Below are 288,358 nucleotides of genomic sequence, written 5' to 3'. Positions count from 1 at the left end.
TGCAAAATTTATATATTCTGCTATGGAATTTGCTTCTGCACCAAGCTTTGTCTGCAGACTAATTAAATATACACTACATTTCACACATATAAACTATTGTTTCATATTATATGCCTGTTCTTATGATTAATAAAATACATATTCACAGAATGTGAAATGTGTATTTTACAAATCTCCACCATCAGGGAAAATCTCATTTTCTTTAACAGGCCATAAATGGCTAACAGGTTTTTTTTTTGTAATCAGCCAGGAGAACATTCAGAAAACTGAATACACCCTGCAAGACTAGGCTCTAGGAACGCCAGCAAGTGTCCATAAATCCCATGTTATCCCAGGGAAAGGGCACACTAACAGTCCCTATGGTCTATATGCAGGATAGCAATGGCAGTTTCCAAAGGAGGATGGAGGAGAAGGAAATGTGCGTAGGCCACTCTATATAAAAGTTTATGTCAGAGAAGAGGTTAGACCAGGAAACATAGATTTGCATGATGCAATTATGCTGGGAGACCATACTGCACTAGAAGAGTAGCACATTATGAAGGGGCACCTGGTGACAGGGTGCAAATACAGGTAGAAACAGGTCCAGGAAGGTGAGAACTGAAAAGAGGTCACTGAATCTTCCAGAATGCTGAGGTCATCTGTTGGCTTTGCCGGAACAGCCTCTGTAAAGAAGCAGGAGAAGTAGGAGATGAAGAAGTGGATAAAGCAAGTGTAGACCCCTTTTTGAAGGAGCTTGGCGAAGACTGAGGGGATTGCTACAAGACACAGGATTAAAAGAACTTTTTTTTTTTTTCAAGGATGGGAGAGGACTAAGTTTTTATCTTGAGGGGGAAGAGCTGGTAGAGAGTAAAGATAAACGATGGAGCAAAGCCAAGTCATGGATGAGGACGGAAAGGATGGGGTCAAAATCTCTGTTAGGAATAGGAGCCTGCAAGGAGGGATATTAGTGACAGGCCATTGAGGGAGTTCAGCAAAGGAGGTGAAAGTCTTCTGAGGACCTGAGGGGGTGAGAGGAGAGCGATGAAGACTTCTAATAGTTGCAAAGGAGGGACACAAAAGAAGTAAAAAATCTGTGGGACAGGGCTGAGGGTGAACTGAACTGGGGTTGGAGGTCATGGATGCGCGGTGGTACCAAACCATCCTGCACATAGATATTTCAAAAGCTACACAATTCCATAAAGAAGGAACTCCAGATTTCATTCCTCGCTTTCCTGTGTTATGTTCCAAGAGCAGGTATCCTGTGGCAGTCTATCCCAGTAATGACATTTTATGTGCTAATTGTGTTCTTCCTTCACCCCTTCTTCTCTTTCCTTATATCTCTCTCTCCTACTCCAACAGGTATGAATTTTCTCTGCATTTGTTACTCTTTGTCACTCTTTGGGTCACTAAGGAAAAAGAAAATCATTTAGGTGAAACTTGGCTTTTCTGCCATCCCTCCCGTGAGGAAGCACAGAACCCTGGGCGGGGGGAGGTAGGGAGAGAGGTGGGGGTTCTTAAGGCGCTTCAAGGGCTTCCTTTTAATTGCGAAGGATTCAGTCTGACTTTCAAATTCTCTAAGTCTGCAAGCTTGGCGTAATGGGGTTCTGCTCAGTCAAGGATGAACTTCAAGAGGAATTGAGTGAGTGTATAGGGAAATGCAAACACTCTGCCTTTGTGGAAGTTAAAAAAGAAATGTTTACCATAGTAATGGATACCTGGGTGACTTTCCATTTTAGAACTCTACCCGTCCAGTCAATAGGTGCATTATGCGAAACTGGATACATTGCATCACTGTGAAGGACTTTAGACTGCGGTTTGCAAAAGCAGAATAAATTTTCTCGGAGTTGCACCGTTATGTACACACACACACACACACACACACGCTCATTGGCAGAGACGGCCACACCTCGCGGCCCCGGGGGAAGCCACAGACCTCAGCTGTACGAGCTGAGCCTGGACTGGAGGAACTTTCCGCGGGACTCGGCACGGACAGCCCCCTACACGCGGCTGTCCGCGACCGGGAGCCCCAGGCGTGCGCGGCGGCCGCAGGTACTCGGTGCGCCCCCGCTTCAGGGCCTGGCGGGGGCGGCGGCGGCCGGAGGCTCCGGAGCTGCAGGGCCGGGTGCCAGCGTGCGCGCGCCAGCCGACCCGGCAGCCGCGTCCCCCGTCCGGCGCTCGCAGCCGGCCTCCGCGCCCTCGGGCCGCCAGTCTACCGCCGCCCGCCGCGGCCGCGAACATGGCTGCGCGCCGCGTCGCCACCGTCGCCTGCTCGCTGCTGCTCCTGTCCGCCGCTCTGCTCCGCCGCGGTTGCCGGGCGCGCTTCGCGGCGGAGCCCGACTCGGAGCACGACGAAGAGGAGCCGGAGGTTTTCCCCGAGTCGCCGGTGCAGAGACCCACCGTGCTCGTGGCCATCCTCGCCCGCAACGCGGCGCACGCGCTGCCTCACTTCCTCGGCTGCCTGGAGCGGCTGGACTACCCCAAGAGCAGGATGGCCATCTGGTGAGCGCGCCGGGCTGCCGCCGCCCGGCCCGGGACCGTGGGGCACGCGGGGGGCTGGGGGCGCGCACCCCCCGGACGCCCCGCTGCGCTCCCGGGCGGATGCGAGCCGGACGTCGCGTTGGGGAAGGACGCACGGGGCTGCGTGCGCCTGGGGTGCGGGTGGGGATGGCCAGCCCCGCCCGAGCTCCTGGGTGTGCGGGGAGGGGGGCGGTGTTGTGGGTCGGGGTGGCCTCGTCCCTTTCCCCGACAAGGGCTTGTGGGGACCCCGCAAGAGGGCCAGCGGCGCCGCCTTCCAACTCGCGCCTCATACCCCTAGCCCTGGAGTGAGGGAGGAGGGGTGCCCACCGCCGCCTGGTCGTCCGGACGCGGCGGGAAGCCTCACTGTGGCTGGCAGGGGGGCTGCGGAGCGGCTGGGTGGCGACCAGTGTGAGCCGCCCCGGCTTCCCGGGGTCCGGCTCCTGCTCTCCCACCTCAGAGGCCAGAATGGTGGCTCCTGGTTCTCCCAGGGAGTAGGGGTGGCGGTCGGGGTGGAGAGGAGGTGTGGACTCAGAGTCTGAGGTTAGGTGGGACTCACGGTGTCTTCTCAACCGCGCCACCAAGGCGGGCCCTGTCGCCGCCGCGCCCTTTAGGCAGTGCGCGTCCTGGGCTCCCTCCTGGGGCTCATTCCTCGCCGCAGATGCAAAGCACGCCGGGTGCCCTGGGGGGACCGAGCTGCCTTCGAGAAGGCAGACAGCCAAGTTTTGTCGCCCCGGGGGTACTGTGCTTGTTGCGGGGAGGGCTGGGACATCAGCGGCTGATCGGTGGCTGCCCGCACCGACTTCTAGAACTCGGTCTGGTCTCGCACCTTTAGAAAGGCGGGTATCAGAGGGCGAGACGTTGGTGGTCAGGGGGCCCCGCCGAAAGGCCTGTGTTGGAGGAGGTGGACGCTGGCCGCGGGGGTAGGCAGCCGGGAACGTGGACAAGAGAGCTCTGGTCCTCCGCGGAAGAGCCCAGCTCGCTCCGGAGCAGTTCGTGCTGCGTTGATCAAGGCAGCCGTCCTCACACAAGACACATCCTTAGAGCTGCGGTTGGGCAGAAAGAGAAGGGAGGAGGGTAGGGCAGTCGCCGGAATTGGCAGCCTGACCATACCTGGTGGTAGAGGTGCGGAGGTGAGAGCGCAAACACGAGATATAGAGCCGCTCTGTGCTATACACTGCTTTACTATGACCCTGTTATACGTGACTGCTGCCACGGAGAAGGGCGCGGGATGTGGAAAGGGAGAACGGGGGTGCAGCCAGGTTTTAAACCAGAAGGAAGAAGGATTTTTTTTTTTAACCACTTCAATACCAAAGAAAATTTCACAAATGTCAGTTCTTAGATGCTCTCTTCAGGAGAGATGTTTTACAATATGGTCTTGCTCTTTATGCATTGTTTGGTTTTAAAGAACATTGTTCCATTTTAAGTTACTCTAGGAAGTTCGTGAAGGCTGCGACAGGTAGGAAGCACAGGTTTTGCTACCTGATGTACAGACACCCTCTCTTCTATCATAGGATGAAGTTTTAAAAGTTGATCCCTATTTTACAAATGAAGCAACTGTGACTTCCATCCATCCGTTCAAGAACTCCCTTAAAGTCACAGAATTAATAAATGGTAAAACTGGAATTGGAACCCAAGTTTGTCTCTGAAGTCCGCCCTACAAAAATAGTGGTGGCAACATGATACAAACAAAATTAATTTAAACCTATAGGCTACAAATTAGGAGGCAAGCTGTTCGTCGCTCACTTGATATGTGGCTTTGGGTCAGTTGTTTGGGGCCCATAGACATCAGTTTCCTCATCGGTAGAATGAAGGACTGGAAGAAATGATTACCAATATACTTCCCAGCTCTTGAATTCCATGGATTTTGTGATATGATCAGAATCAACTAGCAGTGATTCTGTATCCTAAGTTCTCTGGATGTTCAATATTTTGTGGATGTTGACGTTCTTTTCAGATGGTTAGTATTCCAGTTCTCCATTGACTTTTGGGATCTGTTTTCCCTTAACCTTGTTCATAGTCCATGTAATTGTGCCTTGTCCCTTATGGCCAGAGTTACAAAGTTTAGGAAAAAACTAAAGTTTGAACAGGCCTTGAGCCACCATTAGTCACTAAAGACTCTTGAGTTCTGGTTTAGAAACCTTATATCATTTATTAGGTACTAATAACCAAAAGGCCATTTAAACCTAGTCCTCTATAGCTCTCAAAGTACTTTCATTAACTGTGTCATCTCATTTGATCCTTACTACCACTCTGTAAAGAAATAAACTTATCTGCATGTTACAGAAGAAGACACTGTACCTGAAGTAACTGACTTAAGATTACACTTATTTACTAATTTCACAAATACATAATAAGAAGAGCTCACATTTATTCTAAGCATTTATTCTGAGCATTTATATTCACTCTTAGGTATGTACTGTGATTATACCCTTTTACAGGTGAGAAAATTGAGGCACAGAGAGGTTATGCAAGCACACAGTCCTAATGACTAGCTTTTGTGAGATTAGGGCACTATGCCAGGTTCCAGCTAAGAAAAAGTTGAGTAAGGTGTGGCTTCTCACAGACAAATATGGCTCTTTTTACTGGGCAGTGTAAGGTGATCTGAATGGCATTTAGAGGGTTTAAGGGTGTGACAAAGGACTTCTAGATTAGATTGGAGCAGTTATGTGGTCATGGAAGCCTTCTTGAGGACAGCTGACCCTTAGTTAGAAGCCAGTTTTGCAAGACAAATAAGAATTCACTAAAACCTGGAAAGTAAGGAAAGAGGGAACAGTGAGGGGAAAATAAAAAGACATTGGGACATTAACCAGAGTTTCCTGCAGGAGCAGTAGAGCAGGAGGTAGGTTTCCTGAGTGCAAATCTCCAGTTCACTGCATTATACCACTGTAGCTGCTAACTTCGAGACTGGCATTAGACGAGTATTTGGCTGTGAAGGTTATGGGATATTACCCTCCAGGAGGAAGCAATAACTCAATTTAGGATGCTATAGCTTTGAAGAGCTTCTGTGAGTTACTTCCTTTTAGTCTCTTGGTCTCAAGCTCTACTCAATATTCTGAGATGCCGGACTGAGTATCCACCTGCGAAGCCAGCATCCACTAATGTCAAAGATGGTCAATGTCAAAACTGGCATTAGCTACCCAGAACTTTACACAACAGAACCAGGTGGCATATAGAGTCTGGGCTGCCAACTTCCATTTACTCTTATCTCTGAAGCTCAGTGCACACTTACCCTTCTCGTTCATCTGCTTACCTCTGACACTGGCTAGAGGAACATCTGGTAAGACTTCTTTCCTGTAGGAGTGAGAGGTATGGTTCATTGAGCATTCAGATTTCCCATTGCTGTATTTTTTTTTTCCCCACTGAAAGTTCTGGAACATATTTGCTCTCAGTATCAATAAATTGAAAAATTTTACTGTCAGAGACTGAGTACAGTTATCTCAGTTAACACTAAGTTTATTTGGATTAGATTGAATTAAAGAAAGTTTGTGTTTAGAGACACTTTGTACCAGGCAAAGGGAAAACCTGTCGCATTTACCACTCTGATCTCAAAACCCCCATCGAGTGAATAGTTCTCCTTCAAATATCATAACGGTGATAAGGAACTAAGATGTTCCTTGTGTTCTAGTTAAAACCTGCACCGCGTTGATGGGAATCACAGCTGTGCCGAGAGCAACCCGTTTGGCCTGTGGCATATGCACTGCGGTGGGTGCGCTTTTCTTCAGTGGAGCCATGAACGGTGCCCTTAGCAACAGAGGGAAGGCTGACCTCATCCCCCTTCCCAAACCTGCGATTAAGGCGAGGAGTGCCAAGTTGCCATGATAATGAAAAATGGAGCAGGGCATGAAGAAAAACATTTGACCCAAAAGACACATTCAGTTTGTCTCTTGGAGCCTATGGTTGCCTGTGGTAAGACAGTGGGGACTCCGTCTGTGCCATCATAAGGCAGTAACTGCCATGTAATTATAGAACAGTCTGAGCATTTCTTTGGCAGAAGTTTGAAAAGTAGCATACTACATCGGGAACCATTGTATGGCTTTCTAAATCAAGAGACTGTTTTCTGCTGACATCGACATAAACATTGGTGGGCTTCTGCTTGTTCTGGGGTGCCTATCCCCACATTTTGCACATGAATTTGTTGCTATAGTGTTTGGGAGATTACCTTGGATTATTATTCACTTTTTGGTGCTCAGCCAGTAGCATTTTGGGGAATGTTTAATGAGACACACTAAAGTAGGTGTGTTTACAAAATGTTTCAGACCACTACTAGTGATAGTTTCTAGCACCAGCAAGAACAATGTTACATTTTATCATTACAGTCTTGACATTCAATGCTTATGTTATGCCTATGAATAGACGTTTAGGCTCCTGGGTGAAAAATTAGATGAAACTTTGGTCCCCTTCTCTCTGTTAGTCTGTTTTCCTCACTTTTCCACCGTCTTTTTCTTCTTCTTCTTCTTTCCCCCCAGCCTGGTAGTTTAGTAGTATCAAGGAGGGCGTATCCAAGTTTACAGTCAGTTACGCTAGGGTTTGAATCTCCCGTGTGATTGCGGACACATTGGTGAACCTCTAACCAAGCCTAGCTTCTTCATCTGGAAATGACCAATAATAACACCTACCTCCAAGAGTTTTGTTTTTTTTTTTTAAACAAGTTTTTAGACAAATGAAATAATGCATGGACTATGTCTTTCATGTAAATGCTACTAGGTAGACAAGAGTTGCTATTTCCTATCCATCTTTTCCTTTTGGTCCCATCTCCTTTCTCTTTCCAAATGAAGATATTCAAAACAATATATATTCTCAAGGCGGTCTCGCCTTGTGAATATATGTTCTTTCCAACAAAACAAATATTAGCAAAATGAAAACTAACATTCATTTAGAAATGAAACCTAAACACTCCGATAAGATAGCTAATTTAGTCTGTTCTGTGGTGAGTGCTGTGAAGTGTGTAAACCTGGCGATTCACAGATCTGTACCCCTGGGGCTATAATACATTATATGTTTATAAAAAAATTTTAAAAAATTATATAAAAAAAGAACTAATTTAACCCTGACAACAACCCTGGGTGAGAGGTGTTATGACTCTTCTCACTTTACACAGAAGACAACTGAGGCACAGGGAATTGAAATAACTTGCATGAGGTCACAAGGCTAGTGCCTGGTAGAGCAAGGATGTGACCCAAGCATCTCATGTCCCAGACTAAGTACGGATGGTCTGTTTAAGATCAAGAAAGGACCAATTAGCGCTAGTTTTTGCTTCTGTCAGTTGACCCAACTTAGGAAAATAAGAGTGCCAGTGTTTCTTCCAAACAAGAATGGCCCCTTCTGCTTGAATGACACAACGGACTCAGTGGTTCCCTTCCGCTGTCTTGATAATTTCGTCACTTAGCTTAGCCACTTTCTAGTTACCAAACTCAGCTTTATATTGGTGGATTTCATAGGTACAGAGTCAGACTAAATATATGAATTGTACATAATTATTATGCAGATTACTTGCTATGATCACAGCTAATAGCAAAAGAAAGAAATTTATCAAGTGTTGTTAGTGGCAAATGAATAAGGCAGCACTATTGATAGGCACGGTGGCTACAGCATCTTGGGTGTGTAGTGGTAAAACAGTTTCCGTTTTTCAGCCTTTTTAATTAGTGGTCTTAGACTTAGTTGACCTTTAAACTTAACCTTCTTCCAAATGGCTGGAAAAAACTATCAATCATCTCCCCACCCTTCAATTTCAAAGCATGACTGAGCTTCAGAATTGTGTATTTCCTTTGAGTAAAAACTGAAATGAGTGATAAAAGGATGCTTAAATTCCCCTGGTTCTATTTTATTAATTGATGTCCATGGATGGGGAACCCAAAACATAGGACCACTGAAAGATTTTCCCCTAATATATTATACAGTGAATAAGTCTTGGGATGAGATAACAGATTTCTAGATTTTAAACCCAGGATGGCTGTTTTAACGTTGATTTTTTAAAAGATTGATTCTATTTATTTATTTATTTATTTCGAGTCTGGAGAGTGCCAGAGGGAGAGGAAAGAATTTCAAGGAGACTCCACTCTGAGCATGGAATCTGACAGAGGGCTTGATCTTATGACCCTGAGATTGGGACCTGAACTGAAATCAAGAATCAGTGCTTAACGAACTGAGGCACGCAGGCACCCCTGGATTACTTTATAACAAATATAACTCATGGTTTAAAAGCATATGCCAGTTATTCAAGCAGGGTTTGGTTTTTACAGATTTGTCTTCAGCAACTTTCTCTAGGTGATTCTACCACTGAGTTTCTTTGTGGCTCTAGGTGCATAAATAGGCTTCTCCCTTGACTGTCTCTCATGGTCAGAGGAATGAATGATGGAAGCTTTGTAAGCAGGGAGGCTGCTGGCTGTGCCCCGGCCCTTTTTCCAACACTTAAGTGTACACATGGGTCATATCAGTGTGTGGCACTGTCTTCCTGAAAAACATTAATTAGAGACACCTATGTAGTGCATTCAGTTAAGCGTATGATGCTTGGTTTTGGCTCAGGTCATGATCTCAGGGTCATGGGGTCGAGCCCTGAGTGGGACTCTGTGATCACCTTGGAGTCTAAGACTCTCTCTTTCCCTCTCCTTCTGCCCCTCTCCCCCAACTCTCTCACTCTCTCTCTCTCAAGTAAATAATATTTAAAGAATTTGATTAGCCTGTAACATGGTTGTCTGTTCTCTATTCCACAGTTACCATATTCTGAAGTTCACTATATATGTTTAAATCATAGTATTATTCATCAAGAATTATGAAATATGTCTATTGTATATGTCTTGACATCTTTATTCTCAAAGGAGTAATTTGTTCATTTAGCTGCACTTACACTGTGAACACATCAAAAATTGCTGATTTAAAAAATTCTGAAATCCCTTAGGGATTTCATAAATTTATTTAATAGTAATTTAATTACAAGAACTTTCCTGATTTTTTCCTCTTTTCAACTGAAATAGTAATATCCTCCCATAGTAAAAATTCAAACAGGATGAATAGAAACATGATAAAAAGTAAATCTCCCTTCTACTCTATGCCACCTTCCAGAGACAACCAACGTTAACAGCTCCTTGTACATTCTCCTAGAAAGTTTCTGAGCATGGACATATGTTCTTTTAATGTCAACCCAAATGAGTGTTTTATATATCCTGTTCTGCCTAAGTGTGACGATTTAAAATCTCGGTCTCTAATCCCAGCTTTTTAAAACTCTGCCAGCCCACCTCTCCCCATGCTCTGGGTGGCTCAGTAAAAGCCAGTTTAACACAACACCCGTTCCAGGTTGTTACTCTGAACACTTCCTACGTTACACTCATCCTGTTCTCTTGTCCTTGTGTCTCTGGGCCCTAGAAAATCTGGTCCTAAGCCCATTTAAAAACAAAACAACCTTTTTTTTTTTCTTTCTTTCTTTAAATGAAGGCTAATAGACATCCCCAAAGTGCTTATATCCGAAATGTCTAGCTGGATAACTTTGCACAAACTGAACAAGCCTGTGGCACCAGCCCCTGCCTTGCCAGGCGTGCATTTGCACACAACAGTGAGTCGCCACTGTCCCCTGACCTTTGCCCGGGCGGTCACGTCCCCATCAGGCCTATCCTCTGTGCAGTAATATTACCCACCACTGTCTGGCTCTTTGACGTGGCTTGCCTGGCCCTTTTAGAAATTTGGGTGATGACCCTTTCTCAGATCCTCAGGAGCCCTAAGACTCGACCCTTCTAGAATGAGCAGGCTTGGCAAGCTGCCAGCGAATGACCTAGTGGTAAAAAATCATGTTACTTTTCCCTCAGCTCTCCATTCCTCTGGTAGAAAAAACTGTGTGTTAGTGTTCATAAAAGGAAAAAAAAGGAATCCCATTATAGGTAATAATTGAAAAGCCATGCAGAATATAAATAGAGTGGCTGTAATTAATTCACTGGAACATGCTGCCTTTCAGATCCATGAAAATGCAGCGTTTGTGGTTGGTGACATTAGCCAAGCCTCTTGCATGAATTAAACCTTAGCTCTGTCTGGAGGGCATTTCTTTTCCTCTCTAGGAGCACATACAGTAATCTTTTCAGACTTAGACTTCCAATAATAACTTCATGACATCCTGCCAGGGCTGAACTTATGACTTCGCAACACATCTCATTTAACCGAGACAATTGCTATTATATTTTTGTCGTTTGTCAAATTCATCAAGCTGAGGGCTGTCCCTGACTTGTTGGTTTAGCCGATGGGATTTCTTCCTCTGCAAACATAATGAAAAATAACCCCTTCCACCAACCCCTCCCCAGCATTTCTGATTAATGATTCAAGACCCCTGAGAAGATGTACATTTTGGAAATATAAATAATAATATAAGTAATGATCCTGGGCTGCATATGCCCTAAGAATATGGCAGGGGAGGGGGAATGAATATGGGGTGAAGTCTGGTGTTAAAGCATTCTCATGAGGACCTGGATTAAATGATGACCCACTGGCTTCATGGGAAGCATTCTTTACCCTCAAGGTTGAATTACTTAAATGTCTGTTGAAGGACTTGTCAGGCTTGTCAGTGACGACTTCCGCCATTTTGGCTGTTGCCGTGGTCTCACTGTTTCTGCTCCAATCCCCGCTTCCTGCCTCAAAATCCATGTGTTGAAATCCTGACCCCCAAAGATGATGGTATTAGGAAGTGGGGTCTTTGGGAGTTGCATAAGTCTTACGGGAGGAGCTTTCATGAATGGGATTAGTGCCCTTGGGACAAGAGGCTCCAGACAGGTTCTTTACCTCTTCTACCATGTGAGGACCCAGAGAAAAGACTGCGTCCTCAAACAGGGTCTTCGCCAGGAACCTAACAATGCTGGTATCCTGATCTTGGACTTCTAGCTCCCAGAGCTTTGAAAAAGCTACTGTTCATAAGCCACCCAGTTTGTGGTATGTTCTTACAGCAGCCTAAGTCTTTACAGACGGCAACAGTGGTCAAGTCCAAGAAAACCATGAAGGTAGCTAAAAGTGCCCATATTTTAGACAACAGGGAAATAGGACTCTCTCTTTCCATTCCCCATTCTTTCAAAAAGTGACTGTATATATTTTGGAGGTGAGGAGGGGGTGGGCTATGGCAAGCTTCCTATTCTCATAGGAGTAGAGAGGATTCTGAAAAAGGGGATATAATGAATGTACATCATTTGGCATTTTTTCCCTAAAAAGTCATGTCAAGTGAGAAATTGCTGCTTTTCAGGGTCTTGGGAAAGGCAACATTTTCTGGGGACTAAGGCTGGAACTTAAATTCCTGGGATACGTGTGAGAAATGTGGTTGTGGACTTTTGCAGCTGTGACGTTCCTAACATGGAGCCCCTTGCTGGACCACTGAACTGCTTTTCAGTTTCTTGGTTTCCAGCCAGCCTCATAATCTGTTCAAGCTCCACACACCACAGTGATTACGGCTGAGATCCACCAAGATAGGGGAAAGTTACTGCCAAGTGGAGTCAGGATATTTCATGTCATCACCACACCGTTGAACAGTAAGCTTAATGCAGCCCCCACAGTCCTGCATTCCCTCCGCTGGAAGCACGGGCGGGGGTGGGGGGTGCGAGAACATTCAGACCGTCAGACCGTGTCTGGGGTTTCAGATGGATTCCGTGGAGCTGGCATGGAAGGCTCGAAACAGCCAGCATACTAAAGTATTTTAGAAACTTAAAAATCTGCCTTTTCTCAGTCTTGCTAGACTTCAAGATGGATTTGGAACATTGATTTCCATCCTATAAATTTTTCTTTATTGAGATAAACTGTGAATTTATAGAGCCATGGACTAAAAAATATTATGCACCTCCTTTTATTTATTTGGCCATCACAGATTCTCTATGTGGATAAGTCCAGGGGATCATGTTGAAATTAGTAGTTGAGGTAGCCTAAAAGTGGCTCGCCCCATCAGTCAAGTTCATTGGCCGTGAGTGGACATGGTCCTCATCACCGTTTTGCAGACCTTTTGGTTGAAGGCTGCTGAACTTCAACTAGTGGTTCCTAAATACTGGGTTAGAGGCCAAAACACCTACAACTTTCATTAGTTACATGGGTTTCTGGGCCCCTCTTTAACCACATTCAATCAGTTGGCCTGTGGGACAGGCCTGGGATCTGTATCTTAAACACGTATATGAATGATTTGGATGTACCTGTGGGTTTGGGAATTGCAAAGGCTGAGCTCCCAGAAGGCTGTGGGAGGAATGGGGGGAGGAATGGGGGGCTCATGAAAGGGCTGAAAACTGTGTATCCATTTAAGGTACAGGCCATGGGATCTTCAGAACTTGGGAAGTTGGTGTATTGTGGGATCTTCGAAACTCGGGATCCAGTTGCTTAAGCAATCAAGAAGGCCAAAGGGTTTTCTTAATAAGAGAAATAGTAAGGTACGGGGCAGCTCTGCCAAGCTGCCAGCTCTGTGTCCTTTGTGTTTTTTATTGAGTGAAGTGCATGTGCTCTCCCTCCTTCCAACAGTGGCTATTTTTAAACAAGTTATGTTTTGTTTTGTGTTTTAAAGGCAGTGCCCCAACCTGCCCACTCTGTGGAGTGCCTTGCACTGGGGCACAGTATAAAATGACCCTCCTTCAAACCCTTTTCTTTGTTCAGTGTATCCCCCATCTTGAGTTCATCAAGCATTTAGTTTCACAGAAGAAAAGACATCTAAGGATGAATGTCTCTTAATAGAGTGGAGGCAAATCAAATCAATGGGTTTTCTTTTAAATAAAAAGTGTCCCTCGAACCTTTCAGTCCTCATATTCCCAAGGCTTGGTTCCTTTGTTGCTTGTAATTAATTCTCTTACCTTTGATTTTCTCTTTGGCACGTCATGAAAACCTCCTCCCCTCATTTGCGAAAAATATAAACAGTCTATTAAACTAGCCTGGGCTAATAGTTGGCAGATTGGCCTTAATTATATGATATTATAAAGTCCCTAAGCCCGGGGTCTTCATTACTTATGGAATCAAAATTTAGCTTTTTGGGAATTCACGCTCTTGTAGTCTGCCATACAAAGGATTGTGCTGAGTTGGTTGCTGCCACCCAAAGTTACGTTCTAACTTGGTATAGTTGCGTTATTCCAAGTGCACCCAAGGGCAGCCTTCTCTGGGATAGATCACAGCTCAGTTGCTAAATCTACTGTTCCATATCCTAGCTTTACCGTGTTCTTTTGGTGACAAGTCTATGAAAAATTCCATAATAAAAGTTCTCAAATTATGCATCCACTTTATTTTTTCAGTACTTTTTCTTCTCAAGGATGTGATCTGTGTTCCATTCATGAGTGCCTCCTACCAAGAAACAACAGCCATCTGGGGAGAAAGGTGGGGTCTGGCATACCTGGGTGTCTCCAGGACAGTTGCCCCTAGATCAGAGAAGCTCATTCATTTTCCCCACAGTGTGCAGATATCATCGTTTCGTTTTTTGTGTTGTCTCATGAAAGGGCTGGAGGCATTCCTTACACTGTGTCATTTTGCACAAGCCCATTATTCTCTCGGGGCCTCAGTTTCCTCTCCTGGAACAAAAGAGGAGCGTGCTACAGTTGTGTTTCACAACTGTGGCTGCTTATTGGAATCATCTGATGAAGGTTGAAAAGACACTGATGCCCCAGCCCCACCCCCAAACCTTTCAAGTCTGAACATCTGGGGTAGGATCAGGGCAAGTGACATATTTTTAAAAACTTTCCAGGGAGGGTGGCACTGTGCTGCCAGGCTTGAGAACCTTTGGATGAGATGTTCTCTGGAGTGCCTTCCCGATCTGACAGTAGTGTGCCCTTCATGGGAGTCACCATATCCGGAGAGCTTTCGTGAATAGTAACTGCACGATTGGCGCTTCCTGGACCCTCTGCCTAAACTCAGATCTTTTTGGAGTGGCCTAAAAGGCAAGAATGGAAGTCTTCTCAGAGGCTCATTGTATTTCAGGCTGTTGGATAGTGTGCACAATGGTGTTCACTGAGAGTGTGGTCTCCTGCAGAAGACAGATGCTATGGGGTGACCGAACTGCCAAGGGATGGCAACAAGAGGGCGGGCTTTGCGGGGGCACGAACTGGAGCTTCTCACGAAGGGACTGTGTGCACCAGGTGCAGGGGCAGCCGCAGCCCAGGGCTTCCTGCCCGTGGCGCACAGATGCTGCCCCTTGGCTAAGGGAGCCCCGTCTATCAAGGCTTCTAAGCACATCTTGCCAAACTCCGGCCGCTCAGAATTCCTTCCCGCGGTATGTGTTCTGGTGTGTTGCCCAGCCTTGCTTTTAGGCGCTCTGTTTCATGCTGGTGCAGAGCTTCTAATCATCTCTGGGTATTGAATTTCTGATGTTGCTTTCAGTGGCTTTGGATTTTTGCTTCTTTTGTTTCTCGATTTGCATAAACAGTGCCGCCTTTGTCCTGTGGCCTTGACTCAGCTTCAAAGCCTCATCTGGGCATCAGACAACGTGGATCCTCATTTCTTAGGCATCAGATGGCAGCAGCACCAGCAGGTGTCTGAAGGTTACAGCCCCACTTCTGGGCCAGCCTTCTGTCTCCCAAGAAGATTAGATTCCGCCAAGTCCCCTTTGATAATGGTGCTGCATCTTAATAGCTTTTCCTAAGGCCTGTGCCAATCCTGGTGAACTGAAGAAGTGCCAGCATCTGTCTGAAGAGGAAAGGACAGTAACTCACCGAGATTGACTGGACGCCCTCTCCCCACGAAAGGCAGATTATGAAGGGTCCTTCTGGGAAGCATGGAGCCCCAGGCACACTGGCCAGTCTTTGCTGATGGTGGCATGGGAAAGGCCAAACCCTCCTTTTCCTGTGCATCTTATCAAAATAAAGACAGTAGTTGGACTCTCAGTTACCCGTGATGGGATTATCTGTATTTTGGATATACCAAGGCCAGTTTTTGATAACCAGGCCTGTTTGGTACAAACCACCAGCACACCCTTGTTGTTCAGACAACAGAGGGTAATTTGTATCTCGGCTCAGAAAATGAGTTGGAAGGTATTCTGGTACCTTCCACACAGGGTGTTCCAATAGCAGTGGTATCTGGCCTCTTAGCTGTTGGCTCTCTTGTGCCCTCTGTGCCATGGATTTTTGTAGTAACTGAAATTACTTTCAGATTTTCAGATTTTTTTTCGAATTCTTTGCCTTGGCTTGGTCTCTTCATCTATACAATAAGTTCTGGGTGGGCTGAACTTGAAAAGCTTTTCTAACTGCAGCGTGCTAGGTATTGGACCAACACCACTGACGCCATGTAAAAAGAAATAACTTCCTCTGTTGACGAATTATTATTGGGGATGCCATTTGGGCCTTCATTTCTTTATTTGTGCTTGTATTTTACTTATTCAGTAGTTTTGACTTATCCATGACTCATATCCTTGGTGCATAGACTAATGGTTTGTTGCTACATGAAATTATAAAGTTAAAAAAAAAAGTTTGCCCTTCGCAATGGCTAATTTTATATATCAACTTGGCTGGCCCATCGTGCCCAGACAGGTAGTCAAACATTATTCTGGATGTTTCCAAGAGGCTGTTTTTAGATAAGATTTACGTTTAAATCAGTGAACTTTGAGTGTTGCCTTCCATAATGTGGGTGGGCCTCGTGCAATCAGTTGAAGGTACGAAGAGAACAAGAGACTGACCGCCTCGACCAAGAAGAAATTGTGCTGGCTATTAAACTGAGTCTGGACTTGAACTGCAACATCGGCTCTCCCTGGATCTCCAGCCTGCTGGCCCACCACACGGACTTTGAACTTGCCAATCTCCACCATTGCCAGGAACTGTGAGCCAATTCCTTAAAAATCTCTCTCTCATATGTATATGAGAACTTTGACTAATATAACCTCTCATCCAAAAGAAAATATCATCCCATTGTGAACAACAACAGCCAAAATAAGGAGTGTGATAAGAAGGAAAGGAACCCAGAAAATCACCGTCAGAAGAGATCGTTCCTAACCTGAACACGGAGAAAATCAGCGCTTAGGGAAGAGTGTTTGCAAAACGAGTACCCACACTGCAAATGCTTCATTAAATCTGCCTTTTCTCATGCCTGCAAAAAGAAGTAGATGTAAGTTTGCCCTGGAAGTTGCCCTGGTTTTGGAAAAGGCGAAAATGGGAGTTTAACATTTTCCGTCGTAATGGGAAACAATACGCATTTATTCTTGCAGAAGCCTCTGGCCAGGCTATGAGCCTGTGTGTTTTGCTCTATCGTGTGAGGAAAGTGCTTATGTGCACAACTTGGACATTGGGAGAACCTGCCGGTTGAAGGCCAAGTTTCACCAGACTACTGGATTATTGCACGGAAGTGTTAGCCCTTCCCCGGGGAGAAACTTTACTGCACAGTGGTGTCATTATACAGTAGAGATGCTGAAGATTGGTCTGCGTTGATGCCTTCCGAGGTCAAGAACATGAGTGCCCCTGAAAGCCGCCTGTAACATGAAGCCAGGTCGGGCTTTGTCCTTCCCTGCTACTGCTGCTAGAGTTTAGGGGCCCCAGAATAAGTGAGGGGAGTAGACACGGGAGAGGCTGAATCCCTTGTCTCCTGATTTTGAAATTATATGCTACAGAAAGATAAAATAAAGCAAAAATTCTTTTTTTTCCCCCCGGAGGTGATTCCTAGTGGTGATTCTTTGACTTGATATTCTTGGGGTTCAGTTTCTAAAATCGAGCTCTTTTCTGAGCTGTAACCAGCAAATAAAAAAGCAACGACTTCCACTGTATTAGAATTATCTTAGGAAAGTATGGCTCTTTGGTGGCCTTTCTCAGGTCTCTCTGATTTTGGCTACTCGTCTGGCTGCCTCCGTTGCCCACAGTCTAGGGCCCGCTGTTTGGAGTCTCTGTCTCTCCTAGGATGCTTCCGTAACATCGGGGCTCGGTCTGGTAGCATACAATGCCCTAAGAAGTGTTTCTTCTGATGAAACAGTAAATGTGATTTTAAGGGACAGAGGGTCGAAGAGTTTCTGCCCTGAAGTCAAGTGGATTTTGAAGCTTTTCTTCTCTTCTGTGTAATAACGTATCCAAGGTTTGGTGTTGCCTCCCCTAATCTGTATATCAGCTGTCAAGTTTTAGAAAATAAATTGCAGTGGGGCCCCTGGGTGGCTCAGTGGGTTAAAGCCTCTGCCTTCAGCTCCGGTTATGATCCCAGGGTCCTGGAATCAAGCCCCGCATCGGGCTCTCTGCACAGCGGGGAGCCTGCTTCCCCCTCTCTCTCTGCCTGCCTCTCTGCCTACTTGTGATCTCTGTCTGTCAAATAAATAAATAAAATCTTAAAAAAAAGAAAAGAAAAGAAAAGAAATTGCGTTGACATTCTGTAGCTTTGAACTAGAAAGCAAATAGTTTCCCTAAAGGAAACAGTTAATCTTTTGGATGTCAAAGGAGCAGCAGATAAATAAACCAGAGTCTGGGTTTCACCTTCTGAAACCATTTCTCTGTAGTAGATTTTTGGAGTTCTCATTCTAATTAAGCCTCACTGCTTTTAATTTTACTCTTACTCTAACTCATTGTGGATTTCATTCCATTGTCTCTTTTCCAATTCTTTCCAATTGTCTCCTTTTTATTTTTTCAAAGAGGCATTTTTCTTGATAGGTTTTTGTTTATTTATGGGCCGATTGCCCTCGTTTATTTATGGATAGGGTTGGCGGTGCTAGAAATTCAGGTATCTTATCTGAAAGAACTAAGAGAAGCTATTCTTCATATATGCTATAAAAAATGATTAGGACTTTACAGAATCTAGACAGGTTAAGTCTTGTTTTGAGGAACTTTTAAAAAAATGTTTCCCTTCCTTGGCCTTTGATCCCCAAGAAGACCAAGGTTACACATGGCTACGGTCTGCAGTTTTACAGTGGTAGAATAATATACTATGGTTTCCAGACCCCTGAACAATCAACCGTTAATAAGTGAGCTCATTTTTGGTAGAAGAATCACATATGTCATTGTCTCAGAAGAGACACGGGCTGCAGATCCTGTCTGGGGACCTGCTTCCAAAGACTTGTTTGAACTCTTCCCAACTTAATTTGAACTTGGCCTTCCTCTTGCTTTTACATTTCAAAGAGCTATAGTGCTGCCTATCCACAACCAAGAAGACCATAAAACAAAACCCAGTAACCCGCCATGAAATGAAAAGTGAGAGGGACAGCAGTTGTTATTTTATGATTCTTTTCATTTAATCCTGTCACTGAGAAGAAATACATACTTTCTCCAGACTCCATAGAAAAGTAGAAAACTGTGATTATGTCTTTAAAAATATTTTCGGAATCGAAGTCTTATGTAAAAATACAAGGTCCATGGATATTTTCTTGTCTTACCTTAAAGGCCTGCTTTTTTTTTTCTTTTTAAGATTTTATTTATTTGAGAGAGAGAGAGAGAGAGAAAGAAAGAGTGAGAGAGGGAGAGAATGAGCACAAACAGACAGGAGGGGCCCTGGGTTCATGACCCGAGCTGAAGGTAGGTGCTTAACCGACCGAGCCACCCAGGCACTCCTAAAGTCCTGCTTTTTCAATAGTAAACTGTAACCAGTAGGATGGTAACCAAGCTCCATGATGGTCCCAAATGATCTTTGCCTCTGGGTAGTCAACCCTTTGGGATTTTCCCCCATGCTGAATCAGGTGACCAAAAGAACTGTTGGCAGTTGAGTGTGCCTTTCAAAGACCAGTCATAAAAGGTGTTGCAATTTCTGTCATGGATTGCTTGCTCCATGCCTTGAGGGCACTGAAAAAGTCCTGAAGAGAAACCCATGGGCTTCTCATGGGAGGAGGAACTAAGACCTGTAACCCACAGCCAGCACCACCTTGCCTCCATGAGAGTGATCTATGTAGGAAGCGTATCTTCTAGCCCAGTCTGGCTTTTAGATGCCATCTCAGTAGGAGCTCTTGAGAGACTCCAAGTAAGAATGTCATCAACTCCTGACCCTTACAGTCTAAGAACACAATGAACAACGTTGTGAAAGGTGTTGTGGATAGAGACTCTGCTCCCGTGGAGCTTGTGTTGTACTGGAGGACAGTGATGATAGACATGTATAGAAGATGGGGAGAAGGGCTTTTTGGGAAGGTGATATTTGAGCTGAGGTCTGAATGATGGGGACCTACCTTGTCAAGATGGTAGAGAGGGGAGGAAAGAAGACAAAAAGGTAACCAGTCAGGTGTCTAAGAAAAGTTTTCACTTGTTGGAAGAGAGCAAACAAGGCTGGTATAGCTAATCTATTTTGGACAGGTGTCTGTTTTGCTTTCTGAATGACTCTCCATTCTTCTTTGAGCTTCTTCTTGGGGGAAATAGGGTCAGTTTTCAATATCATCAACAAAAGCGTAACATGCTTTTATTTTAATTCTTATTGATCAGTTTAACTACACAGTTGAAGTGCCACTAGTTAGTGGAAATAAGTATTATTTGTACTACTAGTCTCTGAGTGTTGTGAAAGGTCAGTAAATTAAAATGTCAGCAAATTCCTTACTTCAGCCTCTCCTGCATCCTGATTTCACAGTGGAATGTTCTCAAAAGATTTCTCTCCCCTCTATTGTCATCAGTGGAAATGCCATCCACTAACAGGATTCAGAGGGCCAAAATGAAAGTGCTTTACTTGAAAATAACAAAATAAGACTAAACAAAACATGCGATTCTAACAAGAAATGAGGACATTCTATACAGCCATCCCAAGATTCTAGAAAGCAAGTAAGTGCTAGACATCATCAGATCTGCATTCGTCTCTTATAACAGGTTATGGGTGTTGAAAGGTCCTGCTAACATTACATCCCTGAGTTTTAGGTGAATTATTTTCTGTGTTTCAATTTGTTTTCTTTAGACATGAAGCAGAAATTTGCAAAAAATATAGATCAGTGTTCTAGATCTTGCTCTGTACCTTTCCACAGAAATCATCTGGACACAGTCCACTTTTGATATCCCCGGTCCCTCAGCTAACATCATAGTCCATCTCTTCTTGATTAAAAAGAACATTTCTCAGATCAGCTCTGGGCTAAACAGAGCAATTTGTTTTGGGTTTGCTTCAATATACGCTTAATTTCCGAGTATCAACTGTGGGATGTTAAACCCTTAACAACTCTTCTGTCAGTTCCAGTTGTTGGAGGCATTGACTTCTTTATCTCCCAAGTCAGGAATGAGATCACCAGACATAAAGAACGGGAATTAAAAACAATCTGCTTTGGTTGAATATTTATTTTCTTTTTAATCTCCTACTTTGTCCATTAATGTAACCGAAAACTTTGTGAGGCCCAAATGCCAAGGGTACTGATGACTGATTTAAAAAAGAAAAACCCCATAAACCAATATTCAAGCTATGCTTGCTGCATAAACCCATTACTTCTGTCCTGGGGAAAAGTCTCAATGAGTAATTATTTCAGACCAGTGAGCTCATAGCTGTCTGCTTGGCAAAGCACAGCTCTGGTTTCTTCATGAAAAATAAGATAACTGCCAGGATTTTTCTGTCTCATACCTGAGCCCTCACAAATGCTGCTTTTCACCCCTTACGATTTAGATTCTTTAGGTCAATGACATTTTCTCTGCCTTCATAGGGTGCAACCTAGAAGCAAGTTGATACTGAGAAGCCACGAATCAGAACAGAGAGCAGGGGTGCCTGGGTGGCTCAGCGGGTTAAACCTCTGCCTTCAGCTCAGGTCATGATCTTAGGGTCTTGGGATGGAGCCCGCATCAGGCTCTCTGCTCAGCGGGGAGCCTGCTTCCTCCTCTCTCTCTGCCTGCATCTCTGCCTACTTGTGATCTCTGTCTGTCAAATAAAAAAATTTTAAAAAATTAAAAAAAAAAAAGAACAGAGAGCAATGACTCCTTTGTTTTCAAAGGGAGGGGCATATTCACAGGGGCTCTAAGAAAGGATCCTAGTCGTTCCAATTCAAGTGTTCACATTCAAGATGTTTCAAAAACTAATCTCTAATAAAATAATGATGATAATCTGGTTTGCTTTAAGCAGATGTATGGTTCCACAGTGATCTCTATTTACTTTTAAAAGCTTCCCCACTGCCCTGCTTTTGGCATTTTTATGGCTTGCTACTGACAGAAAATATTTCTACCTCCTCAATTTATTCTGATCCTTCCTGTCAGGAACATCTTCCAGAATATGAATTTATGACTTTGAAAGATCACATATTTATTTTTGTAAGGGCCTCTGTGTCAAGTTTGGCTGTAAAATCTCTTAGGTTTTCTCACTTAAATATTTTTGTGTGCAGTAATTCCGTGTATATTTTAGCAAATATCTACATTTTTAAGGTACAACAAAGGGTGTGTGTAGTCTGAAAAGGTTTATACTATTCCTTGATTTTATTAGCAATAAAAAGAGTTCCATGAATGAAATAATTGTTAAGATTTGTTTTCCATTTTGTTTGCTTTGCTTCGGAAGATATTTCGAAACCTTGATTTCTGGGAACGGAAACTTTGTATGCTTCCTAGGGAAGGCAATATAACAGACCATTTAGAATAATTAATACTAGAAAAGATATATCCTTCTTCCCCCTATAATATAATAGTGGAACAAATCACCCGTCCCCCAGTTCAGACATAGTGAGATGGAAGAAGGGGTGTTCGGCTGATATGACTTAAATTTCTCAAAGTATGATTTTTAAAAAATTTATTTTTAAGTAATTTCAATACCCAGTGTGGGGCTCGAACTCACAGCCCTGAGATCAAGAGTCACACGCTCCACCAGCTGAACCAACCAGCTGCCCCTCAACGTATAATTTTTATAAGTAGTTTCATTGTTTCCAAGTACACTTGGTAATTTAGGATAATGCTCTTGCTGTCCTTGGAAAATCATTTTTAATTAATATATGACGGTTGTGTCTGCTTAATGTCTTTGTTGTTGGTAAATGAACGATTTTTCTAAAGAGTTAATTATATTATACGGTTCTCTGCAGTCTAATACCCTTCACTTATTAATGAGAGCTGATATTTACTGGATACTTACTGTGTACCAGGTATTACCACGGCACTTCTCATGAATGAGTTCATGTAGAGATCCTAACAACTGCATTAGACACCTCTTGTTATTAGTAGCCTCGTCTGACCAAGGGAAAATGAAGTCCAGACAAATTAGGAGTTTTCATCTGATCGGGGCAGAGCAGAGACCCGAGCCAGGCGCAGATGTGGGCTGACTGTGGAGCTAATGAACTTTGAGCTCCAGTCTCCCTGCTAGGGGGCCCATTGCCATGTATCCAACATCTGTTTTGGTAAAACGTGCAAAAGGAAAATAGTTTATCAGCAATTGGCTAAGACCACTCAGCCAGTTTCCCCTCCAGCGCACACACCCTTATTGTAAGTGGTATTAGAGGGGCAGTGGGTGATCCTGGGATCTGGTTAAGGGGAAGCTGACTTGGGGATGCATTTAGTTTGGAGTTAGGGGAATAATATGGTTTGAAGTCACTTCCATGGATGTATTTTCTTGCCCTTATAGTCTACTGGACACACAGGTAAAGAGCCAAAGGCTGTGTTGTGCTGCTGGTATCAGAAGGAAGCGAGGTTTGGAGGAGAAGCAATGATTGAAACTTGTCTCTGTAAACTACTTCCCATCATCAGCCGTGAACGTTTTTTTTTTTTTAAAGAATTTATTTATTTATTTGACAGAGAGAAATCACAAGGAGATGGAGAGGCAGGCAGAGAGAGAGAGAGGAGGAAGCAGGCTCCCTGCTGAGCAGAGAGCCCGATGTAGGACTCGATCCCAGGACCCCGGGATCATGACCCGAGCTGAAGGCAGCGGCTTAACCCACTGAGCCACCCAGGTGCCCCAGCCGTGAACATTTTTTAAAGAATGATTTAGTTCTCATTAGCTTCTGGGCAAAACTAGACTTCTCTTCTATCAGAAACATATGTGATGATGCAGTGAATAGAATTGAATATAATTGGAAACTCATGGGACATTCCTTTTTTCCTTTTTCCTCTGATATTTTTTCACATGAAATAAAATATATCAGAATCGCTGTGTCTGATGAGCACAGATCTTTGGCAGTGGGTCTGAGGACACATGTGGCTTTGGCGGGGCAGCACACGCCCTCTGTGTTCTAGCACCCCGAATGCACCTGGAGCGGGCAAAGTTGGCCGTTCCAGTGGAAATGGCACACAAAGGTGTCACACATGCAGTGAAAGGGCTCACAAGTTTTATAAACTCTTAATAAAAAGCAAATTTCAGGGGCACCTGGGTGTCTCAGTGGGTTAAAGCCTCTGCCGTCGGCTCAGGTCATGATCCCAGGTCCTGGGATCGAGCCCCGAATCAGGCTTTCTGCTCAGCAGGGAGCCTGCTTCCCCCTCTCCCTCTGCCTGCCTCTCTGCCTACTTGTGATCTCTGTCTGTCAAATAAATAAATAAAATCTTTAAAAAAAATCTTTAAAAAAAAAAAGCAAATTTCAATCAATTTTGGTTGAGAAAGACCAAATTATATTTGTATTCTCTATACAAAGAGTTGTGGTAAAATTATTGTCCTATGAAGAGGTATGATTTACATATAGAGAGTGTGTGAACAAAAATCGAAGAAGGTGGGGTGCCTGGGTGGCTCAGTCAGTGAAGCATCTGCCCTAGGCTCGGGGTCCTGGTATCGAGTCCTGTGTCCTGCTCCCTTCTCCCTCTCCCTCTACCCAGGGCTCCACCAGCTTCTGCTCTTTCTCTCTCAAATAAATAAATAAAATCTTTTAAAAAAAAACCTAAGAAGGTATATTTATAGAAGTATGTCAGGTAATTAATTAATAAAATCTTTTTCTGAATTTTGGATGCTCGTGGCATTTCTTAGTTCTTGAAAAATTTTTATGAATTATAACTATGTCTTAATTACTAATTATATTTATATAATAATTTATATTTAGTTATATTTTGATAATTACTAGTTACAAAACAATTTATTAATTTGTTACAATTATGTGAATTATTATTTTTTTATTATAAATACATATTGGCTTTAATACTGAATTTTACATTGGGAACTTTATATTGCCCTTTTTTTTTTTTTAAGGTAATCTCTATCCCTAACGTGGGGTTTAAATTCACAACCCTGAGATCAAGAGTTGCATGCTACACTGGGTCAGGGAAGCACCCACCCTTATATTCTTTTTCTTAAAATGAGTTCCCCCAAGTTATATAGGTTTCAGGCTGAACAAAGCTTTGATTTGGTCCTGTCTACATCCTTAGATTTCAAACCCAACTCCTGCCCTCCTTCAGCACCCTGCCACTGGCGTGTAGCACCATAGTCCCTTTATTTTTATTTTTAAGATTTTATTTATCTATTTGGGAGAGCAAAAGTATGAGAGAGAGAGAGATCACAAGCAAGCGGGAGAGGAAGAGGGAGAAGCGGACTTCTCACGGAACAGGGAGCCCAATGCAGGACTCGATTCCAGGACCCTGGGATCATGACCGGAACTGAAGGGAGATGCTTAACTAACTGAGTCAGCCAGGTGCCCGGTACATACTCCCTTTAAAACCTTGCTTTTACTTTTGATTGTCTCACAAACCAGCTGTTCTTTCAATTACAGCTTCATGTGAGCACTCTCTCAATTAATGAAGTTTATCCTTATTTAACATTTAAAAAAATAGCATCCCCGAATTTGTAGTTATAAATAGCATTTTCACACCCGGACTCATTTCCCACAATAAAATGCTTTGAAAACATTCTGTTTCAGCTGCTTTGCCACACTGAAGGGCAGTTCTTAGCACAACACGCCTGCTCCAAGCCGGCTGTATAATTCCTTCCTGGATCTTTGGTTTAATTCAGTGAATGATTTACATTTTGGTGACTGATAATTTATAACCACAGTGGAAATTTTTAAATCGCTTTGACTCGGAGATAAATTTAATAATCAGGGGTCACTTAGTCCATAAAAAAACCCTATTTTGTCATAATTTATTCACTTTGTATGGTCTCAGAAACCACCATGTACCTATAAATAATGCTCCCATGACAGTTTGAGGCTTGGAGTAAAAATTCATTCTCATAACATCACCTTTGACATTTTACGTTTTTCATCATCTTCCCTAGAGACTGTCAAGAAATTATAATGATTTAGAATTTCCAACATGCCTCTGGGATGCCCACAGCTGGGATTTGAGGAGCTCTTCATAGTTTCACGCATATGGCCTTTTATTTAATTTACCAAATCCTCTACGCCCCTCAGGAGGTGCCCTATGAACTCTGGCTTGTCACCTGCTACACAAGCATCCCTTCTTCTGATCAGCCACTTCCTTCTGCAGCTTCTTGCCTGACCTGCTATATGATAACTTCGTGACCCAGGGCCAGAGATCTGCCATGCAGATTTCCGAACCAAGAATGCTCTGTACGGACCTCTGCAGGGAAAATGAGCAAATAATCTGCATTTTGCCAAGTTAGAAGTCATGCAAACGCATGGAAGTATTTTTTTTTTTTTTATTCATTCACCAAAGATATCAAGAATCTTTCCAATGGCAGGCACTAAGCTTGTAGGAGGTGAGAAAACACTGCCTCTCTCTCTTCTGGCAGCCCAGCATCACGAAAAAGCATGGTGGGTTCAGGAAAAAGGCACGGTTCTGAGAGCTTGGTGGGGCATTGAGACAGGGTTGGAGGGGTTGACTCTGGCTCCGCCGTTACGGGCCTTACAGAAAGGTAACCGGATCACATGTGTTTTTGCCCTACATCTGTATTTCTCCTTCATGATGAGTCTTCAGTTCTCACTCTGCCATGCCCTCTGACACCTCACTGTCATTCTACTTACTACCAGAGTCCTCTTCCATCGTCAGTTCCTTGTAACATGGACCAATCTCAGATACCCTGGATGCCTTTTTTTTTTTCCCACCCATCCAGAAAATACCCAGTCCCAGGTCAGCCCTCCTGCGGTCTCTATGTTGGGGCACTGTGCACCCCCATTCGACACACACCTGCTCTGCCACACAGGTTGATCTCTCAGCCTTCAGGTAGCCCCTCAGCTGCCCAGGGATCCTCCGTTTCGCCAGTTAGTTCTAGCGCTTTTCTCCACTTTTCTAAGGCTACTTACGTCATCATCTCCATTGCCATTCTCAGCAGATCACCTTGCTTCTGAACTCACCAAGAAGAGAGAAGCCACTTGATGACAATTATTTCAAATTCCTTGCCTTCTCTAATCCTGGTTTTTTTTATTATGTTCAGTTAGCCAACATACAGGACATCATTAGTTTTTGATGTAGTGTTCAGTGATTCATTAGTGGCATATAACACACGTGCCCTCCTTAATACCCATCACCCGGTTACCCCATCCCCCCACCCCTCCCTTCTGTGACCCTCGGTTTGTTTCCTGGAGTCCAGAGTCTCTCATGGTTTGTGTCCCTCTCTGATTCCTTCCCATTCCGTTTTCCCTCCCTTCCACCGTGTCCTCTGCACTATTCCTTATGTTCCACATATGAGTGAAACCATATGATGATTGTCTTTCTCTGCTTGACTTATTTCAGGTAGCATAACCCTGTTTCGATGGAAAGAGAGCCCGTGAACGTCTCAATTTCTACCGTGGATCCCATCCTCTTCCTTGAGTCTCTGCTCCCTGTAGATTTGCCTCATCTTCTTCCCTTTAACCTAGTGTCAGTTCTACAGATGCCTGTCGCTTGTCATGTGTTAGACCTGAGGATACTCGAGTACCGGCCCTCAAGGACTTAGAGTTAAGCTTTCTGAGAGCATGGTCTACGTTGGTCACTTTTTCATTCTCTCTTGACATTCATTCCTCTTCTGGTTTCCACAGTCAGGACTGCATGGAAAGTTACCTTGCTAGTCATTCAATCTGGTGGCACTTTGACAACCTAGCTACAGCTATCTTTTGTTGCATTTAATCATGGGGACCACACTTTACTTTTCTATAACAGTGTCTTCAGTCAGATCCATAATTCCCCCTCTCAATTTTCTTTTTGTTGCCTCCTTTTTTACTTACTTCTTTCTAATTGCATGTTTCTTAAAAAGTGGTATTCCCCAGGGATCTAGATGCAGTGTTTTCAATGAACAACCCACTGGTCTTGTCCATTCCTGTAGCTTCGGTTACCATGTACGTGCCCATGACTTCTGATATCCCTGATCGTTTCTCCTGAACTCTAGACCTAGTACCCTCCTTAACATCTTCATGTGGACAGTCCATAGATTCCTCTAGTTTGTAAGTCTTATGCTGAGCTCACTGCCTTCTCATCTCTTTTCTCAATCAGCTCTAGATCCCATGTTCCCATCACCATGCACCCATTTGCCCAAAAAGAAAACAGATTTCTCATCACCATTCGCATGAAGTTATTACTTATATTCTGTCAATCTTTCTTCCTAATCCTCTAAGTTTTTGTTTTTGGTTTTGGTTTTTGATTTTGTTTTGTTTTGCTTTTCTCTTTCCTGTCTGTCACTTCCTTAGTTCAAGTACCATCATCTCCCTTCTCCTAACAGATTGCTCTGACCTCACTTTCAACCCCCTAAACATCCATTACCCAACTGAAAGTGACACGATCTTTCTTTAGATAAAATCCGACCATGCTACTCCCAAATCTTCAGGGGCTTTGGAGGGTAAAATCTGTGTATCTTGAAATGGCGTGCAAGGTCCCTCCCGATAGGGGGATTCTGATTGCTTCTCCAGCCCCATTCTTCCCCACTCCTCCCTAATGCCCCAGGCTGTAATCACGTGGGTGGCCTTCCAGGAGACCACACCTCTTCCTGGCCTCTGGGCCCTTGTAAATGCACTTTACTAGATCCCGCCTGCTCCTCTCCACTCTTACTTGCTTATTTATCAAAGATTGTAATAGACCTTACTCTAACAGGTCCTCTTAGGGACTGAAATCTGGGAGCAACCTCACTGGTGTGGTCTCATGCATCTCCCAGAGCATTCTTGTAACAGTTTTTGATTACCTGTATGCTTTTTGTATCTGCCCCCCAGGTTCAGCATCTTGAGAACAGGGCTTGTCCTGACACTCGTTACTGTATCCCTGGATTCTGGCAGTGAGGAAGGGGCTTAATTAATATTTGAGAAAGGATAAATAAGTTATTTAAATAGATTCTTACATCAAAACCTACTTCATTTATATTTAATGATAAAACGAAGGTCCCCAAAGACAACTAATAGTTCCTACCAGTTTCTCAAGGGCATATCTGGTTACAAAGTTAGGACCCAAACTGAGAACTTAATGCTGTTTTTTTCCAGAAGCAGGGGAATTGGAATCCACTTCTGTGAGATCCTTTCCCTTATTTTGTTTATTTGAGAATGTGAATAGATGCATTTTGAAGAGTACTTTGAGGATACATTTCACATCTATTAGAATCCCATATCCACACTGAATACCTATTTCTTTAACACAATACTAAGTTCAATAAACACAAACAGTTCATTGTGTCAAAGCATGAGGCACATTCATTATGAAGATTAAATTCAGTCTTTTCCTCCCTCTTATAAGAAAAAGGATTTTGAAATGTGACCCATTGTTGTGTTTTCATTTGGTTTTAGTGGAAAACTGTTTTCTCCTCTAATAATCCTAGATGCTGCGGGATACCACACACACAGTTTGATTCATATTTAGTGACTGCCAAAATCTCTGATTCAGGAGGGCTTTTTTTTCTGATTAGAAGTTTCTGTAATATGTTTCTATTTGCAGATAACATTTTATAGTGTTTTTAAACATTTATGAATGCATTTGCATAACAATTCTTGGTAAGGCTATTGAATTAAAAAAATCATTTGTACTCACCATCCTAAAGAAGGAGGAAGCAGAAATGCTGTTGGGCTCGGGACACCTGGTGGGCTGGCCAAAGCAGAGATCTTGGGAAATCTCTACTCTCTTTCTTCACTTTGCTGTTCTATTTTTACTTCTTCTTTCGGAGGTAGGAAGGTCTGAGAAATGCATGCTTAGTGGGCATGAGGAAGGACAAAGAAACACTTTCTGTTGCTTTCTGTCTTTTTCCTTATATTCTTCTCAGAGATAACAGTATTCTGAATTATAATAAAATATTTTATAACAAAAACCAGTGTAAACGCAGAGAATTTGTATGATTTGTAGTTTCTGCCAAACCATACTGGACACATTTATTATGGTTTATATAACAGTTTGGGAACACATGAACCAATAAAGCAGACTTTGGCCCACTTGTGCCTCACATAGAGATTTTACTTGTAGGGTTGACACACTCTGAACGTGAGACGAGACAGACGGTGGAGGGAACCACATAATGCTCATGACTTCATAATTATACTGAAGATTGTGACACCTTGGTCCCCGACCATATGTCAGATAGCCTGGCAGCTGATTGGAACAAACTGGTTTTGCACATACTGGCTGGCCCCTTCAATAAGAGTTAGTAGTAGAGATGGAGGCTGCTTCGGTTTCTGGGTAGCAGATAGTAGCAGAAAGGTCTTCAGCTGGAGCTTGGCATGACTCTAGAATGAACTGGAAAGAAACAAGAGATTGTGAATAGCAAAATGATTGTCAGTCCACTATATCTTTCTGGATGATTTCTGTTCCCCAGTTAAATCCTCCAGAGAGCTAGGTTGGAGAAGGGATACAGAAATGAAAGCTTGACTGGTCCAGATTCCTGCTTTCATAATTCAGCTCCCAAAACAAACCATGTGGACGACACTTGCATAGTGAACATTCACTTAGAAGTGTTCACACTGTCTGGCTGAGGTCAGGACACGCACTAAAGAGGGCGATGAAATATGAATGTTATCTTGGCAAGGTTTTGAATTGTTTCTTGAAAAAGCTCAACAACCCTTGGATCTCCAGAAGCTTCCGCAATTGGTTGCTGCCATGGGTAATTATATGTCAAGTGACGGCTTTCTCCCAACTCACAGCCCTCTGCTGAGCTGCTGTGTGGGAGCAGAGCTTACTTCCCAGCAGCCTGTTGTATTTGCTTATGCTGGCTGTAGGGCACCATCGGCTCCCTGCTCAGTGGCTATGATCCCTCTCCAGGGAGCTGATGATCATGTGTTTCGTTGCCCAAAATCTGGCAGGGAGTTCTGTTGGTGCCACTGTGACAGGTGACCAGGACTTTTGGAGCAAAAGCTGGGGCAAGTCCAGAGGAACCTCCATGACTTTGTCAAGAACCAGGTGCTTGACTCCTTTAGGCTCAGGTTTTTAGTTGTCCTGCAGTTTCCTTCCTGTCCTTACAATAACCACTGCTCTGAGGGACTACAGAACACGTGTAAGATGGAGTGAATATAAATGATGTCCCAAGAGAGGAGTCATGTTCTAAAATACCATGGTATGAGGTGCCTGGGTGACGTAGTCAGTGAAGCATCTAACGCTTGATTTTGGTTCACATCGTGATTTCAGAGTTGTGAGATTGAGTCCCACGTTGGACTCTGCACTGGTCATTGAGCCTGTTTTTAGATTCTCTCTCTCCCTCTGCCCTTCCCTGCTCCATCTCTGAAAAGAATAATGATAATACATAGATAAATAAATAAATACCCTAGTAATCACAAATTTTAAGTGTAAGCCAAAATCTTTTTGGTTTTTAACTCTCTCTTTCTCTGTTGACTTCTTGGATTATCATCATCAGTGTTCTGGATGTTCCGTGATTTGAAAAAAGTAGTGTCATCTCTGGTCAACTATATGAATATCATTCCCAAGATGATCTACTCATAACTCTCCTTTTAAAACCCAAAAGAAGCACAGGGTCACCTGGGTGGCTCAGTAGGTTAAGCGTCCAACTCTTGATTTTGGCTTAGGTCATGATCTCATGGGTCGTGAGATTGAGCCCTGCATCAGGCACTGTGATTAGCAGGGAATGTGCCTAAAATTCTCTCTCTCTCTCTCTCCCTCTGCCCACATCCTGCCCCCTGTCCCGCCCCACACTGCTTTCTCTCTCTCAAATGAATAAATAAATCTTTAAAAAATAAAATCAAGTAAAATCCAAAAGAAACCCAAAGATTTATGTCTAGAGGAAGGAATAGCGATTTATATGAAGGGCAGAGTATAAAAGTATATGTAATTTGAGGAGTTGCCATTTACAACCCAGCATTACGAAGCTTCTGGAATAATTGGCCAAATGTAATGCCTATGTCTGAGAAAGATCAAAACAAGAGTCTTTCATCAGTTAATTTACTGATACCTCATCTATTTCCAAAAAGGATTTGTAGAGAATTACATTAATTGGGGAAAATGTCAATCTCTTAATAAAGTGCAATTTGAAAAATGCTGCAACAGAGGGAAATTTTGTTAATCTTAATTCTCATTTAATGAATCATGTTTCATGCTGACAAATTCCTCTCTGATCTTGACTTCTTCATTAAGGTTCATTTCTCAAGATCTGGAGATTAATGTGTTGGAACTCCTAACAGCGGGATTTGCAATTTTACTTGCCCGTGGTTCTCATTAGATTTTTTTCTCTCAGCTTAAGAATAGAGCTCTCTTTAGTTGTACTATCACATAGACACAAAATTTCATGTGAATTATCTATTTTTTACTTTTTATTTTGAAAGAATTTGAAACATTACAGGAAAGTTAGAAGAAAAATACAAAGAAATCTCACACACCAACCTTTTGTTGTATCTGCTTTCTTTCTGTGTATGTATGCGTATTTTTATTTTTTAAACCATTTGAGATTGCAAACCTCCTTTGCCTCAGAATACTTGTGTGTTTTTCTTAGGAACAAGAATATTTTCTTACATATCTGCAGTTTAGTTATCAAAATCAGAAAATTTAACATCATGTAATTCTTTAATCTGCGATCTACATTTTAAGTTCATGAGTTGGTCTGCTTGGGTCTTTCATAGAATTTTCTGTCTTTTTAAAAAATCTTAGAACATGATTGTTTATTGCATTAAGCCATTCTCTTAGCCCCCTTTAATCGGAATAAATACTTAATTTCAACTTTTCATTTTCTTTCATATCATTCACATTAAAAATATATATATTTATAGGCCATTGGTTTACAGAATGTCTCTGCATTTGGTTTCTCTGATGTTCCCTCATGATTAGCTTCTTCTGGCCATGCATTTTGGGTTGCAGTAGACCGTAAGTCACGTGTCTTCACTGTCTGGAGGCTGATGTCTGCTCCTTTCTGGTGATATTACTTTTGATCATGGCTAACAGGTTTCTGATGTCTTCATTTATAGTAGTATTTTCCTTTTGAAATTAATAAGTAATTTGTCTTGTTAGATTTTAAGTCCCTTGTTAGCATGAAGTGTTCTGTGTTCCCCAGTGTGCCTCTAGCGCTGAGCATGAGACCTGGCGATAATGAGTCCTGAATGTTTGTTGGATAAAGTGGATACGAGCATGTATTTCTACTTTAGTCATTCTGAGAGATTTTTTTTTTTTAAGACAAAGGGGTTAACTTTTGGTAAAGGAAAGATTGAAGGAGAATATGAGGGTAGGGCTCTTTTCAAAATACTTGTTGGAAGGCCCTAGGTTTTGCCTGAGGAACCCAGGAGTCTATGGGCACTGTAAACCAGTTTCACAGAAATCCACACCAAATGGAGCTGTGGTCTTAAATCTCACAGAATCCACAGTCCCCAGGAAATGTGCCCCTTGTCCTAGCTCCTCTTCAAGGAGGGACAACATATAAGGAAGGAACGACAATGGGTTAGTAAGAAAAGACATGATTCGTTGCAAGTATAAAATAGCATTAAAAATTTATTGCTGAGGGGCACCTGGGTGGCTCAATGGGTTAAGCCTCTGCGTTCGGCTTGGGTCATAATCCCAGGGTCTTGGGATGGAGCCCCACATCAGGCTCTCTGCTCAGCGGGGAGCCTGCTTCCTCCTCTCTCTCTCCCTGTTTCTCTACTTGTGGTCTGTCAAACAAATAAATTTAAAAAAAACTTATTGCTGAGTATGCTGATAATTTTAAAACACAGTGTTTCATCAAATCTAAGATATGCCATCATTTCATATATTACAGAGAAAGAAAAAGCCGCAAGCCAAACTATCACCTAAGTTTTCTTAACACCTGAAATTTTTATGTTAGACTTACTCAAAGAGCTCTTTTCGAGTTACTTTCTACATAAACGTTTGTCTCTTGTGAACACATAAAAAGAAAAATCTAAGAGGAAAAACATAGAAGAAACAAATACAAATATGAGAGAATCACTTTCATCCTGGAGTTATGATGGTCTGTGTTCACGCGTGCTTTTATTCTCTGTGCCATCAGGAGATTGGGGCTGCAACTTTGCTGAAAATGTGCTCTGTTTTTGGTTCCCAGGTTTTCTTCTAAGCCACATACACCTGTCCTGCTCATGTTAGTGCTGTCTCTGTCAATGTTACCAGAATATGTTAATATCTGGGACTCACATTTCTGCCCCAGGTGGTCCCTAAATGCTTTGAGGAATAGTAGTCAGCCAATCCCAAAGTCAGAATGAACAGCCAAGTTCACTCATCTTGGTTGGGTACGAAGTTGTGACTGCTGTTTACATATGGGCTAGCTGGCAGATTCCAGCTCTTGTAAGATGCCAGTTGATTCCAGGATGTTAAAATGCGGGGGAGAGGGGCGCCTGGGTGGCTCAGTGGGTTAAAGCCTCTGCCTTCGGCTTAGGTCATGATCTTGGGGTCCTGGGATCAAGCCCCACATTGAGCTCTGCTCAGCGGGGAGCCTGCTCCCCCCCATCCGTCTGCCTACTTGTGATCTCTGTCTGTCAAATAAATAAATAAAATCTTTTCCAAAACATGCGGGGGATAGACAGAGTTTTCCAATCAATGACGTGCAACTTGGGTATCATGAGTTTAAAAGTAATTTGCAGAACTAACACAATAATAATTATGTAAAGCGTGCAGATATGAAATCAGACATAGACTCTCTTACGCTTTTTTCTCAGTAGTGTAAATTCCTCCCCTCTGGAGGATAGTTTAATGATGTGCATAAATAGCCTTAATTGGGTTGGTGTCCTTTGCCCTCATAGTCTTATTTTTGGAGCTCTAGTCTAAGAAACTAACAGGAGATGCAGTTAAAGATTTATGAGCCCGATATTCATCCTCTCATCATTTTTTAAAAATGTAAAATTGGAAACCAATGTTCAACATATGGGAATGAAACAAAGCAATGTTTTTAGAGAATATTTAACAAAAAGAGCAAGTGTCCCTAAAGGATACAGAACTGTACATAGAGTATGTTCCCGATTTTGTTTAACTATGTTAGAAGGGTAGAGAAAGATAGCAGGATAGGGAAAGAAACTGGTGCCAACCTGACTTCTCTTCAGCTTCTTCCCAGACAGCATGGGAAGGCCATTCCCCACTTATGGGTCCCAAACCCTTCCCAAGTTTCTCTGATGGCAGCAACAGATTACCTATTGTCACCACTGGATCCTTTGACTTTGTCTTATGCAGTGACTTTCTTATCTATCAATAACTTGTGGTTTCTTCCTCAAGCATGTTGTTTACTTATGAGATAAGTGTCTTAGTGCAGTTGGGTTACCATAACAAATTACCACAGACTGGGTGGCTTCAGCAACAAACATTTATTTCTCACAGTTCTGCAGTCTGGGGAGTCCAAGATCAAGGCTCCAGGAGATTCTGTGTCCGATGAGGACTTGCTTCCTGGCTTGTAGATAGTCATCTTCTCGTTGTTATCTCCAGATGGCAGAGAGCAGATAGCAGGAATAAGCTCTTATGTGTTTTCTTATAAGAGAAAAAGAAGGGCGCCTGGGTGGCTCAGTTGGTTAAGCAACTGCCTTCGGCTCAGGTCATGATCCTGGAGTCCCAGGATTGAGTCCTGCATCAGGCTCCCTGCTCAGCAGGGAGTCTGCTTCTCCTGCTGATCTCTCTCCTTTCATGCTCTCTCTCTCCGTCAAATAAATAAATAAAATCTTTTTAAAAAATTTTAAAAAAGAGAAAAAGAAGGCTCCAGCCTCACGACCAGATAACCTGCTGGGGACCGCAGCTCCTAATACAATCACATTGGGGGTTAGAATGTCAACGTATGAATTTGGGGATGGAGGGAACAGAACATTCAGTCCATGATGACAGGCCTGACGGAGGAGAGGTCTGCTGATTTGCACCAGGGCTGAGGAGTCTCCTGGGAAGTAAGTCAAGTTATACCAGCACCCAGGGACCAGATCTGCATGGCATGCGGGGGCTGGTTGGGGGGGAGGTGGAGAGGCACAGTGTGGGTGGGATGTGCAGGATGCTAAGAAAGCTTCCAGAAGAAAATTATATCAAACCTGTTCCAAGCGGGAGGGGCAACTGAGTGGAAATTCTGAGTATAACTAGGTGGCTCTTTTTCAAATCTGTATTCAGCCCAGATCCCAGAGACCTGTCTTGGCCTCCAAGACCACATTCTATAAGGCACTGGAGCAGAAGCAGTCCCACTCTGGAGCCCACTCACCAGAAATACCCCTACTCCTAGTCATCCCACCACTCACGAAGGAGCGAATGGTAGGGGGGTGACTAAACGCCTAGGAGAGATTAAGACAACCAGCTCACATGAGGTGATGGGGTCCAGGGAACCTCAGCAGGACCTGGAGGTCCTGTGTGAGAAGATGAAGAATAGAGTAGGCAATTTGGACACTTGACACTTACTGATGGGTTTGTGTCCATAAATTGGGGAAGCTTGGAGGAGTTTGGGGACTCCTTGCTGTTCGTTAATTCATTGATTCATTCATTCATTCATCAGCAAATATTTCTGGAGCCCCTGCTCTGTGCTACTCTGCACTGTTATTGGTCTGCCCTGGTTACAGTTAGGGCAAATGGGTACCTGCTGAGCATTTTTGCTGCAACTTTGCTCCAACATTCCACCAGTCAAGAACTTCAATTGCTCTGCTTTATGATTTCTATTCGTATTTCCTGGTACTGTTTGGAATAAATTCTGAGTTACTAGTTTCATCTCATTTTCTCCATTTAACTTTACAGTTTAGTAAAGTGGATAGGTAAGAGGTTTCTTTTTCTGTCATTACCAGATTTCAGGACACTTGTATGATTTCCAAGATGCATGCTTTCCTGTAATAAGTTGGGGAGGGCGACTGACGGCCTTCCCCAGAGGTGAGATTGTCTTCTGAATGCCAACGCCCGCCTTGGCATGACTGGACAGGGGTTTAAGACTGGCTGGCTTGCTGTTTTGAAGATGTAGAGTGAAAGTTGTGTCCAACATGCACCTTAATCTATATTAAAATAATGTCATTTTAAATCCTGGGCACTGGGTTAGATGATGGTAATTTTTTAAGTTAATAATTTATTATGGAAAACACTGATGAATGTGTTATGTTGAAATACTATAGTTGCTAAAGTTGGTAACATGTTATCTGATTTTAAAAGCTTAGATTATTATTGATCTTCCTTTCTTAAAAATTCAATTAACATATAATGTATTATTAGTTTCAGAGTAAGAGTTCAGTGATTCATCACTCTTGTATAATACCCAGTGCTCATTATATCACGTGCCCTCTTTAATGTCCATCACCCAGTTACCCCATCCCTCTACTCCCTGCCCTCCAGCAGCCCTCAGTTTGTTTCCTATGATTGAGTCTCTTATGTTTTGTCTCCCTCTCTGATTTTGTCTTGTTTCATTTTTTCCACTCTTCCCCTATGATCCTCTGTTTTCTTAATTTTCACTTTGAGTGAGATCATGTAATTGTCTTTCTCTGATTAACTTATTTTGCTTAGCATAATACCCTCTAGTTCCATCCATGTCATTGCAAATGGCAAGATTTCTTTTTTTTTTCGGATGGGTGAATATTTTCATCTTCTTTGGACTTTTCAGCACATGTACTCAATGGAATTTAGGCTTTTAGAATCATGTTGCTAGTTGGAGCTGGCAGACCTTCTTGTTTTTGTCTCATACATCTTCCTATCAAATGTCCTTTTTTTCATAGATACTTGAAAAATTCAATAATACATGTTCACATGAAAGAAAAATTGCAATGGTACGGAAATGCATAAGTGAAAACCAAGTTTTGACCCATACTAGATCACCTGTCTCATCTCCAGGAACAACTGAGGCTAATGGCTTTATTGTATGGTCTAACTGAAATTTTTTGCATACATAAAACCTTGCTATTACTGTGTAATAAACCACCCCAAACTTCGTGACATAAAAAGACAGCCGTTTCACTGGGCTCATCAACTGCATAATTCAGATATTCATAAAGGGCACAGCAGGGATGACTCCTTTGCTCCGTGATATCTGGGTCCTTAGCTCAAATGTCTGGATCCTGACTGCTAGGGACCTGGAATCATCTGAAGGCTCATTTACTCCCATGTCTGGTCTCTGGGCAGAGCAGACTTGAAGAAGGACTGCTAAGCAGATCACCTACCCATGGCCTCTCCATGTGGCCTGGCTTCCTCACAGCATTGCAGACTTTATATGGCAACTCTGGGCTCTGGGCTTGAGTCTTTTGGTCAACAAGGAAAAAGCTGCCTCACCTTTCCTACTTAGCCTTGAGAGTCACATAGTGTCATTTTGCTGTCCAGATTCAAGAGGGGGAAACCAGCCCCCATCTCTTGACGGGTGGAATGTCACATCAGGAAATGGGAAACAATGGTGCAGCTGTCTTTGGGAAACACAGTATATTAAGCATATTATCTTTTTCCCTCCAAATGGAAATTCATTTAGAGATTATTCATTGTAGATTATTCCTTATAGATCTCTCAGGCTAACAGCTGCACAGTAATACACTGCTTGAGTAGAAATCACTTACTTATCCAGTCACCTGATGTGGAACTTTTAGTTTCTTTCCAGTTTTTCGATATCACAAAAAACGATGCAATAGATATTTTTGATTGTGTCTTTTTTGCACATATCCCAGAACATTTTTGGGGTATATTTTTAGAAGTGGCATTGCTGGATCAGAGAATGTGAAATTTTAATTTTGGTAGATATGAAGCTTATTTCTTTGCTTTGGGATTAAGCTTGGTTGAGTGTGATTTAAAAAAAAAAAAAATCCTCAAAATAAACACACAAGAAAATTCTTCTTCCTCCATAAAGGAATTTGGAGATAAAGAGCCCAAGGCCAATATGGTGCTTCTGTGGTATCCTTAGGAACCCAGTCTTCTTCCAACTCTCTTCTCTGGATACCCACTTTGATTTGAATCAGAGATAAATATGTCTTTTGTCTTGCTAATTCTAAATGTCTGCTCTCCATCTCATCCAAGTTCTAGGCAGCAAAATGGACTAATGAAGGAAGAAAGGTGACTCATTTCCCTTCTTTTAAGATCACTTCATGGAAATCATGTGCAACATTTCTTATATATCACTCGCCCAAACTTACATATACACAGGTGCATGCTTTGGGGGAGTGTCTCCTTTTATCTGAATGGTGAAGTGCCCAGATACAATCCCAGTTCTTATTACTAGGAAAGAAGGGGAGAATGAAGAGGGGAGAACAGGTGCCTAGCAATTTATATCATTTCTTTATATGTGTCAACTTTGATTCTCACAAAGGCATAGTTATCATCATGCCACTTTTTCAGTGGGGGGAGCTGGGCTCAGAAATGGCAAGAAACTTACACAGGGTCTGAAAGATGGGAACAAGATTTTAGACTTGAAGTCTTTTTTTCTACTGCACAGAACTGGGATAGAACTTTAGGTTACAGACTCAGCATTTCTTCAACTTGCTCTGAAATTTTACTCTTTGGGGCACCACTGCATGGATCAGTCAGTTAAAGGTCCGACTCTTGATTTTGGATCAGGTCCTGATCTAGGGTCATGAGATCGAGCCCTACATTGGACTCCATAGTCAGTGGGGAGTCTGCTTGGGAGTCTCTCTCTCTCCCTCTCTCTCCACCCCTCCCACATATGCACTCTCTCTCTCTCAAAATAAATAAATTTTTTAAAAATAAAATAAAATATTACTACTCTTCTCTGAGATCCCAATAAGGTGATTTGGTCTTGTGTGGTGTTTGCATTGTGTGCAAAAATGAACTTTCTCACAATGATTACTCTTTAACTGGAAAATTCTCTTCACACTGCTACAAAGCAGCAACAGCCTAGAACAGCAGCTTTTGCACCTTGGTTTCAGTGACTTCATAATCTGTACAGCTTTCTTCTGCTGTTGCTTCTTTCCGATCTCCCAGCCTGCTGCTCCTCACACAGTGAATCCTTTCATAAAGAACAGCTGAGTCACGAAAGGGAATGCAGATGGCCACAAGTTTATTTACAGGCCTGGAGTCTGACCCAGGTTTCTCCTAGCAGTCTGCAGTGGCACTCACCTGACAGCCGGCCACCGCAGTCCAAGTGGACCCAGCTTGCTCCTGGGCTCAGACTGACAAACACGGCTGGTAGTAGGAGCGCCGCCTGTGGGAGCCCAGGACGGATGTGCAGTGAGCACTGGGCTTCCATCCCAGACTCCTAGTGGACCAGTGTTTGCTTTCTGTAGCAGGGAATTTGGAAAATCATATTCTTCAAAATAGAGTGTGGAGGAGAAAAAAAGGGGGCATGGGTAGCACAGTTAGAGGATTTCAACTTTGTCATTCCAAATCTCTAATTGGAAGAAACTTATAAAGAAATGAGGTTTGGTGCCAGAGAAGCATAAAGCCCAAGGCTACACACCTGTGGGATATTCTTGACTATAACTAAGGGTTTGGAATTCTGACTTGACCTAAGAAGACTGTAATGACTTTGAGATTCAGGGGGAAGAAGGCTCTGGAGCAGGGCGTTTCATGGGATTTTGTAGGTGAGGCAGAATATTTCTATGTGATTCTAGCTGACTCTCCCAATAACAAAGAGAATCATATACCAAGTTCAATAATAATTTTAAAAATACATGAATTGAATTGGCCTGTAATGGAAGTGTTTTGGAAAGGTGGGATTCTCTGAATCTATAAAAATGTAAAATAAGGATGTATTAGTCCTTTCTAGGAAATAAAATAATGCTTTAGGTTAGAACAGTAAATACAGTGTAAGAGTGAGTTAATAATCAAGAAAATAGAGTTGAAGAATTATCCTGAATCAGTATAGAAAGTCAGAGAGATGGAAAATATGAAAAAGAGGCTTAGACATAAGCAGGAATGGATGAAAAGATTTAATATACGCTTGTCAGAATTCCAGAAGTAGATTTTAAAAAGAATAGGGAAGAGGCAATATTTAGATAGAGAATGGTTAAGAATTTTCCAGAATCTGTAAAAGACACCAATTTTCATATTCAGATTCCAGTGAATCCCAACCAAAATAAATAAAAAGAAATGCACAAATTGATATCTCATAGTTAAACCGTCAAATACATTTTTTAAAAAAATGAAACCTTAAAAACAGCAGAGAGAAAAGATAGAATACTAAAAAAAGAACAGCACACTACAGCTGACTTTTCAAGAGCGAAAATCAAAGCCAGAATAACATCTTTAAGGTGCTAAAATAAAACTGCCATCCTGGATTTCTTTACCGATCAAAGCTTCCTTTCAACAAGAAACATCAATGGAAACATTTTCAGACAAACAAAAATTAAGAGAATTTACTGTCAACATCCATTTGCTAAAGAAGCATCTAAATGAATGTAATTAAAGAAGAAAGAAAATAATACCAGATACAAATAGACACAGAAAGCAATGATGAGCAAGGATAATGTTAAACTTGCAGATGAATTTTAGCAAATTATTAATTTTATAAAGTGTAAACAATAATGCCTAACTTAGAGGATTAAAAATCAAGCTAGGCCTAAAATATGATACAACAATTACATTTAGTTTGGGATGTGGAATGACTGGAGTTAATTCATTCTAAGGTCCTAATATTGGTTTGCAGAGAGTAAAAATGCTTATCACATTTCAAGTTTGATAAGTCGGATACCTATGTTCTAATTTCTAACTACATAACCACTAACTATTGGAAGGGAAAATAATGAAATGAGTGGAAAATAGTTAAATCTAAAGTAAGTTAGGGGTGGGGCGCCTGGGTGGCTCAGTGGGTTAAAGCCTCTGCCTTCAGCTCAGGTCATGATCTCAGAGTCCTGGGATCAAGCCCCGCATCAGGCTCTCTGCTCAGCAGGGAGCCTGCTTCCTCCTCTCTCTCTGCCTACCTCTCTGCCTGCTTGTGATCTTTGTCTGTCAAATAAATAATAAAAAATTTAAAAAAATAAGTCAGGGGAGAAAAATTAGAAATAACAACAAAACAAAACAAAACAAAAGCTACCATAGCTAGTTACAGAACACATATTCTTTCTCAGACACACATGGAATATTAATAAAGATTAAATGTGTTTATGCTGAAAAGAAAGTTTCAAAAAATTTAAAACAATTGGTATCATGGAAACCACATTCTCAGATTATAGTACAACTAGACAGATATCAACAACAAAAAGATAACTCAAAACTTGCCATATATTTTGGAAAATAAAAATTAAATTTATAGATAACTCATGGGCTCAAGGAAGAAAGAATAATGGAATTTAGAAAACATTGAGGGTTGAACACTACCAAATAAGCTAATTAGTGAATTTAGGATAGTAGAGAAAAACAAAACAAATCAGAATAAAGACAATGAGAGATGAAGGAAGAACGTAATACATGTAAAGACAGAAATTAATCAAACTGAAACTGAAGATACAATAAAAAGGATAAACAAATCCAATGTATGATTTTCCAAAGATATTAATAGAATCAACAAAACCTGGTAGGACTGATCATACAAAAAGTATAAGAAATGAAAAAAATATATAAAAATAGCGATACAGCTAATATTAGCAACAGTAAAGAGAATTAAGAACTAAAAGCAACTTTGCACTAATAAATTTGAGGAATTAGGGAAGATATTAAAATTCTTGGGAAAAAAATAACAATATGACTCATGAAGAAAGAGAACTTGATAAAGATATTAATTCTCTTCAAACTGATCTATAGATTTCATCCAGTTCTAATCAAAGTCCTAAGAAGATTTTTCATGAACTTTAACAAGCTGATTGTAAGATTTATTTGAAAGAACAAAAGACCAAGAATATCTAAGTCATTCCTAAAGCAAAAGATAAATGGTGGAGGTAGGTATTTTTAATCAAAAGACCCCATAAAAATAGTGGGAAAATATTTTACAACTGTCAGAGGAATAGTATTGAGAATAAATAAAGAATACCTATCAGTTAATAAGAAAAATCAAAGAACCCAATAGAAAAATGAGCAAAAAACATGAACAAATACCCACAAAAAAGAAAGCATGAATGACCACAAATATATGAAGCATTGTACTACCTGATCCATAATAAAGGAAATGCAGTTAAATGCCACAGTAAAATATCATTTCTTGCCAGTCAGGTTGGCCAAAATTTTAAGGCCTGACAATATCAAGTATTGCTGAGAATGTATGACAAGAACTCACATGTCCTGCTGATGATCAGTGCAACTACTTTGAAGACAACTTGGTGTGCTTGCTGAAGTTGACCATTCTCAGATCTCTGGCCCAGGAATTCCACTCCCAACTACACTATTGTTTCTATCCTTCAGAGGATACATACAACCAAGGCCATAGCAACATTGTTCTAATATTAAAAACCTGGAAACACCCTAAATGTGCATTGATGTTCAAATAGATCACTAAATTACAGCATTGATAATGAATTAACTACAGATATAAACATCAACATGTCTGAATTTTAAAGTCAATGTGAAGACCACAGAAAACACATATTGCATGAGTCTATATAAAGTTCAAAACAGTCCAAACTATTCTTTGTTTAGTATTACATACATTTGTAGTGAAGCTATAAAGAAAAGTAAAATAATTAATAACCAAAAATTCAGACTGGAGATAGCGGAATAACTAGGGAAGGAACATCAAGGATTTCAAGATTTTGATAATGATTTGCCTCTTTCACAGGTGTGGTGTACATGGGTACATTTCCTATTCTTTGAAACATATGTTGTATTCACCCTTGTATGATATCACTTAGAGCAAAAAAATACAATTTATAATTTTTTACTTTTATATAATGCTGCCCAATACATATTTTTATCTGAATTTATCTTCATAGTACCTCTATTAAGAAAAGGAAGTTATATTGTACAAAAAATAAATTCGGATTTTAAGTTTATTTGCTTGAAACCAATAGGTTGGCTGGGGGCAGATGTCAAGCCTCTTGTTCTATGGAGATATTTCTGTGACTTGCCATGGTCCCATGCCATCAATTCATTTGTTCATTGATTTGCTGGTCTATTCATTCACTCACTTAATATGTATAGCCCCCCCTTCTTGACTCAAACACTGTATATTATTGAAATTCACAGTACTATTTATCAAGGGGATAAAGCTCAAGAATGTAAAAAGCTTAAATAATTAATATTTTGATTATTTGTGAGGCAGTGTCTTCCGGCTACGTATTCACCCTATTTCCAATAGTTTTCTCTTTCAGCCCACTCAGTATTTTCTTTCTTCAGGATCTCAGACACCTGCTGTGTGTCCAACCCCAACCTTCACTTCGTCACAGCAGGTATTTCCCACTTGAAAAAGAACTGCAATCTCTTCCACTCAACACCCTTGCCCAAGTTTAAAGAAAACCAGTGTGCTGAGGTTCAAAGGCAGATACACAGCATGTCAGCTCACAGGTCCTCACCTCCAGGCAGGCAAGCCTTTGTTCACAAGGTGGAGAATTCACTGAGCCTGCAGGAATGTCATCACATTTATTTTTGTCTCCAGAAAGATAACTTGGCAGAAAATATCTGCCCTTATGGGACTTCAGGTCTAGGTCTTTGTATTACATCCTCATAGACTTTTCTCTTCACTTGTCTCATTGGTCCTGATTTTGGGGTCTCTTTATTGAACCTGGAAACCCAATCACTATACTTAGAATCACCTTATCATCAGATGAACTTTTCCAGCTTCTAGTAGCTTCTAAACATTATCAACTTGAACTTTACACATTTTCTTCCTCATATAGGTTTTCTTTTATTATCCCAGAGGGATCACAGAAGTCTCTCATGGGCCTGGCATGGTTTTAGGCATTGGAATGTCCTACTTAGGATAAGGCTGAAAATAGTACTAAAACATTCAAAATAAAAGAACAGATTTGCTTAACGAGATCTCTGAGAGATAAATAGTTTTTTTAAAATCAGTATACTGATTTAAATCAGTATGTTGAAATACTGAAAACATATCTATCAGAGTTGAGATTGAAGATTAAGGATGAGGAAAAAGGAGTAAGAACTTAGGAGTAAAGAAAAAATAACCAGGGCTATACTTTTCAAAGAAAAATGTAAGAATCTTGAAGAAATTAGAAGATGATCAATCAGAATACCCCATAAATGTATAATTACGAGAATGTAAATGAAGACAGCACACTTAAAGGTACTAATGTAATTGGAATTATTTAAGGTAAATTGGAATAGTAAATGAAAAAATTGGAAGCAAAACCAAAAGATTCTTAGTTGTTTCTTAGTCTTTACAACAAAACAGATGAGGAAGTGAAGGTTTAGCCATGTCAGATAACTTAGCCAGGATTAAAGAGCTGTAGGAGTCCAGAACATACCTTAGTTACACAGGCTACTTGCTTGATACAAGGGAATCCTTCAGCACAAAATGTAGACATACTTGACTTTATTTTCTATATTTTTAAGGTCTTACCTCATATCAAATTCTTGATTTTATGCTAGGTATTTTATTACTCCAGTCCTTTTGACCTTATCACAAGGAGATCTCTGCACCCATTGCTTTTGAAAACTTTAATTTGCAGGTTACTTAGGCCAGAATCCTGGGTCCATCACTTGCTAAGTCTATGACTGATTTCTCATCCATAAGATGGAAAGAACACCTACTTTCTAAGGTATCGTGAGGATTAAATGAGAAAAAATATATATATGTGATTCATTTTAGCAAATCTTGAGTGCTTAAAGTCTTCTGTTAGGTCTTCATATAGACAGTAGTCCTGGCGAAAATTTTTGTTCCTTTCAGGCTATAATCCTCTACCTCTAATCCTCTACCAGAGGAACTTGGGGCAGTGAGTTCGAATCTCATTCTGGTAATGCCTGATTCCCTCTATAAAAGTCTCCTGTGTGGGAATGAAAATGAGAATTTCACCAGTGACGTGTTACGAGATGATTTATAGAGGCAATTGAAAAATTTGTCAGGAGGCTTTGGAAAAATGAACTTTGAACATTGGTTATCATCAACTTCCTTCCCATAGTGCCTCCAGAAGAACATGGCGGCAACTAAAACCTAAAGCATGCCTGAGACATGGTCTGATCCGAGGCTGGAGAAGGAAGGGCAGCTTGGTCCTGGGGAAGCCCTTGCACCCTCTTTTAGGTCTGAAAGGGAGGTTACAGTCTTTTCCCTGCATCGGCTGGAACTAGACTCTATAAGTTTGGGTGCCAAGTCCTTTTGCTGGATTTCTAATTTGGCTCAAAGGACACACCCTAATGGACGCCGGGAAGATGACTCACCTTTGCCATATTCACCATCGACCACAGTTTCATCTGCCTGAACTCTGCCCTCGCCAAATGTCTCCCAGGTTCTGCCTCAGAGCAGCTGTTCACATTCCCCACTTCCTACCAGACGGGTTATTGGGCTCCCCCAGAGCCTCCCAAGAGCTCAATACCAACAGCATCTGACTGCTGCCTGTTTCTGGGGCCCACTTGAAAGTCAAACGTTCTGGATATAGATTATAAAACAGGAAGTGCCCCCAAAGACATTTCCCAATACTGCCTGATTATGCATTTCAATTTTACAAGTAATAAACTATCCACGTTTTAAATATATAGTGATTAAAAAGGAGAGTGGGGACAGCGATCTTGTGCTCAGTTATTCATGTAGGAACACATGACTCGGTACTGATGCCAGGTGCTGTCCTGGGCTTCCGGTTACCATGATGAGCAAAGACAAACACACATATTCTTGCCCTGCACAGCCGAGAAACCAGAAAGGGAGAAACACATTACTCAGCACCGTAGAAATAAACACAGAATTGCAACTCCGATAAGTACTCGGCATCAGAGATACATGGTATGAAAAGAACGTAGACTCAGGGGACTGGACCCATGTGGGGAGATGAGGGAGGTTGTAGCACCTTGCAATCTAAGATCCAGGGTCCCTGCCCTAGCTTCCAGATTCACCAGGTGAAATTTGGGGTGACTTTTTAAAAAGCTCGTGTCTCAGTCATCCTTTCCCTCAACCCCACTTCTCCATTCACAGAAAGAGCAAACAAGATCCTTATGGTGACCTGTTAGACCAGAGATAACCAAGAAAACACAAAGTTTTGGGAAACATGAGAGAAATCGATCAGTTATTGTTAAGTGCCCTTTGCTCTTCGAGACATTATTCAAAATTATGAGCTGAGTTAGGTACATTCATTCCCAAGGTGTGAAGACAAGGGGGCCCGTGACCCACGGGGGCTCTAAAATAATGTTAAGTGTCCTGTGGCTGCAGCAATCTTAGTAATGATGTAAAGCTCGTTGATATAGCTAGCACTTTGGAGACAAGATTACAATTTACTCCTCACCTTCTTTTTTTTTTTTTTTTCAAGATTTTATTTGTTTGAGAGAGAGACGTAATGAGAGAGAGAGTGAGCACGATCAGGGGGAGTGGGAGAGAGAGAAGCAGACTCCCCACTGAGCAGGGAGCCCGATGCAGGGCTCGATCCCAGGACCCCGAGATCATCACCTGAGCTGGAGGCAGAAGCTTAATGACTGAGCCACCCAGGCGCCCTACTCCTCACCTTCTTTAACATATTTCCTTCTGTCTTCAACTTCACTCCAGAAATATGATTTTAAAACCAGACTCTTAGAATAGGGCTTCACAAGTATCCGAGGCCCGTCAGCTTTCAGGCTTGGCTCTCACTCTTCCCGCCCTCTGAGACCTGGGACCTGATGCCTCCCCTTCATGGGCTCAGTGTCCTCATCTTTATAGCGGGGCTAAGAAGACCATCATGTCATCAGATTGTGGTGAGGATTCAGTGAGATGTTACTACGCAAGGGTCCCCGCTCGGGGCTCCGCGGCTTGCTCTTGCTGTCCCTCTCTGCCAAACTGTGGTGGGAAATCAAGGCAGTAGGGAAACATCCATGCACTGTGCACTTGTGCATGTTTGCCTCGTCAGGAGCTTGTTGCAAAGCCGCACAGACCCTGGAAATGTTAGGAGCACAGAACGTTCCTTCCCTCCAACAGCAGTTTTCCATAATAAAGATGGGGAAAAAATACCATCCTCCTGCTTAGCCTCCTGTTTGCCTCTGACAGCATGAATAAGAGTCAAAGAACTCAAAACTCCTACAAAATATTTCTGAGAACTCTTGAATTGCATGGGTGTGAGTATAAAATATGAGCCTGGGTCTTACACCTGCTAAACAGTGGTCCCTCACCCCACGCCCCCTAAAAGAAACCGCAAACGGAGTGATGTGGGAAGGCCAGACTTAACACTATTCAAAGTAGGTAAATTCAAGGCAAACATTTCCTCTCCCAGCCCTGAGCGGGCCGGAGTGTTATTCCTGGACCCAAGACGGCAGGTATCGGGTAACCGGGATGGACCGGACAGAGTTTTTTCGTCAACTAGAGCCAAGTTCTTATTCTAGGTGACTCTGTGGGAAAACAGTCTTGAATTCAATTTGCAGGCTGGATACTTTGTTCATGTTTCTAGTCCAGTGTTTTCAATGGGGAAGCAAGTATGATAGCTGGAAGAAGTCTGATGAATTTGGGGGCGGAAATCAAAGTGCTTTATACGGGTTTAGTGTTAATGCTGTTATGTTTGCCGCTTGTTTTGCTTAAGGGGTAGACTCTTAATAAGTATGGGCACCGTGTTTTTATTTTCTTGTCCATTTCCACAAGCATTTATTTACCCATGTCATCCGACAAGCACAGGCTAACCGCTTACTATGTACTGGGCACTGTTTTGGAGTGGGAAATTTGGACACATGGACTGAGAAGTATAAAGGAAGTTTTGATGAAAACGGGTTAGAATGTTAGAAACTACACTTTTCCCAGAAAACCCCTTGTGTATGGTGGCAGAACCTGCACCCATAAATGGAATGAAGTGGACCAGCACTTCTTATGTAATTGGAGCGCGCTCTTTGAAGAATTCAAATAGATTCTACAGCATCCTTCTGTAGATGCTAAAGGTATTACCTGTCACAATGTGGCAAAATATCTTATGCAGAGAATTGTTCACCCATTTTATTTTTTTCAAGTGGGCCCAGATGCTGGGGACCCAGAAAAGTGGGACAAACGTCTTCACTGTTCCTCCCATTCCCATGACAAAACGGTCATCTCTAACCATTTGCAGCCACTTAACCCCTTGGATCTGTAAGGTGTAGACCAAGAAAATTACACGTGGCTGTGCCAACACGTCATGCTGTGTTTGCATGCTTCTCTGCCTCCACACATATTATTCCTTCTTCTGGAATGTTCAGTCTACCTTCCACATCTCTATAAATATCTGATTATTCTTCAAATTTCCATTAAGCCTTCTCATCCTTTGACCTTCCCCTTCTTGTCAACCACTCCCTCCTCTCTGGCACTTGGCTACCTTATTATGTAGCCGTTTTGGGGAACATTATACCAAATTACAATTATTTATATATCTGTATTTTCTTTAAAACTATGAGGAACTAAGAGTACCTTGACATCAGTGACAAAGTGTTGTTTTCCAGAAGGTGCCATGATGCCTGGCGCAGACGAGATGCATGGGAGATACACAGGTGTCTATCAAATGAGAGAGGCATGCAAGGGTTTTCACGGTTCTTCTTAGGTTAGAAATTTGTTAAGAAAGGAACCATTCCATAGATAATTGTTGGGCACATACTATGTCCGAGGCAGTCTTTTAAGTACTAGAGGTAGAGCAGTGAACAGAGCAAACATCCTGGCTGTCAGGGAGCTTACCGTGTACTCCTTAGGCTGGATGGTCACAGGCTCAGCTAAATATCCTATTCCTAGGGAAGAGGAGGAAGGCCAATACTGAGACAATTAGTAGTCATTGCCACACTATTCTTTCATGTTCTCTGTATTTCAATGGGTGGGTGTATTTTTATTCTTAAAGAAAAAATGGTGGATTGTGATAGTTCTGCTTTGTTCGCCTTAAATGCATATGTTGAACTTTGTTGGATGCATCTCAGGAACCTATTCAACAGGCTGTCTGGTTTATTTAAGGGTGCGTGTGTGTGTGTGTGTGTGTGCGTGCGTGCTTGTGGGTGTTGGGGACAGTGCGGGAAAGGCCAGCCTTGAAAGAAAGTGTTCTTGAAAGCTCCTTCACATGCCTCTGGCTGCTCACAATAAGTCACTGAGCTAGGTATGTGCAACAGGTGTCATTATTGCATTTTACAGATGGAAAAGCACGGTACGGAGAGCTCAAGTAAATTCATTCAGATTATAGAGCTAGTTGGCAGAAGAGCCATGTCTCCTGACTTCATATTTTTACTTGATTAAGAATGTGGTTAGTCACTCAGGAAACAACATGCGTTGGCGAGAATGCAAAGATAGAGGAACCCTCTTACACTGTTGGTGAGAATGCAGGCTGGTGCAGTAACTCTGGAAAACAGTATGGAGGTTCCTCAAAAAGTTGGAAATAGATCAATGGCACAACTGGATATTTACCCCAAAAATACAAATGTAGTGACCCAAAGGGGCACTTGCACCCCAGTGTTTAAAGCAGCAATGTCTACAATAGCCAAACTATGGAAAGGGTCCAGATGTCCACGACAGATGAATGGATAAAGAAGATGTGGTGTATGTACACAGTGGAAGATCACTCAGCCGTCAAAAGAAATGAACTCTTGCCATTTGCGATGACATGGATAGAACTAGAGGGTATGATACTAAGCGAAATAAGTCAATCAGAGAAAGACAACCATCATATGCTCTCACTGATAAATGGAATTTAAGAAACAAAACATTGGATCATAGGGGAAGAGAGGACAAAAAAATAAAAGAAGATGGAAGCAGAGAGGGAAACAAACCATAAGAGACTCTTAATCATAGGAACAAACCGAGGGTTGCTGGAGGGGAGGGGAGGGAGGGGTGAGGTAACTGGGTGATGGACATTAAGGAGGGCACCTGATGTAATGAACACTGGGTATTATATGCAACTAGTGAATCACTGATCTCCGCCTCTGAAACTAATAATATGTTACATGTTAATTGAATTTAAATAAAAGCTATATATTTTAAAAACTGGAAAAAGAATGTGGTTCATCAAATAATAGTGTCAAGTAACTCAGAATCAACAGTGATTCAAGTATTTCGTCATAATTTTAAGTACAGGAACAAATGAACCAAACTAAACCTTCCTGCGTAGAACACGGACACTTCTCTCCGCTTTCTCCTGGTTCTCCGCTCCAACCACCACTTCGCCTTCCCATTTCGAGCCCAGTCCGGCCAGCTTTCCTTTCCACACTCAGAGTGGCTCCAAGGGCGAGGTCCTCCGTAGCGCTTCATTTAGCAAGCCCCGTCCTCGGGCTGTGACTCTCTCTGTGGTCACCCTGGCCTCTGTTCATCATGACCTCATGGTTCATGGGCTCGGTGTTTCGCCAGGGCATCGCCCTGCCAGGCCCGAAGGCTGACTGTTTACACTGCTGGCATCTGCCGGGCTCAGCTCTTCTGCCGAGACCCGCCCCTTCCTGTGTCCGCTCCCCCGTCCCCACATTCTTGCGTCCCATCGGCTCCTGTCACCTGAAATCAGTACATGGATCCCGAAGAGTGAAGTGTCGCTCTTGGCTGCCTTGGAACAAAAGCTGAGAATTTCAAAAGTGGAGAAAAATACCTATCCGAGACGGAGTATAAGTGGAGAGAGAATAAGCTTTGGGAGAGAGCTTCTAGGCCTCACATTCTGTCTCTGTAAAATGAGGATAATAATACCTTCTTTGAGAATTAACGGAAGGATTAGAGTCGTATAGGTAAAATGCCCAGCTTAGTGCCTGGGACATAGGGCAGTCTGCAGGTGGTAGAAAAGAAAAGAAAAGGCATTTTCTTCATTTTCCATAATATTTTGAGTGGAGGCAGCAATCCCATGGGAAATGAAAATATGGGTTCACACAAAAATTCATCTATGAATGTTCATGACAGCAATAATTATAATAAAAAGTAGAAACAACCCAAATGTCCATTAAATAATGGATGGATAAACACACTGTGGCGTATCCATACCACGGAGTATTACCTGGACATAAAGATAAAGGAGTCACTGACACATGCTGTATGTGAACCCTACAAACATGCTGAATGGAAATGGTCAGACACCAAAGGCCACAATGGTATGACTTCATTTATAGGCAATGTTCAAAAAAGGCAAATCCCTAGAGACACAAAATAGACCTGAGATTATGAGGGGCCGGAGAAGGTGAAACCACTGATTTGTATGCTTTAACCGGGTGAATGTCAGATAGGTGAATTCTATCTTAGAAAACCTATTATGTTTAAAAGTGAGCAGTAAGTGTGCCTCTGGTGCAATGCAAAAAGAGGTCCTGTGTGGTGTTTGTGAGACGTGCCCCCTTATGCTCACTCGGTGGTGGCCGTAGCCTTCTTTTTCTGATTCTATTACGATTTGACTGTGAGAATTATTTAGACCTTGCCCAGCCCGTTGCATGTTTGTCTTTTCTTTTTCATTAAAAATGCTTTCAGTGTTTGTGAAAGCAGGGGAGCGGCATTGGTACCCTCCCGGCCATATCTGAAATATTTAATTACTGAGCTATGTGTCCCGAATGTGCACAGGTGGATGGACTGTGGCGGTTAAGAGCCGACCTAATGTGGCCTTTGTGCCAAGTCCCTGGTTTCCAGAGGTCCCTTGTATGGTGGAAATTGATCATGGCATTTCAGCCCGAGAGTTCTTACAGAATATCAACAGACATTTATCTCTAAAACCTGGATATCTAGCTCCTCTTGAAACTATAGAAAATCTAGCCTTTCTGGACACACATTCTAACATGGCAACAATCTAGTGGAGCCTGCAGGTGTTTCTTCTCTCACAGTGTTAGCTCATACGTACACGGTCCCTCTCACTCCTTGACGTTATCTGTGCTCGGCCTTTGTGGGCATTTGGGTTGGATTGGAAAAAGTTTTCTTGAATTCTTCATTCATTCATTTATTCACCAGGCCCAGATTAGTGCCTGTTTTACACAGTCAACTCTCTTAGGTGCGGGGATGCTCCTATCCTCGCGGAAGAGACTCTGGTCAATGGAGAGAGACAGAGGATGAGTTAATTACAATGCTGAGACGATGGGCAGAGAATTCCTGTGTAATTACAGGTTTCAGGCATCGCCTCCAACCCAAGGTGTTTGGGTGCTGGAGAGCTTTAGGGCTCCTGGAGAGTGTGTCCCTAGGTCCTGTGTGTCTTCTTTTTAGTATCAGGACTCTAGTTGCTGACATGGCAGGAATATATTCCACAAGTAATTCCATTTCTTTAGGATACACCCACATAAGAAAAAACTCAACAGATCTGGAAAATCCAGCAAGGAAGAGAAAAAAGGAAATGAGGAGTGGGAGAAAAAGAGCAGGGAGAAGAATAGACAAAGGGCAAAGGGGAAGAAACACAGGAAAAAGAGTATTTACACAGATGAGAAACATATTTATCTTGTCTCAGACACCGCCGCTGATATTTGCATAGAATTCCAAGAGTTTTGACTCCAAGGAAAATGATGCTGTAGCAAACCTCAACAAAGCTTGGTGACAGATGTTAGCTGTACTGTGGCGAGCACAGCGTAACATGTAGTTGTTGAATCACTGTGTCGTACACCTGAAACCAAGGTAACATTGTGCACCAACTGTACTTCAATTAAGAAGAAAGCTCAAAGGGAACTAATGGATCTTCCCACTTTCTTGCTTTGTTTCCTGCTGGGACAAGTCCCTCCTTTCATTCTGAGGTGATCACTCTGGTCCTGTTGATTAATGTCCTTGACAAGACAGAGAATTCCTTCCAATCCTCCAGGTGTACTTGAAGTCTCTGTGGGTGAGTGTGGTAGGGGAGTTTTCACTAGGGTCGTGTGGGGGGCATCCCAGCTCTGAAAGGAAAAGTCCAGGCTCTAAGATCCGCTATTTGCATGACTTGAACAAGTCATTGCCTTCCATCTTCAGCTTTCTCTTCTATACGATGGAGAGAGAAAAATAATGCTACCTGAGCTAATTATAGGGCTCAACATGGGAGAGTGCATGACACACAGGTGAGGGGTTCTTGACATTGAGAGAGGCAAACTGTATCTCAGAACCAAATTGTCAAGGAATGGCTCATTTGTAAAGTTTAATTAAGCTCTTCAATTTAATACTATGTATTGGGCCTTGAATTAAATTTTAACTGGTCAGTTGGCCAATTTTACCATTTCTCTTTCCTACCCATTAGGAATGAAATTGATTCATTGCTTGATTGCATTTCCAGAAACAGATTTTTTTTTTTAACATCACTCCTAGCCAGTCTTCAGATGTGTAAGGCCTATGATTGTTTCTGGGATTAAAATGGAACGTATCGAGGAGGGACGTTGAGGGAGTAGAAACATTTATTTTGTTGGTCTGAAGGGTTTCGTGAGAAGTGAGCTTTCCTGATTTCTTAGTTCATTAGGGAGAATTGTTGCTGATACCCTTGGTGAGACCTAGAAAAGGCTTTTGCTGGGAGAAATCCGCAGCTCCCCAATCCATGTCCATATCCTGAACTGTACCCAGATCTAGTTTTCACCCAGCAGACGATTCTAGATCTTTAAACAACTCTACACAGTAACCAAGAAGCAAGAATCCATCCGCATATTTTGCCAAGTGGCCAAGCCTAGCTCTTTCTCTTGGCAGAATAGTTGCTGGTGAGGCTTTGCCTGAGAGCAGAGACCAAAGTGGTAGGACTTGATGACATGAGCTTTCTAGAAAATTACTTTCACTCGTTGCTTCAAAAAGGGGAACCTTATTTTTGGGTGGGAGCTCTTTATGTTCTATCCCCATGAGTCTCTCCTTGCTGGATGAACACAAGAGGCAGCTAAGAGGGTAGTTCGGGCTTTGAAGTTCCATGTTGGAAAATTCACTTTTGCCAACTTACCAGTCATGGCGTGAATCATTGAGGCAATGACTCATCTTGTTATTCATTCCATCATCTGTGAGCCTCTGGGGCCTTTGTATTGTAGGTTCTGGGGCAGCAAAGAGCAGACCCTGCTCAGCGTTGCCTTTGTTCTGGCCCACTGAGTGCAGTCCTCTGGTTCTGTCTCCTCAAAAGTCAGGCTTTCTGGGGTGGCCAGGGAGCTGAGAACAATTTTGGAGGGTCAGTGCAGAGGGACGTTATCAGGAGCACCGTGCCCTCAGCATCTAGGTTCGGGGCTGAGAGAGCCCGCCCGCATCGTTAGCATGGATCCAGGGCCCCTATGCTCCCCAATGCTGCACTTAGACCTCACAAGCTCAGAAGAACTCACGGTGAAAATAAATGAGTCTGTTCTAATTACTTCAAGTTGGCTGTTAGTGTAAGAGCCAAGACTGAGGAATGAAAACTGACCTTCTGGAAGGAGGAGAAATGTCAGTGTGTGCAGACATTGCCAGAAAAATCGCAGTGTTGTTTTTCTGGCACCACCAAGTAGTAAAATTGTATCATCCTGCAGACGTGTTTATTTACTGGTCTGCTCCATGAGCTCTCACTTTTCCTTGTGACAGTAACAATGCCCTTGCTGGCCCCGGGGAACTTCCTTCACCAAGGAGATGCCCTGCACCAGGCTGTTGATGGCATTTACAGTCTGGGTTTACCTAAGTCCTAATTTGGTTTTGAACCTGAGACTCACGGGCCTTTGCTGATGGGCACAGCTAGAGAAGAGGAGACGGAAACTAGAAGCAGAATCCAAGATAAAATGGATGAGCAGGCCAGCGTCATGGTGAGTAATGGTCCAGACTTCCCTCTGAGACCAAGCGGTTGTTCCACTTGTGTCTACCAGCTTTTCCATTGCAAACACTCGCTCCAAAGACAACCAGCGAGGACCAATGCACAGAGAGAGGACTGACCACGAGCACGGCGGGCATATCGGGGCCATGGCTCTGGCAAAGGTGGAGGGCAACCACTTAGTGGCCTGGTGCTTGTTAGAGGTAAAGGGAAGCCACTGTTGCATCATGGCCTGCAGAGAAGTTTCCATCATGTGAGGACTGGCTGGGCTCAAGAGCTGAGCTCACCTCGCTGTCTTACCCCAAGCCAGAAAGCCCCAGGGAAGAGAGGTGGGGGCTGCTGATTTAAGTGTGCCTCCCCTCAGCAGGGAGCACCGTGGCAAAATCCAAAGGCTTCGCTTCCAGGGAGAGTGTTCTTCCCACCAGGGCCTGCTTGTGCTTCCACAAGCCCTGGTTTTCCAGTTTGACGAGCGACTGTCAGTCACGTGCACGTCGCGCTCTGGAAGTCTCTTCACATCACTGGGTTTCTTCAAGGACTCCCTGAGTGATGTCTGGTACCTTGCAGGGTGTCCTTCCCGGTCTGATGGGGGATGCTAGCCGACCCGAGGCTCTTATTCTATGGGACTGGAAGGAGCTCTCAGTTGGGAGAGATGCCTCGACTTCCCCAAAGAGGGTCACACATTCTGTCTTCTCAGCCTCTCAGCTTGATGGAAAAGTCCTTCTTGGCTTCACGGTTGCCTGCACTTAGCTCCTTGTAACTCCCAGAAGGACAGCACCACCCTGTTTGGTGCTATGCTCCAGGGCTCTGAAAATGAAGCTGTTCACAAAACCTCCTGTTTCCTCCCAAGACCTCACATCTGGGCCTTTGCTATCTCTCTCTCCAATTCTCCAAGTAGACCAGCGCCTGCCTGCTTTTGTGATTATGTATTCAAAGAGAAACACTTCTTCTTAAAATTTTTTTTTTTTTTTGGTCAGAGGGATGTAAAAAACAGTAGTAAGAAGAGTCTGCCTGGATTTCTGTTTATTTGCCTGGGCTGGGGGAGTGGAGGGGCAGGGCAGTTGGTCTGGAGGCGGGAACGCTAGTCTTCCTCAGTGGGCGGGTGGGGTCAGCGGTGTTCTCCCCCGTGGGGCAGTGCCGGAGATCGGCCCCACACATCAAACCTCGGTGTCCCTGGACTTCCGACCACAGCCTGAGGATTTGTGCATTTCCCGGGAAGCCTAAGAACAAAGAACATCTTAAGAATTTGGGGAAGTACCTGAATAGGAAACTGTTTTCACTCCAGGAGAGGATTTTAAAACAGTGCTTCTCTTCTTAATGAGACATCTCTGTCTTTGCATACACCCAAGCAGCTCTGGTCTAAGGATGTTTGTGAATCGTGGATTCTTAGGCAGACTTTGGAGTTGTTTAGTCTGGACAGGTGGAAAATAAATTTCATACAGTGAGACTGACTTTGTTAAAATGATGAGGAAGGGCTTCGACGCAGTGGTGCCTTTCCTTCATTGTGTAAGTCCTGCGTAATGAACAACCAGAAACAAAGGAAAGAAGTAGATGCTGTAGGAATTCTTCTACACTCTTTATAACAATTGGGGAACAATGTAGATTTCCCATAATTTTTAGCTAATGCTGCAGTCAAGATAGTTTTAATTTTGTTTTGTTTTAATTTACTCTTGCTCATAATATGTTGAGCAGTGTCTCGTGGGCATTTGGGCTGATTCTTAGTTTCAGGAACTGCTCTCTAAGTGCTTCCTACAGTGAGATGAGTGGTTTGACTTTCCAAGTGCCCTTCATGGCTACTTCGCTGGGCATGGGTGGCGGGGGGCCATGTGTCACAGTGGATGCGACTGCCACTAACATTCTTCACTTCTTAGTAGAATCACAAGCTAGATGAAGCCCGTGGCCCTTTCCCACATCGCTTTCTGGCCCACTTTCCTGCCTCCTTATGTTACCCCATTTTTGTCCCTAAGTGCTCACCTGCTGTCCCTCAACACCAGCCACACACAGTACTGCTTTCTCTCTCCAGGTAGTGGGATTTCCGGGTGGGCCCGTGGGTCTCCTCCCTCCTAGACCTTGTTCTGAAGGGAGGGACTGATTCTAATCTGATTTCCAGAAGAGACTTGAAAGTAGGTCGAGGGGTGCCTAGGTGGCTCCGTGGGTTAAGCCTCCAACTCCTGGTCTCAGCTGAGATCATGGTCTTGGGTTGGTGTCGAGCCCCACAGTGGGCTCCGTGCTCAGCGTGGAGTCTGCTTGAGATTCTCTCTCCCTCTGTCCCTCTTACTCATGCTCTCTCTCTCTCTCTTTCTAAGATAAATAAATAAATCTTATATATTAAAAAAAAAAAAGAAGGTAGATTAAATTGGCAATTGGTATCAGCTCCTAATCTTCTATTTTTTGGAATAATATTTTCAGTAAGGCTAGTTTTAGTTCAACTATTCTTTTTATAAAGCAATCTTCAATTAGTCCTATAGCTCTATCCCCCATTTTTCTATACCCAATGACTTCAATTATGTAGGTTTGAGTTACTGGTGTTTTATAGAGATTTATCCCCTCTGTAACATGGGGCTCCACTCTGCTTTGCTTAACAATTTATTTTTTTTCTCTTGAACATTTCTGAATATTCTCTCCCTTAAAGATTTTGTTACTTTTGGTGGAACAGTGACTTCCAAAAGCTCAAATAGAAAGAACAAAAGCCATCACAGATTGGATTTAACAAAATCCTATTTACTGAAATTGCCTGTATATGGAAGAAGCAAACACTGCTTGCACTTCTTCATTGGCTCTTATCAAGGCCACGTTCCCAGGGAACCACTACGGCTGAGAATGGCCCTGGCTTTTCCTTTCAGGAGGGACTGCTAAATTGCCCATAAATTCTAAGCATTTTTATTCCCTTTCAAGAGTCTCAGACACCTCTGTCTTTCCATGACTCTTCTGTTTACTCTCCCTGCTTTCTTTCCTTCTTCCCTTCCTTTCTTCCTTCCTGTTTTAATTTTATTCAATGTGGTTTTTAAAAATCAGGAATAGATGTTGAATTTTATTAAAGACCTTTTTAGCATTTACGGAAGTAATTATATGCTTTTCCTTCGGTTAATATAGTGAATTATATTAATGGATTTCCTTTTATAATGAACGATCCTAGGCTATGCTGTATAATATTTTCTTAATTAGGATGTTAGATTCTGTTTGCTAATATTTTATTACGATTTTTGCAGCATATTCTTTAAGAGATATTGGTCTGTAGTTGTGTGTGTTTCTTCATCAGGTTTAGATATTAATATTGTTCTTGCATTATTAAAAGAACTTGGAATTTTCATTTGTTTCTCCTACACCCTGGAGAACAAGCTACATAGCACTGGAATTATCTAGTCTATTAAGAAAGCTGTTAGAATTCCCCCGTGAAACCATCTGGGCCTATTGATTTTTTCCTCTTTCTTCATTTCTTCCTTGGTAATTGTTTTGTTCAAGTTTTATATCTCTCGTGAAGTCAGTTTTGCTAACATGCATCTTCCTAGGAAATCCTCCATTTTTTTTTCTTTTTAAAGATTTTATTTATTTATTCAACAGAGAGAGAGAGATCACAAGTAGGCAGAGAGGCAGGCAGAGAGAGAGGAGGAAGCAGGCTCCCTGCTGAGCGGAGACCCCCCCCCCCATTCGGGCCTCGATCCTAGGACCTTGGGACCATGACCTGAGCCCAAGGCAGAGGCTTTAACCCACTGATCCACCCAGGCACCTGAAAATCCTCCATTATATCGAGTTTTCAGATCTATTTTTCATTGAGTTGTGCAAAGTAATTCAATAATTTCTTCCATGTCAGTCATATTCCCTTCATCCTTGGCAATTCTTATTTTATACATCGTGTTGTCTTGATAGTTGAATAAAGGGTTGCTTTGTTGATTTTCCTCAAAAAGAGCAAAATTTTAGAGATTTTGGTGGGAAGATAAGTGAAATAGGTGAAGGGGATTGAAAGTTCACATATCACAGGGAGCACCGAGCAGAGTATTGTTGAAACACAATATTATATGCCTGAAACCAAGACAACATTGTATGTTAATTATACCGGTTTACGAAAATAAATTTTTTTTTTTAAAGCAGAATTTTAATTTATTAGTTCTATCCTTTTTCTGTTTTATGCTTCTGGCCTATCTTCCTTTATTATTAATTTCTTTATGCTTGTTTGTTTTGTTGTTTTTTTTCTAGCTTCCTTGCAGGAAGTCAACCCACTTACTTGTATGAACTGATGGATGTAAAACTGAATCTTTCTGTGAACATTGCTTTAACAGTGTCTAAAAATTCTGACACGTAGTGTTTTCACGGTTCATTATTTAGAATTTCTGAAACTGATTGGTACTTCTTTCACTCGATAGTTGTTGAATAGAGAATTCTTAGCGGAATTTTTTTGTTTTTTAATTTTATTACCAATTTCTGGCTTTATGGCTTTATTATCGCAGAACGTTGTTTATATTCTTTCAGTTTTGTGGAGGCTTTCCGTGTAGTATAATTGTTGGTCACTTGTTGAGAACGTTCCACCTGCACAGGAGAGGAGAGCATCTTCTCTCTCATTGTGTTCTATAGATCGTCTGTTTATTTACTTCCTACTGTTTGCACCATCTTCTCTGAAAGTGGTATGGTCTGCAGCTCTTCATCTTGGGGTTATAAGTTCGGGCCCCATGCTGGGTGGTAGAGACTACTTAAAAAAATAATATCCTAAAAGAAAAAAAAAAAGTTGTATGCTAGCATTCTTGTTATTGGTGTTTCTGTTTCTCCTTGCAATTTCTATCCTTTCCATTATATCAAGCATGGACAAACTACACCCTCTAGATCCATTGCTTATTCCTGTAAATGAAGCTTTATTGGCCTACGGCAATGTGTATTTATTTACATATTGTTTGTGGCTGCTTTCCTGCTGCAAAGGCAGATTGAAGTGGTTGTAATAGAGAGTATATGGCCTGTGAGCTTGAAGTATTTACTGTCTTGCTCTTAAAGAAAATTTGTCAGCCCCTGTACTCTGTGAAGTTTACATGGATGTTCATATTTATTGTATCTTTTTTTTTTAAGATTTTTTTATTCATTTGACAGAGATCACAAGTAGGCAGAGAGGCAGGCCGAGAGAGAGGAAAGGAAGCAGGCTCCTTGCTGAGCAGAGAGCGCCATGCGGGGCTCCATCCCAGGACCCTGGGATTATGACCTGAGCGGGAAGGCAGAGGCTTTAATCCACTGAGCCACCCAAGTGCCCCCATATTTATTGTATCTTTGATGTCAATTGTATCCTTTAGCATTATAAAGTAGCTTTCTTGGTCATGGCCAGAATTCCACCTAATCTGATGTCAGGATTTTAACTCTCGCTTTCTTTCTCCTTTCCAGTCGACTTATATAGCTTCCTTTTTACATATTCTGAATAACTTTCAGTCGTGTATTTTATATACAGCATGGGTTTGTTTTGCAATAAAACTTGAAAGTATTTTTGTTCTAATAAGTGAGTTAAGCTTTTATGCGTAGATCAATTTGTTAAACATTTAAGGTACAAACAAGTTTTGTAAACATTATTTGAAGACTTTTGAAGGTACTCTAGTTTGCGTAAGTAATGGTAACGTTAATAATCCAAAACACGTAATGATAACTGAGATTTCTGTGTTTTATTTTGGAAACTGTTGCTTTCCCCTGTGTGTGATTAGTGATACCGTAGATTAACTGTAATTAGCAGATTACCATACCACTGATTAGCAGTGGTATGGTGATCTGCAAACAAACTTGAAAAGAAAATGCAACAGAATTATTGCTTAAATTGATGGTACTTGTCACAGAAGTTAAAAGGCAGAGTTTACATCTTGGGTAACTAAAAATTAAGCCAAGTAGGAAAATTTCCAAAAAAGATTTGTTAACTTGCTCTTAATTCATGTTCTGCTTATACAGTTTTAGTACAAACACTTATTGATTCTGCTATTTGCTGAGCCCTGTTTTAAGGACCTAATGACACAAAAATGATTCTAAGCAGTATCTCTCACTTCAGGAATCTGTTGTCTAATTTGAACCATGAGGAACGCCATTTTCATATATATGTTTTTTTCCCCCCTTAGAACTGGCCATTTTCCTTTCAATTAGTCTGGGATCTTTGGGATTTCTCCCCTCTTTCTTTGGATGGCAACTGAGCTATATTGTACTTTCTCTCATGCAGGGCAGCCACAGACCACAATGTGGATAATACAACAGAAATACTCAGGGAGTGGTTGAAAAATGTACAGAGATTCTATCACTATGTGGAGTGGAGGCCTATGCATGAACCAGAGTGAGTAGAAAGACCACCTTTTGGGAACTTTATTCATCCCACTTCCCTTTACCAGTTTTCCAGTCGTTCAAGTGTCTAATCTTCGAGGCCTTTATGACTTATTGGTTATCTCTGTATCTAGTAAGTTACAAGGTCCTGCCATTTCTCCCTTTGACAGATCTTCATATTACTCCCTCAGCCACCACCCAAGTTCAGGTACTCCTTAGTTCACAAATAAATTGCCACAGGATATATTTTAAAATATTGATATTATTTCCTCTTATTTTGTGTATGTCTTGATATTTGCTGGATCATAGTGAAAAGTTTGCATATATATATATATATATATATATATATATATATATAATGTTATTTTACTTATCATATTTTTAATCATCATCCCATAGCAGTAATTTAGGGGTTTCTTCATTATTTTTATGACTGCATAGTATCCTTTATATGGATGTACCATAATGATAATGAGTAGTCAGTCCCCTACTGATGGGCATTTAGGTCACTTTTTCCTTTAACCATAGCAATTTCTTGGTTGTTTCCATCCTCAAGATCCTCCTACATATCATACTGTCAAATCAACTAACCTACAACACTAACGACGTGATTTAATTTCTCTGTTAAAAGGACTCCACAGAACAGAGTTCAAATTCTTCAGACTTACACTTTTTAAAGATTCCATGAACTTAACACCAACAGCGGTGCACCCATATCTCTTGTTTCTTCCCAAAAGGAAACTGCTTTGTCTAGAATGTTCCTTTTATTTTCAACCCCAAGCTGTTACCCATGCACATTTGTTCTCTAGGAAAGCCCTTTCTTTCTGTCTTTGTAACCAGCTCTCATGCCAAACACCATCTACTACAGAAAACTGTTCCTAATCATTCCAGCTACAAAGATCTACCTTTCTCTCAATACTTGTATTGTTTATTTCCTACATCATCTTTTTGACACAGCAATACATGCAACTAACTTTGTTAATTAGCTGTGTAATTTATGTATTTCTTCGAAGTGATTTTTGGGTTCTTTGGCAGAGGTTACAGTATATAAATACTATATATTTTTCCTCAGTGCTATGTTCTTGGCAGGCACTAAATTAATACTTGTTGGATAAGCAAATGAGCAAATGACAACATGAATAAGTGTATTTAAAACCAACTATTGTAAATGTTCCCAAGGCTACTGCAATTCTAGCTTAAGAAATTGTAGAAGTAGAATAAATTGAGTTGCTTGAATTTTTGCCCAGGATAAATCATTTGCTGAAAGCCAAATTTGTATAATAATAATAATAATAAATGCCATTCCAGAACAGACTTTTTTAGTCTCTTTATTTATAATAGTTTTATTATATATGTATACACATATTTTTCAAATCCCAGCATATGGTCCATAGATCAAACAAAATTTACCAATGATATCTGAACACTATAAAATATTTTGAATGCTTTTTTGGAGTTTCTTATAATGGAATTTGGCCTAACTAGAACAGCCAAAAAGACTGTGTAAGTACCTTGCACCCTGGTAATTTTCTCTATTCCCAGATCCTGACTAAATATATTAAATGTCAAGGTCAGTGTAAAAAATATTAGTGAAGGCATTTTGGGGGCAATATATTGAGAAACACAGGACTCCACTGATTTTCAATGAAGCAATAATTGGAAAGACATCTTGGGCCCTGTACAGGACATAGTTTTGTTAATATGATTTATATAATTATGTTTTCATGATTACATAGGTATGTATAGTTGGCATATCGTTTATTTCCTACAGCTAGAGCAGCTAGAACTTGAAACGATGGCTGCTGTGACAGTATCAACACCCACACCAGTTGGAAGCTTTCCGAAGGGTTCTTGAGGGTATGCCAAGCCCACTTACTAACGTGGCCATGTGAGAGTTCTTCCCTGGCTGTTTTGTAGGTGTTGATAGAGATTCCAATGATATTATGCATCTGCTCCATGATCTCACTCTCCTGGGATAAGTCAGTCTGTTCAGCTCTGTGGAGTCCTTTACTGATACTTGATCAAGTAATTTTAACTTTGTTTTTTTTTTCTGGGAAACTCCTCTTTTTATGCTGCAAAATCTTTAAATTTATTTGATGGCAGACTATTTTAAAAAGTGCTTAGGACCATGAGCTTTGGAGTGATGTTTGGTTTTAAATTCTGGCCGTGCCCCTTATGAACTGTGCAGCATTAGGCAAATGACTTGACCACTCAGAGCCAATTTCCTTGTCTGTGAAATGTGCAAGGCACTAATCTTGTAAGGACTCTGTAGGTTCTTCTTAGAAGCCACTGAACTATTTCATGTAAGGATTATTGTGTACAGTAAGCCACAGGTTACTTAATCTCTGCTTCCTTATCTGTAATATGTTGAAGATGATAACAATAATAGTACCTATCTCCTAGGGTTGATGGAAGCTGAAATGAGTGCATATTAACCTTTAGGATAGAGCCTGGAATATATAGGCACTCAATAATTATAAGCTATGATTGTGATTATTACTACTACTATTATTATTATTATTACTATATTTTAGGTCTTATCCTGATGAAATTGGACCAAAGCATTGGCCAGGCTCCCGATTTGCCCATGTGATGAAACTACGGCAGGCAGCCCTTCGAACTGCGAGGGAAAAATGGTCAGACTACATTCTGGTAAAAAAAGATGTTTGATTTCTTGACAACTCTTATCTAGAATATGTCTAAATCAATTGTCTGAAACTTGAGACTATGGGAGCCATTCAAACAACCTTTTGTTAAAGAACCAACTCCTGTGCTTTTTTTTTTTTTTTTAAGTAGGCTCCATGGCCAGTGTGGAGCCCAGCACAGGGCTTGAACTCATGACCCTGAGAACAAGACCTGTCAAGACTTGAGCTGAGATCAAGAGTTGGAGGCTTAATTGACTGAACCACCCAGGAGCCCCTCGTCCACTTTTTAATAAAGACACAGGGGAAAACTTGGGGAACTCCATATTGGGGTACCTGGATTTCATCTCAAAACTCTCTTGACATGCATTTTCAGTGAGAAAGCAAAAAAACTCCTGGATTATTTGATCTCTTTCATGTAATAGGAATAAGAGACTCTAAATCCTTTCAGTTCATAGGGAATGCTCAGGAAGATTCTTTTGTTTTTTAAAGATTTATTCATTTATTTTAGAGAGAGAGTGAGTGAGGGGGCAAAGGGAGAGAATCTTCAAGCAGACTCCCCACTGAGCATGCACCTGACCTGGAGTCCAATCTCAAGACCCATGAGATCATGACCTGAGCCAAAACTAGGAGTCAAAGGTTTAGCTGACTAAGCCACCCATGCACACCCCTCCCCACCTTTTTAAAAGATTTATTAGGGAAGATTCTTAATAACTCTCCAGAAATTTTTTTCAGTTACAGGAAACTAATTCTATAAAAAAAGATTCAAATGAACAGCTCCAAAACTCCATTCCCTTTTATTCCTCAATGATTTGGGGGATGCCATCCCTCTATTTTTAAGAGACAATGGATTGTTGCTTACAGTAAATAGCACGTCCATCAGCATGCTTGTGGCCATTCCCTGACCCCGACTTCTCACACAGGTGATGTTGTGGGCTGAGATGGGCGCTCTGCATCCAGTGGTTTTGGTAGCACAGCTGAGGAACCCAGACCTCAGGGCACCCACTGCATTTATAACAAGCAGTAAGCAAACATGTTTGTTCTCTGGGAAAGATATGTGACTTCGTCTTTCAAAGTTACCAGCTTCACAAACCATCCTGAGAAATGGCCCAGTTCAAGGAGGAGTCAGGGCCCTGCAGCCCTGGAAGGAGAATGGCATCTCTTGTGGGGCTTCTTGGTTGCTCCTCATTATGTTGGGTTCTTGTGGAGGGTTTTTCTCTGTGGAGAGGTTCCATCACTTTTCTTAAAACTTTGGGAGCAGTCGAGAAAAATGCTGGACTTAATGATAAAAATCAGTGTTATCTTCTGTCCTTGTCCTCTAGGAACCTAACTTACTTGGAAAGCAGGACATCTTCCTAGGCAGCAAGTTGTTACAGTCACCATTTCCCTTTTTGACAGGGGCTTTTTTTTCCCCGCAAGCTTCTGGGAATCAAGTTCTTCATCTGTAGCCCCAAAATCCATTTAATTCTTTTGGTGAGCATTTTCCAGTACAATATTACAAATAATATCAAAACAAACACAATATGGTTTTATTAGACTTGTCAATATCTGCTCTCCATCACTAAACTCTGATTCCTAAAAGGAATACTTTAGACCTATGTCCATCCCAGCCCGTAATCACAATAAAAATCAGCCCAATAATTTGTCACATGCATCTGTTCAATACAAATAATTTCACATACATTTTCAAGTTAATGATATTTAACACTAGCACCCATGCCTGGGTGGCTCAGTCGTTAAGCATCTGCCTTTGGCTCAGGTCATGTTCCCAGGGTCCTAGGATCGAGCCCCACATCAGGCTCCCTGCTCAGCAGGAAGCCTGCTACTCCCTCTCCCACTCCCCCTGCCTGTGTTCTGTCTCTTTCTTTCTCTCTCTGTGTCAAAATATAAATAAAATCTTTTTAAAAATGTCATTTAACATTATAAAGCTGTTTAATTGTCATTAAAGCTTACATATGCTGAGTCCCAAGTTTTTGGGTAAACAGATTGAGTATCATAAGAATTTATTATTTATGTGTGTGTGGTAAAATATACATAACACAAAACCTGTCATTTTAATTTCTTAAATGCACAGTTCAGTGAGATTATTTGTTTTATATATTAGAATCTATTGGGATCTATTTATATAATAGAATCTAGGGATAGAAACTATCCCTATATATGAATCAGTGTTAACACTGATTTCTGCTTAGAGAGCAAAAAGTTTCTGCGAAGATAGCTTCTGCTAATAGAGCAAAAAGTTTCATGGGTTGATATTATGTACGTTCAACAAAAATTATACTTGTAACATTAAAATGGCATTGATGGATCTGTTTTGGGCCATTTTGGCGTTCCTATGGACAACCTAAATAAGCCTGGTCATTTGTACCTAGGTTGGGCACCCAATGAGTATTTTTGGATGACCCTTTAAGAGCTCTTGGGATCTATCAGTGGTTATTAACCACAACCAAGGTGTGGGTTGAGTGCTGGTTGAGTGTGAACCCGGTATGGCAACATCAGGTTATTGCTTGGTGCCTTATACAGAGCTAGACATGTGGACATGAGTCTAAAGATACGTTTTGTCCAAATGAATGCCATCCGGCCTCATCAAGATTCAATAAGGAGAACATAAATAACCGGTTCCATTTCTCATGGGCAAGTTTCTGTGATCCTTCAGACGTGCTGGGTTAGTCTTGAACCCAATACTGAAAAGTACTTTTTCACCTGACATTATCCTTTCCTTTTCCTAGTTCATAGATGTGGACAACTTCCTGACTAATCCACAGACCCTCAGTCTGATGATTGCAGAAAACAGAACCATTGTGGCACCCATGCTGGAGTCTCGGGGGCTGTACTCTAATTTCTGGTGTGGAATCACACCTCAGGCAAGTCTTCTGGCTGATGGATTAAGGCTATGGGTTTTAACAAGGAAGCCATTATGTCAACCGTGGCCCCATTGGCCTTTTTGCTCACTTCCTCCCTTGAAACTTGTGTGTCAGGGTATTACAGGAGTAAGCATGTTCAGGAAAAGAGGGAAGTCCATGTCTAATGCATAATCCAGTGAGCTCTTTTGTATTAATGAATTTTGAAGAAAATATTCTAATGAACTAAGGGTAAGTTCATTAGAGGGTGAGGGAACTAAAGGTAAGTTCAATAAAACTTACTGATACTTGTACTTTTTTCCTGTCCAATTCTGAGATTTTTTTTTTCAAAGATTTTTTATTTCTTCATGTAACAGAGAGACCACAAGTAGGCAGAGAGGCAGGCAGAGAGAGAGGGGGAAGCAGACTCCCCGCCGTGCAGAGAGCCCGATGTGGGGCTCGATCCCAGGACCCTGAGACCATGACCTGAGCCGAAGGCAGAGGATCAACCCACTGAGCCACCCAGGCGCCCCCAATTCTGAGATTTTTTTTTAAAAATAGGACCTCTTGGTATTAAAACATAAGAACACTATAGAACAAGTTGGAAATGGAAATAAGTAAAAAAAAAAAAATTTATGTGACCCACACCACCACTCTACATCTTAGATAACAGCATGTTGTTAATAACTATATCATCAAGTGGCTGTAATGCAAATTACTTAATCTTTCTCTGAGTTTGAAATTAGTCAAGTTGTTTGCAACTTCTATCTATTATAATGACCATGATGATTAGTGTACATTTTTCTGTATTTAATATTATGTTCTTAGGATAGTCTCTTACAAGTAGAATTACTGAGTCAAAGACATATTTTGATGACCTTTGATATATGTTGCCAAATTTATCCCCAAAGACGTTTAAGGATCAGAGCTGCTAGGGTAGCTGGTTTTTACAAAATTCAAGTGAAACACAACATTTTTTTACATTTCCATCGTCTCTCTTTTCCGTTGTAAAATCTTCAAAGTCTAGAACTCTGTTACAGTGAATGATTTGAGGTGATTGTATTTTTAATTCTCTAGTTAATAAGTTAGGTAAACTTAAGAGATAAGCCAATCAATGTAGTTTCTATCAATATGGAATAAAGCTGTGCTAAGGGGGAAAAATGCATGTTAACTGTGTTCTGATGCTCAAAGGGTTAAATTTTGAGTCCCTCTTTTATATTTGGTTTGGTTTTGGATGCAGAATGAGTTCAGGGGTGTGCTGATAAATGTTTGACAATTAGCTCTCTGTTGGGGAAAAACCCGGATTGGTCACATTTGCCGGTTTTGATAGGGTCCTACTCCCACCAGGTGAAACAGCTTAAATGTTGTCAAAGTGAGGGGAAGTTAAGTAATTGCGGTGTAGCCGCTTGGTGATAGAATGACAAAGAAAATATGCAAAGGTACCGTCTGTGGTATTTTAGAATGGTCGGAATCAACATGATTTTTTAAAAACAGATTTTAAGCTACCAAAATGTCAACTGGCTTGCAAGATTTCTGAAATTTCTGACAAACAGTAGCTCTAGCCCACTGTGGGACCAGTTATTTCCTGCAGTTCTGAGAGATCGGGAATGCAGGCTCTCCACATCTCTTTTAAGGAGACGTTCAGTTCGTATTTATAAAAGACCTTCAGTTCCTTGGGGAGAGGATGTTTTATTAAGTTCATTTAAATTCATACCCTTCTGGTTAATAATCTTCAGTGTTTCACATGCTAGAATCACTCGAGGGCTGTTTTTAATGAGTCATGCGTTGACACCAGGAAAACGGGCAGATTACCCTCATAACTACAGCCTCTAGGTTTTTATTATCTCCTTATTTGCTTTAATCATTAAAAGCAAACAGGAGAAATGTGCTCACTTATTTTGCACAGTAAAATAGAGAGCAACTTAGGGGCAATTCTAATTTGTTCTATCTTTTTTTTGGCTTTCTACCATCCTTAGTCAGACTTCTGCTAGGGTAGGAACAGAAGCAGCCAATGACTTCATAAGCAAGCCCTGGTTTCCAGAGACCTTAAACACAGCCAAAACAAAATGACCCTGGTGTTGTCTGGCCAAGAACAGGAATTATTTATTACCAAGAACATTCATTTTTTGTCAAAAAAAAAAAAAAGACACATCTGTCACCTCTGCTGTCTGCAGAAGGCGTATTCATTCTCTCTCTCTTTCTTGCTCTCATTTTCTCTGCTTCCTTCTGCTCACACTCAGGATTTTCAGTGACTCATCGTCATGAGTTTTCCAAACTTCTCATTCTGAGAACATTGTTCCTAAGTAGTCTAGAACTTTGTGTTTGACATGTGTTCTTAGGCAGTCCTTCAAAGAACCAGTGTTGCCTTTATCCCTTGGAAGAATGCTCATGAACTGAAGGATGTTAAGCAATCCTTAAGTTGAAGGCTAATAAAACATTGTAGCCAAAATACTATTTCATATAATGAATTACAGTTATCAAAGGATCTTCACAGACCTTATCATGTGTGGTCCATTCTGTAATCCCACGAGACAGACCAATCGGCCCTTAATCCCATTTTTCAGGAGACAAAAGTCAGCTCAGAGTGGTTGAACAGGGACTGAGATCAAATAGCTAAAGGAAGGTTAAGATGATTCTAACACTCGCATCTTTCACATTCTTAATTTGTGATCCTTCTGCATCATCACATGGTCAGTGTTAGGGTGAGCTCAGCCAGAACACCTACGTAGGCCTTGAAGGAAATGTTGCAGAGGTAGAAGAGGCTGCCGTGCCTAATGTGTGGGTGCTGACATCTCAGCAGAAAACGTGACCATAAAATAAGGTGACGATCAATGAACATGGGACAAGTTCTCTGTCCACGGAGTAGTGTGACAGCGTTTAGGGTACTGGCTCACACTCATTCCATAAGCCTCCAACATTCACATCCATGTAACAACTTCTCACATACATCATACATCATCACCTTTTCTGGAACAGAGTTGAGCTTTGACAACTGTCAAGATATAATTGGTGCCACTGGAGTGGAAGCTCCCATGGATGCCATATTTCATGAGGGCTGAGACCGGGCATGCCTGTTCACTGCTAAGTCTCCATCATCTAAACACAGTGCCTGGAATCCAGCAAGCGCCCAGTAGATGTTTCTTGAATAAGCAGTTAAATTTGGGGGGAAACCAAGTTGGGTTTTTCCAAGCCAGTGTGTTCAAAACCACAGAGTGAGGAGGTTCGTTGTCCTGTGTGCTCATCTAGAAAGAACTTTCTAAAGGCGAATCCACAAAAAGAGTGTGGAGCAGGGACAGCTTCACCAGAATATTGAGTAAGTAACTGCACAGAAGGACCCTGTTTCTATGTTTAAGTACTGCATATTTCATTAAAAATATTAGCCAATATGATCTCCCTGATATGAGGAAGTGGTGATGCAACATGGGGGCTTAAGTGGGTAGGAGAAGAATCCATGAAACAAGATGGGATAGGGAGGGAGACAAACCATAAGTGACTCTTAATCTCACGAAACAAACTATAGGTTGCTGGGGGGAGGGGGGTTGGAAGAAGGGGGGTAGGGTTATGGACATTGGGGAGGGTATGTGCTTTTGGGTAAATTGGAAGTGGAGGTGAACCATGAGAGACTATGGACTCTGAAAAACAATCTGAGGGGTTTGAAGTGGCGGGGAGGTGGGAGGTTGGGGTACCAGGTGATGGGTATTATAGAGGGCATGGCTTGCATGGAGCACTGGGTGTGGTGAAAAAAATAATGAATACTGTTTTTCTGAAAATAAATAAATTGGAAAAAAAAATAAAAATATATATATATTAGCCACATAACGTAGTGATTTTAGTATTAGCCAATATTTTTTTTATGCTTTCTGGATGCTAGGCACTATTCTAAGCTATTTTCAGATTTTACCTTACCGCATTTTTACAGGCAAGCCCATGGAGTAGAACGTGCCATTGTTCCTGGTTTACAGATGAGGGAATAGGCACAGCAAAGTTGAGTCACCTGACCGGTACCTCCAGACAATAAGCTGCTGAGATAGAATTTGAACTCGGGCAGCCAAACACCAGAACCTGTGCTTTTAACTGCTCTGCCCCACCACCTCGTAATACCTACCCTTCACATTCAATCATACATCCACATAAAATATACTTTTATGAAGTCATTAAATCCAGAGATAGGCTGAAACCAAAAATATTTCTGGTAACAAGAACCTTGAAGTGTTATTTTCTTTGCAAATAGCATTGCTTGAGCTCTGTTGGAAATTCTTAGGCCCAGATAGAAGAGAGAAATGACTCTACTTGGGGATTTCTCCTTAGCTCTGGTGGGGCTCAGAAGGAAGGAGCCTAGCGGAAGACTGGGAAAGATGAAGGTCTCAGCTCAGAGAACAAAGCCCACCTATTTCTCTTTTCCAGGGCTTCTATAAACGCACCCCAGACTACCTTCAGATCAGAGAATGGAAGAGGATGGGCTGCTTTCCTGTCCCTATGGTTCACTCCACCTTCCTGATTGACCTCAGGAAGGAAGCCTCTGACAAGCTGGTGTTCTATCCCCCGCACCAGGACTATACCTGGACCTTTGATGACATCATTGTCTTTGCCTTCTCCAGCCGGCAAGCAGGTACTGGTTGTGTTCAGTTGTCCTGTCACCATGGAAACACTGCGAATACCCAGCTCCTTTGTTGTGTGCATCTTCATATAAAACGGGCCTATATAAACCTTTCCTTTCAGGTAGTATTAGAGACACTTACTTGCAATTCAGGACCATCTGTTGCTGTCCCTGCAAGCACCAATGACCAAGAGCCAGGGCTGGCCCCTCCTCAGAAATCCACTCTCTCTTTTTTTGAGTGCTGGGGAGACAGTGCTGGTGGCGGCCACCACGAGCAGGTGATTTCTTCTCTGTGATGCTGCTGCGTCATTTTGTTCCCTACAGGAATTTTTAATTATTTAGGAAACTGTGACAGAAGCCCAAAACAACATAGCAAAGACTCCAGACTTTAAAAATAGAAGTTCATTTCTTCTTTAAAAAGTCTGAACTGGCAGAGTGGCTCTGTTCCCCGAAGTTTTCAGAGCCCCTGGCTCCTTCTCTGTTGCTTCTCCATCCTCCAGGAATATCGCCCCTAACTGGAAGACCCAAGACAGGTCATCTTTATGGATGCGTTCTAGCTAGTGAGTGTAAGTTGGAGAGGGAAGGGCACTCTCATTCAAGCACTTGAACGTGTCACTTCCATGCATGTCTCCTTAGCCAGAGCTTAGTCACAGGTCAACACATAACTGGAAGCAGGGCTCAGAATGTGCTTTTGATTCTGTGCAGTCTAGACCCCCCCAGTTCTTTTACTCTAAAGGAGGAGGGGACAGATCTGTGGAGGTGACCAGCAGTTTCTGCCGCAGTCCCCATGGACGGAAAGGCAGAGCCAGAGTCTTTCATGAACCACTGGGAAATGTTTCCAGTGGGGTCGGTAGGCTTTTTGAGGATGACAAGTCAGTAGAAGGGTAAGTCATTTCTTATGCCACCAGGGAGGCTTTCATTCACTATGGCAACTCAGCAGGAAGACACACGACATTCCTCAAGCAAGGCTGTATTCTCAAGATCACTGAGACCTTCGACCTTCCTGAGAGAAGTCAGGTCCCACTATCCATGAGCCAGAAAAGTGCCACTTCACCACCAACAAAAGTGAGCTCAGAAACCAGACAGGTGGTGCATAAACTCATGTGGCCATGTACGTTAGGGGGGGATGGGATCAGGACCCCAGGAAACTGAGGCAGGTTGCTGGCAGGTAAGAATATTAACACCAGCTCAAGCTATAGCGCGCGCATCAGGCCATCTTGAAAGCCGTCGGTATCCCACTCATCAGTTGTAGACTTGGTAGGAATGAGAATGTTTTGTGGAAATGGGGAAAGCTGATTATTTGCTCTTGGCTGCTATAGCCATTTAGACGCTTGGGCCGGGTGTAGGCATTCTTGAACCCTGGGTCAAGTCCAAAGCAGGGTTCTCATCTGGATTAGGAGTTTTTATGAAGGTTCTTGAGTCAAAGTTAATGGAAACTGCCTTTTTAAAACTCCATCGGTGATTTGCTCTGACTTCTCCAGCGTGGGAAGCAGACTTGGGACTGTCTCATTCCCTTGGGTTGTGCCAGTCCCTTTGCTTCCAAGCCTGCAGTAAGGATGTTCCAAGAAAGTGAACTGTTCACAATTACAGTAATGGCCTTTGCCTAACAGAGCCCTCTTTGATAGTGCATAAGGTATTATTGTGACCCAAGCACTCAATTATTAGGATTTTTTTTTTTTTAAATCAAGAACTGGATTTGGGACTGGAGAGTGACAAGGGCTCAGCAGGAATTTTTCAGCTCTGTCCTTTGCTTGGCCTGTTCACTCAAATGTCTTTTTTTTGTGGGTCAGAATCCCATAGGCCTTCCCAAGACATTGGAAACAGGTGGAGAGGCCCAAAGCTATCAAGTGATTCAATAGGGGAGAGAAGAGGTAGAAGAGAAAAGAGAGGGAATCAATACCCTAGGCCTTGCCTTCATGCCTGGCATCGTGTTAGGCTCTGTGTTACTGGGGGAGATAAGGTCTTCACATGTGGAAACATTGGTAGTAGTTGTGAGGCAGGACAAGCTGAGGGTCACACCGGTGGCTTAAACCGTGAATGCATCAGGGGCTAAGCAGGAAAGAATTACTGTCATTTGGGGGAAATGAAATAGCTTTCCTGACAGTCCTGTGGCTCCAAGGTGGCACTTGAACTTCTCTCGAAGTATTTCCAGGAGAGACAAGAATGAGCCCGGGAGCCCTGTATGACCCACGGGAGCTTTGGAGATCCAGAGCAAAAAGCACTCCCCTTCTCCCCTGATGAAAGATGATATTCATTCTCTTATTCTCACTCTGTGAAGCTTCTGAGCTGTGTTTCACCCATTAAAGCTTCATTTGTCAAATGTTTGAAAAGCAATCAACAGCCTGCAGGTACCCAGCAGGACTGTCTAGCCGCAGACCTTGATCCTTAACCTTTCACCTCTAACTCCAGTCATGGCCACCTGCGGTGGATGAGTGGGAGGGGCAATCCAGTGTGCTGGTGCGCTGGGGAGTTCCCGCTCATCTGGCCCCGAAGGGGAGCACAGGGGTCATAGACAAGTCTCTGTGGTTATAAGGAAGCCAAAGTCAGGAGTTCACTTCCCATTGTGGCCAGGGATGTGGGCTTTGTATCGTGGCCACAGGAGCCATCTCTGGCGCCAGCCAGTCAGTCATCTTCTGAATGTCTGCTGTTGAGTCAAAAAAAGCAAGAGATGTGGGTGATGGGCAGGCAGATTTGCCTCCTACAGGCAGTGGTAGTAATCAAAGTACCTCCCAAGTGCGAGAATGGCAACTCAAGAGTTAGTTCTGGTTCTGAGACTTGGCTTCGGAACCCTGGGCAATAAGGTCTCCTTACTTGGCTTTGGCTCTTTAGGGACCAACGTTTCATGCTAATGACTTACTGTGTGACCTCGGACAAGTCATAGCCCTTCCGAATCTGATTTGTCATCAAATCAATTAAAAATAAGCATGTCAATTTGCTGTGTTAAGGTACTATGTGAGCACAAGAAAATGTGGGATATTTTCACAAGTACAGAGCTTTGAGGTATAGTTTCATTTATCATTCTTTTCCGAAGGGACAGAAAATTTTCTCCAGCAGTAGCTCTCACTGAGAGTACCAGATTCCTTCATAGACTTTAACTAATGATCAACACATTTCCTTTTAAAATGTTTATGGTTTTATCAAGTTACCCATGTATGTAGTTGAAAGAGTTCAAAGAGTGTTCCGAGATTTATTATAAAATTAGAAGTCCCCTACACATTACCCCCCTGTACCAACATTCCCCTCTTTTAGAAGACAGACACCTAACTCTAATAGATGGTGGTAGGTGTGTAGTATTATATCCGTGTTTCTTTTTTTTTTTTTTTGAGATTTAATTGTTTCACATTTAATGATATTATCCGTGTTTCTAAATAATGTGCTCATGTTGCTACTTCTCGAGTCTCTGATTTTGCTTGAGGCATTATGGATTTACTGTCCACTATGGAAGGTGAGGAGTTAGCTCTCTATCCTCCCTGTGCCCCCTCAGTGCGAACACATTCTCCCCTGCCCTCTTGATAGAATTATATGGTGATTTAAGATAGATCATGGCCAGTGTTTTTGTTGTTAGAGTTATGTAATGAACACTGGGCGTCATAAGCAACTAATGAATCATTGAGCTCTGCATCAAAAACTAATGATGTACTATATGTTGGCTAATTGAATTTAAATTAAAAAATGTTTTTAATTAAAAAAGAAAAAATAATAGAGTGATGCAAACCTAATTCCAAGCTGAGCCACTTAGAGACTATGTTAATTTTCCTTCCCTGTTTAAATTAAAAATGGCCTTTTTGGGTTTTGCTTAGTTTTATTATTCCTTATACAATCTAAAACTAAGCTCTAATTGTCTAAAACCTCAACCATCTCTCTTAGAATGGTCCGATTTTGCAGATGTTCTTTTTGCATGTTTGTGAAGATGTCTCTCCTGGAGCCTTCCGATGTGCTCGCATCTGAGTGGTACCACACCTACTGACCCCAACCCCAGACACCCTTCCCCTCCCTCCCACAAGGACGCCCCTGTCAGTTATGTCTCAAGTCTTCCTTGTTTTCTGTGATCCACCCTCTCCTCTTTTCCTTCTCTTTACTCCTCCCCCCTTCTCTTTCTCCCGCATCATCCAGTCGCTTTTTGAGAAAGTGCAATAGTAAATAAATACGTATAACCTTGCCTGTGTGAAAATACCTTTCTTGTCCCTCCACATTTGATGGACAGCTTCTCTAGGTCTCCTTTCCCTTTTTACTGAAGCTTTGGAAAGGTGAATGGTAAAATGATTCACCTAATTAGGATCGAGAGGGAACCGAAACATGAAATCACTTTCCTTCCATTTCCTGATCTCATCATAACTTTGCAAGAGGCTACATTTGGGTTTGAAGCTCCTCAGAAGCGTTTGCATGGGCAAATAGCAGAATTAGTGAGTCCACTTGGAGAAGCAAGAGAAGCAACCGTGCATCTTGGACCAGCCCTGATTTGAGCCAGATTCAGTCAAGAGGAGGATAAAGGCCCTTTTCTTTCCCCCGTTCTTCTCTGTTAATGCCATGAGACAGCTTCACCTGGTTTGGCAGGTGAGAGAACTGACTGGAGGAAATTTCATCTGCACAACATAGAGAAGTCACTATGCAGGTAATTCTGTGTCTGGAAAGCAAAGATGATTACAGCAATTAACCAGTCAGAAGCTTGGACCCATGGACCAGAGCTTGGCAGACTCATCATTTGAATTAAGCAATCTTTTCATTAGGCAGGACTGTCAATTGTTGGGTCTCTGTGAGGCCATCTTGATTCCTATATTCCCAGCTGTCTGGTTAAACAGAGGTGCTGGCAGCTCTTGGAGTTAACCATATGGGGTCTGGAGACCCAGGGTTGAATACAAGGGGGCTGGTGATTATTTCTGGTATTGCTACACTGCAGATCCTTAGGACTTGAAATGCAGACTTTTGTCCCTTTATGAATCTGTTACACAAGTTTCACATCTTTGGGTTGACTCCCAATCCATGCCTGCTAAGAGAAGAAATAAAACCATGGAGACACCATGGAGAATTCTAAATTTCCTTTGTTTTTTGTTCTCCATATGCCTAGATTTAGCTTTAATAATCTGTCAGCCTCACAGGATCTTCCTGTTGGCTTTCATATCAAATGTGGATTTTATTCCTCATTTTCTTGTTATTTCCTGTAGGTGGATTACAGTGTTCCATTCTGTTCTCTGGAATGGGAATTCCTTGCCTCCTTTGATCCCTTTATGCCTTTCGTGTTCATTTTCAGATCACGGGTATGCTTTTTCTTCGGAGAGAAAAAAATCAATTTCCTCTGAGCTGAAGAATGGCCCATGGTTTTTATTAGCCCCCAATGCTGTGTTAAGTTTTCTTAATAAAGAGCATTTTTGAGGTCTACAGACAGTGTCTGAAACAACTACTGTTCAGTTTCAGTGCCAAACTTAGCTTCAGCCACAGTCTAAGGATTTTGGGGTCTCTGTGTGTTTGTGTGTGTGTGTTTCCCCTTAGTTGTCTCTAGAGAACTAAGAACTGTGTTTTCTGATTGGTTGCTTTTTTGCTGTCTTGGGTCCTCAGGCATCCAGATGTACGTCTGCAACCGAGAGCACTACGGCTACCTGCCCATCCCCCTAAAGCCTCATCAGACCTTGCAGGAGGACATCGAGAACCTCATCCACGTGCAGATAGAGGCGATGAGTGAGTGACCCCGGAGCCTGGGGGATAACTCTTGTTTCCTTGCCACCGTAACCATACCAGCCCTTCTTCCTCTCACCCAGGACTGAGATCTCACAGCCATCAGGCTGCCTTGGCTGAAACATTCACTTGTTCATTCATTCTTAAAATTCTCCAATATGACATATGAATAGGACAAGGTCTGCCCTCGGCAAGCTTCCGATCCAGGGGGTGAAGCTGGGCACACGGGAAATACATCTCACACAAGGTCATAAGAGCTAGAATGGTGTTTTGTCATGTGGATCCGAAGTCTAAACTTTTACTGCTTTCTTTTTTTTTTTAATTTATTTATTTTCAGAAAAACATTATTCATTATTTTTTTTCACCACACCCAGTGCTCCATGCAAGCTGTGCCCTCTATAATACCCACCACCTGGTACCCCAACCTCCCACCCACCCCCCGCCACTTCAAACCCCTCAGATTGTTTTTCAGAGTCCATAGTATCTCATGGTTCACCTCCCCTTCCAATTTACCCAAATTCCCTTCTCTTCTCTAACGCCCCTTGTCCTTCATGCTATTTGTTATGCTCCACAAATAAGTGAAACCATATGATAATTGACTCTCTCTGCTTGACTTATTTCATTCAGCATAATCTCTTTCTAATTGTATGGCTTTGGAAAAGCAACCTAACCTCCTTAGTTGTGAAATGGAGATAAAGCCTTAGGGCTTGGGAGCAAATTTTCCATGATATATATAAAAAGTCCAATAACAATAATTATGACTTCAACTTAATAATAGCTTATCGTATAACAGATACTAGGCAAGCATTTTTTGTCTGTAGTCTCGTTAATTTTTACAACACTCAATGAAAGGGTTTTCATTATCCCCATTTCACAGATGACAAAATGGAGGTACAGAGAGGGTCAGCAAAATCACTTTGCTAAACAAACAATGAATTGGGACTTGAAACAATCTTGCTACCCGCAAAGCTCATGTCCTTTATCGCTTCTGGGTCTAGCATGATGTCAGAATTGGTAAATGCTCAATTACCGGTTGCTGTACTAATTAGGATGTGGAATGTAGAGTGTGGCTAAAGCAGAAGGTAATGGATAAACTCTGCCTAGGGGAGGATTTTGGAAATGGATTCCCAGAGGACGGGAATCTTTTTCACGTAACATCTGAGAAATTCCATTATTCATCATGGGAGTGTAGGATGTGGGGGGGGGCAGTGGGGATGGTTGGGGAGGCACAGCAGGAAGTGAGGCTGGACAGTGGGCAGGAACCCAGCCAGAAGGACCTCTAATGTATAAGAAGGTGTTTGGACTGCTGGAGTAGGGTGGGGTGGGGATGGCTGGTCTCAGGCCAGGGGTGAAGAGATCATTTTGGACATTACACGGTAAAGTAGGCGATAGGAGGTAAGGATCCGAGCTAGGGTAGGACCAGGGGGAATGGAGAGAAAGGAAGAGATTAAGAGAACCTTGTGATATAAGCTTGAAGGGACTCAGCCACAGTCTATGGCTGAGCAAAAGGGAAGCAGAGAAAAGTTTCTAAGTTCTGACTTGAATGCTTTGGGATCACTGTAGGAGTTTTAAATGGTATAGAGCTTGTAGAATAAAGGAGAAAAACCATGAGTTCATTTTGTTTATGAATATCTATTTCCTGCTTCTCACCTTCAGACAGTAAATGCCTTGTTAATCATATTTGTCTCAAGGTATAGTCCTTTGCCTATCACCTAGTAGGCACCCAGTAATATTTGTTGAATAATTGAATGAGTAAAAGAATGAATGAGTTTAGGTTGAAATGTCCAGTGAGGAGATGGAGAGGTGAATCTACCAAGCCTAAAGACATTGAGTTGAGATTCATCCACAAGATTATGCGACATCCCAGAATTTCAATAAAATAGGAGTGTGAGATGTGGAAGGAAGTTCAAGTAAGAGAAATACTGAGAAGTCCAGTGGATTTTTTTTCAGCTAATGCCCATAATGAGGATGATTTTGAAAAGGCGGAATGAGAATTCAGAGTGTTTGAGAAGTAACTAAGAAGCAAGAAAATAGAGAAGAAACACAGTTTTTTGTTTTTTTAAAGAAACATGGTTGGGACCTGAAGGTAATAAAGACAATAATAATTAAAAGATTCATAAGAGTCCTTTAAATAACAGGCTCTTTTACTGTATTTACATAAGCTTCTGTTTGCAAAACATCGGTCAGCTCAGTGTACCTGGAGCACATCAGTGATGCTGAGCAAAGTGCGTCCATAGCTTATACTCGGAATGAGGAGGGCAGAGCCCCTGCCATCACAACCTTTGCATGCTGGTGTGTACTGTAGCTCGTAAGCCATCCAGTCTCTCCTCATCTCAGTGTCCCTGGGTTTGAAACACTACTATTCTCAACTATATAGAGAATAATAGGGATAATGAACAACAACAAAAAAAAAAATCCAGCCTTCGTGGGGGGAATGAGAATTGAATAGAGAGCTGCTTCATTGGGATGGTATTTCTTGAACCAGCCTTTAGCATTTTTTTGGTGTGAATTTCTTTAATACATACTGTTTCTGCCTGTTGTCTGTGTTCTAGACAAGGGCAGTATCTTACTGCCTTATTTATCCCAATCACCTAGCCAGTGCATGATATACGGTTGGTATTAAACAACCTGTTGCTGAATGGATGACCAAACCACTGAAAGAACGAACAGGAAATGCATGAAAACTGTATTGCAAAGAGCACAGAAATGGATTCCAAAATAATGAATTTCAAACCAAGCTCTGTCTCTTAGGAAGGGAGAATTCACCTCCCAAAGCTTTGGTTATTTTATCTGTAGAGTGAAGATAATAACACTTACTTTGCAGGGTTGGGAGAGGGAAATAAAATAATGGACATCAACTCCATAAAACATTGAAACGTGGTTATTAGGGATCAGTTTGACCTTTGGTTATGGACAGCCCCTTATCACCCCTGTTTCATGGCCATCAGACTTGACTCCAAGTAGATGTCAGCTCAGAGAGGACCAGTGAGATCCTTGCCTTCTCTTGTTTTTCCCCATTGAACTGAGAGCACAGAAGCTAACCCGTATGTAGCAACACACACATTGTCAATAAAGCTTTTAATTATTATAAATTACAAATATGCACATGCTATGTAAGTAGAATTCATCTGAGAAGAATCTGTAATTTATAGCTCTCATTATTGACCTCCCAAACCATACCAACTCTAGTACCAGGCACTTTATATACGGCATTTTATTTAATTCTTATATTTACCTTCTTTAGTTATAATTTTGTTAACATTTCAGATTCTGAATTTTAAAAAGTAGAACATAATTGGAGTAAGAAAAATGATCAGAAAAACAAAACTTTGAGGGTAATAATGCAGAAATATAGACTAGAGGGCACTGTAGGATTAAGAAAAAGATTAATGATGAAATCATATCTGTCAAGTGTCCTCAGGAAAGATGATCCAGATGTTAAAAGCATTTTGCACAGCATCTGGAACCCAAAGGGCATTAAAGAAATGGCTGCTAATAGACTATACCAATTTCAGCATTAGAACAAGAATTATATTTATGTACAAACATTGAATGCCTTCCTATGATCTATGAGTCACTCTATGAAGATACTGGGGATTCAAAACATTTTACAACCATTCTCTGTTTTGGGTGTAGATATTTAACTGAAGACATAGGACAACCATTAAAAGATACCAATAGTGCAGTATAGCGCTTTGTAAGCACATATAAGAGTAGTTGGAATTTGGAATAGGGAGAAATTGCTGTAGGCAGGTGTGTTCTAAGAGTCCACTAAGCCCTGGTGTTTCTCAGACTGGGCTTTGCTAGAAGTTTAAACAGAAGAAGTGGTACAGTGAGGGCACTATAGACAGAGGAAACAGACCGAGGAAAGATACCATCCAAAAAAGCATTTTCACCCTCGAAGAGGGCTGGCTTTGAACAGTAGAAGTAAATACAATTTGAGGGCTGGGGTGACTTAACTGTTGTGGCCCTTGAATTACCCACCTAAGGCAGAATGTTCATTCTGAAAGCAGTAGGAGACAGGGAATATTTTAGAAGAGAGTGTGGCGCTGTAAGTACTGATTAAACACTTAACTATATTCCATGCCTTGTTCAAGATGCTGGAGATAGAGCAGTTAGCAAAATCAGCAGAAATTTCACCATCAATGAATTTGTATAACAACACAGAGACATAGACAATCCATCAGGGGAGCAGCCACATGAATATTTGGGGGAAGAGTGTTCCAAGCAGAAAGAACTATAGGGGTACCTGGGTGGCTCAGTCAGTTAAGCATCTGACTCTTGATCTCAGCTCAGATCTTGATTTCAGGGTCATGAGTTCAAAACCTGCATTGGGCTTGACATTGGCCATGGAGCCTACTTAAAACAAAACAAAACTAAACAACAACAAAAAGCTCCAAACCCCCCCCCCCCCAAAACTATGAAGGCTATTAGGAGAGCTTGTGATGCTCCAAGAACAACAGGCCAGTGTGGTCAGAGTACAGAGGAGTTGAGTAGAAGGAGATGAGGTCATGAAGGAAGAAGTGTCTGGATCAGTCAGAGCCTTGGGACCACAGCTAGGAATTTAGATTTTATTTTAAAAGTAATGGGATAATGTGTTGGGCTGGGGCAGAGAGAGTGGCATAATGTGATATATGCATGTAGAAAAATCACTCAGTTGGTGGTGTGAACATTTAAGTATAGGAGGAGCTGTACCTCTCTCTTGGTGAGAGAAAATGGTGGTTGGGGTGCAAGCTGTGGCAGGGAGGTGATGAGAAGCAGGAGGAGTTAGGATATATTTTGTTGTGGAGCCAACAGGACTTACAGAGACCTGGATGCAGCCAACAAAGGAAAGGAAGGAATCCAGATGACAACCAGGATTTTGTCCTGGCATACCCTTTAGTGAAATGGGAAAAGATGTGGGGAGGGAAGTTTTGGTCATGTAAACTTATGATATTTTTAAAACATCTCAGTGAAAAAGTTAGGAGATACTTGGATATGATTGTGGAGTTCAGGGAAGATACTCCAGCTCAAGACAGACATTTGAAAGTCATTAGCATTAAAAGGACATTTGAAGTCATGGAACAGTGCGAACTTGTTTAGTAAAAGATCATAGAAAGGGAAGAGGGGAGGGAATAGGACAGATCCCTGGGGGAGACAAACAGCCAAAAAGCTGGAAGGAACGATTGAGAAATGTCTCAGGAAGGAGCCAGATGCAGTCGAGAAGGCCAATAGAATGAGGATAGGGAATTTAACATTGGTTCTGTCAAGATAAAGATCTGTGATGGCCTTGATAAAAGCCACTACAGTGCAATGATGGGGACACAGACCCACTGGAGTAAGTCAAAGGAAGGACAATGGGGAGATGAGAAGGTGGAATCTTGTTGAGATGGGGACAGAGAAATAGGATGGTGGCTGAAAGGGAATGAGAGATTAAAGGAGAGGTTGTTTTGTGTTGTGTTCTTTTTAAGATAGATTTTTAGCATATTCATATATGAACAAGAAGGATCCAATATATAAGGAGAACTGGGTGATGTAGAAGGGAAGGAGGCAGTTGTAAGGCTGAAGTCCTTGAGAAAACAAGAGGTGTTGTAATCTAGGATGGAATTGGAGACGTTGTCCAAGGTGGGAACAGAGATGCTTCTTGCACACTAGCAGATGGGAAGGCAGAATGTGTAGGTCCAGATGCAGCTGGGTTTGTGGGCTTGAGGTGGAAGGAAGAGGTAGGTCTACTTTGAGTACTTTCTTTATGAGGCATATAGGTCATCAGCTCAAGAGAGATGCTGGAGGTGTCGGGAGAGAAGACAAGGCATAAAACAGATCACTCGGAGGGTGGGAAAGTAAATTTACTATGGAAGCATAGTTGCATCATTTGGCAGCGTCGAGTGCCAGTGTGACATCTGTGGTTGTAATTTTAAAGTGATTCAGTCAACACAACTGTGTGAATTTTTCTTGCAGTGTTCTTGGGATTGAGTCAGTGGATAATCAAGTTCAAGCAGGCCTGGGATTTTACCAAGCAAGATCCAGGGAAGCAAATCAAGAGTCTTTCTAAAGGCGTTGAGGGTTAGAGTGCCAGCCCAAGAAATCTAGGTTGGACACCGATGGACCTGAGGACATGAAGAGGTGATGGGAACATGGTAGTGGGTCACTGAAAGAATGATTGTTGGTGCAGGAACTAGAATCCCGGTCGTCCGGTGGATCACCACACGGTTGCTGAAGTTTTTAAAAAATGATGGTAGGGACAGGGGGCACCTGGATGGCTCAGTGGGTTAAAGCCTCTGCCCTCGGCTCAGGTCCCGGGTCCTGGGATCGAGCCCCACATCGGGCCCTCTGCTCCACAGAAAGCCTGCTTCCTCCTCTCTCTCTGCCTGCCTCTCTGCCTACTTGTGATCTCTGTCTGTCAAATAAATAAATAAAATCTTAAAAAAAGAGAGAATGATGGTAAGGACAGCAAGACTGTGAGCCCAAGGCTGTCATCATCAGTGGCTGAAGAGGGATGACCAGGGGGCAGAGGGGGCTAATACACACTTCAAGAAACTGGGAGTTTTGAGGGATGAAAGGGAAACAATTTGGGAGGGGAATTGGGGGAGATAAGAAAAATCAGCTTCTACTCTGATGGGTGAAAGGGAAGCAGTGTTCTCCAAAGGAAATCAAGTTTTAGTTAAAATAAAAAGGTGAAGAGACATTCAGAGAAAGTAAGGGACTGAAACGTCAAAGAGTTGATGAACTACAGACTGGAGTTTCAGAGAGCAGAGTGAGGAGCTGGGGTGGGCTGGGAGCTGGGGTGTAGCACCCGCTAAGGCTCGCAGGAAGCACTTTGTCCATTGCTCCACCCATACTCACTCACTTTGTATGTTAGGAGCCATATAGAAAATTTGGGAATGTGCTTCCTGCACAGAAAATTGGAGGCTACTTCTTATAAAGGTGAAAGAAGTCAAAGGGTTATATGAGGCATGTGGGGATTGGTCTTGTGAGTCAGAGCATGAGCTGATGGGAGATCTCAGGTGCCCCTTCTCAGTAACAACATTCTGAAGCCACAGAATATCATGTAAAGATTATTAAGATTATTGGACATGAAGTTGGACGGTCCAGTGATCTTACCAATTACTCACTATTGGATCTTGGCACCAGTTACTCCCTATTTGACCTTGGGCAAGTCCTCATCTGGGTGGGTCTCAATTTCTTCATCTATAAAAGCAACCAAAAGATAAACGAGGATAAATGATGTCATGAATATGAAAGCACTTAACAAATTGCAAAGTGTTGAGTGTGACCGTTGTTGTTGAGAACAGCATCGTGCTTGAAGAAGACTATTTTGACAATAGTGTGCATAATGAGTTAAGACGAGGCAAGACTAAGTGCATGAGAGTTTGAAAATATTAAAATAGCCCAAGCATGGGGACGCTTGGGTGGCTCAGTCGGTTAAGTGTCTGACTCTTGATTTTGGCTCAGGTCATGATCTCAAGGTCGTGAGATCCAGCCTAGCGTTGGGCTCCATGCTGAATGCAGAGCCTACGTAAGATTCTCTCTCCCTCTCCCTCTGTCCATCCCCAGCAGCTCATGCTCTCTCCCTCTCTAAAAGAAGTAAATTAATTAATTAAATTTAAAAAAATAGCCCAATCATGGTAAGTGAGAATCTGAGCTAGGCTGGTTGACTACAGCAATCAAAGAAGTTCAGGACAACTTTAGGTTTATGATTAAATGATTATGATTTAGTTAGGATTTGGTACAAACATGATCTCTCAAGTATTTTGATGGGGGGGGCATGACTGGGCTGGTGCATTGTATGCTGCTGGATGGTGTGTGTCCAGTGTAGACTACAGAAAAAATGGTCACCCAGGAGAAAGACTTGGCTAACTGAGCTGTGAATTCAGCCCACTTGCCAACACAGCTTGATGCCAGTGACTATGAAGGACCAGCTTCGGGAGCAAGCCGATTGGGGGTAAAGGGTTTAGGAGGCAGACTTAGGTTCAAATACCAGCTCTATCAGTGACCTTGGGCAAGTTGTTGAAGCCTTTATTTCCTTATCTGTAAAAATAGGGACTTGTGAAAATTAAATAACTGTGACTATATACGTCAAGAGTGTAGCCCAGAGTTCAGTAGATAAAAAGATCTCTATCATAATGACTGTGATTATTATTCCTAGGTCTTGAAACTATCCAGGAGCCAATGAAGCATATTGTCTCAGTTGGTATGGCACAGTGAGGGGCTATGTCTAGAGAGGGATTCAAATTATGAATGATGGAGTCAGAAATGACCCCAAACCAAAGCTGGGATATACCTTACCTTCATCTCTGATGAGGCAAAGACACATCCCTTCTTCTTGCACAGCTAATTTCTTAGTTCTAACTTTATCATTCCCTGTCTTTCCCCGTGGCTTTGCTCAGTCTTTGGGGACAAAATCCAGACATATTTCTCATATTTTTGCTCAATGGTGGCTTTCAGAAGCCAACCACTTGTGGCTTGTGGGGGACACTTGTCCTGTGATTGCAATGACTGCCCATGTTTGATGGAAGCAAAGTGGCTAAAAGCAGTCTCTTTGGATGAATTGTTAAAGCCACGCAGGCCATGTGAGTGCCAAACAGAGACCAACAGCATGAAAAGGGGAACTCAAAATGTAACCCCCTCCCAACTGCAAGACTCAAGGAGGGAGAGCCAGGAGGCTCCTCCAACAACATTATGAACAAGAAGGAGTTTGTATGCTAAGTTCCTTTCTCTCAGAGTTCCTAACTCTGTCCATGGTGGCTCCTCCAACAATATTTGTTGATTTAAAAAAAGTTAATGAGGAGTGGGGTGGAGCAGAAAGGAACAAAATATTCTGAGCTTCTAATGGAAACAGAAACACAGGCACTGTGTATTCACAAAAATGTGACCATAGGGGTCAAGCTTGAAGGAATAAGATCAGTTCTTGTGTTGGACTGAGGAAACCCGTCTCACTACCTTCTAGAACTTCACATCATTCGATCATAAGGGAAAATGGACATCGTGGTTTCTCTTTAATACCCCAGGGAAGGATATATTAAATAAATAATACTCTTTGGACAGTATCTCAGTCAGAAGGATGAAGAAGTTACGATGGGGTATCAAATAGTGACAAAAATCTCATTGGCTTCCTACAGCAATGGCCTATTTCTTGCAATGCAAAGTCCGCAGTGGTCCTCACGTCCTTCTGGGCACCTGTCCTCCAGATGCTGGCACATGATTCTAGGCTGCTTCAAATGTGTGTGGCTTCTCCTTTATCAGCATCTGCTACTGTGACCATTGTGGTGGTCTGCAGCAGGGTGGAAGGAGGGCTTGGAGAGCTGAGAAGTAGAGATTCATGAGCCTATGACCAACTTCAAGTGTGAGGAAGTGATTCTTCTCTCTGTCTGGAGTGGAGGAGATGGCGACTACTGAACAGTAGTGATGGCCACCATCGGCAGTGACCAGCTCTCACTGGGTGTTCTTTGTATTACCCCTTTAAGGAAAACCAAAGGAGTACTTTGGATTTGCAATTCCCAAAATCCTCAAAACCTTTCCAGACTCCCCACTCAACATGGCCTCCGAACTTTCAAATGTATAGTTTGTAAAGAAAACTTTTTTTGGAGTATGAAATAAGTGAATCTTGTATTACTTAAGATGCAGTGTCCCCCTACCTGGAAATTTACCTGTTAGCCCTGTACCAAGTTTTGGGATGTGGGCTGGCCCTCAAAGGCAAGTTTCTGTTAAAATAAAGGACTTTTTGCATACCTGTAGCTAAACCTGCCTGAATGGGATAAAAATAGTCCTAGACTAGTCCCCTTGAAAATATACAGAGAAAGCATTATTTAGAAGAAGTCTGGCCTACTTTTGAGGTCTTTCATTATGAGCCACATTAAGTAACAGCTGAAAAGTTACTGAGTTTTTCCAGTGTCCATTTTACTGTGGTGAGTGCTTTGTGTGCAGGTCTCACTTAAATTTCACAACACCCTAAGAGATATACTTTTTTAAAAAATTTTTTATTAAAATATATATTATTAGCCCTAAGGGTACAGGTCTATGAATAGCCAGGTTTATACACTTCGCAGCGCTTACCATAATCCATACGAGAGATATACTTTTATCATCCTGATTTTACACATGAGGAGACAAGCTTGGAGAAGTCACTTAACTCTTCCAGATCTTCACAGAGCAAAGTTTGGACCCAGACCATCTGACTCCAGAGCCTTCACTCTTAACCATTACCCTAGACTGACTGTCATCTCCTCTGAAAATAAGTCTTAAGGGAAATGGAGTGAATATTGCAGTCTGCATATGAACAAGCATTCTGGAAACCCTGGCCATCAGGGTTCTTATGTAGCCACTCAGTCCTGGAGAACTGCCGGGCAGTTATCCCCAGCCTGGACATCCAGACTGTGTTCCCAGACACCAGGTGTGTGGATGGAATCCTCTTCCCTGAGCCTTTCACTAACAAAGCCCTCTGTTTGTTTCTTGTGTCTTCCAGTTGACGGTCCTCCAATGGAACCCTCACAGTTTGTTTCAGTTGTCCCTAAATATCCAGACAAGATGGGATTCGATGAGGTAGGAAAGGTGTCTGTGTGTGCATGTGCACGTATGTGCATGTATGTGGCATGCTTACATGTTTGTATTGGAGGACAAGCCAGATCCTACATCTGAGAGCCAGCGAAACTGGCTTGGTGGCTGAAAAGGCACCAAGGTCTTGGGAAAACCTCTCAGTTTGTGACGTGTCTCAGCTTGCTCATCTTAAAAAAGGAGCATTTGGGGGTGCCTGGCCAGGTCAGTCAGTGTAGTATGCAACTCCTGGACTCAAGAAGTCATGAGTTCAAGCCTCATGCTGGGTGCGGAGCCTACTTAAAATAAATAAATAAATAAATAAAGATAAAAGATGAAAAAAGAGAATCACATGCACCTGAAACTAATGTAATATTGTGTGTCAGCGATACTCAAACAAAAAAAACTTTTTTAAAAAAGGAGCATCATGGTGAAAATGAATTAGTCATTGGGTTGGAAAGAAGTTACTATTTAATCAAGAGCAAATTTTATATTTTCTAGGAGCAGATACCGCTATATTTTGTGAACCTTTCTATCAAGAATCAAGGGTAAAGAGGATAATGTTTTAAGTATTCGAGGACCTTAGCTTTATTCTGAGTGCATAGAAACCATTCTGGCACAGTCTGTGTTTTGTTTTCTCTGTGCTGTTCTTCCATGGGAAAAGGTTGAAGGCAGGACTGAGAGGGAAAGGAAAAAGAGAAAAAAAGAAATTTGTTGTGAAATTCCTCCTTTTAGTGGGTAAGAACTTCATAACACCCCTAAACCCCAAGGGCCATATTTATTGTACAGTTTTGATTGCATGAAGAAGGAAGCAGGAGTATAAAGAGATACCTCTCTTGGTAACACACACTACAGCTACTTGGGAGTACCCAAAGTGTGATTCCCAAGTCACTGAATCCTTTGTGGGTCCCTTCAGTCATGTAGCTGCAGATCAGTATTCAAGCCTTTGGTGATCTAGAGGGTAGGACAGTGCCTCAGGAATCCACAAATTGAGATAGAATTTTTCCATGGATTCTGGGTATGGTTATAGGCCAGGTTTTGTGCTGTGCACTCACACCATCGCTCCAGTCAAAGAAAAAGCCTTGTTTATCGCTCTTTGCTGGATCACACATGTCCCCAGGTACAGCCATCTAAAAGCTGCTGGGAGGAACACTGGTAATTCTTGTATAAAATTGTCGTGAATCTGGGCTTCAGGAATGGGAAAGAATATTTCCTGAATATTAAATAGAAAGAGTTAGCAGCTATGATGCTGTTTCCATGGAGGGTAGAATGAGAAGAGATGATTTTAATGTGGGAGAGAGGAATTAGAATAAAGTGCAAACAATTTTTTAAAACAATTGGGACTGCAGAGAGGTTTGGCCGCCATCACGCACTGGACCAGCTTCCACGTCTCACTAGAGCTGTCCTTCCCGGCAACCCTCGTCAGCCCTCCGTTCTCCAGGTGAAAGGACCCAAGTGTCTCTACATAGATTCATTTTTCTATTTAGACACATTCCTCTAAAAATAAATTAATTAATTAAATAAACACATTCCTCAGAGGTGCAAGCCAAGGGAAATCAAATGGGACAAAACCGGGATCTTCTAGGTCTGGTCTTCCATTTGGACGGGGCTGTAAGGATTGGGTCCCCGCTGGAAGTCTTTGGAAAATGCCAACTCTAGGAGGTGCTGCGGGTGTAAGAACAGAGATAACATGGTGGAAAAGGGGGATTTTCATGGGCTTTTCATTCTCCGAGTACTACATGACCTTGGTGGTGGTGTCTGGGCTGCATTTGGCTCTGTGGTTCTTTCTCTGTTTGCTATCCACGAAGTATGAGCAAGCAGTCTGTGTTTCTCCTTCATGGCTACAATTTTTACTGCGCTTATCCTGGCAAAAGCTGGGACTGAATTATTATTTACTAAAGTCTTCCCAGACTAGAGGGCTCTGGTTTGAGGGGACTTTTTGTTGTATTTCTGTTCATTTTTTTGTTCGGGTTTGTTTTTGTTCTCCTGGAATGACCTTGGGCAGCTCCATGCACACACGGAGGAAATGCCCCTTCCTTTCCATATCTTTTAAAATTGTGGGATGAAACATGGCCCATCACACTGTGATCCTAAACAGGAAGAACATGAAATGTAAAAGAACACAACCATTAAGTTATGAGGTCCCAAGTTACAAGGCAAGTAGAGTCTCCACAGAAATTATGTTAAAAATAAATACTCAGTTAAGTAATCAAGAGAAGTAATGAAATCAACTCAGTTAGGTCATCAGAGAAGTAATGAAATCATGATGCCCCGAATTCACTTTGCCCTAAATCAGAGGATAATTTCTTTAAAGAGGACATCTTGTTCTCCCATCAGTTTCTTGGCCCAGAGCTATATAAATGGATGGAAGTGAGAATATTTTGGAAGGATGTGCTGAAATTTTAGTGTAGTAAAATTTGATCCAGTAAAACATAGAACATATTGATGGTTATACTCAGAATAAGTGAATCAAACCTTCATCCCCAGTACCCAGGCTGGTTACAAGACCTAGTTTCTTCTTTGTTCTGGGCTTGACATAAAGCAAGCTTTGTCTAAACCACATAGCATAGGCATTTTAATCTGTGTTGTTCTTGTGAGGTGAGGTGGTTCAACTCTCCCTTTTACAAACAAGGGAACTGGACCATGAAGCATCCAATGTCTTCCTCAAAGTGATCTGGGTCGTTAAGTCAGGATGAAACCAATGCCATTCCTGTAGGATATCCTTTTCTATGCTACAGACTACGTGTCATCAATATTTCTTGCCGGCAGCTGAAATCTCCTACTTTTAGAGGTCTAGTTTAATGTTCAGAGTGAGTTTGTCATTGTTTTTAGCAAAAGGACCTTGGGAATACACATATTTACCTGTAATAGCATTCATGAGTCTTGAGGTATTTCCATGGCTCCTTAAATCTGAGACTAGTCAGGACCATCTCGCTAACCATAATTCCCTGCATACATACATACATGATAGGTATGTATTTCAGGCAGCCATCAGGAACATAGGGGCTAAGATGAGGGGCTACAGATGAACCCAGCCCTCATGGGAAAGGAATCTGGAGGCATATTTTTGGAGACTTCATGGACGAGTATGATGTGGAGATGACGCCTTTCCATTTCTCTATTCCCTCAAAAGGCTGCCTTTAAGAGTAGAGCCCCTTCTCTTTACTTCTTTCCAAAAATCCCCTTGTCTCTAGGGAAGTTGAATAATTCTGGCAAAGAATCTCCTAACATTAAGATCTTGATAATTCTGTTTGAAACCTTTGGAAATGCAAGGAATGTATTAAGACTAGATTTTTCTCATTTTTCAAATGACTTGAAATTTATTACAATGGATATGAGATCTAAGAATAGCTAATATTGAGAACCCATGAGATAGGACCAGAATCATCCCAGTTTCACAGATGAGGAAACTGAGGCATGGGAACTGGGCCAAGGAAAATACTTAGTAAATAACAGTCAGGATGTAGACTTGGGGCTGCTAATAAGTCTAACCACGTGCCCGACTGCCTCCTACCTCTGAGTCTTCTGTTTGGGGTTTAATTCACGCTTGGCCTCCTCAAGAGTAACTTTGTGAACTTTCCTATCTCAAGAACAGGGCAAACCTGTCCACCAACAAGCATCAGAGAAACAAAGAGAGGGTGAAGTCACTGCAGATGGTTCAGTTTTGAAAGTCATTCTGTTTGGATTAATATAATTTGACTTGATATGAAATATAAACAGATCTTCACCACGGTTTTCCTTTTTTTTTTTTTCCCACTCTTTCTTCTAACTAACTTTGGTCCTTACATTTACTTACCTTTTCAAACAGCCTAAAGGAAGACTTGAATAATCTGTGTTTCTTTTCCTTTTTCCTCCCTGTGTTAGATTTTCATGATCAACCTCAAGCGCAGAAAGGACAGGCGGGACCGGATGTTACGCACCCTGTACGAGCAAGAGATTGAGGTCAAGATTGTCGAGGCTGTGGACGGAAAGTGGGTTGGGTTTTTTCTTGAATTGCAGTTGTGGTTGGAGTGGGAAGGTGCCCTCTCTGACAGAGGGTTAGTGCTCGGTGGGAGGAATCTAGAGTCATTAGAAGACATACTGTTCTAACCGCCACACCAGTCTACTTTGGGAAAAGCTTTATGAATGAGAGCAGCATTTAAATTAATTTCACCAGGTAGAGTAGGCCTGCAATCCAGTCTTCATCCAGCGAACTCTGGTCTTCATTATGCTGAAGGCTTGCAATGGAAGTGATTTCCCCCTTTCTCTGGTGGTTTTCACAATGGTTGTGGTGGTTTCCAGCTTCCTATAATATATTGGAAGGAATGCATTTAGAGTTGCATTCAGAGCCTGATTTAGACCAAAGTCACCAAACCTGGGCCACCTGAGGCGAGTAAATGGGGAGGAGAATAAATGCGGGAACATGCACAATGATCTGTAGATCCTGTTGCATGAGATCTTGCCAGAGCCTGCCTGGGTTGATCACGTTTCCCAAGAATATGGCAGGAAATTCACAAAGGGAACTTGGTTGAATTCCTTCAAGAGTTTTGCTATAGCTGTTGTTTATTATCTCATTTTCCTTTGCCCTTTTATTTATTTGACACTTTATTTCAAGGCGTCGATTTTTGCAAAACCTGCAGTTCCATGTTTTATGTAAGTTTGGAATACGAATGGCTCTAAGGAATATGGCTAGAAGCTATTGTGAAGTGTCTTATGACTTTGGGAGAATTTAATTAGTTTCTCAAAATGTGGCCTGGACACCCATGTCAGAGTCTCCAGGGTTAAGCAGATTCCTGAGTCCCAGCCCAGGGCTGCTCAATCCTGATCTCTAAAGCTAGGACTGGGAATCTGCATTTAAGAAGCCTCAAATTCTTAGGAAAGGTTGATTCTTAGGTAAGGTTGCCACTCAGTTAAAATATAAAATATAGGACACTCAGTTAAATTTGTCCCAAACATTGCATGGGCTTACTTACACTAAGAAATTACTCATTGTTTATGTGGGATTTAAATTTGACTGGATGTTCCATGTTTTACTTGCTCAATCTGGCAGCCCTGTTCTTTGGTGCACTGGAGTTGGGGAACCACTTCTTCAAATACTTAAGAGCCCAGATTTTATTTATAGGCCACGTGGACCAAGGGAAGTGAGTTGAATTATGAGAGTTCTTTATTTGTTCCTCATCAAGTCTCTTGTCAGAGATACAATACTATGAAATTTTTGACATTCTGTTCCTTGTTATTGCCTTCTTGTGTTAAAAAGATACCTTCTACTCTACCATTTTAATTCTCTTGTTTCTTTTACTATATATATTTTTAGTTATTTTCTCAGTGACTGCCATGGAGATTACAATTAACATTTCAATGTATAGCAATCTAGTTTATATTGATGCAAACTTCCTAGAAGAAAACATAGGGGGTAAGGTCCTCACATTAGTTGTGCCAATTTTTTTTTTTTGGATTTGATCCCCAAAGCAAAAATAAACAAGTGGGACTATATAGTAAATTAGTAATTACTATACAGTAAGTAATTATTATATAGTAAATATAGTAATTATCTACAAAATGAAAAGGCAACCTACCTAATAGGAGAAAATATTTGCAAATCATATACCTGATAAGGTATTAATTTCCACAATATACAAAGACTCATATAACTCAATAGTATAAACAAAAAACCCAAATAACTTTATTTCAAAAATGGGCAAATTTTCTAAGTAGACATTTTTCTAAAGAAGACATGCTGGTTGTCAACAGGCACATTAAAAGGTATTCAGCATCACTAGATGTTGAATTATCAGGGGAATGCAAATCAGAACCACAATGAGATATCACCTCATACTTGTTAGAATGGCCATTATCAAAAAGATGAGAAATAGCAAGTGTTGACAAAGATGTAACAAGAAGGGAACACTAATGTATTGTTGGTAGGAATGCAAACTGGTGCAGCCACTATGGGAAACAGTATGGAGGTTCCTCAAAAAATTAAAAATAGAAATACCATATGACCCAGCAGCTCCACTTTTGGGTATTTATTCAAAGAAAATGAAAAATCAACCTAGAAAAAAAACCCAACCCATATATGTATCCCCATGTTCATTGCAACATTATTTACAAAAGGAACCTAAGAGTTCTATCAGTGGATGAATGGATTAGAAAGGTGTGGAGTATGTAAATATATACAAGGAAATATTATTTGTCCATTAACAAAGGAAGTCCTGCCATTTGTAAGAACATACATGGCTTTTGAGGACATTATGCTATGTGAAATAAATCAGACAGAAAAAGACAGATACCATATGGTCTCATTTATATATGGAATCTAAAGAGAAAAAAAAACCCATATTCACAGATACAGAGGACAGAGGTGATTACAAGAGGCAAGGTTGGAAGGCAGGTAACATGGGAGAAAGGGGTGAAAATGTACAAACTTCCAGTTGTGAAATAGATAAGTCTTGGGGCTGTCATGTACCACATGGTGGCCATAGCTAACAATATGCATTGCATATGTATGAATGTTGCTAAGAGAGTAGATCTTAAAAATTGTCATCATAAGAAAAAATTTTGTCACTAGGTGAGGGGATGGACATTAACTAAACTTAGTGTGGTGATCATTTCATAGTATGCACAAATATCAAGTCATTATGGTGTATACCTGACACTAATATAATAAGTCAATTATATCTTGATTAAAAAACAACTGAATTTCAGTGGTCTACAGAAGGTTAGCTTCCATACTGCTTCATTCTTTTCACCATCCTTTGTTCTATTGTTGTCAAACAAATGACTTCTTTCTATATTTAAAGCCTTATAACAGAGCCTTACCATTTTTGCTTTAGCAGCTATAATTTAAATCAGGAAATTTAAAGAGAAAAAAAGATTTATCAGTGAAAAACATTAAACTGTCATTTATATTTACCTATGTGGTTACATGACCCCGTGCTCTTTATTTCTTTAATATGGATTTAGGTTGCTCTCTAATTTCCTTTCATACCAGCCTTAGAACACCCTTTGGCATTTTTTGTAGAGCAGATCTGCTAGTGACAAACCCTCAAGCTTTTGTTTATGTGGAAATAATTTAATTTCTCCTTTATTTTTGAAGGATAGTTTGACTAGATATAGAATTTTGGGTTGACAGTCTTTTTCAGGTAGCACTTTGAATATGTTGGCTTCCTGCCTTCTGGCCTCCATGGTTTCTGAGAATCAGCTATTAATCTTGTTGCGAATATTTTATATGTAGCGAGCCACTTCTCTTTCTGCTCACAAGATTGTCTCTACTATTTTTGTTCTTAAGTTAAAAAAGAAAATTAGGTCCAAAGAAAGGACATGCACATGTTCACAGTTCTTCCTGTCCTCATCCCCTCCAGTATTTAATGCTATTAGCCACTAGTCCTTCCTTAGGAAAATACCTTTTCAAACTGTCAAAAAAGTGGTGATACTTAGAACTACTTTGGCAATTGTGAGGGATGTACCAGGTATAAGACATCATTGTATCCTTCCCTGAGGAATGATGGGAAACCTGAGAAGTCTTCCTCAATGTGCAGAAGGGCTCTGAGGAACATCCAGAACTCTCTCTTTCTGGCTTCTGTAGTGGAGACATCTCAACTGTTAATTTTCAGCCGTGTTCTCTGTCACGCAGAGCACTCAACACAAGCCAGCTGAAGGCCCTGAATATTGAAATGCTGCCAGGATATCGAGATCCCTACTCCTCTAGGCCTCTCACCAGGGGTGAAATCGGCTGCTTTCTCAGCCACTACTCTGTCTGGAAAGAGGTAAATAGTGCTTGATTTAGACAGGCAGTTTTGTAATGAGGAAGAAGGAAAGTGGGACTTTGTAGGTGAATTAGGGCCAGATATAAAGTGGACCCATTCTGTTCTGGAAGTACGCTTGGAAGTTTCTGTTGCCTCATGTCTCCCTCTGACACAAGGCCAGTGACAAACAAGGAGAAGGGGACTTGTTGCCACTTGGGATGATGACAGGGGAAGACACGCATGTTCAAGAGGCCAGACTCCTTTTGGTGTATCCTTGTCCGTAGTAGGAATGCCTTGTATTGCGTGTATCTAGCACGTCATCATTTATTAAATGATTTCGTACAAGAAGGCACACAGAAATCATATGAAGTCAATCAGGACACATGGGCCCATTTTATCCAAGAGAAAATAATTAAATATCTTGTCTATATAAGAAGTGGCAAAGCCAGGACAAGAACTCATGGCTTGGAGGGAGGTATGTGAGTGTGGGGCTCCTGATTAAGGGTCAGTTCCCACAAGAAAAGAGAAAGTCCCTAAAGAAGGGCTCCTTGAATGCCTTCCCTCTTTGAATGACACAGTCTATGCCAACCTTTTTTTTTTCTTTAAACTTTAAGTGAAATGTAATAGATAAATACAGAATTAAATAGATCATAAGGTATAGGCCAATGAAATTTCACAAATGGGATAACAATACAGCCATGTCAACCAGCACCCTGATCAAGAAACAGGTTACCAGCACCCCAGAAGCACATCTTCCATATTTCCTTCTAGGGAAACAGTCCCCAAGGGTGATCACTGTCTTGACTTCTAACAGCCCAAAATAGTTTTGTCTGCTTTTGTACTTCCATTTATACGAATGGAACCGCAGGGTGTTGAGGTACACCCTCCCAGGACCACAGTTGGGAGGTTCATCTTATAACATTGCATTTGATTATAGATCATACATCCTCATTGGGGAAAGCAGACCCCAGTTTATTTATCTAATCGACCTCTGATGGCATTTGCTTAGACTCCAGTAGTGAGCCATTATCTACTCTGCTTCTGTCTTCTCGACATTTTAATATATATACTTACCTTAATAAAAAAAATAGGCACTGGACTTCTCATGAGGTCTCTTCCCACTGATGACCTCTACAGGTGATCGACCGAGAGCTGGAGAAGACCCTGGTTATTGAAGATGACGTGCGCTTCGAGCATCAGTTCAAGAAGAAGCTGATGAAGCTGATGGATGACATTGACCAGGCTCAGCTGGACTGGGAGCTGATGTGAGTGACAAGACAAGCTTATCCCAGAGCACTGAGAGGATTCCGTCCTATTCAAGGGGCAGCAAGCCCCGCCTCCCCAGCTGATGGGAGACACAGCTCCCGCTTCCATTTCCTGACTTTCTCTCCACAGATGTTCCCACAAACAGGAAGTGAGTGGACGGTAGCCCCCGGTTTCTGGATCTGTGTACTCTGTGGACTGAGAAAGAAATTGTGGGAGATTCTTTGGGAGACCCAGAGTCTGCCTGCTGGTCGGGGGTCTTCAGACTGAGCGCTCAGTGCAGCAGAGACCCCCCCAGTGAGGTAGCAGTGCCTGGGGAGGTGGGAAGAGAGAGGGGGAGGCATTCATTCAAGGCCAAGAATCCTGTCACACTTGAGAGCAGGTTTCCTCTGTCGCCTCTGACAGTCTGGGGGCTGAAGGTCAGCCGGAGAGAGCCTCTCTTGGGAAGGGAAGTGTGCAAACAGTAAGAACACTGAGCTGGGTTCGGTGGAGGGTCAGAGCTCGTCATGGGAAAATCAGGCTTACCAAGGCAATGCTGGTTCTGAATCGACATTTACTGATGCTCTGATAGCTGTCTCTGGGACCTAAGCCTCTCTCTCTTTCCCTCACGCTCTCTCTCTCTCCCTTCCACCCTCTCTTTCTCTCTTTCTCCATCTCCCTGTCTCCCCCTCTCTTCCTCTCCTCTCTCTGTCTCTCCCTCCCTCTCTCTCTCTTTCTTTTTAAACCAAATGACATTTTGTACTTCTCTCCAGTGAGGCAGAAAGTTCCTGAGCATTATGTACGCTTCCCAGCTGTGTGTCAAAGGCAATTTCATCAAATCCGAGCCTGTTCCTCTGGAGTGGCTGCAGCAGCAAGCTGTCCCTGCCCCTCCCATCCTCGGAGGGCAACGGAGCTAGGGGCCCAAGTGAAATACTTGGTCTCTCAGAAAACGTACCATTCTGAGCCCAAAAGAAACCTAGCAGTGACTCAACTAACCATGGGGAATAGACCCAGAAATCAGTACTGTGTAATATCAAGACACTGGCTCCGTCTCAGATGTCAGCCGTGTGATTAGATTCTGCGCTGTCCCTTAGGATTCTTGTCTGTTCCTGTAATCCTCCAGAAGGCCCTGTACCTTGGTCTGAGTCTCTAGCTCTGCCGCCTGCGGCTGCTCCTCACGGGCATGGAGCCCAGAAGTCATTTTAGGCTCACAGGACCTGAAAAACAACTTTTACTTCAGACTTGGAATCAGAGGACTCAACTTGGGGAGCCTAAGCCCTATGACTGACACATGTCCTTGTCCACCTGTGGTTTAGCTGGTACATTTCTTGGGACAAAGAACCAACAAATTTGGGACACTTGGATGGGCTCAGTCAATTAAGCATCTGCCTTCAGCTCAGGTCATGATCTCAGGGTCCTGGGATCGAGTCCCACGTTGGGTTCCTTGCTCAGTGGGGAGCCTGCTTCTCCCTCTGCCTGCTTCTCCCCTGATTTTGCTCTCTCTCTGACAAATAAATAAATAAATAATCTTAAAAACAAACGAACAACAGATCCAAGAAAGCAGAATGATTGGATGAGGACATGGATACAGGGAATGATAGGGACACAAATCAAAAATCTTTCTAAATTTCACAGACTGATCAAGTCAAAATATTCTATTAATATTGTTTATATACTATTAAAGAATGACGGAGGTTTCAAATTTTTCTTCTTTCTTTCTTCCTTCCTTCCTTTCTTCCTCCCTTCCTCCCTCCCCCTCTTCCTTCCTTCCAAGAGAGATACAGAGAGAGGATGCAAGCCATTGCGGGGTTGGGGGGGGGGCGGCAGCGGGGGAGCGGGAGGGGAGAGGTAAGCAAGAGGAAGTGATAGGATCTTAGGCAGACTCTGCACTGAGTGCAAAGCCCAACACAGGGCTTGATCACACAATGCTGAGATCGTGACTTGAGCTGAAATCAAGAGTCAAACACCTAACTGACTAAGCCACCTAGGCACCCCTCACCTATCCTGTTCTAAAATGAACAACAACAAAAAAATGTTCCTGAAGCTTAAAAGATGAAAGCTGATAAGCTGTCCATGGCTGCTATGTTATGTTTCTCCCCCAAAAAAGAAATAGTAAATGGGAAAAGTTGAACAAACCATGGGAATCATCTAGGGCAGTGCTGTCCAACAGTAACATGGCAGGAGCCACATACGTTATTTGAAAATATCTAATGATCCCATTTGAATGGTAAAAAATACATTAGGTGAATTTAATAATACATTTTGTTTACCCTAACATCGCTAAATAGTATTACTTGAACATGTAATCAATATTTTAAACCTATTAACGAGATAGTCTACATTGCTTTTTGGTTTTGTGTCTGTTTTAAAGGTTTTTCATTTTTTGTTTGTTTAGAGGGAATGAGAGGGAGAGAGAGAGAGAGGCAGAGGGAGAGGGCAAGAGAGAATCTCAAGTAGGCTCCACACCCCACATGGAGCCCTACATGGGGCTTCATCTCAGGACCCTGAGACATGACCAGAGCCAAAACCAAGAGTCAGACGCTGAACTGGCTGCGCCGCCCGGGCACCCTTTTCTACCATCTTTAACGTCCAGTGTGTATTTTATGCTTACGACAGATCTCAGCCTAGATGCTAAGTTTTCAGCTGCTGCAATAAACTGCAGTCCTACCAAAACAGTTTTGTGTAGTGGAAAAAATATTTTACACTTCTTCAGTTTTATTTTTAAAATTTTAACTTAAACTATGTTCAACGAACCCATTGAGTACAAACTCAGGCCCTGGCCTTCTAGCCCCGTGTCCAGCGCTCAGTGGGAGTTTCTCTTCTCCCTAATGGTCCATGAGATAAATTCTGGATGGTTTGGTCTGAAGGGACAGTGGCTGAGAGGGTCTGTGTTTGGTGCCCTGAGAAGGTGAGCAACGACACGTGCTATGAATCCCGAGAAGTCTTGACAAGAGCAATCCATTCAATGCTGAAAGAGAGTGTCTTAAGGCAAAATAGAGGAAAGCAACTTCACCCCCAGGCAGGAAGCCCTCCCCTCCTCAACTTGCTCCAAGCAGGTGGAAAACAAGCAGGTTCCAGAGAAAGGTGACGGATCACAGGTTTGTGAGTAGACTGTGGGAAAGCTGGACTGGCCGAGTGTATATCTTCTGTTGCAGAAGCTGTTGGAGAAGGACCCGCCCTGCCTGGGTACTTTTCTTAGAGCAAAGTGAGGGCAGAGCTAGATGTGCGTGAGGAAGAGAAAGCCAGGCAAGCTTAGTCACTCTTTCTCCCCAGGAAGGACTCCCTTGGGGCCACTTAGGTTGCAAGGTCTTTGACCATAGACTGTAGACTGTGTCTTCCCCACAGCCTTTTCTGTCCTGTGTTTACCACCAGCATCTGGAGAGCTTTCTGGAGACCATCAAAGGCTGAAACTCTAGGGACTTGAAAACTCAGGATCTCACCTCTGCCCCTATTTTGTCTACTTCCAACATCTGTAAACACAGCTGGAAGTCCCATACCGTCTTTGGGAAATGATCAGAGGGATCTTTTAGTCTCCCTAGAGTTGAACTTCCGGGCTGGAGCACAGCGCAGAGCAGGAGCAGTTGGGATGTTGGCAAACGGGGCCAGGAAAATGGCCGCCTTCACGGAAGGTGCCAGTCATCATTGGTGATTGGATGCAGGTTGTGGTGATACCTTTGATGTAAGACTCAATGGGTCCCAGCTTTCAAAAGAATCTGCAAAACCTGTGCTCTGTTCTTCCAGAAGTTTGATATTCAAATTGAGATTTTGCTCCTCCATCCGCTCTCTTCTAGTTATATCGGCAGGAAGAGGATGCAGGTGAAGGAGCCGGAGAAAGCGGTGCCCAACGTGGGGAACCTGGTTGAAGCTGACTACTCCTACTGGACGCTGGGCTACGTCATCTCTCTGGAAGGAGCACAGAAGCTGGTTGGAGCTGATCCCTTCGGGAAGATGCTGCCAGTGGACGAGTTCCTGCCAGTCATGTACAACAAGCATCCTGTGTGAGTCTCCCCACACTGCCTGCCCGTCGTGGGCACACCGCACTTGTATGTCATGCTCCTCGGGTTCTCAGTAGTGCCTGGTGTTTTCTAAAGCTGCGCTGCTTTCCTAAATGATCTCCCCTAATCATGACTCAGAAAGGCTGACCAGAGTGACTGTCCCCTTTTACAGATGGGGAAGCCGAGGCTTGGCGGCGGGGTTGGGGGGGTATCCTCTGGAATAAACCCAGTGTGTAGTTTACCCGGACATACTGTGCTCAGTCCTCCCCTTGTTTTTGATCTTCTCATTTCCATAAACTCACACACCCGAAGGTGAAACTGAAGGTCAACTTCCTGAGCACCTTCAAGCATTCAGTTCATTTTTCAGTCCATTGTGTGTACTCGTTGGCCGGACGGGGGTCCCACTCCCTGCAGAGCTCACAGTCTGGCTGGGAATTGAGACTCATGAGCAGTCCTCGTGATGTACGGTGAGACCTGCAATCACAGCGGTGTGTCCGAGTCTTGGGGAGGCAGGAGGTGGCCCCTGAGCAGGGTGTCCATGGAAGAAGGTGGTCAGGGTGACGCTCAGGTTGCCCTAACACAGGACCTTATTCAGACCTAGTGTTGTTTGAAGGATATGGAGATGTGTGGTTATCTGTCAGTCTCCCCACTAACCTATGAGCCCACTGAGGCAGGAACAGTTTCACATCCCCATGTCCTGAAAACCTAATCCCAACTTTACCCATAATAGCTTCTCAATCAATGAATCCTAAATTCATTAATGGAGCAGGAGCCCAGGTTCTAACCTTGGCTCCTTCTCTCGGTTGCCAGGTGATCTCTTTACTAACTGGGCTTCATTTCACTAGTTAAGAATTTGTGTCCTGCATCTGACTTATTTTGTCCCTGTCCTCGGTAAAGATGGGTGTCCTCACCTGCTTTGATACCGCTGACTTTATATCCATGTCCTATCAGGAATAGGGAGGTCACCATCATCCCTGTGACAGACAGAAAGCTAACGCCTACACTGTACTAACTGAGCTAGGAGCCAAGCAGATGTCACCTCGCATAATCTGCATGGGGGAGGGGGGAGTGAGTCATCCTCCCCTTCACACCCACAGGGTGCTGGGATGCAAAGCCAAGTTGGCGTACGTCCAAGCCTAACTGTGTGACTTATCCCGCCACTGCTGTTCAGATTTCAACTGATTTATTAATCCAAGAATAGGGCATCTTCTGCAAAGTGATCACCTTTATCTCTCAGGATGGTCCGACAGAGCATAATTCTTAGCTTTTAGAGTGAGACCTGAAATTCATCTTTTAGCAGAATCCAACCAAATATAACAGAAATAACCTTTCTTTTTGCGTGTTTGTTGAGATCATTTGAAAACTTTTAAAGAAACTTCTATTGTGTTTGTAGACTAAACGTTTCCCCAAAGGGCACAACTTGAAAAATCACCAGAGATGTCCATGACAATGTAAGAGATGACCAGCACGGCCTCTCTGCCCTTCCTGCCCCGCACTATTTGCTAAATGTCGTAGCCCCTCACTCACACACGCACACTCCTCTTGTTTGCAGAGCTGAGTACAAGGAGTATTACGAACCCAGGGACCTGAAGGCCTTCTCCGCGGAACCCTTGCTCATCTACCCCACGCACTACACGGGCCAGCCGGGGTATCTGAGTGACACGGAGACCTCGACCATCTGGGACAATGAGACAGTAGCCACCGACTGGGACAGGACCCATTCCTGGAAGTCCCGGAAGCAAGGTCACATCCACCGTAACGCCAAGAACACAGAGGCCCTGCCGTCGCCAACCTCCCTGGACACAGTGCCTTCGAGGGATGAGCTATGAAGTCTCCATGGGGGATTCCCCACCCTCGATTTTTCCAATGGGCTGTTCATCTGTTTGCTCCAGTGTCTTGTAGTGGTCACAGTCCTCTAACCAAAGTGGTCTACTGTGATTGAGCAAAATGGATATGTTTTTGACAGGGGAGGATAAGAGGGAAACTTAACCCAAATTTCCTAAGATGGCTAGATGATAGGCTTTAAGGCAACCATCGAGATAAACCTCAACCCAGATACCTAGCCCTTCGTCTTTTTCGGTATGATACTGCTTCCTACATTAAGGATGAACAGTATGGCCCAGAGACTCATCCCTGAGAAAGGTAGTCAAGTCAACAAACGGGCAGGCAAGGCAGCTGAGCCAACTAGACCACATCTGTTGGTCTCATGGGCCCATTTCATATCATAGGTGTGACCTTGAAACCTTGTGTATGTAACATGTTTGCAAGGGAGGGGGATCAAATCGTTTGAAAGCAAATTAATTGGGCGTTGGTTTAAAGGAATTCTCTCAGGAGCCAACGTGAGCTGTTCACCCCAGTCCTCGTTATGGGTATTTCAGTCTGTCTGAAACTTGGCCTTTGACTATCATGGCGACTGAAGCTCTCCTAGAGAGGCCTCAAGTTTGCCATGTGGGTGGAGTTTAGTAGACCTTTGAAGGTTTGTGTAGATCTCTGAGGAAAACAAGAACTCAGATTTTGGCCTTCTATTGTGGTCACTTGAGTTAGGATGCTCTATTTATGAAGATAAATTTAATATATAAGGTTTCGGACGGGGTCTTGCTGGTGTCTTCTGTCCCGGGGCACCTGTGCTGCCGCAGCACGTCGCGCGCCTCTCCACGCCTGAGCCTGGGAACGAATCATGAGTGTGACTTTTATGAGTCACTCTTAAGAGGCAGAGCACATTTTTAGGCCAGCAACTGTCCTTGCCTGAGTTTTTCATTTGATTTTGAATTATTTATTCTACAAAACGTAGGGGAGAGGCCTGTAAGATAAGGCTGAGAAACAGATTTTTCAAGCTTTCATTGCGCCCCGGGGAGCCGCAAGTATGCGATCTGGTTCTCCCGCATTTCCCAGCCCGGCTCTTCAGGGAGGCCTGTCGAATGGGAGAGTCTCACCATCTGGAAACAAATGTTTTTGCGTTTCAGATGACAGACCTTGGTCAGAAACAGTGGACTGCTCCACTGATTTGGGCCAACGACCAGGGAAACTCTCGGAATCGGCCTCCTGGGCAGATGGATGTCCTCCCTGCTTTCCTCATAGAGTGATTTTCTGGAAAGTGCAGTGTTGGGCTACATGTTCTTTGCCAGTTCCGCAATCTGTGTTCCTCAGATATCTCACGATGGTTTGCCTCAGGTTTGTGTTCGCCCTCCTGCAAGCAGTAAGACTTTGCCTCCAGAAATAGCTTCCCCACACACTCCTCCGTGAGCTTCACGCTTTGGAGCAGAGCCCACGGGCAGGTTGCCGCGTGAACCCGGCTTAGCATTCCCCGGTGAGGGCCCCCGGGCTGTGGGACAACAAGGCAGCTCACCTTCCACGGAACACCAGCCTTGGCCCTCATTCTTGACTTATTGTCGATACTAGTCCACGTTGACTAGTAAGCAAGGAGGCTGAGGAAGGGGATCTCGGTCGGCCTCAGTCTTTATGCTTAGGCATACCTGTCAGAGCCTGACGCTTTTTGTTTTTTCCTAGAAAAACAGAAGGAACATCTGGGGAGCTAGTGAAAAACACTTAGGTGATCTCTAAGGTTTCCTGGGTTATTTTGTATTTTGTTTGCGTATCTGCGTGCGTGCCAGTGTGCCTGACTTTCACGATATATTTTTTTACGAGGGTGGGAGGTGGTCGGGAGATTGGGAGTGGAGAAAGATTGCGTTGACTTTTGTGTGGTTTTGTTTAATGGAGAACATTCTTTTTTTCCTTTTGCTGTCAGCTGGTCTGATGGGGTTATGAATTCTTGTTCTTAAAAGATATTGGTCTTAAATTCTAGAATTTTAGATTAGGACTGTCTACTGTGAACCAAGTTCTGGCTTTGTTAGCCCAGCCTTTGCTTCCGCCTGCTCGGGTCTGGGATCCCAAGCAGTGCTCTTGTGTTGTGAACACTGTGCTCCGCACACCGCGTTTGTTTTTAAAAAGTCACCTCTCCCACAATCCCGGGGTTCCTTGACCTCGCTATTCTTCCTGCCTCCCCTCTGGTCTTCAGTTATTTGACTTTGGCAGTGTCAGAAGACTTTGCCTCGGCCATGGCACCTGCTCTTTGCCTCTGGAAGATAACCCCAGTCTGAAATCCCGATCTGGACTGCTCTCTGGATCTAGGGATCCAAGGTGGACTCTCTGGACTATGAGGACGTCAGTGGTGCTGGTGCTACTGAGTGTGGACTGAGCACCTACGATCTGCAGAGGACACACTGCGTGGATCCTGCTTTGGGCTCCCTGGGGTCTCCTGCAGGAGCTCCGGGGCATGAGAAAGAGCCGGCATCCCAGCATCCTGCACTGTCTGTCACGCTGTGTCATTGCGGGGAAGGGAAATGATAAACTACTTGCCTTCTAGAGATCTTGGTGAAAAATTAAAAAAAAAATAGCTCATCACTGTGATTGTTCACTGGTTCTGCCGACACCGGCCGATGGCCATCGCTGGTGGACCTTTCCAGTGTGCTCTGGACCAAGGATGTCGGAGGCCAGAGATGACCATCAGGGCTGCTCACCCCCATGGCAGACAAGAAAAGGTGGTCACTGATCTTCCTGTCCATGGGAGTTGTTTTAGGCTGCTGGGTAGAGGTGAGAAAGCAGAAAAATTTTCTAGGCTACTGAAAGATAAGAGTCCCCAGTGGGAAGGTGGGACGGGAAGGCCTGTCTTATAGTTTTGTACTATAAGTCAGTCTAACCATTCATCAAAAGATACCAGCTTGTCCCAGGCCAAAGAACTTAAACCTGGGGCAAAAAAAAAAAATTTTTTTTCAGATGTGTTCTAGGCACTGCAAAGGTGTGGGATTGGGAAGGGGCCTGCTGGGGAGTGACGGGGGATTGGAGGTTCTGAGATGTCAGGGATGTGTTGGGGCAGGTGACAGGAAGCAAGATGGAGACCCGATCATGATGACAAGGCCCTTACCCACCCTCCCTGGGCTATCATCTGTCATGAGTACAGAGGCCATTGTTTCTGGGGGAATGCTAGGTTTGGTTTCTTTCCTGAAGATAATGCAGGCATTTCCAGGAAAATGTTGGCGCCAAAACAAGAGATAGTTCCCATTCAGCTCCAAACTTGGGTCTTTTCCCTTACGGTGAAATAAAGTGTAAGGTAAAGGTGAGTCTTCCCAAGAGGCTCCTACAGTGTGAGACATTCTCCCCAAGTAAACAAAGTGGTAGAGAGAAGATCCCGAAGTGATATCCATGGATGGAGTGCCTGGGTGGCTCAGTCGGTTAGGCATCTAACTCTTGATCTCGGCTCAGGTGTTGATCTCAGGGTTGTGAGTTTGAGCCCCAGGTTGGGCTCTGTGCTGAGCATGTAGCCTTCTTGAAAAAAAAAAAAAAAAGTGATATCCACGAATTGACAAGAAATCAGTTCACTGAGGAGTTAACTAATGAGAAAGAGAAAGTCAAAATGAGGCTGGTCATTCGATAAGAAAATAGCATGTCATGGGTGACAGGAAACAACAGGCTGCCCTGGAGATTATGGTTATGCCCATGTTTTATGTGTTGGGGTGAGGTTTGTTATTTTAGAGAGAACCCTCCCTCCCAGGATGGTCTGATTAAATGTGACAGAGGGAGGAGGGCCAGGAAAGGGCACTGGCATGTGAGGGGGTCTGTCTGTGGACAGGCTGACGGCAGCCTCGAGTTGACACAGGGCCGTGAGACAAGGTTGAAGAGTCTGATGCGTGGTGTCCAGGAAGTCCTTGCTGGCTGGTTGGAAAAGAGAGAAGTGATGATGTGGGTTAGTGCCCTGCGTCCTAGGAGCTGACACAGAAAATGGTGCCCCCTCTTCTTAGGAGCACAGCGTAAGAGGGTGTGGCTTGAATCATAGCGTAAAGAGTTTAGGTGAACTTTCAGGAAGAATGTATTGACAGAATTAGTCAACACTAAATGGGATTCCAAGGCAGGGACTCCATTAACATGTGTGGCTGGGTAGGAGAATGGCTTCCTTCTGCTCTGTGAATTTACCTAAAATGGCCTGGAATTTTCCTTCCACCCATAGATCTATTAATTCTTGTGATGATCTTTGCTCAGGGCCATTGGGCGACACCCCTGAGCTGCACTGGCCCAAGGCCATCCTCCTGTCTGCCCATGAAAAGGATGGAAACAATGAAGAATCATCTCTGAGCATTGGTTTTGTCCTGATTTTTAATTTGCTGGGTTTCTTTTTATGTCCCTCCCTGTATTATTATTATTATTATTTTCAGTTTGGCTGCCTCTGGAATGGGCGTTTTTCATAAAATCTCATGTTGGAGCAATTCTGGGGCCTAGCTTTGCAGCCCCTGCTGGCCCAGAGGGGGCTCCTCTGCTGTTTCCCATTCTAGGGGAGGCTGGGCAGACATGTGGGCTCTTGCTCCCGGGGGAAATTTATCTTCAGAGTGCAGTGGGTGGCGCGCTTTCCGGTCTTCAGAGAAGCTTAGAAGATAATCGACAACATAGCATCCTCTCCCACAACACAGCTGACAGTTTAGAGAAGGGCCCCAGCCCCAGCCCCGGCAGGAGTTGGGACGTCTGAGTGCTGACGGTGTCATCTGCGGGGTCTTAGCTGCTTTGGAAACCACCTGCCCTGACTGTGAAGACTTGAAGGGGCTGTGATTGTTCAGACTGGGCCCAGGGAGGAAGTGTGCACGAGAGGAGTGGTTGGGGGGGCAAGGAATTTGAGGGGAGAGGGTAGTGGTGGCTTCCAGGCCATGGCACACTCAGCCCGGGAGAAAATTGCAAGGACAGGGGAGCAAGAGCCAAGTTCAGGCCCCACAGCAGAGAAAGTGAGGCTGGTGCATCTGCCAGGAGAAGGAAGGAGGGACCCAGAGGGGAAAAGCATGCAGGGGAGGTGGAGAGTAGACGGGAGAGCGCAGGGTTTTCACAGCAGCCCAGGTGTTGCTGAGCTGAAGGGCTTGTAGAGGAACCAGAGGAAGGGGCCGGATGCCTGTCCTCCCTGTGATGGATTCCCATCCCCCCACCCCGCCACCCCAAGCCCATGGAAAAGCAGTGCCTCCTTGTGCATCGAAATCATCCCTACCCACGCCCATGGGCACAGAGAACCCCTTCCCCAGGGAGAGCAGGACCGCTCTAGGCATGGACAGTATGTGGCCCGCAGAGGGGCCTCAGGCCAAGTGCATAGTTGCCACAGGTGGACCTCAGCAGCGGGGCGGGCTCCGTCCTGCTGTGATCGGCCTCAGCTGGGGAGTCCGTGCAAGGACACCCCCTGCCTTGGGTGAGTGGGCTCATGGCAACCCTGAAGCCCTGGATGGAAGGCAGGGACACTGGGGGATTGCTGAAATGCAAGAGACATACATCTACTGTTCTAGGAAAATGCTTGCCTATCTTCAGGAGAATTCTAAGTTTGCACAGAAATGAATGGAACTTTTGGGAAATGATGGAATGACTGCATAGTTAGCTTTGAGGTCTGATACAACCTGATACAACATTTCTTATTGTGCTGCTGGGCTCCATGGGGCCTCTTGCCATCAGGGTAGCCGGGAGACAAGATAGGAAGAAAGAGTCTTTTCAAAAAAATGTTTCCCTCATGAAAGTTTATCGTCTGGGGCACCTGGCTGGCTCGGCAGAGGAACCTGTGACTGGGTCTCCGAGTTGTAAGTCTGAGCCCCACATTGGGCTCAATGCCTTGAGAAATGCCTTGCTGGGACAATGGAGACCCACATTTAAGTTTTAATTTAAAATTGAAATTTAATTTTAAAATTAAATCTTAAAAACAAAATATGGTCTAGAGGATGTACAATGAAAAGTAAAGTCTCCCTTGTTCCCACCCAGAAGTAGCCAGGGGAGATGGCTGGCACCCACTGCGCCCCCATTTCTCTTCCCCAATTCAGCCTTCAAGCCCAAGAGATCTGTGAACCCCCCAAGTGTGGGGAACGAGGGAGTCGACCCCTCCACAGCACCTCTGCAGGCCTGATTCATGACCTGGGTGATGACCCAACAGAAGCTGTGTGAGTGCACAGGGGTTCCTGCACGTGCGCTCACTCCTCAGGTTCTAAAGCTGTGTCCTGGCAACAGGTCCCTCATTGTGCTCTAGGCCTTCGGCCGCGACTTGGCAGCTGAAGGAGAGCACTGCGAGCTTAGTTCGTTAACCTCAGCGTCTGGTCTTACCCAACTGCTCTATGGGCATCTCCTTGAGCAGGCCGTCCCGCTCCCCCCAGCCCCGGGCTCTGTGGGCTCTGCGGGGTCCGCACCTGCCAGGAGGGCTGGTCCGCCCCCACCTGGCTCCCTGTAGCAGCAGACAACTCTTGGCGCCCAGGGCTCACCCGGCGGTCCACGCCCCAGGCTCCATTCGCAGGCGGTCCTCCAAGTACCCCGCAAGGTGGCAACCGCGCTCAGTCCTAGCAGCTTTCAGAAGGTACTCGGGGATCCTGGAGACCCTGCGCCTTCTTTTTCTAGGGCTCCTCACCACCTTCTGCAGGTGGAGCTGCCGGCTGAAGGCGATGCTGTCAGCTCCTGGATCACAGGTGTCCTGCCGCCGCAACTGCGAGTCCATCGTGGACACGGTCACCCCCTGTGTGCTGCAGAAGTGGTTCGTCACCGGGCTGCAGCCCTCGGCACCCAGGAATGTCCATGATGCCTCCACAGCAGAGCGGGTAGGCAGAAAGCCCAGAGAGAGCGACAAAGGGTTGGCCCAAATAGAGACTCACAGAAAGGACCCTAAAAGCACTGGGGCCCTACAGGGGGCATTTAGGCCCCTGTGGGTCCATGGAGGCCTCTCTTCCTTTGTGCCCAGGCCTGGGCCTCTGCTGAGAGCCGTCCCCCGGAAAGAGAGCTCAGAAGACCCATACAATAAGAAGAACCCCAGCTCCCATAGGAGCTCCTGCCCCACTCGAAATGCCATTACCAGTTCTTACAGTTCCACCAGGGGCTGCTACCCGGTGCAGAGGAGGAGGGGTCTGGCCACAAGTCAGGCCTCGCAGCCCCCGAGGTCCCCCCAAAAAGTCAGCCAAAAGAGCCCCTTGTGTCCTGCCGGAGTGCCTGCACTTTGCCAAAAGAGCCAGCCGGAAAAGGATGCCGTGGTGCCCCAAAAAGTCAGCCAAAAGAGCCCCTTGTGTCCTGCCGGAGTGCCTGCACTTTGCCAGAAGAACCAGCCGGAAAAGGATGCTGATACCACCATGGGGCAGAAGGCAGCGCAGAGGAACTACTCATCCCCAGCTGACTGTTCCAGGCCCCCAAAACGCAAGGTTTGTCTGCTGCCACACAGGCGAGGGGAGCCTCTGAGACTGCCGTCACCCCCTCAGCCGGGGTTTCGAGTGACTGCTGAGGACCTTGACCGGGAAAAGACAGCTGCTCTCCAGCGCATTCAAGATGCTCTTCGAGGGGACACGGAGGCCACCTGCAGCTGTGGCCCAACTAGCCCATCCAGTGCCTTGGCCCTGCCTGCTGCAATGGCTGCTCCCCTGCCAGCCTCTGACTCCCAGGTCACCTCCGTGGACTGCTCCCATTCTTCCCAGCCTCTCCTCTTGGGGTCTCACCCTGGCTGCAGTGGGAGCAACTTGGCATCTACCCAGGCCCTCTCGATTCAGTCCAGGGACAACATGGCCTCAGTCACAGTCCCCACAGGGCTGCCTGCGCTGCCCGGAGGTAATGGCAACCCGGGATCCACTGCCCAGGCCCCACTCGGGGCTGTTGGTGGGCAGTGGCCCGGAGCCAGCCCCCTTCACAGCTCTCCGCCGCATGGACAGCCAGCAGCTCAGGCTCCAGACCCACTCCAGGCCCTGAGCACAGCAGTAGTCCAGCTGTCCTTGGGCAGTGGCACCCAGGCGGGTTATGTGGTTCCCTTACCCGCATCTGCCTCCCGGGGCAGACGTGCCAGTACCCAGCCAGGTTCGGCTACCTCCCCTGCTGTACTCGCCCCTGGCGCAGCTGCTGCCCCTGGCTTGACAGCAGCCCCCCAGGTACCTGGCGCTGTGTCCCATGCTGGACCCAACAGCCAGCAGCCCCGCCCCCCAGGGGGCAGCACAATGCCGGCCCCCATCAGCATAGGGCTTTTGGCAGCACCCCCACGTTTGGGGAGAGGAGATGTTGTTGCAGATCTGTGCTCCAGGTTTGGGGCTCTCTGCATCACAGCAGCAACGAGCAGGGCCCCAAGTGGCCCGCAGGGCTCCAGGGCAAGCCAGGGCCCGAACACAGGGGGCCACCCACGCCAGAGCACCCTGTTGGGGACCACTGGAGCCAGCACGATGAACCAGCCTGTGTCAGGAGCCCCGAGTGCCCCTCCCTTCAGTCACATCCCCAGGCACCTGAGCAAGAAGCGGTCCAGATCAGATGGCATTAGCTCTGCCAGCAAGGCCGCCTGCAGGGACGGGGGGGTCCTGGCCTTTCCTCCTAGTGGCCCCACCTCCCTGGTCAGCATGGCCCAGAGCAGCCTTGCTACGAAGACCCCCTCATTCCCTGCCCAGCGCCGGAGAGGACTCAAAAGAGCTGCACAGTGCAACAAGCCATTTTCCTCCAAATCACAGCCCACTTCCTTGGGGCCCAAGAGGCGGAGGCTCGGCTGAGCCAATAGCTTCCTGGAGAAGTAGCCGGTGTTGCACTTCCTTCCCGTTGACACCGGTGCAAGACTAGTGTGGAATGGGAGACACAAATCAAGCCTGGTCCTGGAGCAAAACCGGGCTCCCATCCTGCCAGCCAACATTGGGAAAACTTCCCAATCCCTGACCCACCATTTTTAAGGAAGGTGGGGGCCTGAGGCCTCGTCTGTCATCCCAGGGGCCATGGGCCTTGGGACAGTACATGGAGATCCGTGTCCCTTTGGCCTCCAGTCCCACAGCTCCTGGGACTCCTGCCGCTGCCCACAGGTTTCCCCTCCCCTCTCCCCATGTTCTTCGCAGAACCTTTAGGTAGTGTTCATTTCATTAATTAAAGCCTGTTCTAGTTTCTCTGCATAGCTCTCCTGAGTCTCTTCTGTGGGTCAAGTGGGCAAAAGTTGGGGGCCGAATGGGTGCTGGCATGGAAATCCAGATGCCATCGTTTCCAGGTTCCCATGGCCCAGCAGAGCGCGTAGGGCTAGAAGGACGGACCCTTGAAGAGTGAGAGTAGGTTTTCCGTTTTGGGGATGGGCCTGGGAGAACACTGGCCTGGGGAGGGCAAAGTGGGGAGACTCGGCCTTGCCTATTGGAAGCGCTGCTCCTCTCCCACTGGGGATCCCACGAAATCTTCTTGCTTCACAGCCCTAGGGCAATGTAAAGACACTCCTGGCCTAGAGTATGGGTCTGGCATCAAAGGTAGTGGCTCAGGGCACAGGAGGACAGCTTTGCCTTGACGGTGTGACAGCTCCCTGAGCGCTGAGTGACATCCCACTTCACACAAGCACCAGGCCTCCCTCCTTGCATCTCTTCCCTCTGCCAGACATTTGGGGGCCCCTTCCTCATGGCACTCAGGAGAAGAATGAGGAAGAAACAAGTCACCTGGGAGAGGGAGGGAGCAGGGACGACGGTGAAAGGACTGTCACCCCCCAAAACTCCTCAGTCCCATATTTATTAGATACAAGATCACAACCAACAAAGGAGGAGGTTATACATTAGTCATGGGTCTTGTAGGTCAACCAGACGGAATGGGAGTCCTGTGTCGACCATAGTCTTGTAGGTAAACAGAGTAGGTTGGCCTGGCCCAGCAGCTAGGACTTTTTGACTGAGCAAGTGCACATAAAGGGATTATTCTAACAGCAGGCTTTCATGAGGCAGGGGAGACAATGGAAAAGGGAAACAGGCGATGTTCCACCCTGAGCTGCTGGGCTTCAAGGACGTGTATCCTCCTCTCCACTGGAGGCCTGCTGCTACTTCAGGTTTTCTCAAGGTCATCGTCAAGCATGCTTGCGTGACCAGTACCATTTCTCATTAGGGATATTTTAAGCAGCCTATCATTCTGAGGGATGGTTCCATTTCCTCCCCTTTTGTTAATGCAGAAGCAGCAAAATCCATTTTGCAAGTTCTTGAACCATTGGTCGTCAGAAAGATTTTCGTGAGCATCTGAGGACTAAGCGTAAAAAGACTATGTCAATAAAAAGTATCATCATTCCACCTATAATGCCAGCATGAGTGTTTTGATTCAAGCAAAGGGTTTTACATCAGACAGAATATCATTAATCCTTTGTGCGAAACTCACTCTTGGAACTGATTGTGAGGATCACAAGGAATGCCCTGAATAGTATCTTGAAGCTGTTTAATATCCACAGTTAAATTACCACCATAATGACTAGTAATATGGTGAAATCTTGTTCCATGGTATTTCTGATTTATTATAGGTGTAGGAGTAACACGGAAGAAACATTCTAATCAGACGGAAGGTGAAGCCTTATATTTGCAATATCTTCTCTCCTATATATATTATGGCTTCTTCTAAATCAGAGACTCTTTCATGAAATCTTTGATCTAGGGCTGTTTGTTGATTCCAAGCCTTGATAGCATTCCCGTGCCATTTTTGCACAAATTGGGTGGTTTGTACAGTCTGATGCAAGGCCAGTCCCACAGTGGCAGCAGTAACAGTAATGGCTATAATTCCTAAAATAGGTTGGTCAGAGGCACAGGTGACAACCGGGATTTGTGTCTCTTGTCTGAAGTGTGCAATATGTGTGCGGTGGAGCAGTGGTTGGGGGGACAGTTTTGTGGGACTGAGCCCCTGCTCTCTCCAGGTATCTATGTCCACATAGATAGCGTCAGATTTGAGTTCCATTGTAGCACACCTAGCTGGTGTCAGAGAATTGTTGGTGAGTGGAACAGGAGTTGGGCACAGAACCCTTATGATTCCAAATATGAGAATGTCCAAAAACAAAACAAAACCTCACCCTTTTTGCTAGTTTGGCTAAAACAGAAAGTCTAAAATCAAAGCGTGGTTTACAAATGCACGATGTGACGAGAAATGTTGTTTTATGAAGGTTTCATTTCACAGGCATGATTGATTACATTATTGACTATTTGCCATTGATCTTCACGTCCAGTTGTCTTCTCTCCCCAGAGGTCTGGCTGGTGGGGCTCAAGGGTCCATGGCTCTAATCACAAGTTGACCCCACTGCCAACCAGCCCCAGTTCCTAGGGGAGATCCAAAAGCCACCTCATTAACATAATAAAAGAAACTTTTATTGCTATCCTCATAGGAAATTACAGAGGTTTTTAGTTCTGTGCCTGAAATGGAGACACAGAATAATTCTGTTATATTCTGTTATATTTCTATTTCACAGAATTAGAAAGAAAAGGAATAGCCTAAAGAATATATTAAAAAAAAAAAACCTAGAACAGTGAGTAAACTTGATGTAATTTTCTGAGTTTTCAATAACTTTCTTTTTGTAGCATGCTTATAACATATTGTAAATGTAAATATAACCTTATTTGGTTATCAGTGATATTTAAAGCACAGGGATATGCAGACAATATTAGTTTAAATATTGTCTTAACTCTCCAGATATTTTAGTCCATGAACATCCATTTTTAATTATATATGTTGCTTTGGAAATTTAACAACTGAACCAAAAAACAAAACAAAACAAAAAACCTATGAGTTCTTTCAAAAAAGTGAATATTTTCTTGGAAAAAAAAGACTATAAAAGTTGTATAGTATTAGGGTGCTTGGGTGGCTCAGTGGGTTTAAAGCCTCTGCCTTTGGCTCCGGTCATGATCCCAGGGTCCTGGGATCGAGCCCCATGTCAGGCTCTCTGCTCTGTGGGGAGCCTGCTTCCTCCTATCTCTCTGCCTGCCTGTCTGCCTACTTGTGATCACTGTCTGTCAAATAAATAAACAAAATATTAAAAAAAATAAATATACAAGAAAAGAGAAAAACTGCATGCTTATCTCCCTTCTGTGACTAACACTTCTTGTATGAATTTAGACAACTCATCTGACCTTCCTACACTTGGCAATTCTATTAAAAAATGAGGGGAAAATATCATGTCTTGTATCCAAAAGGGAATAGGACTCTCAAGTTCCCTTCAAACATTAAGATGCTTATAATCAGTATAAAACATCTATTTAAAACTTCTACAAATTTCCGGGTGCCTGGGTGGCTCAGTGGGTTAAGCCGCTGCCTTCGGCTCAGGTCATGATCTCAGGGTCCTGGGATAGAGTCCTGCATCGGGCTCTCTGCTCAGCAGGGAGCCTGCTTCCCTCTCTCTCTCTCTGCCTGCCTCTCCATCTACTTGTGATTTCTCTCTGTCAAATAAATAAATAAAATCTTAAAAAAAAAACAAAACTTCTACAAATTTCCAAACAAAAAGCTTTCTACAAATGTAATCCCTTATTGTATTGAAAAGAGATGACATCATCCAAAAAGAGCTATTCTTTGTTAAATATTCATAAAATCCAGTAATTTCTATACTGCCTGGTACATCAGCCATAAGGAAATGCAACAAACAACAAAGGAAATACAAATACTCAGAGTACCTCAAACCTGCAAACTATATGACAAGCAAGTTTACAAAGTGAGATTAGCTCTGTGCCAGTGACATGTAATGTTGATAAAGTACATGATTAGATTCCTGACATTTAGTGGAAGAAAAGCTATTCTGCAAATAATGGTTGGAATCATTGTAATCGTTACACACAAATTATTTTGCTTATAGTAAAATGTGGTTGGAGCAAGATAAGGCTGAATCAGTTACCAATATATGTTCTCCCACCTCCTGGACAGTCATTCCTGGAGGGTGATTAGCAAACTGGAATGTTTTAGTTTGAGTTGGCCAAGTTTCTAAAATTGGATCATGAATGTATGTGGTCAAATGACGAGAGAATCCTCTGAGAATCAGGATTCATGTATTCCAATTCTACCTTAACTAGTGTCTTAACAAAGTTGCACATCCTTTATGCAGTTTGCATTTTTCCAGAAGAATTATCAAAATGATAAAACTGGGGGGAAAAGTTTACACGGTCAAGAGTCTGACATCGACATTTTAAGAAACCCATTTGTAGGGAAACACAGTAGATTGAGAGAAAAATTTTACTTGCTATGACCATTTCTAGCTGTGTGGATACTATACTCTCTAATTTATATATAATTAATTACTAGACTGTCTTTTAGGGCCCTTTAGCTCCTCAACTTATGAGCTGTGATCTCATCACTTCTAAAATGAGGAAACTCATTTTAGGATCTTGTAAAAAGCCAATGCACTAATAATAAATGTAACACATTTATCATAGCCTCTAGTACGTTTTCCAAAAAGTGACTAAATGTTAGTATAGATAGCAGTCACTCAATGAACAATTCTGTTCACAATCCCATTACCTAGTAATCCCAGAATTTTAGTCCCTCTCCTTTATGTATGATATTAAAAAGTATATCAGTATCCTCCAAAGTTGCCAGTGACCAATGCACAAGATGGTACTTTACTTTTTGCTGTGATCATATTATTTTAAAGGACCCCAAGATCACATTATTTAAAAGGACCCCAAGGGGCGCCTGGGTGGCTCAGTGGGTTAAGCCGCTGCCTTCGGCTCAGGTCATGATCTCAGGGTCCTGGGATCGAGTCCCGCATTGGGCTCTCTGCTCAGCAGGGAGCCTGCTTCCTCCTCTCTCTCTCTGCCTGCCTCTCTGCCTACTTGTAATCTCTCTCTGTCAGATAAATAAAATCTTTAAATAAAATAAAAGGACCCCAAATTCTGCAGATTAAACCAGAAATGAACCATGAACTCAAGAAGGATCTATAAGATTAAAGGAATAAATTTTATACTAAACAAACAAAACAACAACAAAAATGAAAACCAGATTGAAATAACCCATTTTTAAGCCCGTTAGGTGGCATTTCTTGAAAGCCAGTTATTAACCCTTTTCTGTCTTGTAGATATTTTCACATCTGAGGTCCCATAAATGATATTTCCTTTAACAAGTGTGAACATGGGTTTCTGATAAAGTTCTTGTTTCAACATGCTTTGGATGAGGTGGAGACTGGAATAGTCACCAAGAAAAATGGTGTCTTTTTTTGTTCGTTTCCACCTCCAATTGAGAAGAAAATCTATCGGTTACAGACACAACCATTTTCTTAAATACATAATTAAAAATGGCTGCCTTGAGGTGCCTGGTGGCTTGGAGGTTAAGTGTCTGCCTTTGGCTCAGGTCTTGATTCCAGGGTCCCGGGATCAAGCCTGCATCTTAGGTGCTACCTGCTCATCAGGAAGCCTCCTTCTCCCACTCCCACTCCCCCTACTTGTGTTCTCTCTCTTGCTGGCTCTTCCTGTCAAATAAATAAATTAATTAATATCTTTTTAAAAATGCTGCCAAATCAAAAGCTTCTGCACAAAGGAAACAGTCAACAAAACAAAGAGGCAACCCATGGAATGGGAAAAGATATTTGCAAATGTCAGTACAGACAAAAAGCTGATATCCAGGATCTATAAAGAACTTCTCAAACTCAACACACACAAAACAGATAATCAGGTCAAAAATGGGCAGAAGATATGAACAATTCTCCAATGAAGGCATACAAATGACTATCAGACACATGAAAAAATGTTCATCATCACTAGCCATCAGGGAGATTCAAATTAAAACCACATTGAGATACCACCTTACACCACTTAGAATGGCCAAAATTAGCAAGACAGGAAACAACGTTTATTGGAGAGGTTGTGGAGAAAGGGCAACCCCCTTACACTGTTGGTGGGAATGCAAGTTGGTGCAGCCAGTTTGGAGAACATTGTGGAGATTCCCTAAGAAATTAAAAGTAGAGCTTCCCTATGACCCTGCAATTGCACTACTGGGTATTTACCCCAAAGATACAGATGTAGTGAAAAGAACAGTAGTTCTTAAATATTTTTTGTGGATTGTATGTTTTGAGATACATGTGATTTAACCAAAGTGCAAGTATTACTTTGTAAGTGGATTAGTAAGCAGGTATTACTTAGTAAGTGGATTATAGTTGATCAAGGAAAAAGATATTTGCTTCCTAAAGTATTCCTATGGTTGATTAAGAGGCATTTCACAAATTATAAAAACAATTTACTACTGGCTGATAAGACAGAAACTTCTCCACACCAGTGAAATCCCAAGAAAAGACCCAGGTGAAACATGACATATGGTTATCAAATTGTTTTAACACATCCGTTTGAATGCAATGGAAGCATTTAGAGTATCCTACAAAACGGCCACTTCTTATTCTAGTCGCCCTGTAGAAACTCAGCACTGGAAGTTACCCATTGTGCTTAATCTCCAATGGGCATTTCCATAACTTAGAACACTAAGCACTTGGTTTAATTATATAAAATCAAGAGACAAGTAGAGTACTCTTCAGTATGAAAGTTCTTAATTTCAGAACTCTTAAATTTTTCAAATTGTTTTCATACCCATCTCAACCATGAAACTTAGAATAGCTTCATGAGGATGGCAGGCAGAGATCATTATCAGTATTCTGAAGAGGAAAACAAAAATCAAGGCACACATCTGTGAAGATACTTGAAAACACAAAGTTTAGAATTTGCTTTATGTGTTAATGGATCTTTTTTTTTTTCCTAACGGATTGTGCAAAAGTGCTTTTCTCAAAATCTTTGGCACTTAGATTTGACAAAATAATAATTGAAGCAATAAAAACAACCTTCAAGCACAGAAAATAAGTTTTCACCAACCTTCAAATTAATATAAAATGATATTACTTCATAAATGTGTCTTCTAGGGAAAAAAATTAAATATATTGTCACACTTAGGAAAAAAAACAAATGTTAAAGACACATGATTTCTCAGTTAATGTATTTAAGTTTTTTACAGAAATCTTGATCTTAGGATATTCTTTTACCCTAAACTGGTAAATACCCACAAATAATAATTCATTCTTAAAGAATGACAAGACGCAGCTTGCTGCACATGCACTAGACTCCATAACCATTGCTTTCTGCCCATCCAATAATTGCTTATTCTTTGTTTTTAATTGATTATCCAGAAGGAGACAATGGATTACTTCTTTTTTTAATGCATATTTAAATTCTGTATAGTTAACATACACCATATTTTTATTTTCTGGGTAGAATTTAGCGATTCATCTGTCTTAAATAACATCCAGTGCTCATTCCATCAAGTGCCCTCCTTAATGCCAATCACCCAGTTACCCCATGCCCCCACACATTTCCCCTCCAGAAACTCTGTTTGTTCTCTACAGTTAAGAGTCTCTTATGATTTGCCTCCCTCTCTGTTTTCATCTGATTTTATTGTTCCTTCCCTTTTCCTGAGTTCATCTTTTTTTTCCCCTTAAATTCCACGTATGAGTGAACTCATATGGTATTTGCCTTTCTCTGTCTTACTTACTTCGCTTAGCATAATACCATCTAGTTCCATCCACATCATTGCAAATGACAAGATTTCATTCTTTTTGATGGCTGAGTAATATTCTGTGATATGTGTGTACATACATACACCACATCTTCTTTATTCATTCATCTGTTGATGGACATCTGGGCTCTTTCTGTAGTTCAGCTATTGTGGGTGTTGTTGCTATAAGTTTTGGGATGCATGTGCCCCTTTGTATCCCTATGCTTGTTTCCTTTGGATAAATACTTGTAGTGCAGTTGGTGGGTTATAGGATAGCTCTATTTTTAACCTTTTGAAGAACCTCTATATTGTTTTCCAGAGTGGCTGCACCAGTTTGCCTTCCCACCAACTGTGTAAGAGGGTTCCTCTTACACTCTGCATCCTTGCCAACACCTATTGCTTCTGGAGTTGTTAATTTTAGTTGTTCTGACTGGTATGAGGTGGTATCTCATTGTGGTTTTTATAGTTCCCTGATGCCAAGTGATATTGAGCAGGTTTTCATGTGTCTGTTGGCCATTTGGATGTCTTCTTTAGGGAAATATCTGTTCATGTCTTCTGCCCATTTCTTGACTGGATTTTTTGGTTTTGGGGTGTTGAGTTTGATAAGTTCTTTATAGACTTTGTGTTACTTCTCTATACATGTTTAGTTAATTTGAGCCTTTGTTTTTTGCTCCCACTTGGGATTCTGAAGAGATGGGAGAATGTTATACTCCTGTCAGTTTCAATTTCAGACCTATCCCTGATAACATGCAATTACAAGAGGTCTTAACTAAGTTAAATATATGGGTGAATTTGATTGAAATTGATGTTGATATCTTCCTTGTTTTGAAATCACAGATACAGAAGTCTTGGTATCATATACAATAAAAAGGGCTTTCACAGTAGTAATAAACCAAATAACTAAAAACTAACATTTGAATGAGTGACAAGGAGCAATAAAACTTAGCCTAAGTAATACACTATGAAGCTGGAAGAACTGCTTTATCCCTTGTAAGGTTCTCTAAAAGAAATATATACCCTTACTACCAATGCCTCCTCATCTATACATGTATTTCAGTAACTAGTCAACAGAATAAGATCTTTAAAAAAAAATTGACAAAAAGGTGGGCCCTGTGTATAGCAGAAAAGCATAGGAGACAAACACAAAAAGATTGGTTTAATTATAATAGACAAAAAGAGAAAACTGCATGCTTAAACAGCAAATCCCGTCTGGAGCACCTGGGTGGCTCAGTGCGTTAAAGCTTCTGCTTCCGGCTCAGGTTATGATCCTGGGGTCCTGGGATGGAGCCCTGCATTAGGCTCTCTGCTCAGCAGGGAGACTGCTCCCCCCGCCCTCTCTCTCTGCCTGCTTCTCTGCCTACTTGTGATCTCTCTCTCTCTCTCTCTCTCTCTCTGTCAAATATATAAATAAAATCTTTTAAACAACAAACCCAGTTAATACAAATTGAAATATGTGCTTAATTATTCATGTATTTGTGACTGGTATTTATATCTTCTATGTGTCATGCATTCTGCCTACTTGGTGCTGAAATATTAAAATATATTAGTTATGGTCCCAGAGTTGAGGTCCTCAGATGCTGGCCAGGGCCCAGGTAAAAACAATAACAACAAAACTGAACTATGATAAAATGAGGAGACACATATGAGGTGGCCACAGGAAAATGGATGCAAGGACCAGTTGGGCGTAGTGACTTTTTGTAATTAACTGCATCAGAGGCTGGCATTTAAAAAATTGAAACTTAAGTAGGACTTGATTAGTGAGCAATAGAAGATCATAGTCAATGATTTTGTCATTAGTATTTGCATGTTTGGAAAGAGATAAGTATTAGGAAAGAAAGAATGACAGGAAGTCTGTAGCTATGGATTGAGAATTAGAAAAACTAGGTAAAGAAGAGACATCATGTCAAAGTCAGAAGTAACAGAGCTAGGACGTTGCAACCCAATGTCATAGTTGACTGAAGTAATTCTTCAGTCCTGCACTGCAGTTAAGTCCATCAATTATACATACCCTCTTATCACAGAATTCTTCTTTTTAATTTTTTTAAACTTTAATTCCAGTATAGTTAACATATAGTGTTCTATTCGTTTCTGGCATACGACATAGTGATTCAACATTCTATACATTACTCAGTGTTCCATCGTGATGAGTATGATAAGTATGCTCTTTCATCCCCATCACCTCTTTTAGCCATGTCCCCACCAACCTCCCCTCTGCTAACTACTCTTCTCTATATTCTCTGTTCTCTGTAGTTAAGAGAATTGCTCTTCTAAACACAAAACAAAAAGTGTCCATATGTCCATGTATATGTTAGTGTTCTTATCATTGCTCTGCAAAAGCTGGAACCAACTCTGCTCATCAACATGGAATAAATATGTAGTGTTATAGTCACCTAACAGAATACAATGATTCTTTTTTTTTTTAAATTTACATTATTGCTTCTGTAGTGAGTTACACAGTGAGGATTCAAACCCAGGCAGTCTTGCTCCTGTCCTGAGTTTTAGTAGCCTTCACTACATTAAGTGTCTGAAAGCACGCTGAATTCATATCCCGATTCTGAAGAACATTATACAAAAGCCTTTCCTACATGCCTTCTTCCAACCTCTGTCCATCACCTTCACTAGGACAGCCAGACTGAACCAGTAAACTCAACTCTGGAAGAGTATATCCCATGCTATACTCTGTCTTTCACAGAATTATGACTTACTTAATTCTGGTGTTATATGCATGGATGAGAATATTAAATACCCTCCCCCATCAGAACCTACTAAATCTCTTTTTTAAAGATTTTATTTATTTGACAGAGAGAGATCACAAGTAGGCAGAGAGGCAGGAAAGAGAGAGCAAGGAGGAAGCAGGCTGTGTGCTGAGCAGAGAACCCAATGCAGAACTCGATCCTAGGACCCCGAGATCATGACCTGAGCCAAAGGTACATGCTTAACCCACTGAGTCACCCAGGTACTCAGAACGTACTGCTTTTTAGAGAAGCATCAAATCTAACTATATTCTCATACAAACACAGTAGCTGGAATGTAAGAAAAGCTGCATATAATAGAATCTTATCCCATCTAAATGTCTGTTCTTTAATTTGTTTAAGTGGACTCCATCTATTTTAGCATTCAGTGAAGTAGAAAAGTAAGGGGTGGATGTTCCTGGTTGATTTTAGCAAATCCCTGGACTTGCCTCCGTTTCTCTGTACCTGCTGTTGTTCCCACTCCCAAACAACCTTCACACTCCCCACATCCCACCTCTCGGGCTGTGTGGATCTGTACTGCGGGGCAGCTCACCCCTGGGGTGGGGGGTTGAAGGGAAGGGAAGACCTTAGGCCAGAAGCTTCCTGGGAATAGCAGCAGCCAACTCTTGGAGTATGTGACAAAGTGAAAAGTACTTTCTCGACCTGGGTGGTACAATTTAATGCTATGTGAACCTCAAGCTTTTACTACCAATCCCTACTTTTTAGATGAGACAATAGCTAAATTAAGCGACATACGTGAGGTAGTGCGTGGCCTGGGACCCACTCTCCAGCTCCATGCAAAGCCAGCAGTGCACAGTCTGTCCTGCTCCTTTTCTCACTAACATCTCACGTTTCCGTCTGTTTCTCTCTCTCACACTGAGTCCGGGACACAGTGGAGCTGGCAGCCCCAACCCCACCCCTATGACATCTCATATACCGACCACCAGCTGACCAACCTGGTTCCTTGAGGACACTTGGCCGGAGGCGTGGGTGTCAGATATTGTCAGATATTGTATACCCCAGGATCACAAATACATGCCTGGGGCGAGCGAACAGTCTCACCTGGAATGCTTTTCCCATTCTGAAAACGGGGTCTTGATTTTCTTTTTTAATGGCTGCCGCAAGCCAAAAAACTTTATTCACTTTCTAAAAAAAAAATTATTTATTGGTGTCCTTTGTGTGAGAAATTGGAACTGTATCACAAACTGATGCTTTGGGCTTAAACAATGGTGGGAATAAAAATGACTGCTTCTGAGAAGCCGGAGATGAAGTACCTGGGGGCTGGTAATTGGGTTACCGAGAGGTGGAGCCAGGTCCGGAGCTCCTGGGTGGCAGCCAAGCCCCGGTCACGCCCACTTCCCATTGAGCTCCTCATCCATTTGGTGCTTTTTGCAGGAGACTCTGTACCGTTGTGGGGGGGTGGTGTGCGGGGAGGGGGGCAGGTTCATGGATCAGAAATGGATTCCAATCGTAGCTGGGGATCTAACGTAATCCTAACCCTTTTGGCTTTGTTTCTTCATCTGTGAGGCGGGATAAGGCCATGAAAATAGGTAGCAGTGCTCTGAGCAGCGGCAGGACGTTCCTTGGGGTCTTTAAAGAAACAACTAGATGCCCATCGATCCAAGACAGCTCGTGTGAATTCCCATCGCCGGAAGGCTGGGGATGGAGCCAACAGACTCCAGGCATTCTCTTCCACTCCAGGAGGCTGTGGAGGAGTATCTGTCAGGAGAGCCTTCTGGATTCGGTGCCCAGTGTGGCAAGCACACAGTGGGGTTCTGATAATTTAGAGTACTGCCCCTCACCTTAAGCCACTGACTGGACAGCTCTGGGACTTGGCCTCTGTTATCTGTAATCTGAGGGGACTGAGTGCGTTTAGAATATGGCTTTCGGGGCGCCTGGGTGGCTCAGTGGGTTAAAGCCTCTGCCTTCGGCTCAGGTCATTATCCCAGGGTCCTGGGATCGAGCCCTGCGTCGGGCTCTCTGCTCCGTGGGGAGCCTGCTCCCCCTCCTTCTCTCTCTGCCTGCCTCTCTGCCTACTTGTGATCTCTGTCTGTCAAAATAAGTAAATAAAAATCTAAAAAAAAAAAAAATAAAAGAATATGGCTTTCAACTCTTTTTTTTTTTTAATTAAAGATTTATTTATTTATTTGACAGACAGAGATCACAAGTAGGCAGAGGGAGAGAGAGAAAGGAGGAAGCAGGCTCCCTGCTGAGCAGAGAGCCCGATGTGGGGCTTGATCCCAGGACCCTGGGATCATGACCTGAGCCGAAGACAGAGGCTTTAACCTGCTGAGCCACCCAGGCGCCCCTGGCTTTCAACTCTTAAGGAAATGTTAAATTCACCGTATTCCTCAAACTGTTAAATAAGTGAATTCCTTCCCCAGTTTTCTGGGTAGGGGTTCCTGAGAGACCACACCAAAATCCTGGATTTCAAAATTTGAGCCTGTAAGAATTAAATCTGCCTATCTCATGGTTTATGTGTAAACTCTTTCAGTTTTCTAGATTTTTCTTGTAACTTGACATACAACCTCATCCATAAAGTGACTCCTAGTTTAGGCAAAGTAGGGAACCACAATCAGAAGCATGTAAACTGGTGGTCACTGCAGCGAAAAAGCTAAACAAATTTTGTTAAGTTCAATTCTGGACAAAATTAAATGACTCTTTCTGGTATTTTCTCCCTTGAGCACTTCTCTTTTGCGAACCCTTCCTTTGCTCTATTCAGCCCCACCTCAAGTCCTCATTGTCGTGTTCCAAACCCAAATGAAAAAGGACAGATCCATGCACCCTAGTAATGCTTTGTGGCAGAGATCGTTAATGCCCCGCACTAGTCCAGACGTTTTCCCACATCCCCCCTACGCCCCTGCACTTAGATCAAGGCCACAGACTGGCCAGTGGACTGTGCATAGAAGTGGCACCGTGACCTTGGTCTGGGGCAGTTAGGAGCAGTGGGAGGTCCCTCCATCACCAGCACGGTCACTTGAAGGAAAGCCCGAGATGGAAGGGTGGCAAGATGGACGCTGCCTGGGTCCTGGAGCCACTGTGAGGGCAGAGTCCCTCAGGAGAGCTGCCTGCTTTGCATTATACCACAACGTGACGGAATACAGAACTGTCTGAAGTTACTGAGGTTTCATGGTTTGTTACTTCAGCTCAACCAAACCTAGCCTAACCCAGCCTCCCTTCCAGAAGTCTTTTGCTCTCAGAGAGATTTTAGAGGAAACGGGAATGCAAAACACGACGGAAATACCTTCTCATTGTGGAACTGGGAGTACCTGCTGTCACCAGGACCACCGCAGCAGCACCTGTAGAACAGGGAACCTTCTTGATACCACGGTTATCAGGGATGGAACAGGACTCTCTGCCTCCTCCTGGTCTTGTGCTGCGTGAGGGATGTGAAAAGGCTCCAAAGAGGGAAGTTTTAAGACACTATTTCTTTGGGCAGAAAGTAACCAATCCCAGTTTCTAGAAAGAGTCAAAACAAGGGGACCAGTGTTCTACAATGATCTTGAAAAGATAGTCAGTGAATGCCAGAGATAGAAATCCCTTTTCTTTTTCCTGTCCCACCCCACATTATCAGTGATTAAAACACCCAGTTGGCTCTCTCCAAAATCCTACAAGGGTCCAGAAAATTTGATGATTTGGCTCCATATAAGAATTCAGAGGGAAGTAATTTTGCAAACTTTTTGGAAATATGATGAAATGACAATCATGTGCTTCTCTTGAGGAAAGCTGGCCTGATTCTGATGGTCTTTTGAGAAAGCCTTCCGTCCGCCTCTCATAGAGGCCCTTCCGGCTTCTACAGCACCGTGGATGGTTTCAGGAATTACACAGATGGTAGCAACTGCAGACCAGGGAAAAGGCTGTTGGAAAGGAGGCAAAGGACTACCCTGGATCCTAAGTTCAGGTTTTTCTTTTAGTGTTCCCTACCACATGACTCCTAAGAGCAGCAATCTGGAAAGGCAGCATAGCAGACTGCAGTTTCCTCAGGATGTCCCTCTCTCCCTCCAATGCTGGTGACATCCACAGTGGAGAGGATCCCGTCCCAACTCTGCCACTGGCTTCCCCCCTCGGCTCCCTCCAGCCGAGCCCGAGTGGGCTTCCAACAAGCTTACGGACACACCTGGATCCCCGAACCACCTGATGAATACTCCAGATACGATCCCTTGGGGTCCGGCAGCACAGGCCAACCAAGTCCCAAACCAGTTTATTAGTTTAACCAAAAGGTAAACAGACGATGGAGATGCAGAAAGACAAGCATGCGAGCAGCTAAGAGCATTACCCGGCTGTCCACCAGGAAACAAATTTAACACATTGAAAGTGGCATTAAATAAATGAGGCTATGTTTTATCTACTTGGAATTTCCATTGTCTTTAAAAAAGGAAAATATATATATATATTTCTTTACATTGCAGTATATAAATCTAGACTCTACATATACAGTACAATACAGAGGGTGAGCACACGGGCGCAACACGTAGGTCTTCGCAGCCACACCCTAAACCAGGCCAACGGTCCTAATATTTTGCGACCTGCAAACCAAGAAATTCAGGCTGAGGCTACGTTTACTCCAATCTCCACGATGTCTAGCACCCTGGCGATCTCTCCTCCAAGCACAGAAGCACAAATCGGACGAGCCTTGCAAACCGAAGAAAGTGCTTTTCGACCAGCTGAAACCCGGTCCGTGTTCCAATGCATGGTCTAAGCGGCTAGGAAGACCTAAAGGAAATGTGAGGCCTTCCTGGCTCATTCTTTGGTCCACCGCCACACGTCTCTAAACTTCCCTGGTGTTTCTTGCAGATTTCATATGGCTATTTACATGACAGAAATCTCACATAACCTTTGGGAGCCGTCTTAACGGGATCAGGAAAAAGAAAAAAAAAAAAAAGCTTCATGTTACAATCTATACTTTGTATCCTGGTTGGTTCTCTTTATTTTTGGAATAAAAACGGATATTTTGAGATTTTTTTTTTTTCTTAAAAAGGACATTCTGAAAGTGCTTCTTACACATGTCGATATCCCACATTATGGCTTTTTAGGTCAAACCCCAGCACAGCTCAAATTTGAAAGGGAGAGGGTGATGGTGTTCTGAGAGACAAAAATGTCATTTAACAGTAACACTGTGATGGCAACTGTGGGGACCTGAAAAAAAAATGTTATTGATTCCATGGGAAAGAAATGTACCTCATTAGAAATGATCTCAATGATATACGTGGCCCCGTTTCTTTCCCCGGGATAGGCACAGTAATGCTATAAAGGTTAGTAGGTAAAACAGGACGCTGCTGTGAGCGGGGAACCTCTTCTGAGGGGCGGCTGACAGAGCACTTGCTGTTCAGAAAGCTTCACAGCCTCAAAATGATCCGACAGAGTCCATCGCAAGTAGGAATTTCTACACCTGAGGAGCACATTGTACGTCACAGCGAGGTTCGACGATCCAGATGGCGAGACACTCCAGACGTACAGTTCTACGCGCAGAAGGCGGCGATCAGAAATGGCAACGGAGTAGTGGCATTCCGAGACAGGTAAGAGTCCAAACGAGTCACCGTTCCTTTGTGCTTTCTCTTCTGGCTGAGAGGGTACCAAAGAGCATGGCTATTTGTGCGGTCAGGACTGCGACCTGTTTGTTGGGGTCAGGGATGGGGCAGAACACAATGCCAGAAATCAAAACGGGCTCATGTTGACTCCAGAGGTGTCACGATGGCAGAACTGGCGGGTCAGATGGGCCTCCTTGTCGCCCTCTGCCCCCTGGGGTTGCAGAAGGCGGCAGATGCAGGCAGAGGTCGAAAGCCACTGGCTTATCCAAACCCTTTCTGAAGTGGCCTTTCATTCAGCCGTGGCCGCCCGGCCTCCGCAGCTCTGATGTTCTGGTGGCACTTGTTGGAAAAGGGAATTTTTCCCCCTTGATAAAAACGGTTTGGACTTCTTATAATACTGGCACAAAGGACACTCTGTATTCCCAGGATTGATTCTGTTTAGTTGGAAGGTATGAGACTCGGTTTTCAGTTCTTTCTATTTCCCTGTAAAAAGTGACCTCGACATCCCAGGCCATTGTGCAAATTTGTTTTTCCATAGTCCAGAATATCCCATAAGTCCCTCATATATTTATATATATGCACACATACATCCCTAATATGTGTACATATATATATATATATTTATAAAAGTGGGTAATTTTGCATTTCAGTCTCAAATAGGTCAAAGAGAACCAGTGAAACATTCATCCATTGCATTGTCAAACTCATCTCCAATCTCCCCACAATGCCTATCCTCGTGCCTTGCACACCAGAGGTACTCGATAAATACCAGCTGACTTCACCACGATGCTCTAACACTGGATGGTCGTTGCGATCACCACGGCCTGTTCTCAGCCCCGCTCCGCCTTTGGCCGGCAAGGGGGCCCCGGCCCCTCCCTTCAGAGGGTGACTTTGCTGTGCCTGTTGCTCCAGCAGCCCCGCTTAGCTGTCCTGGGCAATGTCAAGCTGGTCCGGCTACGCAATTTCACTTGTTCTTCCATGGGGTTCTTCTTGCGTAAAATGAAGTCAAAGTTCACTTGGCTGTTCATGGCATAAAAGACGTTGGCCGAGTCCGGGATCACGAGTTCTGGAAGAGATCAGGAGAGAGAAGACAGTCAGCTGGTGTAGGTCAGCCCAGCACGGCCACAAGGCAGGGACTATGGCCCTGTGTCCCTGGGCTGTGGATGGAACCAGGCAATGACTACCATCCCCAAAATTGGCTTGCTCAACTCCTCAATCCCAATTTTAAAAAATGAAGTACAAATATGATCTTAGAAATCTGGTCCATGAACTAGATGACCAACTGCAGACGATTTTAGCTAGAAGAAAGTAGAGTAGAAAACACAGGCAACTGACATGGAATGGGACTCCCAGGACTGTGGCCAGTCAGCAGCAGAGCTGGGACGCCAACCCGGGCGTCCTTCCTCCCACGGTCGATTTCCTGCTCTAGCATGCGGCCTTTCTCAGACACCCAGAGAATCCAACGACATGGGGGAGAAACGAAAAATCGACAGGTTTTTCCAGAACTCTCGATACTTGGAATGTTGAAATATTTTTTGAAGTAGTCCCAAGTCAAACCAGTTTAATATACAGCATCCAAATAAGACAGTGCGTATCTGTTAATATTTAAACTGTATCTACCCCAGTGATTCCCAACCAGACAGCTGCAATTTCTGAACAAGGACAATGCCAAGTGTTAGACAACATCGTCAAGCAAAGTTATTTTAATTCATTTTTCATTTTAAAAGAAGGTATATACTATACCTAATTCATTTTTCATTTTAAAAGAAGGTATATACTATACCTTCTTTTAAAGAAGAAGGGGTAATGGGTATCTAAGAAAACCAAACGGGGAATCAAAGAGGTAAGATGGACAAGTCTACTGGTGGCAGTGGAGTGGGGGAGGCCATCAGTAGACGGGCATCTACTTGCAGATTCAGCGAGGCCGATGTCAACTTCAAACACGGAAATTCTATAGCAGGACTGATGCCATCAGGTTCTAAGTGACTCTGGTACATTTTCACAAATGTTCTATAAAGAATAACTCCCTTAAAGTGTCCCCAGTCTCCTGCCTACATATTCTTGGGTCAGTAACAATTCACTTCACAGCTTTATGTCACTTAGCACACCTCCAAATACTTGTGGGCACCTTATTTCTTGTTATCCTCACAGCCACTCTGTGATGTACGAAGAACTTAGAGGGTACTGCCTCCTTTTCACTAAGGACCACAGCCACAGGAGGTCAGACAGCCCACCAAAGCCCACCCAAGTAGTGAAAAAACCTGGGCCCAGACTACACTTCAGGGCTCCTGGTTCTTCAGACTCATCGGCCTCACCTTAGCGTTGCTTTGTGGGCAATATGGTCAAACTCAAGAGACTACATTGTAGGCTTCGAATTTTACATGTAATGACAATAAAAGATATGACTGACATGGGTTTGCCCCTCAACCGAGAGCTCAGCTGAATGAATGAGAAACCCCTCAGAGGTAACTGAAAAATAATTTCCTCAGAGGCTAGAGCTTTTCACCTCTAGGAAAAGGTACAGCCACTGGGCCCAAGACACGGCCCTGGGTGATCTGTTGGCAAAATGGAGTGTGAAGAGCTGCTCCCCTCTCATACCCCCAACTTTTGTAATTCTTCTTGTCATGAGGGGGGCGCTTCTCGTCGGTGAACAGCCCTCCATTCAGATGCTTGAATCGGTTAGTGTTGGGTCTGCCAGCAGATGGGGTTGGCCTCGGTCAACAACTGCACTTGGAAAGAGACTTAGTGTGACTAGGTTTTATGAGGTGACAGGGTCCAGAGGAGTCACCTACCAGCCTGTCTCCTCCTCCTCTCAACAAATACAATCCCAATTCAAACCAGCAAAAAGTAGATACATTTTGGGTGAGTATTTTCCCAGCATTTTCATAAAAGGAATTTCTGTGACCAGTGGGTTTCTGGCATCCTGAAGTATGATTACCAGTTCTTTGCCTCAGGAATTGTGAGGTAAAGAGTCTTCAGATTCTAGGAGCACCTAGCTGGCTCAGTTGGGGAAGCATCTGCCTTCAGCTCAGGTCATGATCTCAGGTCCTGAGGTCGATCCCCATGTGGGGCTCCCTACTCAACAGGGAGTCTGCTCTCCCTCTGCCTCTCTTTCTTTCCCTCAAATAAGTGAATAAAATCTTTGAAAAAAAAAAATCTTCAGATTCTGGAGTTAGAAGCTTTGGCTACTTGAAGGTCAATCACGAATAAAGATAAACTGGAAGATAAACCTAGAAACCTCTCAAACATAAGACATTGAAAAAAATGAGAAATTATTATAAGGACCACTACATTTTAGATGCACGTACAACTTAGACTTGCATTTTTGGGTAGAGGAGGTGTGCGACCGTCTGCAAAGACCCAACAGGCCCCACCTCTCCCCCCTACCTCCAGACGCAGGGAGAGACCTCTTCCTAGAAGAAGGCTTGATACACAGTTTACAGAGAATGGGCAGGAGGGTGATCAGCAAAACAATCGGAAAAACAGGGATGTGGTAAGGGTAGCTTGAGATGCTTCTCGAGGAGGGAGGTTATGGCACGGGTCCCCCACACAATACCACTCGTGCACAATGAAAAACCCTTCCTTCGTTCCATTAAAAAAAAAAAAACCCAAAAAGGGATGCCTGAGTGGCTCAGTGGGTTAAGTGTCTGTCTTCAGCTCAGGTCATGATCCCAGGGTCCTGGGATCGAGCCCCACATCAGGCTCTCTGCTCAGCGGGGAGCCTGCGTCTCCCTCTCCCTCTGTCTCTTCTCCCTGCTCGTGCTCTCTCTCAAATAAAATCTTAAAACAAAACAAAACAAAAGCACAAAAACATTGCATTCATTTTTCCGATTCCCAAGACTGGGGTCGCTGCCATGAGAAGCAGTGCGCGCCCACCTTTGTCCTCCGAGATGACCTGCACCAGCTCGTACTCCTCGGCCGGGTCTGAGTCCAGATTGTGCTTCAGCATCGCCCTCTGGATCACGGCAGGGGTCTTGTCCTGGCTCGTCAGCTGGAAAGACAACGGAAGGGTCTCTAGGTACTTCGCTTCATGCTTCCTGGGAGAGTGCTCTCGACCCTCCTCCTCTTGCTGCCGTGTGTCTCCCGCAGGCCCAGCAGGATGAGACAGGAGCAGGAGCCAGGACTCTGGGGTTCTAGTCCTGACTCCGCCCTTTGTAGCCAAATGACAAAGCATCTTCTCTTAGTAAAACAGAACGTGTGCCCCTCTCCTTGTCTATCTCCACCACAGTGGGGGAAAACAGGAGGGTACGGTGAAAAATGCACAGGGTTTTGGTCCTGGGCCGAAATTAGCCTGACGTGTTCAGCACCAGTTACAACCTGTGGGTTAGAAATGGTCCCAGTTCTGCACGCTGACCATTTCAAAAAGCACAAGGGACTCCTCCGTGAGCCAGCCATGGCGCTCCTAGGTATTTAGCAAGAGAAATGAAAACCTGTGTCCGCAAAAGGACTTCTCCTACAGAAATGTTCACGGCAGATTCGCTCCTAGTAGCCCCAAAGTGGAATCAGCCCAAATCTCCCTCAGCAGGGGAGAACAGGGAAATGGACAAAAACTGACACACAACAATGTGGGTGGACCCAAAAGCATCAGGGTGAGAAAAAACAAAAATAAAAACAAAAAAACAATTTCATGCTGCAGGAGTCTATTCTTGGAAAAACGGGCCAAACTCATCTATGGGGTTAGAAAACTAACAACGACAAACCTTAACCTTCATTAAGGCTAAGGGGGGAACTGACTGGAAGGGGCACAGGGAATTTTGAGGGGGGATGAAAAGTGTTCTTTATTTAGATTTGGGGTGGGAGTTACAGATATAATAGAAGTAAATGTTTAAGTTCTATGTATATAATGTATGTAAATTAGGCTTCAATAAAAATCAGCTTCTAAAGGTTTAAAAATAATAAATCTAACATCTTGTATGTGCAAGTAAAGGTTCTCCTCAACCCTGATTCTGACTTTCTCCCCTGGATCTCTGCACATCAGCCAACTATTGGGAGGGCGCTCGGGGCAAGGGGAAAAATTTATCCCATCCTTTGAGTGATTTCTTTACATTAGAAAGGATGCATAAGAAAACATGGATCACTGTTACTTACAAATAAAAGCTGGTTTTTTTTTTTTTTTTAAAGATTTTATTTATTTTATTTGACAGATAGAGATCACAAGTAGGCAGAGAGAGAGGGAGGAGGAAGCAGGCTCCCTGCTGAGCAGAGAGCCCGACGCGGGGCTCGATCCCAGGACCCTGGGATCATGACCTGAGCCGAAGGCAGAGGCTTTAACCCACTGAGCCACCCAGGCGCCCCAATAAAAGCTGTTCTTATCAGGAGGTAAGAGGAAAGACAGAGAAAGGAGGAAAAGGAGGAAGAGAGGAAGAATGTCCTCCAAGAAACTGTCATCGAGAGCCCGCCGAGGACAGGGCCTAGATGTCTCCCTTGGTCTGGAGCAGCAGCTGTTTATTGTGACTCAATAAACAACATGCACTACAATGGGGTCCTTGTAAGCAACAAAGACCTTGTTCATTTGTCTATTACCTAAACATCCGGCGTATTCATTTCCATGGGAGAAATAGATGCACACCAAATTCTGGAAGAGGAAATCTGTGTTTTGATAGTCTAAAGAAAATACTCCCACAGCTGGATCAAACGGGACCCGAAGCATAAAGCTAAAGAGAAAGGCCCCCACTCCGGGGATGTATGTCAGGCTAAGTTAATGTTAATGGTTCAGTTGTTTAATGTTAGGCTGAGTTGTCAACTTTAAACCCACCTAAGGAGAGAGTCAGGCTACCCTTATTTTCTTGACCTTAAGCTTCCCCAGGTGTGTCCAACTGAGGTGGGACAGGGCCAAGGGCCTCCCTTGGGTATTTATTACTCGGTCCCATCAAAAGTACTGAGAGCAGGGGAGGATCACAGTTAGTATCAACAGCTCAATAGCGCCGCCTTTGGCTGACAGGCGGAACCAGCACTGTCCAGTAGACCCACGAGAGCCTCATTACTAATTTTAAGTGTCTAATAACCATATTAAAAAAGCTTTTTAGAAGGGAAATTAATTTTAATATATCTTACTTAATCCAATACATCCCAACTATTGTTTCAGCGTGTAATCCACACAAAAATTGCCAGTGAGAAATTCTTTCTTTCTTTTGTACTGAGTCTTCAAAATGTGCGTATTTTACACTCACGGCACATCTCAATTTGGACTATTCCCATTTTCAGTGCTCAGCTGCCACACCTGGCTGGTGGCTAGTGTATAGATGGCGCAGTATGGAGTGACAGCGGAGTGCCACCTTCATGTTCCTTAAATACAGAACGCAGGGAACTCCCTGTGCCTCTTCCCTGAGCTTCGCTTCTAATAGCACAGGTGAGTTTGGCTTGTTTTTAAAAGGGCAGACTCCTGCAGCATGTGATTCTCTGTCTGGTTTCTTTAGCTCAACGTGGTGTTTTAGAGACCCGTCCCCCGAATTGCACATGTCAGCTCTTCGCTCTCACGTCAGACACTTCAGAGTTACGAGGTAGGACCTGGTCAGCGTGTGTAAGAGAACCCACGCGAGGCAGCCCCACAGAGAACACTATAAAAACCTGATGACACAGTTTCCCGGTGGTTCCCCCATCTCTCTCTCTCTCTCTCCTTGTGTGACCCTGTCCACCCAGTGGTCCGGATGACTACCTCCCAAGATTTGACCCCAGAACCAGCCTGACACCAACAGGGTGCCCATCTATTAGACAAAGCCAGCTGGATGTCCCACCGGTCCCTCCAATTTCAGCGCCCTCAAACCCTCCTTCTCCGACAGTTCATACCTCACTTGATAGGACCAACAACCACCAAGCTGCCTGGACAGCCTTCAGTTTTCCCTCTTCCTCATCACCCACCACAGTAACCTGAAGTTGATGACTGAACTAACAGATTCTACAATTCTACATCATAAAAATCTTTCAAAAATCCATCTCAGCCACACTGCCATCATTCAAGTCATCATCCTCTGGGGACTATGACAGCTACTTCTTATCTCGCTTCCTCACCTCCAATCTACCCCCACACCCTAGGCCCACCTCTACAATATCAATTACTCGATCGCTGTGAGCTAATCTGATCACTACTTAAAAGCCTTCAGTGGGACGCTAATTGCCTAGAGGACGTAAACTCCTTCAGGAAAGCCGCAGGCCCTTTACAGTCTGGTCTGACCTCTACTAGAGAATTGGGTACATCTTCAGTAATGCTTTATGATCTCCCTTATGATTGTAAGTTTCTCAAAGACAGAGATGCCCCACTCGTCTCCCCATCCACAGAGCCTGGTCCAGTGACGAGCACACAACCAAGGTTCAAGAAATATTTTGCTGTTTTGATGAATGACATAGGAAAGCTTTCCTTTGGAATGTGAGAAAACAGTGAGTACCTCCATATCACTTATGCCATGTTCAGAGCTGAACTTGTAAGCCCTCAGTGACCCCCCGCAAGAAGGTGAGTGATAAAGATGAAGGAAGACAGAGAATGAGCCGAGGGATTCACCGCCAGTGAGACCCTGCTCTTGAATACATGTCCTACATGTCCTACAAACAAAGGAGTCTCTTCCTGTAACAACACGCCCAAGGTTATTACCAGGAGAGGCCCTGTGTGACTCCAGCAATCCCGCCATTAATTCCAAACATTGTGGGGATTGTGTCAGAATCACAGTTTTATGAAGAAGCACAAAAAGTCAGTCTCGTTTTCATTTGTAAACATTGTTCCATGTGGACTCAAACTGCACTCCAGCTTGATCATTCACCGAACTGAGTTTGATTCCAAAGAACAAAAGGAGAAAAATGGGCCAGCACACAGCTGACTGCTGAGGATGCATGATAGAGGCAGGCATGTGACTCCCCAGGAAGACTTCCGAGAAGGCCTGCAGGGGCGGCATCATTCCTAGAATACATTTCTACACTTATCCAAATTGATTGTTCTGAGAAAAGTGACACTGACCAGACTGAGTAAGTTCTAGCAAATTTTAAGATGTGGAAACTATAGCTTCTTTTCATGTATATAAATCCATTACTGGTGTCTACCCAGGGAGATCTGGGTGCGTACTCACTTTGGGCAAACGCAGAAGCGTGAGGGTGCGGGTCTGGGTGCCTTACCATGATGCTCTTGTACATGTTCCCATTGTTGTCCTCAACACTGATGCGGATTATGCAGGTGTCTTCATTCTGTTGGTTGTAAACGGGAGGCAACACTGTCGAGGTAATGGACGTCACGGACACTGAGCGCTTGTGAATTTTAGGGTTGTTGTTGCAGGACGGAGGGGAGGAGAGGGGGTTCATTAAGGACGACATCCCTGAGGAAGTTGTGTCCATGGAATGGATAGAGGAACATGAGGAGGAAGACTCGGAGAGCTGAAAAAGTGAACACACCCCAAGAGAACATCAGTGTCAGAACCTTGACCAAGGGCGTGCCTCACAACTGTCAAAGCAGAGGTAGATGCTGAGATGGATAAACGTCCATTACTTCCTCGGTAACAGCCCGCAGCACACGCGGGTGCTGTCCCCGATGCAAGCACACTTTTGGCAGATGCCTATCAGCGACTCCCTACTTGCCCTGGTCCCTTTGCATCCAGGTCTCGCAATTTCCGTTTTTAGCTGGTTTTAAGGAAGTGGCCAGCAGATGGCAGCAAACACCAGAAACTGGAGGCAATATGGCCTCCGGGAGGAAGCTTCCGGGCTGGGGAGAGCCTCACCAACAGTTTATCCAGTCCCACTGCCTTGAATGGGACTCTGCTTAATGAGCCCAGCCAAGATCGCTCCTATCCTGGCTCCACTTCATGATCAGATTTTGTAGCAGGAGAGAAATGTCTGTGCTTTACAGGTTTCTACGATAAGGACCATAGATTATACAGCTCTGCATGGAATATTAGTCCTGGAAGGGCCCCTGGGGATGACCTGGCCCCAGTCACTCTCTGCTGCTGAGGACCCCAAGGCCAGAGAGAAAAGTGTCAGCAGCACCACCATGACAGGCTCCCGAATCCCCGGACTCTCACGGCTGGGTTCGCACAGTGAGCACCGAGTCACAGCTCAGTCTCAAGTTGACGAGAAGTGGTAAATGAACATAGTACACCACTACCTTGGTGGGGGTTAACACTGATGTTTGTGATGAGCTTTCACAGATCTCATCTCACGGTGCTTTCACAGCTGTCTGGTGAACAAAACGCAGAGCATTATAAAGGGAAAAAAGACTCGGGGAAATAGAATGACTTGCCCAAATGGAATACGGCCTAGGAGCAGGTTCCATTACTTTCTACGTTTGCTTCTAGAACCAACTGTATACATTTTCACGCCCTATATCAAGGACAGTTAAGGAATGAAGTGTTATAATGTGTTTTCCAATTAACTCCATAGTTACCATGAACACTGTAAAATTACCAAGAAAATGGCCCAAAACTCCACAGGTTGTGTTAAAAAAAAAAAGTCACTAAATTGAATCATTTTAAATATCAATTCTTACTGTAGAAAATTATAAGTAATTTCTCAGTGTATGAAGCTAAGTTACACCATATTAATCCTATCGAATATTTTGGAATTCTTTTAAAAAATAAACAACATAAATTTCTTTCATGCCTGTCTGCCTTCCCATGGAAACAGTACTGAAATTTAGCATTCTGATCCTCAAGCTTCCAAGTAAAATGGAGTTTACTCTATTTTATTTCCTATGGACTTCGTCCTATGGCATAACTGTACAGGAAATTCCACTGTAGGGTTACTTTAATTAGAACCAGCAAGCTGATTTGACCACTCTACCTGCAGCTCTATCACAATTTGGTTTAGTAACATTTTTGGTCTATTTTTGCAAGTGAATCAAGTTTGCGGCTCAATCTGGGGGCCAAGAGTACATGATTTTAACAGCATGACTTTGTTTGAAGATGCACCACACAGCAGCCAAGAGGGTTCATTTTCCAATTATTGGTTCAATTCTTTCACCTCCCTTTTCTTCTATATAAATCCCTTTTCTTCTGTTAGATTTTCCTCTGTTAATGACTTATGAGTAGGATAAAGCCTTGAAGATGCCTGGGTTACAGCAGCTTTAAATGGACCACCTGATGAAATCCAGTCTTACTGAGAATTTACTATGAGGAGCAAGTGTGAAAATAGAGAGCGCCTGGGTGGTTCAGTCCATTAAGCATCTGCCTTCGGCTCAGGTCATGATCCCAGAGTCCTGATATGGAGTCCCGCATCAGGCTCCTTGCTTGGTGGGGAGTCTGCTTCTCCCTTTCTCTCTGCCCCTTGCCCCTACCACTTGTTTTCCCTAATAAATCAATAAAATCTTTTTAAAAAGACAGAAAATAAATGTTTAGAAATCACGAGCAGGGGGATCAAGACAAAGGAATGCAAAGTACCCTTCACTGCAAAGAGCCACCTCCTGGAGAACCCTGGGAAAGGCACAGTGGACATCCTGACGGCTGTGGGATCCAGCATAGGGAGAGACGAGGGAGGTCACCCCGGTCCCACCAGGCAGTGAGCAAGGGGAACCAGGGCCTCTCCAGCTGACAGTTAAGGAGGCTGTAGCCCAGCAACTACTTGCACCCAAGTCAACGATTCAGTTTTAAACCTAGAGAAATTCCTGACTCTGAGAAAGGTTCGTCGGAAGACTAAAAATTCGTGACTCTGAAACTCCAGCATGATAAGGGAAAAGACAAAAAGGACATAGCAAGGGGTGTGCAAATGACACACAGTGGGCTTCTGGGTAGTTTTCAAAGGCGTGGTCGGGACCCATGCACACGTCCAGTGTACCGACAGCTGGGACGGGAGGAAATGGACAGGGAGGAATCCCACAAAGACGTGTGCGATACCTCTCTTGTCACTTCTGTCCAATGTCTGCCATCAGAAAAGGGGGCCACGAAGCACAAGAACCTGTCAATAGGTGAATAATGAGGCTTCACTCCAGATTTTAACAAATTCAATGCTATGTATCAAGTCATGGGAAATGATTACATCACTGGTTTAGGAAATACACCTGAGAAAATGGAGAACAGATTCTTAAGAGTCTGCACAGCTTTTCCTTCATGTCTGGAGGATGTGTCTCTGGATTTCCAAGTAGGAAGGTAAGAAATCCTGCAGGGGCAACACCTGAGACATCGCAGCCTGATGACTCCTGAGTGTGAAGTCTGTCTGGGGTCGGCTATCTGTGACAAGGTCACTTGAGGGTTCCCATTCTGCTGTTGCTCATAACACAATGTGGAACCGGGCACCAATCCCCTTGTGGAATGGCAGACACAAACAAAATGGGGACATCCTTCCCAACACTCCACATCACCGGCCTACGCATAAGCTAAGGGGCCAACAGTCACTCACACAGCAGGTCTGGCTAACCAAAAATCTCCCCGAAGCTGCCCAAATTCTAGTCATGTCACAGTTGACGTCTCTGACCCAAGCCTCCTGACCAACAGATTGAGGCAGCTGTATACAGAAGATTAAGACAAATCTTGTTTCCTTTTTATTTCTCTAGGAAGCCGACGGTAGATGGAACCTCTCTACGGAAACGGGAATTCTTTATCACCTCATCATTTTCTCTTTTTTGGGCCATGGCAGATCACATAATTGCTACCAATTCTTTTTTTTTTTATTTTTTTAAGATTTTATTTATTTGAGCGAGAGAGAGAACATGAGGTGGGGGAAGGGTTAAAGGGGGGAGCAGACTCCCTGCTGAGCAGGGAACCCGATATGGGACTCGATCCCAGGACTCCGGGATCATGACCTGAGCTGAAGGCAGATGCTTAACCGACTGAGCCACCCCAGTGCCCATGCTACCAATTCTTTATTCTCCTCAGCATCCATGCCCTTTGCCCTGTGAGCCCACAGTTCCTCCCATTAGAAGGAGTCCCTGTCTCATTTATTTAGGTGAGATTTGGCTACATGATTTGCTTCGGGCACTGAAATGTTGGTCGGTATGACTGAAGTAGAGTCTTGAAACATACTTGTGGAGCTGGGCTTGCTCTCCAGCTCATCTGTCTTAGCATACTAATGGCATGGCCTGGAGAGCCCCATTACTCCAAGAAGAATGAGAGGCAGGGAGAGCGGACCTGGACCAAACCCATGGCCTAGGGCCAAGCCCAACCCACGTCAACCAACTTGCAGATGCATGAGAGTGAGTAAGTGGTGGCTGTTTTAAGTCACTGACTTTGTAGGAGTGGTTCGCTCTGTAAGATGATTGTGGTAAAAGCATGGCTAAGGCAAGGTATGACACCAAGAGGTTGACACATCTCTGCCTCTTGACATTTCACTCCCTCTAAAAAAATCCTACACCTCCTCAATAAAGTATAACTCATGTACGGGCCTCAGTCCTTCAGCCACCATTGGATATGGGTCCAGAACAGTATTTCCAAGGCCAGATGTGTTTAGACCTATTTCTATAAGGAATGGGTCCCCAGACTGAACTGGCTTTAACAGCTCTTATAAACACGACTTTCAAAACACTGAAGAGCGATAAACCTGAAAACAGAGATTCCCATGCGGCAAACACTACGTCAGGTGTCTCTGTTAGGAATCATGTGAAGAGAATACACGTATACCTTTTTCTGAGGTTCATCAGGGGTGTCCATGGGAGTGATAGAGCCCTCCTCCGCCTCCGAGTGGTTAGACTCGCAGGATGACACACTGACGGAGTCCATGCTTTCGCCAGAGCTCCCACTGGCAGTGGACTTGGGCTGCTCTTTGGTGGGAGTGCTACTGGTAATGATGTCCGACCCCAGGAAGAGTCTGCAAGAAACAGGACACCAGGTGTTTGGGCTCTTACAAATCTGGAATCCATGATTCAGCAAATGTTTTGTGTTAGTTAACCCAAATTAACCCAAATTTGGTCAATCTTGCATGCGCTGGCATTATTGGACAATGTTTCCTGTAAAGTGTCTCACAGATCATAGTAAACATCTTATCGGAACAAGTAATTTCCAACCTCAAAGAACGCACAGATTGCTTAGCTGGAAGAGGAGCCGCCGTAATCTAAGGACCCTCTAGAACAACGGTTCTTTATTTTTTAACATGCTATAGACCACTCCGGCTGGGTCAAAATACCATCGCCACACCCCCCATCACTTCCCACCATAAAATGAACCACGAATGAGGCTAAGGAAGGAGGATGGCACCGCTTTGGTCAAGGAACCAAAGAGGACAACTTCTGTTTCCAAACATCTGGTGAACTACAGGAAGCTAAACCACTTCACTATAAAACGAGAAGAGAAATATTAAAAACTCGTTTTAAAGATGAGCTTGCAAGACAGGAAGGAAAATCCCTATAGGCCACAAATAAACAGGGAACTGAAAACTGGAAGCAATGAGAGCTAATTCTGCAGCTGCTCTGGGTGCGGAGCGGGAAGTACCAGTCTTGGTAAATGAGGGACAAGGGTTTTAATAGAGACACAGGCCCGAAGATGAGGCCTTCTGTTTCTGGTGGGGCGCTGAAGCTGAAACCCCTCATATACAGCCAAGACCCTCAAAGGGTAGAAAGATGTAAAAAAGTGGTCTAGGAAAAACAACATCCTACTGGCACAGGGAGACAATGACGAAGCTTAGCTGTCTTGGCCTGAGCTTGGGTGAAAGAAAACCATCTCCCCTGAAATCACTGTGATCCTGACCAACACCTCACTCAGATTTGCTATGTATGTGAGTAGGAACTAGGAACTCTCAGTAATAATCTTGTACAAACTGGAACTAAAAAAAAAAAATCTTTCTGGAGGAATCTACATTCAAACCAGGATACAGAGGATTTTCTGATAGAGATGTGCTCATAATACAAAATTACAAAATATACACAAGGAAATATCAAAGGGAGTCAAACAAGCACAACAAATAGCAGATTTAGACTCCTGAGAATTTCAGAACTTCTGACCTACAACAATTTTCAGAAAGAAACTAATAATTGAGTCATTAATTTGACAAATATTTGAGTGTCTACCATGGGCCAGGCTATAAAATAAATATGTTTAAGATATTAAAGACATAACAAAAGAAATTGAAAACAGGAGTTAAGAACAAGATAATTTGACAAAAGAACAGGAAGACAATTTGAAAAAATTTCACTGCTAGAGTGAAAATGTAGTGATTTAAGGGAAAAACTCAGTGGCAGGATTAAATAACCACTGGAAAGAAAAATTGTGAACTAGATGAAAGAAGTGAAGAAAATCTTCAGAAATCAGCATCAAAATACATGACATGGAAATAAGAAAGATTAAAAGACATGGGGATTGGAATAAGAAATGCAGGCATGTGTGTAAAGAGAGTTCCAAGAGAAGACAATTGATAGAGTGGGACAGTGACTCTATCTGAGGAGATGGTGGCTAAGAAGATTCTAGACCTAATGAACTGCATGAATCCTCAGACCCAGGAACCACACCTCGAATAGGAAAAATGAGACCCAATCCTCACTTCATCTATCTAAAGGGATATCGAAGACAAAAGAAGCTCTTAAAAGCAACAGGGTAGGGGACGTGATACAAAGGCACAGGACGTAAGCAGATACCAGACATCTCAGAAGCAACAAATGAAGTCAGAAGACATGGAATAATGCCTTCAAAGTGCTGAGTGAAAAGAATGGGCCTCCTTGAATTCTATACCCAACTAAAAGGGTTCTGAGAGTGAGTGCAGAATAAAGACATTCTCAGCAACGGAGAGGGTTTACATGACAGGGAGAGGAGCCAAAGGAGGGAAGGGCAAAATGTAAAGAAACTAGTAAATGCAGCCAACCCCAAACACGTACTGACTGTATAAAATAACAGTAGAAATGATGCTCTTGCTTTTTCATTATTTCAGGCATTACCTGCTCAAGATCCAAGACCTGGAGCATATCTTTATTCTGCCTCCTCTCCAGCTGCACCCTCCCACCTCTTGTCCCGTTTTCCATGTTGTCTTCTTTCTGGGACCTCCAAGCACTACTGGGGCTAGAGGAGAAAGAGCTCAACTCTGATCACAGTTCATAGGAGAAAAAATAATGCCGCTGTTGTACTCCTCTGTGAATTCCGAGTAGACCTCTGATGGCTGTGGATGCGTGGTCCTCAGCCCGTCATCTGAGAGTCTAGTTTAGAATGAATGTGCTCAAAGACGAAAGAACGTTCCTCCATTTGTACAACTCTATGAGGTCAGTTCTGCTTTGTAAAGGCTAATTCTAACTCGATACTAGGCATCTCTGACCTTCAGACCAAACATGCCTTCCCCAAAGGCCCCCAAAATCTTTCCAACTCTTTGGAAAATGGGTCATTAAATGTGGAGAGAGCAAAAAGTACATTTACCATATTTTTTAAAAATGCTAAGATGATATAATATTTTGGAAATCGACAGGTATACAAATACCCGTATATGTATAAGAAATACGATGGGTGACATGGTGGCCTGTTTTATTCATGATAAATGTTCTAACTCAACTGCAGATAGCAAAAACATTAAATCCAAGCATCTCAGCAAGATTTCACCAAGGACAGACAAGTACTCAATGTCGACCACACTTCATGCAGCGCACTGTGCCCTGAAGACCCTGCTCCCCTCCGGATTTCATGGGACTGTCCCTGCAGTTTGTGCATGAGCCAGAGGTGGTGCAGAGAGAGGACCCAGGGGTCCTAGAGCGGTACAGAGGAATGATTGGGGTGGAGGGGGTAGTGGGAAGCAGTTAAATAAAAATGTGTCTGCAGTAGCTACTGCATAAGGACACGGAAGGAAAAGCAAGAGGGCAAAAGTCGTAGCACTTAGGATTGGATCTACCTGTGCTGACTGCCATAGCAGGTCCAGAAATTTCCATTTATTTCTGATGCAGAAGACCATCGAGATGCCTGGTATTCCCTGAGTCACCTCGCAGGGAGCCTGATTCCCTGTGGAGGTGTCGATCTTACCAGCTGACAAGGCTTGGTCAGGTCCTTGGGTTATCTCAAAAGAGAGTTCTTTTCTCCACCATAATTGCAGTGATGAAAAGATAGCAAGACACTATGGAAAAGTCTATTGAGGTCAATCTACAAGCTCATAAATCTCGTGTACATGTCACGTGCAGGTAAAGGCAATGGAGAAATTCGAAGCAGGTGCAGGTGAGAGAGGGTGCCATGGGCTAGGGCAGATACCTTAGAGTATCAAATAAAGTGGCTGGGGGAAGGCTCACTGAGAGGGTGACATTTCAACAAAGGTTTGAAGGGAGTGAGAGTGAGTCCCCCAGCCATCGGGGGACCAGTGTTCTCAGCAGAAGAAATGGCAGCTGAACATGTTCAGCAAGGTCTGTGCGGCTGGAATGCAGACTAGAGCGAGCTGGGAAAGATAAGGACAGACAGGTATGGGATGAAGGGGCAGGCCTGGGATGACACAGCAGTTTCTGAAGAGTCCTGAGGACCACGGTAAGGATTCCTGATTTTACTCAAAGGGAGGAAGGTATTGTGAAATTAGCCCTGGAGTGTCTCTTGCATGCCTAGTACCTAGCGGGGCACAGAGTCATGAGTGTCATTGATAAGGCTCCTGCTCTCCGGTGGCAAATGCTCCACCACGGGAAAGAACCAGTGTGACTGAGAGGGACAGGGGAAGCCAGCAGTGTCGGGGGGGGGGCCTCTCTCAAGAGGAGGCACTGTTGTTCACATCTGAAGGAGCCAGCTACAGAGAAAGCATGTCAGACCAAAGAAATGTCCCATGCAAAGGCCCTGAGGCAGGAACGAGTCTGGTGTGGCTGATGGATGGCTACAAGATGGGTATGGCTGGATCCTAGAGAACAAGGGGCAAGGCTGGATGGGAGGAAGGTGGTCAAGAAGGTTGGGGGAAGATCATGAAAGCCCTCCTAAGCTAGGATAAGGAGTTTGGGTGCTATATTCAAATAAACCAACAGGAAGTTTCGAAGCAAGGAAATATAATCTGGTATATGTTTTAAGAGACTATCAGGCTATTTGGGGGAGAATGGATCACTGAGCAAGGTCAGGGCCAGAAGCCCATTAAGAGTGTTGCAAGAGTGGGCCAGGCTGGGAGATGACAGCGGTTCATACCAGAGAGAACAGTGGAGAAGAAGGAAGAGATTTAGTAATTTCACAACACAAAGGTCAACTGTTTAACCGGTGAGTGAACCAGTCTTCAAGTCTGGCCTGGCTCAGGGCTACGGTACTGAATGTCCTCCCTCCCCCGCCTCTAATGGGACTGTCTGGGGGCCCCGGACCCCTGGGCGACACTCACAGGCTGAGCCTCTTCACCATGCTCTTCCGAGGCTTGGGCGACGTGGCGCTGGCGTCAGCAGCTGCTTCGATCTCACAGGACAGGGCGTAGCTGGGGAACAGGAGAGGGGATGAGGTCAGAGCTTGAGAACAGAAGAACGGGTTGAAAGTCACATAACTTGCTGATTCTGTTTTAGAGGAAGTCTCTGACGGCTCGAAGTAAAAATGTCTACACCATGTTGTTCCCGCACCGATGTCAGAGGGGATGGACTTCATGACCAGATGTTACAAATTTACCTGGGCACCTCCTGCCCTAATCCCCGTCCTGGCCTACGGACTGAGCCCCTTTAGTGCTGCATGCCTCAAAGAGGGACTTGTGCATTTTGGCAGCACCGAAGACCAACTCCACTCTGTTTCTTGACCATTCTCATCCCACTACTAAGCCGGGGGTGGGGGGGATTGTTTCTTGTCTGCTACTTCCCCCCATTACTCTGTGTATGTGTGTACATGTACTCAACTTTTTATCTAAGAGAAATGGAAGACAAGACTTTTGCAAACTATCTAATCTTTAGTGAGGAGACATAGTCAGTTATATTATTGGTAAAGATAATTGAATATGATTTTTATTTGCTAAAACACCCTAAATTTAAAAGACTCCAAATTCAGACATCTAAATGCCAGGCAGATAGAACTTCCCTAAGCACAAGAGGGATTTATATGTGACTTGAAATGTCTTTTATGAAAGCTCGTAGCTCTGACTAGTGGCTGTATCTGGCTTTGGGGTGGTGTGGAAGGGTGAGTGTGGTCAACAGGAGCGTGGTAAGCTGTGAATTATGTGGAAACCTTATGATGTATCATGTGTATCCTGCTCACGTGTGGGCACTCACTGATAAACGAATTTTTCAAATATTAACTTAAGCTCTAGATGTGGTTATAAAGAGGAAGAAAAAAATGGAATGTATTTAGCAAGATTCCTCTAATCATTAAAAAGTCAATTAAAATAAGGGTGCCTGGGTGGCTCAGTGGGTTAAGCCGCTGCCTTCGGCTCAGGTCATGATCCCGGAGTCCTGGGATCGAGCCCTACATAGGGCTCTCCGCTCAGCAGGGAGCCTGCTTCTCTCTCTCTCTCTGCCTGCCTCTCTGCCTACTTGTGATCTTTCTCTGTCAAATAAATAAAATCTTTTTTTAAAAAGTCAATTAAAAGAACTGACGAAAAGTTAATTATTGCAGCTGATACCGTGATCCTCAACTTTCTGATCCAGGATCCCCAGTCATGGCATGTCTGCTCCGTATGTGAGAAGGATGGACACATGAGAGGAAGTTCACTCAGACACACCGACCATCAGATCAGAAATGGAGAGGCAGTAGCTGCCTTATTTTCTACATGGCAAAGAAAGAAGTCTTCATCAAGCAATGACTACTGAATCACAGGTTTTGTTTTAATGTTAAAGAACCAATCCACTCTGGGATTTAAAAAAAAAAAAGGACCTCAGAAATCATCTCTCTTCCAATGAGGGAACCGAGGTATACAGAGGTTATATGAACCACATTGAGGGCTGAGGTTGTAGAGTCGAGAAGACCAAAATTTAAATCCAAACTCTATCGTTGGCTAGTTCCGTTATTCTCTGAATCTCAATTTCCTCATTGGCAAAATACTTATTTTGCTGTCGATTTTGCTCTCCCCGATGATAAACTTTCAAGGAAATCCCCTGGTCTTATGGCAGGGGTTAGCAAATATTTTCTGTAAAGCACCAGATGGCAAATATTTTAGGCTTTGCAGGCTATATGGTCTCGCTTCCAACTACTTAACTGCCTTTAAAGCATGAAAGCAACCATAAATAAGATGTAAATGAATGGGCTGTATTCCAATAAAACTTTATTTATGGATACTAAAACTTGAATCTCAAATATCTGTTCCATATTATAATCTTCCTCTCCCTCTCTTTTTTTTTCTTCCAACCATTTAAAAATATAAAAACATGCGGTGGGTCGGATAAGGCCTGCAGAGTCTAATCTGCTAGACCGCAGGGTAAGACTACCCACCTGCTGGGTGGACATTCAAGGCACTGGAGTGAATGTACTTTTCCGTGCTTGTCAACCAGGATTTTGAAACCTGTCCCTTATGTCCCAGCCACAACAGTGTTCTCACCGTTCTTCCAAATGCCAACCATGTCAGGCCACAAAGCCTTTGCTTATGTTCTTCCCTCTGTCTAGAAGGTTCTTCTCCGGTTCTCCCAGTGATATCTTCTCTTTCTTCAGAGCCTAGTCCAAATGTCCACAGCTTTCTGATGATCTCCCCTACTTCCCCCATCCTTGGCCACATTGTTCCTGCCTGTGGATCCTGTAGCATTTCTGTTACCTGCTAGATTTCAATTCTTCGTGAATCTGTCTCTCCTTCCCAACTGAAAGCTCCCTGGCAAGCTGGTACCAATGAACAAAAACGACAAACCAGGAGCCGATGGAGGAGGCCGTGGTGGCGATGATGAGGACATTGATAATCAGCACTTGAACAACGCTTTTCCAAATACGACCTCCTTTAATCCTTACACACACACACTATGGATGAGTATTCTGAAGACCAGGCACACTCAGTGACTTGTACAAGGTAACAAAGACGGATGGTGGAGCAAGAATCTGAAAGCACACCTTCTAACGCCATCCAGCCAGCCTCTCCTGCTACACCACTCTCCTTCAAAAACTGAGGTTCTAGAATCTAGGAGCTGCTCACTAAATAGCTGCTGGAAAAAATGGCCCAATGAAGAAATGGCGGTAGTGTTCTTCTCGCCGACACTGTAGCTCCACCCTGATGGACAACACGTGTGCCTACCTCTCCTCCTCGGTGAGAAGCTGCTGCCTCTGGAACCACTGGATGAACTTTGGGTCTGGTGTCATACAATAGCTGTTGCAGGCAGATTGCAAGAGCTTGATTTGGGCAATCACTTCAAATTCCTACAGCAGACAGAACACCAAAGAGAAAGTACATAGTAAGGCCGATCCAATATCTCTCTTTTCAACATGAAGACACACCACATTAGGATACACAATGGAGAAAACCATCTAGGATGACTCTGAAGTCCTGCCTTTCTTACAAATAAGAGAACTGAGTAACTCTTAAAAATTCTAACTCCAAATCCCTGAAGGCTTTGTAGGCTTGTCAATCCTCCCATTCTCCTTGAAAAAGCAAACTGATGCAACTGAAACAGGCTAGCAGAGCAACCCAAACTAGTTATTACCCAAGGCCACAGTGGCTCCCTTTTTCTCTTTTATGTTTTCATTCTAGGGACAGAAAACTAAGTTTGTAAAGTTGTGTACTTTTAATGTATATTTTAAGTTTCCATTTCTATTTCCTAAGAGAGAGAGAAAAAAGCTACTTTAAGTCAGGAGGCCCCTATGTTGCCCATCGCCATCTTTTTCAAGCCTTACCCCTCAGTAAATAAGTTTTGGTAGGGCTGGATATCTAAACAGTCAGGGGCCTCATAAACTTGAATGTTTGGATTTCCCAAATCCTTGGGTTTTTACTACTCCAGTAAATCCTTTAACGAAATCTTTTAAAGCTCACAAGAGAAGCAAGTATATAATCATGTCCAAAATTATTTATTCATCCTTAGATGCTTCAGTAAAGATTTTTTTTTCAAGTCAGCAAAGGGTATAAGCCTTAGCTTTAGGTCTGAAGCTGAAATTTTCCAGAAGTTTAACATGCTAGTCTTAAAAGGGAAGAGAGTACCATCTAGTAATCTCTGATTCTGACGTTAAAGGACAAAGATGGGTAACTCTGGAGGCCAGTAAGTGACCTTGTTTTATTTTTATAGGACACGGCAGAGGAAACTCAACAATAGCCAGGTTCTGTGGGTATCAGCTTTCCATTCAGTGACTTCAGCTCTTGGTCTTGATATCCTCAAGGAATATTTATGATCATGCTAAAGAAGAAAGTATATGCTACCAGGGACAAGAAGACTTACATTTGTCTATCTTAGCATATCTAGTTAGTAATGAGCTTAGCCTAGTGGGCTCCCGAAGGCTTGGTTTTAACCCACTGTCACTTCCTCCTGGAAGTTCTCTGACCCCACAAGCTGGGGATAGATGCCCTTCCACCATCTTCCTAGGATGCCCACGACTTCCGCTCACAAGCCCTTATCAGTTGTATTATAACTGCCGACTTGTCTACCTTCCTCCTGGTCTGTGAAGTTCATGAGGGTGGGGAGCGCTAGGTTTTCTCTGCAGCAACCCCCAAACCTATCAGAGTGCTTGGCCCATGTGAGGTACACCATCAATATTTGGGAAATGAAAGAATCAAAGAACGAAGGAATGAGTAAGCTTCCTCAGTCATTCCTTTGTTCGCTCGTTTTCCTTTGTGTCATTTAAGTATGTATTTAAACACACCATTTGTATATTAAAAGAATTGTGAGTTTTGCAGGAGCAGGACCGGATTTGTAGCCTGGCTCCACTACCAGGTGACCCTTGGTCCCTGGGGCCAGGTCTCCACATCCGGGAATTGAGGAAGATAAAACCTACTTCACAGCACTCTGGGGTACTAATACATAGGTTCACACAAGGCACAATCGTATATAAGTGCTTGATAAACGCAAATTCTTTGTTTTTTTTTTTTTTTTTTTTTTTTTTGCTTCTACAAAGAAAGCCTTAAGTCCCCGTTTGTCTTTTTTCGTGCCCAGATGAAGTAAAGTGGAACACTGCAGCCAAGACCTTTACTTACCCTTCTCCTTTTCTCAAAGTTTATCAGCCCACCCTGAAAGAAATTAAATACAAAAAAAAATAGTGACAAACCAAAGCACTTTGAAATACAGCCCTACGTTGTTCTATGAATCATTACAATAGATCACAGGGATGCTGAAGTCACAACGATCAATGACACTACAGTTCTGGCTACTATGGGGGAAGAGAAGCACCGTTTGCTTCAAGAAAAACATTCTTTGAATTCTAATAGGACAGGATCGGCAGATAGCCTTCCCATAAGATGTCCAAAACCAACTAAAATAGTAACAATAACGAAGTTACAATTCAGAATCCAAATATATCTGTAGAGCCAATAAGGGCAAAAGCTTGAGTAAACGTTCCATTTACACTTTACTTCTTGACCCAAAGCAACAAAAACAGATGGTCATTGACTCATACTGGAAACCAAACTGTCAATGGTTTATCAAAAGGGAAGTTGCTTCTACATAGCGTTGTGAAAAGTTAAGTTTCAATTCTTCATCCCCTATCTCCTGTTCTCAGTAGGCTGAATATAACTTCTAAATCCTTGGGCACTCCCCCAAAATTCCCCAGTGCTAATGAGTGTTTCCTGAGATAAGCTGAGGCAGAGGACATGAAGAGACAGAGCTGGGGAAATGCAAAATGAATGCCCACAACATTATGACAAGCTTGGAGGGAGGCACATGCAGAACCACCACCAGGCCTGCTAACTCGGACAGAGTAGAAGCAGACTCATCGCATGTGAGAACCAGGGAGGAGATGGAAACTTAGATGTACAAGCAATCCTTACATCTCACTTCAAATGTCAAATTTCTTCCAGTTAGTATTTTATTACAGCTACTGACAGGTAGCTTAACTTTCACTTCTCTTCCCTCTGAGAGAGAAAGAGTGTACACATGAGAGAAAACACAAAAGTGCCTCAGGCCAGGTAATTATATGAAAAAAAGAAAAGAATAATTAAAAATCCACAAATCTGACCACCTCCCTATCCCACCAAGTAGAATGTTAGGGCACATCACCCCCTCAGCCCTACCTGCCCAAGTGCTACTCAACATCAAGGACTTTCTGGAATCAACTTCGTCTACAAGGCCCTGCCATCACTCGCCTCCCCATCCCCGCACCTGGAACGGACTGTGACCTCCCCCATCTCTCACTGCCTTTCTGTCTGAATTCCGAGTACTTCCATAGTCACTGCCGGCCTTGATACGTAGCTTCTGCTGGCTTGTGAGTCACTTGGGGTGTTACTCTGACTTGTACTCCTCATAGCATCTAACAAATGCCGCATACATAATGGGTGCTCGACAGACACTAATAAAGCGAATTTCTCTCTTGGGTATCCAAGTCACCCCATGCAAACATGCAAACTCACCTCGATATAGTCCTGAAGAGCAGTGTCAAGCATGGTGAGGTCAGTCAGGAAGGTGCCTAGGTAGGGCACAGTTCCCTGCATCACACCCTGAGGAGCAAAGCACAGCCAAACAGCCTTTGTCATGACTAAAAAGTGGAAGGGTTCCAGGAGCCTCCCTGCCAGAGCGAATGCACATATTGCTGGCTAGATTTGCCAAGTGCCTGTTCATAGATGAAGGCGGCCATCTTTGAATGGCCAGGTAAGCCTTGACAGCATTCGGAGAAAATGAAGGACCACAGAAGACCGTCAGTGTTAACCGCCATGAATGAAATTTTTCAGATTTTTATTTTATTCATCTTACAAAATTTCCTTTGAGATCATCTCAATTCTCTGTAAGGCCACCGAGGCACTAACCATTTTAAAGAGAAAAGAAATAGTGGCTTCCGTAGAAACCTTCTCCTCACTTCCGTTCAGGCACTTAGGACATTCTGGAAGAAAACACAGCCCCAGCCAGGGCAGGACCAGGTTGCTCCACAGGAGGCCAGCTGTCTCGCTGGCCAGAACTGACCGGAGAGGTTCACCCTGAGGACCCATGCTCAGGCGCAGTCTGTCCTTCCCTGTTATGTGCACAAGGTCTCATCCTGAACTAAAATAATCTTTTTTTAGTAGCTATTTTTAACTTATCTTTGAACAACCAAAAAAAAAGTCTGAAATGCTGTGAAACGTTTCATAGGCTTTCTGGTACAGAAGAGTCCTATCATTCAAACACAACATTTCTGATTTATGTCCAGCCTTCCAAAGAAGGAGAAAATCCTCCCAAAGCAGGGATGAGAAGATCTAGAGGTTGTCAGTCTCTAATTTCCTCTCTCTTTGGTTTTCCCCCCTCCCATGCTAAAAGGAGAATTTTTAAAATAAAGCTTTAAGATTAAAGCCAAAGATAGTCACTATCTTTAAGGAAGGAAGTACAATATTCCTTCAAGTACTGAAAAACTAGAAAAAGGCTGGTTAGTCCTTGGGATTAGTGTGGAAAGCTGGGAAATGTAGAGCGGGTTTGGAACAAACGACAAGGTCTATCAGCACACAGACCAAGTCCTCCTGGGAACAGACAGACGCTCTTTCCTCGGCACCCATGTCCTAGGCCACCGTGTGTCCTCGGCACCCATGTCCTAGGCCACCGTGTGTCCGAAGTCGACTACAGGAGGCATTCCTGATGGGGAACTGAAGCCCAGGAGGTCTCAGGGCCAAGGGAGCAGCAGCTCCTAAGTACAGGAGTGGATGGAGGAAGACAGCAAGAGGGAAGGAAATCTACCTCCCGCAGACTTCGCCCCTCACCTCTAGAAGAAAAAAATGTTCCAGAGAACACTATCCTTTGCTATTCTAAGTATTTATTTCCCACTGTGTCAAATGGGAGTGACAAGATACCCCTACAGACCCCCCAGCGCTGTGGAGAATAAATAAAGGACGGAGAACATTCTCGAAAGCAGGGGCGCAGATCGTAGGTGCTGGGGCCATGCAGGAGCCCCGCCGCCCACACAGGGCTGCTTTCTGATGGGTCCTCAGGGAAGACCGAGGGCCGTACGTACCATATCCTTCTGGAGCTGAAGTCTCCTCTGGGTCCGCTTCTGGTTTTCTTTCACACTGCTGTCCAGGTTTGCAAACTTTGAGGTTCCTTCCTAAGAAACAGAAGCGCACACAGAGGAGAGCGATGGTGAGTGGCAGCAGAAGGAAGAGAAGGGGCCTGTGTGCCGGGCGGAACCAAGAGGGCTCCAGTGGGCTCGGGCTGAATTATGTCCATGTCTGGCGGGCTTGGTGCGGGCATCAGTGTGCAGTAAGATCTGGTGCCTCGGGGGATCCTGTTTTCCCCCTGCTTTGTTAGAACCACCCCTGATTTGGTGATAAAATCAATGGTCAATACCAGGCCCACAGTTCCAAGAACCAGAGGCCACTTCTGCACATCCCTTATTTCTCCAGGACTGATCACATGCCCCGGAAGTGAAGAGTTCTTCCTCGGGACATGTTGTGATTTCTTGCTCTTGGCCTGAAATACATGTGCCAGCACTCTGTGAAGGAAAAGGGTTTCTTTCTGTGCTTCTTTCTTAGCTAAATGAAACTTCTGTGCTGGAAGTTTTCTGAGGAAGTCCTGTATCGTGGAACAACAGGAATCTACGAAGGCCAGACCTTTGCCTATTTTTTCTCCCCCATGTTCCTCCCCTAACCCATCCTCCCAAGTTACTTTTCTCAGACCCGGGACTCTTACGAGTCAATCCTTCCTCCTGGGGCCTGGGGACGGATGGCTCCCCTTTGTCTGCTCCTGTCTGTTGTCACAACAAACTCTTCCACGATGGTGACTAAACTCCAGTCTGCTGACTGAACACGGTGCTTTGGGGTTTTGTGGTTTCAGGGTCTTTCAAGTTCTCATTTTCCAGGAACTGTATGGATGGGAGGCATGTTTCACAACTCGGTTAGGGACAAGCATTCTGGTAGCTTTTCCTCGGTTAGTCTTCCCAGAGTCCGTGATGTTACCAGAACCCGTTACCTTTGCCAACTACACAGCGCGGCAGCGTCATCTGCAGACTTGGCCTTCCCCACTCAGCGAGGCCCCAAGACCTCCTATGGTTCAGCAGCCCTCACCTGGGTCCAGGACCCACATGACTCACAAGCTACTTTAAGTCTCCCTGTCACAAATGATGACAAGGAGCAGTACTGTGGTGCGACCTCCTGCATCTAGCTTGTCCTGGGCATGAATGAAAGCCACCTAAAACGTGCCATTTCCCAAGCGAAGGGATGGCGAGTCCTCCCCAGTTCCTGAGAATTTGCTTGGAGTGAGAAATCATTTCTGACTTAAAGGCAAGTGTCCAGCCCTTTCCTGTGTGGGTCCCTCTGGTTCCCTTCCAGCTTTTTGGTCACTAGCAGAGGCACCATGTGTGGAAGTCACAGAAGACAGATCTCAAATTCTTAAGAAGGATTTCTGACAAGTTAAAAGGCTCCCGAGAACCAAGAAATAGCAGAAAAGGAAAGGAAGAGCATTCGGGACAGCCTCCTTGCTGGGAGCGGGCTGAAGACCTGAGGTGAGGCCTTGCAGGCTTGTGGAGTCCATGACTTCATAATTTCGAGAGAGTGAGACTCCATTCCTGGTTGGGTCACTGAAGACACGGCCCAGCGGCAGTGCTTCCAGATGAGGTGGCAACCCAAAACCCATGAGTCCTCATATCCAATGTGTCCGTTTTCTCCTTCCTTGGCCCTAAAGCTTTTACTCTGCAGCTCTCACACCACCAATCCCTTGAAACCCCTTTGAAATTTTCTGACAGCATCACGTTGTTCCTTCCTTCTGACTCCTTTTCTGGCCCCACTTATGCTCCTAGTGTCTCTTCCTTCTGCCAAAGTCACCTTCTTGTTTTTTGCTATAATTGGGTCTTTGGAAACGTCATCCTTAATGATTGCCCATGTTTGGATGAATTCCAAATTGTTCCCTCTCCTTCGACCAACCTCCTGCTCCCCTCCTATATCTTTCTGCCTCTGCCGTCCTCCTCTCTCTCTCTTTAGTGAAAATTTCTTACCTGAGTCCCATCTTTGCTCTACCTCTGTGAGTTCAGGTGCCCTCACCCATCCTGTTCCCAGGCCTCAGATGGACGCAGGCACTGGATTCTTCTCAGTGTTGGGTACTTTCCTGCCCAGAAGTTAATGGTAATGATCTGAATGGGCCTTCAGAGTCCTAACAACCTTCTGCTCCAAAAGCAACCTGACTGTGTTTTAGGGCTTCACTACACATATGTTTCCACCAGAGCCAAATTCCTGGGCCTTTCTCACAGTTGTTTACATCAATTCCACCAAGAGGAGTTCTCCTCCAAGAGTCCCAAGGACCAGAACAACTTGGTGGCATTCTGCTTTCCTGCTGCTTTAAAATTTATGGACTCTATAATTCACCTGCTCAGAGTTATCTAAGTTCACTATCACAGGTTTAAGGTAACCTGTGATAAAAATAAAAACAATAAAAATAAAAATAAAAAAAACATTTTCCCCAACAATTAAAATGAAAACCTTGGTTTTTGTTTTGTTTTGCTTTTTCTTTTGTTTTAGATTTTTGCTAATTATTATGTTGCCTCAGCTAGCACATCACAGAAGTAGAATATTATATCTACCCAGAAGTAGAGGAGAAGACTAGTCTCTAAGACTAAGATTATCCAACTGTAAATCAGTGTGAGTCCACGAATGGCATATTAAAAACAGAGACCAGCAGTTTTTCTCAGTGGTTCTTTTGAGACCCTAACTACCTTGATTCCTTTTTTAAACAACATGCTGAAAATTAACACTCAGAATTACAGGCGTCATATGAAGAATGATCAACAAAGGTGACTGGAAAGGGACCTACATATACATACAGCCTGCCCAAAATGTTACACCCTCATAATGATAATACACAGACCATAGGAATTTATAGCCAAGTTTTTCATTTCTTTGGGAGGGGAGCCATGCAGAAGAAATTTAACTTAGAGCACAAGGGCCAACTTCTACATTTAAGAAAGGTTTACGGGACCTTTAATGTCTAGATATGGCTTTGCTTCTAAGGTTTTGGCCAGAACACCGCCACCAGGCAATGGGCTGCGCGGCACTGAGTTTATCTGCGCTGGAAGGATGACTCAGAGCTATCGGGATTTGAATATACGGCTCCGGTTAGTCTAGCTCTGTGCTCCGGACAGGGAGACCACTAAGCCATTCCTCCCAGCCAGATGAGTTTCCATTTAAAGTCGGACAATCCAGGGGGAAGTGAAGCAGGGAGTAACGCGATCTCAGCGAGCACTGGTTCGTGTGCAGTTAATGAGGTAGGCCAGATCCGGGGCTAGACATCAGCACAAACTGCCTTGCTCGGAGAAGGGCGAAGAGGGGGCTGGTTCTCAAATCCCGTGACTCCGAAAGCCCACCAATTCATCTAGTCAAACAGAGCTTCTGAACACTCACTGCGTCCCAGCCGCCGTGTCAGGCATTAGGGCTGGAACAGTGACAAAACCGACCCAGTTCCTGCCAGCAAGAGGCTTGCAGGCCAGCAGGGAGACGGGCTGAGTACCCGGCAGAGCCCACGATGAGACAGGCAGGCAGGAAGAGTAGGACTCAGGAGAGCAACCGTCAGGAAGACCGGAACAGATGCCCTTACAGGAATGACTGACAGGTGTCAGGTAGATGCCTTTTCTTAGGGCCCCCACCTCCACGGGACTTTCGCCCCTACTCCAAGTGTGCTCTGAGCTTGTGTCCGTATTTCGTCCCTCACTCACTTTCATTTGTGAGGCATCCTTTGGCTTTGCTTTCAGATATTTTATCTTAGTCAAGCTTCGAAATAATTCTCTGAGGTCAGTGGACTAATTACTATTACCCCCAATTTACAGAAAAAGAGACTATGGACAAGGATCTTACCCTCTAATCGCCCAGCTCTAATTGCCCTACGATTTTATAATTGTCTACTTCCCTGCCTCCCCAGTGAGACGCAACCTCTTCCTGATCGGGGACTCTGCACTTGGCCACTTAGCGGCACATCGCGAATGTTCCATTGATGATTATTCAATTACCGATTTACCTTCTCTGAGAAGTTTTCTCTGATCGACCCTGCCCCTTACTCCCAAGTGGCCAGAAGAAACAGTTTTATGCCCATGTGATGAAGGGACAGGTTTTAGAGTCTCGCCAGGTAGGGCAGGGTTCACACTCCAGCTCCGTGACCTACCCGCTGTGTAACTTATGACTTGCCACTTACCTCTCTGAGTCTTGGCTATGTGCAAAACAAGGATGATAAAATCTAATTTGTAGAAAAGCTGTGAAGATAATATCTGGCCTATGTGCCCCTCTGCTGACCATTTACAACCTGCTATTTGTACCTTTATTTGACTACTTATTCTCATTGAGTGCCTCCAACCACCAGCCAGAGGGTGAATTCTTGAGAACAGGTTCTGGGTTCATCGCCTTCATACTCCCAAAGGCCGCTCCAATGCTTCACGAATATTGGACATTCAACAAACGTCTGGAGAAATAAAATCAACCCAAGCTACACTTCTACCTTCCTATGGTTCTGGAAGTCAGCGCTCACTTGGCGTTCAATAAATATTGCTGATGGCTCCACGCAACTTGGTCCACAGACGGGATGTGGAATTGCAGGCTTGGCCTCTGTCACTCTAGAAGACGTTTCGCTGAGAAGGAATATTCCAGGGCCTCTCACCGACCTCTCCGCCTGCACTCGGCATCCGCAGAGCGGCTTGTTAAAGGGACACACTGATGAGCACAAGTTCCACAATCTGGTTGTGTAGCCGTGAAGCTACAGAGCTGGACGTTCGGTTTTCTCAGCCCCGAGCTGCTTCAACCTGCCCTCGAGGACAAAAGTGCTGCTTTCTCGTCACTGTAGGCTACCAGCGACGGGGCCCGGCACCCCCACCAAGAGCTCACCTTCATCAGAAGTTCCCGGCTGGTCAAATGGTTATTATGGTCTGAGAAGATATCTGAAAGTTCTTCAAACATCAGCATCCGGTCCCTGGGAGAGAGATGAAGAAAATATTCACAAGGAGTCAGTGAAAGGCCCACACCTTTGGCTGCGCTGCCTTCCGTTACCTGTGGCTACAGAGGGACTGGACTCCTCTCAGGAGCAGAGAGGAAGCCAACGACTTTTCATGCTGGCTGGGTTTGCTTTTGTTTGTTTTGTTTTTTTAAAGGTACACATGGTCACCTATGTGAAAGGGGGGGGTGTTCCTAACCACAGATGTTATAATCATAAATAAAGAGAGTTAAACTGGGGCATCAAGTTGTTCAACTGGGACATGTTCTATTAAAAAAAAAAAAAAAAGGTCTGTCTTAGCAATGCCCACACAGAGCCCCGTGGGTTCTGAGAAATCCTGCTGGCCAGCCCCCTCATCTAGGGATGAAGAGGCCAGGGTCAGGGATTTGCTGACGTTTCCATCGCTAAGCGCTGAGCACGGCAGGTGTAGAAGCCAAACTTCCTGAGTCACAGGCCAGTATTCTCAAATTGGAGACCGAGTAGATGGAAGCAGAATGAGCTCTGGTCAGGGGACGGGGTTCAAATCCCGCGTTCAAATCCCAAACACCAGGGCTCTTGGGCCCACTGCTTAACCGTCCTGAGCTTCCATTTTTCTTGCCTATACAAGGAACCTATGAAGAGTCCCCTCGAGGGACCACCGTGAAGGTCAGCAGGATCCATCTACCTCGTCTACTCTGCCCTGTCCCTTCTGGGGCTCCTGTCCCTCTCCACCAGCCTCAGGCTTTTCTCTCCAGCCTCCCAGGATTGCTGAGTGGCGGACTTTGGAGGCAGAGAATTAATGGGGCCAAATCATTCCATAGGCAGCACGTCATGATCACGGGAAAGCCATTATTAACTTGTTTTACCATGAGGGTAATATTATTGTAATAAAGAAAACCAGTAAAGCTATTTGTATTTTGGGAAAAATAATTTAGAACTTAATTATATGTGGGCCTAAATAAAGAGAATAAACAGACGTCTTCTCTCTGCACTGAAAGTGATTAGCATTAGGGAAAGTGATCACCAAATAAGGCATCCTAACCTGTCCCTGAATTTAGCAATGAAAACTACGGAAAACTGATATGAAAGCGTTTCCTCGTGACCCCTGTGCGGCATCTCTGCTAAAACATGAACCGACCAGCCAAGAAAAGAACCAGACACCCACATGGTACAGAATGAGACTCTGAGGTTTGTTTTGAGGTGGAATCGTTTAAAAAGCCAGCTGGAAGAATGGGACTCATAGGGCGACCAAGAGATTAAGACACAACTCCATTAATTTTTTTTTTTTTTTCACTAGTGTTCTAACCTCAAACGAGCTGTGGAAGAAATCTTTGGCCGGCTAGGTGACTTTCCACGGTGTGCTACGTGTCCCCCACCAAAGACAGAGAGGATCGCCTTACGCTGCCAAAAGAGGAGGCAGCCTCAAGCACAGCAGGCGGAGCCCCTGAGCAACCCCTGCTTTTTGTTTTTGATCCCATGACCAGGGAGCACCGCGGAGGGGAAGGAGAAGGTCCGCGCTACCGAGGACGAGGACTCTGTATGCATCTGATTGCCCCCTGGTATGTCACCAAGGCCTCTCATCTCGTGATTTTATACGGCCCCTCTCTTTAGTCAGATTTAGATGCAGGAAAACCAATCAACTAATCTCTCCTTCATATACAAGGTCAGCTGGATTATTCAAGCTGATGAAGAGGAGGAAGATCAAAAAACTTGCATCAGACTGTGGAAAGCCTCTCTGCCGGGTTGTCTCCTGGTAGATAGCGGTGTTGTCAGCACAGCGTGAGCTTTGGAGGCTCCCAGTGGCTGTAGCTTCTATGCTCTGTAACACCAGGCATTACGATCAGCCCCTTCAGTTTCTGTCTACTGACTCATCAAAGCCTTGTGTAATAAATAATTTGACTTCCCCCGAGTCTCCTTTCTTCTGATTGAGAATAGGAGTCCACTGGTCTGTATGCGTACTCTGCCGCTCGTTTCTCAGCATAAATTGAGGAAATTCTGGTGTACCAATGTGAGTCTCTTGTGAGTTTGGATAGTGTTGGTCCCTTAGGGCTTACTCAGCTCTGAGTGAACCGATGAAACCGATTCCTAAGGACTGAAGCCACCAATCCCACAAGGGCAGGCCTGCCTGGGGGGCCAGCTGGCGCCCCTCCTGGCTGAAACAGACTATACCGCACACGTATAGACTATAAACAGTTTACACATTCTTCCCTGATACAGCCTGACTTCTTGATTAGCTCAACCCCAGCAGACCTGCTGAATGTAAGTGGCCTCGTTAGTAGCCATGACACCTTCCCCAGGTTCTAAATCTGTACTGACAGGAAACCAGAGCTGCCTCCTCATTCACCCTTCCCTCCGCTACAAAAAGTTCTCCGGTCTACAAGGGAAGCTCTGGAAATAGGGGAAGGAAGAGAATAAAATAATAAGGACAAGAAGTTGTTAATTGTTTCAAAGTTTCCACCAAGGAATAGGAAAAACACCATAAAATGAAAACAGTATAAAAAAGAAACAATACAAAATGAAAACCAATATAAAATGTGGCCAGTTGATAACTTTGGTCAGGTGCCTAGGAAGGAACACTTGGGGGTTTTTAATATCACTCAGGCAGCTTCTAGCATGCTGAGACAGAAGGGAACAGAATCGATTCTTGCCAAACGGCAAGAACTAATGTCCCATCTACGCACACGTTCTGACACAGCTCAGGGTTTGGGAATGTGGCCGAGAAAATAACCAGAAGTAACAGCAAACTATTACAACTTCATCATTCCACAGACCTACCCCTCGGAATCTGGACCATAAGCACATCCTTAAAATCCTCCCCGAAGCCAATATCCTCCGTTCGGGCACACTCTGCCTGATGTGCCTTGACGCCTGCAGTGGCCCCGCCTAAAACTTACTAATGGTTCCGTGTAACACGTGCCCTGCCTGGGACACACAGAGGCTTTCAAATATGTTTCTCTAGTTATATAATACGAGCTTTGACGGTGAGGACCCGTACCCTTGATACAGCGACCAGTCACCCCAGCCAAAGAAAGCAGAGCAGGACACTTGGGAACTTACTTGGGGACGGCGGCCCAGGTCTTTTTTAACCTATAGATGGAATTGGACTGCAGTGCAGAAATGATGGCCCTCAAGGAGGAAAAATTCTTCAGGATCCTACATTCCTGTGCGGAGAGTGATTAGAACATAAAAGGCATTTAAATATCACTAATACAGTGAGTTGGTGGTTTCCTGTTTTAGAGGTATCACAGCTGCTATGAATTCTTACCACTAAATAGGCAGCTGTATAAATACTGAACATCAAAAAGTGGCTCCTTACCCCCACCCCAGTCACCGAAACACTTTATAGGTTTTGGCAGCATGTGCTTGTTTTTCTCCCTTTAATATATTTTTCGCGTTGTTGTTACAGTTTTATGGTTTCCAGCTTTCCCAGTAAAAACAACGAATGGAGGGGAGGCTGCAGGGCTGTGCCCGGGAACACAAGTTTGCTTCTGCGGAAAGCACACAGATGCCCTAAAAACACATGTGGAAGATCACGATCTCCTTCAGACACACCAAAGGGAGCTGGGCAGCAGCCTCCGTGAGCTCAGATGGTATTAAACATCTCACGGCCAAACCCTGCCCAGGGAAGTGTATACAACTTGGCAATAAAAATTCACCACCAGTTGAACTTTGGCTTTTATGCTCTTTGCCAAGTGGGAATATTTTTATACACATTCATTTGGTTTCAAATTGGCTTGGGCCGTGATCATAAACATTCAGAAACACCTTGGTTCCTTCGGTGTTTCCAAAATAACTCGGGCTTTCGAAATGAAATTCGCCTTGGCAGCAGCATTTGAAAACAAAACAGAAAGAGAACAGGAACTATTCTGGATGGCATTTTCTGGGTAAGGAGAGAGGCTCTGTGATCCTGAAACCCATGCTACCGCACAGAGTCTGCATCTGTGGCCTCAGTAGTGGGTGACCAGCAGGGACTGCAGAACCGTAAGGGAGAGAGTCCCAGTCTTGGCAACACGGGGAGAGTGGGCTATGCCCTACGTCAACGGAGATGTTTCCATGTAGAGGCATTGGGGTGTGTAATCTACCCACGGAGCACCCTGTGCGAGCCCGGGTTTGGCTCTGTGCAGAGCGTCGGAAGCAAAAGACCCCAGGGTGGTTGGACATAAAGGCACATTGCTTCGAAGGTCATTTCATGAAGTCATGCTAATCCTGAATAAGAAGGGAAAACAGGCTTCTCCGACTTAGCTTGCCAAATCTGGCTACTTAAAACTATGCCAAACAAACAAACCAACCTCCAAACATTTTTTTTTCTTAGAGTCAGTGCCAAAGTATTTTACAAAAGTCATGCCCACTCTTTTTAAATGTCTCAATGCCCTCCCCTTATGTGAAAAAAAAGTGTGAGCGAGCGAGTGAGAGGGAGAGAAAGCCCTCTGAAATACGGTCAGTCTGGAAACCCAAGCCCACGAGAGCACGGTTCAACAAAGGTTCAGAATCCAAAAGTCATGTTCCAAAAGTCAAGAAACTTGCAATAAATAAAGGAACTCAGGCACAGATACTTCATGCAAATTGCAATAGACATATGGAACACATTATCCAGAAAGAAGCTTCAGTTATGGGTTTAGAGAAGTACAAGAGACATTTGGCCCCATTTCTAGAAAGGGAGGTATCTTCCAGGAGATGCAAAAGTAAAACACAAACACAGCAGCCAAGCCAGTCCAAGAAAATATGATCACATTAGGTCACAAATACTTTCTGTATAAAATTATTATCGTTTTCCCAATATCCTCTCGATAGAAATTAACTGTGATTAATGCAGGAAAAGTAAAATAAATCTTGGCAGGAAACCACTTAAGAGTTTCATTATTTTATTAAATTACTCCACACAATTTCAAGGGACACAACATGCTCAGTATTAGGAAACTACATTGCCAAGAGCAAGGACCCCTGACTTTTAGGCATGTGCTATGGGATTTGGAAGAGACCTCAAATTGTTCAACTTGTATTTCTTATTATCACACAAATGCAGTTTATATTTAATTTGGACCAAAAGTCACAGTGTGAGCCACACTGTCAAACACACAGATGCTGTATTCTCACTATAGATTTTCTAAGCAGTTGAATGGATTAAAGGATATAGCATTTATGGCAAAAAATATATATTTTCTTATCATCTTAAGAAGACAGAAATTCCATGCTCTGCTCCACTCTATCAGAACTTCTTCTGTAGCTCTTGAGAAATAGCTCAATTCAGAACAGGAGAAATCTACGTTGTAAGATACTGTTTTCCTTCCTTTTTCATATACTAAAACATCCGTGGTAACAGACCACCTAAAAATTCAAAATGAGGCAAATTCCACAGCACAATCACGGCCCTGCTCTTTAATCAAAGATAACAAAAGAGAATGTTAAAGAGAAGGGGAGAGGGAGAGACAGAGAAGAGAGAGTGTGTGTGTGTGAAAATTTAAGCATTATGCCCTAAACATGAAGGCTTAATGAAAGAAATACACATTAGCATAGAAAGCAAAATGGGTTTTGGTGGAGGGTTGACCCATATAACCCAGAACACTAATAAGATATTTACATAATACTTGTGTTTCAAAGTTGTTGTTAATTGCATAGCTCTTGCTGATGTAACTTCTGCCTACCAAAAAAAAACAAAAAACAAAAAAAACAACACAACTTGTCCAATCTTCAAATACCAAAAACTCTATCTAGTATTCAAAGCTAAATCCAAATGTCATCCTATCTGTGAAGCCTTCCTTGATCCCTCCAGCCAGAAGCGAGTTCTCCCTCCTCCACAACTATAGCTTATCTCCTAGGGCCCCATTCCTCTTCTGCCTCGGCTGGGATCATTCCAGGCTATCTTAGCTTCCTTGTCTGACTACGGGCTCCTTAAGACCACATTAATTGTGCTTATCCTAATGATGTCCTCAAAGTACATAAAACTGTAGCTCACGTGCACGTAAGAGCTCATGAAATACCTGGTGACCAAGGGAATACCGTTCACCTCTTCCGGATCATGAAGATACTGATAAGCGAAGGTCATACGGCATACAAGCAGCTGACCCGAGAGACCAGACTGACACTCAGCAGAATGTAACTCAGGCCTAAATAAACTCTGTCCATCCAACTTCAGACAGAAGGCCCTCCTGAAAAGTCCCAGATTAATGTGAAATCTGTACATCTCAGTCCTTTGGAAAAGAGATTCAGGATTCTGAGAACACGCCTGCTCTTTCTGTCGGTAGACGATGTCATGCTTCAGGGTTCTGGAAGGATGCTTTAGGTAGGTAATTGTTCTGCATTGAAGAGTAGTGTGTCTGGGGCACCTGGGTGCCTCAGTGGGTTAAAGCCTCTGCATTCAGCTCAGGTCATGATCCCAGGGTGCTGGGATCGAGACCTGCATCGGGCTCTCTGCTCCATGGAGAGCCTGCTTCCTCCTCCCTCTCTGCCTCCCTCTCTGTCTACTTGTGATCTCTGTCTGTCAAATAAATAAATAAAATCTTTAAAAAAAAAAAAGTAGTCTGTCTGACACTTAGACTCTCAAGTTCTATTTACTGAACATGGGCAGAACTGACAGTTGGTGAAAATAAGGGGAAAAGCAGATGGTAGTCTTACCCTGGAGACACAGCAATGAGCAGCCCCCTGAGAAGAAGGAAGTGTGCAAGGGACCAATTTTCTTTAAAGAGGAAAAATAAGCTCCTAAGTAAAGAAAGGCAATTTTTCTCCTTACTTTGGAGGAACAGTAACAGCAATAAAAACCCAAGACTCCCTCGCAAATGGTCATTTGGCTGCCTTGCAATCGAATGCGTAGATCCCTTTCGACACAGAGATGGCGTAGTCTCTGACATCTACTAAATACAAAGAATATTTTTAAAAAGACAATTACGTGAGCAATGTTAATCCACTTCTCGATGACTTTGGCTCGCTGCTGAGTTTTGAGTTCTTTGCCCCCCAGGACGGTGCTGGCAACGCACTTGGTGAGCGTGTTAAACTGAGAGATGGTAGCGCGGATCGTAGGAGCCAAATGTTTGTTTTCCTTCTTATCCCGTCGAGACCAGATGCAGCCCAGGCAGTGGTGAGGCACTACTTTCTTGAACAGTTGCTAGAACAAAAGAGAAACTGACTTTAAGGACCACACAGGCATTTCATTTGGCAAAGCACATCATCTGGGTCATCAGTGAATTGGACAAACCACCTTTTCCCATTTGACTTGCCTCGTTGTGTCCACTTCAATGGACAAAAGTAAATAATTAATATGTTAACTGGTCAGAAAAGCCCACATGTTCCTTCTAAATCTGCTCGACTGCACAAACGGAACACGATGATCGAACGAGAGTTTCAAATGATGGGCCACATTTTGACTTCTCTATTTCAAAAGACAGGTACAAATCTATACTAGTGGTGGAGAGGGTTTTGACCTCAAAATCCTATTAAGAGTATGTTCTGGGCACTCACAATCATGAACAGGGCACAATGCATATGGATGCCCAGTGACTACATAACAAGTGATCCAAAGAAGGACAGGGCATGTGGCATTATTATCAATGCGTTCTACGGGATTTCTAAAATGAAGAATGTACACATGTGAAAGGAAATACCATTCAACGTCACAGAGTAAAAGGAAGAAAGGAAGTGACAGCCTGGTTTCTAGGTCTTTGCCTAAAAGTCATCACCAATGGGGTTTCCTAACTTTCTCTGATGCTGTCAATTGTGGAACAAAATCAAAGCAAATTTGTTGGCCAAATCAGATTCTTATCTGTATGACAATTAGATACAAGGGTTTGTATGAGAGAGAGAACACCAGGATTTACTCTACATAGACTCTTGGATTTGTTTCTGACAGTTTATTTGCATGCTCCCTACACAGAAACTCCATCACGTTCTACACCGCTTTCTTCAAAGTGCTAAGTGCCGAAGAGCTAAAACCATCATGATAATTTGTAACAGCCCTCTTTTCTTCCACTGATACTTACCAGCTAACATTGCACTAAGACATGTGACCGATGTCATCAACTATGACCGTCTAACAAACATATTCAAACTTCAAAAGTACGGGAACCACACACAGACATGAACTGCCAGACAGAGCCACATGTGGATTCAGCAAACTTATTTTCTCCTAATTTATACTTAGGCCACTTTACCATCCTTCAAATAAACAGTTCAGATCTTGAAATATTTATGAGTCTGGAGGGAGAGAAATACCCATGGAACAGGGTGGATTTTGTTTCACGAGAATTAGAATTCTTATTTCCCTCTGTGTATCGAGTACCAAGGAGAAAACACCTTCACCCAGAATTGCAAGTAGAGCTCGGGCCTGAATTATTCAGATGATCGATTCAAGTCACATCTTCACTCTGCATTTACAGGCATGGCCTCTCTCAAAGGATCACAAAAGACTTAAATCACATTACCCCACTGGCCTCCCCAGGCCACCAGTACTGTCAGTCCCCACATTTTAAGCAGAAGCCCGTCTGGGGCACCAAGAGAACACATACTGCATCCATATAGGTCAGCTGCTCTGCCACGAGATCTTCTGGGAAGCTGGTGAATTCTGCAGGCCCTCCAACTTCCAGTTCCTCTTCCTCCTCCAGGCTGAAGAAGATGGTGCTGGGAAACCCATCTGTTCACAGATGGGAAAAGAAAAAATTAGTATTTTGGTGCCACTGTTTATGACCTTGTTAGTACAGTCAAACTGCATTTCCTGCATTTAGAAAAAAGAGGGCTAATTCTTCAGAAAACCCACAGGGAGAGCTGCTAAGCACAGTGAATCCGAGTGAAATGGAGGTCTGCTTACTCTCTGTTTGTAGATTCTTTATTAAGTTCAGAGGCCTCATGTTATGCCTTTGATAAACCAGATTCTTAGGCCCAGGACACAGCCAGATTAAGCAAAGTCTAGAGAAGCAAAGTTGGGCTACATTCTGGGGGTTTCTCTCATCTTGGGCTCTCTCATACCCTCCCCTCAGCTTAAGGACCCATCAAGCCACTTCCTAAGTCCCAACTGTGTCATTCATAATCACTGGCCATTTATAACCAGAAGCCTGGAAGAACGGGGCATGAAAGCAGGCCAGGCTATGGGAAGTAGAATGGGCCGTGCCGATGTCAGAAATGCTGATGAAGTCCCCAGAATTCTAAGAAAGTTGTTAGAATTCTCAAGATGTTTGGAGCAGCTTTCACTCTCCTACCTCAAGTTAAGGATATGTGAAGTAGAATAGCCTGAAACTAAATTCACCTGAGCCCTATGACCAATAAGATGCACAATTAGCCAATTACACAGGACATGGACTGAAGAACTGAGAAAAAAAAAATCACTATAATAACTGCTTGGATTCCAAACCAAAAGCTGAAGGACTCAGCCCACGGAATAGGAACTCCAGGCTCCATTCTGAAAGACTGTGGAAATGGATGACGTTGAACCTGAACCCCAGCTTCCCTTCCTTGGAACCTTTCCCAATTCCTGGGTTGTTTTCCAACCTCATCCCCTACCTCATCCCCTTCACACTCCTTGTTCTCCTGTCAAATCTGTTCGCAAAAAAAAGGAAGAAGAAAGAAAGAAAAGAAAAGAAAAGGAAAAAAACAAAAGCAAAAAACCTAGCTGCATTCAGTTATATCTTGGCAGAAATGTAAATCAGTATGTTACTACTCCCCTAGATGTTTACATTTTAAGCTTTTCCTCTTTTTCTTTATAGAGTAAGACTTTGACGTATCTTGGGTCAAGCTGGGGTGGCCTTTTCTTCTTGGTTTTCCAGGGGGAAAGGGGTGCTGACAGTGACCGTACATCATCCCCCATCAGAACACCACAGGGGTGCTTGCCAACTCCAGCATCAGGCATGGGATTTAAGGATGTGCCCCCCCCCACACACAATCCCCTCCCCCCCATGGCTGAGCTAAAGGTATTGATGCCAGTGGGTTTGGGTTATGACTGGAGAAGGCAGGAGGGAGTCGCTGCCCGCCTCTGGATTCTGAAGCACAAGCAGGCACAAGCTAAAGGAGCTAAAACCCTATGACTTCACCACTCTGCCTCCACACAGCTCTGGGGGTACTCTCTGATTCAGGGGAGGAAGAACTTTGAAATTCCAAAGGTTCACAATGGGCCGCCCATCCCTCTTGCTAGCTGCTGTCTGCATCTATCCCAGTGGCTCTGGAATGCAGAGGCTGACCCACTTCTGCCCAAGAGGATGTGTGGTAAGGTAAGATCCTCTCATCCACCCAACGAACGCTCCCAGTGACCTATATGTGTCTGGGATGTGCCTGTGGGTGAAGATTATGTTGTCCTTTCTCTCTGGGCCCGAGGCCATGCCTTCACTGTTTCTGCTTTTGGCTATCTTCCAGAGGTAAGGAAGTAAAAACTCGGAGCACAATTTTACTATTCGAAAACAAGGTAGGCGAACTTTTGCTTTCACTAGCATGAAACTGGGCAAAATATGCCCCAAAGAACCAAGCTCCTGAAACCCCTTTTCACAAACGACCCCTGGACTTAATAAACAGAAAGTTTAGAGCTTTCTTGATTAAAATTTTCCAAACTCAGGAAAAATTCATTTGTGAGCATTGCCTGAAAGCCTTTCCAAAGTCAGGCACTTCCCTCTCCCCTGCCTCAGCCAAACGCGCTCTGCCTTCCAGTCGCTGAGTCGGAAACAATGAACGACTGGTCCCACCGGTTCCCCAATTAGGCCCGGAGCCAGGGGCAGCCCCAGTGGGGCGAGCTGGGCTCTCTCACAGCATTTTCCACTCCGGCTCAAAGACAGGCAGGGAGGCCCTGAAGGGAGCGGAGGTCCGGCAGCTGGAGGAGTGCCCCTGGTATTCCAACATTCCCGGCAGATGAAGTCATCTGAGATACAGAGTACTTGGCAGTCGGCTTCTCATGATGGGATTGCGTTTTCCCCCGCTCGGATCCCCCAAACGTGAAACAATTCCACAGGTACTGCTGGGAATGGAAGGTTATTTTCTTTGGCACCGATGCAGCTTCCCTTATCGGTCGTGAGGAACCGCTTCCTTTCCCTCACCGAGGAAATCGGGTGTCACTTCAGGGAAATGCCTGTCAAAAGCTCCAAGTGGGTCAGCTGCCATGGCAACCATCACCCAGCAGGCCAGCGAGGGGAATAAATCGTCAGGCTAAAAGCCTGTCCTAACCTCGCTCTGACTTTCTTCAAAGATAATGTCAAGCGGCCCACGACCCGCAGTGGTGGCCCTTCCTTTGTCCTTGGAACCAGGCAGTCAGTTCCTCCAATAGGAAAAAACAGCCACAGCAACTTCCTCTGAGGAGGCCATCAGCGATGCTCAGTGACGGCGATGTCTTCCAGCTTGACAGAGAAACACCTTTTCGGGCCTTTTTGAGCTCTTCTGAGGGCAGGAGCACCACCAGATTTCATTCTTTGCCTGCTGAATGGGGGTGGCTGTGAGGGGTTTCCATTAATTAGCCGGGGAGCCAGGAGGCAGAGAATAAAAAGCAAAATCAAGTTCAGCGTGGGACATGTTGACAAGAGAAGGTAAAAGATCCTCTTTATGGTATCAGGAGAAACCCAAGGAAATCACTTTGCTTCTCAGAGCCAGCTTCCTCTTCTGTAAAAGGACAGCAGCAGACTAGGTGGTCTTGAAAACCTCCTTCTTGGCTCTAAAAGTCTGAGGCTCTGTAATTAGCACTTTGGTAAACTTTAGAATTTTTACCCACTGCCAATTCCCCAGCAACTCGTCTCTCTGAGACAAACCGAGGTCATTCATCAAGTACAGGGAAAACAGCGTGGGGTGCCTGGGTGGCTCAGTTCGTTAAACCTCTGACTCTTGGTTTTGGCTCAGGTCGTGATCTCAGGGTCATGAAATCGAGCCCCACATCAGGCTATGCGCTCAGTGAGGAGTCTGCTTGAGATTCTCTCTCCCTCTCCCCCTTCCTCCTGCATTCTCTCTCTCCCTCTCTTTTTCTCTCAAACAACTAAATAAAGCCTCAAAAAAAAAAAAAAAAAAAAAGGATAGAGAGAACCTATCTTCAACAGGGAGGCTGCAGAATCAGAATCTAGCTTGGTTCTCTGGAACCAAGCAAGTACTCACTGTCAGTTTCCACTTCTTGCTTCTGAAACTGTTCAAGAAGATTTTGTGCTCTTCTCTCTGGATCAGAGCCGGGCATCATCCGTTTGAGATAATCCAGCAGTTTCTGTAAGCAAGGGAAGTGAGGGGGCTCCCGGAAGTCCTCTGCACACTGGTCAAGCCAGGCCCTCAGGATAGAGGCGATGGCACTGAGAAAGAGAAAGGGACAGTCACTTCACCCACCTTTGGGCTGTGGGGACTCCGAACAGGGCCTGGATACTGTGGCCTCACCCAGAAACACCCCATGGGACTTGGGGTCAACAGAGAATTCATTGGCAATGTCAATGAAGTTAAAGCACTGAAAAACAAGCCGGTTCCATTTTTATTGTTTTAAGTGGCCTGGTAAGTTCCAAAAAGACAAAGGACCATCAAATTATCAACTTTGGAAAACCCCGCACTGGGTGGGGGTGGGAGGACATGTGGAAGAAGATTTAGTGAGTCCTGAAGGGACTTCAAAGCAATCTGTGAGAGTGAGATTATGTGTTTCCAATTCTGGATTCACTCAAGTCAGTGACCACAAAATCAACCAGACTAACACTTTAGGAAATCACTGAGTGACAATGGGCCTGAAATCTGTCTACTGACAGGAAGTGCCTACGTTGGGAAAAGATAAAAGCAACTTATTTAATTTTACAAAGATTCCCAGGATTTCAGTCTAAGTGCCCCCCCCCAAAAAAATCCTCCTCAAATTGTCCTTTTGCTTCTCGAATTACAAGAGGAGACTACAGGAGAAACAGTCCCTATTAGAGAGGCAGGGGGGTTTCTCCAAAAGGTAAGGGAGAAAATGTGGAGATGCACAGACCCAATGAAGGTGATTCCCTCTGATGGCTCATTGGGGTCTGTGTCAGGTGAGACAAGGGCCGGGGCACGACGAGCCAGGGCCATCCCCCGCCCCCTTCCCCGCCCCCAGCTGCGCTACCAACAACATGGGTATGCTGTCTTTACGTGAGGGGCAGCCCCTCATCCAGGGGAACAGACAAACAGCTGACTGGCAAAAAGGATAAAAGTCTTGAGTGCTGTGACTCTACGTTTCATCTTTAAAGAGGATGTGCTGGGCTGTGTAAGATGCAAACACAGTACTTCGCCTCTGTGCTGACCAGCCGCCCCCACTGCTAAGGTGAATGCACTGACAACGGCTGCAGGTGACAGGGGCTAGAAATTAATCCAGGTGTTACTGATAGTGACAGGACACCTCCTTTTAGCTGAAGACCCTATGTTGGCACCTTTCTAAACGATCACTTAAGTATACTTCAAACAAACTGTTTACTTAGTTAACAAACTATAAAGAGACCACGAGGTGATATTATCCAAGTATGTGGGCCTGCAGGTTGGGTTTTTACGGGCGTGTCTAAATTCCACACATCCCAATTTCCCACCATGGAGTTCGACAAACATCCAGGCATATGTACAGCTAAAGCCAATTCAATGCTCAACTTCTGGAAGTCGAGTGCCAACAGAAGAAAAATAAATTTACTGTCTTCACTGCTATGGATAGTGTCACTTTACTAACGAGGACATGAAGGTGTCTGGAAGCGTAATAGTCACATGTGTACGTTGGAAGCAGGGGACATAAAGCCATCAAATAAATGCTGGAATTTAAAGCCACAGAAATGATTAAAATACGCTCTTAATCTTTAGTTCAGATTAAATAAGAAGCCAAACAAAAGTTTCCCTCCCTTCCAAAAAGTTCGAAGAAATTAATATGGGCTCTGGGATTACAGGAAAACCCAAGTAAATGAAAACCACTTCTAGTCAGTGGACCTGTGATCCTTGGTTCGCCTGTTGCTTTATCTGTTACGCATCCATACTTGTGTCCCCTGGCCATTCACCCAGTGAAACCCTCATCACCCTCCCTCCCAAAATTGGTGGACTTCTACTTTCTGAGAGCCCACACAAAGCGTTCATTATTTTTTTTCACAAAGGACGAGTATCAGGAATTAAAGAAGACAACGAAGTGGCATTCTAATCATTTTTATAAGGAAGGAGACTTTTTTCTATGAATTCCTTCTCTTCCTGGCTGACAAGCACCGAGCCCGGAACCGGGACAGGCACGCAGCTGCGCACAGCCGGGAAGGCAGGCAAACCTGATCTCTACCTTCACCACATTGATTCTCACAGACACTTCTGTCCTGCTCAAAAGAAGGGTGAATTGATTTCATGAGAAGAACTACTCATTTAATATTTAATACTTCAGGGAGAAGATACTCTTCCAAAGACACCAATGGAAGAACAGTCATGGAGGGAAGATAATTCGTATCAATCAATAAAACTAAAAAAAAAGCCTCCACCTGACAAGACCAGCGATGGGATGAGCCTAGTGACTCCTCGGTTTCTCAACTTAAAAGAAAACCAAGGCAGAAGTCCAGAATCACAAGTAACAGTCAGACAGGAAAAGATATCAATTCATTGCTTTCTTGGCCTCCCATAATTGTTAGTTTTAAAATCACAAAGCTGATTCTTTATTGCAAAAAAGTAAATATTACAAATATATACAAACTAAAACAGCAAAATACCTACATCCTCTTCATTCTAATCCCATTTCCAGGACTACCTATTAAGAGTTTGGAATATATCCTTCTAGACTTTTCTTTTCTTTCTTTTTTTTTTTTTTTAAATTTTATTTATTTATTTGAAAGAGAGGCAGTGAGAGAGAGCATGAGCGAGGAGAAGGTCAGAGGGAGGAGCAGACTCCCCGTGGAGCTGGGAGCCCCATGCGGGACTCAATCCCAGGACTCCGGGATCATGACCCGAGCCGAAGGCAGTCGTCCAACCAACTGAGCCACCCAGATGTCCTATATCCTTCTAGACTTTTCAGTGGATATGTATATATACTTGAATAAATGTACTATGTATTTATAAGCCAACATGGATTTTCTTTTCCCCACTGAATAGGATGAAACAGTATGAAACACCTCACCATTCACTGCCTCAAGATCTACCTGTTTCCCAGAGTTACATGTACTATTCCACGGCATGGGCACATCATCATTAATGTTTGCGTTCTTCTACTAGCGTGCACATATTCAAGTTATTTTCATGTTCTCACAATCACAAACGATTACAAAATGTGTATCCTTGTTTACATCTCTGAGTACTTCCGTTATTTCTATGGGACACAGTATTTAGAGCTTGGCCTCATGGAAAGTTGCAGCCTGGAAGGGCTGGGGGAGTTCTGAAGAGGAACTCGAGTCCAGATCAGACTTGCCTTTAGGCGCACATTCCGTCCTCCTCAGTCTGATGTTTTTAATAGCTCTGGTAATCTATTCGTTCTACCCTTTGCGACAGTGCCCACAGCTTACCCTAAGAGGACTTTGGGAGCTCATTACAGACCCAGACACTGACTTGACTCGAAAAAGCATTTTCACAGAAAAGAAGGAATGAAGGGGAGGGGGGAGGGGAGGAAGAAGGAAGAGAAAGAAACTCACAAACAGCACAATACCACACGAGGCAGACCCCTACCCTCCTATCAGCAGGGTGGTTATCAGCACGCCAGGAAGGGAGGTTTTCTGGAAAGGTCTGGACACGTGCCCAAAGCTCACAGTAGCTTTATGTTTACCAGTCCTGGGAAGAAACTTTCCGTTCTTGAGAGACTATAAGGCAGATAAAATGCGAAACATTTAAGATTTCAAAAAGGAAAGCAACATCACACAATCATGGCGGCCAACGGGACTGCCGGCCAACCCCTTTCCATCTCACTCCTGTAGCTCCACCCCTGAGACTGAACTTAGGTCCCAACCAGAATTGATTATTTGGGAAGGAAAGGGAAATCTGGTTTAAAATCATAAATTTACAGAAACAGTGTGACTGGTAAGCTAGAGAGGTTCCTTGGCTCTGCACCAGAACAAGGAAGGAGGCTGAAGGAGAAAAACCAGTTGGGATGGGTCCCAGCTGTGCCACCTGTGAACAAAGGGAGTTGGCCGGGTCCGTCAACTCCACTGACCCCTCCCTGGAGGGCAGATGCAGTAACACCTGCCTGCAGCTCCCTGACACTGTTCAGTGCGTTCACCTGACAGCAGGGCAATGCAGACATTTCAAGGTACCTAAAGAGAAACGTGGCTGTGGCAGTCTTAAAACTACTTGCCATAATCACGAGAGGAAGGGACTAAAGGTAAAAGGGCTCAGTGAAAACCAGTCAGCACTCACGGACATCATTCAAAGAATCCTCTACCTATAACAGAAAGGAAGACTCGGAATCCGCACTGTGGTACAACACATGTGGCCCCAGGCCTGCTGCAAGAAGACAGTCACTGGGAACAGAGCCTGCACTTGTACACACACGCACACATGTGCTCACACACACACAAACACACACCCCACGTAAGGCACCCTCCTTGGGACAGATCAACTCAGGGATCCCAAACTCTAATACAAACTGTAAGACATGCTTCTTGAATGACCTGTGAAGACTGAAGAAGTGCTTTCTGAGACCAAGTGGAAAGATCATGACTACGAAATAATCTAAATTCAGTAAGGAGGAAAGGCAGTATGTGACCTCCTTTTTTGAAGTCATCTTTAATGTATTACAGAGCCACACACCCTCGGTCCCAAGGAAGCATGCTGGGTGGGTGGCCAGGGCAGGATCCCAAAACGACAGCCAACGGGACGACCAGGATTGCTTTTTCTACCCCAGGCCATCCTGGCCACTGTCTGCAACCTACCACAATGGTCTCTAAGGGACAGGAGGACATGCTCAGACATCCATGTGTGGAACTGACAGATACAGTATCTAAGGCTTCTACTTCTAAGAAAACAGACCCATGGGGAGAATTAATTCACTAATTACACTAACAGTATTCGAGTGCCCTTTGTTTCCATATTCACAAGAACCATGTATATGACGGACGTCACAACAGGGATCCCACAGAAGGATTTAGGAAACAATGTTCAGTGAGATCTTAGGTATAAAAGAGTGACTGGGGTGAAGACTCAGTGGCAACAGCATGAGCAAAGATCCTGAGGTGAGAGAGGGCAAAACAGTTTCAAGGGACACACAGAAGCCCTGTTTAACGAACTGGAAGAGAGGCGAGGAACGCACCACAGTGAGATTTGCTCTACTCATCTGACTTCTTAGCCAAACAGAAATCACACTTAATAATACCTGGTTGGAAAATAGGAGACAGATGCCTTCGCTGAGAGGGACAAGGAACCAGTACAGAACTGCGAGCTGCCATGGGGGCCTTGAGTGCAGAGTAACTGGGCTGCCCGAGGTAAGTGTCTAGGCTTCCAGGATGCTCGAACCACAGATTTTTAAATACATACAGGGATCTGAATGCACAGGTACTAAATCATATTAAAATCCCATTGTAAAATATTCTACAACTGGTAAAAGGCTGAATTAGAAATTTTCAAAATACGAAGTCATCTCTCCCCTGATGTGTAACCTTTGGAGGTTACAAGAAATAGGACTGTCAGGACAAAATGGGTAACCCTGTCCATTTAGAGCTTATTTCTCTCCCCAGAAATCGATCTGAGATCATTTTTTTTCAAAGGCAGCAAAATGGTTTTTTTCTATGTTAAGATATTCTCCAAAAACTGGATCTTTTCCTACTACAGATAGATGATAAGAAAATCTTTGTGGAGGGTGGGCCTTTGAATCAATGTGGCAGGTGACACTGCCAAGCCTGGAGGGTGGGAGCCAATGCACCTTGCTCTTCAGGGGAAGGAAGCCAAGTGACCTTGACACCGACTCTGAGCTAGCCCCCTCCACCTTGTTCTCCGAGTCACGGAGGTTTTCCTTTTCAGAGAAGGTGCCGGAGCGAGGCTGCCTCGGAGACCCTTGGAAAGATGGTTTCCCTGACAAGAAAGAATAAAGGAAGGCAGAGAGAACAGTGTCTCTTTTTTCTGAAAAAGCCTGGAGAAGATGGAAATACGACTATCTGCTCTTGTCAAGGTCATCTTGCAGTGCTTTCTTGTACATTTTCCGTTGTGCGTTTCTTGGTGCAGTGGCGGAGCAGGGATTAGAAGACTGGGAGGAGAAGTGAAAGAGGAATGCTGAGAGGCTCAGGGAAACCGGTGCAGGGAGGACCGGCATCGGAGCAAAGCAGCAGCAAGGACAGAGCACAGAAGCCAGCGACGGGCCGGGAGGCAGTGAAAGGGGAAAAGCTCCGAGGTGAGGAGAGGAGGAGGAAGACCGTGATAGCGAGGACACAGACCCACCGAGTATGTGTGGGTCGGGAAGTGCCCAGAGGAGGAGGAGATGAGCCCGAAACCAATCACCCAGCGTCAGCAGTGTTTACACACCTGTCCTTTATTTCCACACGAGATGCGCGGGCCCTGGCATCTGAAGGCAAATTGACAGAAACTGAAGAGAATTCATTGTGCACAGACCTTACCCCGTATCACCAACCTTACGGTGTGCCAGTGTCTGCGCTCCATTACAAAAGGAAAAGAAACTAAGGGAGCTCTGAAATGCCTGCTTTTTCATGAGCAGCTCAGCCGGTGTGGCTGAACAGTCTCTGGAGTGCCCAACTGGGGCCCTGGTTCTGTGGCTCACTAGCCGTGAGCTAGCCTCTGTATGCCTCAGCTTCCTCACCTGGAAAATGGGCACAAGAATGGATGCCTCCTCATAGGATTGGGAGGCCACGAGCTAATACATACAAAATATTTAGAAGAGTTCTTAGGACTCGATGAGTGCTCAAAAAATACTAGCTATTTTTGTTAAGAAGGGCATTTTTTATCAAAGGACTAGAGGCGAACGGAACTGCACAGAAGTACCGCACTCTACTTGATAGAGTTGTTTCCCACAGGTTATGAGCCGACAACCCCGATACTGCCCACCAAGTCTCCCGGAGCTGAACAACTAAGCAAACGCATGGCAGACGGGGGCCGCCACTGTTCTCGCTGTCACAGAGGGAACTTCCGAATAAGCAAGGGGAGCCGGCTAGAGCCGTCTGAGCTGGAGACATCAGCGAGAGCTCGTGTTTAACGTAATACAGATTCAGATGGTTATATGCAAATACTCCTAGAGATGCGTATTTCATAATTCACGTAAACATAAATCTCCTAGTCCTATCGGCAGAGAGGGCTAAGAAGAAATGACAGCTCAGCAGCACTGAGTGCACCCAGTGCCGGGATCCTGGTTGCCAGCACTGTTCATTCTGCCATGAAAAGAATCAGGATTCCTTGAAGAAATGGCTGGTTCCGGGCCTGGGGCCGGAAACATACAAGATGAGCCCAGAGCACCTTGTTGTGCCGGAAGGTCAGAAGGGCTTGAACAACAGAACATACCCACAATGACAGAAACACCTCTCAAAGTGACATACGAGTCAATTAAAAGAGTTCCCAACGGCCTAAACGGGAACAATCTGAGCAAAAAACTGGCGTCGGATTAGGATTCAAAGCATAAAAAAATGTACTCACCGAGTCTAAACTGATAAAAATCTTTAAATAAATTAATAGATGAGGGAAACTAATCTCCCATGCAGAAGTCTCCCCAATACATTGATTAGATAGCTTACCCTCCCAGAGGGGGGCATAACCCCCACTTGCTCATCGGGGGCCGTGCACTCTACTTCCTTCCAACAACACGGTTGTGTAGGACAATGTCTTCCATGCAGAAATCACAAAACCACTACCCCAGGGAGGCGATCGAGGCCAAGGACAGTCATAAATCATAGTGACAGTAAGAATCCTTGATATCATGTGATGAGGTGGCATTTTACTTCTGTAACAGTCCTCTCAAAAACTCATAAGTTCAGTCTAATTATGAGAAAAATATCAGTGTAGCTATGAGAAAAATTCCAATGAAGGGGTATCCCATAATATACCTGATCTCAAAACCGTAAAGGTCATTGAAACCCAGAAAAGTCTGAGAAACTGTCACAGCCAAGAGGAACGCGGGTGGATATGACAACTAAATGTAATATGGTATCCTGGGTGGGATTCTGGAACAGAAAAAAGGCATGAGGTAGAAGTAGGGAAATGTGAGTAAACTCCGGACGTCAGTTAATGATGTGCCATCCTGGTTTGTTAATTGTGACAAACACGCTATAGTCACTTAAGAACCGCAGGGGAATCTGTGAGGGGGACATCCAGGCACTCTGCTGTCTAACTGTTCAGTCCTTACACAAATCTAAAACTGTTGTGGGAAAACATCTTAAGCAGATGCCTGGGTGGCTCACTCGGTTAAGCATCTGCTTTCAGCTCAAGTCATGATCTCAGGGTCCTGGGGTTGAGCCCTGCGTCGGGCTCTCAGCTTAGTGGGGAGCCTGCTCATCCCTTCCCCCTACCCCTCTCCCTGCTCATACTCTCTCTCTCTGTCTTTCAAATAAATACATAAAATCTTTTTTTAAAAAAAGGAAAAGAAAAGACAAACATCTTAATTTTAAGAAAAAAGCATGAACAGAAGAGTCTGACCTAAGTTCTTAAGAGAAAATATCTCATTTTTATCACAGGGAAAAGAAGCAGAGGCCAAAGTGTAGAGGGCAAGGCGTGGGTTGAAATCCCAGTTTTCCCTTATTCCCTGAGCGACCTTGGACATGCTCCTTAACCTCTGTCTCACACTCTCATGTGTAAGATACAGCATGCTGTTATGGGAATCACGAAAGGATATACAGGGACTGTCCCTACTAAGCATCCGTGAACTCTAGCTATTGCTATTACAAAGGGGACTGCCACTCCAACCCAAACAACTTCTCAAGGACCTCTGTAGCTCTGTATTCTCCAATTCCTCACCATCTGAGGCAGGCGTTTTTATGTTATAAATGGGCCTCTAATGAAAAAACTGCTGAGGGTTTCTCCATTTTGCACCATTAGAATGGAGGAAGTTGGGAAGGAAAGACGTGACCAGGTCCCAAGAACAGGAAGCAGGCACTCAGATCCACGGGCCTGACCCATCCGGTCTTCCTTCTTCTCTCCTCACATCCTACAACCCATCTCCTTCCCCAGGAAACAAGCCCAACTTCCCCATTTCTAACAGCTGTCTAGGGACCTGGCTCAGGGTGTTCATTCAGTAATAAAGCCAGGCAAAACAACACAGGGTAAGGAAAATGATCCCAAATTACGAGATGTCAGGAGGCTAACACACTACAACACCCGTCACGATGGTGATAATATGCCTTAGCTCTTCGTGGACTTCTGGTGGCGACTGGGAACTGTGATCTAGACAGATGTGGCCTGGAAAGGCACCTGAGATCCCGATGCTCTTGTGAAATGGGATGTCCAAGAACAAAATGGTGAGAAGCCCACGCCTTGGACCCGAGTTCAAATACCAGAGTTCGCTGGTATTTGAACCCTGGTCTGACCAGGGTTCTCTTAACCAGCAGCTTGACGTTAGTCAAAGTGTGTATGATACTTTCTGGAGCCTCCATTGACACACTGATACAATGAGGCCAACATCTCACAGCAAATCTGTGACAGTAAAGGAAGACACAAGGCCCCCAGCAGAAGGCCTCACGCTAGTAAGCGCACCATACGCTGCAGCCAAAGGCACAGGCCAGGCTGGTGACAGCGATATCACCCTGTCATCCCCTGCCAGGCTGCAGGGTCAGTCAATGACAGGGTCCGGTCAGGTGGCCTGTTTGCCTTTCTCTGACACTTCAAGAACCCCAAGAGATTTGTAAGTCGCTGATTTTTCTTTCTGAACCACTGACCATCGACGTTTCACTTCTCTGGAATTTTTAGAAAACGAATTTCTGCTTTGGGAACCTACTTTCTTCCCTTAAACACGCAATTCTGATTCAAGATTTCAATGACTTTTAGGACGATAATTTCCACTTTTCCTTGTCCGGTATGGGCGTTTTAAAGACAATGCCAGGCTCTTCTACATTGTGTATAATTACGTGCTCGCTTCGGCAGCACATATACATTGTGTATAATTTCTCCAGTTCTTCCTCCATCCTACTTTAACTTTTTAGAAATCTCCTTTCACCTTATAGCCTTTCATTCTTCTAAATTTCAAGTTTTAGGGGCGCCTGGGTGGCTCAGTTGGCTCAGCAGGGAGCCTGCTTCCCCTCCCCTGGCCGCCGCCTGTTGCTCTGCCTACTTGTGATCTCTCTCTCTGTGTCAAATAAATAAATAAAATTTTAAAAAATAAATAAATTTCAAGTTTTAGATCTTACTTTTGCTCTGTTCCTTACCCCTTTCTTTGCCCCATTTTTGTTAAAATAGCCAGATTAATTTCCGCCCACTGCCTTCGTAGGGTATTTGAGTTCGCTGGAATGAATACTGACTGCAAACTCTCTGGGAAGATTTTTTTAGTACTTTCCACTGACAAGTTTCTCGGGCATTAAGGAATCACAGCCAGGCTTCTTTAACTCACCCCCCTTTCCTTTAAAGCGGTTCCAATGTCTTGGATTACCACTATTTGATTCCTTACCAGACTAAAATCTGGTGTCACTATTTGCAACTTCTGGGAAAAGATTACGAGAATGGCATTCATATCGTCTGAATGTACAGAGATGAAAGCAAAATGATTTCAACAGTTGAAAGCACTGCGGTGGTAAAGAGTTTCAGAAAACAAAACACAGCGCTCCAGAAGGGAAGTGAAGACAGTCCATAAAAGAAAAGGAAATAGAACTCTTTCAACGTTATAATAATAGTATTAAAGGAAAGAAAAAAGTGTCATTTCCTGATGAGTCTTAAACCTCCTAAACCGCTTTAAAGTATCTAAGACAGACAGACAGACAGACAGACAGTCTAATTGCAGATCCATTCCAAAGCATGAAGATTCATGGTATCAGGTTTTGGCATGGTTAATATCCCTTTACATTCTCCTCACTTCTGAATTCAATGATTGTAATAAATCTGCAGGAAGGAAAGTTTCCTTTTCCATCTGGTTCTGATTTTGTTATTCTAAATAGACAGCATTTTATCATGTAAAAGTGTCAGCAGGAAAGAGGAAAGGGGCACAGGTAGAATGGATGTGGGCAGAGATGTTTTCTCCTGTCACAGGAAGTCAGTTTCCTGATTTCCAAATAGTGGCAAGTTTAGGGATTGTAGAAATAAACACGGGATGCCTTATTATATACAACAGTCTCGTGCTAACATCAGAGATCACTGTGTGGCAGAGTCCAACATCTAGAGGCCTTGGAAGTTGCATTCCTCGCAACTGAAGGAATTCTTATTTTGGCTAGATGATGATATTGCACAAAGCCTGAACCGGGCACACTCGGGCCTGGAATTACAAGTGGGAGTCACAGCACAATCTGACACTTTTTGAAATTCATGAAGAACACTCATCAGCTGTGGTCCAAGACACCAGAAGCCAATCTTTCATCTGGGCAGTTCCATTTGTACTTCCCCATTCTCCTTTTCCTTAGTTCTTTTATCCTCTGAAAGGTTGATTAGATCCATATTTAGAAACACAAGGAAGATTGTTATCTTGGGATTTGGGACCCTGTATGAAATGTAAGCCTTGCTCTATGCTTTACATTAAAAACTGAAAAACCAAACAAGAGTTGAGGATTTTTCTGCTCAGGGTTAAGCCTCCCAGTGATTCCCCACCCACACCGCACCCCATCTGCAACCCTGCAGGCATTTGCCCTAAAACAGGATGTTTACTTCTTAGAAAGTTACTGAATTCCTGCCGCCTGTTTCCCACCTGAAATCACAAGAAGACAGACTCAGGGCAAAGGAAAACAACTGGCATTTTGCCCCTGTCACCTGACCCCGCAATCCAATGCTTTAGCTCATCTCTGGACTGAGAAGCGCAGTGAGCCGCCATGATGTCGCGATTACTCACGAGCAGGCCACAGAAACCCTTTTGGTTTTCTAGTTTATCGAAACTAGTGGCACAGCCCCCCCTCCCCCAACTGAAAAAAGCAGTCAAGGAGATTTCTCAAAAATTCAGTATACTATTTGGGCCATATCTCTAATTCCTTTTTTTTTTTTTTCCTTCTTTTAAGATTTTATTTATTTATTCCAGAGAGAGAAAGAATGAGAGAGCACGAGCTGGGGGAGGGGAAGAGGGAGAAGCAGACTCCCCGCTGAGCAGGGAGCCTACGCAAGGCTGGGTCCCAGGACCCTGGTGTCCTGACCTGAGCTGAAGGCAGACACTTCACCGAATGACCCACCCAGGCGCCCCAAGATCCCTGCTTCTGATATTCATTTTCACTTTGGAAAAGAGGAAACCTAAACAAGTTTTATCCCAGAGGCCATTAAACTTGAAAGGCCGCCAGAGATCCTATATTCCGAGCACTCATTTTTCAGGTCAACAAACTGAAAGTGAGAGAGAGGTGAAGTGACCAGGTCATACGGCTGGAAAGTGACAGTGACTGATGAGGGACTCGAATCTGAGTTCTCCAGGCTCCTTACTCAAGGCCCTTCACCTTCTCTGAGGCTGGCTCCCAGACCACCTCTGCATTGGGACCCCCCCCCCACCCCCCAAAATTAGCAGGGTCCTATTTTTATGTACATCTGGTATTCCTAAGTAAAGGCAGCTTTCACTTGAGGGCTGCAGTCCTCACCGTGTAGCTTACCTGCACACCACGGATACTTTGAGGCAGATCATTCTCTGCGGGAGAATTTTGCGCATATAGACTATCTGGCAACAGTCCTGGCCTCTACCTACTAGAAGCCAATAGCATCCCCCCACCAAGTTAAGACAATAAAAATTTCTCCAGACATTGCCAAACATCTTCTGGGGACAAAACCAGCCCACTGAGAATGGCCATAGAGCCATATCTCCTACACAAACATCAGCCATCAGGAGGCCTTTGGTCATGGCTCCAGGTCAGATGCCAGAGCTCTGGGATTGGTGGAGGAATTTTCCACACGTTACATATGGAATGAAGAAGGTGCTACCCTGATTTCCTCTCAGAAAGACAGAGCAGTGACCCTAGCCAGCCGCAGAAATGAGGAGGAGAAGGGCAACCTCTGAAAGAGCAAAAAGATGATGGTGAAATGAGATGAAAAATAATAAAAGGAGAAATGGGGGAGGATGGGGAGGAAGCAAGACGAAAGAAGGAAAACAAGGAAGAAAGAGGTCAGCTGAGAGAAGGGATTTCAGCATTCCAGTATTTGTAGGACAGAGTAGCCCATTATAAGATAAAGTGGCGTATTTTGAGCAGGCATAATTTTTTTATAAAAAGCAAAGTCAGTCTGAGGAAAAGGGTCAAGCACTTTCTACCATTTCATTGTGAGGCTTTAGGAAAGGACCATTGTCCCCAGATGATGGACCCCCTCCGGGGAGTTCTATGTGAAGCTCTTTGTTAAGGACTCATATGCTTAAAACTGGAAAGCCCTTTACAACAGCTTATCCTGGAGTTTCACCCACATCACATTGTTCCTGGTGTACAATGAAGTAGAATAAAGTTTTATAATAGAACTTTCAAATAACGAGCTTAATTCTTCACATCTAAGGTACAAACCAATTTTCTTTAATGTGCGACTTCCCAGAAACCTGCTTAATCTCAAAGCACCCCCTGGGAAACAGAAAAGCTCTGGATATTTTTCAGACCGTTACCCTCCTTGGAGTATTCAGGTGGCTGGTTAAATGGTAGCTCCAGATTTGACTCAATTCCAAAGTTTGTGGAGAACAACACACTTATTTCTGAATCTGGTCCCAGGAGGAGGCTACATGTGATAAGCTAGCGACTCAAGTCTCCTTTTGTAGATGCTTAAAAAGACTCATTATAAAAAGGTTCTTTTCAAAAAATTATTATTTCAGTAAGTTTTCAGGGATAAACACAATTAACAACAAAACCTCTCTAATCCTATGATTCTCAAACCCTTAAAGTGCATAGGAATCACTCAAGGATCTTACTGAAACGCAGATTCTAACCTAGGTCTGTGTGAGGACTGAGATTCTGCATTTCTAACACGCTCCCAGGTGGTGCCGATGCTCCTGGTCCATGTACCACACTCTAGGTAAGAAGTCTGTCAATCAAGTCCACCCCCCACCCCCACATCACCTATTTGATGATACTGTTTCCCTCCTGCAGAAACTATTCAGGGCTGACTGTCTCCTGCTTACCACGGAGAGCCCTTACTCTCTTGGGAGAATGAACCTCCCTTCACAATAGCTTCGGCTCTACAACTCCCCTCAACCTGGTACACACGCCATCAGGTAGTGGCCATAGCATTCTGTCTTGTTCCCAAAATGCATCTCCCTGACTCGGTCAGGGAGACTCTACCACCAAAACCATCGCCCTCCTTCAGGGTCTACCTGAAATGTCAACTCCTCCAAGAAGCCTCCCCAAGCCCTCTAAGAATAAATGTATTGGTTCCACTCACCACACATCTTGCATTTGACATTCAAATATCTACACCGATGTGTTTGCTTTTCTAGAAGGTTACAGTCCATCCAACAAAATAATAAAACTGGCTCTCTCAAGACTTTAAAAAGATACTCAATTTTCTTACCTTCCCATCCCTGGCTTCTGAAGAAAGGATTTCATCAGTCAGACCCCAAGATGAATACTTAGTAAGAGTCCTTTCAAGCACCCTGGCATATATCCCATCAACTCAAGAACATCACTCCTAGAGCGGCCTACAACCCCCACCATGGATTTTTTGTCAGTGTCTTCCAGATTATTCTCATCAGATTAAACCATCACCCAGGTTTAACAAACACATATACGATGAAAAAACCCTCCTTTGCCCCAGCTCATCCTCCAGCCCATTTCTCTTCCAAACTTCTGTCTTCTCTTGAGCCAGACCGCCATCCACCAAAACTGCACTTGTCAAGTGGGCCAAGGACCAACGTGTTGCAAAGGCAGGAGTCTTTCCCCAGGCTCCTCGCACTTATGTCTGAGCACTGTTAGACACGGTTGGTCACACCCCCTCAAAACTCCTTCTTCACTTGTCTTCTGGACACAACTTCTTTCTTCCCGCTCCCCGCTAGCTTCTCTGTCCCAGCCTCCTCTTGCTGGACCTTTATCCTCCTAATCTGAACACTGGAAGGAACCAAGGCTCAGTCTTTGTACCTTCCTCTTCTGACAGCCTTTGTTCCCACGGGGGGCACACTCAACCCCATAGCTTTAAATACCATGTCTAGCTTAAGGATGCCCAGATTATGCCTCCCACTCTGACTTCTCCCTGAACTCTAGATTTAGCCAATCGTCTCAAAGTGAGTATGTCTACGATGAAATTACTGACACGTGCTGCCCACCACACCTGCTCCTCCTCCCCAGCCTTTCTTATCTCATAAAACCCAAGTTCTGCTCTATCAGTGACTCACACCACAACCCTCGGAGGTGTCCATGCCTCCTCTTTTTCTCTCACGTGCCCCATCCACTTCATCAGTACAACCTGCCGGCAATACCTTCAAGATCTCCGCAGAAGCTCTTCTTACAAGAAGTTACTCCTACTATTACTACTATTACTATTATTACTACTATTACTACCATCACTGTGGTGGATGCCACCACCACTACCACTACCATCACCTCCTCCCCCACCTCCTCCTCCAGCCTACACTACCAGCATCTCCTGCCCGGATCCTTGCAAGGGTCCTAACCAGGCTTCTTGCTGCCGCTCTTGCCCCCCATCCTGCTGCCGGAGTCTGTTTTCCACGTAGAGCCAGAGAAAGCCTTCTGAAATATTAATCAAGCCATAGCACTGCTCTCCTCGAAACCCTTCTAAATGCTGCTTATCTTCCTTAGGATAAAATTGAACATCCTGCCCAGGGCCTTCAAGTCCCCATGTGATCTGGAACCCCCACCACCTTCCGGATCTCATTCCCTAGCACTGGTCCCTTCATGCGCTCGGCTCCAGCCTCACTCATCCGTCTGCCTCCTGCTCCTGCCTCACAGCTTCGTCCACACTTTCCCTGCTCGGATATTCACCAGGCCCAGCCTGTACCCCATTCACGACTCTGCTCCCGTGTCACCAGATCAGAGAGCCCCTTCCTGGCACCCTGTGTGAATCAACCTCTCCGTCAGGATCTAGTCCCTTTGCCCTCCTTCACTGCTTTTTTTGTGTGGACTCTCTGTCTCTCGGCTAAAATCCAAACTTCTTAAGGCCGAGGTCAGTTTTGTTGGTAGCTGTTTCCCTTAGTGCAGGGCCTGGCACGTGATAGGTGCCCAAAACATTTTTACCGGATGAATAAATGACTATCATTGGATGGTCAAAAAATAACTCTACGGTTTTACGCATCACGGGGGGAAATGGCAACATAAAAAGAAATTTTAAAAAAGAGAAGCTCTACTAAATTACATTCTTTTAGGGTAATGAGTCTTGACTGAGAGCTTGTAATACACAGAAAAAGCATACGTACTTCCGGATCACCGTCTTAGACTCTGATGAACTTGGGCTTCCATCTTCTTCATAGTTTGGACTTGTCAGGTTTCCATACCTTTACAGATAAAAACAAACAAACGAACAAATTACTCCTGAAAAGTGGAAACTGTCATCTCATGTTTGAAATGGAACGGAGTTGCCTTCCCACATCATTAAGTTAATATCCCACCATATCCCTTTTTGATGCTATTTCATAAATATTTCTTTCCTTAATTACTCCTGAAACATGGAAACCGCCATCTCATGTTTGAAATGGAAACCTTGCCCAGTTGCCGGCCTCCACGTCCCCACGGCTGCTCCCCTTTTTGCAGACAAATCCTGTCCTTCAGTCCTTGTCTCAGCCATTGCTTGAGGGTCAAGAATTACTTCCATACCCCTTCTCCTCCTGGACTTACCCCCAAGGGGACCCCAAGGGGACACAGGAGGATGACTTTTTAGAAAGCAATAGGTGCTTAAATTTTTAAATGTGTCTCCTTCTCAAAGTTTACTGAATAATTAATCAGTTCCCAACTGCAGTTAGCTGTTCTTCCAGCTCCACATGTAAGCAAGCCTACTGCATACAAATGCATCACATTTTGTTTGGTTCCAAGCATACACTTGAACTGCTCGAAGGGGTATCTTTTTATTAACTTATAATGAATACCCTGACCCTGACGATTTCTGCAGTTTCTCTTCCTCTCAGTGAAGAATCCAAAGATGCCTTGGCGTTTCGCAAGCTGGTACTCTGTCCCCAAGTTTTGATCATAGAAATTCTGTAATTGGTGGGTTTACATTTTTTAAAGAGAACACTTTTGTCTTCTACTAATGGGATTAAAGGCCCCAGTACCCTTATGTTCCCTGTTCCTAGGATTTACAAATCCTTTTAGAGATAAAAGCCCACCATCTGGTTTGACTGAGTGCCAGCCCATCTGGTCTCCCAATCGCCCTATCCCGGTAGGTTCCAGTCCACACCCCGAGGCACCAGCCCCCTCCCATCCACCTGCTCCTCTGTTGAGCTCATCAGCCTTATGGACTTCTTGGCCTCTCCAGCCTATTTCCCACTGGCCTCTACCCCCCCCCATTCCTCTTATTCTGCCGGCACCTGCTACTTAGAGGGCTTCCAGGGCCACCCTTTGCTTTTTCTGAGATAAGAACTTAGTCAGATTAAGATTTATTCAGCCCCATGTGAACAAGGCAGAGATGGGAAATGGAATTTCTCCTAAACGAACAGATTTTCTGGCTCTCTCCTTGGCCACCATCACAGGGAACCAGTCTCCATCTCCTCTCCCAACAGCATCTGTGGTTTATGTGAGTGGGGAGGATTAGGGCAGGCGCAGGGAAGAGCAGGCCTTGGGGGAGCCGCTGCACCTTCCGCCCATCCGACGACGGGACGGCTGTTCTTGCTCTGCATTTCTCAGACTCTGGAGCTGAGCTGCTGGTTGGGATGACAGGAGCACCTATCCCAGGTCGTGTCCAAGAATGGGATGCGACAGGTGCAGTCAGATGCTGTCGAGACGGACCAAGCAACTTATGCGGGTGAGCGATGTTCGCTCTCATTAATTAATCCGGCACCATCTGCTCAGAGCTTGTGCTCGGAAGACCCCAGGGATGTTTCTCTCAGCCGCCAGAGTGGTGCCCAGATCCCTGATCAGGACCAGAATGGCTGGATGACAATGCTCTGGAGACCAGTGAGGACCATCAAGAAAAAGGCAAGGCACGTGCGGCCGCGTGCATGGTCCCGTGCGGCCGCGTGCATGGTCCCGTCTCCACCCAATCCACTGAGAAATCCTATTGGTTCTGCCTTTATAACATACCCTGAATCCAAACACTTCCTCTCGTCACTTCCACCCTGGCTCAAACCACCACCACCTTTAGTCTAGAGCAGGGAAACAGCCACGTCATCAGTCTCCCGGCTTCAGCTCAGCGCGACCCTGTGCGATGAGCATCCCATCATGTCACTGCTCAGCTCAGAACCCTCCCGTGGCTCCCGTTTCACACCGAAGAAAGGCCAAAGTCACACCTGCCTCACGGGGCCCTAAAGGACTTGCTCTGATACCTCTGACGGAGTCTACTGCACCTGCTCACCCTCCCTGAGCCTCACCCGCCCCCCTGCTGCTTCACCATACCCGGGCATCCTCCTGGCTCAGAATCTCAGTGCTCCTCTTCCTGCCCCCACCCCCTGGGGGGACAACAGCACCTCCCTCCGCTCCTGCGGCTCCTGCGGGGCTCTGCTCAAATGTCACTTTCTTGGTGAGGTCTCCCGGGTCACCCTCCATAAGACCAACACTCAAGGGCGCCTGGGTGGCTCAGTGGGTTAAAGCCTCTGCCTTCGGCTCAGGTCATGATCCCAGGGTCCTGGGATCAAGCCCCACATCGGGCTCTCTGCTCAGTGGGGAGCCTGCTTCCCCCCCTCTCTCTGCCTGCCTCTCTGCCTATTTGTGATCTGTCTGTCAAACAAATAAATAAAATCTTAAAAAAAAAAAAAGACCAACACTCAAAGCACTGCTTTAATTTCCTGTACTGCACATTCTCATATACGGTATAATTAAGTTACTGTGTTTATTGTGCCCTGGAACATAAACTCCATGAGAACAGGATCCCTGTCCCCTTTGTTCCTACTCTTTAGTGCTTCCAATGATGCTGGGCACCCAGGAGGCACACTGATGGCTACTTGTTTGGGGGCAAATGAATGGTCTGGTGGGGCTCCCTAAGCAGACATGAAAACAGACTTCTCAACTGTTGTTGCAAGGGCACCATCTGGCTTTTTGCTTATACCGGTGTCTTAACCTGTCTGTGTCTTCATTCCTCAACTCTGGGATCATAAAAAAAGCTTTAGGATAGCTGTGATCCAAAAATCTAAAACTGAAATGCAAATGAAATAAAGTTTTAAGATCTTAAAGCTGAGATCTTGAAAATATAAGCAGTATGGAAAGGCAAAAAAAAAAAATGTACATTGGGTTTTACAAAGGAGACCTTCAGAAGCAAGATAAAATTAAAGAGCCTGTAACCCTCTGGAATTTCATGGGGAGGGGGATGGATATTTGCCCCTGCGTTTTTCTAATCATTAGAGAGAATTAACGCCTTACAGAAAAAAAACTAGACCAGCACTGGAATCAAGAACTCTTTAATGTTCAAGCTAGGTCATTTGAGAGTTAGTTTTACTAGATTAAGAGCATTTCTTTGATGTTTCCTGGACCCTCTCATAGCTTCCCACCAAAAACCATAGTCAAGTTCAATTCATTTACTCCAGGGGAGTAAATAAAAGGGGTGTGTGTGCGTGTTTAATTAATGGCAGTAGAATAGCCACAGATGAACCTGTCAACAACGTCACCTCCAATTTCTGCAAAGTCTCCCCAGGATTTAAGATCAAAGCGTCAATCTCTGAAAAAGGCTTGCCAACGAGCAACTGGTCTTCTTTAAATGGTAACTCATAAAACTTAAATTAAAATACAGATTGTCAGAATGACTTTTGACATGGTTTCCCCTGTATCACGAGGCAAAAGAAAGATTTACAGATGCCTCTTAAAGTACAGTCTTCAGCAATTATTTACCGCAACCTAAAAATTGCTGGAAAAAGAAAAACAAAACCATAACGTTTAACTGGTTGCTGATATTTAAACAGGAAACAGTTATTTCCAGAGGGGACAGATATTATTGTTTGGAGTCTATCTGAGCAAATGAAATGTTTAATATGAGTTTGAAGGGAGGACAGGGGTATTTGCGGTTCAAAGAAATCCTAAGATAAAGTTGTCCTCGGGGACAGTATCTCTGGTTGGGGGAGACATTTGAACTTTTGCTCCCTGACAGAAAAGGCTCAGTAACTCCAGACCAAGATGGCGGTAATCCTGAGGAACTTCTCGGGCTCCGCTTGAATCCAGTAATGACAGCAGATAGTAATTACTGAGTGTAGACCAAGTGCCTGGTACTGCACTAAGCACTTTATAAGAATGGTTTCATTTAATTCTCACAAGAATCCTATGTGATATTATTATTCACAATATCATTATTTCACAAATATGTGAAATATGATATTATTATTTCACAAATAAGAAAGTGAGGCCCAGGGAACTGAGGTAATTTGCCCTCAATTCTCAGCTAATACATGGAGCAGAGATTTGAACCGTGACAGTCAGACTCTACAGCCCAGTCTCCTTGTGAGTCACTACCAGATCACATGAGCTCGAGTTATCTTAATTTTATGTGCTCCAATGCACTAGATTATAACTTCTTTGAGGTCAGAAACTTTATTCTTTGCATTTATTTACCAATCTTTCATCCTTTTACTCATTCAGTCCCTGTTAAGGCCTATGTTCAGGTACTATTCCCAGCACTGGGCATACAGTTGTGAACAAACCAAAGGTCCTGTTTTCAGGAAGTGGACACTGTAGTGGGTGGAGGTAGACAATAAAATAATAATCAATTAACATATACCAAGTCAGAGAGTTAAAAGTGCAATGGAGAAACATAAAACAGGTAGGGGTGATCAGACACAATAAGGGGAGTCTAAAGTGGCTCCCACCCATGAGGTATTCAGACAAAGCCTGATGTGAACCTGACGATGAGGTAACATCCTCTAGAAGGTGGGCGAGTGGGCTCTACAGATCTCTGAAGCATCTTCTACGCAGAGCGGGGGAGCCGTGGCAGAGGCCATAGCACAGTGGCAGAATGATGTGCTTGAGAAGCATCAAGAACACCAGTGAGTAAGTAAGGGGAGAGAAGGAAATGAGGCGCGGAGGTGACAGGGACTGATCATGAGGCTTGACAGGTCATGGCGAGGACTTGGGTTTCATTCTCTTACCTTGCTCACTGTCCCATCCCCTGAGGCAGCAATGGAGCCTGCTCTTAGTGGACACTCAATAAACATTTGCTAAATGAATGAATTAATACTATCTCCTGGGGAAAGAAAGGAAAGGCTGGGGAAAGAGGAGAAGGGAGGAAGCCACTTACTGGGGATGGATGAAAGAACAAAGAGGAAGAAGGAAAGAAAAGCGGGACCTCACATGAAGCTGCTGACTCCTGGACCTCTGGGAGGCTCTGTTCCTCTAATAAACCCCAGCCCATGAACATTCAAGGCGGTTTTCTTTAACTGACCCATGGGAACACAGGTCAGGTATGAGGAAAATGTTCAGAAGCTGACCTTGACTCAGGAGAATGATACGGGTGAAAGAGCCGGCAGATGTCTGGAACACCAAGGAAGCTTTGATTACGACTATGGACTGTATCCCACAGATCAGTAAGAGGGATGTTTTTAATCACTCCAAATAATATCCTTCACGGCAGGCACTCTCCACCCAAGTCTGACCTCAGAACTGGGTCGCTGCCGCCAAGCCTACCTTGGAAAGGTCTTGTTACCTCCATGGAGCTTGTTATTCAAGGAGAAGACAAAGGTCAAAGACTCTTTGTTCTCTTGCAAGGGGCCAGTGATGCCGAGCACAGAATGTGCTTTCCACTCATAAGATCTGGACCTCCAGGCACTTTTACCACAATTAGAAAAAGCTAAAAGATCCGGAAAGAGCTGCCATCCTCCACTCTAGGCCTTTGCTGTGAAGGGCCCTCCATCTTTGTTGTGCTTTCATTCTCCACGTTACCATCATGGTAGTCCCTGACAGGTAAGGCAACATTGACAGCAAAGAGTGACTAGTCTTCCTGTGGTACTTCACAGTTACAAAATCCTTCACAGTTATAAATTTTCCTTGAGAAGAATATCTTCACGCCTAGCACCAACCCACAACAGTCTGAAGAAGAGGCCAAAAGGACAAAGGTTTTATAATCCCTGCTCTTCCAGAACAAGAAACCCAAAAGCTTTCTCACACCATAACTTGCTTGCATCCAAATTTAAGATTATTCCTTAAGTGTGATGGATTTTACACCCTAGCTATAGGGTTTCTTCTATTTTCCACCCCAAGTCCTTGTCATCCATTTCTCTTCTTTGGCCCATTTTCCGCCACCACAGCTTGATGGCTCATCAGTATCTCTTCCTCCAGTCAACAGCATATACATCTTGCTAGTATGTTCCAGTGGCTATGGTCACATGAAGGGCAACAGAAGAAATGGGGATACATCTAGGGTGGTGACCTGCTCTGACAACCACAGAGTCTGTTAGCGGGTCAAGATTTGTCTTGGGCTTAAAATGAATTAATACTTTATTAACAAATCAGTACAAGCCTGAAGCTCAGTATTCCCCAACCACGAAAAGGTGTTACTGTAGATCCCATCAAGTACCTTATGAAATAGGCTACACGGAACCTCATACATAGAAGCATAGGACTAAAAATGGTAGGATCGCCATTTTCAGGATTACTTGTCTCCCCTACACTTACAAAAACTCAATATGACATCAATTTATATGTTGTTCTCAAGGACTAAGTTCTCTCCTTTACTCAGACACATACACATGTAAAAAAAGGCAAATATCAAGTAAGAAAAATGGTAAGATAGATAAAAAAAGTAGTAAGAGAGGAAAGTGATAAGATAAGCTAAAACTAGCTCAAAAACAGTCCTTTATACTTTGAAAGATTTAGACATGCCTTTTTAAGACCATTTAATTTATTTTAATGAATTTAATTTCAAGAACCGTACTTCCCGGCTTCATCATGATACAAGGTAGGAGCAGTCCCCTCCTCTAACTCATAGTGGCCACCTATATGTCATGTCCCATCGTCCATGCTAGAAAGCCTATCCCTGGAGGGTCCTTGGATGAACCTATAGAAGGCTGGAAATCCCTAACCAGTAGGAAAATTTGATGAGGTGCTTTTTTTCTGTATGGATGATCCACAGTTTCTAGCAAACTCCTAAAGAGGCTTGTGATCAATCCCTGCCTCCACCTCCTGGAAAACGGTGGAGACCACTTCTTTAGGGGCTGGAGGAGATTATGCTGAGTAAAATAAGACAAGCAGAGAGAGTCAGTTATCATACAGTTTCACTTATTTGTGGAACATAAGGAATAACATGGAGGACATTAGGAGAAGGAAGAGAAAAACGAAGGGAGGGGACTCGGAGGGGGAGATGAACCATCAGAGACTATGGACCCCAAGAAACAAACTGAGGGTTTTAGAAGGGAGGGGGTGGGGGATGGATGAGCCTGGTGATGGGTATTAAGTAGGGCACTTATTGCATGGAGCACTGGGCGTTATACACAAACAATGAATCATGGAACACTACATCAAAAACTAATGACATACTGCATGGTGACTAACATAACATTTAAAAAAAAAAAAAAAGACCACTTCTTTAGAGTATCAAAGCTGAATTGAAAACTGGAACGCATTCCAGTTACTGTTCAGGATATATGTACTTTGCCTTTCTGTTTTTCTGCCCATTTTGTTTAGTGGTTTCCAAACAAATGCACATTAAAACAAAACAACAACAACAAAAAAAACCTGCTGAGAAATTTGGTATTCTTTTCTACAAAAGAAGGATAACTACACGTCCTCTCTCCCTTTGTCAAATGGGAGGAAGGAACGAAGAAAGAGAGAGAACAAAGAAAGAATGAAGAAGGAGAGAGAGAGTGGGGCCCCTGGGTGGCTCAGTTGGTTAAGCAACTGCCTTCAGCTCAGGTCATGATCCTGGAGTCCCAGAACTGAGTCCCATACTGGGCTCCCTGCACAGCAGGGAGTCTGCTTCTCCCTCTAACCCCTCCCTTCTCATGCTCTCTCTCTCTCTCAAATAAATAAATAAAATCTTTAAAAAAGAGAGAGAGAGAGAGGAGGAGGGGAGGGAGGGAGGAAGGAAGGAAGAAGAGGAAAGCTACTTCACAGAAAACTCTTTTATCTCATGTCAAGAAAAGAAAGCTAGCCTGGTTATGACTAGAGGTGAAGTCTTCAGCAGCATCCCTTCACCTAACAGCACCGTCACCAAGAGCCCCGGAATGCTAGGGTTCTACGGTCACCACATGTTCCCACAGAGAATTCCCAGAGAAGTTGGGTCCATTTGGGGGGAAAAAAAAGGGGGGGGGATTTACCAGAGAATGACAACCCAGCATGGAAGAGAACTTATTTTCATTTTCCCTCAAGTAATTATGGCTGGGTGTAATTCTAGAACAGTACCAAATGAAATTGTTCCGGTTAACCTCAAGCACTGTGTAGACACAGAGAGTAAAGAGGGACAGTGTTTGTCTTGTTGAGATTAAGCCCTTTGTTTCCTGGGAGTCTGCTTCTGCCTGGGAGCCATGGCTCATCAGGGCGTGATGCTCTGTCCAGAACAAAGGTGAAGGTGAGTGAATAAACACCAGACCTTCAGTTTCCTGGAGCAGCCTAAAATTTTACTGATGTTGTATCAGTTTTCTATTGCTGCCATAACAAATTGCTACAGACTCAGTGGCTTAAACAATGCAAATTTATTATTTTATAGTTGCATAAGTCAGAAGTCCAATACATGGTATGAGCAGGACTGTGTTCCGTTCTAGAGGCTCTAGGAGATAATCCATTTAATTGCCTTTTCCAGCTTCCAGAGGCTGCCTCTACTTGGCCTCCTGTCCCCTTCTTCCAGCTTCAAAGCCAGCCACACAGTGGCTGATTGTTTCCGTCCTCACCTCTTTTTCTCTCTGATTCTTTTTTGCCTCCACCATTCACTTTTTTTTTATTAAAGATTTTATTTATTTATTAGACAGAGAGACGGTGAGAGAGAGAGGGTGACTAGCAGGGGGAGCAGCAGGCGGAGAAAGAGGAAGAAGCAGCCTCCGCACTGAGCAAGGAGCCCGAGGAGGGCTCGATCCCAGGACCCTGGGATCATGACCTGAGCTTAGCTGAAGGCAGACGCTTAACCAACTGGGCCATGCAGGTGCCCCTCCACCTTCCACTTTTAAGGACCCTTTGTGATTCCACTGAATCTACTCAGATAATCCAAGATAATCTCCTTATTTTAAGGTCAGCTAATCAGCAATCTTAATTCTGCTCTGCCTGGAACCCGATTATTCATATTCCAGGGGGCATTATACTGTCTGCCATGCATAGTTATGTAAGTTATTGTAAATGTTGTATCCTTTATAATTTTAGGAGCTGAACCATTTTCTTCCACCTGTCAAAGCGTGAACCAGCAAGAGCATAGGACCTTTCATGAAGGACGTGCCTTATAAAAATTTTCAATGCTCTTTTCAATGTCAGAAGCACTGAAACCAAAAGATTCTCATGGCCCTTGTCATAATCCTCTCTTCTGTCAGCAAATATATTTTATCTTCCAAACAGTAAATAAGTAAATAAGATATGAGTCCAATGTGTCTTTCAACAAACTGCCTTTTTTTTTTTTTCCCTAAACCCATAACATCTATACCATCCAAGGGTTTTCTTGCCTATGGGGTCATCAATCAACACTCAATACTAGAGAAAATCTATTTAAACTCATCTGATTTAATACAAATCTTAGAAATGGCTTTCATTTTCTAAGAAATTCTCACCCTAGGGGGATATCTAGTATGTCTGTATTTTAAGCTAGAAAAGGAAACAAAGAAATGTTGGGATTTCCTGAAAGCTTTCCCACTATATGAACGGGATGAGCATCCTGAAGCCAACTGACCAATAAATCTCAACTTTCTCACGGATTCTAGAACAAAAGCCTCAATAAGTGAACCACTCTGTTTGTTTCCTCTTGATTTTGTGGTGAGCTGGAGAGGGGAGTTACTAAAATAAATAAAGAGAATGGTACGGCACTATTTTGACAAACTTTCCTATGTAAGTGATGGAAGTTAGATATAAAAAACGTTCAGAAGAAGCCAAAGTATAGGAAAAATCACATTATGAGTTCAATAGTAACATTTAATACATGTGTTACTACTGTAAGAGACCAGCAAGTGGAGTTGACTTATGGTTACTGCTGTAAGATGCTGTGGAGCCCTAGTCTAAGGAAATTAGATTCCAGTATCCACTCCCAAGAGCTTTCTGTTCATAACTCTCTGACCTTGCACCTGAAAGAGCAGAGGGAAGATATTAGAGACTCTGCCTCCCATTAAAAGAGAAGGAAGTGGGGTGCCTGGGTGGCTCAGTGGGTTAAAGCCTCTGCCTTAGGCTCAGGTCATGATCCCAGGTCCTAGAATCAAGCCCTTCTCAGCGGGGAGCCTCCCCCCCCCACCGTCTGCCTCTCTGCCTACTTGTGATCTCTGTTTGTCAAATAAATAAATAAATAAATAAATAAGATCTTTTAAAAAAAAGAGAGAGAGAAGGAAGTAATGGAGACTCATGAGCACTGCATGGAAGCACAAATTTAGGACTACTGGGCAAGTGCATAGTTCTATTCCAGAACTAAGTTAAAAAATTATTTTAAAACGAGGTTTAGCATCTCAAAAAAAATCTCAAAATGCTCATGATAAGAAGGTATTGGAGAGCTGAATGTATTTGTGTTACAATCTTTTGAAAGGTGTTTTACTATGACCACCTCACAGTTCCCAGGGCAAAAAAGGTTTTTCTTCAAAGCGTACATTTGCTCAAGAAAATGAGAAGAAAGCCATAGAGAGGTAGAAAAAATATTGTCCAAAGACATATATGATAAAGATTTATTATCCAAAATATACAAAAACTCCTAAAATTCAATAGTAGGAAATTGAACAACATGATTAAAGAATGGGCAGAAAAGAACTTTCAGTTTCCAGTCCAGCACGTAAGGAGCTTACAAGTAGCCACTCCATCCTAACAACAAGTGAAAAGCTGACTAAACTGAAAAATGAACAACTATTCTTAGATCCATCAGAAAAGTGAGGTCATGGGCAAACCACTGTTCTTCATAACTGAAGAGACAGACAAGCAGATACAAAGAATCACAACTTATCAGAGCAGACATTCCATGGAAACCAGCGCCAGAGTAGGAAAACCTGAAATGCAATTACAGGTTGCTGGTGGCTCAGTGTGGACACAACTAAGAAAGACAAACTATAGGGGGACACAGTCACAGATGTACTGCCACACTTTTTTGAGTTTTACCTCCAGGAGACTGACCAGGTTCCCACAGTAAGTATCAGAGAAAAATCTCCTTGTACAAGGGCACCTGGGTGGCTCAGTCAGTTAGGTGTCTGGCTTCAGTTCAGGTGATGATCTTGGGATCCTGGGATCAAGCCCCATGTTAGGCTCCCTGCTCAGTGGGGAGTCTGCCTCTCTCTCCCTGTTTGCCCCCTCCCTCATGCTCACACACACACTCTCTCTCTTAAATAAATAAATAAAATCTTTCTTTAAAAAGTCTTACATAAATAAACTAATAAAATCTTTAAAAATAAAGTCTCTTGGTACTTCTAGGAAGGGAAGATGAAAAGGAACCATCTTGAAATACACCAAGTATTCTGTTCTTTTTAAGAACACCTGCTCTCAAGACAAACTATTTTACCAGACCCTAATCTACTCAGGGAAAGGAAGAAGTCTGCTCTACACTTCTCTAGCCTTCCACGTGGGGGAAGGGAAATACCCATCTTGAAGCACCCCCCCACACTATCCTTTCACTAAGAGAGGGAGGAGAGAAAAAAACAACTAAGCACTGATGAAGCTCAGTCCAGGGGCAGATATTCACCATTAGAGTGAAACCTAATCATAGGATTACAGAAAGCTTCCCTTCCCCTACATTTCAAGTACCCTAGGAAAGACCAAAGTAAAATTTCCTTTTACTGGGTATATCATATCTACCTTTCATGAAAATATTACAATGCATATTAAAAGGCAAGAAAGCAAAACAAAACAAAATAACTAAACACACTGTGAAGAGACTGAACAAGCATCAGAACCAGAGTCAGAGCAGAAATACCAGATTAGGAATTTTTTAAAACTATGATTAGCTTCTTAGGGAACTGAAGGGAAGAAGTAGACAACATACAAGAATAGATAATGTAAGCAGAGAAATGGAAATAAAGAATAAGAAAAGAATGCTAGAAATCAAAAACATCTTAACAGAAATGAAGAATGCCTTTTAGGGACCCATTAGTAGATTCTGTAGAGAAAGAATCTCTGCATTTGAAAATATGAAAATGGATACTTCTAAAACTGAGAAGCAAATAAACAAATACAAAACACAAAAACAAATTTAAAAAAATCCTCCTCCAAAAGAATAAAATATCAAGCATTATGGGACCATTACAAAAGGTATAACACATGTATAATGGGAATATCGGAAGGAAAGGAAACAGAAACAATATCTAAAGGACTAATGAAGAAGAAATGAATGATAATTTCCCCAAATTAATGTCAGACACAAAACCACAAATTCAAGAAGTTCAGAGAACATAAGAGGGATAAATGCCCAAAACACTACACCTAGGCGTATCATGTTCAAACTTCAGAAAATCAAAGACAAAGAAAAAATCTTGGAAAAATCACAGCAACAAACAAAACAAGAACACCTTACCTGTAAAGGATCAAAAATCAGAATTATATCCAAGTTCTTCTCAGAAGCTATGCAAGCATGAAGAGAGTGAAGTGAAATACCTAAAATATTGAGAGAAGAACCCACCAACCTGAAATTCTGTACTCTTTGAAACTATCCTTCAAAAGCAAAGGAGAAATACTTTCTCAAATGAACAAAAACAAAAATCAAGGGAATTTTTAGCCAGTAGACCTGCCTTGCAAGAAAGGTTTAAAAAAGTTCCTCGGAGAGAAGGAATATGATATAGGTCAGAAATTCATATCTACATGAAACTCACACAAGAATAAATAGAGAACCTGAATAAACCTGTATTTGTTAAAGAAATTGAATCAATAATCAATAACCTTCCAAAACAGAAATACCAGGTCCAGATGGATTCCTTGGTAAGTTCTACCAAACATTTAAGGAAGAAATTATATTGATTCTCTACAATGTCTTTCAGAAGATAGGATCAAAGGGACTACTTCCTAATTCATTCTATAAGGCAAGTATTAACCTAATACCAAAACCAGATAAAAAACATTAGAAGAAAACTAGAGACCAACATCTCTCAAGAATATAGATGCAAAAAATATCAAAAGAAAAAAATTAAATCCAACAATATAAAAAAGAATTATATACCATAACCAAGTTAGATTTATTCTAAGTATACAAACCTGGTTCAACATTTGAAAATCAGTTCATGTAATCTATAACATCAACAGTTAATGAAGAAAAAATCACATGATCAAATCAATAGATACAGAAAAAGTAGATGACAAAAATCAAACACTCATGCACGATAAAACTCTCAACAGACCAGGAATAGGGAAAATTTTCCTCAACTTGATAAATAATATCTACAAAAAAATCTACAGGTAACATCATACTTAACAATGAGAAACTCAAAGCTTTCCCACTCACATCAGGAGCAAGGCAAATGTCCCCTCTCTCCATTGCATTTAAACATTGTTCTGGAAATCCTAGCTAATACAAAAACAAAAACAAAAAACAAGAGAAGGAAATAAAAGGTACACAGATTGGGAAGAAGGAAATAAAACTATCTTTGTTTGCAGATAACATAATTATCTATGGAAAATCTGAAAAAAAAATCGACCCAAAACTCTGGGAATTAATAAGTAATTATAGTAAGATTACAGAATACAAGGTTAACATACAAAAGTTAATTGCTTTCATATATACTAGCAATGAACAAGTGGAATTTGAAATTAAAAACACATAAACCCTTCACAATAGCACCTTCCCGAAAATAAAATATTATGTATAGATCTAAAAAAATGTAAAAGATTTATATGAGCTAAACTATAAAACCCTTATAAAATATATCAAAGAAGAACTAAAAGAGAAATGTTTCATGTTCACGGATAGGAAGACTCAATACTGTCTAAATGTCAGTTCTTCCCAACTTGATCTATAAACTCAATGCACTCTCAACCAAAATCCTAGCCAGTTATTCTGTGGATATTGATAAATGGATTTTAAAGTTTATTTGGAGAGGCAAAAGACCCAGAATAACCAACTCAATTTTGAAAGAGAACAAAGTCATAAGATTGATGCTACCTGACTTCAAGACTTACTGTATAAAGCTATAATAATCAAAACTATAGGGTATTGGTGAAAGCAGACAAAGAGATCAATAGAGCAGATTATATGAATGGATTTTCAAATGTCGAACCAGTTTGGTATACTTGGAATAAGTCCAATAGAGCAGATCTATCTACCAAAAATAGATTCACATGAATACGGTTAACTGATCTTCAACAAAGGAGCAAAAGCAATACAATGGAGCAAAGATAGTCTCTTCAACAAATGATGAGTGATAGAACAACTGCATATTCACATTAAAAAAAATGAATCTAGACACGACCTTACACCTTTCACATCAATCAACTCAAAATGGGTCACAGACCTAAATGTAAAACATGACACTATAAAACTTCTAGATGATAACATAGGAGAAAACTTAGATGATCTTGGGTATAACAATGCCCTTTTTTCCTTTTTTTTTTTAAGATTTAATTGTTTTATTTTATTTTTTCAGTGTTCCAAGATTCATTGTTTATGCACCACACCCAGTGCTCCATGCAATATGTGCCCTCCTTAGTACCCACCACCAGGCTCACCCAACCCCCCACCCCACTCCCTTCCAAAACCCCAGTTTGTTTCTCTTATGGTTCATCTCCCCCTCAGATTTCCCTCAATTCACTTATCCTTTCCTTCTCCTAATGTCCTCCATGTTTATTTGTAAGTAATCTCTGTACCCAATGTGGGGCTCAAACCCACAATCCCTAATCAAGAGTTGTATGCCCCACTGACTGAGCCAGCCAGGTGCCTCAACAATGTCCTTTTAAATACAATAGCAAGGCACAAATCATGAAAGAAAATAATGATAAGCTGGACATAATTAAAATTTTAAAAACTACTGCACTGCAAAAGATAATGTTAAGAAATGAGAAGACAAGTCAAAGACTTGGAGAAAACATTGAAAACATTTGCAAAACTCACACCTGATAAAGGACTGTTATCCAAAATATACAAAGAACTCTTAAAACTCAACAATATGAAAACAACACAATTTTTAATAATGGGCAGAAGACCTAAACAGATACATTGCCAAAGAAGATAGACAGATGAGAAATAAGCACATGAGAAGATTTTTAGCATCATATGTCATTATGGAACTGCAAATGTAAAATACAGTGAGATACCATCACACACCTATCAGAATGGCCTAAATCCAAAACATTGACAATACCAAATGCTTACAACGATGTGGAGCAACAGGAACTCTTGTTGAATGCTAGTGGGAATGCACCTCTCTGTCTCTGAAAGACAGTTCAGCGGTCTCTTACAAAACTAAACATACTCTTCCCCCATGATCCAGCATTTTTGCTCCTTGATAAATTTATCCTAAGAAGTTGAAAACTTTAGTCCATACAAAAACCTATAGATGGATGTTTACAACACTTTCATTTTATTTTATTATTTAATTGCCAAAACGTAAAAACAACAAAGATGCCCTTTAGTGGATGAGTAAGTAAACTGTGGCATATTCAGACAATGGAATATTATATGGCACTAACAAGAAAAGAGCTATTAGGTCATGAAAAGACACAGAGGAGCCTTAATTGCATGTTACTAAGTTAAAGTACCCAATCTGGAAAGGCTACATATTGCATACTCCAAACGATATGACATTCTGGAAAAGGCAGAACTATGGGTGCAGTAAAAAAACCCAGTGATTTCCAGGGATTGGGTGGGAAGAGGGAAAGATGAATATACAGAGCACAGAGGCTATTTAGGGCAGTGGAACTATTCTGTATAATGCTGTAACAATGGATGCACATCATTATACATTTGTCCAAACCCACAGAATGTATACCACCAAGTGTGAACCCCGACTTAACTATGGACTTTGGGTGATAATGACATGTCTGTCATTGTAATTGTAACAAAGGTATGTGGGAACTCTCGGTACTTTCCACAATTCTGCTATGAACCTTAAATTCTATTTTTTAAAAAGTCTCTCTTTTTTTTTTTAAGATTTTTTTTTAAAATATTTTTATTTATTTATTTATTTATTTGACACAGAGAGAGAGAGATCACAAGTAGGTAGAGAGGCAGGCAGGGGGGGGGGGAAGCAGGCTCCCTGCTGAGCAGAGAGCCCGATGCGGGACTCGATCCCAGGACCCTGAGATCATGACCCGAGCCGAAGGCAGCGGCTTACCCCACTGAGCCACCCAGGCGTCCCAAGTCTCTCTTTTTAAATTACATATTGAACCCTCACTGCCTTGACAGTAATGGTACAAGTCTTTAGATTTACTTGTCTGTCCCACCAAATGGAGGCAGATGCTGGGTAATGTTCATGGTTGTACCTTTCAATGTGAGTGCTCATAATAGGTATATATAATACATAAACCATTATTTAGCCGTCTTGGACAGATAGTTCCTAAGAACCAATGGCTGATACCATTCCTAAGGACACAGCTGTGAACAGCAGAGGCATGGAGACAGTCAAGAAATAAGCAAGATAAATAAAAAAGGGAATTTCCAAAAGTAGAAAGTTCCATGAAGAAAGAAAAACTGACGGCAATTTCTTAAACACTCCAGCCACTATACTAAGAACTTTGTACCATCAAGCTTAAACCTCATAATAACTCTATAAGTATTAGGGTTATTTTTCATTCTAAGACTATAGGCACGGAAACTGAAGCTAGTAAGATAAAGTAACTTGCCCAATGTTGCGTAGCAAGTAAAAAGTGCAAAACTGTAATCAAATTCATTTTCTTACTTCTGAGTTCATGCTCACTCTATTCATTACAGGAATCCCCTAAAAGAAAGACAGAAAGACCTCTTTTCCCATAGATATTCTAAAACGCTGAAAGTAAACGAAAGCATATTTGGCACTTACAACAAAGTCTATGGAATTAATGAAATGTTTTCAAGCTTTATATTAAGTTTCTAATTCCACTTAGTTAACACACAGTGTTATATTAGTCTCAGGTGTACAATGTTGTGAATCAACACTTCTGTACAACAGCCTGTGCTCTTCACAAGTGCACGCCTTAACCCCTACCACCTATTTCACCCATCCCCCCACCCCATCCCCTCTGGTGACCCCTCAGTTTGACTCTCCAATTAAGTCTATATTTTGATTTGTGTCTGTCTCTCACTTTTTCCCTGTTTGTTTCTTAAATTTCACACATGAGTGAAATCGAATGGTATTTGTCTTTCTCTGACTTATTTTGCCAAGCTTTACATTTGATCAACTCCTCTCTTCACTCAACAAGGTCAGCTCCATTCTTGCTGGTTATTGGAACAGCATCTTTTATATTGTTACTACTACAGGTATTACTACACCAGATGTCAGAAGTATGGCTTTAAGATTACTATCTCCATAGTGATAATATATTTGCATAAATCCTCCCAAGCTTTCTCATTTACTATACCTCTGTCCGCCAAAAAGAATCCTCGTTGGGAAGCAGCAGAGTCAGGTCAGTGGTTCTGACCTGAGCACATCAAATAAACAGAAACAATCTAGACGCACAGACCCAAGAGTGACCTTGATGGTCCGTGGCCTTTTCAACCCCCTACATCTCTGGCCAACATCCAGTTTTGTTTGGGTAATATCAAGCCCCCAAATCATCTCTTAATTGTCTCTGTCACAGAATCTAGCTCTTACACCCCAAGGATTGTACAAAGTCTGATTATATGCCTTTATTTGTATAGGAATTTAATGTTACTTTCCCCCCACTAGCCATTAAATATGAAGAGTACAGGAGTTATGACCAGTTCGTCCACCATTATATACAAGGCACTTTCTATAGTACATATTAAACATCTCGTAACTATCATTTGAAAAGATGAACACACAGGAATATTGATGTCCAAGTGAACTGCTCACAAGCATGTGAAGAGAGTAATGTAGTTTCCAAGGAAAGTCAACTGAGTAGAATTGAGGGGGATCCCCAAATCACCCTTTCTTTTAAAATGGCATTAACAGATCATGGGAAGTAATATGGTATGCTTGGAAAAAGATTCCAACTCAGAAAGAGGTAGGTCTTAATTCCAGCTCTGCTAGTTACTGATTCAATGTTTCTGAGCCTCAGTTTTCTTATCTGTAAACAGAGAGGTAATGCGATGATAGATAAACTGAGCCGAAGTCTGCGTAAATGCAGGCAAGAAAACATGAAAAGAGATAAGTTGAAAGACCTTCGGAAGTAGTGTCGTCTCTGTGACCTACGCAAGCAAATTCAAGTCAGACTGATCTTGAAGTATAATGTTTATGGATGCCTTTAACCTTTATCCTCTCCAAAAGGCCTCCACTGGGAGAGTTCACTGGAAATGAAGGGGTAGTTCACACGTGCTCAGTCCCTTCCAGACTGTAAACTGGGTGCCAACAGTGGCTAAGCAAAAGTTTCTGGAGACACATTCACCCCTATTCTGCTTGTCTCTGGCATTCTGATTACTTCTGATAGGAGAGATACAGATCAGAGAATGATCAGGAAGTGGCCCCAAAGTAGCTAATAGGACAGGTGTCTAAAGAAAAGTCTAGGTATGGGTATAAACATTTCATGGTCTTCCGTGAGGATCACCAGTTGAGGTAGATTTCTCCCTACATTTGAGCTTGGGTATTTTCAATGGGACCTAACTCCCTTACCTATTTTTTAATGGTATGGTGGTATGGTGGGAAAAATGTATGTTTAAGTGGCATGTATGTTTGAAGTTAGGGAAAATAAAATCTCAAAGCATTAACACAAATAGCTGAGCCACAATTTGAAACTTTCTATTAGGTTAAAAGGAAGCCAATGAGCCCCAGAATTAACTGAGCCATGGTGACAAGCACAGAAAATAGGATTCCTGGCAAACTGCTGATAAGCCCAAGCAAGAGAAAAAGCAAACTCATGGAATTACTATATATGAATTCAAACCACTGTCTATTGGTCAATCACAAAGACTCATATTAGCAGAATGAAAAAAACTATAAAAAAAAATTTTTTTAACCACATAAAGTTCCATATGAGAAAAGCCACAGGATTGGAAATCTTAAGGAAAATCAAAGCTTGACTTCAAATAAGCTTTCCCCAACAACAAAAAACAAGAAACAAATAAGCTTTCCCCTGGGGATAAATAAAGACTGTGGCATCTGCCTTCCATCCATTCTTGACTGGTTAGGATTAGCACATCCTATAATAACTTCTCAGTACTGATTCCACAAAAGATAAGCAATCTACTATTAAGAAACCAAGAGAAATCATAAAAAGGTTACATCAGAGACTCACAAACAACCCAACCACGATTTACTAACAAGAAAAGAGTGTGTTGAATTTATCTCCAGAGAAGGTAAGTCTGTGCAATTTAATTGCTTACCTCCCAATTACAGACATTAGAACTCCCAGCAACCAATGTAAGGACCCCAGTGTTCCACAGTATCTGCATTTTGGTTAAAATTAAACAAAGATTAACATCTGGTCACACGATCTAAGTGAGTAGGAAATGGGGAGAAAGAAATATTCACGTCGAAGTTTGTATACACATGGACAAATCAGATTTTCACAGAAGCAGCACAATGCATGAGATTTACTTCTCTGAACTTCTACAGAACATGTTGGAGTTTGATTTTTACACCATCTTAAGTGGTTGCCTGCTTGTTTTAGGAGTGTAAGCTTTATTTTGCAGTAAAATACTAAGTTCTCGGAGGTAGATCCAGGTTTTTACAGAGAATATGGAATTTGAAGGGTCTTCTCTAAGAAAAAGAATATGAAATTGTGAATACAAATTATGTAAGACAGTATTGCAAGTGAGTGAGTGACCCTGAAGGTTAAGTACCAATGGCTTCACAGTAAATTCACAAGGCTGAGAACCAACCAAGTCTTGTATTTCTGTTTCATACAAATGCTGTCTTGCAGAGTACTGGGTATTTTACAGGTATTGAGCGCTCACTGATTCCACTCATTTCAGAAGCAAGCAAAGGATAGGACTAGGAGATGAAATTTAAGGCCAACCATGGCCTAGCCAAGCAGGTCAAGATAAATCTTAACTCTTTTGTTCAGTTACACCTTAAATGATAATTTGAAGTAAACTGAATTTGAATTCTGAATTCAAGTTCTGAATTCTGAATTATAAATCTGAATTCATGCTGATTGTGTTACTTAGTTAACTGTTACCCGGTTCATCTTTTAAAAAATCCAAAATTGGGTATCTCCTATAATAGAACAAAGAGGAGATTTTAAAAATCATCAAATAAAAGCTGGATGTACGTGAGTCACAGACTAAACACGCTAGTTCCTGTGTGTATGTCCACTATTTATGATGAACAGCTGGAATTCATGTGCGTTCTTTTACTGACTACAGACATCTGTGGCCTATTATCAGTGGAGTTGCCCCGTAAGTAGAAGAGGTTGCCTATTCCAAAGGAAACTTGTAGGAGTTTTTAAAGTGCTGACCTATTTCCCCATACTGCTGGCCAACTGTATACTCCATATACTTCATTCTTTATATACACATGAAATAGCCAGAAGAAAATTCACATAATTCTCCAAGTTCTATTTATAGGTGTGAGATACTATACAAGCAAACAAACCATGAAAGATATGACTCACTAATCCCGCAGATTCATACATCAGGCTTAACGTTGTAAGTGCTGCCATGCAAAAACACTACAGAACTTTCTGTGCTGAAGTCCAGAGTTATCATATCCAGATCAATGCATGACAAAGGACAGAGAGACATTTTGTCAATGTTCCTGAATATGAACATATGAATAACCATCGGTCCAAATGATGTCACTCTGCCTTGCAACGATGAGGAAAATATCTTGAGAAAAACTCAATTATCAATAACCTTAATCACACTGGAATAGAACTTTATTATCACAGGCCTTACTTAAGACTGATAGATATGACCACTCAAAAAATTGCTTTAAATGTCTCCATGAAAAATATTAATAAACAACTTTTATTTTTTTAATATTTATTTATTTGAGAGAGAGAGAGCACATGTGAGTGAGTGTGGGATGGAGGGGCAGAGGGAGAGAGAAACTTAAGCAGGCTCTGAGAACCAAGAGTCCAACACCCAAACAACCGAGCCACCCAGGTGACCCATTAATAAAGAACTTTTAAAACCAGGGACAGGGGTGTCTGGGTAGCTCATCCAGTTAAGTACCTGTCTTCAGCTCAGGATCTACTGATCCTGGGATCCTGGGATCTAGCAACACATTCAGCTCCCTGCTCAGCAGGGAACCTGCTTGCTTCTCCCTCTCCTCACCTCCCTGCTCCCCACCCCCACTGCTCATGCCCTCTCTCTCTCTCTCTTAAATAAATAAATGAATAAATAAATAAAACAAAGGGACAAATTAGGAAAAATATGTCTAACATATGACCGGCAAAAAACTAATTTCATAATATTAAAGAATTACACTTAGATGATCAATAATTAGATGATAATAGTTCAAAACAAAAATAAGAAAAGGATATGAACAGACATAAACAGAAAACGCAAATGCCCAGTAAATGTTTTAAAGATGCTAAACCTCAGTCACAAATGTAAGAAACATAAACTTAAAAGCAATGAGCTATTTTTCAATGGACAGTTCATAATAGAGATGGTTTCAATGACAGCGGTGAAAACATCCACAGTTCACAAGGGTGTGGGGAAAGTGAAGGAACAGGCAACTCTCATTCTCTGTGACAGGAGCGTGGTTGATACAGCTTTCTGGAGGGGGACTTAGCAATACCTTTCACACTTCAAAATGTTTATATATTTTGCCCCATTGATCACTCTTCTATGAAACTATCCTACAGAATTCTCAAAGATATATATTCAAAAACACTCTTTGCAGTGCTCAAAAAATTTAAAAACCAACTAAAAAACTAGAGAGACCTTAACTGCCCACCCACAGAATAATCTATTCCATAAATACTATACAGCCACTAACAAGAATATGGTAAATCCATCTATATGTGATTCTGAAATAACAGTATCTTACATTTCTTGAGCTTTCAATATGTTAGCCAGTATTCTAAGCTTTTCTCATACGTTTATTCTCTTAATAAAAAATCTCTAAGACGGGACACCTGGGTGGCTCAGTGATTTGAGTGTCGGACTCGAGGTCTTGGCTCAGGTCATGATCTCAGGGTCATGAGATCAAGCCTTACATTGGTCTCTGGGCTCCGAGGGGAGTTTCTCTGAGATTCTCCCTCTTCCTCTGCCCCTCCCTAGATTTGTGTTCTCTCCTGAATAAAATAAATAAATCTTAAAAAAAAATCTCCAAGATAGATAAATTAAAAAAAAAAGTTGCAGAACAGACTGTGTACTATGATTCTATCTGTATCATATAAAAAATATATTTTTGACAAATATCAAATATGAACAAATATTATATATATTTATATACGTGTATATGTGTGTGTGTATATGTGTGTGTGTGTGTATATATATATATATATATATATGTATGTATATATGCCCAGAAAAATTGGGGAAGAATACAAAAGGAATGGTAGACAGTGATTACCTAAGAGGAATGGGACTTGGGGGAAAAGAAAATGTTTACTTTCATAATTTTCTGAATTGTTTGAACTTTTCACTATATATGGAATACTTCCATTTTTTTAAAGATTTTATTTACTCGAAAGAGAGTGACAGAGATAGCAAGAGAAAGAATGAACAGAGGGAGAGAGACAGAGGAAGAGGGAGAGGAAGACTGAGCAGGGAGCCTGATGTGGGGCTTGATCCCAGGACTGAGCTAAAGGCAGATGCTTACTAACTGAGTTACCCAAGAGTCTCTATTACTTCTATTCTTAATATGTTAATATGTGTCATCTGCCTAACTAGATTATGGTCTATTTAATTTTTTTCTTTCTACTTCTAAATTAAAAAAAAAAACCTAATAAAAGATATTTGGAACAATATGAGAAAAACATGAATATTTCCTTTTTATACCCTTCTATGAGCACATGAGCGTATAGTACTTTGAAAATATTTTAAAAACCTACCTAAAAGTCAGCATTCAACTACTCCAACAAAAACGTCCTATCTCACTTTCTTTCTTGGGCAGGAAACCCCAGAATGTGAGGATTTAGATGAGAGCTCTATGTGTCTAGAACAACTGTCGATGGATGGCTTTCTTCCTCCCAATATCAAGTCAATTTAATAATAATTTATTAAAAGTTAAAGCTTAATTATAAATAAAGCCAAAATGAGGGGGGAAATAGAATTATCAATGTGTGAATTACAATACACCCTGCTCTGCCATATGTAACATGGGACTTGACGACATAAACCCAGGAGAGTATCTCTGTGCCTGTCCGCAGAGCAGTCGATGCACAGTGACTGTTCACGTATCACCGCCATCATTATTGAAGCTCCCATCCACTAGCTTCTTCCTACGGGTCTAATGCTGAACTCCACACTTCACATACATTAGCATTTTTTTAAAAAAGATTTTATTTGTTTATTTGACAGACAAGTAGGCAGAGAGAGAAAGGAGGAGGCAGGCTCCCCACTGAGCAGAGAGCCCGATGAGGGGCTCGATCCCAGGACCCTGGGATCATGACCTGAGCGGAAGGCAGAGGCTTCAACCCACTGAGCCACCCAGGTGCCCCTATCTTAGCATATTTAATTCTCCAAACAACCCAGTAAGATTCCTGGTGACTGATTATTTACTAGAATAACATAAAATTATGAACATATGGAGAAAACAGAAACTGAAATCCGCAGGCAACTGAACCTAGATTTATAGCATATACTCCTAAATATTTTATAGATTTTTTTATAAGGTATTTCTACCAGAAATAGACCATAAAATGGCTCCTGAATAGCCTCCGTGCCACTTGTTCCAGAAGTTGTTCCTTCCAGGTAACCCTTCCTCATGCACCCCACTCCGCATCCCGAGTGCAGGGGAATCTGAAACGCCCGCCCGCCCTCCCTCCGCAGAAAGCCTCCCCCTCCCCCACGGTTTCTCTCCTCTCGCAAACTCCGCTGGAGTCTTACCTGTCCAGCAGCAGCTCAAGCACCTCTTTAGTGGAGGCAAAGCCTCTGTACGTTGACAGAAAGATGCTGATGTAGGTAAAGTCATTGTCCCCAAAAGCCGTCAGCAGGTTCTCCACCAGCTTCTCCAAGGTTCCAGCTTTGATGGTCCTGATCTTACAGGTTTCGTACTGACTGACGGTATGTCCTGGAGGCAGCTGGTCCCCTTCAACCTGTACAATAAATTCACGATGAGGATCAGGCGAAAGAGCTCCCCAAAGTAAAAACCAAAACGCTGAGACTGCTGAAACACAGCCTGTCACGTTTTCTTTGCTCTTATTTCATTTCCCGAAGAGCCATGGAAGGCAGTTCTCCCACCTGGGAGGGTAATAGTGAGGTGGTGAGGGATGGGGTGGGGGGCGCTACTTTACTTCACGGTGGTTACACTTGCTTCTCCTTGATGCCCTATCAAGAACCTGACTGCTGGGCTAAACTGGCCAAGGATGTTTCCCGTGAGCCCAGAATCAAGCTCAGCAGAAGTTAATCGATCATTTCCTTTGTGTTGTTCCACGGTGATTTGTCAAGCTCGTTCTTACAGACAGCTCCTACAGTGGTGGGCTGGGGCTGACGCACGCTGGCTTTGAAGAGGCGATTGTGAGATTTTCAGGACTTGCATGAGCCCGCTGACATCGTGTTACTGGGCTGAAAGACCAGCCATGGCCAGAGTGTGTCCTCCATGGAAATCGCTGGAGATCTGACCACGGTCTGATACTCTTCAGCCCACAAGAAGCAACAGCCTTCCTGATTCAATGTCATCAGCAGTCAGTGGAATTGACCAGAAGTGGCTAGACCAGGGAGCCCTGTGCTCATCCCTGGGGAGTAGTGGAAAGGGTGCGTGGGTGTATGACCCCTGCCTCCTGGAGACTTGTGCCCAACAACAAAGGACATGGGCTCCTGAGAAGTAGCTGTCACACAAGAATGACGCCGTGGATAGTACTGGCAGGTATGACCGCCCCTTGGGAAACATGAAACATAACAAGTAATTATGGATAAGATATGCAGAGCTCAAAATTGAGTCTGAGGGGAGAGAATTAAACGGAAGAAAAATAGGAATGTGCCTTACTTCCTGCCATAAATCTCTGCCTCACAAATTCTATAGAGATGCAATTTTCAGCTTAACGTGTCCTTCACAGGCACGAAGATGACCTACCAAGAGGATCTTTTTCTAAAATAAATCATCAGTGAGTGCCGATGCAGCAAACAATCGCTAGGCCGTTTTCCTCAATGGTGAGTTTAAATCGTGGCATGTTAGATTTTTCTAAACTGAAATAGCCAGCCATGTGAACATCGAGGAAGAGAAGCAAAGAACAGGGAACTGGATCTCTGAATGATAAGCCTGCGCTTAACGAGGCCGCACGTTTTCTTTTTCTTCGACTGGCCTGTCCCATGTTCAACCAGTGGAAGGAAATTAGCTGGCAAGACTGCGTCCAGTAGGACCAAAGCGGTAGCTATTACTTTCAGAGAAGAGGGAGGGTAGCTCAACGTCATGATGTCTAAATGCTAGTGGGAACGAATAGTAAGACCCCACCTTCCATGGTGGGTGATTTTCTTTATTGACTTCTTGAAGGATACTTTTGCTTTACGAAGGAGCGGGATCTGGTCGGGCAAAATACCGAACCTGTCTGTAAGCCTCTTTGGCCTGCTGACTCAGATCATGGCTTAGTAACCATCCTTTATCACTCTACATGTAGTTTCAAAACAGGCCCAATAGTATCTGTCTCATCCTGGGGGTGACAGTCCACTTGAAGCAGAAACAGTAAGCGGAAAGGATATAATTACTTTTTTTACTGGTTAGTACAGTGTTGCCCAACATGGGTGCTGTAAACACAAGTTCTAAAACAAAAGGTCCCGTGGTCAAGTTTGGGAACTCCAGAGTAAAACAAAGTCAAGCGCATTTCTTTGCTGCAGAATTTGTCTTTAACATGCTAACATGTTATGAAACCCCAAGAGAAGGATATGATACATGATCCCTTCAAATGGGCTTCCCTGTATTGTCTTAGCATCTTGCAGACCATCAGAAAGAACCTACTTTGAAAAACGTTAGCTAAGTAAATCACTGTGATGCATTTAAACTATATTTCACTTCTGCTACCTTTCACTTAAAAAAAAAAAAAGCATGATAAAATACAAGGTCAATTTTGATCTTCCAATATCCTTATCCATTTGACCTCTTCCTTAATACCAAAATGCATGGACGCTTTCTATGTTTTCCTTTGTCACTTCAGACAATCTGGTTCCAGAAAAATGATCAGCCTAATGATATTAAAAAGTAGTTAAAAAACATGCTTCGATGTCAAATGTTAACAACAACCATGAAAAGAACGGCTTCTCATTCTCCAGGGATATTCAAGCTCTAATTCTAAATCAAGCTTCCTTACCTTGAGACACTGTTTCCTTACCAAACAATCTTGTAATTTGAGGAGTCTTATTTTACTCACCACGCAAATTCTGCTTTAAATCTGTTCTTCTTGAAAGTAAAAACGACTTAAAAGAACTAATTTTTCCCTGAGCACTGCTGTGGCCAAAAATTCAAACACTGAGAAAAATACTTGTCAAGGGACCTGATGAAGGGGGTCCCCTTTCCTGCCAGAAAGCAGATTTGGCAGGAAGCCAAGGCTTTCCCTTGGGAATGGAGTCCTGCTATTCATTAACCCAGTCGCTTCCTTTAGTCCTCCTTTTCCTCTGGGGGAAAAAAAGTCTCCATATGCGCGCCTGCCCCCCATACCTCCTGGTGATGGTTTTTGTTCCTCAGTGTTCGCATCTGTGCATTAGGAAGAACCATGTTGGAGCTAACAGAACAGCTCATAACATACTTTGACTATTTGGATGTTAAAAATTATTCTCTAGGTACAGGAACTGGTCTGGTGCCTACAATCATTCTCACAAGAATTCCCAATGTGTGTTAAGGTATCAGAGCCCTCGCTTCATGTCCCATTCTGCCCATTCGCTAAACACCCTAATATCAACTTGCCAGAGCAGGGGGGAAGGTTCTTGGAGACGAGTTCAAATTTACCAACCCTCACATAGTACATTCTTGTGAAACAAAAATTTTGAAATTATCCACTTATTCTTGGAATTACATGGAAATAAAATTATACAAAAGTGAAACAGAAAACCCAAATCTGCTGTACGGTTCACGCTGGAGAAGCTAGAATTTTCGTTTAATTTTTGCAGCAAAATATTCTCTAGCTTCAGAAACCTTTTAAGAGACTTTAGAATCTGTTTTTGTGTGTAGTATCTAAATACCTTTGAATTCTAGTTTAAAAGGAAAGTGGGGGAGGCAGGAGGAGAGCCTTGGCAGACAAGTGTTTAATATCCCAGACTCGGAGAGGAATACATGGAGGGCTGAGCCTGCCCTCTGGGTTAGCACGCTAACAGGAAACAGCTCAATCTGGATTTAATCAGAGACCATCGTTTTACTGACAAGATCATGATACTGAGGCCACAAAAATGTTTCAAGACTTTTTTTTTTTTTAATGGGTGGGGGGTAGGGCGGCAATCTCTCTGCCATTAGACTCTACTTCCTGAGAGAACATGTCTGACTTCTATGGGGTAAATATCTAAAACTCTGCTCGACTGTCCTAGCTGAGGAATTTCCATAATTATCCATTTTGGCACAAGAAGGACGGGAGAAAAACAATGTGAGAGATGAAATGTGCCATATTTCAATCCTGTTTCCAGTCATGGAGAAAGATACTCTTTCACTTTCTGAAAACATAAACTGTTAACAACTTGGGTGTTTCTGACTTGAAAAAAAGGAAAAAAAAGTCCTTCAATCAAAATAATACTTAAGTCATCTGATACTTTAATAGTGGACATGCTAAGTAAACAACCTCATTAAACCAGAGACGGTACGAAGTCCTTCTCCAAGCCATGCTCAACCTTCAGAACATCAGTTCTGGGGCATCTTGGCCTCAGCAGGAATGTCAACAGCGAGTCATTTTCCAGTCATAACTCTCTAACAAAACCTAAAAGCCACATCGAGGGTTTTATAGACTTTAAGAAGGTACACACTGCTAGCTCTGTGTGTAATATTTCCATTTGAGAGAAACGCATCATTTAGCCACATGAAATGTCATGAGACACTACACAAAAACGCTCTGACCATCTGTCTGGACTGTATATGTATGCATGTATGTATGTATGTATAGATTAAATGTCCTTGCCATGCAAAGGAAAACATGCATGTAGGTAATGGCTGCCAGCACAGTGTTATGGCAAAGCCAGTACTTGTGAGAATTGTGAGCTATGCACCCATAAGTCATTCAGAGACACAAGGCACAGTCCCGCACAAAACCCTGGGCAAGGGATGTCAAGCTCAGTGTGAACTTCTGCGTTGGGTGAACTACTCTGGATGCGAGCTCATTTTCTCTCTAGATTAACGCTGCCGGAATCTCAGTTTAACGTTAATTTCAGATAAATAATGAATAATAGGATACTTTGGGGGCATAAGTATGTCCTCTGTAGTATTTAGGACTCATACTAAAATGTTATTTGTTATGTATATGAATTTCAAATTCAGCCTAGCATCCTGTATCTTTATCTTGATTTGGGAAGGCTGGGCTAAGTGCATAGTGGGAGTACAGCATGGATCTCTCTCTTACTTATTCAGCCCCAGTGAACTAAGCGTGCTATGTGCCAGGCACTGCGCAAGGTAAGAGAGACATAAAGGTAAAGAGTGTACAGCGCTGACACCCAGGCTGCTGGGTCTAGTGGAGGAAAGAGACTCCAAGAAACCATTATAATGCAAAGTGAGTTTAAAAAAAAAAAACAATGGAGCAGAGATATGGAAGAGCCTAAAGGTGGCATCAGAAAAGACATCCTAAATAGGGGATGCTTGCAGTGGGTTTTAAGTTATGAGTAGGAGTTAACAACGTTGGGGAGGATGTAGCAGAGACCCCAGCACAAACAAAAACATTAAGAAAAGAGATATGAGGGTGGGGGGAGGGAGGAGTTGACATCCTATTGGTTACAGGAGCAATACGACCAAAGGAATGGACAGCTTGGCTAGAGAGTCAGCAGGGAACTATCCAATCATGGAGGATGCTGGTCAAATCCTATAGAGCTTAGGTGTCATTTCCTCTAGTTTCAAGTGTGGTCAGAGAAATCACAGTGTGGAGGACAGATGTGATGGAAAGTTTCAAAGCTGAGAAAATCAGTAAGAAAGTTGTTGATACTTGGGGTACATAACTGGAAGGGCCTCAACTTGCGTTAATGATGACAGAGCTAGAGAAAGCAGTGGGGGGGGGCATATTTAGGGGCTACTCAGGAATTGTCAGGACTTGCTGAAGAGTCGGATGCAGAGGATGAAGCTAAGGGAAAAGAACCAGGAACGTTTCCCTGATTTCCAGTGTGAATGCCTGGGATGGTAACAGCGCCACCCATATGAACGAAAACTGAGAAAGTGAAGCCAGATTTTCGTGGTGCGGAGGTACTGAATTCCAACTTAGAGACCTAGGACTCAAAGTATCTTGGGGATTTTTCCAATAGGACAGTCCAAAAGGCAGTTAGAATATCAAAGCTGGGGACAGGGGTCTAAGATGGAAATACGTAGACATTACATCAATTAAAATGGCTTCATTGTCACAGGCAGACTGTGTAGAACAGGAAGAACAGAGGACTGAGGAGGGCATCTGGAAGAAGACCAAAATTCAGAAGGTCCCAAAGGCAGAGATGGCAAGCACCAGAAGAAGCACCTGCACAAGCAGCAAACATACGCATCGCCTGATCCTTGGTAACATTTCTGGGTAGAGAATTCAGAAGAAGTCTTCATTCCCAGATTTAGACACAGGCCAACCCAACCTTCCATCTAATTATGCAAACACACAAGGTCCAACCAGTGATGTGCTGGAACCGGCATGCCCTGCTTGGAAGAGCCAACTGTGCACGCCCTTTCTCAGTCCCATGTTCAATGATACCGCCTTGGTATTGTAAATTCGGTCATTGTGGAAAGATTTACACATAGAAATTGGCACACTGGGCACAAATCAGGGAGTTTGTTCTGGAGAGCTATTTACCAGCCTGCCACTGCCCAGGAGCCCCTTCCAGATGATGCTATGGTAAATGCCGGAGGGACCTTCACACGGGGAGGCTGACCATTTTTCTCGATCTGTGTCCACTCCGGTTAAGGCATCTGTGTTGTCACTGTGATCTCTGACTTCGGGGAAGGCAGAAATTATGCCTCTGAGCTAAGAATAAATGTAGGTACGTGAAGAAAGCAGAGTAGAGGAGCATGAAGGTGCTCTCAAAACAATGACAGGGTCCCCAAGAGTTGACTTTACTTGAAGCCACATGTCACAGTGTGGTCAGACTTCTAGGATGAGTACCCTTCATCCTCGGGAAAATGCTAAGAGCTGTGACAACAAACAAAGGCCATTGTTTTATCACACAGAAACCCCAGCTCCCGCTACCATCCTGTCTCAACTGGGCTCCGTAGATCCCCCCTTCAGTCCAGGAACTGTCCTGGACGAAACAGGAAGTTGTGTTTTCCATCGCCTGAAGACGTAGTCCTCCTGCTGCTCGGTCCAATGTTAGCCCATCACAGACTGCATCTTGCTGATGCAAATCCCCACATCTGACATTCCGGTCCTCCTGGCAGGACCCCAAAGTCTTTACAGGGGCCAGATTAAAAAATCAGATGGATTTCAGGGAGTTTGCTACATCACATTTCCCAAAAAGATAATTACACTTTTATATGCTACTTTTGTGCTTCAAACTCAGAATGCTAAAGGTAAAGATGTTCTGAATTAACCTGGGCTCCATCCCCATTTCCGAGGCCAAGTTACTACGGAGCCTAGGACAGTAACTTAATGCCTCAATGTCTCGCCCATCTGTGTTATAAAATTTAGATATCACGTGTTGCTTTGAGAAATTCAAGGATTTAGAGCTGCATGAGGGGAGGGAGGTCTGAACTGAAATAGTCTGTTGCATTTACCAAATCATGGCACAAACTGTCACAGACAGTTTAGGATCCAGGATGAATTTGCAAAATGTATGACTCCCTTCTTTCTCTCTCGTTCAGAGCCTCAAATACCCAAGGTCATCATATCCTGAGGTCACAGGTTAACAGGTGTCCTGGCTTTCTGGAACTCATTCTGTTTTTGGGCTGCCTAGCCAACCTCTGTCTGGAAAGGTCAGCAGGGGGTAGTGAGCTTCCGTGTGACGTAACATTCTCTGTGAATGAAGCCTGCTATGAATGGAAAAGCTTCCCCACAGCCCGGAGGCTTTCCCAGCCCCCCATAAAGCCCATAGACAGTTCCATGGGGCTTTATCTCCTTCTCAGACTTAAAGGGCTCCTTCACCAATCCTTGGGGCATGAGGGGAAGGGGTAGGAGGCAGGGGTGGCAACTGCCTAATGTTCCCAAAAATAGTCCTTAGTTTGATTCTTCTTCTACATACCACACTAAAGAATCCCTTCTCCTCCCCTATGGGATTAGTTCTGTTTTAAGCAAAGTAAACACTTCTTTCCCACTATTATTATCCCCTTTATAATGATAAAGCATAAAAATCAAAGTGCCATTATCAAAATGCCAGCAAATCATTATTCCCCTGGATTTCAGAATTCAAGTAATGACTGTCTAACTTGCTTCTTCTCCCCTCCAAAACTAAGTCTTTTTTTTTTTTTTGAGATTTTATTTATTTATTTGACACAGAGAGAGAGAGAGACAGTGGAGAGGGAACACAAGCAGGGGGAGTGGGAGAGGGAGAAGCAGGCTTCCCGCAGAGCAGGGAGCCCAATGCGGGACTCGATCCCAGGACCCTGAGATCATGACCTGAGCTGAAGGCAGAGGCCCAACAACTGAGCCACCCAGGTGCCCCCAAAACTAAGTCTTTAAAGTCTATGCGGACTTACAAATTCAAAGGTACAGTTTAGGGGCGCCTGGGTGGCTCAGTGGGTTAAAGCCTCTGCCTTCAGCTCAGGTCATGATCCCAGGGTCTTGGGATTGAGCCCCGCATTGGGTTCTTTGCTCAGCAGGGAGCCTGCTTCCCACCCCCCCACCTGCTTCTCTGCCTACTTGTGATCTCTCTCTCTCTGTCAAATAAATAAATAAAATCTTTAAAAAAAAAAAAAAAACCTGTTTTAAAAAAAAATACTGTTCCCTCAAAGCTCTAGGACAGAGTCCTCAGAGCTGAATTTGACAAGGTAATATTCCTAGGTCAGGAATTTGTAGACATGGCTACGTACAGAGCAAGCAGGTGTCTTTCAACATGCTCTCAGGTGATCAAATCCAGGGCAAGGTGGGAAGAACAATTTAGTTTATCTTGAGTACATCTCTCTGAAAGATATACTGAAATAAACTGCCTTTTTTCCTCAGGAGATTTTCCTTCTCATAATCTATAAATAGAGTCTAAGAAAACCATCCTCATGCCCTAAATGAAAAGGAAGAGAAGAGAGGGCTCATAGGTATTTACTGGGCATGGGTCAGACACTCAATCTTTACAATAATCCTCCAGAACAATAATTATTCTCATTTAATAAAGGAACCTGAGGTTTCGAGAGGTGAGAGGTTTGGCCCAAAGGTACCCAGCCCATTAGCATAATGGACCGAGCCAGGATATAAAACCAGCCCTGTCTTTCTATATAGTGCGTTGCGTTAAAGCACAAAGCAACACAGTACTGGGTATTCCATCTCCATATCTGTGCACCCAGGACTATCAGAACCATCAATAGCCCAGAATTTCCATACTTTATACCACTGTTTTAAGAAAGATAAAATGAAAGAACAGACCTGAAGGCCTGTTGAACAGTTGTAAGAACTACTCAGGATTCTATAGTTAAAAGAAAATACTGTATGTTATACTAACATCCTCTTTCCAATTTTTTTCCCCTACCTCAATTACTTTCACCAACAGTTGGGTCTTATTGCAGTAGTATGCCTCCTTCCTCCTGATACTGACCGAGATCTCTAACAGCTAAGGGGGAAAATATTGTTTTAGTGCTACACACCCTCTCCAGAGGAAAACAAAAATCCCCCTCATTATTACAGTTTCTTAAATGAGTAAATTAATCCTAAGAAAGACAAATGACTTCACCCAAGGGCTCCAAAGAGGCCAGGAAAAAAATGTCAGTAAGCCATATGAGAAGCTACTGGATAACACAGAGTAAGAACCCATGGGGAACACGCATGCTCTCCTCTAATTTCCAGATTATTAATTAATTTTCCTACCTGCTAGGTTTATAAATCTCTCTAGCCAAGAGCTCATTTCCTTCTAGCTTTAGAAAGAAAGGAAAATGAAAGAAGAATGACAATGTGATTGACTGTGAGATTCAGCCAAAGTGGCAGGCTTGTAAATGCTGACACTTAACGAAAATAAAGGAGAAGATAAAGAGTACAGAAAGGACTGATAGCTGGCAAAAACACAGATCCAACTTCTCAAATGAACAGAAACTGAAAAAGCAACCATTCCATTCAATAGATTTAATGTGTCAAAAATATATGTAAAAATACAGGCATGTCAGTCGTAAGAAAAATATTTACCTTCCTAATAATATGCTCATCATTCCCACGGGTCATGACCCATTCTTGATCTCAAGTCAGTAAAAACAGTATAAAAAGAACTTCCACTGTGCAAAGAACCCAAATGAGGTGCTAAGGGTATCTATAAGGAAAAAAAGGACTGTATTCTTTAAAAACCTATGGTGGAGATTATCTAATATGAATGTGAATCTTCTCCCTTAATGGCATGGAAGGGAAGGGATGGACAGAACTTAAGATTAGGGCATATTTTTGTTAAATAATTCCAGGTAAATAATAGAGGCCTTCCAGTGAGAATTTCAGATAAAGACCTCTTGAGTCAACGGTAAGGAGGACAATCAATGGTAAGAAGAGCAGGGGGTTGGGGGAATCCCACAGAACCAGACACTGTTTCTAGCTCCACTTCAATTAATCATCGAGTACTTGTCAGTGCCTTCTACTCCTCTCAGCAGTGGGCTAGAGTAACTCTTTTTTGCTTGGTTTTGTTTGGTAGTTCCTAAATACACTTGAGTGGATTCATTCATTCAACATGTACTTGCTGAGTCCCTACTATGTGGCTGTTGGAAGCCAAAAGCAAAAATAGAGAACCAGAGAGACAAGACTGCCAACTCACCCAGAAAAATCCACCTCCCCTACAACTAAAGGAGAAGAAAGTGATTTATGAGCCATCACTGCCTGGTCCTAGGCTTGTGTAATGGAGTCCATCCCCTAGCGTCAGTCTTCAAGTTACCTGACCCTGAGAGTCTTATGCTGCTCCACCGGAAGTACCATAGAGAGATATGGTTGATTTCATTATCACATGAAAACAGAAGCTCTGAATACAGAGAAAGCAACTCTTTCTAATCAATACTATATATATATATATATATATATATATATGAGCTTATATATATATAGTAACTAACATACACATTGATATATAGTAGCTGATATATAATATATAGTAATTAATATATAATTAGTAACAATAAATATATTTATATACTTATAAATTTATATATATATATATATAAGTTTACTATATACAGTAATTGCAGATGGAACCATTAACCAAAATGAAGTAAATATAAAGAATTCTTGGCCATAGCTTCTCTGTGACACACCCAGCAGTGCTATGGTAACACACCAATAAATTGTCCTATTCATGTGTGTAGGTCAAATCAGTTTTACTTTCAAGTCCAAAGATACTACGCCATTTCACAAAGATAATAAATCAGGCAATATGTTTAGAAACAGCTCTAAAGTTTTAAGTTACAATAGTTTGAGTTTCTGGACATAAAATACTTCAAGATTTTTTGTGTGTGTGAATAATGTCACTAAGAACAATGTGCACTTGGGGATTTATTTCTCTGTTTCCTTGAACACACTAAACAGTTTCAAAAGAATCGCTTGGAGTGCTGGCAAAATCACTGATTCCTGAACCCATATTTGCAGAGACTCTGATCAGTCAACCTAGAATAAAGCCAAGGGATCTGCATTGTAGCCAGCATCTCACGTGATGCTAAATGCAGAAGATTCCTTGACCACCCTCTGAGGAATCCTGTGCCTGACAATGCGAGAAGAGAGCGGGGTACATTCCATCAACAGAATAAAGGAGAAGCTGACTAATATAAGCTTAGACAAAGCTGTGGGATTTCTCTTAGTCTCAGGGTCCTCATCTGTCAACTGGGAATAATGCTACCTTGACCTTCCTTAACTCACCTTGATGTTGTGAGGATGATTCAAAAAAAAAAAAAAAAAGTGGGATGCACTTTGAACTGCTTGAGATAAAAGAGCTCTATAATAAACCAAGCTATTAACACTCATGTCAATGACCTGAGATGCTCTCAAGCAAACCATGTGATCTTTCTGACATGTGTACGCTCGGAAATTCAACGCGCATTCCTACAAGAAGGGAAGGTACTAAGACTAGCCTACAGACTTGACTTCTGCCCTCAGTACTCTTCCCCCTGGTTGTCAACCCTGTGAAAATGCTCCTGCACTTCCCTCCTGCGATATCCCTACAGAACGGGTAACCACTGATTCCCTTCTGGAATTCTCTGCCCCTTTAGTTTATGAACATCCTTTCTCAATAACAACTAATGACTCTAAGTATGTATCCCATAATACGCTTATAAAGCAGATACATTTATTATCCGCATTTTATACATATTTTATAGACAAAGGCCAAAGAAAGGCTAAGTGACTTGTCCCAGGGCACACAGCTAAAAAGTAGCCAGAGCCAGGAGACAATCTAGGTAGTCTGGACCCAGAGTCACACTTTACCAGAATTCCAGCTCATGGCCCTCAGGGCTCTCCTTCCATACTACAGGTTCCTTGCTAGTTCCTGATTCTTCATTTAAGCACCAATATGGGGACATTTCTAACATCCAGCCTCCTCTTACTCTGCATCTTCTTTCTAGCCACCTCATACATAAATCCCACAGTTCTGCCTAACACAAGCATATCAACTTCCAGATCTTTATCTTGAGTTCTTAATTTCCTTCAAACTTTTCTTCTTCTGGGTACTCCATAAGGAACTCTAATTCAACTCATTTCATTCCTCTAAAATCTCACCCCTTCTCTACCCTCTGACTTAGTTGATGGTACAAGTCATAAACCTGCCAGTCATCCTTGTCTCCACCTTATCTTCCCCTCAACTCCAAAATCCAACCTGTCCCTTTCCCTAAACAGCTCCCCATTCTATGCGCCTTCCTTATGGTCTTGCCTTAATTTAGACCTCATTTCTTAATTGGGGAGGTGTAACAAGCACTTAATGATGCTTGTTTGCCTCCAGTCTTGCCAAAATGTTCTTTCTAAAGCACAAATTCTACTTTTAGAATAAAGCCCAAGTATTCACTCAAGCCAAACAAGCCTATCCTATGCTTCAGCAATTCCACTCCTACGTACCTTCCCAAAAGAGATGACTGTGCATGTCTACCAAGAGACAGACAGAAACATCTGTGGTAATCACACATTTTCCATAGTATGTTGTCAGTATCTGGTTACTTCCAGGCATCCTCCAGTAGACCGTGAAATCTTTAAAGGCAAAGACTGGTCATATTTGTATTTATATTTCCAGAAATCAGCCTATAACCACATCAACAAGCACTTCATGAGTATTAAATGAATGTTTTCAAGATAGGAATGAGCTTTTTATCTAACAAATCTAACATTATGTTCCCTAAACCAGCTTTACTTAATTATTCTAAATTCCGTCAAATAAGAAAGTCTGTACATGTAAGTAACAAAAGTGTGTACAGAAACAATGCAAGTATGTAATATTTGATCATGACCTCTTAGCTGGACTGCTAAAGCAAATGCCTTTTTTAAAAATAAAGGCACCCACAGTGACCTTTTTTTTTTTTTTTTAAGGACTTTATTTTTAAGTCATCTCTACACCCAGCACGGGGCTGGAACTCACAACCCCAAGATCAAGAGTCGTATGCTCTCCCAAGATCAAGAGTCGTATGCTCTATCACCTGAGCCGGCCAGACGCCCACCACAGTGATCTCTTAAAAACACAAATCAGATCATGTCACTCCCCTGTTTAAAACCTCTCACTGGCTTCCCAAAATACTTGGAATAATATGCAGACTTCCACCATGGCCCACAAGGCCCCTCTGCCTACCTCCTTGACCTCACCACCAAAACCACCTCCCTCCCTAAGCCCCAAACACATGTCTTTCAGTTCTCAAAACACAGCAAGCCCATTCACACTTAATCCACTCTGCATTTGCTCCTTCTGCCTAAAGCTCTACTCTGCCTGACTTTCTCATGATGGGTCCCTCCTCTCATTTACTTCTTTCGACGTGGAGTATTTCCTCAGCGTCACACGACCCATCTTCCTCCGCCAGGCCAGATCAGATGATCTAGGTTACTTTCTTAACAGCACTGACGTGTTTACTTGTTTGCTCTCTGTCGACCCGCAACAGCCGAGCCCTTATCTACCTTGTCCACTCACGTGTCGCTGGCATACGGAATGATGTCTAACAATGACTGCACGTTTGTAGTAATGAGTGAAAAACGAATTAATGCAAGTAAATTGCAAATGATTTAGAAATCTGAGTTAAAGGCTTAGTAAACTCCAAAGATGTACTGAAGCATACAAAACTCTGTCCTCTGAACGAAAAATCTGAGGTTAACAAAGATCTATTCACAGCAGGTGGGAATTTTAGTGAATTTATCAAAATGACTATTCTGAGCTTTTTTTTTTTCTTTGGAAATCTCAGTTCCATACTTGAATGTCATGATTTTCAAAATTACTGAAATCATGGATTTTGGTTTTTTTCTCCAGAACTTCTTTCCCGTCACGATTGAGATGCGGAATCAAGCACATGGAACAAGGATCTCTCACTCTCTGAGACTGACATTGCTTTCATTGTTCTATCGGACATAAAAGCCTTTGAGCCAATTGCTCGCTTTGAAAACACAGAGTGGGAATATGCATTTGTTTTCATTTTTTACAACTCCAAGTGGGAGTATCAGAAAATGAATACATGAACTAATCAACCAGCTCTGTGACATATGGGTAAATACACTGTAAAAAGTTTACACAGCGCGTGGTGGGTGGGGGGGGTTATTAGACAACCGAGAAGCTTCCAATACTTCCTGCATGAAAGATATGTTATAAAGTAAGCCGAGATTTCATTTGAAGTCTTTTAACTTCCCCTTTCTCCCATGCCAGGTTCTAAGCCTTAAACACTAAGACCACTGTTGGAGGCCTCTATTTATGATAATTTTTATTACTGAAACAAGTACGTGTTCAAAACATCTCATTCTAGAATTCTAAGTGAGGATGGTTTCCACCTTATAACAAAGTCCATTTGCAACCCCAGTCATTAAACTTAAGTGCAGGTCTAGAAAAGAGCTTCTTTCCCACAAATCCCACTTTCATTCATTTATTCAAAAGTATTTGAGTTTGCCGTATGTTCATGGCACTATTATAAGACAGCGCAGATACAGAAATGAACACAGACATGCTCCCTCGCCGACCCAGTCACCATTCAAGCAGAGAAGACAAATATTAAGCAGATAATTCAATAGTTCATTATGTAATGACAGTAGAGATCATTGCTTCCCCAAAAAGGAGCTAAAAGAACATATAAGAACAATAAGAGAATGGGGTCAGATTTTGTCACAGTGATCAGGGAAAGTTTCACAGGGGAAACAGAGACCAGGATAATCAGTAGCTGTTCATCAGGTAAAGGAGAGAGAGAACATTTCAGGTGAGGAAACTGCAGGTGCAAATGACACGAAACAGAAAGAAACTGGGCGTACCAGAAGGCTAGAGAGAAGTCGATGTGCTCAAAGGAGAGGGAGCCGCAGTGGCAAGAAATAAACTTGGCCAGAAGAATTCTGATCCTTAACCTAGCATCAGTGGAAAGCCACTGAAAGGTTTTAGGCCGTCAGTACACCACGATCAGATATAATCTGGGTCTACATAAAGAACGAACTGTCGAAACGCAAGAATGGATTCAGTTACAAGACTACTAGAGAAGGCGAGGTTCTCAAAATGGGGACCATCCTCCACCAGCATCAGAACCTCCTGGGAAACCTGTTAAAAGCAGATTCATGGGCCCATCCTCCAAGCTAGCAATCCAAATCCTTGTAACTGGGGAATCTGCAGTAAGTCCCAGATTATTATAAGAAACATTAATGATTAAAAAGCACAGTAACACCACCAGAGGCATTCCAAAGATCATTAAATGAAATAAACCATGACTGGAATAAAATAATCTGCTTTTACTTAGGCAAGAATTCCCTCTTCTAAAATTTTGGTGTTACCACTCTCCTCTCCGACTCCCTTTCTTCCTTACCCTAGCAAGAGACCAATTTTCTTCTTTTTCCACTGTCATCGATTGACATTAGCTTTATTCGGAGTAGAAGCATACATACAGTGACTCTGAACTGTGTCTGACTGAAGCAGATCCCAGCAAGTGGACACAGAAGTTAATCAGTGTTACTATCCAAGTTCAATTCTGACTAGAAAAATTCAGATTGTGAATACTGTTAAATTTTGTTCGTGTGACCCTTTTCTTTTTTTCTTTTAAAGATTTTATTTATTTGTTTATTTGAGAGAGAAGGAGAGAGAGCACAGGCATGAATGGGGGAGAGGCAGAGGGAGGAGAGAAACTCCAGCAGACTCCACGTTAAGTGTGGACCCCAACACGGGGCTCAACCTCACGACCCTGAGATCATGACCTGAGCTGAAGTCAAGAGTGAGACACTTAACTGACTGATGTGTGGCCTTTTCTAATACCAAGGCTCTGTTAGACACACACATTTGATCCCCACAACAACCTCAATTTAAAGATGAGGGCACTGAGGCTCAAAGGGCAAAGTAATTTACCGAGTCATGTTGCTTGTAAGTGACAGGCCACAGGCAAGCCCAGACCCCTGCATTCCAAAGCCAGACAAAGCTCCAAAGGAGCAATGCCCGATGACTCCAGAGGTAAGACCCCCATGTGCTCCCTGAAGGTCCCCCACATACCCCACATTTCACTTACGGCAAACAGTGAGAGCCAACTCGAGGTCGGGTGCTGTGAATGAAACACACACTCTCAGGTCCTACACTCAACAGCAAGTCCAAATTCCCTTTGCGAGTTACTGGGAGGGAAAAGACCCCAGAGTGTGGGCCAGCTAGGACATGGCTGATCTATGTCAGTACAGCGGCTTAAAGGCAAATATTTAGACCTCGTGTTATCAGAAAAGCGGTCACTACGTGAGATCATGTGTAACTGTCTTAATCAAACGAAAGATAAACTTCTCTTGTCAAAGAGGTGTAATGCTCACATCGTTAGTGGTAACTGTCTGTTTGGATTTTCGAAAATGCATTACCCTCTCCCATTTAAGAAAAAAAAAAAAAAAAGCTACAACATTTCCCTTTCCAGGAATGTGATTTAACTTCATAGCTAAGCTAATAATCACTAGCTGCTTATTCGTGCAAACAAAGGAAGTCCTGTCTCCCCAAGTGGACACAATGGTCCTGAATGGTTAAGGATCTGGCCGTGGGTAACCATTCCATTATGTAATGTGCCGAGCTGTGTGGATACCCACCAGGCTGTCAGGCTGCTGTGTCACTCGAATTAAAGTGGGGGCGGGGGGCTTCCCTTTCCCCTTGAAAAGCTCTCCTCACTCGCTTCCAAAGCTTGTAAGGTTAAAAAACTTAAAATTAGACGCATTCCCGGGAAACCGCGTAAACAGTTATTGTGCCCCAAGTAAATAACGAGCAAGGGGAATCAGAAAGAAATGCTTTTTCAAGGACTGAAAGGCCACTTGGAAGAGGGTACGGCTGTGCAGGCGGCAGCCAGGCTAGGACTGGACTGAAGTGGACAGCTTTGTAGCTGTGTCTTAATCGGAGAGGAAAGAGAGCATCTTTCAAACCTACTTACGCGATGGGATGGGCACCTAGCAGGGAGTGAGAAGTCTGTACTCATTCATTCTGCCAAGAAAGCATGAGAGGCACAAACAGGCCACTGCGGTCTCAGAACAGCCATGGTTGGTGTGGAAGAAAAGCCAGTGGAGACACTTTCTGGTTCGGTCATGTGTAAGCGTAGCCACCACAAACTCCCCCGAAGCCCGAGGCTCTTGCTAATTCCACACCTCTGTCAAAGGCCTCTGAGACTAGGAAGGAAGGAGGCCGCACCTTTCATGTTCACTGCCGGCTGAGCTGGAAGGAAGCTGTTCAGGGTGTGAATGTGGAAAAGGAAAAATGCGATTTTTCAGGAAGTCGTACAGAGGTCTTTGAACAACACAGGTCTGAGCGGGAGTGGGTCCACTGCTGTGTGGGTTTCTTTGACTAATACAGCGTTTTAGGTGATTTTCTTCATAGGTTTTTCTTTTCTTTAGCTTACTTTATTAGAAGAATACGGTATATAATACAGCTGATGTACAACATATGCATTATCCACTGTTTACGTTTTCAGGAAGGCTTCCAGTCAATGGTAGGCTGTCAGTAGTTCCGTTTTGGGAGAGTCAAAAGTTATACACAGATTTTCAACTCTGTGGGTGGTCGACGCCCCTAACCCCTGTTGCTGTTCAAGGGTCAGCTGAACATTTAAATCACATAATAGCAATCCTACAGAGGGAAATGCAATGTTCAACACAGAAGGAATTGTTTTCCCAATGTGGAGCCTTTTAAACACTAGTATTTTAAAAGCTTTATTTATTTGCTGGGAATGTTTCTGAAATGTGTTATTTTTCTGTCTTCAGAAGTATAATGTCCTGAGCATAATTTAACGTTTCATTCATAGCTCAGTAGGCCACCAATGCTGCAAGGGACTACAGTATCTGTCCCTGGAGACACTGACCTAGAGAGTAGGGCTTATTACAAACTAAATCATCCCAAATACCTACACCTTCTTAGTTCACATGCATGTATAATCATCTTTACTTTCTTACACTCAATTATTCGACAAATACGTGCTGGGTCTTCTACCTGTGAGGTGCTGTTCTAGACTCTGGGAAGGCAACAGGGGAGGAACCAGCAACACCCTATGCATGGTTCTAATGCAGGAGAGACGCAACCAATCAACAATAAATAAAAGGGTATACCAGACAGCTGTTAAGAGGCAAGAAGGGGTCCACGACAGGACAGGAGGACAAGGGGATGCAATTTAATGAGTAGTTAGAGAAGGCCTCACTGAGAGGTGACATTGGAACACACCTACCACTGGGATAGTCAGTTTTCATCTTATGACCACGTCTGCCTCCCTCTCTTCCAATGCGCTACATCTACCCAACTATAAACAAAAACCTTCATTATGACGATACATAAATAGCCAATTTTGTTAAGAAATTAACATGGTATGTATTAAGAATGATGGCCTTCCCTCCATAGTGTGCCATCTGGGTTACCCAAAGAACTTTTTCATGAACTTTCAGTTTTTTAAATATGCTCTGGAAAGCTGAAATAATCAAAAGTGAGCAGGTGTTACTCTTGTTTCTTAGGGTACACAGGCCTCTAAACATCTGAAAACGTTGGCCTCCCCTTTATCCTACGGTAACCAAGCAGCCTGCTTGACCCCTTACCTCTTTGCCTCCTGGACGAACTGCTCTCCACCTTCTTGCCTCCTGAGTGTGACGGTAGGCTTGGCCCTCAGCCTCCTTCCATTTTCTTTCACACTGCTTCACTCACATACAGGTGAGTGGTGCCCAAACACATCCCTGTGATCCCGAATCTCTTCTCATCAGAAAACTGCCCGAGCATGCCATGTCTGAACTTGGAATCAGTGTGCCCCACCAACACCCCAAATAAGTTGTTCTTCCCAGCAAGCATCCTTATTTCTGCTGATGATGCAATGATTCTCTCAGAACCGCCTTTGACTCCCCCTTCTTGCTGTACAAGCAGGCACCACGGCTAGTAATGCTTTCCCCAAGGTTTGTATCTGCCCTGCTAAAGGAAGTCAAAACACCTATTACTCTGGACATGATCATGATCGCTAATGAAAAGTGATCGCCGCAGAATGCACGGAAACCTTGGGAGAAAGGGATCCTGTTCTAGAAATGTCAGACAGCTGGCCAGGTGTTAGGAAAAGAATGCTTTTTCAAAGCTAGCATAAACCGTCTCTACCAGGGAAGAGGATTCAAGAAAGATAGGACAAATATTCCAAATATTAAATAGAAGAAAGCAAGCAACTAGATAGGTCAAGGATTTCCAAGTGACTGGAGGTAGAAAGAAGGCATTGGGCTTAACCCTGTCTACTTAGGGTAGCACAGATCGAAAAGCATGGCCACGGGAAAAGATAACAGTCATAATAAGCTGAGTCTTGTGAAAAGGGTAAGGTCAAGTAAAAGATCTTTTTTCAGCTGTATTGGGAGCAAGAATGAGGAAGGGAGGAGGCTCATTGCTTGATGGGGGGAGGGCAGATAATGCTAACTGATAACAGAGAAAAGAGAACTATTTCACTCCTCATACGCTTCTATGTTTGCTATCAAGGAAAATAATCTTCAAACTGGAAAGGGTAGGATCTACATAGTACAGAGGAAACTAGAGTCCAAGATAGAAAAGGTGATACTAAGAAAGCACTTGGTTAGCCCTTTAAGAAACTTTGTGTCTCCAGAGCCAGTAAGTGTCCTAAAAGGGCGCTGAAAGAACCAGCAGGTATTATAACATTAATGAGTGGAATATTCGCAGAAGCAGAGACTCACAGAAGTGTCTAAAGACCGGCAATAAGAAAACACACCAATTTTCAGAGAGGAGTTAAGGTAGACTGCAAACAGTGGACTGGCTGGCCTGCCAACCATCGTTGCCAACATCCCAGATGGTTTACAAGCCGTGATCACTAGGAGCAAACATGAACCATGAGGAAAATTCATATCAAACTAACTTCCCATCTTGTTCAGATCCTAGGCAAGTACCATGAATGCTCCAGACGTGTTCACAGACTCAAAACACCATTCCACCAACTCTCCCCTTAGATCTTTATAGATACGGTGGCGCTCTGGGAGTTGAGCAGGTGGAGAGTTGGCTAGAAGTATATCCAAACCAGACAGTCATGGGATGCTAACCGGTGAAGCCACGTGAACGCTGGGGTACTGCGAGGACGGGAGACTGTTTCCAGAAAGAGAACACAGTTTTTTGTCTTTGGCCATGTTGATTAAATCACGTTAACAAGTGACATAGATAATTATGTAAAACCTTATTAAAATGAATTGAAAGTTATAAGTGATACACTGCCTTACCAAATCAGAATTTTAGAAGATTTTTAAAAAGCTAGAAAAAACTGCTACAACTAACAAAATTGTGTTTCACAAAAATAAGTATTTTTTACATTTAGATTTTTTTTAATTAAAGATTTTTTTAAACTTACTTATTGGACAAGTAGGCAGAGAGGCAGGCAGAGAGAGGGGGAAGCAGGCCCCCCACTAGCAAGAGGCCCAACGCAGAGCTGATCCCCCTGAGATCATGATCTGAGTCAAAGGCAGAGGCTTAACCCACTGAACCACCCAGGCAGCCCAACATTTAGATTTTCTTAAATCAACTCTCCAAGTACAGGTTAAAGGAGACGCAGTTTAACAGCAATTAACATGACAAAACTAAAAAGATCAAGCATTCTTGGCTGAATCTTAGCTCAATGTAAGTCCTGAGGATAATACACCTGCAGAGATCTAATTGGAGGGACTTAGAAAACAGCCCTAAGAACCACAGAAAGATGTCAGTATTCCACCATTTTAAACTTATAAATATGACAATCTCATCTGGTCTGACCTAATCCAAGATGACATGTGATTTCACAAGAGAAGAGCAGAGTTTGCTGAAGTTCAGAAAAAGATAATTTGCCGCCGCCATTCGGGGGGCTGGAGCAGTGCCCGGGGGAGGGGAGTGGGAGCTGGAATTTGAGTGATGGCTGGGATTCAAACAGAGGAATATTTGGGGAAAGGAAGGCATTTAGACAGAGGCAGCAGTGGGGAGAAAAGACCCCAGGGAAGGGAAGTAGCCTCGTTAGGTTAAAGTGGGGAGCACGCAAAGGTGGGACCCAGGAAATAACGTTAGGGGGGTGGAGCTGGACCTTAAAGGCCCTGCAATCCACCATGACCAGTGCTCTAAAATCCTGTGAGTTTGGCACAAAGGCCAAGAGAAAATATTTGGCATCTAGTATGGGCTCAAATTTAAATGAAAAACTGAATGAATGAATGAATGAATGAATTGTGAAAAGTACAGAACAGGAGTTTGACATAAACACAGTTCTTACTGCCAACTCAGTCCATTGTTGGAATCACAGTACTTTCCATCTTGAAGGTCATTTCGTCTAACTCCCTCAAAATTTCTGGGTGACTAGCAACAGGACTGGAAATACTCAAGCAAAATAAAGGCAAAAGGCTGCCTGGCCTTCTGCCAGTTCCTACGGTAATCTAATTCACCAGGGCAAAAATCTCCAAAGAAGATTTCGGTTCAGTAACTCCTAAATATTGTGCTTTTGGACTCTTTCCTGGAAGTGATGCCATCTAAGTCTACAAGTTTCAGAAACAAATGTTTGGTGGCTTTTGAGGGCAATTGTTTTTAAAACACTAAGCATGGGTAAGGTATAATTTTAAAGAATATGGCTCCAGGAGAAAACGCTGAAGCATTAGTCACGTGTCTTACATTTCTTCTTCATGCTTGCCAAAATTTTTTTTTTAATTAAGAAAGGAAAAATGGGTCAGCCCCAAAGAATTTTTACAACTTTCAGAATAAATACAAGGCCCATGCAACCCCATAAACTTCATTTTTGGAGCCTTTCCCCCACCCCTCTCTCTGTGACTTTCGGGGCCCTTTATTTAGAAGCTAGTCACAGGCAGCACCCTAGGGACTTGTGTACCATAAGGACATGTTTTCTCTCAGAAGGGAAAAGGACTGGTGTGGTCCTAGATTAGAGTACAGCCTCTTCTGATTTCAATAGGACATAAGGGTCAAAGGAAACTTGACCAACCCAGCTTGACTCCAAGATAATTAAGAAACCACCCTGCTTCTTAGAAAGTACCACCACCCACCCAGGAGACCATTTTGAGGAAGCTTCTAGAAGAAACTAATCCGACAAAGTCATTCCCAGCTCTGGGGACATTTCAGTGCTGGGAAACACGGGTCCTGACCTCAGATGGCAGATCTGCAGCGTCCTTAGTTGACCCTTCCTTCTCAGCTGGTCCTGAGTAGCTACTGCTTTTAGGATGAGCCCTGGTGCTCAGGCCTTTACTTCGATGCAGGGTTGGTTTAGCTGAAGAGTTCTAGAAGAGCTTCCACCAACCCGACCTGAAATCTACACGGTATTCATAGTACCGGCCTGTTCTCTTGCAGAGCCGACCAGGCCTCCTGGTCATGCTTTCAATTAAGCTGGACCACCCTACAACAGTGATTTTCAATCTTTTCCATGACAATTCATAGCAAAAAGAAAAGACGTATTTTACAAGTGATTCGGTACACACATGCACGTATTTAAAACAAGAAGCTTCACAATAATACCATTCTGATATTTTCTATTCCCGTTCTGTTCTGATCTTAAAATACCAATTTTGACCCACTGAACTGATTTCAGAACCCACTAATAACTACACCCTGCCTTTGACCAACAGAAATATGTCAGTCACAATATGTAATTTCAAATTTGCTAATAGTCACATTTTTTTAAAAAAGTGAAAAGAAACAGATGAAATGAATTTTTAACAATATATTTTATTTAACGCATTATATCAAACTATTACCATTTCAACATGTGCTCACCACAGAAACTCACTGAGCTATTTCACACAATGGGTTTGCATATCATGTCAATTTGGACTAGTCACATGTCCAAATGCTCAATGGGCACATGTGGCTAGTAGCTACCATATTGAACAGCACAGCCCTAGAGAGTTCTGGTCCCACACCCCAGAGAAGAAAGGCGTGTGTTCTACTCCTCACATGCCCTCACCTCACTGTACTATCAGGCTCCCCATAAAAGTTCCACAGCCCTGATAAAGGATAGGAGATTTCACAGGAAAAAGGACAGAAATGAAGCTCATTAGCCAGTAACAGGCACTATGACCTTGAAACTCCTCCAACACAAAGTCCAAATGCAGTCTTTTATGACATGAGAAATACAACAAATGTCACAAAAGATTCAAACTAGAAAGTAACTTCTAGAGAATTTGTTCTGAAAAATATATCTTGCTGATTATAAAACTGAACAAATAGCAAGACAGCAACTATGTGGACAAAGACGAGAAGATAAAGAACCAATGTATACATACAATGTTTACAATGTAAACCAAGGTTTATACATACATTGCAACTGTGTTGCAGCGGCAGGATTGTGATTCTTTAAAAAAATATATATGGATAATGTTGTTGCATCGCTTTTTGAAGAATAACTCTAAGAACTGCTTAAAAGGGTGTTTCCTTCTATCCAAAGCAAATACAGATGCCATAGAATCCCTACACATAGGAAAAAGTGAAGAAAGGGGTGCCTGGGTGGCTCAGTGGGTTAAGCCTCTGCCTCCAGCTCAGATCATGATCTCAGGGTCCTGGGATCAAGCCCCACATCAGGCTCTCTGTTTGCCTGCCTCTCTGCCTATCTATGATCTCTCTCTGTGTCAAATAAATAAATAAAATCTTCAAAAAAAAAAAAAAAGGTGAAGAAAGCACGTTCCATAAAAAGGCAAGAAAGATCAGACACAGTCAGAAAACTGCTCTTGCCAGAACCAACGACATCAGGACAGTCTGAATGAAAGCACCTAACAACAGCTGGAATCCTGAAAACTTCCAGCACAGGCTTTGCATTTTGCTTTTGAAGTAGAAATTTAAGAGTTAAGAATGAAAGACCATAGAGAAGAGGAACATTGGCGAGGGTAAGAGAGCAAAGGGAGTTGAGTTTTACTTGCGAAAACTGAAATATATACAAATAATATGTTTATATAATAATATATAATTTACATCACATATTTTTCCCCATTTGCCAGTGAATCCTAGTGAGGAACAGCACATCCTGAGAGAGGGCCTTACACCACAGGCCTGCCACGGAGGTCTCCGAGGGCCTTCACTGGCATGTGCATAACCCGAGTGGTCATGTGCATGGAGGGTGTCAGATCCTTTTACAAGAACGTGTTGCACAGAGCACAGTCAAATTGGCTTGACACTGGGTCAATGCAAGCTTAAAGCAAATTGGAACCATCAGATTAAGATATAATAAGATACGTGAAAACCCTAAGTAAGATAACTTTGAACTTCAAAGCAGAAATTAGGTTCCCAAAAGTCTGTCTTTGATCTGTGACTCAAACCTGTATGTCCCCACAAAGCTTATGGATGAACTCTAAATACCATGTCTTTCCATCTATAGAGGTCACCGTCACAGTTAAGTCAAGTTTTCTGAGATCGTGAAATATGTCGATCAAATAAATAATAACAAAAATTCAGCAAAAGCAACATCTTCCTTCTTCATTGTGTCATTCGCTGACATACAAAATAGAAATTAAATCTAGGGGCGCCTGGGTGGCTTGGTCGTTAGGCATCTGCCTTCATCTCGGGTCGTGGTCCTGGGGTCCCAGGATCCGGCCCGGTGTTGGGCGCAGCGAGAGGCCTGCTTCTCCCTCTGCCCCTCCCCCAGCTCGTGTTCCCTCTCTTGCTGTCTCTCTCTCTCCGTCAAATAAATAAAATCTTTTTAAAAATAATTAATTAATTAAATCTAGCTTATTCAATATTTTCCTTTTTCTTTCAAAAAATGGGATTCACAATATTACCAAATGGCAAAAAAAAAAAAGTCATAAAAATACATGTTTTATAATAGAGATAAGGCCAAACCATTTATAAGGTACTTACTGGGTACCACATGGGGCTCAGACATGGAGTACAAAGATTGATTCAATGGGGTCCCCACTCCCGAAACACACAAAGGAACAGGGCAAAGAGAAAAAAAATAAAAAATAAAAGGATATGTTGTGATGAGTGCTGTAATTGAGCTTTCAGTAAAGTGCTAAGGAGACCCAGATGAAAGGGTAATTATTCCAGAAGAGGGATCAGGAAGGGTAGAAGAGTTAAGATGACATCTGAGCTGGGACTTGAAAGGTAAGTGGGAGTTCATCAGTCAATCAGGGAACAGAAAAGCACTACAAGCTCATTCGGTGGCATAGGCCGTGACAGGCGGGTGACAGAGCTGCACAGAAACGTGGACATCACTAGGGATAATGAAACCGCCAACCCTGGGTTCTCCAGGAAGCATATGGCTAGTTCTCTTCTTGAAGACATAACCACGCAGGGAGCTTGGGGGACAGATGGAAGGAACGCTTTTAACCCTTCATCAAGCCTGTTGCTGGAACTCTCAGCGCAACACGGAGTTCTGGCTGGGGCTGGGGGCTGAAATCAGAGCTGGGAGACCCATAGGCACTCGCTGGCCCAGCCATCCCGAAGTTGCACATGGGATAAAAACCTCAAGCAGACACTCATTTGTGGACGGTCTAGGTCAACATTGGGTAGAAAGTCATTTCTTGTAAAGAATATTACAGCCTTCCAACTCCAACCAAAGAATGTTCATGAAGAAACATCTGCATCAATTTTAAGTCCCTGAGAAACACTTCTGAGGGAGCACAAGGACCGCCGGTCCCTCCGGGAAGCCCACGGCAGCAAGCTGAAGGAAAGCTGCTTCCTGGGCCGCAGCTGACCGTGGAGCCACGGCTCTGCATGTAGATGAACATGAAATGTGCTCCTCAAGTCGGTGCCCAAGTCGGTGCCCAAGTCGGTGCCCAAGAGTTCCTTCCTCCTTCAGCACCACACACAGAGTCAGCAGGTGCGGGCGGAAGTCCGCGTTCGTCAGTGACCCTTCACGTGAGCAAAGCACCCGCGTGCATCTCTGTACAAGAGATTTAGTTTTCATTTACAGCTCTAAGGACAAGGGTCAGTTAGCCCATAAGTCAGCTGAGAATAGGTGCTAGCGAGTATTTGGGAGAATAGGAAAGGATCTTCAGAGGCTCAGGGGGAACCTTATATGAATAGAAGGAAGGTCAGCTTCATGGGCAAGCAGCCAGAGACCCTGAAGACTATTTTTAATTCAGAAGAAGGACAGGAAGGAACAGGAACAACAACAACAAAAAAGGAACTCACCCGGGAGAAATGGAAAGCAAGAAGGAAGTAACAGTAACAAGCAAATGGAAAGGAAGTGAGAAAAAAAGATCTGAAAACTAAAATTGTATTCCTAACAGGGAAGCCAGGAACGCTGTAGGAAAAGGCTGAAAGAGGAGAAAAAAACAGAAAGTAACAATAGGACTACTCAGAGGAAGTATTTTAAATGCCTACATCTTATGAGGGTCAGTATGGGTCGGCTGGTAACATTCTTGCCTCTGGCATTAGGTCATGAGTTCAAGTCCCACATCAGGATTTGGCCCCAAACCAAGCTTTGATTTTCCAACAGCTCTGGAAGGCTGGAAGCACTTTCCATTCCTTGGCGCACTAACTTTACCATCCTGCTCTGCACCAAATTAAAAGTACCAGAAAGAAAGGGTGAATCAAAGAAAACCAACAGCCATGATCTCAAGAAAAAAACACCATACTGGAGAGAATAAGGAAAGAAAGAGAAAGAAGAAAGTTTTCATCTGTAAGATTTTTTTTAAAGATTTATTTACTTATTTATTTGACAGACAAAGATCACAAGTAGGCAGAGAGGCAGGCAGAGAGAGAGAGGGAGAAGCAGGCTCCTCGCTGAGCAGAGAGCCTGACGTGGGGCTCGATCCCAGGACCTGAGATCATGACCCGAGCTGAAGGCAGAGGCTTTAACCCACTGAGCCACCCAGGCGCCCCTCATCTATAAGATATTTACTGCATTTGTCTTTAGACTTCTATGAACATGAGGTATTTTTTTTCCCCACATCCAATCTACAAAGAGAAGCCCTGCCTGCATTTTCAATGCACCTACAAATTAGGAATATCAATGGTGGTAGCAGAGGAAACACTACTCCTTGCTGAACATGAAGGTATCTATCATTAGGTAAACAGTAGGTGGGGAGAAAAAAATACAGAAAAGATTCTCTCTTGCATAAAAGAAGAAAGGGAGGACTAATGAACAGACCATATGCCCATCAAGCACTTAGGTGGGGAGGAAAAAGAGAGGAAAAATGAAATGACTTTAGGTTAAATAACAGGAAGAATACCCTTGTATTTGTACAATAATTCACATATTAAAAAGTACTTTCGTACATTAACTCAGATGATCCTCACAAAACCTACAGGCAGAAGGAAAAGCAGGTATTTGCCCTACATCACCTGTAAGGAAAGTGAAGATTTAAAAAGTCATGAGACAGTCTGAAAGTTACAACCTCAGGAGCAAGTCAGCTCATTCCTAGTTTGGGGTTCAAGTACTACATTAGCTAATCGACGTGAGGTACAGTGAGAAATTTTTATCTTCATCTGAACTTATGAAGTTTAATCCAGAATGTGAAATTTACGGGGCAAGCACAGCGGCCTGACATCCTAAGTTACGCCCAGACAAAGAATGATTAGCATAATGCTTACCACCATAGAGATGTGGTTTCCTACCCTCCTGTTTTTCAGTTAGAAATACCAAACATAATTTTTACGCAGTAAAATAATTTTAAGGCATTAAAATGAGCACAGCAACGAATTAACTCTACAGGAAAACTGAAGGAACTGAAAATGGGAAATGTTGGAGCCCAAGCAATAATGCCCTTCACTGTACAGGCAGCCAGACGGAGAGAACACTACAGATGCTGCTTCTAATAAACAAGGGTTACTAAACACTGCCATGCTCCTTCCTCCTAGATGTGCAAAAGGAGAAAGTGATGTCAGGAACATGCCTTAAAGCCTTGCTAAAGCTGTTTCTTACACAATCCGGTTTACCCCAGGCTCGGGGGACTCAGGTAAGAAAGGCACCCACGCTTCTACAAGGTTCCACGGCCAAGTTCAAGAGAGGGCCCTGACAGTATGGTCCCGAGGAGAGCCCCACACTCAGAGGGCATCCCATATCCCAGGCATCGTGCCAAGCATATTATATACATAATTCATTCACTGCCCCCCAGTCTTTCCATCAGATGGAACTACTAGAATCCTCTCTACAAGTGCAAGTTTTGTAGCATCAGAGCTCAAGCCCACACAGCTAACACGTGGCAGAGACGGGTTCTGAATTCAGGTCTGCCTGGCTCCAGAGCCCAGGCTCTCTCTTTTTCTATTGTTAACTGAAGGACAGCCAACATGCGATATTGCATTAGCTTCAGGTGTCCAATACCGTGATTTGGCAATTCTGTACATTTCGAAAATGCTCACCACAAAAAAAGTGTAGTGGCCGTCTGTCCCCATACAGAGTTTACAATACGACTGACAAGGGGCTCTTCACCAGTGCCCTAGGACCTCCCTCAGCCCGAGCTCGTGAGAAGGAAGAGCGACCAGAAGATGTCAGCCCCTTGCCAAGGCTCCAACTGAGGAGGAAGAACCATGTGCTAATTCCCCAGCCCAGCCCTGATGGCGCCGGGCCTTGTCAATACTTGCGGAAGTCATTTTTAAAATAGATATTCTCATGGTGTTGTGCCATTGGGAGGAGGCAACGTGGGGACAGAAGATAGCAAATGCCTTCTGTGTGCTTCACAAACTAAAGCAATGCTTCCAATTTCCCGAGTTTTCTAGTTAGGAGTGCCCATTATCTCATAAAATAATTTCAAGTGTTGCAATGTTAATTGGAAAAGTCATGACTATTAAGCATTTTAAGCCAGTATCTAATCCAGTTTTGATTTTTTTATTTATATCCATTCAATGTTCTTTCGTTAGATAACAACTGTCTCCATTATTCTAGCCTCCTCACCAGCAGTGACAGAAGCTATGGGCACGAGAAGGGCACATAAGTAGGGGAAAGTGTTAGCAAGAGGCTTGTGAAGGGCCTCCGTTGATGCTTCTGACCAAAGACGTTCTACTTTGAGCAGAAAAGGTTTGGTTTTGGTTTTTCCAGTTTTCTCTAGAATTATGAAACTGGAAGGGCTCAGCCTTGGCTTCGCTTTTATAAGCGAGGAGAATGGATATTTAAATCAGCAGGAAACGAAATAAAGGAAAAAGTTGAATTGCTCAATTCTTTGCTGAAAGGAGCAAACAAACAGAAAACGTCTGGGAAAGTTTACATGGGACAAGATTAACTGCGTGGAAACGAATTCAAATGAACGGCCTACAGATGGCACAAGCAATTAAACGCTGGAAAATGTAGGGTAATGAGTCTGTGAGGAGGGAAAAATATACAGAACCACCGACAACCCACGAGCCCACTCCCAGGTACCGCTGTTATTACCCTTAGAAGTCCCACACTACAGGACAGGAAGGAGATGGCCCCGTGGGAGCAAACTAGGCAGGAACCCTAACCTCAGAACACAATACACAGCCACATCCGTGGAAAGGCGCAGGTATTTCTGCAAAAGGATCAGCAAGAAATGACGTGAGCCTCCCTCTTCACAAGACTGACTGAGATTCTCCAAGGCGGAGTCTTCCTCCTCATGTTGGAAGCCTGCCCTGCCTTTATTCCTTCCTCCCTCTCTCTGTTTTTACTCTTTTTTAAACTGAAGACGGTTCCTAGACAGTGCAAGTTCATCACCAAAATGACACAATTAAGGGAAAACAAGCAAATCGTGACAAAGTCGGGCTTTGAATAATTATATAGAAGAGGCCACGGAGTGACATTCCAAAGATGTGGGAAAACCTAAAAAATAAAATGTGAAAAGACATCTTAACACAGGCTGTGTGTGTGTGTAAGAGAGAAAGATTTTTTTTCTTTTACATGAGTGGAATTTGCAATCAGACTGAGCCTCCAAGACCAGAAATGCAGGGAACCAAGACAAACAGTGTCAGAGAGGGGTTAAAGACAGCGAAGGCAGAGAGGAAAAAGGCCAAGACACCCAACCATAAAATTTCTTGTGTCTCTAACATGACAATTATAAGTTTAACTGCTGTTGTCTAAAATACTGCTCTATAATCATAGTCCTGTGGGTCCCATATTTACTGTCTCTCTCTGTGGCCTACAGATTTAATTTGTTTAGTTTGTAGGGAAACAGAAGACTTAGAAAGAAAGAAAGAGAGAGAGAGAGAAAGAAACCACCAGCTCTTCAAAGTTCTCTGGAATCTGAGAACCACGCACAGCCTGCGGCCTAGCTCATGGTGAGCCTGAGGTCGGGTCTCTGGACGGGACTTCTCAGGCACGCCGCGGTCTGGTTACTCTGCAGGGCCTTCTGACAAGAAAGGAGGCCTCTGCTAGCATATACATGAGGAAGGCTGACTGGAAGTCCCCAGGACATTTCACCCAGGGAGCACAGGGTGACGCGGATCCCAGAAGGCCCAGTTTTGACGAGCTCTTTGAAGCCAGGGTGCCAAGATGCTCGCCTGCCAGGCCTCCCATCCCCCACTCCCACCCTCCTCCCTCCTTGACTGCCATCCCCCCACCCCACCCTCTGTTCTGCTGCCATTCAGGTCCTTGTCCCTTTCCTCACGTCACCTCCATGTTAGCCTCCTCCCCCTCCCACGTCACAGTCTGTCCTTTGGAGCGCGTCCACCCCTCAGGGGTCAGTCATCTTGCTAAAATGCGGATCTGGCCAAGCCATTCTGCCTGAAGCCCTTCCGTGACTACCCAGCATTCAGGACAGAGCAAAACCCATAGCTTAGCATTCCGGACTCCCAGGGACATGACTGAACCCTTCTCTCTAGCCTCCTTCCTGTCCCCTTCCCACCAGGCGTCCTTCCCTCTTCCCCACACTGAGCCCTCACAGTGCTCTCACCTCCGGCCTCCATGCTTTCCCCCACCTGTGCTGACTGGAAAGACTGCCTCCAGCACCCACACCTCCTTTAACTCCTACTCATCTGTCAACTCAACTCTTCACTAAAGAGCCCTCTCTTCCAGGCAGCCTTCCTGGAGTACCCACTCCCCACTTACCACCTACCACCTATTTTACATGCCCTCCTCTGGGGCTCCCCTAGCACACAGATTTCTCACATGGCACTGATCATACTCACCTCAATATACTATAATCAGTTTACATTTCTGTCTCCCCTACTCTCTGTAGGTTCCTTCAGAACGACTTGTGTTTCATTTTACCTTGGATTCCCAAGACTTAACATGGTGCTTGGCATAATGTCGGTTTTGGATGAATAAAGGAATGTTATTGAAGGCAACGTTAGCTGACTCAAACACAGATGACAGAATCCCACAAACAGACAAGGAGCAGCCGTGAGGAAGTTCATACTGGATGTGTTTACTAGCAAAGGACCCAGAAACTGCCAAAAACTCCAGACTCCAAATCAACTCTGGAGATAGCCACACCCATCAGCAAAAGACATGAGCTAGCTGAGCCTTTCCAGTGGAGTGAAGCCGCATTTGGTATCTTCCCCCATTTAACCAGAACTTTCCTTGCTCTATTTACAGAAATCTTTTTTTTTTCATATCATGAGATATATCATGGTGTACCATGGTAGAAATGTTAATGTCTTACTCAATTCAGCTTATTATTGTGTATTTTAACTTAAAAATGTGTAAGACAGTCACTACAAGATTTTAATTATTTAGAAGGGGGAGGTGTAAAAGGAACATATGCCATGGACAAAGGAAACAAATAAGTAGGATAGGGCAGGGACAAATTCCAGCGAGGCACTCAAGGAGAAAATCATAGTATTGACCGTATTGCCCTCCTTTTCTTTCTAAATTGAAAACATCACTAAACTTTCTCTTTATAATTTCATGGAAATAAGAATAAGATGTGTTTATTTATAAGACTGATTTAACAGAATGTATACAGAGTCAACGTACTCTTACATTTGTACTTTCCTGTATGTGACAAGGGTAGACACGTATTTGGAATTCAGCTGAGTAGTCCCCAAATCGCTGAACTGAACTGGATATTCTTAATTACAGACTGAATATCCCTGACTCAGAGAGCAACGGATTTTACAAGAAATGAAAGGATCCAACACCGTAAGGATATCTTGGGCGCTTGAAACTGACATCTTCTCTACTGGTGCAAGCTACCATATTAGCAGATTATTTCAGAAACATGTTCCCAAGGTCAAAAGGAAAAAGATCTGTTGATTTGGCTACCGATGGCTGATAATTTTGAAACTGACTTTCTAAAGCCTAAATTCAACATTCTGATAGACAGGAATAATGCAACCCAAAGGCCTGTTTTTCTAGATGAAAACAAGGATGACCAACTGTAAACTAATGGCTCCTCTAGGGCTTAGTTCCTTACCATTCTAAAATCCCGCTCCTGAGCTTTCCAACCACACATATTTATAATGCTTGCCAACACTTTTTAACTCATGCATTGCCTTTCTTTCTTCAACATTCAGCAGTGAGTCAAGTACAATAGGGTCTCTTGCTTTTGAAAGATACTGGGGAAGAGTCTCGTTAATTCACTGCTGTGAATTTTTTTCTTAAAACGAATAATCACTACCTTTGTTTGTGCCCGGCTTTGTTCCGGAAAGAATGCAAGATAGCTATAATCATCACCTAATTGATTTTTCTCGCTCCCACACACCCCTCCTCTTCTTTATAAGCTAACATCTTCATGCTGATTGTGTTTTAAATGCGGAGCAACCACACATTCATATGTATCAAGACAATATTAGTGTCCCAGAAAGGGAGGAAGCTGGATCCATTCATTCAACACACACTGAGTTTCTGCCAACTAGATGGCCACCGTTCCCACTTCACCAAGTTAGCAGTCTCGTGAGGGATAGAAGCAAATAACCAGATAATTACAACAGAGTGAGCTGAACGTATGACAGAGAAATAGAGAATGCTTATGGAACCTGGAGAAGAGGCATCCCCTCCAGACTTGGGAGATCAGAGAAGCTTCCCATAAGTGAAGTTAGCTGAAAACTTGAGAAACCTAGACTATTTGAAGGTAATATGATAGCAACGCCACCAAAACACCGGATGGAGTCAATCCACATAGTGTATCCAGTGAGAGTCAACTTCTCCATCCAGATGGGACAAGTAGTCACGTTGTCACTGTACCCATACAACTCACGGACTGGCCACAATTCATCCCAAACACTAGGTTCTGTAACGGGATTCCAGTTCTCTTTATTTCAAAATATATTCTGCTTTCTCCTGTCCTGGTTCACTATCTTTCCCAGCCTCCCAACTATCAAGCATTTCAACTCAACCCAACCAGGACCTATGTGGGAGACAGAATGATAGGTAGAAGACACAGGGAAGGGAGGAACAGGGGCCCCACCTCAAAGACCACATAACCACAGAAGCATAAAACTGAGAGAAGCCACGTAGCCACTCCCCACAAACCTTGCAGCGTCACACCAGCGCTTACCAATGCTCCTTGCGAAACAAATGTCCCCACTTTAAATTTATCTTAGGTTGGACACATTTCTCTGTACCCTGCATCTGTTATAGTCCAAAGACAGCAGACCGGGCTCCTGACCCCAAAGCCCCTTCCCTAACAGTTGGATCTTCAACCTCTGTCCATTTGAGTATTCTTCCTAAAATGGTACATTTCATGAGTCCAGAGAATATGGATGTTTTCTTAAATCATCTCTATGTATCACTGTCAATATAAAACCCAAAGAGACCAAAGAAAAATAACAAGCTTTGACCATTTGCCCTTCCAGAAATCACTGGCCATTCTACAAGCTGACTGGATAGCTGGATGGAATTACTTGTTAATGCCCCTTCCAATCTGGGGACTTCATGATCCTATGACATAACCACAGTCATTTCTCCTTGAGGGCTAGGAAGAGTTGTCCCAGTCTAAGAAGTTATTGTAAAGGGAGAATCGGGTCAGTATTTCAATAATATTTGGCTTTTCAAAGTTTGCCCAACATAACCTCACTGTTAACAGGTAAGGCCACAGCTGCACAGAGAAGGAAATGCAGCCTTGGCCATACTCAGTTGTATATTTTACAACAAAAGGTGAGAGGTTTTACTTAAAAAGATCAATGAAACACAAAATTTAACAAGCAAATAGTATAAAAAAAAAAAAAAAAAAGAATGTTCTAAATGTTTTGGATTGTATGATATTTCCCGTCCAAGGATGTGTAATTATTTTTACTATCCTTTCCAAATTGAATCTTCATTACATGTTGAGATCTCAGTAGCAGAAAATTCAAAACTTGTACTACTCAGGCTTTAAGGCATTTTGAAAAAGCCTTATGGACCTGTAATGAGAGCTATGTCCACCCTCGTACGCTGCATAACCTCATACATTTCTTTGGGGCTCCACACCTGACACACCCAAAATAGAGACTCTCTAACTAAGATACAGATCTTCACAACAAATGTCTCAGTTTGCGGGTCAAACTATCATTCAGGGCGTCAAAAAGAGAAAGCCCCACCACTCAAGTCCCGTGGCAGGTGTTGCATCTAGGCAAAAAGCACGCCCCATGCATCCCTGGTCTTCTGAGCCAATGTTCTCTTCCACTCTCATGGAAACAGCCAGAAGGTTCCAGGCAGTTCCTGACAGCAAGGCACTAACCAACTGGGTTTGAATCCAACCTCTACCACCTCCTAGCTGTGTGAAACTCGCAAGCAATTTAACCTCTCTAGGCATTAGTTTCTTTATGGGGGTGGAGGGGAGATGATCACAACACCACCTTCCTTATAGGATTACTGACATATTTCAGTAATACCCTCACCTCCCCTCAATCTCTAATTTACACTAAAACCAGTTGCTTTGGAGAATTTTGAAAGGGCTACTGGAATGTAGGAAAACAAATATGGAGAAGCCACTCGGTCCTAAAAAGAAGGGTTTTGTAATTACTATGGCTCAATTGGTTGAGTCACATTTAATTAAGTCTGGAATTTCCAAGGACAAAAAACAGAGCTTCCCAACAGGACACCTATGACAAGAAAACAAGTAGGATTAGAGTTGGAAAGTTCCTAAGAACATGCTCTTAAGGACTGGGGTGGTGGCCACAAATCACACTTTGTGGCACTAGAAGGGAAGAGACAGATTCTTCCACCAACCAGAAGAAATCTTTACATGTTGTCCTCCCTCGCAATATCTCAGCTCTACTGCTAAGCCCAGGTGAACCAACTCTGAACTCTGTATAAATCTGCGAACACCGAGAGCGGGGAGAGAAAAGAGGCCGAGTCCAGCAAAGAGAATAGTCAGTGAGAATCACGAAATAACTGTGAACATCTCAAAAAGCCACACTTTGTGGTTTGGGGCCTACAGAGTTAACCCCTCCGTTTCCCCATGACTTCTCCATTCATGGCTGCTGTGTTGGCTAAAAACTAAAACTGTCACCCAAGCAACATCAGTGTCCTTAGAAAGAGAGGAACAACTCAGCATCACGGAACATAATGACCCTTTCCGAGGCAGCTGGTTTAGAACTTGTGAATCATTGTGAAACACCAAGACAGGCCAAACCACATCAACACCACAGTCAAATAAAATGCATATACACAGCCGCCCAAAACAAAGGGATGACTCGTCAGAATTCTGGATCTGCCTTCCTTCCCTATCAGGTCTGCTGAGGATGCACATGATGCACTTGAAAGTCCTACTCTGAGGAAGGGACCTGGTTGATAAGTGAAGGGCTCTGGTTTTCAAAGGAAAGATCCCTGCCCTTCCAGGCCACACCTGCAGATGTCACCAACAGGTGACAGCCCTCGTGGGTGGTACCTCGGCCCAAAGTACAGAGAAGGAAACGCCTGAGTTGAGGCAGCTGGATAAGCCCAGAGCAGCGAAGGCCTGTGTCAGCAGAACAGTGGACCCAGCAGCGGCCCCCACTGCAAGCCATCCTACCTGAAACTCGGGACTTACACGTCACATGTTGCCTCTAGTCTCCACGTGAGGCCCTGGGCAGTTTTGTTTCCTGTCCGCCTTCACACCCTCCCTTTGAATCTGCTCAAGCACTGAATTCTGGGAGAGGCAAAGCCAGTGAAGACTGAATACAAGTGTGTAATCATCACCGCCTTCCAGTCCACCCCCTATGAAGCCTGAGTGTGGCTCGAATGAGGACAAGTGAAACCACAGTCCATCCCCTCTCTTCAGCCCACCCTGATTTTCTTTCTCAAGGCTCTCTGTGTCACCTCTCACTGCTGAGGATTCCTTCTATCTCCAGATCGAGAATTCCTTCGTTCTTCCACATGTTGGTATCTGCCCAAGGAGTGATCCTGTCACTAAGCTTTCCACTTCTCCCCAGGATGTGTTGAAGGAGCCACTAGGTGATAACAGATAAGTCACATGATCCCAACCAAGATTTTAGAACCTCGGTGGAAAAAGTCCTGTTTATGGAAGCAGTGTTTCTCCAAAGACCCAACATTCTGTGTCCGCTACACATGAAATCGTGGGCACGATACATGCATTTGTCTCCTCACCGGCTGCAGAGAGGACGTAAAAATGGGAACTCTGCCACTCCCCCAACCCCGCCGAAAGAAGATAAGCAGATCCCGAAAGGTCTGTCCCCTGAGCATTCTGGGTACTTGGTGAAGGTACAGCAGCAGAGGGGCTGTCAGCATCAGTAGGGGGGAGGACGGAGAGAGAAAAGGGTGCCATCTGGGCCAAAGTGCTTATGGTTCTTGTCTAACAGAGAGAATGCTGCTTTCTGGTCCTGTTACCGCGTGTCACTTTCTGCCACGCCACCCCCACTGTTTGCCAAAGACCTCAAGATGTTTCTAAGAGGTTCTGAGTTATTGACAAACCGAGGGAAGATGCTTTGGAAAACATTAAGTACAAAAACAGACCTGTACAGCTAGTGCAAACACTCGGCCATTGGCAGTTTCCTTTTTAAGGCCAAAAGAGGAGAAGAAGGAGAAGGAGAAGGAAAAGAAAAGCCTGCCTCTGCTAAATAATGATGATATTCACAGAACAACAGACACTCCAACTCCAAAGTTCACAGTCTCTCCGGCTTTACTCACCCCTAGCCATCTTGCTCCTTTATTGGCAGCCTGTTGAATCTGGACTCTTTTGAGGGTGACATGGTAAACAGCGCCTTCCTCTACCTCTTCACCCCAGTCCTGAATCGAGCTCTGCCAGGGGATGGGATAAAGAGAAAGAAAAAGAGTGGTTTTTTTTCCTCTCCGCTAACCACAATCCATCCCAGCGGCTTTCCTGCTTACACCAGCACTCGGGGCACAAGATGGGCTGTTCAAAATAAATACTACAATCAGAGCAACACAAGACACATTGCGATAGAGGGAATGCTGAAATGTTCTTGGCTCCCCGTCCTTTCCTGTGGTATCAGGATCCCCGGACTTTTCCATGTAGTTCTTTTTCCTAGACTCACTCACGTATCTTAGGGTTTGGGGTTTTTGTTTTTGTTTTTTTTAAGTCTTTCTCCCCCCTCCCCCTCCTTAAGACACTGTGATTTACTCCTGGTTAACTCTCCCCACCCCTCCCCCACATAAGTTGAAGAAAAAAATCATTTGCTGGTAGCAAGAGTCGGTACTACTTTTATAATGGCTCAGTCACTGGAGCACACTACATTTCATACTCAGGCACAAACAAGTGTTTAAAATGCCAAGAGTCCTCTCGCCTTTGGAAGTGAAATGCTTCCCGTGTCTTTTTCTCCTCTTGCTGCAGTTGAGACCCAAAGAGTTATTAGCGCGGTCGGGGGGGGCTAAAAAGTTTTTATTTCCGTAAAATAATCTGACAAGTGAAATTAAAGGAGGAAAAAAAAGAAAAAAGGCAACACAGCATCACGCAACTGCAAAGAAAACGCGTGCGGCGAGCGCCGGGATGTCCACGTCCGCAGCTAAACCTGAAGTCGGGTTAAAGAGCCGCTGGGACGCAGAGGCGCTCCCGGGGCCGCCCCGCCTAACAGCTCCCCGTCCGGAAAAGTTTTCTTTTCCCCGCAAACATCTGCCCCAGACACACCAAAGGCTCCTGGCGAGAGAGTCAGTGTGGATGAAAGGGAGGAGACAACGCGCAGAGGAAGGCATACAAAGCAGAGCGAGAGCGCCGCGGCTCCCGAGCAGAGGGTCGGGCGGCTCCGTCCGCTCCGAGGAGTCCAAACGCGCCCAGAGAAAGCGGGAGAAGATTCCCCGGCAGAGAAGCCTCGGGAGAAGGCAGGGCTCTCGTTACCATTTTAGCTTGCCAAAGCAATTTCATTCTCAGTTTTCTCTCCGGTCCGCGGCCGCGGCATGGTGCGCCCTGCTCCCGGTGCCCGCGCAGTGTCGGCCGCTGCGGCCGCGGCGCCCCCAGCCCACCGCCCGCGCGGCCGCCGCGCCCCGAGCGAGCACAGACCCGCGCGCTGCCCCCGCCGCCGCCGCCGCCGCCGCCGGTGCGCGCGACTCGGGCCACAAAGGGAGCGCGGCGAGCGAGGGCGCCGCAGACTCCTCCCCGCGCCGCTCCGCCGCTCCGTGATGTCAGGCTTTCCTGTTTGTGTTCGGAGCACACTCTCCTTTGCACAGATCCCGTGCATCAAGTGAGCAATAGTTTCTCCAGCTCCGAAGGCGATCGGGACACAACCCTTTCAAGGTGCTCGGGTTTCCTGCATGGTAACCAGGTGCCGAAAAGAGACCGGGTGCGGTATGGGGTTGGGGAGGACCCAAGTGTGTGTCTTCTTCCTTTGCTAAGAGATAAAGGGGGAGGGGGCAGTGCCAAAAGGATGCGAGGAGAGGGTCGGGAAAACTTTTGTTGCCTCCTGAATTTAGATGAAATCAGAGCAGTCCTCCAAGCCAGGAAGTTTTTCATTAGGACAGAAAAGAAGTGGTCGGAGGATATTCCAAAACCCATGCCCAGCGGCCGTGCCCGCTCCTGCATCAGCATGCTGCCAACAGGAAATTGCTCTGGACTTTTTTCTACCACCCATTATGATAAAGCTCGTCCGTAGTAACCGGCCACTGTGGGTGGGAAGGGGAGAAGCAGGAAAGGGTTTTGCTGGGACGAACAGCCTGAAAAGTGGGCCATCACTGGCCCCAGAGGTTGTGTGAATCTTAGTGAGACAGCCATGGGTTGAGTTTTCCTACTGAGGGGACACAGCGGGATAACCACAGCAAGGAAAGAGCCCTTCATGAGGAGATTGCCCAAGGGAGTTTTGTCATAACAGATCGATCTGCCACCAGGACCAAAGATTATAACATCTTCTAGAACCCATCTTAATAAACCAACAGCACGGCACCAGATGATAATGTAGTCACACTTCGGCACATGACAGAATTCCACAGCAGTTACAAGAAACTTTAGAGTTCATGTCTGTAATACTCTCCCCCCAATTGGCCTCAATCACCTTTAAATTTGTTTTTAAAGACCTCTCACTAATTGCCATGCTAAGGCATAAGGCTAGGATTTGGTTCTTGATAAATAGATCATGAGCTGAAAAGCTAGAGAATCCTGTGTACTCCTCTTCCCAGAAGAGCAGAATAAATGACAGCGAGGGCACATCGAGGAGAAGCAAAAGGATTTTGGACACTTGAGATCATCTTGAAGTAACTCGGCCAAGTTTCCCTCAGACAACCAGAACTACCCTACTCAGTAACTGTGGAGAGAGTGCATACTTTTTTTTTTTTTTTATAAAACCAAAGTGGTTGTTTCTATAACTTAAAAAGTAAAAGCACATAGACTAGATCCTCCTGTGATCACCAGGACAGAGTGTCCCCAGTGCCGAGAGGTCACGTGGTGGCCCTACCCTCCCCCTCCTTAAGCCATCCCCCAGGTCCCCTGGTCCACCCCTAGAGGACCTGCCTAGTCAGTGATCTCAAAGAACACAAGATGCACCTGAGGACAGTTAAGCAACCCTCAAGATTAACTTCACCATTACTCTGACCCAAACTGGGGCTGTAAATTTGGAGACTACTGAAAATTTTTCACCTCAGGGGTATCAGGTAGTTTCTCAGCCCCACCCCTCACAGGAAGCCTTCCCAGACAGAGCAGCTTACAGCTCACAAGGCCTCGCTCAGGTTTCAGATCTCATCGCCCTCTCTTCTACTCCACCAACTCCCTGGCTGGCCACCTGCTGTATAAAGGGGAAACACAGGCTTCAAGGCAAGTGGATCCAGCTTCAAATCCACACTTACATTAAGACTGAAGTCGGGCGTGGGGCTCCCGGGCCAGCCCAGTCGGCTGGGCATCTAACTCTTGGCTTCCACTCTGGCAGTGGTCTCAGGGTCTTGGGATCGAACCCGCATCCGGTTCTGTGCTCAACCTGGAGTCTGCTTAGGATTTTCTCTCTCCTCTCCCCAACTCCCTGTGCTCTCTCTCGCTCTCTCTCTCTTCAAATAAATAATCTTTTTTTTTTTTTAAAGAGTGAACTTGGCTGCTATCTCCCTGAGCCTTAGTTTCCTCATCTGTAAAATGGGACAAACATCTATCTCATAAGTTTGAAGAAGGAGTAAATGAAAAATGTAGGCAAATTGTCACATGGTAAGTGATCAAAACAGTTCCATTCCTGTATCATTGCACTGCTCCCAAGCTGTATTTTCCCAAACTCACTGAAAAGTTGTGTATGTATGCAATGTGAGGAACTCTGAAATCATGTCTTCTTACTAAATTACATTATAATTTCAGAGAGGTTTTCCAAGAATAACTGTTTGTATTATTTGTATTATGTGACTTTGCTCAGTGCTGAACTAAACACACACACACACTCACTCACATCTAGTTATACTAGATAGTGCAATCAAGTGTTGTTTTTTACAATTTTAAAAATATTCATTTAAAAATATTTCACCTGTAGGCAGCTCAGACAGTATGACCTTGTTACACATACCTTTGGGTTAAAATACTACTGGCCAATATGTGGGAAGGATAAACCAATAAGCCATTTATAATTAAGTTTTAATTTATTTACCAGATTACCTTGCCTATGACTTAGCATGGTCCTAAGAGGACAGGTCAAGTTTTGTTAAAAGGAGATCAGCAATGTTTTGTAATTTTCGGTGTACAAGTCTTTCATCTCTTTGGTTTAGTTTATTCCTAAGTTTTTATTCTTTTTGATGCTATTGTAAATATGATTGATTTCTTAATTTCACTTTTGGATTGTTCATTGTTAGGGTATAGAAATGCAATCGATTTTTTATATTGAGTTTTGCATCCTGCAACTTTAATAAACTTTATTAGTTCTAACAATTTACTTGAGGACATAAATAAATGCTGAAAGACACCATGTTTTCATGGATTTGAAGGCTTAATACTGTTAAAATATCCATGCTTACCCCAAGCAATCTACAGAGTCAACGCAATTCCTAACAAAACTACAATGGCATTTTTTACAGAAATAGAAAAAAAAAATCCTAGATTCATATGGAACCGCAAAGGATACTGAAGAGCCAAAGCAATCTTGAAAACGAGCAAAGTTGGAAGTGTTCCAGTTTCTGACTTCAAATATATTACTAGGCTATAATAATTAGAACAGCATGCAACTGGCATACTGACAGACAAAAAATAAAACAATGGAACCTAAACACCCAGAAATAAACTCAAACTATACAGTCAACTGCTCTTTGACAAGGGTGCCAAGAATAAACAGTTTGGGAAGGGACGGTCTCTTCAAAAATGGTACTGGGAAAACTGGATATCCACCAAATTTCTAGAATACATAGGGGGAGGGCGCCTGGATGGCTCAGTGGGCTAAAGCCTCTGCCTTTGGCTTAGTCATGCTCCCAGGATCCTGGGATTGAGCCCCACATTGGGTTCTCTGCTCAGCGGGAACCCTGCTTCCTCCTCTCTCTCTGCCTGCTTGTGACCTCTGTCTGTCAAATAAAGAAATAAAATCTTAAAAAAAAAAAAAAGAATACATAGGGGGAAAGCTTCTTGACATTGGTCATGGCATTGAGTTCATGACTATGACATTGCAAGTATAGGCAACAAAAGCACAAATAGCCGAGCAAGACTAGATCAAGTTCAAAAGCTTCTACACAGTAAAGGAAAACAATCAACAGAGTTAAAAGGCAACATACCAAATGGGAGAAAATATCTGCAAACAACATATCAGATAGGAGTTAATATCCATAACATATAAGGAATTTCTACAACTCAACAGAAAAGAAAGGACACACCAAGCAAACAAATAAAATAACCCAATTTAAAAATGGGCACAGAATGAATAAACATTTCTCCAAAGAAGAGATACAAATGGCCAAGAGGTACATGAAAAGATGCTTATTGTGCCTGATCATCAGGGAGATGGAAATCAAAACTGCAATAAGATATCACGTCACAACTGTAAGGATGGCCATTATAAACAAACGAAGAAAAAATGTTAGCTAGGATATGGAGGGAAGGGAAACCTTGTACACTGGTGGTAGGAATATAAATTGGCAGAGTCACTACGGAAAAGAGTTCCAAGTTTCCTTGATAAACTAAAAATAGAACTACCTCATGAGCCAGCAACCCCACCTCTGAGCATTCATCCAAAACAACTGAAACAAGGATCTCGAAGAGCTCCCTGCATTTCCATGATCACAGCGGTACATCAGCGGATGAACAAATAAAGGAAATGTGGTATGGACACACCTAAAATGGAATATTATTCACCTTTAAAAAAAGAAGGAAATCCTGTCACATGCGTACTATCCGGATGGACCTCGAAAGCATAGTGCTAAGTGAAATAAGCCAGTCACAGAAGGACAAACACTGCGTGATTTCACTGAGGTGGGTTATCTACAGTCGTCCAGCTTACAGAAACAGAAGGTACACGGGGCGCCTGGGTGGCTCAGTGAGTTAAGCATCTGCCTTCCGCACAGGTCCCGGTCACAAGGTCCTGGGATCCAGTCCACATCCAGCTCCCTGCTCAGTGGGAAACCTGCTTCTCCCTCTGCCTCTGCCTCCCGCTCCCCGTGCTTGTGCGCTCTCTCTCTCTCTCTCTCTCATTCTGACAAATAAATAAATAAAATCTTAAAAAAAAAAAGAAAGAAAGAAAGAAAGAAAGAAGGTAGAGTGGTGGTCATCAGGGCTGGGGGAAGGGTGAAACAGAGCTGCTGTTCAATGTGTATGAAGTTTCAGTTATTCAAGATGAAAAGGTTCTGGAGATCTATCGTCCAACACTGTAGTTAACATTATGTGCTGTTCACTTACAAATCTGATGTGGGGAAGGAAGAAAAGATCTTAGCCTGAAAGCATAGGATATTGCTAGGAATCGTTTCATGTTGCCATAATTGGTGGTCACTGATAAGTCAATAAGCAAGAAGGATCTTAGGATTTCAAAGGAAAGAGGACAGATATATGGAAGAACCCCAAACTGGAGGGAAAAACTTTCTTACTTGACAGTTTCACCAGAGCCAATAAAGAGCTAGCTGGTTAAGAGCAGACATAAGCAGCTGATTCTTTAAGAGAATCTACCTACGAGAGGAAATACGTAGTTTCCATATTCTTCATTCATTTATCTAGTCACTGACTTCTCTGACACTACACCTTCCTAGATTTTATTCTACCTCGCTGACTGCAAGAAAAAGTGAAAAATATAAAAACTGTGATAGAGAGTACTTACATAGGCAGCATGACATAGAGTAATGCTTATGGCCCGGGTGAATGAGGGGACCTCTGGCATCTGAGAGCCAGACTTTGAATCTCAGTTCTAGAAGCCTTCCAACCAAGGGTCTGACCGTCACTGCTGACCATCACAGATGAGTGTCCTCATCTGCTCCTCTTCAAGCTTATAAGGAGTGTTAAATAAACTATTATATAAAGCACCAAATCGAATTCTTAGAATATAAGAGGTCTTGAATAAAAATATATCTCCTTCCCTCCCTACCCACCACACTCTTTCCCAGCATGTGTCTTTGCATGTTTGGTTGTTTGCTTGGATAATCATGACAGAAAAATAAGGACAGTGCAGGTATAAGGGCCATTGTGCTTGGAAATAAGTCCTTACAGACTTGTCTGGAAAATGGCAACATCAGCGTGAAATGATGGGAAGGCCTTGGTTTTGACCTCAAACTCAATGTTGGACTATAATGTCTTAGGCCCAGTCAAAACTTTAGAGGAAAACAGTCTTAAGAGAGCAGTAAGAATAACAACAACAACAACAAATATGTGAAAAAAACTAAAAAGCCAGACAGAGGTCAGGATTCTCCTTCCACACATTAGCAGTACGGAACACACACCACCCCTCCTTGCCTACACCCCTTACCTAAACAGATGAGTTTGAAAATCTTTCCCAATTTGAGTGAAATCAACAATGGTCCTTTTGCAATACTTTATTCATAAGTTACATCTTCAGCAACTTGTAGTTTCCTACAGCTTTTGGGTGAAGGGCAGAAGCAAATAAATCTGCTAATTCTTGACTCCTTCCCTCCAACAATATCAATGTACTGTCAAACTGCAAATGGCTGAATCCTTTCAGTGTCCCTACAAGACACTTCTTCCTATTTTCCAGTCTTGCAGGCGGGGTGATTCCTCAACGAACTTTCCATATTCGGCCTCCCACAATCAGCTGGGCATCCCACTACGGTTGCTCACAGCTCTGCTGACCAGGAACACCCCATTCACCTCCTCTTTGCTTGGATTCTCAGCCCTGTCTTTGCAAAGGGTAAAGACCAGTCAGGGTTGGTCAAAGATGACTTGCTTCCATTTTCTGAGGGCCCACAGTGCTTTTACTAATTATCATAGAGATACTACAAATTAAAAATTCCCAATGCTCTGTTATGAGATTCTCTTATTTAGGCAAGCGACTTACAAGCCAATTTTAGATGGACATATTAGAGCTAAAGAAGAGCCGGCCACAGGAGATAGAAAATGAAGACAGAAGAAACATAAACAAAAAGCACCAGACAGATGGCAGGCCAAAGGCAAAGTACTCCTCTGGCCATGCTGGCAAACATTTTTCAACTAATAGTTTACCAATTGCTGGCAGTGACTCTTAATTGATGCGGATGATTCTTGCCTGAGGAAACAGTTGGTTATTGGAATACTATTTGTAACTTGGGCTAATGAGCATTATTACCTCATCTAATTATAGATTTCTGTAAAAGAAAAAAGGACAGAGATTTATTCAGGTGGTTGAAAAAATCAAAACATCCAATAGTCATCTCGGACATGATGCCAGGTACGTGGGATTTATAATTAAACCTTCTGCAAAAGGAAGGATGGGTGACCTGATGCCATGAAGGGCTTTGACCAAGATTCTGGGAGGAACTGCGGGGCAATTAGCCACATCATATCTTGTTTCTGGGCTAAAGGAACATCCTTTTTCTATTATAATGGTACTGAAATTGTACTGAAAGCTTGAATGAACCACAGTTGTTAGAACGTTGTGGCTAAGGCTGATGGCTGCTGTCACAAATATCTAGATGGGAGTCCCAGATCCCTCACTCCTCTCTGAACCAAGAACTTTCACATCCCTAAACCCACACAAAATAGGAGTACAAACATCTTCCTTCCTCACTGGCCCACACTGAGAATTAAATGAAATAATACACGTCAAGGCATTAGCACAGCATCCAGCACCAAGGTAAATTCTCAGCAGATGTTGTCTCTTGTGGTTTTTGGTCAGATCAACAATTTTCAAAAGCTAAAGGAGACCACCTATATTAAAACACAGACATCTATATCAAGTAACTCAAGATTTTGCAGCTTGAAGCCAAAAATTCATGACGCAGTGAACCCAGAAAGAACTGTAAGCCCCACAGACTGTTGAGTCAATGAGCAACATTTACTGAGTTGCTACGTCGCACAGAAAGATGCGGTGCCTGGTATTCTTGCCCACCTCATTCCACCTCCATACAGTGACCAGAGGGATATTTTCAAATCACCACAGTATCCCCTCCTATTCTTAAATCCCTCCAATGGCTCGTCATTGCGAAGGATAAAGACCTAAATTCTTTTCACATTCCACAGGGTCTTGCCCAGGTTGGCCCCAGCCTGCCTCTCCAGCCTCCTTCTACCCCATTCCACATACATTCTCTGGGCTTCAGAAACCCTGGTCTGCTTTCAGTGTCTTCACTACATTTGGCCCATGTCCATTAAAATTCTCCTTCTTGGGACATCCCTTCCTCTTCTCCTCTCTCAGTTGGGTTAAATCCCCCTATTATGTGCTCTCCTGGCACCATGACCTTCTCTTTGTAACTCTACCACAGCCATAATTTTACATTTCATTGTATGGTTTTTTTTTTAAGATTTTATTTATTTATTTGACAGAGATCACAAGTAGGCAGAGAGGCAGAATCCCTGCTGAGCAGAGAGCCCGATTTGGGGCTCGATCCCAGGACCCTGGGATCATGACCTGGGCCGAAGGCAGAGCCTTTAACCCACTGAGCCACCGAGGCGCCCCATCATTGTATGCTTATTTGATAAATGTCTGTTTCCCCCAAACTCTATGAGGGCAGAGGCAATTTAATTTTTTTTTTTCTCTCTCTTCATGGTTCTCTAGCATTTCTGGGAGATACTCAGTAAGTAAGTATGATCGATTGATAGGTACAGGCACACAGATAAAGCCATGCTGTACACTCAGTAAGTGCTTTGTAATGGCTGTTGAGTGATCTAAATAAATCTTAGATGTTGTCTCTACCTTAAGGTTGTTTGTACTCTAGAAGCCAGGAAAGGACATCAGGGGAGAAACTGGAAAGTGACTTCAAAAAGCCACAGGTCAGCAAGTCCAGGTGAAGACAAACAGGACCAACTGAGCAACGTGCCACTGAGAGGACACAGCCACCTCCAACAGGAGGCGCGCATTTCTAAAGGACTTGCAGATCATTGAAGTTTTTATGGAGATTGTGTCGACCACGACCTTTGAGAAGAAAGAGAAACACGGACTAGGAGGAAGAAAAGATGGACTTCCAGCAGGAGAGGTAGTAGGTCAAAGGATGATATTTTGGAGAAGAGGCTCAGTCAAGGGACATGAGGTTCAAGGGCAGAGATTCTGGAATTTTTCTTAAGACGAGATCGAAATGATAAAACAGAAGGTGAACAAAACGATTATAAGTCCAGAGGTTAGTCAGAGGGGGACCGCACGGAGATAAAGTGACCTGATAGGAAACACTACAGAACGTGCCAAACAATTACCACCTAGGCTGCGACAGGGTTTTGAACTAAAGGAAGGAATCGGGGTGACATTTTGGAAAAGTAAATGTTGCAACTTAATGATAGGCAGCATGTTCCCAGTAAACGAGAGGGGAAGGAAAAACCCTGCAAGGTTTTAAGCCTGGGATTGTCGAGGGGACATGGAAATAAAGAGAAAATGGGAAGGACTTTCTGCTTTCGGGAAGATATCATCAGCTCAGTTCTGGGGAGAAAGAAAAAGATACTGAAGAGGGATAGGAAGGAAAGATAAAGACTAGAAGAAAGTACTTGTAAGTTACTATGTATACAGGAAGTTGTTTGAAACCACGAATTCACATGATTCCTCCTGAGTGGAAGAGAAGCAGAATATAAACAAGTCTCAAGATTCACCCACAACTGGAAACCAAACAAAATAACCAGAGAGGAGAGCAAGAGAAGGAGAGTTTGAATTACGGAAACTAATGCTGCAGGAAAGCTCACTGTGATTAAAAATTCTCAAATACACTCAAGTCAGTCTTGGAATACAGTCAGTAGACTTTAGAATACTTCAAATGACAAGCGATTTTTCTCCTGTCCTTATCACAAGATGCTAGGCATATTTTAAGAGGATTTTTCCTGTTTAAAAACATATAAATTTTTTTTAAATTATCACCGACTATTCTGTTCTGTGACACTCTTCAATAAAATGTAACCAAAGTTAATTGAGAGTCTTAGTGTGGTCAGTTACATAACACTAGAACTGCTGAATAGCTTAAATGCAGTGTTTTCCCAGAAATATTTGTCTTTTGGATGAAATTGAGAATGGAAAGTTTCTGCCTTAAAGGAGAACTTTTGAGAAGGTGGAAAGAAAAGAAAAACATATATAATGGAAGTATCACTTTAACAATAATTAACCAAAACAGGGGAACTCCTCCCACAGAAACACAGAAGAACACAAAGAAAAGTGAATTTTACCACTTTAGAGAGCTGATTGTGGGTTGCATATCAATTATCTAATGTCTTTTTAAAAACCAGAAAATATCTCATACACTGCCTTTGCCAGGAACAAATTTAGCAGATCTTTGGTTCTTATTATTTGCCTGTTACACTGGCAGAATCAACTCATGCTAACCCGTACTGATCCTCTTGTGTCTAAGACATGAATGAAATAAGGCTTATAGGATGAAAATCTGTTTAATTTGGGGCAGGAGATGGGGTGGAGTCATTACCTGGGTTTATCCAGGATCTTTTAGATAGGTGAATAGCTACTACTCTAGAAAACTGCATACTGCCCTCCCTCCTTTTCCTTCAAAGATAATGTGTGTGTGTGTGTGTGTGTGTGTGCATGTGTGTGTGTGTGTGTGTGTATGTGTTGTATGAGGAATTTGGCTTGGACATAGTACAAGGTGGAACATTGGGTGGGGTGGGTGTGTGTGTGTGTGCATGTGCACGCCCATGAGCACATGTGTGCACATGGGGAAGGAGAATCTATAAGGTGGCCTTCATCTTGAACCCTAATCATATAAGATAATGACGGCTCCAAAATAACGTAAAGCCACTGTAAGGAAATGATAGAGAAACTGCAAGTTACGTGGCAACCTTATAACCACATAAATAATATACTTTCTCCTTATAGCCAAATAGGTCATATATTTTACATTATTCAAAGGAATTTCTCTCCTGTAACTTGCCAGGATGCCGTCCTCTGAAATGAGCACACCCTGTGCCACAGGAAACCACACCAGCCTTGCTTGAAGGCTGCACGACCCTTAGCATGAAGACCAGCTGGCATTCTTGGCCCAACCTGGTCTTCCCCACCTGAAAGTGGGGACTGGGCAAGTGGTGAGAAATTCCTCAATTGGGTTAGTTCTATAAATCTACACCAGATTCAAGCTGCCCCAATAGGGTACAGAAGGCCCTAGAATCAGTTCCAGGTACTGAAAAGCGATTAAGTTCACTATGGGTACAGAATCTGAGGATTCCAGGACAAAAGTGGACCTCCCAGGATGAGGTCATCACAGGGAACCATGTGGACAAGGCTGTCAACCCAGGTGGGGGAGCAGCAAGATAGAAAAAGCCTGGCTCTGTTATCTCATGGAACAAAGTGGCCAGACCAGTCCTGGACTGCCTGTCTCTGGACTGTTTTGTAAGAGAGAAATAGAATTCCCTCTTGTTTCAAGTGTTATAAATTTGGCTTTCTGTTATAAGCAGCCCAAACTATATCCCATGAAACAGAACAGTAAAGGTAAGAGAGTCATTTCTCTAGAGGCTAAAATACAACATTCTAAGATTACTCTGATATACTCTGATTCAAATACTGCTCTGGGCTCTAAAAGGGATTCCTTTACCTATTTATTAACTCATTCATGCAACAAATATTTATAAAGCACCTACTATATATCAGGCACTGCGCTAGGTAGGCATTGCAGAAATAGCTTTCATCAAGACAGTTGCAGTACCCTCCTCGGGGTGCTAATGGATTGAAGGGAGAAATAGACAAAGCATGTACATTACAGAATGATAAATGCCAACAGAAAGATTGCCATTGGGCACTACAGGCTGTGTCTATAAGATTGAGGGAGTTATCCCTAGAGAAAATGGGCTCTAAGGTAAGACCTGAAAGTCGAGATGGATTTAGAAGTAAATCTTCTAAATTTAGAAGGAGGAGGAGAGAGCCATCCAGGCAGAGGGAACAGAGTAAGGGAAGGCCCCAAAAGAGGAATCACAGATCAAACAGAATCCTAGGCATGGCCCTTAGTTCACAAAACATGCCAAGTGGGCTGCTCGTTTTTCCTAAAAAAGAAGTAGTGCTGTATCTTCATTTTGTGAGCACTAATTCATCGTGATAATATACTGTACCAACTGAATGTATGTCCCCTGGAAACAAAAGGCATGCTTTTGTTTTAGTTTATGTAATCCCATAATCCCTCACATAATCCTCTGTGAAGGGTCAGGTAAATAAATAAGTATTTTAATGACTTTACCAGAGCATATACTATGTGTAAAGCACTGAATTACACACACTGGCCATGAATCCAAAATAAGGGAGGCCAACACGCAGAAGAACAAAGCAGGCAGGAGGGAAGGGTGTGACCACGGCCCGGCATGGAACCACCCAGACTAAATTCCAAGTCAGAATGCTAGTGTTGCAGGTTGTCCCACTAAGAACAACCATCCCGGCACGCCCCACATAAGAGCTGGGCATGTGTCTGGGGGCAAGAATACAGGCTGGGTGGAAGGGTTTCTTGAGACTGCCCAGTGCTATACCCAACCAGGTAATGGGAGAGAATACCAAATAGTGGGCTCTCTTGGGGGGGGGGGCAACTTTAGATACCAAAGACAGTCAGCCTCCTGCAGACTTGAAGTAGGAATAGAATTTCCAGATGGTGGGGAAGGGGTTTCGGGAAGCGGGCCCATGAGGAGAAGAGAGCAGTCCAAGCAGAGGGAAAGCCATGAGCCCAAGCCCATAGGTCAAACAGGAGGTCATCAAAGCCCAGGCAGAGAGAAGGAGGCCGCCTGGCCCAGCCACACCACCCAGGTGCATGCACCCGCCGCACCACCCAGCTCACTTCCTCCCCAGAGCACTCCCTGAGTCTTACTGATGGAAATGGGGCACTTCACGTGGTGCAGACTACCCAAGTTCCTCTGTACCAGGGCGCTTTCCTTGAGGTTTACATGCCTTGGGGTAGGTCAAGATTATGTACAATTTAGTCACCATCGCATGAATATCACCTACCTGAAGGCGTAAGTGTTTTTGCATTGGTAACTGGCTAACGCTTTCTGTCACTGCAGTTGACAAAGTGATTTTACGTGTCTTAGTCTCCTTAATCTCCACCACAACCCCCAGAGCAGAGGTACTAGCTCCATTTTATAAACTAAGAAAATGAAATGTCAAGACCACAGAGACAACGTAAATGCAAGAGCCAGGTCTTGAGCCCAAGTCTTTTGGCTCCAAAAACCATGCTACTTTTAAAAGAATACACTTTTAATCTCACAAAACAAACTGAGGGTTGCTGGGGGGAGGGGGGCCGGGAGAGGGTTGTGGGGCTATGAACATTGGGGAGGGTATGTGCTATGGTGAGTGCTGTGAAGTGTGGAAACCTGGTGATTCACAGACCTGTACCCCTTGGGGATAAAAATACATTACATGTTTATAAATAAATAAATAAAAGTATACACTTTTGCACGTACCATGATGAGCACTGAGTAATGTACAGAATTACTAAAGCACTATATTGTACATCTGAAACTAATGTAACACCATATGTTAACTATACTGGAATTAAAATTTTAAAAAATAAAGTAAGAATACACTCTTGTTCTTAGAACATTTGTTTGTTTCTTTGCTGTTGCTTATATGATATAGGACCTTCTGGCACCTGATGAAGTTCATCAGTTGTTCATACACATTAGTAACTAGAGGCGCATCCCATAGTGGTCTGCACTCAAGAATTACGTCCTTACTGGCTCTTTCCCGAGCATCTCATCCTTCTCATTCCTGGTAGCACTATCTGGCTCAGGATCCCACTGCTGGCATCACGGCCCGATTTCTTCATTCATACAGTCATGCAGGTGGCCGCTGTGACTCAGGTACTGTGCTAAGTGTTGGGCGTGAGGCGGAGATCAACAGAGAGTCCCTGCTTTCAAAGATACATTCTAGGGAGGATAGAGGCAGGTAAATAAGACCTTACTGAGAATGTGAGAAGGCTACAAGGCAGCAGGCACATGGTGGGGCCCCCCTAGCATCAAGGAGAGGCACATATTCTAGAGTTGAGGAGTCGGGGACTTTAATGGGAAGGAAGCAAAAGTTAACCAATGAGAAGGGGGAGAAATGGTCAGTTCAGGAAGTCGACTGGCATGAATGCTGAGTGACTTCACAGACAGAGCTCTGTATGGTTTGATCTGCCCCAAGGATGAGGGCAATGAGGAGGAGTAGTTGAGAGATGAGGACCTCATCAGATGACAAGAGCTTGCGAGCCATGTTGAAGAGTCTGGACTCAATCCTGGAGGCAGTGGAGACCATTGAAAGCCTCCACACAGCACAGTTACAGGAGAAGACTTGTATTTTCAAACGATCTGACTGTGATACGGAGAGAGGATTCAAGGGACACTGCTCCCATAGAAATATAATGTCAGGGGCGCCTGGGTGGCTCAGAGGGTTAAGCCTCTGCCTTCAGCTCGGGTCATGATCTCAGGGTCTTGGGATCGAGCCCTGCATTGGGCTCTCTGCTCAGCAGGGAGCCTGTTTCCCTCTCTCTCTCTGTCTGCCTCTCTGCCTACTTGTCATCTCTGTCAAATAAATAAATAAAATCTTTTTTTAAAAAAAGAAAGAAATATAAGGTCAGCCACTTACATAACTTCAAGTTTTCTAGAAGCCACATTAAAAATGTAAAAATAAACAGGTGAAATGAATATCGTATTAATTAACTTAATATGCTAATTTTAATATCATGGTTTATTTAACCTACAGCATTAGAAAGAGGTGTGGAGAGAAGTGAACACACTGGAGAAGTATTTGGGAAGAGAAGAAATTTGAGACGGTAGGACTCATTAAATTCACTTTACGCACTAGCCTCAAATGAATCTTCCTGAACTACAGCTCTGTTTGAGATCGCCACTTGTTTTCATTTCTCTGTTCTTCCCCTTCTGCCTACCAAGGAAAGCCCCGGCTCCGTAGCCAGCGGCGGCCCAGCATCTGGACCCTCCCCTCTCCACGGCGGGGCCTCCTCGCGCCCCCCTGCACTCCCCACGTTGCAGAGCCGTCATAACCTTATGCAGAAGGAATGAGAAGCCCTCTGCTCAGCGCTCTGGAACGGAGCAACGAGCCACTCCCACCGCTAGGCAGGCCCCCCGTTCCAGGTCTGACTCCTGGCTTGGAAATCTGCCCGGTCCCTCTAGGGTGGGGGCCCTGCTTCTTGCTTTCCATTCCCCTCTTTCCTCCTTCCAGAGCTTGGAAGTCTGCCCATAAACCTGAGCACGGCAGCTGGAGCCTTCTAACTGCTGACACACTTCCTTATTCCCTCACTCCAGATTACATTTCCCAGTGCCACCTGTGCCTCCGTTTCTCAGTCCCAGCGCCTCCCGACCTGGAGATCTGTCACCTACCCTGCCATACCGGCTCTCCTTGCCTGGGTGACTACACGTCATCTGTCTCTGTAACGCCAGGCCTGTCCCTTCCGATGTTGCGCCTGTTGTCCTAGACCTCCTCTCCGCTCCTGCCCCAGCCCTGGGGGCAGAGCCAGCCCCTGCCAGTTCACCATCCTTTGCAGTGAACCAGGCTGTTTCTAACACGGTTGTGAGCTGTCACAATGGACATTCAACGCCTTGCCATGGAAACATCCTTCTCACTACCCTTGTGTGCCCTTTCCTCCGGTCAAAATAATCTAATTGTCCTTTGTTACTCATGCCTCCCACTTACAATACCTCCCTGATATATTCCTGCCAACCGCTCAGCCTGGAGGGGGCCTTCTCCCATCACATCCCCATTTACTGAGGAATTCTTTATAAATATTAAGCCCCAAAATATGAATATCATAATCTCCTGCCCACCCTGACTGGAAATGACATCTTCCCCCTCTGCACTCCTGTGGCTCAGTATCTGGACTTTGATTACGGATTTTATTGCATTCCCACTTGTTTTAAATGTCTTATCTCTCTAAGGCTATATATACACATCTTGGGAATAAGATCCATGTCTGATTACTTAGCAAAGCAAAACTGTTAGGAGACAGGGGAGCAGGGAAAGAGAGATTTGGCTTAATTTTGCAAAATGAGTCATGGTCCATCCAGGATCAGCGCTGAACCAGTTCACATTTTCAAGTGTCTGCTTAGCATCCTGAATCAAATCATTCCTGAAACAGAGGGGATAAGGACCCCTGTCCCTACAGACTTGAAGGAAATTCACTGACAGTCCCTTAGCTCTCTTCTTGGACTTCCGACTCTCCATCTCCCCTCTGGCTCTCCTTCCCTCTTTCTTTCTCTCTCTCTCCCCCTCCCCCAACCCCAAGTTTCCATGGCTTCCCAAAACAGATTGAATAAATTCAATCACCAGTTCCGATCCCTTCAGTCCTTCCTTCGGGCACCAACTGGGTCCACAGGTGTGATTAAGGAGGCCCAGCAGTTTCCCTATTGACACAAGGCAACTCGAGGACCCAGGGAACACAGCTGCACCCTCCCCTGGCTGTCTTTTAAACATTCCATGGTAGTGGAGAAGGCACGGGTAGGAAAACCAGACTGACCAGTGGGTGTTTCTGTTTCTGATTAAAGTGGGCAAAGTGGTTTCTTGCACCCTGTAGAAAACTCAGGCTCTGGTTCCCTGGATAGCAGTATATCTAGACATGGAAATCCTACGGCTTTCTTATTTTGCCAAGGTCTATGCCACAGGGTGATGGGGATGACTTAAGCGGATTGAGCATCATTATTTGTACTCATTTTCCAGTCTTCCTCCTCAGAACTCCAGATGCTTTAGAAAATATGACAACATTATGGACACTGGGAAGGGTATGTGCTATGGTGAGTGCTATGAAGTGTGTAAACCTGGCGATTCACAGACCTGTACTCCTGGGGATAAAAATACATTATATGTTTATTAAAAATAAATAAATAAATAAATGATTTTTTTAAAAAAAGAAAATATGACAGCAATCTCGCCAAATCCCTGTATGCAATCAGAGCACATTACCAACAAAAATAAGGTAATTATAATCCACCCACCGCAACGTCTGTACTACCTCCATTATTCTCTAGTATTAGATATCTTAGACATCCTAGTGGCTTCCATGTCTAATTTTCTTGTTCCACTGTAAAAAAGGCAAAGTGTCCAATCCTAGGCCATGGTCAGGAGTCTCGGGATGCTAGCCAGACATCAAAATATCAGCTTTTATGAAGAAGCATTTAACTGTGATTAAACACTCTTCAAAGTGCTTTCAAGTGCTTAATCATTCCTCCCTGCTTCCCCGACTGGGTGAGGAGTTCCATTCCCCTGATGAAGCTATAGGTCCTGAGTTTCCTTTAGAAGTGTCAAAGAAGATTCTCTCTTGCCTCACAGACTTGATGGGGAGCAGAGCTGGTGATAACCTCTCAAGATGCCATGTGCCTGGGTGGACATGACATGGCTAAGCCTTATTTTCCAGATGCTTCGCTGGAATTGAAGCCCTGGTGTCCTTGTGGCAGGTACTTGGATGTAGTACCATCAATGGGCAGTCCTTATAATTAGAACTCACATCCTTTTCTGGCCCAGCACATTCTTAAGATATAGGAAAAGAATTACTCTACTGATGGCTTCAGAGCGGGATGGGTCCTCCAGGGGAGCAGTGGGGAAGGGAGAAGACGGGGCATCCCTGCTTTGTGTAGCAGATGTCCAGAGGCTGAAACATAGAGGGCACTTTAAGAACAGAAACAGAAACCAGCTACATAAGTCTGAGAAAATGTGATTTTTCTTTCTACCCAAAATAGATATTTGTCATCTTAAGAGTACGAGCAGGCATAACCTTTTTTTTTTTTTTAAAGATTTATTTATTTATTTATTTGACAGAGAGAAATCACAAGTAGACAGAGAGGCAGGCAGAGAGAGAGAGGGAAGCAGGCTCCCTGCTGAGCAGAGAGCCCGATTCGGGACTCGATCCCAGGACTCTGAGATCATGACCTGAGCCGAAGGCAGCGGCTTAACCCACTGAGCCACCCAGGCGCCCAGGCATAACCTTTTTAGAGCACAATTTGGCAATACTTGTCAATATTAAGAACATTCATTCCCTTTGAACAAGGAATGTCACTGCTAGGAATTTATCTGTGGATATTCAAGGAATATTTCAACAAAACATATGTACAAGGATGGCCACCAAAGTGTTATTTCTCATGTTTTTAAAAATACATCAAAGTGTCCACCAGTACAAGGACTGGTTAGATTTTAAAAAGCGGGGGGGCACATCCATATAATGGATTACTAGGGACTGGTTAAAAAATTGGGATGGATCGTGTGTGCCAATATGGAAAGATTTCTAAGATATATCATTAAGGAGAAAAAGCCAGCTATAGAACAGTGTGTATAGCGTGAGCCCTTCTGTATGAAAATACTCACACATATGCGGAGATGGACACATAGTTACATTCAGGAATGTGTATGAAAGACTCTCAAATGGTTAGCAGGGGCTAACTTGGGAAAAATCTTTGAGATGGGGTGAAAAGATGGCTTCCCAGGATAGGGACCGTCTGGGGGAGAGATCAGGGACCAGTTTGGGTTTCTTATTTGTACCCCCCACTATTAAAAATATAACAATTATTATTTTACAGGGTTTCTAAATTAGCGTCTTCAACAGCAACTGGTTATGTGGCTAATGAGGACAGAAAAAAGAGATTGTCCACAGAGCGATCGATAATACCCCAGCCAGCTGACCTGAAGAGGAAGCTCTCTAGCCCACACTGAGGAGGAAGCTGGCCTCTGCAGAAAGTGTTCACTGGGTGTCAGAGTGGAGGGGAAGTGGAAAGAAGAAGAGTAATCATTGCTTCATCTGGATTTTTTATTGAATTTCATTTTTTCTTATTGTGCTTTAGAAAAGGACTTCGGTTACAAGGAACTAGACCTTGCCTGAGACCACAAATATGAGGGACCACAATGTTGTCCCAGCTCTCCAGAAAGAAGTCAGAAGGAGCACTCTTATCCCCCGTCCCCACCCCACTGGCCAATCAGAAGGCTAGAAGGGAGATTTTAGGAGGGAATATTGACAAAGCTACTTAGCAATAGGTCTCAAAGGATGAGGAATATAAACCAGCCTCAGAGACAGAACTTTAAGAGCTGCTGTTGCTACTGAACAACATGACTCCTTTGTATTCCTGGGCCTGGGAAAACCTCTGGCTTCTGCATACAGTCTGGAGGTTGTACTTATCAATCCATTCCACATCCCATTGGTGTACACACAATTGTTCATCCCAGTGGTGTGAAGAGATAAGGCAAGGCTAAGACTCAAGAGAGTCTCCTGCACAGAAAGCCTCACCTGTCACACAATGTTTGTGACAGACATGGAGGTTTTCTATTGGTCAAAATCCACCTCAGTGGTTTTCATTCTGGAGCAAGTTCATCAACATTTAGCTGAGTAAAATATCCATTGGCTCTGGCCATATACAAATCCTACAAAATAGCCCAACTCTAGCATTATTTTCTATCTGGTGGCGATCCCAGGACCATCAGTCCCAGGGTAAGCACAGAATTTCCCCATCTCTCCCTCAACCAGCCAGTCATTCATCCTTAGGGCAGAAAAGAGTGGGTCAACAACATTATAAGCCTTCTTGGATAATTTCCAAATGCTGGAGCTTCTTCAGGGAAGTGAACCTCCCCTCAGGGCAGTTACAGCTAGTTACAGCACAGGGCTAATGAGGCCAAGGTCATGAGCTTATTTACCCTGAGGGCCAATCAGCTTTGATCTGTTTCATGGCCACATTCTGTATCCCTCAACCCAAACAGCTGCTTCAAAAATGGATGCCCTTGATAGCAAAGGGTACTGGTCCAAAATAAAATAGATGTGTTAGTTCAAATTTATCATGCTCTGGGAAAAAAAACAACACAAAACATATTAAAAACATTAAAATGACATTACCTAGTATTTGTTCCAAAGAGATCAAGATTAATAACACCAAGCCAACTTCAATGATCCGCAAACTGTTAGACTGGTCATCATACAGAAAAGAGCTACATCTTCAGAGAGATCCCATATCTTCTTAAGAAGGCTACGCTACTATGAACTCATCTTCCACTAAGATAATTCTTTAAAGGAAATTATTTCTTGGGACACCTGGGTGGCTCACCTGGAAGTGTCTGACTTCGGCTCATGTCATGATCTCAGGGTTCTGGGATGGAACCCTGCAGTTGGGTTCCCCACTCAGTGGAGAGTGCTTCTCCCTCTCCCTCTTCCCATCCCCCAAGCAAATGCTTTCTCTTTCTCTCTCAAATAGATAAATAAAATCTTGAAGGAAAAAAGAAAGAGAGAGAGAGAAAGAAGGAAGGAAGGAAATTATTTCTTTTACCATGTTAAGAATACACTACCTGTTTACAGGGATTCACAAAGAGAGGAAATTAGAACCAAATTCTAGACCTTTATAACCAACAGAGTATTTTGTGTAAAAACTAAACCGGATGAACATTCTAGTCACTATTTGATCTGAGCATTTTTCATGCTAATTAGATACTGATTCTTTTCTTCTATAAATCGATAGTTCTTCAAATTACCCCAGTCCTCCCCTCATAGATAAGTTCTTTCGCCCACATACTAGACCAAAAAATACCTTCTTTTTTTTTTTTTTTTTTTCCCAGCTAGGTCACAGAACCCAACAGTGATACCTTTCCAGCACTCATAGAAAGAAACAAACTTACAAATGATCTTTCCTCACGTTTCTATCTATCTCCTTGTTTTTGAAGTTTCCAGTGGAATCCAGTCACATGAAGACCCAGAATTAGCCTTGAGGACTATCTCGAACACTCGTGTAGACCCGGAATTAGCCCTGGGGGCCATCTGACATACCTTGATATGTGACCACATCTGCACCTGGAAGCTCTCTGATCTCAAGATAATTAAAGTTTGCAACACCACCAATAAGAATCTCCACTTTGAATCCCTTATTCCAGAAAATGGGCAGCTACACTGCCCCCTTACTGTCTGTCTGCTTGGGGAGGAGGGAGTTTTGCCTTCTCTGTTCCTCTCAGCCACCTACAGGCATCCCCTGAAAGACCGAGAAAAGAATCTACAGGAGGCTCTCGGATCCACAGGGCGAGGTGTATAATTCTGCCAGGGGGATGAACAGGTGGACCTGCTGTTTCAAAAACTGCTCCTTCTATCACTGCTCATTTGCCTTCAAAGGCACTGAAGCCGGGCCTTGGGGAAGGATACAGTGAATTCTCTGGAGGCTGAGTCTATTCTTAATGATCTAAAAAAGTATGTCACCCTACTCAGAGAGATTTATGCTGACCATGTATATCTTTATTCAAAATCTGAGACATGACTGAACTATGGACGACATACATCAAATCAGACTGTGGACGGAGAATCTGAGCTGTTGAATCCATACTCTCTTCTCATTCTAGAACTTCTGTTCATCCCAATCTCTTTCAAGAATCTCTCCAGTTTGGGGCTCCTGAATGGTTCAGGGCATCTGCCTTTGGCTCAAGCCGTGGTCCCAGGGTCCTGGGATCCAGTCTCCCATCGGGCTCCCTGCTCAGTGGGGAGCCTGCTTCTCCCTCTCCCTCGGCCTGCCGTTCCCTCTGCTTGTGTGTGTGCCCTCTCTCTCTCCCCCTATCAAATGAATAAATAAGTAAATAAATAATTAAATCTTTAAAAAAATCTCTCCCAGTTCTTCATGGGCTATCCAGTTACCCCACAGTTCCTCTGTCTACCCTCCTGAAGGACTGGAATATAGCATATAAAATAAGGTGCCCCCAAATCGCTCTAAACCAGGAAGGATTATATATGAATACCATTTTATTTAATAAACTTTATCTACTATACAGTTCCTCCCCCCTCCTCCAGTCTTTTAATGTCTTCCCTCTTCTGTTTATCTTTGATATCCTCCCCTCCTCCCTCCCTAGCTTTTCCCTTCTTCTCTGTCCCACAGTACAGAGCCCCTTTTCTTTACTATTAAATCCTAAACACAGGCTCTGCCAATAACCCTGAGCTATTGCTGTATCATGCTGATTTGCACCAGCTGTGCCTTATGGTGGCTAACCCCATACTTATAACAGGGTCTCCTTAGATCTTCCTCTGAGAACAAGATTCCACATATACATCTAAAAGTCATAACTAGTGGGAAGGAAACTGAGCCAAGAATAGTTTCTGCTTTGAACTACTGATCATATTAAATAAGAAAAAAAAATGCAACTGGAGGAAAGAAAAATGCTACCCAGAGTTGTAGCTTAAAGACTTTTCTTGGACACACAGAACCAACTATAAAGATGATCTACTCTTTCAAACATCCCAGTTCTAGATTTAATGTTAATTCTCTCAATATTAAAGAGGGGGAAAGGCAGATCAGGGCAGAGAGTGAAGGAAAAGAAGAGTGTCATCATGAAGAATTCAAGTGACAATAAAAAGTATACTCCCAAATTAAAATAGAGTAGCCAGGAAATTTATCATGTAACTGGAGTTTGCGAGAAGGATGTTTGAGACTCATACAATTGTAGAAAACCAAGTGCAGGGAGCAACCATTGGGAATCAGAGGATAATGATGTTATTCTCTAACTTTGGGCAAATCACAATCTCAGATCAGATCATCAGTTTTCCTATCAACTCTCTCCCCGAGGAGTCACGGGCAAGGTCACCAGATGGTTTGTGTATACTGAATCGTCTGGCCCGTTTATTTTCCATTATGAAACCATGTGTAATGGTCCTGTGTTTGAACATGATCAGATATTGTGAATGACTGTCATTAGAATGTAATCACCCTTCTTCATCTCTGCCCCATGCAACTGTGTTTCAGATTCTTCAAACCAAATGCTATTTGTCCCACCTCCATAGAATAATGGACAAATGCTTTTGCTTTTGTTAAAGAAAAGTCTAGCAGGTTGTAAAATTCTGTACTGACTTCAAAAACTCTAGTTAACCTCAAGATCGGGGACACAAACATTGATCCATTTGATTCGAGAGGATACCAGCAGGCTAGGAAAAATGTGATAGAGTTAACATTTTATTAGAAAGCTCATCTACTTACAAGTTAAGTTCCCAAAGGCTATCTTCAAGTCTGTTTTTCTGTTAAGTCCAAGAGGACATTAAACAAGCCACTGCCCGTAATCTGTTGATGGCAGGCAGAAATGGGCTGCAGCTCAGGACAGCCTCAGTCCATCAGTGAAAGTTTCTACATTTAAAATATGTAGGAAAAACAATATGTAAGAAACAGAACTTCCATACTCATTTTATTCCCCGGAAGTAGTTAGAGTATGTTTCTGTCCACTTAAAAATAGCAAGTGACATGATTTCAGGCTCCCCCAGAAAACACAGCATTCCATCAGACTTGAAGCACTAAATTATCAGTTCCTGAGCACCAACAGTAGTGGTACAAAAATGGAGACCCCACCAACAGGGGCAGACAATGGTCTTGATATTTTGGTGGGCGAACCCTCCCCAACAAGCATGAAACTTCTCTGGCCCTTCATGATCGGCCCTTTTCAAGACTCATCTCCCCCTACACCTTCCACTTTGAAGCCCATCTTCCAACCCATTGAACTACTCTTCCTTCTCCATCCCTCTAGGCACTACACCTGGGCACGTGCTTTTCCCTCTGCATGTGCCAAGAACTTCCTTCTGCACCTGCATCTCTTGATGTCATTCACCCTGTTCATTCTCCAATGACATGTAAAAAGGTCTTATACATCATGCCCCCTACACATCAGTAGTCATCCTTAGCTTTTCCTCACCTCCCCAAAATCAGGTAAAATGTGACTCCTCTGTGCTGCCTTACAACCTTTGTATTTCCTTTAACTGATCTGATCCCATGTGTGATGGCTTTATGTTTGTTAGTTTTAATCTGTATTCCTCTTTGGAGTGTAAGCTCCATGAGGCAGGGGTTTTATCAATCCTGTTCCTAGTAGTTACTCAACAAATACTGATTGCAAAATGATTCAATTCCACTATTCCATATTTACTATAGTAGAAATTGATTTATTTTAGATGACTCATGTAATGATATCTGCCACTTGATTTAGTTTTATTTATTTACTTTTGGCATGTTTAATTTTTTTAAGATTTTTTTATTTACTTATTTGACAGATGGAGATCACAAGTAGGCAGAGAGGCAGGCAGAGAGAGAGAGAGAAGAGGAAGCAGGCTCCCTGCTGAACAGAGAGCCTGATTCAGGGCTTGATCCCAGGTCCCTGGGATCCTAACCTGAGCTAAAGGCAGAGGCTTTAAACCACTGAGCCACTGAGGCGCCCCATTGACATGTTTAATTTTTAGAATTGTAAAACATGCACAGAAACATAAACATATATAATCATGTTCATTATTACCACTATCTATAATTGACAAAAGTTAATAGTTTTGTATGTTACTTTCACTTTATTCAAGACTTTTCAAAGGGCCCAAACTCAAACGGTTTTGTGATCAATCCTGAGTTAACTAGAGACAGAAAAATGGAAATAATATTAATCAAGCACTTGCTATGGGCCAGTCATTGTCCTGGATGGTTCACATTCATTGTATACTCAACCTTCCCCAAAAGAATATTTTCATCCACACTTTACAGACCAAGAAACTGAAGCTAAGAGGATTAACTACTTCCCAGAATAATACATCCAATAAATATCACTCTATGCTCAAACCAAATTCTAGCTGAATCCAAAACTCCATGAGGCTTTCCCCTTTATGGCCTACAACCTCAAATCCTATCATGCTTGGAAGGAACTTGCACTTTTTTTTTTTTTTTTTAAGATTGTATCTGTTTATTTGACAGAGAGAGACAAAACGAGAAAGGGAACACGAGCAGAGGGAGTCGGAAAGGGAGAAGCAGGCTTCCCACTGAGCAGGGAGCCCCATGCAGGGCTCAATCCCAGGATCCTGAGATCATAACCCAAGCCGAAGGCAGCCGCTTAACAACTGAGCCACACAGGTGCCCCACAACTTGCACTTTTTGAGCGAGAAATGTACTTTCACATATGTTATGTATCCAATCATTTAGAAACGGCAATTAAGGGCTTACTATGTCATGTCTGCTAGCTCACAAATGCGCAGAAAATTAAGTTAACCAGGGCACTGCATTCATAAGCATTCTGGTTAATTTAGCTGAAGAATAAGAATTAAGTGGTGGGCCAATGCCATGGATGTTTCTCCACCGCACAAGAAACATGCAACCATGGGAGTAATGAGAAAATAGCATCAAAAGACTGCAGAGACCCCAAGGGGGTTAGGGATGACAAACAGACAAGCTACATTCTGACGGGACTGGCCCCTGAATGTTTCTCCTGGTCCTACAATGACTACAATGTTGCAATTGTATATGAAAAGCTTTTACAAGGTGACTAGATATTTAAGAGTCATACTGAAAAACGGGCTGTCACTTATGACTTCTATAGTGTCCTGTGTTTTTGTTTTCATAATTAAAAAGAAATGAAACCAAGGGATGAATAATTTGGCTCTTTTCTCCATAGAACTCAGCTCTCAGTTCAAAATCTGATGGTTGCTTAATGGTCCCATCTGTGTGGCTCTCAAGTCCAAGTCTGATCTAGTTAACCTCTGCATCCTCTTCCTTGTCATTCCTGCCTCCTTTCAGAAAAGGGGTGACACCTTGATGGCTGTCCTAAAGGGATGGTGTGTCCTTATATGTATACTTTGTATCGAGGAGCTTGCTACATTTCTTACAATAAGTCCTGCGTGTTTGGGAATCACTCACTTTCTGTGATGCTATTGTCAGCGGTCTGCATTTCACTTAGTAAATTATTTCACTTAGTAAATTATACGACTTCTGGACTCCAGTTTGGGATCCTAGCTCCATGTTGCTTTCACAGATCCCCTACTCTCAATTATTCCTTAAAAATAACTTCTCCTCCCACCTGGATAGGCAGGATCCTTCCAACACAATGTTTCAAGTCTCTGCCATTTTTAGCTCCCTTGATCAACATTTTTACTTTGAAACAATTCAGATTTGTTTTCGCCCAGTGTTCATCCTACTTAAAATGAAAGTTTTGAGGCAACAATGAGTTAGTTTACAAGCATGATTTGACCATAAGGGTAAACAAGAGTGGGTGGAGGGGTTATGTGCTTACTGAGGACTCTTTCATCAGGCAATTTGCTTTTATTGTCGCTGTATGTTGACTATACACATATGGTGTTGATTTTTCAGAATTCCAATAAAATTGTAATGGTTCCTCTTAGTGGCAAGTACATGCCACAGAATAAAACATACAGTTCTGGATCTTGAGTCTGCCCTTTTACGATGTCAGAGAAAACACCACTAACCCACCCCCACCCCCCCACAAGCCACCGCCAATTCTGTCACTTGGGTGTTCTCAGGTGTTCGTATCAACATATGAAAATGGTTGTTTATCTGTTCCTTCCTTTGTTCATTCATCCATTCATTCATTCAGGAAACACCTCAGCAGTGTAGTGATGTAACTTTGAACAAGACAGACATAGCACCTGCTGCAATAAATGGGTAGATTATAGACTTCTATAATCCAAATTCTTAACCCTCACCTATTCCTGACATGTAGGCTCAATCTTTCCAGTATTTGAGTTACTAGCTCAGCAGAAACCAGGAAAAACAATAACTTTGTAGTCAGAATGTTATCCAACTGTATATTATTTATTTTATTATAAATACTGGTAAACAGTGGTCAATAAATAGTTTTATATTCCATTAAAAAAAAACATAGTTCCTCCTGTTAGGAGCTCACAGTACAGTGGAAAAGATGATAAAATAAGCATTATGTGATAAATATACATAATATACATTATGTGATAAATATATATAAAAAAGGCACAAAGTTGCTTTTCAAAAAAAGTTAGGGGAAAATGACAAGGGCACGTAACATAGTGTGTGGAGAACAAGGAAAATTCCCAGAGTCTGAGTGATGAGTAGATGTTAGCTGAGGAAGGAGAAGGAAGGGCATTCTAAACAGAGAGAACAGTGTGATGTGCAAAGACACTGGGGTTATTGACATCGGAATGCATTTTTTTAAAGAATGCTACTCTTGGGGCACCGGGGTAGCTCAGCTAGTTGAGCCTCCAACTCAGTGTTTCAGTTCAGGTCATGGTCTCATGGCTCATGAGACTGAGCCCTACATCGGGTGTCTGCTTAGGACTTTGTCCCTCTGCCCCTCCCCTCCTCAAGCTCTCTCTCTCTCTCTCTCTCAAGGAGGTGAAAAAAGAGAATGCTAACCCTTTCCAAACAGCAAAGCCCACCCCTCCACCAGTCTTTACCTCACTGATATTTTCTTCATGTATAAAGTTTCCTGGGATTCCTAGATCAGGGTTTCCCATTACGTAGATCAGGTGAATTGCTCAGATGCCAGGTCACAAAGGAAGAGAGTTTGTAGTGAAGATTTTCAACTATTTCCTCTCCTGGGCCCCTGAGAAAGGATGGGCTTTTAAAATAGCTACTCACTGCTGTGGGAAGACATGCAAACTCTCCCACATACCCTGCATTTGTAACCCAAGAACAAATGTAAATAATGTCATTTCTTCCTCATGTGTGCCCCCTTCAAGGGGAAACGCGCTTAAAAATGACTGAAGACACTTCCTTTCCCTTTCATGGGAAAGATTTCCATTTGTAAACTCCTCTCCCCCAACCCCTGCCTCTTTACTGCCTCATGCCAAGCTTTTCCTGACATAATGGGGGTTTCAAGGGAACAAAAAGATTCTGAGGTTTACAGTGAACACACTGTGGAAAACAATGGGCTGAAAGAGAACTGCTTTGCTAACTTTTTCCTGGAGACTTACAATCCCCATGAATGCAAGCCCCATGAAGGAATGACTTCCAGGACCTCAAGAAACTTGTCTTTCTTTTCCCTCCCTCCTTCCCTCCCTCCCTTCCCTTTTTCTTTTCTTCCCTCCCCTTCCCTTCCTTCCTTTTTTCCTAAGTTTACCTGCAGTCTCCTTTACTCTCTCTATTAAAATATAAAGAAATGTTCATGTCTGATATGGTAAAGGCAGGGTTTATTCTAGAACTAGGAACCAAACAGAGCAGGATAAGTTGATCACAATTGCTACTAAATTGATTACTACAAAAGAGCTTTTTATAGGAGAAAGCTCTCTTCCTATCAATCCTGTCTAATTTTACCCTCTAGAAGGGTTTGTCGTCCCATTCAAATCATCACCTGAGCCACCTGAATCAGCAGCCAGCATAACACAAGGTTTAGAACACTGCCCGTGCACTCCCGTGCACTCTGATCCCCGAACACGGCCCTGAAGAGCGAGTACGCACACTGCTAACCTGTCACCCCACCTCACACACAGGGAAGGGGGCAGTCGAGTTGAGTGGTTCTGAAAAGCCCCTCTCTGGTCACTACACCACGGATATTTGTGTATCTCAACACAGTGCTGTTTAGTTGGGCTTGACTGTCTTCCTGCCTGAGGGATGGCTCTGTAGGAACTTTAATGAGGGGAGTCTTGGGGCACCTGGGTGGTTCAGTGGGTTAAGCTTCTGCCTTCCGCTCAGGTCATGATCCCAGGGTCCTGGGATCGAGCCCGCATCGGGCTCTCTGCTCAGCGGGGAGCCTGCTTCCTCCCTTCTCTCTGCCTGCCTCTCTGCCTGCTTGTGATCTCTCTCTCTGTCAAATAAAATAATAAAAATTTTTTTAAATGAGGGAAGTCTCATTACAGTCAGGCAGTTGTGACCATCAGTTCCAATTCTACAGTCAGTTAAAAACATAGAAAGGATCCTGGAGTGTGGGGCCTTCCAGATGGTAGGGGAAATCCTAAATCCAGATAGCAAGGATTAAAAGCAGCTGCTATACAACAGAGAGGCCAATATGGTGTAACATTTTGTACTCTTCCCTCATCAGAGATTTGTTCAACAATAATAAAAGTCTGCCTCTATTGCTTATTATGTAGCAGGCACTGTTCTGAGCACTTTACATATTAGAACTCAAAAAATTCTCATAACAACCCTATAAGTATATCATTTTTATAGAGGAGGAAACAGAAGTACAGAGAGGTTAAGAAATTTGACAAATTCACACAGCAAGTCTGGTTACAGAGTCCATGCTCTTGGGCACTCTGTATGTTCTCTGTATTCAGTAAATATTTATCAAGTACTTACTATGTGCCAAACACCATGAATATTATTGGACATATACAGATGAATAGGACAGAGGCCTTGAGGAGCTGACATTCTAGTTTAGGAGAAAGCAATACATAAACATACGAGTCCCACTCACGTGATGAGTTTTATAAGATCGATAAGCAGACGTATTATGAGACCACATAGTGTGGTCACTAACCTGGACCCAAGGAGTCAAGGATGTCTTCCTTGAAGAGGTGGTACGCAAGCACCTTTTCATACCAACGCTGAAATGTGACCAGAACGAAGATCTGATGTGCAAAAGATCCCCTTTTGGTTTAGACTGTGAAACTTATTAAAAATGTTATGCCCTGGTCTTACCGTAACATGGTCTTATACCGGGCAACTTGGGACTCTGGTGACAAGAGCCAATGGAAAAAAATCAGAAGATGTAAAGTTGGCCGATTGGAACTGGAGAGACTTCCTGATGACAAGGGTGTGCCCCATGGTAACAACAGACTGATGAGCAGTGTTTCATGGGCACAGGAAAACATCGATGTGATTCTGGCAGGTTTTAATGTCCAAGGAAGTGACAAGTGCTCAGGAAATGGGTAAAAATATCCAGGTTCCAAACAATCAGACTGTTCACAGCTGGACCCCAATCATCAGCTTGGGGGATGTGACTGAGAGCTCAGCTGTGCAGAAAAGAGAGCTACCAAGAATGTAGCAGAGTTTTAGGGATCCATTTAAATAGAACGGTGTTAAGGGCAGGGTGCAATTCTCCATGAGATACTGGCATACTGTATGAGAGAGAGAGATGGAACTCCAGCCACACACACTGGGCCAGTGCTTTGAGGAGTGGAAGAAAGTCAGGACTCAGTGGGCACACTGGTGTTTACTCACACCAGACACTGCAGAGCCACGCCCTCTGAAAGCAAGACTGGTACCATTTATTGAGCTGAGGGTCCTGTCCTGGCCAGGATTAGTTAAAGTCTGGGCAAGGAAACTAAATGTAGAATCATATTGACTTAAATAATTTTGGTAGACAACTTTGTGAGAAAATAAGCATAGAAAAATGAAGAGAGGGGCGCGTGCATGGCTTAGTGGGTTAAAGCCTCTGCCTTCAGCTCGGGTCATGATCTCAGGGTCCTGGGATCAAGCCCCACATCGGGCTCTCTGCTCAGCGGGGAGCATGCTTCCCCCTCTCTCTGCCTGCCTCTCTGCCTACTTGTGATCTCTCTCTCTCTCTGCTAAGTAAATAAAATGTTTAAAAAAAAAAAAAAGGAAGAAAGAAAATTGAAGAGACAAACCTGAGTTTGAACATTACTCTGTCACTTACCAGCTATGTGTCTTTGAGTATGTGCCTTAACCTCCAACCTTCAAAATCCTGATGAAAAAATATCTTTAGCTCTGACAGATATACTGATAAATATGAAAGTGCCAACTAAATACAGTTCTTGACCCGGGGAAGGTGCTCGATCAATGGTATTTTCCCTCGCTTACAGGCCACAACTGAATATATAAAATTCCATTTCTCACTTCTGATGATACATCTACTTTACTCATTCCGTGACGAGTGTGATTTAATCTCCAAAGCATGCATAATGACCACATTACTATTTCTTCCTCCAAGAATGTGATCTTACAATGTGGGGTCCCAGTCCTGGTCCAGATAGAGAAGAAGAGGTCGTATGTCCAATCTCCATACAGGCATTCACTAGTTTAATTTCGCACAGAGAACATCTCTGTTCCATAGCCACAAGACAATGTTGCTTATCTTGGCAGCCTTCTCACAAATGTAAAACACTGAACACAGATAAGCCCAGTGGCACAGCAGATGACTCAATGCAAATTCAATCAGCAATGAGCAAAAAAACAAAATGTCATCACCACTAAGTGCTATCTTATGGTGAATCAAATGAATTGCCTTTGTACCCACAGCTGGCAATATTTTGGTGGATGTAACAATTTAGAGAAACAATGTATTAGTGTAAAATAATGATTATATGATTACATAAAGACTACGAAAATGTTTTGTCAATCACTCATCAGGTTTATATCCTCATGCTTTGGGTTTATAGTGTAATAGAATTAAAACTAAGGAAATGATCTCAAGGACAACGGATCTAGCTGAGAGAGAGAATTCCCATCCTGAAAAAAGAACAATCCCAAATAATTCCCCACTGAGCACTGACTAGCACAATGTAGATGGAAAAGAAAGAGACCTAAGTGGGTGAGGTTTTGAAGTGCTCGAGGCTGTCCTTCACATGTCTGACAAAGTAACATTTCTAAAAAACAAATCCAACCATGTCACTAGCCCCGCCTAACACCCTTCATTGACTCCCCAAGGCCCACAGGAGAATTTCTGAAATTCTGGGTGGAGCACATAAGACTTTTCATTACTTGGTTCCTCTCAGCTTCATCTCTTGCCATCCCTTTTCTGCTACAAATGCCCCAAACTTCAGGATATTCTCTCTAAATACTACCCTTTACACAGTTTTCACTCTTCCAGGAATATTTTCTCTCATTCTTCTTCTGAAATCCTATTTTCTGGGCTCATGTATGCTTTTCCTTTAAAAATGAACTCAAGTGTTAGGCTAGTATGTGATTAAGACATCAACTCTTATTGTGTTAAGCCACTTAAATTTTTGACAATATTTGAGAAAGCATTAGTGTTACTTTAACTAATATAGGTTTTATTCCTTTAAATGAACCCAAGACTAACAAACAAAACCCAGGAATGGCTCAAGAGAGAGAATCTACAGGGAATCCCCACTGCATAAAACTAGGACCCCAAAATGTTATTCCCTCTGCATTCAGATGAACCAAGAATGACATGCCCTCCACAACAATACCAGGAAAGTTGCTTATCTTAAAATATGGCAGTGAATATGAGCAGGCATGGGCTGGGAAGGGAGGAGTCAATTCCCCTTGGAACTAATTATCACAAATACACCCACCCACAGGCTTTTAGCCTATATTCACATTGAGTAGTATGAAAACTTCAAGCTAAGAATTTCCTTTAAAGCGACTTCCAGTTGGTAGTGCTCCCAGAAGTAACTGCAAATTCTCAACAGAGAAAGCTCCCTTTATTCCAAGAAAAATGAACCCACAGTCAAAAATCATAAAACCACAAAGAAACAAAACATCATGTGCAAAAGACAACAGAAAGAACAGATAGCAAAATAAGATCCATAGCTATTAGAATTGCCAACTCAGAATATAAGACTATTATATTTAAATATAATGGAGGAGAAACACTCCTCCATGAATCTCTCTTGTTTCTGTATGTCTTGATTTCTATGCCAAATGATCAAGGCCTGGCTGATCCTTACCCAGATCATTTTTGAGGCCTGTGTTTGCAGCCCATTATTAACCTTAAAGGATATGGTAACATCTCCTACTAGGAGAAAGTGCAGGCTTACTTACTGTCTACTATAAACTGGAAAGTTTCCCAAAGTCAGTGATCCTTTCCTGTGCAGGCAGGTATCTAGGCCCTGGGAGAACTACAGCATAAGGAGCCAATAAAAACATGCTGACACTCTGGTTACTGTTTCTTCTGTCTCTGAGACAGAGAAGTCTCATGTCTTCTTTCAGTATCTATTACCTTGGCAAGAAAACTTGCAAATAGTGTAAGATCTCATAACCTTCACAGTTCTTGACAAATAGTCTTCTAATTAAAAACAGGAATACAAATAAAGACACTAAAAAAATGACTAGAAAATTTTAGAAAGAACAAAGCAGAACTTCTAGAAGTAAAAAATAGAATAACTGAAATTTAAAACTCATTGGTTGGGTTAAAAAGAAGATTAGATAGAACTGAAGAAAGAATTAATGAATTGTAAAATAGATCTAAAACTAATCAGAATATAAGACAGAGAGAAAAAAAGATAGCAACTCCAAAAGAGAGGTTAAGGGACATATGCAAAGAGTGTGAAAATCAGATATAAATCTTGTGGGAGTAACAGAAGTAAAATGAAGCAAAAGCAATTATTTGAAAAGAAAATTACAGAGATGTTTCCAGACTGATGGAAGAGAGCATTCATATATTTGGGAAGCCCTATGGGTTTTATTTAACCCAGGAAGTCAAATAAAAAGAAACCCACACCTCAACACAGAAGAATGAAACTACAAAACAGCAAAAATGTAAAGAAGATCTAGAAAGTTAGAAAAGACATTATATCCAAAGGAATAAAAAATTAGTCTTTTAGCTAGTTTACAACAGAAACAATGGAAGGCAGAGGACAATGGGATGTTTTTAATGTACTGAAAGAAAGTAACCTGGAATTCTATACCCATCTAAACTATCATTCTAAGAGCAGGCTCAAAATAAAGGCATCTTCAGACAAAAAGGGGAAAAAAAAAAGATTCTTGCTCTCGTTAGCCCTTCCAGTAACCTGGAATTCTATACCCATCTAAACTACCATTCTAAGAGCAGGCTCAAAATAAAGGCATCTTCAGACAAAAAGGAAAAAAAAAAAAGATTCTTGCTCTCCTTAGTAAATTCTAAAAAAAAAAAAAAGAGAGAGAGAGAAAGAAAAAAGTATCTAAGATGGAGTGATATATATCAAGAATTGATGAGTTAAGAATGAGATTCTATTTTATAACAATGAGGTCCAAAAAATTAAGAAATATGACAATTAAAAAGTTTTCAAGGATGTAGAATAAGATAAATGTTATGCACTGCTAGTGAGAGTGTAAACTGGTACTGTTTTAGAAAGCAATATAGCAATAATTTGGATGTACCCAACTAAAAATTCACCTAACAGGTATTAACCTAGAAAGATTCTTATGCATGGAGTACTCTTACACCAGGGCACAGACATGCATAAGGATATTCTTAGCAGATTGTTCATAATGGCAAAAAAATAAATAATTAAAAGGGTCCATGAACATATGAATAAACAAATCATAGCATAACCACATAACAGCATATTATTCAACAGTAAAAATTAATGAATTACTACTAAATATCTTATAAACAGTGAAAGAAGTGAGTCACCAAAGAAATAAGACCTATATCATATATATATATATGACCAAATAACTAGTTTGTTTAACTAAACAATGTTGTTTGGGGATACCTATATATTTTAAAAACATAAAGAATGATCAAACACAGCCTTCAAGAAAATGGTTAACTTTGCAGGGAAAGGAATCAAGGAAATAGGATATCAAAGAGTCCACATATGTATTCAACAAATTGGTAAAGTTGTAGTTCTTAAGTTCATAATGAACTCACAAGTGTCTGTTTAATATTATGCTCTATAACTTAGATGTATATTATTTTGCAGATATCAAATATTACAATGTAAATAAATTAACATTTAACAAAAAAAGAAAAGGAGAAGAGAAAACTTCCTTAATTTGAGAAGTAAAAATCTTACAGCAAAGGGGTATAGGATAAAATGTTGGTGAAATAGTGAGGGTCAACTATTGAAGCATGCCCATTAAAGTCAATAATTAGACAAGATATTCACTGATTATCATAAAGATAGACAATCCCCCAAACTAATCAACAAACTTATTTCAACCCTAGTCAAATTTCCAGCAAACTTTCCTTTTTCTTCATATTCACAGAACCTAACAAGCTCATCCTAAATTCATATCAAAAATGTAAGTTCCAAAAACAGCCAAAACAATTTTGAAGAGCAATATTTCAGTGGACATACCCAATTAGATATCCATGTTTCCTTTAAAGCTAAAACAGTCAAGGAAGCATCACACTATCAGAAGGTGTATGTAAAGAAATATGATACATGAGAACATCACCAACTTAAGAAGAAATTATGGACATTCAAAAATGGTGCTGGGATAATTGACTAGTCATATGGGAAAATTCATGTTAAAAGAACAAGATCCCATTTCAAAACAATCAGATCAGCCAGTATTTAAATGTCTGATAAGATCAGCAACTGGTGAAGATGCGGAGCGGGGGGAATTCTCATATGCTACTAGTGGGCATATAAACTCATATCTTCATCTTGGAAATCAATCTGGTAATAACTAGTAAAACTGAAGGTTTTCATACTTTATAATCCAGCAGGCCATCTACAGGTGTCTATGCTAAAGAAATGTACTACACTACCTTGTATTGAAAAAAAACCTGGCATTAATAAGAGAACAGATAAACAAATGTGACTCAATCAAGAGAATATAAAGAAAAGTAAAATGTGAGTAAGCTAGAACTACTTGTTTCAAGCACAGAAAACAGATAAAGTGGAAACCAAATGTTAAGTAAAAAAAAAAAAAAGCAAGCTATAGAAGTAGATATAGAGTATATAACTTATACAAAATTGAGAAGATGTAAATCAATATTATATATTCGATATGTGGATAACAGGTATGTACCATATATACTGAAATATCCATAAGAATGGCAAATGCCTAATTTGGGGAAAGGATTACCTAGAGGAAACAGGAGAAGAATAAAATCAGGTGGCAGAGCCAGCAAGAGGGTGAGGCAAGCAAGGCACTTCAAAATCTAAAGACGTGTTGACTCCCAAGTTCATGCAAGTGCAGGACACAAACCTACAAGAGAGTGCTTCCTTAAATGTTGTGCCCTTGGCACCTCACTCAACTGACCCAAGTCTTGGTCCTATTAGGTAGGTTTTGTAGAGACTTCAACTGCTCTGTGTGGAGATTTATTCCTTTAAAAAGAAAAAAATCTGTTGGGCAAGTATCCCTACAGAGAGGGTTCACATTTTTGCTCGGGCAGTTTAAGAATGCACTTGTCAAGTTACTTTCTTGAACTATAATTGTCACAACATGTGGATACAGACACTTGGACTCCAAACACAAGTGCTGTGAGGAGTTGCTATAATGGTCTCTCATGGAAGATTCTTCTTCTCTTTACAGAAGAACCAGAAAAAAAGACATGTGACTGAGCTTGGCAGTGAGCCCCTCCCTTCCACGGCTTTGCATCTGGAGCGGATACATACATGTGAGAATGAAGAGAGGATGGGGAAAGATTGGAATTTACACCAGGGGTAATGCCCTGAACAGTTCTTATTGACTTGACTCTTGTCTTCTTTCCAATCCAAGTTTTCAAAGCTTCTCATCAATTCTGTGAGCCTCCCAATATCCTCCTATAATTTCCCATTTTGCTTAAATTCGTCAGGGTCCATTTCTGTTGCTTGGAACCAAAGAGCCCTAATGATACACTGAGGCTCATCCTGTTGAACAATGAATCTATATAATTCCACTTGTTACGATTGATCCTTAGGAATTAACTTTCTCACCATGATTTGATTTCCCACTTAGGACTGGCAGGATTCTAGAAGGAGAATGTCTACCTGTGTATTTTAAGTACTCTCTGTCAGTGCCACCTCTGTTGGCTAAATTACCGTGGCACTATGAATACCCAAGAAACACACTCCTAACTTACTGCTCTCCATTCACGGGTGGCCTCTGAATAAAAATCTGCCGAGCTGGTCTGTGGTGCTGACCGTACTAAGAACTGGGAGTCTCAAGTCAAAGAAAATCTATTATTGTACAAACTCAGTGATTTAGAGTTGTCCTACCTCCTCTGTCTTTAAAACTTCCCATATCCGAGCATGATCGTCCACCAGCCAGTGTCCTGTGCTCTCGACCTTGTTGGAAAGTTTGAATTTAGATGCCACTTGAGTAGGCTCTCCCACAGGTTTGTCCTCCATCTTGAAAGAGCCAGGCAGGAGGCATTACGGACCTGAGAGGAAGAATAAAGTGTGATCCAGGTTAAAACATTAATTACCATTTAAAAAAGATATGAAAGCAAATTCTCGTGCTTGATTTGTGGATAATGAGACCACTGAGGATGGTGTCACAACAGACATCAACTTTCATGGCTCCTTTTTATATTTTAAATATTCATTATTGCTATTTTAATGCAGGCTTCTGGAGGCAGGGGTGCATTCTGATAAGGTGATGGGAATTTTAGAGCAAAGGAAGAAGTATCATCTGCCTATTTTCCCAATTTGCCTCTTTGCTCTGGCCCCCTCAGGTGGATGTAAGAGAAGCCCGAGAGAAATATCTTCGTATGGCCATGCTGTGTGTTGCACGTGGAAAAAGTACTGGAAAGAGGCGTGTTCCTCTTCAAACATCTATCGGGTACTTGTTGATACGAGGTTCCACGCTAGGCATACACAAATCGTTTGGTAGCTTGGCTCTTAACCTTAAGAAGGGTAATGTCTCAGGGCAGAAAGGCTTATAAACTAGTAATCACAATATGGTATATTACGGCACTGTGTGCTCAATGCCATAACACCATTTATTTTTCAAACTGCAATGGAAGCACAGAGACATATTCCCTTTGATATTTATCGGCTGCATTACTTTTCTGAGCCTTAGTTTCATCAGCAGTTGCTGTAAATCCAATACTTTAAAAATGATACCAATTCTATAAAGTTTGCTTCCTTGACATCTTTCCATCTGCCACTGGCTTGTCTGGAATCACATGGTGCCTGCTCTGTGCCATCTTGTCCTAAGGAATCTCCTCGCCTCCATTCAAGTCCGCCTGAATTTTTGCTTCTCAGGGTAACTTTTCTTTCTTTCTTTTTTTTTTTTTAAAGTAAATCTGGTAATGACGTCCCACCTACCTAAAACTTTCCCTAGGGAATAAAATCCTAACTCCTCATAATGGCAACCACGGCCCTCCCTTCCTCCACCATACCAGGCTGCCTCCTCGGCCACCGTTTCTGCCTTCTGAAGGTACATGTGCATCTCAAATATATCCCGTAGCTTCAGGCTTTCTTTGGGACATCTCCTCCTACCCCTCACTCCAAGGGAATAAAGCCCCCCTCCTCCTCTGCTACTCCCTCTATATACTCTGGAAAGGCGTCTATTGGACCACCTCTAACCACCGCTAACACTTGACTACGTTTATTTGCTTTCAGCTCTATTTCCACCTTCTGGTATTTTAAGCATCTTGACACTAGAGATGGTGTCATACACAGAGTAAGTACTAAACAAACGTTTAAGGAATTAGTTAACTCAGTACATCAGGAGAATCCGGTGAAAATCGGGCAGCAGAGCCAATATTTTCAAATAACATGTAAAAGTCAAATTACGTCTTCTCTTTCACCTTTTGATTGATTTCTTTAGTGGGCTGCAGGGTCTTCAAGAGGAAGAGCCAAGTCTAACGTTCATCATGCATCCCCAAGCGGCTCACTGCTCATTAGTTAACGGACTAGTTTTCATGGAAATGGCTTCAAGGAATGGAGCCTGTCTGCAAAAAAGCAGGTCTTATGCTCACATAACCTACAGCCCAAATAAAAGTAGACAACAGTGAGTATTGATAAGCCGAGCAGGGGTGGTTGGTCAGAGGATTTGAGAAAAGCTTCTTCGGCAGCTGACTCTCTTTTCTGCCTCACGCACTCCATCTGGAAACCGTGGAGAGCAAACCGTCTGCTTGCAGAGAGGCATGGTGAGGAAGTTGCTAACCAAAACCACCCGCAGCCCTTCCACACGCGCAACACGGAACACAATCCTACTAGGAAGCAGGAAACAAAACCTTCATAATTAATAAACAAATTCACGGGAGAGGATATGCTAATAAATGATGCCGACACTTACAGCCAAGGAAATAAACAAAGCAGAGTCATGTGGAGGTTTCAGTCCAAAAAAAGGAAATTAAAATAAACAGGCACAGTGGAAACAGGCCAGATTGGTAGGGAAGGAAATTCCATCATTGTTATTGGAGATAATACTGTAAACAACAAATAATAAATCAAAACAAAGTGGAAAAACTACAGAAGATGCTTTGGGCTCTATCCTCCGAGGATCATGGAAACCTAACCGGACGAAATAGACAAACTACAAAATCTCAGGACAAACAATGCAACATCTGTAAGTATAATGTATTTAGGTGACCCCACGGTGACCCCACTCCACCGCTGCCCACAGCTGCTTTCTCATCGCTGCCGTGTGGGTGAGAGTTGGCAAATTGTCAGTATTGGAGACTGAACTCTACTGTGTCCTGGCTTCCCACAGATTGTTCCTTGCCCTGTTTCAGGAGAAGATGCAACTAAATGAGTTTTAGACCATTACGAGGTCCTTGGGAACTAGGCATGGAAGCAGAGAGGCAGCCAGCTCTTTGGGACGCCCTTCAAGCCCTTCAAGATCCTCCACCCCATCTGAAATTTGAGGTCTTCTTACCCATCTTCAGGACCTCTCCTCACTCAAAAAAAAAAAAAAAAGACCAAATATGCAACATATAGTAGCTCCCATGGCATACCAGCCCCCGTGTTGGGATTTTTCACATTATCTCTACACCATACAATAGCCCAGCAAGGTAGACTTCCCCATTTTACAGCTAGGACAAATTCTATGCAAGATAGCTAAGTAAGTTTAATACACCGCTGGAAAGTTGTAGAGGCCCCAGGTGCTTTCTCTCCTAGGTCAAGTCAGCAAAACTTCAACCCCCATCCCCGACCCCGACACTGGTAGAGACCACCCTCTCCTGCTCTTTCCCCCACGGATTAGAGTTAAAGTGTCACTGTCTTAGCTCACTGGCCCAGTAGTGCCCACTTGAGAGGTGGTACATCCGAAGAGTCAATGAGGGGAGAGTGAAAATGATACAGAGAGGGAAACATCCTAGAAAACTAGATCATTCCTTTTCCTTTTTACCCTCATCTCAACTTTTTTTTTCTTTTTCTTTCTTTCTTTCCTTTTTTTTTTTTAAGTTAGCTCTACACTCAATGTGGAGCTTGAATTCACAACCCTGAGATCAAAAGTCCATGCTCCCCCGACGGAGCCAGCCAGGTGCCCCAGCCCATCTCAGCTTCTGACCAGGGAAGACAGATGCTTTCATTCCACCAAACTTATCTTCCCTGTTCTTACTTTTCTTTTCCATTTCATGAAGTAGAGACAGTGTACAGTCATAGCCCTTTTACAGTAGAAATGGCATTTCTCCAGCAATTTTCTGTTTACAACTTTGCGCTTAATTTTGCTTCTGTGTTCTCTGTGATCAGGTATCAGGTATCTGTGATCAGGTATTTGCTTTTCTATACATACAGCTTCTTTTCTCTACCCCGCTTGACCCTGAGAACAACCTGCAGATGATAAAAGCCATGTAAGGTTCTGAAGATGCGTTTGCTTCAAATCCTAGAGCCCTAACATTCCCACCAAATTTTAAAGTTGTGTTTTGTTTTGTTTTTCTTCAATTTGGTTAAATCCAAAGACCATCTTTTTTTTTTTTTTAAGAGGGAGAGAGAGAGCATGTGCGTGAGTGGGATGGTGGGAGAGCGGCAGAGAGAGGGAGAGAATCGTAAGCAGGCTCCACACCCAGCATGCAGCCTGATGCGGCATGAGCCGAAATCAAGAGTCAGAGGCTTAACTGACTCAGCCTCTCAGGCAACCTAGGGGTTAATCTTAAAAATGTTAAGTATTGGGGCGCCTGGGTGGCTCAGTGGCTTAAAGCCTCTGCCTTCGGCTCAGGTCATGATCTCAGGGTCCTGGGATCGAGCCCCACATCAGGCTCTCTGCTCCTCAGGGAGCATGCTTCCCCCCCACCCCCGCCTCTTTGCCTACTTGTGATCTCTGTCTTTCAAATAAATAAATAAAATCTTTTTTAAAAAGTTAAATATCAAGTGATGATCTAAGAACATAAACATCTGCCATTACTAGTAACAGTTCTTGTGATCTGGTAAAAAAATATATCTATAATTCTCACGGATACAACCTTTTTGAAGCATGGCTTTAAAAGTCAGTGCTAGGGCACAATTTCATTGAAATCTGCATTTATTTTATTAATCCCTATGTTGGACTTGGTTTGATAAATCAGTCTTGACTTTTTTGAATTTGACTTTCCCTTCTATCTTAGTAAATAACATATGAGACATTCTTCTAAATCATTATCTTTCTTTTCCCTTCATGTCCCCCTACCATTTTTTTGGAAGGGAATATTCAGAACCTACTTAATATTCAGAACCTTACTGTAATGGTTTGGTGTTTCTAGTCTTTGTCTAGTAGAACCATGTTTCTCTCCTACCCCTGCAGATTCTGTCCTATGTGCTGATTATACGGCATTTCCACTTGATTCCCTTACACACATGCTCTCTTGCTTCTGCCTAAAAAACAAAAACAAAAAAAATCTCTTGATATTTTTTTACCTCAACTCAGATTTCTTCTCATCTTGAAAATGTCTGGTATTTGCCCTGTTTCAGTCTGTTCCCATGATTACTAGTGTTTCTGCCATTTATTTCCTCCTACCTTCTCTCATCCTCATTCTGCCTCCTAATGAGCTCAGGTTCTGTGCACATGAGACAGACTTAAGGCCTTACCTCTGATTACCGTCAAGTCTTTCACCTGAGTGTCTACGTGTCAAGAACGGTCTTTGCATCTATTTACAGGGTTGAGAACGGCACAGCACGGAGAGCGCTGGAAAAGACCTGGGCTAAAACCCTAAGATTGCAGTAAGTTCTCTAACGCTTGGGCAAACCATTTCACTGTTCTCAGCCCCCGGTTCCTCATCTTTAACGTGAATAAAGAGACCATAACCCCACTGAGGCCCCCTACAGATATAAAATAAAGTACTCACCTCATCCCCCTAAATGTAGAAAGCAAAACTACTGTGCACTAAAGTATTTTTCCAGTAGAATTGAGGGATTTATACTACCAAACACAACGGTGAAATGCTGTAATTTTTATAGGTCCCTCACATATTGTACTTATTCCCACAGGATGCACGCATTCACGACTCAAAAATCAAACAGTAGGATATTATCACAACGCCGTGGCATTCACGGATTGAACACCTGAGCTGTGATTTCAGGAGCAACTCAAAATTCTCTAATGCATGGTCAACTGTAAATTTACCCAGGCTTTGTAAGCCTGGTGTTTGGGTGAGCTCAATGATCCTTAGAGTCCAAATCCTGGTTCAGGTAGACATCTCTAATCATAATTGCTACTGCGGTATTCATCAACTGGGACAACCAAGGAGGTCTTAAGATACAGCCTTCCCGATACTGGGGTGCATCCTAGTGGTCTCCTTCTGAAAATAGAGACAGAAGCAGCTGTCTGGAATCTAGAATCTCTGCGTGGCTGGAGAAATGAAGACTGGAGTGAGGACAGACAGCAGACAGGAAGAACTACAGGGAGTCATGGCATAGATTTCTAGCACTGAGCAGCTTTCTTTCTGGGAAAGCAGGGGTCAGACTGCTTCAGAGCAATACTGAAAAGTTGGGTGTGTTTGAAGTGACAGTTGATGTCAACGTATTAGGAGCAAAAGAGATCAT

At 43.3% G+C, this 288,358-nt stretch overlaps 2 protein-coding genes across 4 annotated transcripts; one reads left to right on the top strand and one right to left on the bottom strand.

Annotated features, from left to right (window-relative positions):
- Positions 1–2,215: 2,215 nt before the first annotated feature.
- Positions 2,216–104,840, top strand: COLGALT2 (collagen beta(1-O)galactosyltransferase 2). The gene is made up of 12 exons (XM_044267280.1): positions 2,216–2,478; positions 61,137–61,247; positions 63,769–63,886; positions 66,606–66,740; positions 71,121–71,325; positions 76,867–76,986; positions 87,425–87,501; positions 91,357–91,463; positions 95,105–95,237; positions 96,354–96,481; positions 100,250–100,456; positions 102,006–104,840. Exons 1-12 carry the CDS (start codon positions 2,216–2,218, stop codon positions 102,280–102,282), a joined length of 1,881 nt encoding a protein of 626 aa, XP_044123215.1. The 3' UTR covers positions 102,283–104,840.
- Positions 104,841–125,564: 20,724 nt separating this feature from the next.
- RGL1 (ral guanine nucleotide dissociation stimulator like 1) lies at positions 125,565–282,814 on the bottom strand. Of its 3 annotated transcripts, none has more exons than XM_044267277.1 (18): positions 282,668–282,814; positions 245,456–245,566; positions 208,666–208,874; positions 184,841–184,918; positions 168,649–168,833; positions 165,105–165,229; positions 163,493–163,708; positions 159,667–159,770; positions 156,525–156,609; positions 151,685–151,774; positions 150,123–150,209; positions 148,755–148,787; positions 146,871–146,992; positions 144,066–144,155; positions 139,454–139,640; positions 135,033–135,287; positions 130,809–130,923; positions 125,565–127,998 (listed from the first exon to the last, which is right to left on the bottom strand). In XM_044267277.1, exons 1-18 carry the CDS (start codon positions 282,797–282,799, stop codon positions 127,811–127,813), a joined length of 2,412 nt encoding a protein of 803 aa, XP_044123212.1. In that variant the 5' UTR covers positions 282,800–282,814; the 3' UTR covers positions 125,565–127,810. The 3 variants fall into 3 exon arrangements, with proteins under 3 accessions (XP_044123212.1, XP_044123213.1, XP_044123214.1); XM_044267278.1 differs by lacking the exon at positions 282,668–282,814 and adding an exon at positions 246,621–246,722; XM_044267279.1 differs by lacking the exon at positions 245,456–245,566.
- Positions 282,815–288,358: the final 5,544 nt, after the last annotated feature.

The sequence above is a fragment of the Neovison vison genome, chromosome 10, assembly GCF_020171115.1.
Source record: "Neovison vison isolate M4711 chromosome 10, ASM_NN_V1, whole genome shotgun sequence".
NCBI lineage: Eukaryota > Metazoa > Chordata > Mammalia > Carnivora > Mustelidae > Neogale > Neogale vison.
This window is presented reverse-complemented; position numbering and strand designations above follow the sequence as displayed.

Bases quoted from the DNA above. Each gene is read 5' to 3' on its own strand.
- COLGALT2 (XM_044267280.1), top strand. From the start codon at position 2,216: ATGGCTGCGCGCCGCGTCGCCACCGTCGCCTGCTCGCTGCTGCTCCTG. The intron at 71,326-76,866 runs GTACTGGTTGTG...TTGGGTCCTCAG, and splicing joins CTTCTCCAGCCGGCAAGCAG to GCATCCAGATGTACGTCTGC. The intron at 87,502-91,356 runs GTAGGAAAGGTG...TCCCTGTGTTAG, and splicing joins ACAAGATGGGATTCGATGAG to ATTTTCATGATCAACCTCAA.
- RGL1 (XM_044267277.1), bottom strand. From the start codon at position 282,799: ATGGAGGACAAACCTGTGGGAGAGCCTACTCAAGTGGCATCTAAATTC. The intron at 156,610-159,666 runs GTAAGTTCCCAA...TCTCTCTCCCAG, and splicing joins ACCTGGGCCGCCGTCCCCAA to GGACCGGATGCTGATGTTTG. The intron at 144,156-146,870 runs GTAGGCACACGT...CCTGTTCCCCAG, and splicing joins CTTCTCACCGAGGAGGAGAG to CTACGCCCTGTCCTGTGAGA.